Genomic DNA, 288358 nt, shown 5'->3' on the forward strand with positions numbered 1-288358 from the left:
TGAAATTTCACTTTATTCATATTTCTATTAACTTACAATGTATCTTCCCGCATATTCATATTATAATTACCACCGAGCGATAAACAATATTCATAGTTTTTGCTTATCAAAAAAGTCACAAAACATTTCACATTGCCATTTCGTGTTACGACTTATAAATTTAAACAAAATCACGATAACATACGAGTACGTACAACAAATATACATATTTCACGAACAATGATAACAGTTGCCATTTTTTCATATTTGTTTTTGTTTTTGCATTTGCTATATACTTGTATGAAACTATATAGTTTTCATAATTTCTTTCTTGTCTTTTGATTCTAGTGATACTTTTTAGGAGCCGCCAAAGACTATAGAGCTGCTACGGGATAACCAAGTTTAGGTTTCTATTAAAAAAGAGCGATAAATATTATAAACAAATTATATGAAAAGAAAAAGTGATAAAAAAATAAATAACTCAAATAATTTGAAATTTGAGACAAGCCAAGGCTTATTTTCATATAAGACTAACAGTGGGTTTGATATGCACAGCTTCAGTGCCCAGTGTGTGGGGATGGCGTTTCCCTTACTCGATCTTTTTCATTGTCTCGAAACAGATACTCGACCCGCTCAAAAATCAGTTAAATTTAGACAAAGCTCAGCCTTCTTTCAACAAATTACTTGTTTTGTCATAGACACAAGATCAAGCCTAACCAGGTAAAATAACATAGATTTTTCCAAAAAAATCTCAATTGCTTGTAACAGATATTCTTGAATAACTGTAACTTTTCGGTGAAACTAGAATAGACAAGATTCGCTCATATCTAGTGAAGAATTGCTTAGCTTCATTATTAGCTGAATCGAGCAACTTCATGACAAACAGAATTGGAACTTGAAGAATGTCATCAATATATTCGCAATACAAACATGATCATCTTGGATCTCTTTTCTTCTGTTATTCTTACGATAAATGAAGATTTGATTATTCTATGTGAGGGATAAAAAATAGATAGTTTTCAACTGTACTCTACGATTTTCACAGTGACATGAGAATCTCTGAAAGTCTTCAGTGATCAATTAAAAGATCAGTAATAAATATTAATATTTTTGTTAGTATTGCATCATTTGGAAACCCACATAAAAAAAAAAAACATTTAACAATATTAAGAATAAGGCACAAAACGGAAAATGTAAGTAACTGAAATCGCAAATTTTAAATACCAAAATTCAAAAAATTGGTTTAGTTACTATGACACAGTTTTCGGCAAATCCGATTGCTATACCTTTAAGTCGGTTTTTTTTTGTTTTAGTTATTTCCCTTTTATTTTTAAACCTTATGTATGTAGTTATGTATGCACATATTAAAAATATATCTCATGTAATTTTAAGAATTTAAATTTCTATCAGCTCTTTTGGTTATGCTGGAAAAACATAGTAACACGCCTAAAAGTATTCGTCACACTGTCTCTTAATCTATTATATTTCCTTAAGTACCAACTGCCCTTAATGTTTTTGAGTTATACGCGTTTTATAAGTGTTTTGGTTTTAGTTTTTAATTTCTAGCACATATCCACTGAATTGCACGCGATTTACGGGTTTCATAATACTTTAATTTTCATATATTATTTATAACTGAGTATAAGTTAGGGTGATATTTACGAGTATATAAAACCAAAAAAGCAAGTCTTTGAAATACGAGCGCTGATAGTCGAGTTAAAAAATCAGCGCTTAAAAGTAAGCAACGCTGCAGCTTGTTTCAAACCTTGTAGCCTACCTTTAGGCGCGGAATTTTACTCGCACTTGGCGCTTAAAAGTTGCAATCGGCTTTAGCTTGTCGTTACTGTGAAAAAATATTAAAATATGTTAAATTTACGTAGCCATTATTGGCGCAAGTTCTTACTCGAATTTGTTTTTTTACTTCAGTTACTTGGAATCATCTGTATCTAAGTATGAATGTTTTTACGTATGTAAGCTAATTTTCAGTATGAGTATATTATTTTGTGTTTGCTATGAGTATGACATGCCGTTAGCAGCAAGTACTATGAATAAAATGTATTATCTCTTTTTTAAAACCTTTTTCCGCTTATTGTTGGTAACAATTTTGTTTCATGCTTTGAGTTGTGTCAAATAAAATGGGTGTAGTTCTTCATTTCGTATATGTGAGCACTCTAGTTTTAGATTACAAACACGACCAACAGCATTTCAGTCAAACACACATAGCGAGGTCTATGTAAAAAGAAAACTTAACACACCCACAAATTATTCGACCTGAATACAAAAACTTAAAGCAGCTATTTACAAAATTTCTTAAACCACAGCAAATTTGTCATATATTATAGCGACCTTGCAGATCCAAACGTCTTTCAAGCCGGGGTACTTTCCGACTAAGCTGTCCATTTTAAATACTTTTGACCTTTACTAAAACACCTTTCAGTCTCGATCCACAGTCATGTTAAAATCCGCCACACAAACCGTTTAAATCTGTTGCATCAGCTCTATTGGCGTTTGGGGATCTGTGGTGCTTATGCTCGTCTCACCAGTCAAGTCGCCCAGAGCCGCCGTTGAGACGGTGCTCACCACGGCGGAGACTACATTGTCGATGGTGCCCGCTACCGAACTCAAAATCGCCGCCGCTGTAGAGGTCACCAAGGCGGTAGTCGGCGTTATTAAAGTGGGCAACAGCGGCGCCATGGTTGTGCTGGTTGTGGACACAGCTGCCGCTGCTGTTGTGGTCGCCAAAGCGGTTGTGCTCGCTTCGGTGGTCGGTAATAATGTGGAAACTGTTGTGGTAAACAGCGCCGCAGCAACGGCTGTCGTGTTCAAAATGGGTGCAGCGGTGCTTGACGTGCTAGTAGTGCTGATAAATTGCGCATGCGCGCCGGTTGGGTCTAACATTGAGGCCGGTGCGTACGGGTAGGTCGGACATGGATTGGTGAGCTGTGCACCCAGCATGGATTCAAAGACGTAACCGATTAGTGAACCAGTCGTTAAGCCGACATTATACGAAAGTGTCATCATGTTGCCGGTCACCTCTTTAAGTGTGCCGGGTACTTTGGCTGGCGCCAGCATCATTGGAAGACTGCCAGCGAGACCGTTACTAACGCCCAAACCGATTGTGAAAATAAAAGCCGCTGTCTCGCCAGAAATGACAGGTTGATGACGCGGAGCACAGCACAAGAGCAATAGTGGCACCAAAACGATGCGTAAACCAGACATTAATATTAACTGACGTCGTGACCATGGATATGGCAGAGCAGCGAGCAGTTTTCCAATCACGTCCGCCGTGTTGAAGGTAAACATAAGCAGTACTGGCAACCATGTGCCGAGACTGCATGAAATAATCTCCGATTCGATGCCAGGATATAGAGAGAGTGTGACGCAGTAGGCCAGCGCGATACACACCATGTATGGATAGATCGCTTGGGCGACGGTCCAACGTGAGACAAAGCCATTTTTCAGATCGCTCAGCTTGCCGGGCGTACAAGTACCGGGCGTGAGTACGTGCTCTACCTTAAAAGCCACTGTGGTCGGTGTAGTGGACTCTTGCGGAGTGCTTGGCATATCGGGCAAACTATTGAGTCCCTCTATTACACTTTCACCAGCCGTTGGATTGGAAAGCTCATAAACGGGATTGCTGAAGCTCAGTGCGCCTGTTGTGCTATTTGTCGCATTTGCCGGCGGCGAAGTGGGCTCCAGCGTTAATACACCGTATTTGGCAATGGGCGTGTCACCGTCGAGGTCATTTTGCTGTAAGAGTGAATAATACAAAAATTGAGTGAGTGAGTTAACTAAATTTAAAACAGAGTACAAACCAGTCGATCTTCATCAGGCCGGAGTACAATCTTTGCACACGCCTTCATATGGTACCGTACAAACGGTGAATTAATAGTGAATAAATGCATTGCGTAACTGAGTAGCACATACAGTGTCGAAGTGAGAAAGAAGATCACCGTTGATAGTCGATCATTTTGTATTAACATCTTTGTGACCACACGATTGGAAGATACCAAAAAACCAGCAATACTCTCTCCAGCCATTACTGCTTGGGTATACTGCTTCGGTAGCATGCTAGCAAATCCATAGAAGCTAGATTGTTGGACTGTGGATGAAATAATAATGATTATACATGACTTAGGGTTTCGAAATATGATTTCGTTCGAAATATTTAATAAATATGAAGAATTAAAGGTTTAAAAAAATAAATGCATACTACGATTTTACAAAATTGAGTTTTAGAAGTCCTGATTCATCGCCCGTAAATTACGTACACGAAAATATAATCCTTTGGCTAAATTATAATCGCCGCGACACAGTTCTACAAATCTATAAAAAGATCCGCACCACGACCCTCTTAGGAAGGTTAGCATAGAGTTCACTCGTTTTTGAAAGTTTAGTAATGATATATTTAAATTTCGTCATCTTTGAGATGGAAGGATGGAGCCATGTATAGAAGTTCATTCAAGTGAGAAAAGTTTTCTGAGCGCCATTTACTCGGAAGTGGTCAGAAACGATTCTTTCACATATGGTACAAGCAGCTCACGACTTTCTGCCCTAGACCAAGTATCCTCAGGATAGCAAAAAAAACATACATTTGAAGGCGAACTAATCTGAGAAGGCGAAACGGCTCTCCCCAGGGTTATGCCCCTCGCTATAAGGAAGAGGAAGTAGCTCGAAGTATTGGTGCCGCACGTGTTAACGTAAAAAACTTCGGGGCTCAAATTTCAATTTGCGAATCACTGCTGAATAGCAAAACCATTCCACAAAAAAAATCTAAGGTCCAATAATTTCGGAAATTTGAATAAATTTGTATAAAATATAACAAACTTACTTTTTTCAAAGACTTAGCATTTTTATTATTTTTTATTTTAAGCTTAAACTCTGTGCCCTCCCATCCCCTCCACCTACCTGTACAGCCGATGGCCACCAAAGACACAGCAGCCAAGTTCACTGAATACGCCGTATTGGCGGCGAACATATGAAATGCCACCTCGCAGACGGCCACAAAGATGAGTGTGGTAAAGGACACCACGTAGCCGAAAAGAATACGCACACGAAATGGCGCCAGCGATAGAAAAACGTTATTGAGTAGAACAGTGGCAAAGGCGACAATTATATACGTCATGGACATGTCCAATGCCACGGAGCGGCCGGGGAAGCGTGCCTGCCAGTAGTCGGCGGCGATGATGAAACTGCAATAAAAGAATTAAAGGAAATTAGACATGACTTGGAGCTGGAGAATATACCAAAATAATATTTACATAAAATTAGACCCATACATATGTAAGCCCTTATATATACATATATTTTGCAGATAGTAATCACAGTTGAATAATTGTTTATTTTTATTGTTGTGGAATTGCGTGTTGCGGTGTGAATGCCTTTAGTACCGACAAGTGGGTGAAATCAAGGCTCATTATATCTACATATTACGTACACATGTGTGCCTCAACAATCACCTCGCAACGACTTTGTGCATCAGAATAAAGAGAGTTGGAAGACATACGTATGAAAGTACTTAAAGAAAGTAGTTAATGTTGATGGCCGACGCGTTCTTGCCCTCTTTAAATAAATTGTACCAATTAAAAATATTTGCTCACGACAAACAATTATCACCAATCGTCACGGGTTTGTTGGCATAGACCATAGACTTGACGCAGGTCCGAGGCGGGCAATTGACTGGGCCATTTCATGAGATAACACGTTCCCCAAACATGGTTTTCAATAAATCGATTGTGGCCATCGCTGTGTCGCTTATGGCGGCGCCCTGTTGGGACCATATATTGTTCAAGTCCATATCATCCATTTCGGAACAAAAATATTCAGTTCTCATTGTGCGGTAGCGATACCCATTCAGTCTTGTCTTGATCATCACGGAAGAAGTACGGTCCAATGACACCACCGGCTCATAAGCCGGACCAAACCGTAATTTTTTCATAGAATACGTACGAATGTACTTTCACAGAAATAATGATTTTCATTGATATCCCAAACCGTTTTGGTTTCATTAAAAAAAAGTTTTAAATCGCTCATATTGAGAAGCTCGCTCTTAAAATTGAGGCCACTGACTTCGAATTTCGGTAATAAACTTTAATAATTTCTACTCGTTGTTGGATCGTATATCTATCCAAATATCGCGCCAGTCGTTTCTTCTTTTCACTACGTGGTGCCAATTGGAGATTCCGAGCGAAACCAGGTCCTTCTTCACCTGGTCTTCCTCTTCATCTTCTTCCCCCGGCGGGTACTGCGTCGAATACTTTCAGTACTGAAGAGTTCTCGTCCGTTCGACATGAACTAGCCAGCGCAGCCGCTGTCTTTTAATGTCAATGTCGTGGTATATCTCATACAACTCATCGTTCCGTCGAATGCGATATTCGGAGTGGCCAACGCGCAAAGAACTAAGACCGATTTGCTTAGCTGCCTTATCCATTCTGGAGAAAGCAGTACTAACAACGCGGTTGTTAAGACCAATAATATCAATATTGTTACAAAAGTAGTATTAAGTTGTATTTGTATTGCTATATGCATCACTTATTATGAACAATATGTAGCTGTAGGTATATGGAATAGCATTTGTCTTGTTGTAGACATCTGGCGCCGCGGCTGTCTGCTTGTCGAAACAATAGACATCTGGCGCCGCACTGTCTGCTTGTCTACTTAAACAATTGCTGGCGCCGCGGCTGTCTGCTTGCGTCTGACGCCGTATAGCAATATGTTCTGGTAATTTCCAGACGCAATATTCTAGAAGGACACGTCGGCATCAGCGAGAAGTGCGTGGCTATATAAGCCGTGGCAGCGCCAACGTAATCAATCAGTGCTAAGAGTAAACTGTTATAGTGTAGACGAGTTGTAAAATAAAGAGTTGTTGAATTGAATTAAACAGTGTTTGGTTTTATTCGTCAATCCAGAGATACGAACCTAGCAAAGTAAACTAGTAAGGAGTAAATTCGCAACAATATCATGAAAAATCTTACTGAGGAGAAATGTCAAAAGCGTTACTAAACACTAATGATTATTTTGATCTGCCATTTAGAACATATGCCACTGACAGCCACACTAACCTAAAAGAAAATATTTCGCACGAAATTTAAATTTAAAAGCTTATTATTCTTTCTCCACGAAAAATGTTAGTTGATTCTCTTAGGATTACGGGAGTTATTTACTTTGCAGTAAGCACGCGATTTTTTATTCAAACATTATGTATGAAAAATTAGATTTTCAATATTTCATTTTGATTTTGGGAAGAAAAATTGAAAATTTAAAGTTTAACCCAAGATAATTGGGATCAAAACTTTAAAATTTTATCTTTTAATATAATTACACATTTCATTTCTGAAACACTATAATTAAATTCAACTAAATATATGTGAATTAGACTCAAAGAGGTAAACTTTCTTAATATTTGATTAAAATAAGCTTTTTTTCAACTAATACAGAAAATGAGGAGAATGGAAGAACGCAAGTGCGATAAAAGTCCTCTTCCGTCGCGAATATTTTTATGAACGATTTTTTTATGGTCATATTTTTAACGACTTATTCCGAAAGATTTATCAATGTAGTTAATAATTTTAACGCTTTTTATTTTTTTAAGTTAACATGTGCTCTCTTAGCTCTAGGAAAATCTATCCGAAGTGTTTTGTAGTCAGACCTAGTTTCGAAATTCTTTTGTTAAGAAAATACATATATTTTTTTATGATGATTGAGGACAAAATAATAAAAAAACGACAAAATTATTCTTCATTCAAATAAAATGAGATTGAACGATATACTTAGCTGAGGGGGTTAAACAGGGGGTTGCCGCGCTCACAATTAATCTAGATACAGAGTTTTTCAATAAAAGTGATACGATTTCTTAAAAACAAAAAATACATCAGCTGTGAAGGAAACTCAACCGATACAATTAATTAATTTGAGTATAACATCCTTCAAATGGCCTTCACGACTCCTTTTGCAGGAGCGAATTCGATGAACCCAACTTTCGAGTACTTTTTCCACTAAATTAAGTCATATATCATATAACGTCACGTTCAATATTAGCCTCTAAAGTTTGAAGAGTGTCTGGTTTACAGCTTAAAACCAATGACTTCAAATAATTCACAACTTTTGCAGACCATTCAATATCAGAATTTCTTAAAATAATCGAATCTCCAAACCTTTCTCGCAATAATCCTGTTGCTGCACGTTCTGTATGGCACATTGTAATATCTTGTTGGAACCAGATGTTCTAAAGATCAATTTCTTCCAATTCCTGCCATAAAGAATCGATTAATACCGCTTTCCATTGACAGTAACGGTGTCACCAGCTTCATTCCAAAGGAAGAATGGTTCGGCTTTTCACCAGACCAAAAATCACACTAAACTGTCAATTTAGGTGTATGTACTGGTTGTTCTTGAATAATTTGTGGATTTTCTTCGCACCAGAATCGACAGTTTTGTTTATTTACCGCTACACTCAAATGAAAGTGAGCCTCATCGGAGAAGATAATTTTCGTAAAAAATGGTTATCGTTTTCTAGTTCTTCGAAGACAAAATCAACAAATTCACGATGTTCACGGTGGTCCAATGGCTTCAGTTCTTAAATGGGAACAATTTTATATGGAGCCCAAATCCTTTCGTCTGGATTTGAAATTGAAGACTTCGTCAACGTTGCGTATATCTTTCCATAATGAAATTGTAAATATTACTGAGTGTAATAATACAGATCAGGACATATTAAAAATAGTTGAAACGACACTTGAGAATCATATCATTCCTATTGAAAAACCCTTTACATTAAGAGTTGGTCCAAATTTGGCATCGATATGTGACAATGACGAAAAATTTTACTGCGAAGTTCAATCAACAATCATCCCAGTGAACTGAACATGATGAACCCAAGCCAAAAGATCTCTATTGTGCTATGCGCATGGAATATTTTCCATCGGCTAACTAGAAGAGCGTGGTTTTTCTCCACGGCGACTATTATATTGTATATCGTTATAGGAACATTTGAAAAGCAAAATATTCGAAATGCAATAAAAAAGCCGAATTCAATGAAGAACAAAATTTCATCAAGGCATCACAACGCCTCATAAATCAATGAAATCAAAGCTAAATTTAAGACTGCTCAGTCCCTCAGGACCCAAGAGAATGCTCGCGGTAATAAAATTTATTGGTATCAGAAAAACTGATTTTGAAACTAAAGGTCAATAGTACTACAAATAAAAAACTTTTGAATCTGTGTATCGTCCTCGACAACAATTATGTTGAATACTGTTCTCCAGTTTAGTCAAAAGATGTGTTCTTTTTAAAACGGTTCGGAGTTTTCACAACGCCTGGTAGATATGAGAGAAGTTGGAATAACAGAAGTTTATTTTAAACGAGTCAGTTGAAGACTATACCACTAGGCCCAAGGGAATGTTTGTTTATATAGTAAGATGTTTGTATACTCCACATATGGACAGGTTCAGTTCAATATGATAAATAATTTTACTGAGTGGACTGTAGGCGATACAAAGAAGCTGATTGGTATGTTCATTATATTGTATGTATATAACAATTCAACTCTGCCACATGTTTACATATGTGTATGGGTTATTTAGTTCTTATTCATTATTCAACTCACCTGTTATAGGGCAACACAAAGCCAATACCAGCGGCCAACAATGCTACATACACGGAATGTTTGTGATCTTTAGGTGCGCGTACGTCCGCCTCCGGACTGTCCATGGGCTCATGTCGTATGCCGGCGCCGCGACCTTCTAACGGTTCATAAGTTGTTGCCTGAGCGGATTCCATTTCCGCTTTTTAACAATTCTATGCACTTTCAAGGTGTACAAATGTTCTTGATAATCAGTGGATAGACAATTCAATGCGAAATTGTTGTAATCGTAGCAACAATACACACATTCGCCGCCCCGAAGCACAAATGCAAATAGTTTAGTCTACTTTGCGGCGCGCAAGCGAGAAAATTTACTTAAGCGAAATGCCGATTTTGTCTAAGTCAAAACTAGAAATGTTTTAGTTTTTGTAATTTCTCGTGACATCACAACAACGAGTAACGTATTTTTTATTACCGTAAAAGGGCTTAGATTTGAAGATTTCTATATTATGTATTATTATGGTATTTGAGTAACTCTATTTTCCGCAACTCTTTTCATTTCGCGATTCCACAGCGTAAAAGGGCTTCCACGTAATCACTTATGACTGTCGCAATTGTTGACAGCTCAAGTAAAAAGACAGCAACAACTTGTGCGGCTTTAATCGATAAAGGAAAGGCAGTCGTCAACACTTTTGCTACTCAAGCCCTACACACCCCAAAATTTCCAAAATTTCACTGCCTTTCGAAGCCGAAATTTTCCGAAATCACATTAGATTAATCAAGGAATACTTCCGTAACAAATTTCCTTACATCTTGCACATTCCTTTACAATATTTGTCACAATTTCGATTTTTCTTCCAACATAAGCTTCACAACATTTTTATGTCTGCTGGCAGAGCGTTATACAATTTCCACACTACGCTCTAAAGACAAGCCTAAACTTCTACTTAGAAACTGTTTTATTACTTAAATACTACTATTTGTTTATTAATTATGCTTTGTCACTGAATTTTATGAAGAGTTTCAAGCAGTGCGAACAGTTTTGTGTGCTTTCTATACCGTGCGATGCCAAAACTTGGCTGGCTTTTTCATTTCCTCAGCGCGCAATGCGCAAGTCTTTTGAACGTTATTGATTTTTGTTATGCTGTCATTTTCAAATGCTTCAACTGTCAAAGGTTGTTGTGGCTTCTACTGCACTTCTCATTTCTCTTTTGTGGTGTTTTTTGTTTACATCACCATAAATTAGACGAACAACAACGTTTTTGTTGTTACTCTTCTCGTCATACCTTATCAGCGGATTTGTTTACAAATGGTGCTCGCTGCAAGCGGGTAGCGGGTTTTCACTGAGTGTGACGAACTTAGAGTATGTTCACATTGAAATAGTTTGCGGAAATATTTCCTTAAGAAATAAAAAAAGAAAAAAATTTAAAAAAGAAATTACGAATAGTTTAAAATGTTTCCCTTAAATAGTGTTTTGATAATCTTCACTTTATTATTGACCATAATTAAATTTTAATATTTTTTGTCGAAAATTTCCTACAGTCAAAACCATATTATTGTACTTCAGAATTGCGTTCGGCCTCTGCAATTATCACTTCATTATTGCTACATTTCTTTCCAGCGGGGGAAGTCCTTCGATGATAATTTTTATCCCGTCACAGTTTTCGATTAATACAAATTATTCAAAGAGAATCGAGTATGCGTTGACGAAGAACCACGCCCAGGACGGCCAACAACATCAACTGATGATCAACACATCAAAAAATAAGGGAATTAGTGCTCGAGAATCGACGGCTAACAGTCAGAAACTGATACTGATCGTCCAAACTGTCAACAAGGAATACTATTTGAGTGTTCACGTGAAACTATTTATAAAAAGAGACCGGAATACGATAATGTACCGTCGCATACTGCATTGACTGCTCGTGACTTTTCCCCAACTTGTCAACCAATATTGTGCCACAACCACTGTATTCACTAGATTTAGCTCCGTGTTGCTTCTGGCTGTTCAGCAAACTAAAATTACCGCTCTGAGGGAACCGTTTTGGATCAATTGAAGACATTAAACGTGAATCGCTACACACATTAAAGACTATCCCAGACATTGACGTTAAAACTGTTTCGAGAATTGGAAAAAAGGTTGGGATAAGTGTCTTGAGTCTAAGGGGGTTTCGAATGGTCTATCTCTTCGGATCAATTAGACATTTTGGGAGAATATTTTAAAAATATTGACATATTTAACAATAAAAAAATGGATTTTTTGAAATTTTCGAACCCACCTAACCACTTAATCAAAGCTTGATCCAAGAATTCAATGAGATTAATTAACAGACTGCAATCACAACAGAAAGTCGAACGATTTTCTACTCTTACAGCAGACTGCTTACCTCGCCACATTATGATCGACCACAACACGTGCGGCATGTAATAGATACCGAAAGTTGAAGCGGGAAGCGAGCCGCATTTGCTGACAAAAAAAGAGAGAGACCAAAAAGCGTGAATACGAAGAGCTTGACAAGCTGGCAGACAGAAAATTCTACGAAAAGATACGAGGACTAACAGAAGATTTCAAAACCCTAGCACACTATACATTTGTAGAACTCCCAGACGTGATCTAGTGACTGATGCCCAGACCATACTAAAATAATGAAGGGAACACTTCTCCAGCCTGCTGAATGGCAGTGAAAGTATAACGACAGGAAAAGGCGAACCCGATTCCACAATCGATGATGATGGAGCAGACGTTCTATTGCCCGACCATGAAGAAATTCGAATAGGAATTACCCGTCTGAAGGACAACAAAGCGGTGGGGGCTGATGGATTGTCGGCTGAGCTATTCAAATACGGCGGGGAAGAACTCATAAGGAGCATGCCTAAGCTTCTTTGTAGAATATGATCGGACGAAAGTATGCCCGTCAATTAGAATTTAAGTGTGCTCTTCCCAAACCACAAAAAGGGAGACCCCACAATCTCCGCCAACTACCGTGGGATAAATCCTCTAAGCATAGTATATAAGGTTCTATCGAGCGTACTGTGTGAAAGATTAACCGTCAACAAACTGATTCGACCTTATCAGTGTGGCTTAAGGCCTGGAAAATTAACGACTGACCAGATATTCACCATGCGCCAAATTTTGGGAAAGACCCGTGAAAAAAGAAAAAGCACTCACCATCTGTTCATCGTTTTCAAAGCTGCCCTCCGAGCCTTTCAATACCAAACGAGATTTCAGGCAAGGCGAGTCCTTTTCGTGCGACTTCTTCAACATATTGCTGGAAAAAATAATTCGATTTGCAGAACTAATAAAGAAAGTACCATCTTCTATAAAAGTGCACAACTGCTGACGTACGCCGATATCATCGATACCACTGACCTTAACAACCGCGCAGTTAGTTCTGCTTTCTCCAGACTGCATGAGGAAGCGAAGGAAATGGGTCTGGTAATGAACAAGGGCAAGACGAAATATCTCCTGTCATCACATAAACAGTCGTCACACTCGCGACTAGGCTTCCATGTCACTGTTGACCAACCAACAACAATATCAGCCCCGAAATCCAACGCAGAACAACTCTTGCCAACAGGTGCTACTTCGAAAGACTAGGCAATTGAGAAATAAAGTCCTCTCTCTACGAACAAAAATCAAACTCTATAAGTCACTCATTGTTCCCGTCCTGTTATATGGTGCAGAGGCATGGACGATGATAATATTTAATAAGTCGACCTTACGAGTTTTTGAGAGAAAGGTTCTATGGGTGATTTATGGTCCTTTACTCATTGGCAACGACGAATAACGTATTTGATGGAACGATGATATGTACGAGTTTTTCGACGATTTTGACATAGTTCAGCGAATTAACAGACATCGACTACGCTGGCTAGGTCATGTAGTCCAAATGAATGAAAATACTCCTGCTCTGAAAGTACTCGTAGCTATTACCCGCCGAGGGTAGCAGAGGAAAATGAATACCTCCACTCCGTTGGAAAGACCAAGTGGAGAAGGTCCTGGTAACACTTGGAATCACCAAATGTCATCAAACAGCAAAAAAGAAGAACGGCTGGCTGCTATAACCGCATACGCGGTGTCTACGCCAATAAAGAAAGAGAAGACAAAGAAAATGAATTCGGTAGAATGGCAAATGAGTATCAGTCAGAGTTTAGCGTAAAAAGCCAAAGCAGTTGGTAAGTTATACTCTTTATAATCTAACGCGAAAACTTTCAAATATATATGACTTTCCGGATTGCTACTACAAACGTTCTTATTTCTTCGACATAGCAAAACTACTACGAAACCAAAGAGGTAAGGTTTAAGAAACATATAGGAACAGAATTATTTCAGACAATTTTGATAGGTTCTGATTAAAGCATCGCCATTTTCTATTTATTAGTATAGATCGCTGTCTCCATACAATACTGTTCATCAATTAAACCCGAACATTAGTAAGGATCGATTTCCCACCTTTCGAAAATTAAATTTTTATTTATTGAAGCGGTAAGTTATTGGTATTACAACAAAGAAAATAAACTTTATAAACGAAACTTAAACAAAAAGTAATTAATTACTACATAAATAACTAAAGTGAATATCGGAAATATACAAAAACTTCCAAATTCAAGAACGGTTTTCGAACAGACCAAATCTGAATAAAATGAAAAATTAAAAAAATTAAACTCAAAAATTGGCATCGCTTTAATTCGAGACCAACGGTATAGCGCTTCTATCGAAAGTAGTTTCCAACAACGGAATTTGTGTGTAAGTCTGTTGTAGAGCGAACTGCTCACGTTCGGTCTGTCGCGGGTTCTTGCAACGCATGCAACTACCAAACAAACGTAACCAGCGTCGTGATATAGACCTGCCACCCGCGCCACCACACTTCTGAAGCGTCGACCTGCGCGCGCCTTGCGTAGCATCTACAGCTGCTGAGATATCCATTGCGGTGCTGTTGGAACAATGTGCAATATACAAACCCGACGGCGATGGAGTTCGCTGCTCACGATTATAGTGTAAACTGCGAACTTTCGGCGCAAACGTCGTATGTTCACTGGGTTCGACTGTGTATCGCTTACTATGTGCAGATTTCGGCGACGAAGACAACTCAATCGCTCCGACATCAATGGCCGAATCGGAGCTGCTCGGCTGACTTGTGCGCGAATTATGTTGTGACTTATCGCTGTTGTGGGTCGCAACCGTTTGAGCTTGTGCTTCCCGAAACTTAAGAGAGTTGCTGCGTTTGCGTAGTGAGGCTACAGAGGAAAGGACTGGGTTAAGCAAGATATATTTTAGCTGATTTGACGCAACCTACCTTTTTCTGTGGCCAAACGCCGTTCGGCACTCAACCCATCCGTATAGTTGCAGAAATTCAATGACATCGGTTGTATGGCAGCCACGCTTTTAATGTTCCGTTCACACGCCTCCAATGTACCCTCCACGCATTGGTTATTATTGGCGTCCGGCGAGTCGGGTGTCACAAATATGTGCATTTCATTATTTGGTATACCGACATGTAGCGGAGACGGTGATGGCGGCGGTGGAGGTGGTGGCGAGTGGTGCTCGAATTCTGTCTGTGTTCCCTTCGTAGTTTTTGTGGCGCAATAAAGCAAACCCTGCAATGATTGCCGTCCGGTACCCCAATAAGGCATACCAGACGTACTCGAGTGACTGTACCCAAGCGGGCCGCTTGTCATGCCATTCAATGTATGACGACCACTAACATTTCGCTTCAGCTGATCCTCGGCGGTACTCAGCCGTACACGCAAGAAGTCCACATTTTGTCTCAGACGCGTAATTTCACTCTGCTTCTCATCCAGCTTCAACTGCTGGTAGTCATTGTACGATTGCAAACGATCGCGTTCGTCCAGTAAGAGCGCATAAGTAGCTTTGTCCACTGCACCAACTTTATGAGCGGCGCACAAATCGTTCTCCCCACTCTCGTCTGTCTGCCGTGTATGGTTAATCTCTGCAACGTCGTCGTCATCGTCATCGGCAGCGCCGCCACTGCCACTCTGTGTAGACATAGTCCCTGATGTAAGCGCCGTTAAATTGCTGCTGGACAAGTCTGCGCTCGCTTCCTGCTCCATTTCGTCCGCCTCCTCTTCAACACCATCAATGACGCGTACAAGCGCTTGGCTCAAACTGTCCGCCATCGCGGTCACGCCACGCTGCAACTGCAGCCTCTTCAATGCGTGCGGATCGTGCACCAGTGCCAAGGGCATGGAGCGGTGCCTTTGGAAGCGGGCCAACTTGCGACGTCGCTCATCCTCGTTGCGTATATTTGCGATATATTGTCCGACTTTACTCTCGACATGCTTGTAGCGCCGCTTCGTGTACTCCGAATGTATATCCTGGTAAGAGCGGGATTTATGTTCGCCTCCAAGCAGTTGTGCGCGCGTTTCACCCATGTTAGCGAGATCACTTTGGTCGCTCTTAATCATGCGATGATTACTTAGCATTGCAGCGTTACGGGGTTGCTCTGTAACGGATTCTGCGGAGGAGATTGTTTGGTCAGCGGATGAGCTGGATATGTTGAGATTGTGCACCAAAGTAAGTGGACTTTTGGGAATTTCACCGTTGTACAGCTTTTGTTGTTGCCGTTCACGCAAGCGGTGTGGAAACTGAAACCTATTAAGTGGCGTGGGTGAGAGATCTGCCTCGAAGAGTTCGTCATGTGGAAAACTTTCATCCTGTATGCTCATTTTCGAAAATTGTCGATGAAACTACGTGAAGACTGGCGATAAATAGCTTTAACATATGTTTTTTAAATGACAACAACAATAAAAACGCGTTCAAAATGTATCATACACGATTTAGCATTCCTTAGTTACGAGTAAAACGAGTGAAAAGCACAAACATTAAAACGAAATTTGAAAACTTTGTTCTGCATAAATAGTATTTGGAAACGCGATCAATAAAACAATTAAAACGAAAAATAAATCTCGACGCGACGTAATTTTATGTGTAAACAGATATCTCGACGTAATGACGACTAAACCGCTGTAATAAGGAAGCACATAGTAAATAACTCTGCACAATAAACTAACGGAATTGGGGGCATTAACACTGTCAAATACATAGGCTACATATCTTCATATGTAAAGGTAAATAAATAAATATGTATACTTATGTATATATAAGTGAGTAGGTAGTAATAAGCATGTTTATTAGGGTATGACTTAAGAACTTAAATATCTTACGAAATGCTTAATAGATCCTTCTTATGAAGATAATATATAATATTGTCAATTATTGCGAAAGCTTTTATTCAATAGTAAATAATTTATAATTTTTAGCCCTGAACAGATCATATCAAGTTAGCGACGAAGCGGAGACCCTATAAGTATAAGTAGTATGTAAGTAAATGATCAGCGTGTCATCTGTTTATAGGTGAACGATCGCAATTTTGCACACGGCCATTTCTCCCTTAGAAGCCAGTCCATGCCATACAAACAGAGCAATCAAAATCAAGTTCTCGTACGAAGACTTCTTTTTGACATGATATCCTTAAGAAACTACTGTACAGCGATAAGAAAAACGCCTAAGAAGGCAATCTACTGGAAGTATAGTAAACAGGTTTATTCCTAATATCTGTTTTTGAAACTTTTAGAACATTTGTATATGAATATAGGTTCCTAATTTTATTATTTAACTAACAACTAACGGATAAAATTACTCAGAGGTTCATTGAACTTCCGAAATAATGATACAAACGGCCATCTAATCTTTTAAGGAACTTAAATATCAGCGGGAACAAGAGATGAGTTCGGATTAACGCGACGAGGGTTGACTAAGAAGTGGTGACTTGTTTACCATATCGCTTACCTTCGCCCATAAATGACACCAGAAGTCGCTTAAGAAGATTGAAGTCTTTCATGTATGTATATTTGCTATATCCGGATGAACGTAAAAATCTCTTGTACTTACAACAATCAATCCACTGTAAGTGGACTGTGCTGAGATGTCATCTGGAGGATAAAAGTGAATCTAATAACTCATTCGAACTTATATATGTACCGCTTTGTAACTTAGGCCTTCATCATTGTTCTGAGGGGACTGCACTAGAAGCATACCACCTTCACTCGTCCCATAAATGAAGTCCCATAAATTAAAGGCTTCATATGGTAAATAAGATAATTTGAGGCATCGTATTTATACCATTTCTAGCTGCTTTGCATAAAACCTAGAAAGTATGAGGCTTTGTCAATAAAGACTTTGGCTTAGATAGCTTGTAAACTCTTTATACAATTAATCGTCAATAAGAGCCTACGAATCATGCGTCGAATATTCTGACTGAAAATCACAACCTACAGCTATGGAGTCTAACGAAAGACCCACCCGAATAACAAGCAGGTCGCATGACTGGAAATTTAGCAATGAGAATCGATCAGCAAATGTCCGAATCACCTATGATGGCGAGGTTAGATCTCCGAAAGTACAGCCCTTAATACAGCCGGATAAAATCCATAAAATCAATTTCGGTAACGTAGAACCGGCTGTTGTGGGAACTGAAGTGAGATAAAGAGAATAACCCTTGCGCGGCTTTGTTCTGCCAACCCTTGGATGCCCTCGATGACAACTTATCTAATCCTTATCATCCTAACGGGATTAGATAATATTACAACAACAACAACTTCAATACTTGAAGTCAGGCCCTAACTAGGTTGGTTGAGATCCTTTCAAATTGCAGTAATTAAACACAAATGGAAAAAGTACAATTATGAGCTTTTTTTATTTCTTTTTTACCGATTCAAACAGCCCGTGGTCGAATAAAATCCGGGTCAATTCCGGTGCGTAGAACCGGCTGTCGTGGGAACGAATTATAAGCTTATGGTATGGTAAGGTATATCTCAGATGGAAGTGAAGTTATAGTTTAACTTGCTGCGCCAGCCAGTTAGGCTACAGTCTCCGATACTTGGCAATGTAAACATTGTCTAATTGTCTTGGTCGATGGAAACACCCACCCACTAAAATAATGAGCTCACCATATGTTGTGGTTGTTGTTATAAAGGCAGCAAATCTTCCGCAAATTTAATTGAGGAAGGCTGTCCAGTTAACGTCGCTTGGTCGGATATAAAACTCGCTAGCTTGCAAGTAGACTCGACTGTCGGCGGAACAACGAATGCCTTCGGTATAGAATCGCTTACAGTTAAGAAAATCCGAAATATTTCAGCTTAGGCTTACTTTATTTATTTCAATTAAATTGATTATATAATATATAAATACAATAATAAAATAAAAAACAAATTTGCGTACAAGTTCAACGGTAATAAAATATATACAGTTTCAATAATACAAAGATTTTACAAAACAATGTTTAGCATAGCCAATTGCTCACAAGGAAATACTGTATAAATAATTTTAAGTTTGTTAAGAATTTTAAGGATTAATTTTTTTAAGTAATTTTGATCCAGCATATTTGTAGTTAATTTGCGCTTCATGTAACAATATTAGAATTTGCATGTTAATTATTAAAGGAATTTTAACAAAATAATAAAGTATGCTCTGATAATATTTGGTAAGTGTACTAACTGGTTATTGTAGCTAATTTGATAAATATATGTACTCGTGTGTGTGTGTAAACATGCAGGTATATAGTAGTAATAGGTTTATATAAGGTTTACATTTGAAACATATAAAGAATGCATATATTATATAAGTATATAAATGGTATATATGTAAATATTTTACGCGCAAGTTCAGCGGAATGAATAAGAAATGTGTCAAATTCGCACACTATGAACCGAAGCAACACTGCCAGCTAGTTAACCGCATACTGTAACAATTTTTACTACTTAAATCATATTTTCGTCTATGTCTTATAAGTTGTGACGTAGTTTGTGAACAAACGTATTTAGAGATTTACTACTGTTGTTATTGTAACAGTTACTGATTCTTCTTATTAGCGCTGTCATAGTTGGGTGGTAGAGCCTTAAAAGAAAAAAATAAATGTTTTAATAACGTTTAAAATAACACATAATTAGTACATACATCATAGGCTGGTGGCAAGTCGCTCGGTGCAGCATTATTGGAATATTGGTTGTAAGTTGTATTTTGGGCGCTAGCCATTGCCTCGGCTTCTTTAGAATCTGTGAAATCAAATTGGATGAAATTAGAATAAATTTAAAAATTTTTTAAATGCAACTTTTTATACATATGAAAAAAGCAAATCAGAACAGCTTAAAAGTTAAAAATGTCAAAATGCATAACAATGCTTACATTTAAATCAACTTTTTCAATTTTTTTTTTTAATTTTCAGTATTGAAATTTACTTTCTTCATGTACTAACACACAATACACACAGAGAAAAGTATTTACGGGAAAATAACTGGTATTGGTATAAACGCAAAATTCATACAAGGCTGTGGTGTATAGTACGGATAGTAATAATATGTGGTATTACCTGTAGACAATAAAAGTTAAAGCGTTTAAGTAAAATATATGCAAGGAATATAAGTGTGCGCGTTTGCATGTGAGAAAGAGTGTAGCTTCTCGGCTTTTTGTGTGTGTGTGTTGGCAACTTTCAAGGTTCAAAATTAATAATTAACAAAACTCAGAAGTTCAAAAGAGCGTATAGTACCTGGTAAGGGATTTGATTTTTGGTATGTTTTTGCGACGTTAAATATTTGTAGTTTAGGCGGTTGCATACTTGTGCGACACTTTTTTAAAACACTGCAGGCGAAATTTACGAAATAAAGTAATTAAATAAATACTTTTCAAATTCAAGGTTCATATAACAGGTGTTAAAACATGTGTGATTGATGCACTGGTGTTAGAAATTGAAGAATTTTCGTTTGATACCAAATTTTAGATGTTAGGTTATGATGAAAAAGTAAAATTGAATCGAAATAACTGTAACCATTATTAAATGCACATATTAGTATTTACTTACTTGCTGGCGGCATGCCAAAGCCCATTGCACCGGCCGCAGCTCCACCAGGTGCACCGCCTGGTGGTGGGTAACCTCCCGGCTGGGGATAGCCACCTGGTTGATGGCCGGGATTGTAAGCCGGATTGTAACCAGGGTTATATGATGGATTGTAGGCACCGGGGGCGCCCGGAGGATAACCGCCTGGCTGGCCGTATCCACCAGCCGCGTAGGGTGGTGGTTGATTTCCGGGTGGTGGTTGTTGTTGTGGCTGTTCGGATGGTGGTGCTGAAAAGCCGTTCCAGGCTGGGGCATCGTTGTTTCCGTATTGAGGCTGTGGGTTGCAAGCACCTTGCGGCTGTTGTGGATTGTAACCAGGTTGTGGCTGTTGTGGATTATAGCCAGCATATGGCTGTTGTGGATTATAGCCTGCGTATGGCTGTTGTGGGTTATAGCCGGGTTGCGCATATGGTTGTGGTGTATAAGCTGGTGCTAAGTATGCGAAAATGCGCATGGTGGCAGGATGGACACAAAAGTTAGCATTTGAAAATGTGTTTAAAAAGACTTAAAGTATCTATTTATAAGTAAAGCGTTATACATATATATATATATTTTAAGCAATAAAGCACCGAAACCACTAACTACACATATATATAAGCACACTATTGTAACAAAAGCCGAGAAGTCTCACACGATTTCCACGTATAAAGAATTATCCAAAAATAATACTTCATTTGTACTTACGTCCGCCAATGCCAGGATATGGTGGTGGATTATCGCTTACAAACACCGTGCCGTTGGCTGGGCCACTGAACGCCTCATGTGTAGGCAGCCAACCGTAGTAGCCTGGTGGTGGCTGATAGGCCGGTGGTGGAGCCTCATGCCAAGCACCTGCTGGCGTGTAGGGTGGTGGATCATCATTGGGAGCGCCACCACGATGGTAATTACTTTGAGCAGTACTAGCTGCGCGTAGCAAAGCCTGACCGTACTCAATCGCTCCACCAGACTTAAAATGCAACTTGAACTTTACCTCGCCAATAAAATTTCCGTTTGGTTGCGCACGAACCTTGGCCTTAATGTAGTTGGCGCCAAAGACTGGCTGCTCCAACTCAACCTAATATACATAAAAATGCATTATATTAGAACAAATATATCTATACACATATATTAATAACTGTTTTACATCTGAAAGCGCTATAAAAGGTGCACTAAAAGATTGCAGCTGATCAGCCGGTTTTTTATTGTTAAATATCAGCCGGTGTGACGTCAGGTAAATACGCCCTTGCTTTGAGCCCTTAAATACAGGATTATCCTGACCGGAGAAGTCCATGGTAACGCCATCACTATGCAATAATATGCTGAGGATAAAAAAGAAATGTTAAAACATATTATGTATGTGCATTGCGAATAAAGTAGTCATAAAGAATTTGCATACGTCATATCTTATTTTACAATCTGACGTAAAAACATCAAAAGAGCTAATCTACGTAAGTTTATAGATTAAAAGCTAAAAGTATATCCACAGATATTATTTACACTATAGCTTTCTTTACATAATATTCCCTGCTAAATACAATTTAAAACAAATTAATGTTACTCAGTATGCAGAAATACATTTTTAAGCAAATTTGGTATTTAACAGTTGTACTTACTACTCTCCGGCATGAATCAACACCCCATTATTGGCGTGTGCCGTATTTACAGACATTATCAGGTAATATATTTAACGATTTCTATATTTTAGGTTTTAATATAATTACGATTATTAGAATACGCAATTCTGAAATTTTCTCGAACCACAAAAACCTAATTACAGATGAATCACTTCTATGTTTTGGTATGTTTTGTTGTTGATTTTCGGTAGTTATGAAAAATTTGCCGAAAGGTGTCGCAAAAGGCCAAACATATGATTCTAATGCCAGTAACACAAATGGTACGTCGAATATAAATGCAAAGATTGAAGCAAATGCAAGGAAAATAATTACCACTCTGCAACCAAATATGTTAAAGAAATAGGCGTTCATGGTCGTAAGACCTCAATCAAATACAAAGTCACCTACGAACATCTTAACGTTACTCCTATGCAATTATTGCTTAACGTTATTCATGAAACAATTTTTTTTTCTTACTTTTGACATGTCAATATTGTCAATTACTTCATTAGTTCAAACAACTTTATGTATATAATTAATAATTATGTTATTATTTTCTGCTTAGATTAATTATGTCAATTTGGCAACAGCTTAGAATTTTGTAAACATTATGGTAAAGGGAATGTACTAAATTATTAACTGATAAGGTGCACACAAAGCAACAGCTGAAAGGCGTCAAAAGGCAACTGTCAGATTGCTCAGGAGTTGAGTTTCTACTGCGATACAAAATGGCAGACTAAGACAGGAAAATGGTTGCATGTTATTATTTTATAAAAATTCCTAAAAATTTTGCCTCAAAAATAATGGTTTAACGAAAAGTTTCAATACTTAAAAAAAAAAAATCAGATAGTTTAAATGTAGATTCTTAATAGAGCTGATATTATTGGCAAATGTAAGAAAAACTAAGTTTTATAGTTGAGACTTTTTTAAGTATGGTAAAATAATGCATTTCCACCACAACAAATTTTAGTAGAAAATAAGCAACCGTGTGATAAAGGAACCTGAATACAAATTTTATAGCTTTCAGAAATTAAATTTCATAATAAATTATTTATGTCGGGTAGTTTTTATAACAGAAAGGCTCTATCAAACTATCTTCACCAATAACATCCGCATTGAAGACTTCCAAAATCCTAATGGTAATAATGAAATGAGCACTACGTTAAATTGCATCAAGGTAAGAATTTTTGTAATGAATAAATCAAAAACAAATGAACAGTTCGTGGTGCTCAGATAACCGATGTCTTCTGTGATTGTGAGGTCGGTGGTAAACTGGACTATCTTCTCGTTTGAATAGCTGTTTTCAACGTGAACATTGGATTTCGCCAAGAAGACGTACAAAGTTTAAGTGCAAATGTTGGGATCAGTGATAACTGTGATGCCAGCTACAAATGAGTGAATGGGAGCCACAGCAAAAGAAGGTAAACACTCTCGTTAAAACAAATAATATTTTAAATTATTATTAATAATTAACATCTAGAAGTCGTGGATTGCCTTCGGTGATGAAGAAAGTTAAGCTAATGTTTTATTTATTTATTTATTAAAAGAAAAATAATAATATAATTATTATCTTACAGAGTAAGAAGCACTAGCTGCCAAGGCTTACGGCTGAAGCTAATGTTGGTGAAGGAAATATCTAAGGCGGAACCCACCCTGAGCGGGATTATGATCTAATGAACGGGGCTAGTAATGCTAAAAGTACGAGGGCTGTCTGATAAATAACCGACCTCAACGTGAAGCTAGCGGCACATCTGAAAAAAGTTTCTACTTCAAATTGTGCATATTATAATAGCTACTCGCCAAAATTTCAGAAATTTATCTTGCGCAATTATCTGTTGACAGTCGTTTTTGTGAGTCTATTTCGGTGATTTCCCCAAAATGGAAAAAATTGAATATCGAGCTGCAATTAAATTTTTATTTTTGAAAGGCAATACGCCTTCACAAATCAAAGATGAGTTGGACTCTGTGTATGGTGACTCTGCACCATCGTTTACCACCGTAAAATTTTGGGCAGCTGAATTTAAACGTGGTCGCAGGAGCTTGGAAGATGATGAACGTCCTGGGCGTCCAAAAACTGTAACCACTAACGATAACATCGCTAAAGTTCATCAATTGGTACTAGACGACCGCCGGATTAAAGTTAGGGAAATAGCTGAGATTATGAAGATGTCAAAAGAACGTGTTTGTCACATATTAAACCAAGATTTGGGCATGAGAAAGCTGTCCGCGCGTTGGGTGCCGCGTTTGCTTACGCTAGACCACAAACGTGAACGCATGAACATTTCCAGCGCTCTGTTGGCTCAGTTTAGAGGCAATAAGACCGAGTTTTGGCGCCGATTGATAACTGTAGGCGAAACTTGGATTCATTATTATACGCCCGAAACAAAAATCCAATCTAAACAGTGGATTGAAAAGGGTGAACCGGCCCCAAAAAACCCTAAAGCTGTGTATTCGGCTGGGAAAGTGATGGCGAGTGTTTTTTGGACAGCCATGGAATTATTTTTATCGACTATCGTGAAAAGGGAAAAACTATAACAGGAGCATACTACGCATCATTATTGGACAAGCTAAAGGAAGAAATTTCGAAAGATCGGCCACATTTGCAAAAAAAGAAAGTCTTGTTCCACCAAGACAACGCACAATCTCACACCTCAAAAGTCGCCATGGCGAAAATCCACGAATTGCGGTTCGAACTGTTTGACCATCCACCTTATTCACCGGATCTAGCACCAAGCGACTTTTTTTTGTTTCCTCAACTTAAAACTGCGCTCGGCGGCCAGAGATTTTCGTCAAATGAGGAGGCAATCTCTTTCGTTAACTCGTATTTTGCAGAAAAAGACGCCAAGTACTATTTGGAAGGATTGCAGAGATGGGAGCATCGCTGGGAGAAGTGTGTGGAGTTACAAGGAGACTATGTAGAAAAATAAAAAAAAAATTGTTTAAAAGTCGAAAATGTGTGAATCTCATGTCTTAAAGTCGTACATGAACAAACTATTCAATATGTAAAAAATCTTAGTTGTACAGATATTTATTCACAAATATGTGTCTAGTGTTAATTTAATCATATATAATAAAGTTAAATATCAGCAACGGTATTCCTTTAATTGTAAATCATACCGACAGAAAATTTATTTGTACAATTTTCATAATATACATATAGTACATGTATATCATTTACTGCATTTAATTATTAATAATATAAAATATAATTTACGAATCTAAATATACTCTTAATTCTGTTTTTTCCCGGTTTGAAAATAAAAAAATTTTAATACTTTACACGATTTTATTTCATTTATCACAACTGAAAATTTTTTTGAGCTTAAAACACAACTTTTGTGAAATATGCCCATATACATATTGTTACGAATTTACTCTTGCTAGTTTACTTTGTTAGGTTCGTATCTCTGGATTGACAAATAAAATCAACACTGTTTAATTTAATTCAACAACTCTTTATTTCACAACTCGTCTACACTATAACAGTTTCCTCTTAGCACTGATTGATTACGTTGGCACTGCCACGGCTTATATAGCCACGCACTTCTCGCTGATGCCGACGTGTCCTTCTAGAATATCGCGTCTGGAAATTACCAGAACATACGGCTATAGCCACGCACTTCTCGCTGATGCCGACGTGTCCTTCTAGAATATCGCGTCTGGAAATTACCAGAACATACGGCGCCAGACGCAAGCAGACAGTCGCGGCGCCAGACTCAGCAATTGTTTAACTAGACGAGCAGACAGTGTGGCGCCAGATGTCTACAACAAGACAAATGCTATTCCATATACCTACAGCTATTGTTCATAATCAGGGATGCATATAGTAATACAAATACAACTTAATACTACTTTTTGTAACACTGCCCTCCACTAAAGCCTAATCGTCCCGATTAGGCACAAATCCTCTTGAACCAAATGGGGCGAGCCTCTCCAAATGTACTACTTTCATTTTACATCGTGCTTTCCCATTTCTTTGTATGCGGTATACCACGTCATTAAGTCGTTTCATCACCATATAGGGTCCTTCCCAGGCTGTCTGCAATTTCGGGGACAAGCCTTTCTTTCGAAGTGGATTGTACAACAGGACCAGATCACCTTCTTCAAAACCTTTTGAATTTGCCGCTTGATCGAACCGGTCCTTCATCTTATTGCTCATCAGATGCGTATGCTGTCTTACCATTAGATGCAATTCATTCATTTCTTCCTTTAAGGCAGAACAATAATCTCCATCATTTCTTACAGCTGTAGGATTCGTTCCAAACTTAAGATCAGCAGGGAGTCGCAGATCAGATCCAAAAATAATCTGTGCTGGCGTGTAACCAGTTGTCTCGTGCTTCGCTGAACGATACGCCAGCAGGAACATCTGGATGCACTTGTCCCAATTCCGTTGATCTTTATCAACGATTTTCCGCAGATGTTCTTCGAGCGTTCGGTTGAATCTCTCCACCATTCCATCTGATTGTGGATGTAACGCTGTCGTCCGTGTCTTGTGGATGCCCAATAATGTACAGACTTCTTGGAAAATGGAAGATTCGAAATTCCTGCCTTGATCTGAGTGTAATTCGATGGGCACTCCGAACCTTGTTATCCAATTTTCTACAAACGCTTCGGCTATTGTCTTCGCTTCTTGGTTTGGTAAGGCATACACTTCTGGCCATTTACTGAAATAGTCCATGACAACCAGTAGATATTTGTTTCCGGCCGTACTGGTTGGGAACGGACCTGCAACATCCATTGCGACTCGTTCAAATGGTGATCCCACGTTGTACTGTTGTAGCCTACCGCGACTTTTGGCTTTAGGACCTTTAGCTGCCATGCACTCTACGCAATTACTTATCCATTCTGCTATGGAATCTCGACAACCGATCCAGTAGAACCGTTGTTTAATCTTCTCTATAGTTTTTGTTATTCCAAGGTGCCCTCCACTAGGTCCATTGTGATATTCTTTCAATACTTTTGGGATCATGGACTTCGGTACTATGATCAGCAGACGAGAATGTTTGCCATCTTCGCTTTCCCAGGTACGATGAAGGTATCCATTAACGAGGTTTATGCTGTTCCATTGGGCCCAATATGCTTTTGCCGTTGGACTCTCGTTACTTATTTGTTCCTTTGGTGGTCGTACCCCATTTTCTTTGGCCATTACCAGCTTTGCAAGATCAGGGTCCTCCAGCTGATTGATTCTGATGCGATGAGGAGTCCAATCATCTTCAGGTTCTATATTCAGTGATCGCACGTCGATTATACCTTCTTTTCCTTCTGATTTGGAGCAATGTTTAAATTCCAGTGGACAAGGGCGATGTGATAATGCATCCGCATTTTTGTGGTGAATCCTCTTTCGGTGTTCTGTTGGTTGTTTCCATTTTGATGGGTTTACTTTTATCTTGCAATTTCGGGCAAAGTGACCCGCTTTTCTACAGTTGAAACATCTGCCTGTTGTATTTACTCGCTGTGCAGCAATTGTCTTCAGAGTCTTCAATATTTCTTCCATCAGCGCCGGTTGTTCCATTTCAACCCTTTGTACTTTGTGTGCTGGTTTACTTAGTAGGGAAGCTGTTTCCTGTGTGAGGGCGTGCGAAACCGTTTCAGCAAACGTTCTTTTTGGCATTGCATATGTGGCGCGTTTGGTGTCCACATCACGAATTCCATTTATGAAACATTGAATTTTTACCCTCTCAATGTAATCCACAGGTGCATCTGCATTTGCCAAATGAGCCAGTCGTTCTATTTCAGTTGCGAACTCTTGCAATGACTCGTTCATTTTCTGACCCCTATTTTGCAGTTCGATCTGGTATATTTGTTTCCGGTGCTCACTACCATATCGTCTTTTTTAATTGCTGAATTCTCAATTCTCCGAATTTAACCATCTTGAATTTGGATTATTTGACAATCCCACTTCTGACACCAATTGTTACGAATTTACTGCTTGCTAGTTTACTTTGTTAGGTTCGTATCTCTGGATTGACAAATAAAATCAACACTGTTTAATTTAATTCAACAACTCTTTATTTCACAACTCGTCTACACTATAGCAGTTTACTCTTAGCACTGATTGATTACGTTGGCGCTGCCACGGCTTATATAGCCACGCACTTCTCGCTAGATGCCGATGTGTCCTTCTAGAATATTGCGTCTAGAAACCACCAGAACATACTGCTATACGGCGCCAGATGTCGCTAGATGCCGATGTGTCTAGAATATTGCGTCTAGAAACCACCAGAACATACTGCTATACGGCGCCAGATGTCGCTAGATGCCGATGTGTCTAGAATATTGCGTCTAGAAACCACCAGAACATACTGCTATACGGCGCCAGATGTAGCTATTGCTTCGACAAGCAGACAGCCGTGGCGCCAGATGTCTACAACAAGACAAATGCTATTCCATATACCTACAGCTATTGTTCATAATAATGGATGCATATAGCAATACAAATACAACTTAATACTACTTTTGTAACACTGCCCTCCACTAAAGCCTAATCGTCCCGATTAGGCACAAATCCTCTTGAACCAAATGGGGCGAGCCTCTCCAAATGTACTACTTTCATTTTACATCGTGCTTTTCCATTCCTTTGTATGCGGTATACCACGTCATTAAGTCGTTTTATCACCATATAGGGTCCTTCCCAGGCTGACTGCAGTTTCGGGGACAAGCCTTTCTTTCGAAGTGGATTGTACAACAGGACCAGATCACCTTCTTCAAAACCTTTTGAATTTGCCGCTTGATCGAACCGGTCCTTCATCTTATTGCTCATCAGATGCGTATGCTGTCTTACCATTAGGTGCAATTCATTCATTTCTTCCTTTAAGGCAGAACAATAATCTCCATCATTTCTTACAGCTGTAGGATTCGTTCCAAACTTAAGATCAGCAGGGAGTCGCAGATCAGATCCAAAAATAATCTGTGCTGGCGTGTAACCAGTTGTCTCGTGCTTCGCTGAACGATACGCCAGCAGGAACATCTGGATGCACTTGTCCCAATTCCGTTGATCTTTATCAACGATTTTCCGCAGATGTTCTTCGAGCGTTCGGTTGAATCTCTCCACCATTCCATCTGATTGTGGATGTAACGCTGTCGTCCGTGTCTTGTGGATGCCCAATAATGTACAGACTTCTTGGAAAATGGAAGATTCGAAATTCCTGCCTTGATCTGAGTGTAATTCGATGGGCACTCCGAACCTTGTTATCCAATTTTCTACAAACGCTTCGGCTATTGTCTTCGCTTCTTGGTTTGGTAAGGCATACACTTCTGGCCATTTACTGAAATAGTCCATGACAACCAGTAGATATTTGTTTCCGGCCGTACTGGTTGGGAACGGACCTGCAACATCCATTGCGACTCGTTCAAATGGTGATCCCACGTTGTACTGTTGTAGCCTACCGCGACTTTTGGCTTTAGGACCTTTAGCTGCCATGCACTCTACGCAATTACTTATCCATTCTGCTATGGAATCTCGACAACCGATCCAGTAGAACCGTTGTTTAATCTTCTCTATAGTTTTTGTTATTCCAAGGTGCCCTCCACTAGGTCCATTGTGATATTCTTTCAATACTTTTGGGATCATGGACTTCGGTACTATGATCAGCAGACGAGACTGTTTGCCATCTTCGCTTTCCCAGGTACGATGAAGGTATCCATTAACGAGGTTTATGCTGTTCCATTGGGCCCAATATGCTTTTGCCGTTGGACTCTCGTTACTTATTTGTTCCTTTGGTGGTCGTACCCCATTTTCTTTGGCTATTATCAGTTTTGCAAGATCAGGGTCCTCCAGCTGATTAATTCTGATGCGGTGAGGAGTCCAATCATCTTCAGGTTCTATATTCAGTGATCGCACGTCGATTATACCTTCTTTTCCTTCTGATTTGGAGCAATGTTTAAATTCCAGTGGACAAGGGCGATGTGATAATGCATCCGCATTTTTGTGGTGAATCCTCTTTCGGTGTTCTGTTGGTTGTTTCCATTTTGATGGGTTTACTTTTATCTTGCAATTTCGGGCAAAGTGACCCGCTTTTCTACAGTTGAAACATCTGCCTGTTGTATTTACTCGCTGTGCAGCAATTGTCTTCAGAGTCTTCAATATTTCTTCCATCAGCGCCGGTTGTTCCATTTCAACCCTTTGTACCTTGTGTGCTGGTTTACTTAGTAGGGAAGCTGTTTCCTGTGTGAGGGCGTGCGAAACCGTTTCAGCAAACGTTCTTTTTGGCAATGCATATGCGGCGCGTTTGGTGTCCACATCACGAATTCCATTTATGAAACATTGAATTTTTACCCTCTCAATGTAATCCACAGGTGCATCTGCATTTGCCAAATGAGCCAGTCGTTCTATTTCAGTTGCGAACTCTTGCAATGACTCGTTCATCTTCTGACCCCTATTTTGCAGTTCGATCTGGTATATTTGTTTCCGATGCTCACTACCATATCGTCTTTCTATCGCACTCATCAATGCCTCATAGTTGTCCCGTTCACAGTCTGGAATAGTCTGAAGGATTTCTGCCGCAGGTCCTTTCAATGATACAAACAAGGACGCCACTTTGTCCGCTGCATTCCAGTTATTGGCCATTGCTGTCTTTTCAAACTGAAGTTTGAAAATTTGAAATGGAATACTTCCATCGAATGTGGGTGCCTTCAATCTTGGATTATTTGTTGATGGTGCAGGGCCATGCAGTTGCAGTTCTCGCATACGATTACTCAGTTGGAGAAATTCTGATCTTAAATTTTCTTTGTGATTTTTTATTGTGCTTAATTCGTCTTCAAATTTTGAAAACTTCTCTTGCACTTGTTTTTGTAGTTGTGTAGTATTTTCCGTAATCTGTTGAACCAAACGCTTTTCTAACTGTGATGTATTTTCAGCTATTTGCGTTATTTGCTGTGCCAGACGATTTTCTGCCTGTACTGCATTTTCGGCCAGACGATTTTCTGTTTGCACTGCATTTTCTGCCATTTGCTGTGCCAGACGATTTTCTGTTTGCACTACATTTTCTGCCATTTGCTTAATAGCCACTAACAACGTGTTCATGTCTACACTTGATGATGTTCGTTGTTCTTCTACTTTCTCTTCTACCTTTGTAGAAGTTTCTGGCCCAACAAATTCGAACTCGTCCACATTAATTCCATCCGCTTCCATTGCTTCACGTAATCGTGCCTGCAGATCCGCCTTTTGCCCGCTTATCGGCAAATTACGCTCCTCCAGTTCCTTTTTTAATTGCTGAATTCTCAATTCTCCGAATTTAACCATCTTGAATTTGGATTATTTGACAATCCCACTTCTGACACCAATTGTTACGAATTTACTCTTGCTAGTTTACTTTGTTAGGTTCGTATCTCTGGATTGACAAATAAAATCAACACTGTTTAATTTAATTCAACAACTCTTTATTTCACAACTCGTCTACACTATAGCAGTTTACTCTTAGCACTGATTGATTACGTTGGCGCTGCCACGGCTTATATAGCCACGCACTTCTCGCTAGATGCCGATGTGTCCTTCTAGAATATTGCGTCTAGAAACCACCAGAACATACTGCTATACGGCGCCAGATGTCGCTAGATGCCGATGTGTCTAGAATATTGCGTCTAGAAACCACCAGAACATACTGCTATACGGCGCCAGATGTCGCTAGATGCCGATGTGTCTAGAATATTGCGTCTAGAAACCACCAGAACATACTGCTATACGGCGCCAGATGTAGCTATTGCTTCGACAAGCAGACAGCCGTGGCGCCAGATGTCTACAACAAGACAAATGCTATTCCATATACCTACAGCTATTGTTCATAATAATGGATGCATATAGCAATACCAATACAACTTAATACTACTTTTGTAACAGTATAATTAAATTATTTTTGAAAAGCAATAAACATAATTCCATAATCAAAATTGAAAATACATGTATATAAATATAGCAAATATAAAATATAGCGTTTTTGGATTTACGCAACCCATTTTGGTCTATCGACACCCTGACTCAGGAAAACCGGCATACATGGTATAGCTTTGTGGTGGAGTGGTGATTATGGGTACTTCTAATGACCAGCATTCTTTTTGACAAGTATTGTTGTAGATTTTCAGCTGTTTTGGAAAATCTATCGAAAGGTGTCGCGAAATACTAAGCAATGGTTCTAATGCCTGTAACACAAATAGTACGTCACTGGAGAGTACAGGAAAGTTAGGTGAACGCAACGAAAATAATTATCAATTGGCATCCAAAAATGTTAGGAATTTAGTGATGTGTTGTCACAAATCCTTAAGCAAACTGAAAAGATGGGCTCAACAGTCCTTTTGAAGTTACACAATTACCGATCTACAAAACACCTTATTGTCGTTTTTATGATATTAATAAAAAAAAAACGTTTTTGCATTTACTACTTTTTAACGGTGTGAATATTTTTAAAAACTTTAACATTATTAGCTCCAAACGAAACTTTTTACATGTCCTAATTAAGAAAAATTACCCCAATTTTTAAATAGTCAAAAAATTTGTTTTCGCTTGGTTGAATTATGTTAGGTTGGCATCACTGGCAAATTATATTTTCACTTGAGAAATAGAGAATTTTGTAAATAGTCGTTGTGGCAAAATAAAGATTAAACGAAACTTTTTTGTGAAAAAGGGGAAACCAAATGTTACAAAAGACACATTGCGAAGCAGATCAATTAGACGCTATAAAGTTTAATGGATTTCAACTATATTAACTTGGAAAAAATGTGTAAGTACATTAGCTACGTAACCGGTGAAAAGTAGTGAAAATCCAGCACTTGCAGAGATTATTCTAAACTATATTTTTGACCATAATCCTCCTTTTTGAAAATATGAAATCATTTTGTTCCAAATTTAACGTTTTTTCTACTAAAATATTATATTTTGGTGCATTGAAAAAATTACAAATTCTCTTCATTTTTTTTTTCAATTACTACTGTCTCCCTTTTCGCATTACTCTTATTTTATTTTCTTTCATTTTGCTTTTGTTATTTTTCGTTTCATTCCACTTGTTTCGGCCGCTTTGCTAATTGTAATTTTATTTTGATAAACAGCTGATTTTATTATCACGTCTTTTGTTTTGATTACCATTGTAAACATTTGAGTTTTTTCGCGTTTTTGTTGCAGTGCCCCTACTTGGTTCCATATCTGGCGGGAACACCCTAAACAATAATCAGAACTTCATCAACCAACTCGCTGCTGCAATAAGTACCGCAGTTGGTGCAGCGAATGCGGTATCAACCAATCCCAGCAACAATAATATGGCAGTAACTACAAATATTCGTGATCGAACACCAGAACCGCCACCAGCTCCTAGATTTACCTTGAATTCACCAACCAAAGTAAAACCGAATCGTGGTACCGCACCAATGGATATTGAAACTGAATCGGAGGCAGCGCCTATACCTGCAAACGCTACTCATAATGGAACTACTACTGTTCACACTGCAGCTGACCCAAATTTGCCAGTTGATAAGCTGACAATGAGCATGCACGGTGCCAATATGTTTATGAATGGTTTTATACCGCCAGCGGGCACAGCTGGTGGAATTACAGCAAATCCCTACTTGTTCTTTCCTTCAGCTGCGCCAACAAATGCTGCATCAACATCCGCAGCTGCAGTGGCCACGTCAGCGGCTAATCAAATGTTTATGGATCCGACAGCAATGTTGGCAGCTATGCAGCAAATGCAACAAAATTATGCTGCTAGCTTTGCCAGCACTTTGCCTAATAACGAAAACTGTGTCAATGGACAACCCGGTTCAGCAAATGCCCCTGGTAAGACACGTTACTATTAAATAATTCATGTAAAAGTTAAACTAAAATAAATATTTTCTATAGTTAACAGCATGAAAGAGGTGATTAAAACCAAGAATTGCATACTTTTTCCACCCAATCCAAATGCGCCACCTCCCACCACACGTGAACGGCCGCCTGGTTGCCGCACAGTATTTGTTGGAGGTCTGCCTGAAAACTGTACAGAGGATCTGGTACGTGAAATATTTGAATCTTGTGGTGAAATCACTACACTGCGTACATCGAAAAAGAATTTCTGCCACATACGCTATCGTCACGAAGCGTCCGTTGACCGCGCAATCTATCTCTCTGGCTATCGCATACGCATCTCTAACTCTAGCGAACCGTCAAATTTTGGTCGCCTACATGTAGACTACGCGCAGGCCCGCGATGATCTCTACGATTTTGAGTGCAAGCAGCGTCAATTACAACGAGAACAACGCCACAAGGAGCGCTTGTCCATCGATCGTACACGTTCGCAATCGCCGCCACCCATACCACATTACAGTGAGCATGAAGCATCAATGGTAGCCGAGCATTTGCGTAGCGGCGACACTTTCGTTAAGGCCGTACAAACAATTGCAATTTGGCTGGAGCGCGGCGACTGCACAAAACGCAATGCCAACATGTTTTACTCCATGATACAAAGCACACACGCCCATGTGCGTCGTCTACATACTGATAAGCAGCAGTTGGAAGATGATCTACGTAAAGCACGTGAAAGCTACCGCAAACAAATGCTGACTATGTCCGCACAGTGTAAGTATCTGACTTGCCTATTTGCTTTATATTCTTCAAAGTAGTTGAAAATTAGTTTAGCTGCGCGGCGCTGAGTAACTGCATTTGCTCGCTTTATACTGATTTAGGGTGGTAGGCGCAGTTTCGCAATGAGTTACTGTGAATTTTTCACTTTTTATTGCAAACGGAATATTTGCCAAATAGCGTTTTTTTTAGCGACGTGGCTCATAGTACTAACGTTGAAATGACATTTGACAGAAACATCAAAATGCTTCATTTATATATTTTTCTCAAGTCACAAAGCAATAAATACCCATTGTTTTATTAATTTGAATTAAGCTATTATTTAATATTTTTACAATTATAAAAAATCGACTAATTTAAATTTCTTAAAGGCAAATTCATTCCGAGTTTGTTAAAAGTTTAAATGTGACTTTTTTTGAGAATTGAATATGCGTATGCCAGTTTTATTTTAATGACTATTAAAAACCAAATTAAATGATTTTGCCTTTAGTAACTGCAAGACCCTAACACATAAATATAAACATTATGCCTTCGCCGACTTTAGTTTTAAAGGTAACCTCAATTTTGGAATACATGCAAAATTTTGAAAAAAAAAAAAATGGAAACAACAAAAGGCGGAAAGGTTTGTAAAAGTACTAGCGACAGGTAAATTGTAAATTAATGCTAAGCATATAAGTTCTCGAAAAGCGAAAGAAGCTCCTTTAACTGATGTATGTAGTTTGTCCGGAATTAGTGGTAACTATAGAAAATCAACTGCCGTAAGAATCAAGTACTTTCCTCGTGACTCTGTATAGCCTTTCAGCCATTACACTCTACTTTTTAACGTTTTTTTAGTTGCAAAACATGCATTTCCTTTTAAATTTAAATTTGAATGAAAGAAGTACTCAATCTATGAATAACAGAAGTATATAGCCAGCGTGCAAGCAAAGAAACCAATCAATCAAACAACCAACCAACCCTCTCCCCTCTTTATTATTGTTATTATTATAATTGCATATTCAGTCACTCAGATTGAAAAAGTGTTCAGTGCTGCAAGTCACAAGAAGGTTTGGGACCATTTCACCAAAGCCCAAAGAAAAAACATCGATCAGTGGAAGAAGCTGGCATTGGTACGTACAAAAAAAAAGAGAATACTTAATTCTATTACTTGCATTACATCATACCACGCTTGTGTGTCTGTGTGTGAGTGCGTTAATGTAATATACTAATATACTTACATAGCTACATTTACATATTTGCTGTTGTTCTGTGGTGACTTGTATGGATAAAACTCTTTCTTTATATTTTGCCTAATTTTCATTTCAAAACACTAATCAATAATATTTGCTAATATACATATATTTCAATGCAATCATATATGCACTTTGTAAGTGTAATATTTCCAGTAATATTTTCTAGTAATTGCACACTATTTGTGATATATTGTAGATAAAGTTCATATTAGCGTTGTATCTAGATAGCCTTAATGTATGTCAATAATTTCTATGTAAATAGATCCTATATCTTTAAAGAAAAACCCGCTCTTCGAAATTCCTAAGCCTTTGTTTAGGGGAAATACACTTTGAGCAGTATTTATTACCTCATTTCCTAAATACTTGAAATATGACTCACCTGGACAGAAACACAGTTCACAGAGTTATACGCCAACACCTGTTATACACCTCAAAAGCAAACTACGAGTTCAAAAGATATACAAAGAATAACTCCATGACACTTAACGTCCTGTGAAATTCACTCCCGGTCTTATTAGAATCACTAATTCCCTCGTCTTACCATTGTATAACGTAAATGGCCACATCGAGAAACATTTCTTCACAGTTTTCGAAATATCGACCACATCAACAAGAACATACATCAACAATAAAAACGATATTAGACGACCAAATGTAGAATATCACGATGACCTGATAATAGTTTAAAAAAAGGTAAAATCGGACCACAGTTACGTCTACTTTTCATTTGACTTCTTCTAAAACTTCTAAAAAATATATGTGTTTTTCTATAATAATATAAATCAGGATCCGTTGCTGTATTGTAGACTAGTCGCGAACCCCCGCATATTGAGTATATTGATTTCCGTTCTATATACTATTATTCAACGAAAATTAGGTCACAGTGCTTCGAAAGGCATGTAGTGAATCAATACAAAGTATTTACGAAGTCGATATACATTTCCCAAATGACCCACATACCGTATATAAAGATACCCGGCTTTCTAGATCGCTTTATAATGTAGTACGGCACATAAATTAACATGTGCTCAAATGGACGAACGCGGTACGTACGACCTTCCCTTATACCGACCCTTGCCAAGGGATTCGTCCCTCTGGCTGCCTTCATGAAGTATTATCGGCTTTCCTGTCTTTTTATTCCTGAGTCTGTCTTGCCCGTTTTTTATTTGCTTTCCTTGAATGTTTTACCAATAAACTGTTTGTTCCAAATTGTTGAATGTTGTTTTTATAAAATGCACTAATTCTGTATTGAATACACCGTTCACCCTCACATCACTCATACACACACACTATATGTAGCATTGCATGACTTGTAATCAATTACTGTATTCAGTATCCGTTGTCTCTTGAAATATTTGCAAACATACTTATATTTAACCGTAAAACTATTTACTCAATTTGTACGTGTATTGCCATACACATGTATAAATACATTTTAATTTCGGTTTAATCGCTTCAAATTGGTTGTCATATACATATAATAAGTACAAAAACAAACATGGTGATTATTTTTCTTTTTTCGCCTCAACATTAATCTATTTATTTATTACAACTTAAAAAGAACTATTAAAACAAGAAACCAAACCATTTAAAACATGAGTTCGTATTAAAAATATTTTTTTAAACGAATATCATTTTTGAAAGTTCCAAATTTGAGGTAAGTACAAACAAACGAACCGTGGGCTGAAGATGCGCCAAATTATATAAGTAAAGAGCGAAAAAATATTTAATCTCAGTTTAGGATTTTTTCAAATTCCTTTTCATTTCGAAACTTGACAAAGTCAAATTTTCTTCAATTATAGTTAAACTCTTATAATAAAGCAGTAATATGAAATATACATATAAATTCTTGTGCTAATTATTGCTCCGATGTGCATAAAACAGGAATTACGCTCCGTGCAGATTGAGGATGATGAAATGGAAATGTCAGACGACGATCGGAACTATCAGGGTAGCAGCGCAAAAAGAACACGCTACGATGCGGAGAGTTTGAAGGTGGGTAGCTTGTTGTTATTTGTACCCTTTGAAGTTTTTGATCTACAATAGTTCAATTTAGTATAAGAGCGCTAAAAATGAGAGACACCTACAACTTCTCTAAATGCTGACTAAATGCAAGCAGTCGTGTTGACGATAATCTTTTACTTCTTTCATATTTGAAAACAAAAAGAAGTCATGTTGACCCAAATTCAGAGTACACGGTAGATGGAGCATCAGTTTGTACGCTAGATTGACCAACTCGGGTATGACTACAGGGGCGGTGTAAACCCGAATACAATTGTTTTTTCTGCGAATCAGCCTCGAAACGGCCCAATAATACGGTGTATTAGAAGCCTGCCACTGTTTTGCACGTCTCCAGTTAGGCGATGTAAATCTCCCCTTGTATATCCCAAATTATTTCCGGTTGATAAGACAGTTGTCCTTATTTGGGGCAAGTTTCTCAGGTGAAATCCACAGTTTTGACTACTCGGTGATCTCTAGTGGATACATTATTCATCGAAGGTCATGAAAGGACACCGAAACTTTGTCTGATTGTATTTGCTGAGATATATTCGAATGGTTCACTTGTACATAGTTGCGGGTCCCATTGCGCAGACAGTTTTCTCGTTACCAGTATTTCATAGCTATGTCCTGCTGTTTTAAAATGCTAAGTGTCGCAGCTTTCGTGCACCTTCAATCGGCAGGCTCTTTGCACACTTTTTCATGTGGGATCTGTTTTTGAGGCATCTTGACGTAGAACAACAAAAGCCATCACCGATATATTGTTCTTTATTTTTCTAAAATTCGCAGACATGGCCGTCAATTTGGCATAAACCATTTATGAGAATGTACAACAAGAATGTGAATTTCGCTTATGAATGGTGCATCTTAGTTATGATTTGATTTCTTTAAAAATGGCTCGATCTCCAATCCCTGACTTTAGGCCTTAAGTATTATGGAGTGAATTTTTGTGGAGGGTAAAAATACTAAAAGATTAAATTCTTTAGATTTTATAAATTATTTGAAATATCTTAACCTTAAAATGCTCTACCCTTTTTGCTCGATATAAATAAAATCAATTTGTAATTACAGGAAGAAAACGACTCGCTGCGCTGTCAGCTAGAAGCTTTGCGTAGCGAAATGTCGCACGTCCGCACCGACATCAAATACGACAATGATTATCGTGAGAAACAGATCAAAGTGCTGCAGGAAACGATACGCAATATGCAAACCCAATTGATGCAGACCAAAATGCGCGAACAAAAGGACAACAAAACAATTGAACAGCTCGAGCGTAAGTTGAAAGAAGCTGGCGTGAAGCAATTATTGTTAAAGACTAGAATCAAAGAAACCACTAACAAGCGAAGAGATCGCGAATCATCGTCAATTAACTCCGAGACCAGTGAGATATTAATCAATGAAACTGAAGATATCGATGTTGACGATGAGGACGACAATGATGTGGAAGAGGTGGCTGTGGAAGATTCCACGAGGCATAAGCCGAAAGATTCGACAAAGTCCAATAGGGAGAGAGATAATACTGAAAATTCGACTAATGCCGACAAACCTAGTCACATACAAATTATAGATATTGATGGCTACAAAAGTGATGACGAAGTGAATATTATAGAAGATCAGAATGACGTTGTAGAAATACATGAAACCGATGATGACGAAAAAGTCACAGACCAAAGCAACAAGACAGACGAAAAACCCTCAGAGGAAGCAGCGCATGACAACCGTTCAGAAATGAAAGAAACAGCTGCAACTGTGCAAAAGACAATCGATACCCCAACGCTTGGCGACAGTGTTGAAACTAAGGATGCTAGCTATGATATTTCTAGTGCCGACAAAGTGAAAGTGCAGTTATCAGAGGAAAGCAAAGGAATTGAAGTAAGTATAGAAAAGCAAAATTATGATTCAGTTGATTTTCCATTTAGGGTTTCAGTAATTATTATAAATTGTTTTTTTTCGTTTTTTTTACTAGTTGAAATTCTTGCCATTTGTGGAGGCCCAAATCATAGCGTTGGTGGCTGCCTATCTAATAGTGCAACCGTTTGGCGTCAGCACTGAGTCAATTTGTATCTACTTGCGGCAGTATATGAAGAAGCTGGACTTACAGGTGCCAACGTTAGAGCAGATATTGGCAAACTACACTAATCTCTTCAAGTTGGAACATCCAGCTGAAGTAGGTTGTAATAGCGACCCCAAGCCACAGTGGAAATTTTGCGGATTTACTGCAGCTGATGATGGAACCGGCGGCAACGTACGTGATAGCGCTAAAGATGAAAAGTGAAAAAAAAGAACTTTTAAGTAGTCTTGCTAATAACCAAACATGGAAACCGAATTTTATTACATTTATACTCGTAAGCATCAATTACTCGCAAAAGAGACATCGATTTTAATCCGTACATTTAAAAAAAAATTTCTTAAAAAGTAATTCTAGAATTAAAGAATAATATGTTTGGAAAAACAGTGATTTTAAATATGAACTCGCATAAATATTTGCTATTCGGTAAAAATGAGATTAGGCTCCGTGCCTAGTTTAATTTTTACTTAAATATATATATATTATATTAACTTAATAAAAAAACCAATGAAACTGGTCATTTAAATACTCAAAGCTTGTTTATCTTTATAGTCATAAATAAAAGGAAGTATCGAAATATATGCAACACATATTCGATCGTTTACAAATGCAGAAATCACATTTATTAAAGAAATTGGTGAACTAAACATTTTTTTAGCATTCTCCACAGCTTTCTTATACCCAATATTTCCTGCAGAATATTATGCAGTTTTTTGTAATGCTTATTGTATTAGTTATCTTGCGCATCTCCGATCGGCAATCTGTCAATACCAGAGCTTTTGCCCCTTTATCTTCGCTGGCTGCCGTTTTCGAATCACCTAGCACCGAATTAAATTCTAACAAAACTAACCACAGTTCGGTAGAAATTTCGACAGTAGCTCAACGTGGATTGCCTTTTGTATTTCGGTATTTGACAACAAAACCAAATTTTATTCATCGAAAATTATTATTTTTCAAAATATTCCTAATTAAAATCTATACACTTTTGCGTGCGTTTGAAGCAATTCTCGAAGCACTTTTGCTACTCTGATATTGATTGAAATATGTCCAAAACATGCGTTCTAAACACATCAACCGCATCTTCAGGTTTCGCAGAACGTTGACCTCTTAGTTTATTTTTTACGAACGGAAATAAAACGAAGTCGTTTGAAGCCAAATCAGGACTTTACAGTGATTTACACATCAAATCGATGTATTAAGTGCTGAAAAATACATTGTCGTGGTGAAGAGAGATCCGTCTTCGGCGGTTGGGTTTTCTGATTTCTTAAAGACAACTGCCAAGAAAATAGTTGCAGCGCGCCAGTCGTTCTAAATTTTCTCCGCTTAGCGCCAATTGGAGATTCCAAGTGTACTCAGGTCCTTCTCCACCTGGCCTTTCCAAAAGAGTGGAGGCCTTCACTTTTCTCTGATTACCCTGGCGGGTACTGCGTCGAATGCGTCAGAGCTGAAGTGGATGTCTACCACTCACAATTTACTGCTCTGTATTGTTCTCGTGGTATGGTTGCGACATGTTCAGTTTTTCCAAAAAAAAATTCTACAATGAAATGTAGAAAAGTAATACCTATAGTTTCCTAAATCTCACGATAGGTCACTTGACGATCTGGAAAAAGTCGTTTCCGTACAGCAACAATGGTTTCCGGAACTACAACTGATTTTGGGCGACCTTCACGAAATTTGTCTTGGAGTGATCTACGACCTCGATTGAATTCAACATACCATCGATAAACACTGGTCCTTGTTGGAACTTCAGCGGTAAAAATTAAATAAAGTTCATCAATGCAGTGTTGCTAAGATAATCCCCGTCGAAATTTGTAAAAAATAAACGTGCAAAAATGTTCGCAAATTAATTTAATTTGTTTGCCCGAGTTGAGTATTTCAAGTAACTGCAAACAACACAAATAGCGCTCTGAGTATGTACATCATCAAAAATGTCGAACATTACGATAAAATTGTGAGTTGCCAGATTGAAACACTAGGGTCGCCAAATCTAGAAAGTTACTTAAAAGTTTCAACTTAAATTTCAATTCGAAGTGCAGTTTTGATCAAAACATGTTGAAAATTCACCCTACTGCAGCTGACTGATTGTTCAATGAAATTCTTGTTCATTATTCCACCAAATGAGTTATGTTTTCAAGAACATAACGTATATGTAAGCGAAAACGATTTTTTTGTTAATCCTAAACTGGGCTAACCTAACTAAAACTAATCCGGACTAAAATTAAAATCACAAGGAATATGGTAAGCATTAATTACAGGAAGTGGACTGGACCAGGCAATATCCCATAACATATTCTGTTGGGGAGCGTTTGGTATTCCGTCTCGATTATTTTCATTCTTTGGGAAGGTCGTACACAATAAGCAAACAATCTCGAAACTAGACGCTGGAAGAGCAGCCTACACCGATTTCTGAGTTCATCGACTTCTCAATCCAATTTATTAACTTTTACAACTTTTTTTACACGCAATCAGCGCGTATTCAATGAAGTCATTACAGAAAATTTTAAGAACAAAACATGACATTTATCTTTAAAGACAACCGCAATCATTCAGGCAATGAAACTGAGAGCGAGTGATACGAGAACTCAAAATGCATACTAATTCACTTTCACCTTCATCAAGGGCAAATAGTTAGTCAATGCTGAAAGCAACAGTGCGCAGCATCGAGGTATCCTTGCAGTCTAGCGAAATTGCGAAATTATCAAGAGCACAGAGATTGCACTCCTTTCCACACAAGCTTATGCTTGTATGTGGCTCAGTTATATGTAGCTTTTCTGTTTATGTGTCTACAAATGCATTATTTTGACTGCCGGTCGACCCTCGGCAATTAACCCCAAAGTGTATTTGTTGGTGTGTTCTGCAAACGATGACGTCTACGAAAGCAGTTCGATTATTGTGTGGGTGGGCAAGGAGCCTTGGCTTTGAAGGCGCCGGAAATCTTGCCCACACACTCTCTCTCTCTCTCGTTCTCTTCCTTTCAAGCACGTAACTGCACGTAGCAGTATGGTTCACAGTGTCAGCATGCGGCACTACAAGCTTAAACACTGTGAAGTGGGTGAACAATTTCGAACATTTTAAAATTTGCATTTACTATGTTATAACACATTCTCTAAATAACAAACGATTTAGTTTTTGCAGAAATTTCACTGAATTAAAGAATTGCGAAAATAAATATGGGAGAATGGTTAAGGGTTGTGTTAGTTTACAATTGAGTACTGTTTCAAGGATCTACGACTCAGTAACAGATACAATTAAAGTAATAGGTTAACATTAACTTTTGTTTGGATAAAAAGCACTGCACTGTGAACTGGAGTCAGCTAAAAGCACCGGATTTCGATGTATGCCTTTCCAAAGCTGAGTTACTGAGACCTCTTCTAATTTACGAGTGCACAGATCCTTTTATCTATTCATCTAATTTTGAGAGAACGGTGAACAAATTTCAGCAAACCGCGTTTTAAACTCCATACTTATCTTCGACGGTGCTTTATAAAATAATTAGAAATAATTATGTTTCATACACAATATGTTGCCTGGAATAATACTAAAACCAAAAGAATATCCACATTTTCCGAGCCTATGCAAATATTCACGCTGAAGCTTCGACAGCTCCGTTCATTCATAATCTACCGCGTCGCAAGCTCGTCTCTGGGATCTTAAGAGGTTTCCAGACGGCAATTAGGAGAGATTTAGTACAAACTTTTGCTAAGTTTTAAAAATGCCACTTAGAGAAATTTTATACTAACGACGAATATCAAGTTGTGAACTGGAAATATGAAGGACAGAGCAAGAGCTAAAGCCTAACTTCGAACTCGAAGTTCCATTGAACCAATAGCGCAGCCTTAAATTGTTTATTGATTGGTGTACAATGTTCGGTGTACTATCCGAAAGTAATTACATGTGTATCTCAAAAAAGAAACAATATTATTGACAATCTTCTGGGTAAAGTGAATATTCTTAGAAAGAAATTTTTTGTTTGTGGCCCGATCTCAATAAAGGTCAAAGATGGCTGACAAGTATATATATATACACACATATGTATGTATGTACATCAAAAGTTGACTGCAAAGCAATAGAAAGTTGGTTACGTCTTTGTAAATAGAAGCTTCCTTCACACCAAGAATGTGTCGGGATCCTACAACCGTTTGATAATAACATATCAAGCAGAAACGGAAAAACCCTAATTTACAGATGTAGATACATACATATGTACATAGAGATAAAGGAATACCTCATATCAACCCACTGTGCAGCATTTAACAGCTGAATGCCAATGCCGGTTTTCTCATGGCCGATGCCTTCCTAGCCACGACGCAGCCACAACACGTACCGCTGAGTACATACATACAAATGTACGCATGTGACGAAGCATCCTAATTTGACTCACAAGAAAAACAAGAGTAAGAACAACTACAACACAGTCAAATACAGATGAAAAAGAAAATTATATGTTGTTGGCGCCCCCAACATTCATACCGGCTCCAGCAACAACTACACTACTTACACTACTTAAAGCGAGAAGAAAGCGCATATCCACACTCATACCAATGCAGCTACTTACAGATAAATTCATACATACATATGTATGTATGTGCGATGAGTGAGCTATCGTCGATTTACCGAGCTCCAAAGTGCCGAGCAATTTCGTGACGCTTACAGCGGTCTGACTTGGCGCAGATTGTGTGTACGTGCGCGCTTGGCTGCTTGACGAACTGGCTGCCGGTTTGGCTCGCTGGTTCGCTGCTTTGTGCTGACTTGCTGCCTCGGTGCGACCTCCTCGAGCGCAGTCACACAACAACGGCCAGCACAGTCGTCTTTGCGAGCTCGAATACGCTACACGCGGCCTGCGCGATACCCCCAACTGAACACTCTCACGTAACTGTGGCGATAATATCCACACAAGTGCTGCTTCACAGAATCCTGCCAACGCTTTATATAAGACACCATTGTATAACGTGTTTTGTTTTTGTTATTTCATTTTCGTGTCGCGTACGAACACTTTTTGTTGTTTTCAGCTTTTTAAAAAAAGTGCAATAATATAAAGCAAGGAAGTGCGCTTTGTTCTCTATAGTTTCGAGAATCGGCGTACCCGCCAATTTACTGTTGATTACGTCCAATCGGTGTTCTGTTTTGTTAATTTTTTAACTTACGAAATAATATAGCCTTTGGGACAGTCCTTTGGCAAAGAATAAGAACGCGTTGAAAGGTAGTAACTTCAAAAAAAAAACGAAGAAACTGAAAACGGCAAATAAGCAACGAACTTTATTGCAACAACAATTTTGTGTAAAGAAATTTATAAAAGTAATAAAAAAGCAAAGCAGAAGAGAAGGTCAGACAACAAAAACAACAAGTCAATACGTTTCGGCAAAGTACTAAGAAAAGTGAAGGGTAAGTACCAACAACAATAACAGTTCATACACAAGCACCTCCAACCCAGCCGCCGCCGCTGTACACGATTTTGTCCTTCTGTGCGCCTGGCCTCCGCTCCAAGGGCAGCTGTTGTAACAACGCCTCACGTTTACGCAACCAAATTTGTTTATTCAAATCTGCCAAACACATACACACACGCTTATTCACCAACTTTTTTATGTAATCAGTGTAGTTAGAAGGTAATTAAAATTTACAAGTAATGGATGTCTTAGGCATTTTTGGGTTAAAAGCGGCCAAGCAATTTAGTATCGTATTTATCTACGTCGTCTACGTAGTCAGGTGTTTTGATTTTAAAGCTAAAATTTTAAAGTATTGTCAACGGACAGTAGTGCCGCGTTAATTTTGATTTATTTTGGTTTAAAGAGATCAAATAATTACCTTTGACACTTACAATAAATGCATAATAGGTAAATTCGACTTTTTTGTGCTCATTAAATTTGGTGCCATTATTTATTATGAAGGGTGGTCCGTTTCGAGGTTCACTCCTTTTTTAAAGAAAAAACACATCAACTGCAAATTTAATGGGGAATATTTATTATCATTCAAAAGAACATTTTTCGGTATTTATTTTTGAAGATTATTTCTTTCAAATGTTAGCCGCGGCTACGTCTCCGATCGTCCATCCGTTGAGTTTAATTTTCGATGACTCGTTCGACTATTTCTACTAGTAACTGGCGAATGACATGCGTGACATTTTGTTCCAGGACCTGAATCGAATCGGGATTGTCCGCATAGACTTTAGACTTGACATATCCATAGTGTTCTCTCAATAAATAGATTGATATACAGCTTTCAAGTTTCCAAATATCGATCTCTCTTGAAATCTTAAGCCGCTAAATAGTGAAGACACATTTTTTATATCAATCAAAAAAGGTTTGACATTATTTTTTAAGGTTCTTCTCTTATTTTATAACTCAATATTTTACGCGTGAATCAAGGTTTCATCAAGTTCTATTAAAACACAAAAATCTTTCATAAAATATCTAAGTCCTCAAAAATAACTTTTCAATACAGCCAGCTGTTGAAATTTGGTAGTTGTTTTAGAAATTTAAAGCATAAATAGATTTATTAAAGTGAAAGTGTAAAAGTGATTAGAAAATAATCGTAATAAATCATGAATCATAAACAAACATATTCTGTAATTCATAGAAATAAAAATTCGGTGTAGGAATACAAATTTTAGGGGCTTTAAATAAGTGGAAGTATTACTTTAATCTAAAATTGTCGTAAATATATTACAAAGCTTTGTGGAAGTATAGCAACTACTCTAGTTTTAATTCAATCTGGTCCATGTAACCATTCGGATTCATATCTGTAACAGCCAAGAACAAACTTCACTAAATCATTCGAGAAATGCTATACTTTAAAACACTTGACAATCTGCAGTCACATGTCACGTAGAGAATTTGTAACCCGAGTTTCCCTTTTTACTCCAATCTTTCGAATCTCTTCGTCTCTTCTTGTTTGTTTACACCAGTTTCCGTCTGATAACTCTTAAACCAAGTAACTAGTTGATGGTAAAACAGGTGAACGAGCATGGAATTGTCAGTTTCTGTCGCTTAGGAAGTTTTTAAAGAATCATTAAGATATTTCGCACCGGTGATGTACTATATTTGTCTTGTAGACGCATATCACCCATTTAATCATCAGTTTCATAGACTATAATTAACGACTTTATAGAAATGCTGATGATTGGTAAAATATGCGACACTCTATTAGCATCTAGCAAACTTTTAGCGAGAATACACTAAACGTGATGGGTAAAGTTTTCCACACTGACAAATCACTCATTGGAAAATCACGAAATCACTTATTAGAAGTGTTTTCATTTCATTGGATTTTTCGAAAGCAATTACAGCGTCGCACTTCCAATTAACACAATGAAAAAATGTTAATACAAAAACAAAATTCTACTAATTACTTATTCAGATGAGCAACTGGAAGAGGGCCTAACGCAATCACCTCACAAACGCTTACAAAATAGTATAACCACAACCGCTTCCAACCACCCACATATGTATGTATGTATGTATATAACTGCATTGTCGGGGATGTACAACTCGTATTATGACCGGCTTCGTCTCCATGAGCTCCTACACGCCCAGATCCATAGCCAACTCAAAAACAAATAACGATCGGTGCTTAAATCAAAATAAAATTAACGTCTAAACGTTTATGTAAGAACGACACTTCGTAGACAGTACGCAAAATGCATTTAGGTAGTGATTGAAAAACGGCCTATTGTAGCGAAAGTCACATTCATATATCACAACTGCACGTTTGTTTTTCTCGGCTTTAGAATTAATTTGTATGGGTCACGTGGCAGCGTCTGCGGCGTGAAAAGGTGATCAGACAACGTTTGTGTCGGCAACTGACACTGCGCTTCCAAATTACTATGCGCATGGCTATAGATATACCTATGTACATAAGTATGTACACACATATTTTTTTAAAGTTTGCCGCTGCCTTCCTTACTGTTGTTGTTGTATGCAAATATGTACTTATATTATACTATTTGTCGCCTAAAACTCAGATTAAGGAGTTGTCGAGCATATCACTGAGTAAATTACAATTTGAAATGGGTATTGGGTACAGTACATGCAAATAGTCTAACACAATACTCTTAAAGGAATTGCATATAGCAGCCAATTTTTTTGTAACTTAGCTGCAATAGAAAATTTCACTTGTGTGCATTTTCTACCACTTTTATCGTCTTAGGTTAGGTTAAGTTAGATGGCTGATCAAAGATCGCACGTGGACTGCTGTATGTAGTTCTTTGTGAAGCCATAGAAAAGAAGAACTCCTGTATTCGAATTTATAAATTAGCAAAACGATTAGTAGCCAATACAAATTAGCACAGGCGTTTAATTTCCACTCCCGCCAGTTCGGTGGGATGTCTGAAGGTATACGCTTCCAAGTGTTTAAGGCTTCACCTCTCAAACGCTGGTCAGCCAAGATGGAAGTGTTGAGTTTTTTCCAAAGTTCACTAAATTTTATAAAACATAATCCCGAACATTCAGTTTTTTGTTTTTACTTCACGGTTCTTTTATTCAGCCAAACACTTTTAACAAAAATACTTCCGCCAACTGAAAATTCTTACTCAGTCTGTTTCTCCGAAATTTTCGTTTATAATAACTACACTTGAAGACGTGAAAACGGGGTGAAAATCATTTTCGTGCACAAAATTTAGGTGAAAAATCATTTGAATTGTTTGAGCTGTGTATGAAAACATCTGTTACAGTTAAATCATTAAAAGATAGAACTTTAAAGTCATATCATGTAAAGAAGACAGTTTCATATTAAAATGCCGTGACCTTATGAACGAAAAGAAAAGGATTTATATTTACTATGAAAGTTTGACAGTTCGCCTCGCTTTTGACATAATTATTAGAGTTGTGTCATCTACCAGAATTGGTTACATAAAGTTGATAAAAAGAGTGTTCAGACAGTGAAGCTTATAAAAATTATAGATAAGTAAGCTTTCTTTTTTAACTCTTCACAGTTTCACATTTCATTTAGAGAGAAATTCAACTAAGCGTTTTTACGGTTTTATGGTCAAATATGCGTGAAAAAAACAATTTTTGCTTGAATTCAAGAAAATAACTTAAATGCGTTAGCATTTTTTACAAATTCAAGTTATTGGTTTTTAGTTACTTCCATTTTTGAGGGGCTTTGAGGAGAGAGACAGGATACTGTCAATTCTCTTACGGAAAGCATACTCTTTTATATCCATTTTACCAAAATTACTGTTACTCAATTGGCCCTTATTAGACGACTGAACTGGTTATTGATAACGATAACTTAAAAAGAACATGCAACTAGTTAAAATAGAAATTCAGTCATGATCTCTTCATTTTTGTATATTTTGAATCAATCAAATTGTATAATTACAGAAAAACTGTTAAAAGTCGTGTAAGTAAAGCAATTGTACGCTAATAAGCTAAGTAAACAAAAGGTGAATATATTGTTTTACATTTTTTAAATTTTTGTTGATTTCTGGTTTATCACGTATTTACCTTTTCATTAAAAGTTTATGCACTGAGATTATTGTGGCATTAACACTTACAGTTGTAAGCTGAAAAGAAAACTAATGAACTGATAAGCGTTGTACATATTTGCAAGAAAACTGACACCCATCCAACACATTTTAGTATGTTTATATACACATATATATACATATATTTATGTATGTATGTATATATACTTGTGTATAACCTGCAGTGGAATTGACTAAACTACATAGAAAATAGTGAACTGGTTACACTGTGGCCATAGTTTTTGTCGGTTATTGGTTTATCATCGGTTTACTTTGAGATGCATACTCATACGTATGTACATATAGTATGTGTACACATGCCAGTTTCGCACTACCGCCAAATAGTTATTACAACTAGGATCCTAAGTTAAGTGAATAACTTCTTAAAACATAATTTTATTTTAAATTTACATTTGTATGTAGATTACAAGTACTAGTCCATTTTCAGGACTAGTTATTTTCGGACCACTAAATGGGGAAATCCTTTTCCCATGAAAATGAGTTTTCGTAACTTTTGCTAGAAGTTTATGAACTAGTTACCAACTAGTATCTTTAGGGTTAGTTGCATTTCACTTCTAAACGAGTTTACCTGACTTTTCTTGACTAGGCGATTCCAGTCAGAAAATTTCACTCACAAACTAACATTTCTCTTGACCATTTTGATGCTTCACCGCTTCCTCTTATACACACACATGTGTACATACATACAAAGGTACTTGAACATCACTTGAGCGAAATTATAAACTGTTTTTAAATGTAATCACATTTTTGCACTGCGAGTCATACAAAGTGTTCGTCGGTAAGTACGTAGATTTTTCTAGTCTGAGTATCGGATTTAATGTAACTGGCCAGTCACAGCTTTTGCGCGCACTCAATGTCAATATTATTATTACCACTTGTCGCGTAATTTGTTGGAGTGTGCAAAACTTTTTATGTTTTTTGTTATTTGATGTTGTTGTTCTTATAAAAAGCAGTCTTTATTTGAAATCGTCATGCCCTTATTTTGCTTTGTTTATTCGAGTTTTATTTTCCATGCGTTTATTAATTTCATTTTTATGCCTGCTGTCAGTGTACTTGAAGGTATTTTTAATTTACTGTACTAGTACCGTAAATTCTATATGCACACACACATACATATGTGTGTACATATGGACAAACATTTGCACAATGCGTTCTTTTCATTGCTCTTTTTCTTTCTTCTGCATCAGAACATGTGTTTTATAGCACAATGTCACATCTTTTTGCTTTATGCACTTTTCTCCTTTTCTCATTAACACATTTTAATGCATTTTTTATGAAATCAATGACTTCGATGACTAAAATTTCCTTCTACGTGCATACGGGTATTTACACATGTGTGGTTTGAGGAGTCTTTGGCCTCTCTTATTCCAGACGGAATTGTAAAATATTTGTTTTTCCATTTTTATGACCATTTATAAAAAGCAACTACATAAAATCATTAAATATTATGGTAGAAGAAAGTAATCAAAATATATATGGTGTCGGGATTGCTTCGCAATGAAACCGGGAAATTTATGTGTAAATATATACGAGTGGGATGTAAAAGATAAACAGTTTGCGATATGGCCAAACGTTGCCTCGGCATCATATGGTGTAGTTAACTCCATTTTATGTTTTAGACAGATAATATTATATATGTATGTAAGTAAATATTTTTATTGGTATTAAAATATTTTCTTTTTCCACACAATCCTGACAGTGAAATGCAAATTATTTGTGTATTGCAAGTCACCGCGATAAATAGTATATTTAAGCACTACATATATTACAGAATGGATGATTCATGCAGTAAAGAGCAAAATAATACCGATTAATCTTCTCCTCAAAGAGAACTGAATAAACCAATAAAAGTTTTAATAAATCTTATAAAGGTCATACAAGTGTCCTTAAAATAAATCAAATGTAAAAATAAATATACTTTCAAGTCGGAAATGGAATGTATATCCAAAAATTATTATTGCAATTGCCACAAAAAACGCATACTCCAAAGATATGAATACGAGTAAAGAGTAATATCGGACGGAAATTTAAAGCTAGGAGCTGCAACAATATAATTTCGCGAAAGACATAAAAAAAGAAATTTTGTATAAACATAGGCAATTCACATGTCATGAGATTATCTTCTGATAGTCGACATTTAAAAATTCTGAGAGAATTATGAGATTACTTATCATTGATGGTTTCTAAATAAAAAAAATATTATGATTTTGTTATGATTCTTGAAGTTGTCTTGTCAAATAAAACAGTTTTCCATACAAGTTTTTTCGATAATAGACCTGTTCAGGACATAACAATTAAGAAACAGCTATGTTTTAATATTATATACTCTCACAATTTGTAGATTAGATTAGATTACCTCGACCTAAGGTCTATTGTGCCCTCTCCTAAGTCAAGGAAAATTGATAAGTTTTAATATACTGCTAGGTGCTATTGAGGCGATTTGGAAACATGGATTCAAGTCCCTTTACCTTGCGCCTATAGACTGCTGCGGAGTAAATTAGCAGGTGTTCTGGAGTTTAAGGTCCCTGTCGCACAAGAAGCTAGGCCCATGTTATATAAATGCTTCTTAAGCTTACAATGGCCAGTGTAGAAGGCGACCAGTAGCCTGAGTTTGTACCTTGGAAGGTTGATTACATATTTAAACCGTTTAAGGTTATAACCACCCATTAGCAACTTGGAATTATGCATGCCTTGGAGTTGCTGTCAAATCCCTCCCTATCCACTCCTTCATCCTTACGGAGCAGCTTTTTTATGGTATGGGGGAAATGTTCGATTCCTATCAGGTTGGTGGATGCTGCTGAGCTCATCAGCCACTTCATTCCCGGCTATACCGGGCACCCAGTTAAGTTGCACTTGTTTACGATCTGATAGACTGTTCAGTCGTTCTATACACTCCTGCAGCAATAGCGATTTGATCTCTTATGCAGAGATCGCTTTTAGTGCCGCTTGACCGTCGCGATAGTTCCGTTGGAGGTATCTGTCGGAGATATCTCAACGCACCGATTTATAGCAAAGACCTCTGCGTGGAAAATTCATCACAATTTGTAAGAAGGAGTATAAATATTTTCAAGTGCCCGCAAAACCAAACCAGAAAAATCCCTATGTGATTTCCTGATTATGATATAACATAATCACTTCAAATCATTTGCATATGTACAAACATATATAGTATATTGCATATTGATTGATATACTTATTCGATATAAAGTTTAAGGCGAAGCATAGTGATCATTATACAAGTATGCATAGATGCTAAAAAAGTATTGACCGATTTTGACATTTTTAGGTGTTTGAGTCACTTTTTGTGACAAATTTTGATTCGATCTTCATTGAAGATCTAGCTATCTCGTTTGAGGCCATCCATATAAGCTCGTGTCATTATATTGCTTAAAATACATGTAACATGCACATTATTTCCTATAAACATTTTCTATCTATTTTATGTAAATGTATAAAAAACAATAAAACCACATAAGAAATGATGATTTTTTATCAAACAGGTAAATATTTCACAAATTGTCTATTTAAATTACACATACAAGTACATATGTAAATACTTGCACACCCACTTTTCTTCGGAAATCATTTACAGCAAAAGGAGAAGGTGTTTCCCCTTGCCGTACACGCAGCAATATTTACACTTTCCAAGTAATTTCATCAGTATTATTGTACCGGTTTGCAATGCTTAATATTTTCTAATACGAGTATTTTCACTATTAATGAATAAAATCGCAATTAATAACTATTGGCAATTAGAACTTAAACGACTGCTGTTATTTACTAACTTTAATACGCATTTGACATGAACGTTAACATTATAAAGATATAAAAAAACATGTTCGTTTTTACTTATTTATAAATACATATGTACATATGGATGTGTGTAGGTACAAACAAAAATTTCCCCACGATAAACAACAAAAATAACACGGCATAGATTAAATGCCGCTGAATCGCTGAAGTACATGCACATTGTAGCTGTTAAGTGACAATGATGATTGTTGCTTCAACTACCTTTCACCCACTTAAATGCATATACATACATACAAATAGTATATATAGTTATATATGCATGTATACTTGTAGTTGGTTTTACTATGTTTTTTGTAGATACCCGCCGTTGTAATCAAGAACCTGCCGTGTGTGGTATGTGGAATTTATAACTCATCCATATTTTCTGTTTGTATATAAGTATGTATACATATATTCATATATAGTGCACATGTGTATTCATATTGTTGTACCGGTGACATTTTAATCGTGTTTTTTTGGTGTTCGCACTAGTCAGGAGATCATAAATTGCCTTGATTTCATACATACCTATTAGGGTGAGACTAAAAAGAAACTATTTTCCAATTTATGAGGTAAAATGAACCTACATATGTACGTATGTGTCTGTGTATTTCAATTATCGACAAATATCAATCGGATTTTCTAGCTTACAAAGCATTTATGCAGCTTACATATGTATGTATGCAAATATACACACATACATATGTATTATACTTATATGAGACGTAAACAGCATTTTCCAGCCTTCCGGGCACTCTGATAAGCGCCGCCACGATTGAGTTGCATCTACTACGTGCTTATTGTTGCAAGTCTTTATTAAATGTAACTGTACATAAATTTATAACTTAACTTATGTAAGTGTGTGTATGTGTGTGTTTATTCATATTTTGAAGCCGCCGATAACAATAGTCCCACCGATTAAATAATTTTATGTCAATAGCCTTGTATTTGTGCGACCACATACTAAATGCATTGAGTGGGCACATAAAATAAAAGTGATAACGAATGCGCACACATACAACCGTACGCACATACCAACATACTTTAATACAGGCAATTGAATGTGTTAATTGCTTCGTGCGTGCTTTGTTGACAAGCGTTTATACTTTGCACAAATCAAAGGTCTACATACATACTGGCGTAAATATAAATACTAAGTATATATACATATACGTATGTAATTGTGTATTAGTGCAATTGCAGCTGGGTAGCGTTCTGGAGAGCATTCTTTTGTTCGAGTTGCTGTGGATAAGCACACGCATATTTCACTGAAGTACTGATTTGTGGCTTCTTTAGAATTGATTAAGCCGATTTGAAGATAAAAACATTTTTTGAATGCGCAGGAAGCATGTATTTTATAAATTTATTTTATGCTTCCGGAGATTTAGCTTAACAATGATATTCAAGCGTACAAAAAGAAAACCGTCGTTTTCCTATTGGCGCGCCAGAATTGCAAACCAGTAGATAAGTACGATCAGAACCAAGACATCAGTCAACTACTCTAACAAATCTCGCGAAATTCGAGGGCAAGAAAAATCCAGCTCAGGCGCCTCAAATAATTGTAAAAACTTATGGGAATGTTGGGAATGGTTTTATAAGTTCAAATATGGCGAATATAACGTGTGAGACAAGAAACGTCCCGAGCCGGTGAAAAGTTTGCCCGTCTCGGCATAATGTCTATGAAAACATGCCTGGAAACCTTTAAATGGGACATCCTACTCAACCCGCCGTATTTTCCTGATATCCCTCTGATTTCTACCTATTCGGATCGATGACGCATGACCAGGCCGAACAGCACTTCCGTTTTTACGAAGAAGCCAAAAATTGGATCGTTTCACGGATCGCGTCAAAAGACTAACAATTTTTTCGACGATATGTGGGAAAGTTGTGGCTAGCGATGGAAAATATTTTGAAGAATGAGTATGTAACGATTTTTTTACAATAAAGCCTCAAGTCATGATAAATACGGCGGTTTTATATTTGTACGCCTGATGAACTATTTTTAGATCCTGAACGGATTATATTAAGATCGTTGTAATCTTTATAGTTTATAACAACCAGAAGGAAACGTCGGAGATCCTATAGAGTATGTAATGTTGAGTCGATTTATTCATGCCCGTTTTTCTATATATATGTACATACATATGTATGTATATACGAACTGATCCCTCAGTTAAAGAGGCATCGATTTGAAATGTTAAACACGTTCCTTTCACTCCAAGAAAGAGTTCATTTGTCGAAACCAGTACTTATAGAGTAGAGCTGCCATACAAACTGTTCGATCAAAATCAAGTACTTGTATGGGAAAACAACAAAAAAATTTCACTAAATTTGGTACAGATTTGACAATTCTAAAATTTTCGAACATATTTTTAGATCCGACTACTATATCAAACATCTGTCATACTAACTGATCAGAATCAAGGTAAAGAACTTCATAATAGTGTTTTCCTTATTGAGTAACCCCTCTTGTAGGTTGTTTATATCTAACAACGTAGCTAGATAGAACTACCAGAACATTTTCGCGATGGTTTCTGGCATTACTGCCTCTTATAGCCTTTCTATATAGGCCACGATTACAATAAAATTCACTCTGCAATATGCGTGGATAAATTTACCATAAATAACATTGATAACATTGAGATAACAACGGTGTATTTTTCTAACAGCAATAACTTTTTATGAAGACACAAAATTTACTTCTTTACATTGTAAACAAAAATAACAGAGATAGCGCCACTTTGAGGCCAATAACTGGAGCAGGACTTTGACTTTTTTATGAAACTTTGCCAGTATTTAGAAAAAGTGAGTACTCTACGACAAGGATGCAGTTGTTATACCGACATTTAATTAATAGCTGGTGATATCGCCACACATACAATGTATGTACCATATAACTTTATTTTGTCATTACTCATCAAAACTTGTACTGCTGATAATACTGTAAATATACTTGTATTGTCGGTATGTAAAGCCGTATTTCGAATGTTGACTCATAAGTGTATTCGTATGTATAGTTACGATAACCACAACTTATCCACCCTTGGATTAGTACTTTGTCCACAGTTGAACACATAATAGATATGAAATAGCCGCATTCGATGCTCCACTCTGCAGAGTTATGTTTAATGTCCGGCCACTTATCAATGGAAATATCGTTAAAGTGATGTAACCTTTGTATCTTTTAACTTAAGTCAGTCTATTCGATTAACAAAAGTTGCTTGTTCGATTTTTTCTGCGCAATTGGCTCAGATTTACAAATTGATTGTTAATAATGGGTTCAGCGGCATAATACTAACTAAATCTGTTGTGAAAAAATATATAGGAAATATTCTAATTTTGTAACATCAAAGCCACATTTTTATTGACCTTGAATTGGTTTCAGAGATATCAAATCTAATTTCTCTAGCAAGAAATATAAATGTTTCTTAAAAAGCTGTTATAAAGGAAATATACATTTAAGACCTCCTAATTATCCCTATTTAATGCGAAAAAATTGTATATCCCTATATTTGAAGCTTGCGCTTTTTTGAAAGGCACCCCGAATATCAGCTATGTTAAAATATATCAGGGAATGAAATCAATATTTTAGATCCAGTGGTTTCTCAACTACTTGGATATTTGTCCCAAAGTAATCCCACCAATTGATTGGGAGGAAAAGTAGGTTTCAAAAAAATGTGTAGTATAAAATAAATATATTGAACGCTTTACACATTAAAAAAATAATTTTTCAATAATAATAAATTTAAAGAGAATTTAAATTTAAAAAAATAAGCTTTATTTATTTTTTTATTTTAATTAATTAAATTCGATCATCAAAGTGCGCACCACGCAGTACAAAAAGGCTAATGCCCAAAATGATTTCAAAATCAAAAAACCCGAATGCGTTAAACAACAAAAAGTTGTGTGTTTTACTAATTTAAAATTCAGAAATTTTTGTTTGTTGGCTTGCAGGTCAATGCACCTGTAAGTGGCAACGTCAATCGCTTTGACACCGTATACCTGCCTTTGCCGGCATTCGACACGTTTAATGCAGGCCACACGCTGCAGTTAGCCGAAAAATAAATAAATAAATGACTGCTCGCATATATTACACGGTATTTTCTTGTTTCATGGACATACATATATACATAACTACATATGAATCTATATACAAAAATATGATAAAATAGATACATATGTATGTATGTACATATGTATGACAGCATGCGTGTAGGAATATTTTTTGGTTTGTGTATTTGGCATAAAAAATAAACCAAAAAAACAAATCAAATATCAGACATACATACATCTAGTATATAAGCACATATACTCCACCAGCGTCATGGAAAGACACTAAATTAGAGTAGTCCTATTGGAAAGCGTTCGTATACGGAGCGCGCTGAGTGCAAAGCCAAGTCACGATCACTTCTTTCAATGCTAAGGTAGCACAAGCGCCTGTAAAAATAGAAATGTCAGTGTTTTTTGAAATATTTACCCGAAAATTCACACTCAAAAATATGTTTGGGATAATTATGGATTGCATTTATTTTGTTTTGTTTCTGTTTATTTTTTTCTGTTTTTTTTACCTCCTTCATACTTTCAAAAAAGACAATTTAAATCTTTCTGTTTTTGTGGGAAAATCCTTTATCTGCATCGGTTCATATACTCGTATTTCGAAAACATTTCTGTATTCACTGCCAAGAAATCGAAATTTATTTACGTCTACGCACCACAAAGAGGTAAATAATGCTGTGACATTCACACGCGTTTTCCGCTTTCTTTTTTTCCACTTCTTTGTTTCGGAATTTTTCCGCTTGTTTTATTTTGTTCCATAAATACCAGCAAGCCAGTACGTAAACAGCTAATCTACAACAAAATTCTAATTTAGTATTTATGTGTGTGTTTGCATGTATGTATGTGTATACATATGTTGTCGGAAAATTTAGAAAAATAAATGAAATTATGTTCTTTAGCACATATACATACATACATATGTACATATGCCACTTGAATGGACCTTCCCACACATTTATATATATACGTATGTACAAATGTTTACATAACAGTTTAAAAACTTCCGAAGATTGACTTGAGTTTAAATAAAAATTTTTTTATTTTCTTGACTCTAACTCAGTGCGGTTGATATAGAAGCGAATTTATAGACTTTTTGTTTTTTTTTTAGGAACACGAGTATGTTGATAAAGTTTTATTTTAAATGGGTCTCTGCCTCTGAAAATGTTTTATTAAATACATACAGTCAAGAACAAAAATTTGGATACAGCTGATATGTAATTAAAACAAATTCTAAAGTACATAAGAAGCTGCCTGCCCCTCTTCTGCAACGGTGCTTTCCCACCCAAAAATCCCTCGTCGGTATAAGGGCAGAGAAGGAGCCGTCAGAGTTTGGTTTGTCGACTCCATGATCCAAGTGATCCAATATTCAGTCAAAGTGTATGAGAATATCCAAGTGTTAAAATACGTGTTCTTTTAAGAACCCAGATTCATAGAAGCAAATTAATTATTTTTTCAGAGACAACAAACAAAAAACCTAAAATCAGAAGGTTTCATTAAAACCGTTGCTTTTCAAACCTTTCAAACAAATTTTTATTAAATTACCTACTTAATCAACAATTTACGGTTCGTTGCTCATTTCGCAAAAAACACCCACATTCGCGAAATTGTTATATAAATAAAGCGATTAAAGACAATTCGATATAAATATTTTCCGGTTGTCACGATCAACGTTCATTTTATGAGAAGTCCAGCAATTATTGCTATGAAAAACAACACCAAAATTATAGGGAAAACTGATGATTATGAGCTGAGTTTTATAATTACGTGATGGTTACTGCTCTCATGCCACCTATTATATACGTACGATTTGTTTTCATGATTTGTATCGGCTGAAAATAGTAATTTAATTATTATTGTAATAGTAACAAATTGCAAATACTTCTAGATTAATTTTAGATAAAGATTTATACTCATTATTTTCATAAAAAATTAACTATTGAACCACAAAGCTTAGAAAGTTAGTATTATCACTTAATTAGTGAACAATATAGTATATTAATTGAAGATTTGATTAAAACCATAAAATTAAAATGATGGTGAAAATATTTTGTATTTAATAACATATTAACGGTGTTTTTGATATACATATTTTATGACATGAAATCACACTGTCGATCCAATTAGGAACTACTTTTCTAAGCATAACCGGTCTCGTCGTATTATTCAACTGTTTTATCATAGTTGACTTTAGGTTCTCCATAAAAAGTAGTCCAACATTGTCAAATCACATGGCATACTTGTAGTTTGCTCCGTATCATTGCAGATAATTTGAGGATACAAATCTAAATGTGAATTATCTTTACACCCCGTGAGTTTCACAATTTGTAAACATTGTTCTGGTAAGAATCTTTTCCACATGGCAATTTGTCAAAATTATGCCGAACATAAATATCAAAACATGAGTTCATTTTTGACAGTTATATCCCTGAATAAAATACATATACATATAAATATACTTATATAAATCATTATTGAATATGCTTACATAATTCCTCAATAAACAAATATTCGGCAGTGTAGAGGTACTGGCGGTCTAAAGTCTGTAGTCACCTGCTCAAGAGTTATTGATTGGCTTTATTTAATTTTTTCTGAACTAAAACAAATACTGTAATCAATTTTTAAAAGCCTTTACACATATTTTATCGTTTTAATAACCACATGCCCACAAGCATATGCATATATGTATATATGTACATAGTATATGTCTATGTATATATCCATAGTATGTATGTATATCCATATTATTGATAACTTTTCTCATCATTCAACTTCTTTGGAAAAACCAATCCGCAGACAAAATTCCACTGCTTTGGTTGTTTGACACATTTTTGATAAAGGAAAATTTCAAAAAATAATTGAAATAGTAGATAAAAGTCTCCTGAAAATGTCTAGTATGAACCTGATAATGAGACAATGAATTGTGTTAATAAGAGTGTTGATATTTTCATTTCCGTTTTTAGTTGAAACTTGTCAACAAAATTTCTTAACATAAATTTAGCTCCTTTTTTATACTCTTGCAATATCTTGCTAATTTTTTTTTGATGAAATTTGGTTCCTTGTTAGAAAAATATATGAGTTCGTAGAAGGGGATAAACGGACCACTACACCGCCCACAAAACGCCATTAACCGAAGCCCTATAAAAATCCATAACTTACAACTAAATTAAGATATAGAACTTTAATTTCGCACAGAATATCGCAATAGCAAGTAGTATATACATATGTTTGATTGGGTTAATACTTTCTTTGGCCCTCATATACCTAATATAAAGTTTTTCGAACTTTCGGGTGTCTTTATACCGCATATATCGGACAAGATAACTCACAATCTTAATAAAATTGAGAGAGCGTGTTTCTCTTATAACGGTGCATATTTATGCTTAGAATAATATATACATACATATATATATATCACATAGGGTGAAAGCTTGCCCTGGATCAATAACTAACAGGCCTCATGTACCTGAAGGTACTTTCTCAGCTTTAATCCTTGCAAGTTGCAAGAGTATGAAATGTTCGGTTATACCTTATACCTGAACTTAGCTCTTCCTTATTTGTTTATTTATTTATTATTTTTTTTTGTCTAAACTCTGGAGTACAATGTCAGTACGAAAAGTCTTTTGAATAACTATTTTTCTGTAAAATATAGAAACATACATATACATATGTACATATATAATGTAGATATAGAGGGAATAGGGGATATTAAAAGTAAGTAATTATTGAATCCTTTGGTCATTAGCTATCAACTTGGATTAGCAAATTACAATATGTATAAAATATTTGATTTAAACGAGATTTTATATGTGCTTTAGTTATACACTATCCGATTATATGTAACTAGACGTATTTATATATGTAATTATAAATTATTCTATGCGGATTCCTGAAAGCATATTTTATATAAAAATTAAATGTCATTATTTTACATAGTTGCGATACACCAATTACGTTAATCGTAAAACTGTTTGAAATTCAAAATAGATATTGGTATCAATCTCTTCAGGTATGAGAACAGTATGCAATTTCCGATATATGAAAATGATGTGTATGTGGACACATGTATGTATGTATTTATGTAGTTCCCAACGATAGTTATTACTCTGACGCATTAACTGAGTGCGTGCATCATGTGCTTACAGTTAAGTAACTGTAACTGTATAGTTATATGTACAATGTTCAATGCTTCACAAAATCAATTGCACCAGTTGTAAGGTGTGCAGCGGTGAGCCATTTACATAAGTGGCATGGCGTGCATTCCATCAATCACAGCAACAAAACACCTGCGTCAGTTGGCAAAAACAACATGAAAGTCACGTGAAATGGCAGTTAGCGGTGTTTAGATGTCAAAACCAGAAGTGCAAAGCTTTAAATGCTGCGTATGCAATTGACTATTTAGCTGATCTACACACATGCATACATACAAACATATGTACATACATACATACATAGCTCATACGCAGCTAAGTGGATAAAGTGCGCGACAATTATTTGATTTCTAGTTGGTTCGTAATCTATTTTTTTTTTGCACAGCTGTAAATAAAAGGCAATTAACCATAAATACATGGAAAATCTTCTCTTAACTTAGAGTCGCAATCGCTAGACAGCTTTCACCTTTGGAAGCCTTCAATTGAGATACTGCGAAAACTTTATATAAATTACGATGAAGTTCGGCCTTATATCTGCCAAGTTGTAAAACGTTATGAAAGAAATTCTACATATGTATGTATGTATGTACTTACATTTGTCGTTGACAGCGCGTGGGCGCCTGCCCGTTATACGCATTTAGTTCCGTGCGCAGTGCTTCCGTTTCACACACATGCAAGTACACACGTGAGCACTTGCAAATTGTTACAGTTTACTCTAGCACCGCATTATTTTTTCATTCTCGCAACATGCCGCTCAGAGTATAATAGTTTTGTTTTTCTAGCAGGTCTTTGTATCACCTAAAACTAATTGATATAGATATAAGATTATAAACATACTCGTATATCTATATAAATGATTAGGATGGCGAAACGAGTTGAAATTGGCTGTCTGTTCACTCACAATACGCCATTAATGGTCAGAGTCATAACTAAACAATAAATTAATAGGATTGTACAGGAGCTTGCAGCTGTGTAAAAGAGTTAGTTTTATAAATAGTTAAATTTGAGGTTACTAAGCCACTCCTATTAAAAACTGTAAAAACTGTAAAAATGGGTGAAATCGGACACTTCTTCTTTTACTTTGCAGTAAACAAATCAAACACCAATGCAATTATTATAGTAAAACTTTGCAAAAATAGTGTCCTCAAGGTATTTTGTCTTATGCCCAAAAATTGTCGAAATCGGATTACAGTTTATGCCAAAAAAGGGTAAAATCGGGTTAACACTATTCGAAACTATAGGTCGATCTAGATCTTAAAAAAATTCAGAAATAATGGATGAAATCGGGGCGATACTTTTAAGTTCAATTTCAAAGTTTTGTCAAAAGTGTTTTCCAGTTTCGAGAGTATAAAATGTTCCGTACCCGAACTTAGCCCGTCCTTACTTGTTATATACATATGAAAATAAATAAATTGCTCACTTGTATTTGCCTAGATTTATTACTTTTGCTTTTAAAGACTTCCGTATTGTCGGCAGTAACGTGGAAATAATAAAAGATGTACGTGATGATTGTTTTTAAATACTTGCAGAAGAATTATCATTGTTCCTATGAACGAAAGGGTGCTCAGAGCAAAGTAATGCAAATTTTTATAGCAAGATAAAATTCAAACTACATTTGAACTTATACTAGTATAGTTGTATCTCTACCAAAACAAATAATATAGGTATATACATAGATATATATAGATAATCATTTAAGGCCTTACATACTTATGCAATTAACGAAGAAAATGTTAAAAATTTGTTACGAAAAATAAAGTAAAATACGAAGGTTTATAACCTGGTCAGAAGTGTTCATGTTACTTGGAATATAAAAGAGGACTCAATTCTTTCTAGCATTGTTTAATATTCAGTCGAAAAATTTATGGAATACCGTCATATTAGAAGTAAGTAGGTTCATGTGCTGAACACAAAACGACGACAGACGACAAACGACAAACGACAAACGAGAGTACGAAAGTGAAATGAAAACAAAACAACACAGCTGTCCATTTTGCATGTACACAACGTTGCACTTCAATGAAATTTTAATATTTTGTTCAAAGTTAAATTTTTTATGCAAAAAATAAGTAAATAGGTATATATTTTTGTTTTAAATTATCAATTGTTATTACAAATGATATAATAGAGCTATTTCATGCTTTTATTTGTAAAATAACGTCAAGTTTGTAAGAGCTGTGAATAATTTTACATTTTACATATTAGTGGCATCATTACATATTAGTGGCATTAGTGGCATCTCTGTTCTTCCATTCTACTGTCGTTCTACTGTATTTGGCAAATAGGAGTTAGCGAGAATGACAACTATCGGCCTACAGTCGTGTATTCGTGTCGTCGTCAAAATAAGTGTCCGTAAGAACGTGTGTAATATTTGACAGATGTCGTTTGTCGTCTGTCGTCGTTTTGTGTTCAGCACTTCAGTTAGAGCAATTACTTTGTTGACATAACACATCAATCAATAATTAATACTAAGTGGACAAACTTGCAAATCAAATCGTTTCTACTTTTTGGCCATTAGCGTGTTAATCATGCCAAATAAATTAATTTCATTCTCCTTACTTTATTTGTAAAATCTTTATTGCTATGATTTAGAAACTGAAATAGTCAGATTTGAATTGAACATTTATTTTAGTTTTTATAAGATCGAGTACTACATACATTGGAACAAAATAGCACCTTAAAATTGTAATTAAATTCCATGGGTAAATGATATTTTAAAAATTGTATTTTGCTAAGTTGATAGGACTGTCTTTAATTACCAAAAATTTGCGCGATCTGTCAACCAGTTTCTTTAAGGCATAAAAATATCGATTACATACATATGTATAGCAGTTTACATTTTAGAAAAAATGCAATCCAAATTTACTACGCAGCTTGTACGAGTTTCCATAGAAAACCTCAGCGATGAACTCAATCAAATTATGCGTTCTTGGACATTGCACCGCTGACAGCCGTAAGTATCTGGCAGTTCGCGGTAAAACTTATTACGGGAATTCCAAAATACAAAATAAATATGCCTCCGAAAGGCGAAACCAAAACGGCGGTGGATACACCTGTAAAATTTAAAGTGAATTCACAACAATATACATGTACATACATACATATGTATATATGTATTATATATGGTAGATATTTGTATATTTTGTAGAACAAGTTTCCAACCGCTTACTAATTTCCATCAAGTGATAACTTTTGTCTGTATATGTATATATATATTTAAACTTATATAAGTATTTATACTATAAATATTTATGACATTTTAATAGACGTGTGGAAATTATCAATAAATCGATGAGTGCTTCGATTCGTATCTATGTATTAATTCTTTGACTACTATGTACGTTTATCTAGCATGGATTTATGAGCTTACATTGGAATATTTAAAAACAAAAAGTTGATAAAAATGTTTTCTCGTTCAAAAGCCTTAGTTCTTAAAAATAAAGTATGAAATGATAAAAATTGTCGAATAGTTGTTAAAGTAAAGTGGTAAGTTTTGAAAAAACAAACACATAGTGTTCTTATAAGTATTGCCCTAATAACCTTATTACTCATTTAATTATTAATCAATATTTATATTGTTGCTTTCAAAGTAATCTTCATCCAGATGTTATCACATGCCAACGATTTATCTTTTCATAAGCACTTTTTGGAATGGCCTTCAGCTCCTTCAGCGTTGTTTTATCGATTAAAGACGGGTTCTACGGAGCGCCAATTTCAGTTTGTGGAACAAAAAACAGACAAATCTGGTGAAGACGCTTGTTGCTCGTTAGTATTTCTATGATTCATAATGCACCAAACAACGAATATCAGAAACAAGAAAAAACGTTAACTTCGGCTGCACCGAAGCTAATATACCCTTTACGGGTGCATTGCTTTTAGTAACTATGTGTTCAGTTTATATGGAAGCAATATGCTATAGTAATCCCATCTGAACAATTTTTTCGAAGTAATCCACGCCAAACTTCGTGAAGATACCACGTCAAATGCGAAAGTTTTCCATATAAGCCCTTGATTCCAATCGTTCGGTTTGTATGGCAGCTATATGCTATAGTGAGCCGATTTGAACAATTTCTTCGAAGATTATATTGTTGCCTTAGAAAATAACCTGTGCGAACTTTTGGGAAGATACATTGTCAAATGTAAAAGTTTTCCATACAAAAACTTGACTCCGATCGTTCAGTTTGTATGGCAGTTATATGTTATAGTAGTCCGATATAGGCAGTTCCGACAAATGAGCAGCTTCTTGAAGAGAGAATGACGTTTTCATAATTTCAAAACGTATCTTAAAAACTGAGGGGCTGGTTCGAATATATACAGACAGACGGACTTGGCTAAATCGATTCAGCTCAACATACTGGGCCCTATTCCACAAATGAACTTATCAACTTTTCACTTTGTACTTTGCAAATTTTTCGTCAATTTGCAAAGCTTTCTGTTCCACAGAACTATGAAATTTGATAAGTGATAAGTTGAAATTGATAAGTGTAATTTGCAAAGTCTTTGCAATTTTTATGTTCTCTTTGCAATTTCTGTTCCACGTACGTTCTCTTTTGCAAAGTGCAAAGCTTATATTGAAAAGTGTAATTCGCAAAGACTTTGCATATAATTATGCTGTTCCGTTCCACAAAAACTGTAAACTCTATTTTTGCAAAGCAAAATTTGATAAGTTTGTCAAAAATTTGCTAGGTAAATGATCGCTTTGCAAATTCATATTATCATAACTAGTCAAGCTTTCAAAATGTTAAGACGTGAGTTTTTGTTCGACAATAGTGAAGACGCGGTTAAAGCTAGAAATTATAGAGACCGAATTAATTTTTCGGGACTACAAAATTTCAATTTTAAAGAGTGCTTCCGTTTAAATCGAATCCAGGTGGATTTTCTTTTAAATAATGTTGGACAAAAATTAGAGCACAATACACAGCGCAGTCATGCTTTGTCGGCTGAAAATCAACTGCTACTGTGCCTGCATTGGCTCGGAAATGGTTGCCAGTACCATGGAGTTGCAGCCTTGCATGGTGTTGCAAAATCCACAGTTTGCAGAACCATCCATAGAGTTGTCGACATTATAATAGACGTTTTATTTCAAAAAACAGTGCGATGGCCCGATGATGTCAGTGGTATTGCTGAAAAGTTTTTTCTGATGGGTGGATTCCCTTCTGTGTGTGGTTGCGTTGATGGCACAATCATTAAAATTTTTTTACAGTGTAAATGCAAGTTGGCCGGGCAGCGTTCATGACTCAAGGGTCCTACGGAATTCGGCTGTAAGTCAAAAATTTGACAATGGATGGAGACCATTTCCGGATGCTGTTGTTTTGGGTGATAGTGGTTATGGATTGAAAAACTGGTTGATCCCACCATTACGCCGAAATCCCAATAATCCTGCTGAAGAAGTTTTCAATCGTTGCCACAAAAAAAACACGCCGCATAATTGAAAATAGTTTTGGCATTCTTAAAGAAAGATTCCCGTGTCTAAATTATTTGCGACTGAGGCCTGAGTTTGCAGGAAAGACAGTCATAGTTTGTGCCATCTTACACAATATTGCCTGTAGCATCGGAAGAAGTAGTGAAAATATGCAGCCCACTGAAGACACTGACAATGAAAGCGAGGAATTGGATGAAAATGCTGAAGAAGAAAATGATGCCCTTAATAATATAGATCAAGAGAGTGGAATGGAAAGGGTTACTTCCCTGCTACAATACTTTACCTAATGCCAACTATTATAGTATTGTTTTAAAATAAAAGTGGTGTTTTGGTCATGACTTTTTTTCCACTGCAAAAGCGTTGTATCTTATTGGGTTTAAGATTAAGGTCTCAGAGAATAAATAATAAAGGAAGTATTTTTGTATTTATACATAATTTTATTAATTTCAGAGTTTTTTTGTTTTTATCACAAATTATTTCAAAATAAAATGTTTAGAAATTAAATATACACAAATGAAAAATTGGCCTTTGGTAATCAAACCTCCTCAAATAACACACGCGATATATTTTCTGTTTCTGCCGTTGCAATTCCCAGTGTGATAGCAGAGGGTGGAAGTAGGAGCTCCCTCTCCAGTTTTAGGCATTGAAGTTTCCGGTAGTAAACCTCAACCTCAAGGAGCTCCAGCCGGCATTTTTTCTCTCTATCCAAAGTTTCACTTGGAAACTTGGTAGAGCGCTTCCTCTTTCTTGGGTTTAGAGGTGGATTGGCAATAGTTTCTTCTGAAATAGATATTCTGGTATCATTCTCAGCTGACGGTAGATTTTCTGAGTTGCCATAACTTTCTGGCAAATTCAAACCATCTACCACAGCTGAGTCTGATTCCAGAATATCGAGGATGGCCAAGTCAGCTTCATCCATTACTTTGTCCTTCCCACCTCCGGATCCAGTATTTCGGGCGTTATCCCTTTTACTCTGCAAATTAAGAAAATTAAATTTATAAAAATACAAAAAGTTTCTCGTTAAAAACCGGAAGCTCGATTTTAATTTTAAAGCCATGGTTTCTTGGGCAAATTTTCTTAGAACTCATCGTAGCTTGCGATTTTGATAACCGCTTCGTCGAAAAAAAAATTGACCCACTCTAGTACACATAGCAATTAGTAATATTTTGGTTAAACCGGTTGTTATCACCAAGAGTTGTTGATTGAGTGCACTGTTAACTCACAACAACAATGTCTATGATGACGTTTTGTTTTGTTGTTGTCAACAACATGCTTGTTAGTTATTAGCAATGCACAATATAATAATTCCAACAACAACAAATGATGCAAATATAGTTATTTGATATGTGTAGGCAATAAATTGTTGTACTTACCATTGTCCGGCTCTTCCAGAGCCCAAACAAACTGTCCCTTGCATAGGTCCATGTTTTTTGTGCTGACGCCAGTTGTAGGGATTGGGCTTTTTTTAACACATCCTCCCATGCTGCCTGTTTATCTAATTTGCTAACCTTCACAAAGAAATATATACTTAAATATGCTTGAAATTTACAATTATTTATTTAAAAAATACTTACTCTGTTGTTTTTAAAACTAGCAAATAAAATGCTTTTTTTTTCTTTTATTACATTTAAAACAGCAAGTTTTTTTTCAATTTGTATTTTGCGGCTCATTTTAACAACACATATAAAGCAATAATTAGGCTGTTCACGATAAGGTGGTTATCGGGTTATGTGATTAAGTAAACAACAACAAAATGCGGTATGACAAAACCCTTGTTTATAGATTATGTGGTTGTTTGCTTATTTCCAGTGTTAGAAAGTCGTTGAAATTTTACTAAATGGCAGCACAAAAAATAAATAAAACTAAGCGAATGGCATTTCCATTTAGATTTTCTTATTGGAAAATCTGCTATTAACAGCTGTTTTTTGTTTACAATCAGCAAATTATGCAAGATATCTGTAAATTTTATACAAAGAATTTTTGAACCCTTAAAATTCGGATTATTTAATAAGCACATACCTTCACTAAAGTGAAAAACAATGAACAGCTGTTTGTGTAAAAATAAGCAAATAACCATACAACATAGGGTGCTCACGAAGCATAGAGGTTAGTTTTAATTTAATAACCACATAACCCGATAACCACCTTACCGTGAACAGCCTAAATGCAAAGTGAAAAGTGATGAGACAGAAATGCAAAGTTGATAAAACGCTTTGTGGAACACTTTGCACACTCACTTTGCAAGAGAGTGCAAAGACTTTGCCAATAAAGCGCAAAGACTTTGCACTGAGCGGAAAGAGCGTAAAATCTTTGCCAAAATATGCTCAATGCAAAGTGAGATTCGCAAAGAATATTGTGGAACAGAAACGCTTTTCACTTTGCAGTACAATAACAATTGACAAGTGCAAAGTGAAAAGTTGATAAGTTGTTTTGTGGAATAGGGCCCTGATCATTTATATATATACTTAATAGGGTCTCCGACGCTTCCTTCTGGGTTTTGCAAACTTCGTGACAAACTTAATATACCCTGTTCAGGGTATAAAAACAATGAGCATCACCTGGATTTTTGAGCGGCTTTGACTTGGTTTTTTGGTTTGGCTCCCTCCATTCCGATGACTGTTGGCCTCTATACATGTCAAACTCATAAGCCTTTGTCTTAGTGCCAGTTTTAACCTTCAACGGGAGCGGGCGCGCGTAACCGAAAAGACGTATGAGATGAATAAAAGAAATAAAGCTCTAATTATTCAGTAATTATTTATTTATTTATACTTAGATAACTTATCATTGTCCTTAAAGTCCATTTTGTCAAAAAAAGTAATTAAAATTATTACAAATGTAATGTGTAATAATAGTAACGTAAACGTAAATGTACTAAGCGACGTCGATTCGACTACGCGCGCCCGATTGAAGGTTAATGCTCTTTTTACATTTCTCTACCGCTTGCCGGACTTGATTTTCTAGCATCATATCCTTCACTTTTTTAATATTTTCATCAGTAGAAGAAGTCAAACATCATCCAGATTGCTTTGTACCACTCGTAGTCTTGTGTTTTTGATAAAACTAAATCACTGTTTCCAACATTCACAGCGATGCCGCACATGAAATTTTGTTAGAAATTCAAAATTTTTGACACATTTTTTGTTCGATATTTTTATCCATTGTAAAAGTCGCAATACACTACCGGTGTACCGACTTAAGCAGCTGTTGTAAACAAACTGGTTGACAGATCGCGCTCATATTAAGCACAGTGATTAAGAACAGTCCTACCAACCTAGCAAAATAATTTACACGGGGAATTTATTGTACAATTTCCAGGTACATTGGAAATATATATTCCATATATGTGTACAAAAATTGTTTAGATCAAATGTTTAAGTATTTCCATGCTAGTCAGACATATTTCGGCCGTTTTTGCCACAGCACATTTTTATAAGATCACTGGACCGAGCTTTTACTTCATTTGCAGTAATATATTATGTCAAATCCAATGTTGCCATTTAACACTAATGGAAACATAATAGAGTGTTTATATTTTTCGGGCTATAATCGGGTTAAGTGCAATATAGTAAAAAAACGTAGTTTTCGAAGATTTAATATAGTAATGATAAAGTCCCTAATTATTAAGATCAAAGCTCTTTGGGATTAACCTTTATACTTTTATTTTCTTTTATGTTATAAATTTACTACTAAAGTCCGAGTTCGATCATTCACACATAACCATTGTTATTGGTGATGCTTTATGTGAATAAATATTGTTTCACCACTAGAAGTGTGCCGCGCTTTTTCGTTTTTGTTTTGATTAGACGTTTTCGCTCATTTTATGAATGAAAGAAACTTGTCTTTCACTCTTGCAAGCATGTACAAACATATATGTATATATATGTATGTATATCGAATAATTCGTGTATCTACCGTTGTTGTTGCTGGCATGCATTTGTTGAAGAGTTGAAGACTGAGCTCCGTCACGTCTGCGCATAAATGAAAACTGGTAAACCTTAATGGCAATGCTTGTTTGTCATTCAAAAATCGGCATTCCTTATTGAGGCTTAGTTTGCAATAAATTTTTAGTACCAACAACTTTTTAAAGTAGTCGTTAAATACTCACTGTCATTATTTTTATTGTTTCATGACTAACACAAACACCTAATTACTAAAAATTTAGCAAAGGATAGAATAAACAATTGCAATGAGATATTTATGCTCGCTCTGCCATTGAATTCAAATAGACAATTTTTTTGTTTCTTTGAGCAAGTTGAAACATTAGTGCCGAGTCGAGTGGCACTAAATTTCAAATATGTACTTCCCCATATATTAAAAATCAAGGCAAATTCATTAATCTAGCATAACCTCAAACGACCTTCACCCTATATCATTTGCTCGCTGTTTAATTTGAATATTTTTATAGAACGCAATTCCCGATTTAAACACCCATTGTATCGGCTAATTCAAGGTACAGTCACTGACACAATTTTGCTAAATAAAACGCTTATATCTAAATTCAGGAAATACACCTGAGTGCAAAATAAAACCGCGCACAAGTTTAATAAATGCTAATGAAATAAAGATATATGATGCAATAAAGCAACAAAACAACCTTAAAGTCAAGCACTCAAAAGGTAATCAACCAAGCTTTGTAATGGTAATTAAACCACAAGCAAACATAAAGGCAATGTAATGAAGCGTACTAAAAAACGCAATGAAAATATTATGTACTCGCACTTAAGTGTGTATTTATGTAGACAAGTATGAACGTTCATTAGACTTACTTTCAATACTAAATTATTTGAAAACCAGCATTGTTTATATAATGGACAGTAATTTAAAATTGTACCAAACGCACAATTCTATGGGTTAGTTAAGTGGTCTGAATGAGCTCCTTGTTTGTGAAAGAATTAGAACTAGCAGAATTGCTGAGAGCTACCTCTCCTTATTATTATTAATTAGAAAATGTTGGATTTAAAATATAAACCTTAAATAATGTGGGTAACTAATGATGAACGAATTTTACTAAAAGAGGCTACTTAGCGTCAGCGAAGAACAAAACAGACATCTATGTACTTAAAATTTAAATACTTGTTTTTGTATTAGTGTTTACAACAAAAACATTTCAAACCCTCATGCCGAATTGACCAAAAAATAATCTCACATCCGAATTAAAAATTTAATTTTAATTTATTTTTAATTTTTAGTCCCAAATGTCGGATTAACCTTTCCTTTTGTTTCAATATCGGGATTTGAATTTTTGAATAAACATTTTCTAAGACTACAACAAAAAGTATCAAAATCCTCGTGCTCTTATAAGTGAGTTAATATAGATACTCGTCAACGAATAGGTGCTCTTTCGGACTGAGTAGGCAATTGAGAAGTAAAGTCCTCTCTCGACGAACAAAGACCAAACTCTGTAAGTCACTCATTATTCCCGTCCTGCTATAGTGTAGGTGTAGAGGCATGAACGACGATAACTTCTGATGAGTCGACGTTATCAGTTTTCGAGAAAAAGGTTCTGCGAAAGGTTTTTGATCCTTTGCGATGAGCTGTACGAGTTATACGACGACTTTGACAGAGTTCAGCGAATTAAGAGGCAGCTGCTACCCTGGTTAGGTCATGTCGCCCGAATGGATAAAAACACTCCAGCTCTGAAAGTATTCGACGCAGTACCCGCCGGGGGAAGCAGAGGATGAGCAAGACCTTCACTCCATTGGAAAGACCAGGTGGAGAAGGACCTGGCTACACTTGGAATTTCCAATTGGCGCGCGTAAAACAAGAACGACTGGCACGCTATTGTAAACTTGGCTCTAACGCCAATAAAGCAGAAAACGAAGTCTTCGGTCGAACATAAAAAATTTAGGGTTAAAATGTTTTCATACAGAAAAAACATATTTAAATTTATTTCACTTCCGTTTATATCACACCCGTTAAAAAACCCCTTCTCTTTTCGAGATTTCTGGCCAGTTAGTTATAATTTAAATTTTTATTAAGCAAATAAAATAAAGTATAATTTTTGTTATTGATATAACTCACAAGCGTAAAATAATAAACATCCAGTGCGAAATTATGTTTTCTACGGGTATAAAAATCGAAACCACAAATAAAACATTGAATAAGTCTACCTCGACCTTATCAAGGTTACAGCCATAAAGTACACACATTACAAAGGCGGACTATAAAAAACCAACGAGAATATTTCAAGCCGCATTTACTCGTAATGCAATAATTTAGTATAAAAAATTATGATTGTAAAGTATTGAAACACGTTAATATTTATTGAAGACTGGCTCATTAAAAATGTGCACGTTGCAACAGTGTTTGTATTGATGAGTCAAACTCTGGGCTCTCAATAAAATAAATGTAGGAGATATTGCGCCGAACAGTGTTGTATTTCGGCCTTAAAAGTTATGAATTACACGCTAATTATGTAGAATGCCAAGCAAAGCAAGCGTTGAACTTATTTTGAATAAACAACAGTAAAAACAACAATAATTTAAGTAAACAAAAGAACACGTTTTTAAGCTTGATGGAAATTCCATTAATGCCTTGTTGTTTACATTTTCACTAAAAAGAGGCACGTTCCTGTGTTATCAGTTGAATTTCGACGCTATTTGACGTCGGGGGCACGTCAACAGCCTACCCTCTTACATCCGTTTTTGATTATTTGACGTATTCTTTATTTTCACAATTTAATTTGCAATTTATTTTGATTTTTATAGTTAATTTATATTGCATCACTGACGTCAGCCAATTCTATGAAAATATTGATATCACCATTCGGCTGCGCTCATACTGTATTGTTATTGCAAAACTTTCTTATTTTTTGCGATTTTACATAAATTTGTGAAAATGGTGACAAAAACATTCAGTCTCATCGGTTTCCTTGAGTTCGGTCAACTTGTTTGATTTCGTTAATAAAAACGCTGAATAGTTGGGGTTCATTGGTAGCATTGAATCACAACCTTTTATACATTTTTAATTTATGATTCATTCTTTTGAGAATATAAAATAGTTTTTCGGTTGGATTAAAAGGTCAATTGAGAGGTCTAAAAACGTGCCAAAATTTGGTAATTGGTTTGGGGGCTGATGTTGACTGACCTAACACGTTCTGACGGTACAGCGGATTGGATAGCGAAAAAGTGTAGTTTAAGCACCTTAGAAGCTAGCTTCTGCTAATTTCTTAAGATTAAAACAGCAACAAAATATACAAGATGAGGGGTTTCAGTATTATCTCAGCATTTAAAAAATACTCGCGGTAATTTTTTTTTGTTCCAGATATCTTGATTTTGCGCAAAAATCCGTTTCCAGCGAAGAAATGAAACAAAATCACATTCAAGGCCATTTAACGATGGTTTCAACCGTCATTCGAAGACATCAAATGTCAATAACATAATGCAAAATCTCGTCAGTCAGGGCTGCAATGATAAGTTACAAGAAATGCTTTATCATTTATTTCGTTTGTCGACGTTAATTATTTCCGAAAGCAATGCTTCAACAAATATTTCCCCGATGCATTCAATTATAAAGTGCACTCCAATCAATTACGTTCGATTCTTTCCAGAATTTCACCATGTCCATCACTGCAGTGTGCCTCCTTCAATTATTATTTTTGATTAAACTGTTTTCGCTGGTATTTTCATGACTTCCAGTTAAGAAAGCATACAAGTTAATCAATGCAATCAATGCAAATTTAATAATGTATAAGAACGAAATCCGTTCTGCAAGTTTCTGTTTCCGTAAATGCAGGTCTTCGATCATCGATACTGAGTGCAAAGACAAGGTTTCCACTAAAGCAGGTGAATATTTGTTGAAATTTTAAAATTCAAGTACACATTTGCACACCTTTTGATAAGCCCCAAGAGCACTTTGATGGTCTAGACCTATGTATGTCAAGCGTATACTCTATTTAGTGGAGGTGTTTATTCCAGTGGATGTTTTGGAAGATATTAATAATAACTACCCCTGCTTGGCTCTACTCTGATCACAACGATCAAGTTCTGTTCTTTTATATTACATTAATCTTCTTTCATTCATTCGTACTCTTTTTAATTATTTCCTTATCTATTTTTCCGTTTAACACTTTTTCTGCTTATTATTTCATGAAATTTAAAATTATTTTAACTCTATTTATTTATTTTTCATTATGACGCTTTATACGATTTATGTCAATTGCTTATTCGATTCGCTACTTTTCTGCTCTCCGTATGTTTGATGTTTGATACTATTCTTTTACTTTCTTTGCATGTAAAACCAAAAGCAAAGTATCTAAATTGACTGTTTTTTGTTGTATCTCTATTTAATTATTATTTTTTTTACCCATGTATAATTTGTAAAAATTATTTGCCCGATTCGCCATTTTTAAGCAGAAAAAAGTATTCCTGTTGAATTCTCCCTCGCCTGTCTCCAATTGATTATGCCTGTTTACACGATTTACACCAGATGCATGTTCGATTCGTTACGCTCCAAGTTTTAGCGAATCCAATAGACATAGCTAATAAAACAGTAAACACAACAAAATTATTATATAACTTTCTGCAGACCGCAATAATATCGAGTTCGAATAATGTGAAAATTCTAAAAATATCGCAGATTATTGCTGAAGGACGCTTCATTCATAACGAAAACTTCTAAATATAAATAGCTATGCATCTTAGTGTTTTTTTCGTTTAGCTCAGCACTTGCGTCATTCATACTCTCCGATGCACACTTGTGATTATAGGTAATCTCGAAAAGACGCATTTAAGTGTTTAACAGCTGAGCACAGATTATATAGGGTGATTTTTTAAGAGCTTGATAACTTTTTTTTTAAAAAAAACGCATAAAATTTGCAAAATCTCATCGGTTCTTTATTTGAAACGTTAGATTGGTTCATGACATTTACTTTTTGAAGATAATTTCATTTAAATGTTGACCGCGGCTGCGTCTTAGGTGGTCCATTCGGAAAGTCCAATTTTGGGCAACTTTTTCGAGCATTTCGGCCGGAATAGCCCGAATTTCTTCGGAAATGTTGTCTTCCAAAGCTGGAATAGTTGCTGGCTTATTTCTGTAGACTTTAGACTTGACGTAGCCCCACAAAAAATAGTCTAAAGGCGTTAAATCGCATGATCTTGGTGGCCAACTTACGGGTCCATTTCTTGAGATGAATTGTTGTCCGAAGTTTTCCCTCAAAATGGCCATAGAATCGCGAGCTGTGTGGCATGTAGCGCCATCTTGTTGAAACCACATGTCAACCAAGTTCAGTTCTTCCATTTTTGGCAACAAAAAGTTTGTTAGCATCGAACGATAGCGATCGCCATTCACCGTAACGTTGCGTCCAACAGCATCTTTGAAAAAATACGGTCCAATGATTCCACCAGCGTACAAACCACACCAAACAGTGCATTTTTCGGGATGCATGGGCAGTTCTTGAACGGCTTCTGGTTGCTCTTCACCCCAAATGCGGCAATTTTGCTTATTTACGTAGCCATTCAACCAGAAATGAGCCTCATCGCTGAACAAAATTTGTCGATAAAACACATTTCGAACCGAACACTGATTTTGGTAATAAAATTCAATGATTTGCAAGCGTTGCTCGTTAGTAAGTCTATTCATGATGAAATGTCAAAGCATACTGAGCATCTTTCTCTTTGACACCATGTCTGAAATCCCACGTGATCTGTCAAATACTAATGCATGAAAATCCTAACCTCAAAAAAATCACCCGTTAGTATTTTAGTTGAGCAGTGCTTATACTTATAGCGTACACGTTCTTGTGACGCTTACTGTATACAACTACATACACAAGTGTGTCTTCAAGCAGATAGCGAGTATTCGCGGCCTTCTCGCCATTCCCGCCCCTTTTTACTTGGCAACTAACGTGATGCTGCAATATTTATGTGTGTTTGTACATATACTTATGTATGTATGTATGTACAAAAATATAAATATGTAGTATATAGAATTTTTTTATTTATAAAATCCGAGTTCAATATGTTATCGTTGACGCACATGAAGGAATATATTTTTCCAATGCGAACGTCGGCTATCAGCGCGAATGCATACCACTTGACTTGACCACTCACACAAACGACTACACACATACATAAATGGGCGTACTGTTCTATAAAAGTTCTCGTAATTTGTCACATTTATTGTAAATAATATTTGCATATTTACAGTTACAAGCGCCACCGTCATTCAGTCGTTCAAAGTACGATTTCGGTGAAAAGTGATAAGCGAAAATTTAAAATTGCCAGTCAATTGATGATTATAAATCAATAGGGAAAAAACCAATATATGTATACAAATGTTTATGTACTATATAAATGTATTTTGTAGGCGTTTTCTCACAGCCGATTGTTTTTCAATAGGTGCAGTAGTCGTACATAATTACTTTTTGGTAGAACAATAGAGCACATTGTTGTAGTTCAAGTGTTTGGAGCTACTGAACGGTGAATTTTTTTAACTTATTAGACCTCTTTACTGCAGAAAATATAAAAGGGCGTGGCTCTTTTATTGGCTTTCAAAAGCTATTTACATCTTAAGGAATAACACTTGATACCAAACCCAAATTGAAAACTTTCATAAATAATGTTTCACAAAAATGAAATTACTTAGAACAAATTTTCCCTTTACCGAAATATTATACAAAATCAACTCAGTATTTCACTAAAAGAACATTTCTAAAACAAGTAAAAAGGACATTCAAAATTTTAATATTTTTTTCATACGGTTTTAGTAAGCTTTTTGAAAAATGGTCTAAATATATGATTATTCAACTATAACCGCCACACAAAATATCAGTTTGAATGCTTGGGGCAAGATTTTTATTAAATACATATGTGTCTTAAGAGACTTAAAATCATCCATGTTCATAACAACGAAAAAATATATTTACATTATGTTTGGGAGAATACATACTTTTGAAAGTTTCTAAAGGAATTGGTGAAAAGCCCAGCAATGGCGTTTAAGAGTTAAGGAAATACATGGGTTTACGGTTTTCAAAAAATCGTCTTATTTAATTTTGCAACACCTCAAGAATATTGTACTAAATTTTCAAGTTGATCCGAGTAATAGTTTCGGAGAGACAGTCTTGAGAACTTGTGAGCTCGAAACTAGCTAGGCGCTAGTGCGCCGTCTTTAAACGTGTATTTCTCAAAAATGTGTTTTTGAAATACGTTAGAAAGATTTCTCAAGAACTACTCAACCGATCCTCATGAAAATTTAAACAGGTTTTTGAGAAACAATTCTTAAAGACTTGGACGAAGGATTTTTTCAATTACAATTATTTCAAAAAAATATGTCGCAAAGATTAATTTTTTTTGTAAAAATGTCTGCCAAAAATCCAATTTTCATATTTTCCTTCGCCTAAGTTCTAAGTTAAGGTTTTTACTAAAACACGTTTTTTTCACTTTAAATGTACCTGTAGGGAGTTATCCTGCCAACGCGGGCGCGAATATGGCGTCGCAATGGCCGAGTTTAAAATATTTTTTTCCAAAAATTTCAGAATTTCTTTGTTATGCACTATGTCTGTAACAATAAAAACTTCTAATAAAATATTTAATTTTTTACATGAAAAAAAATTGTTGAAAAAAGGCTGTTTTTACCCGAGGAACCATGTAACCCCTTAAAATAAGTGTTGAAAAATTTCCTTACGGAATAACAGTATAAGCAGAGAACATAAAAGGACTAAAAGGTGCAAATCGAATTTTGTATGATGCTCGATTGGACTTCTAACAGAGGTGAAAAACATGGAGTAGGAAATCCACCATTTTTCTCATGAATTCTCCAGTATTTAGCGAAATATGCATGAATTATCTAAGGAAATACTATATATCAAAGTATTTTTCAAATACAACTTTTTTAACTTATAATGAAGCTAAATTACTAAAAAAAATATAAAATTTAGAAATCGTATGGCATAAAAACATACATATATTCTCTCCCTCATCAAAATTCCCTGGTTTTTCATGACAACAAAGCTGTAATTCTACAGATTCCTTTCTACTAAAATCAAAACAATGTTAACATTTCACGGGGTGAGTTTCCTCGTCGTGAGGCTAATTCACTGTCGAACCTGCCCCAGAGAACATGAAATAATTCTTTTATATATATAAATATCATGTATGTATATAAAGTAATTATATTATGTTCTCTGCCGGCACATTCTCGCTCTTTTACATTTTCTGTTAAGAGTTCAAAATCAAATAATTTTCAGTTAGTCTGATCGCTCACAAGATCTCCTTATATTGTATTATTTAAGCTCTTGGTAACAAACACAAAATCAATCTCGAGCTTTTTCTCGGATATCACGCCTTTTCAATCGAATTAATTTAATATTGCATATCTTACGGCCCACTACAAAAATTGCAAAGACTGCGCAGGCGTGATAAGCACGTCACAGGTGACAGCTGTCACAGATCTTACTTAAAATAATGGGGCCAGAGACCTGTTATCTATGCTTCATAACTCTCAAGTATCGGCTAGAACAACATATTCGTTAATTAATCGGCCAGTTGATTGTCAATTCAGATAATCTGTTAATTTTACTCACGTATTATGTTTTTTACAAGTACTTAAATTTCCAACATTATATAACATAAATTGGCAGATGGAATGTGCTTTATGGCAGATAATTCTAATAAAACGTTTCTTAGCTATCGGAATAATGTATAGATAAGTGGGATGAGTTCGTGATTGCTACGGAGTGTGTCGTGAGTTCGAAACCTTAAATACTGAAATGTGTTCTAAAAGCTTACAAACAATAGCGAGACCAAAATTTTACGAGAAAATACTTCGAAGTTTCTAATTTTTTAAGCTCGAGCAAATATTTAGTTAATTACATACATACATATAATAAAGTAAATGTACTTCAAGTACCTGGCTTAATTTCGACTACTTGAAAAGCAATCAGCACTCGCACCGAGTATTTCGTAACATGCGAAGCTTTCAAATTGACGTCTTGTCCTTTAAAGGTATGTTTTTTTATGTTAAATAGGGGGTGGTCATATTGTGAAAGTACAGATGTATGTACAGTTATAATATATGTATCTGTGAGTATGAAGTACATACTCGACTTATTTGTTAGACACGCTCTTCAGTCTCAGCGATAAGATTAATTTTGAAAAGAGATTAAATTTTTTGTATTCATTAAAACAATGTACACATACATATTTACACGTGTATGCCCCTCAGTCGGGAAATATCAACAACAAAACACAAAAAAATATACGTATAATGTTATTTTATTGATAAATTGGTTTATTAAGCAGGAATTTTGCGCAATCGTCGTCATTCCACAAAACATCTCACGCGCTAACGGAACTACTCGTATTTGCGCGTACGAACTCTCAGCTTTGAAAGCTACTTCAAAATTAATTGTGTTTAACAAATAAGTTAATATAATAATATTTACATTAAAAGTGTGTTACAAAACAGCAGGTAATAAAATCAGGGTTTTCAATAAGCCCTAATTTGAATGCAGTGAAGCATGATAACTGCAAAATGTAGAGCTTTTAAAATGGAGTGATAAAAAATTATTCTAAAAAAAATTATATTTAATTATGAATTGCTCTCTTTTAATTTATAAAAAATATTTTGGAAGTTTTGAAACTAAATTTGTTTTTACTTCATTACAGGTGCAAAAAGTCAACCAACTCAGGAAGCTTTTGAGGTGAGAGTTTTTTTAATACTCATATTACAAATGCTACGCCATAATTAAGTGTGTCAAAAAATAGAACGAAATAATTAAAACACTGAAACACTACTCAGCCTTGTGGAATTTTACAAGCTTTCACGTGTGTCTAGAACTAAAAAACAGTGACAGTTTCATTCAGACGATAAATTTGAAGGTACTCTCTACAGATTCTTTCCTCTAATGAGTGTAAGTTTGCAGAGCCCCGATTTGCTTGAGGCGCATAATGTTTCTAAAATATGTTAGTGTGGGTGAAAATCTGTTTCGATAGACAAATCCATAGCGATAAACAGGAATGAGTTTAGTGGTCCAGAGCCCGAATATAACCTATTGGAGGTTCGAAGGACAATCACCTTTGCTACGGTTTAGCTATACCGCTAAAGTTTGGCTATATAGGTATTTCTGCTTAATTCAAAAAATATGCGGACTAAGAGAAAATATCGAACGAAGACTGTTCATTAAAAAGAGTTTTCAAAAAAAAAATAAATATTTTGGAAAATCCGGCCTAGCTTACTATATGTATCTACTATATGTCAACTGCTCTATGTCACAGAATGGGCAAGACACACCCTTCGAAATTGCTTTAAAACTGATGGCCTTTAAAAATGGCCTCATATAATTTCAATGATCGTCTCATTGATATTATAAACACTAACACATATGTATGTATGTACATATTTTATTTTGTCAGCCGCTAAATACTAATGAAGAGCTAATATCAAAAATAAATCAATTAAAATATATAGTTCTTTATATACATACATACACGTATTCATTCATTCTATGTATGTGAGTATGTATACATATACGAACCTGAGCAAGTACTGGTTCAGCATATTTATTAGTATTTGGAATGTTTACTGATATGTACAAAAATTTTGCAAAGTCAATATGTCAAACGAAAATGACTAGAAAATTCGGTGCGATCATTTAATCAAATGTTCTATATACCTATGTATATACCCACCTACACAGTTCTTACAAATATGGAAGACTCTCACCCATAATCTCACATGGAGGTCTGATAACGAACCTCCACAGAGGGTATACTCATAAATTATTTTTTTATTTGCCCAATGATTATCACATCATTATCACAAGATATTTTTTACAGCCACAAAAACAATAAAGTACATTCTAATCACTATTACCGCTATTAGTGTATGTCAATTGAAAATGCTAGTGACGGACTAAATAATCCCGTTAGCTGAAAGCTTCAGTACTTTCGTTAAACGTTTCAGACAGCGCCTTAATTGAGCCAATTAGCTGCTAAAAAGCTGCTAATTAAATCAAAACTTTCAGTTTTATATAAATATGTATGGAAACTTTCTGCAACATTAATTGCGGGTATAAATTAAGAAATAGAAAATTTGATTTCCTAATTAACTAAATAAGGATTAGAACTTTTCTCAAATCTTCATTTATATTCATAAAATTGCATTCAAACACAACGTAGACCTTTGTTCAATAAAGGAGTTACATGTGTTTCCTCGCGTAAAAAACAGCTTTTTTCAACAATTTTTTTCTCATATAAAAAATGAAATATTTTATTAGAATTTTTATTGTTACAAACATACACTATTAACAAATATTTTTCAGTACTTTATATTCTTGTCTAATCTAGTATTTAAGTATTTTCCGAATTTTGCCGGTATTTGTTATGAAGCAATCTGGGCACAAAGTTCAAGGTCAAACTCCTCTGAATGATTTTTGCAGCGCACTATCATTTCGCAGCAATCGTTCTTATATAATATATCACTAATCTAAAGTAAGCTGACAAATAATAGAATTGTCACTCACACAACAACAACAAATTATTGCATCGCAAAAGATAAACCATGGGTGGTAAATACATACATACATACATATGTTTTACATGTGTACCTATAATAAATTATTATTGCACCTATTTCCGCGCAATAAATGTCGAATGACAAAATGAGAAACTGCAAAACAAAAAATGACTGTTGTTATTATACTCAGAAGACTCCGCATAAAGCAAACAACAAACGCAGTGATAATAATTATAATCGGCAGAGTTCCCTAATTCTGCTGGCACGCTTGCAAAAAATATATGAACATTTATATACATAAGTGCAAAAACTAAATAACCTTCATATATAAAAATGTATGTATATGTATAAATAAATATGTACTTGTCAGAAGTATGCTTAACTAAGCATGCGAGCGCTAGTAGCTGGCAAGTTGATAAGCAAAAGCGAAATGGAAAGTGCTAAATGAAGCAGAATGACATTAAAACGCTACAACAACTAACAATAAATATTGTATGAATTAAATAAGTAACATACACAATACATGTACATATATACATACAAACACTTTGCACGCCCACTAAACCGCTTGTTGAGCTTTTAAAAGCGCACCCGAGCAAAGTCAATGAGCATTTAGCGAATTTCCGCTGATTCCTACAACTTTGGACGCATTAACCCAATTTACTTGGCATTAACTGGTCGTGAATTAATTTCCAGCAAAATGATGAATGCGCACGATTTCGATTTTTGCGAAGTCACTTATTTGTTTTGAGCCGCCTATCTGACTGCTGAGCGTCTGAGGGCCTGTCTAGAAATTGTTGTAAAGTTTGAAGGTCTAAAAGCCATCAATTATAGTTTTCTGACAAGAGTATTAAGTGTGACCAACTCCAGTTATTCTTGTCATTAAGTTATCAATATACTTATAATTGAAGTAATTAAGTAGCACCTACTTCCAATGTAGCCTGTATTGCTGAGTGCCTTAAAATTGGCTTATCTTAGTCCTAAGTGGATCCTCCAGCCAGCTTTTTAACATCTTATCACTTGTATGCAAGTAAATTAAAGAACATTAATTTATATGCAAAATAATTTCTTTTATCTTGTTTTAAAACAAAAATTTTTCCACAATTAATTTCTATCAATTAGCAACTAGATTATCGCTTATCGCCCTTGTAGTCTTGTACTTGAAATTTCACTAACAACCTTTGAAAAAATTTCCGATCATCAAGTCTGATATAAATATATACATACATACTTACGTACATGGAAACATGTCTGCAAGTGAATACATATGTTTACTTAAGTAAAAACATTAAATTTATAAAGTTTTAGTATATTTGCTCCTAGCGGCACTGATAACATACGCCAATTATTAATTCAATACTTTACTAATAAATTCAATTATGATTAGAGTGCTCTGAACCTTGTTACTCAGACGTCGACTTTCACGCATGAAACGGATGCTCAAAGCAAATAAATAAGTGCGTTCATAATTCGTAATGATTTGGTTCTAAAATTTTCCCAGTTATAATAAAATAATAATAAAATCATCAAAACAAAAGCAAGCGCGACCCTGTAGGGAAATTGCGGCTACAATTACTTTTCGTGAGATACTAATTGTATATATGATTGTAAGCAGAGTGGAGGGTGAGTTGCAGTGAATGCTCAATGTGAAAAGCTATTACATAAGTTTAAGAGAAAGGCATCGATATTGAGGGAGTTATTTTTAAACATGTGAAATTCTATAAAAAAGAACAAGTTTCATAAAATTATACTACATCTCACTCTCGATGGCCTGAGAGTTTTTTCCTGAATACTTACATTAAAATCCAAAGCTTTCGTCCTTGAAGAGTTTTGAAAATAACTCAATTGGATTTTTTTTCAATTTTGGAATACATTACTCCATACAAACTTCTTCCCTCAAATACAAAGAACAAATCCTGTGATAAATTTGATAAACTAAGGAATAATTTTTGTTGTTCTTTTAGACAGCAATGTTACCTAACATCATTTATTGAAGCTTAACTCTACAATAATCTATGAGAGTGATAGTTCATGCAATTTCTAACTATCGTCTTGTTGTTGTTGTTGCAGCGGTAGAATTCTGCCGAGTTGGGACCTCTTCATTTACGTAGACCCGACTGTTGTGGGAACTGACTATCGCCCTCACTTTGAATGCTCAACTCTGTCTCTCCTGAGTCAGAAACCAGTAGTGATTCCGCTTATTTAGAGATCAAGGATATATAATTAAATAAATGCCACTGAGGGCGCATAATATTTAGGCGCTTCTGTAAGTCCGAATAATAAGCTCGTCGTGCTTCACTATTCTTATCGTTTCCTGCTAGGCGACCAGACGGACCGACCTTGCTTACCGTCAGGGCTTTTATTGCATTCCATATCTGCATTACTGTTTAGATCAAACCTAGTATGTAAACAATGATAATTTGCAACTTAGAGTACGATAATTAAAATTCAATTTTACGTGAGGTCTTTCAAATTATAAAACCGAAGACGACATTAAAAACAATTTAAAGGATTTATGAGTTTGTCCGATACAGGTGTTGTAGTAGTAGATTGTAGGAGGTGGAGCAAAAGTGGTATTACATTTTATTCATTGACCTAATCAAGTATTCTTATCGCGTTATGGAAAATACATCGTGACATTGCCAAAACGCGCAAGAAATGGACAAACAGAATTCCTGCAAATTTAATCAGATTTGGAGTGGTGCCATTAATCAGTAAATTTGCTTGGGGTTAAGCGATATGTAGAAAAGGTAGTACAGGTCGTAAAACCACTATTACTCAATAAATTGCTTGATATTGTAGCACTCATTGGTCTTTTATAACGGTATTGACGTAATAGCATCTACGTGCTTTATCGGTTATCGGTTGTTTACCATATTTGGATGGTTCTTTCGGCTGCAAAATATTAATCGCTAAACGTTTTTCGATTGTAAATACTTGCTTGCTTCGTTTTTCTTTTTGAAATGCGAGGGAAGTGATAAATCATTCGAAAAAAGGAAAGTAATCAATCTTCCTGGAAAAGATTAAAACTTAAGAAAGTAATAACTACGATGTAGTCTAAAATTCCTTTCAACATTAATGTTTTAGGTTTACACATTATAGCTGAATACTTTTTATGTTTTATACTATGTGTTAGATCTTATATAACTTAGCTTAAACTTTCCGCAAAAACTCCGGCATTTACAACGGAAAGTGTTTGGTTTTTCGAGACTTCATTCTCGAGATCATATAAATAATTCGCAAACCTGTTAGCATAACACATCGTGGATTAGGTCAGTTTAAAACCCGTAAAAATGCCTTATTTCAACAGTTTATTCAGAGAATATGGAGAAGTTGATGGAAATTCCTTCTTTCGGGCTTAGTGAAAATGATTTTGAGTGTATAAGAAACTGTTATATTAGCATTTTGATATAAAATATCTGCTAGTGAGGCAATCTTCGAAATCACCTTTTCCAAAAGGGCTGCTTTGGACAACGGTTTTCTTAGGCAACAAAATAAAAAAAGAGAACTTAATCTACATAAGACTTGCAAGTAAAGTTCGTAGCTATGTAGCCAAACCGGGTTCAATTTTTGACTGAAAAAAAATCAATTTTTTGTCAACCCTAGATTGACCTAATCTCTTAATAGATATTTTTGTTTTAAAGAGCTTTCTTTCTTCTTATTTGACGTGATTCCTTCAATATGGATTAAATAAGTATTAGCTCATACTTTTCTATTATTATGTATGTACGTGTAAATGAAGTTATCTCATGAACTCTCGTGTCTACAAATTTGCACTCATAAATGCCGGTTAAATTCTTAAACATATTTACGAGTTCATTTACGAGACTACTGTCTGTCAGTGACCGCTGTGAAGTGTGCGGAAAATTGCCCATTTCCGGTCGCTGCTGTGAAATGCTCCATATTTCTATAAATTCTTCCAAAGCGTACACAAATAAGTGTAATTTGAGAGAGTTAACAAAAGCTACACACCGTGGATTTTACGTGACAGTGAGCAGCTTTGATGAAAAGTACCATATTAATAATAATCATGTGCTAAATTGGACAATTGTGCGCGCCACTTGAGATTTATTGAAAGCGTGGATTTACATATGTCAATTATTTTGTTGTTGTGTGCGAAAAGAAACATAAGTAAAAAATGTAGGAAAGTGGTATGCAAATATTTAGACAATTTCATTTAGGACCATTAAAATAATAAAAGAAAATTTACTCAGCACATACTTCGCTCTGTGTCTACATATGTGTGTGGATATGTGTTAGTAACATATTTATTTACATGGAGGCACTTTAATATCATTGTGTATATTATTAGAATACTAAATATTTGCTAACATGATTAATAATTCTAATTTGATAATCGTCTGAGAAAATTATTAGAAAAAAACCACATTACATTTTAATAACAACACGAACATACATACTTACAAAAAAAATATAACAACATAAACAAATAAAAAAAGCTTTTTTGTCACCAACTCCTTTCAAAGCATTTATTACTTTGCACACATCTTTTGAAAGCACTGTATTTATACTTATTTAAGCTTCAAACAGTTTGAAAGTCACTAACTCTGTAAGTGATTAAAAGCTCGCACAAAATAAAAGCTTTCGGTGTTTTTTTTCAAGTAGTGAGCTTTGAGTAAGCAGTACAAAAATTATTAATAACTTTTTGTTGTTGGCTTTGAGAGTGCATAATACAATCATATTACTGTTAACAACATTATCTCGCATAATAAGCACATACATATGTATGTGTGAAACAATTGTACAAACAGTCATGCAAACAAACATCTACATCTAGATACTTGCCCCTACTTACTTGTTGACATTGAAATTGTGCTGTTATGCACACTGAGCCGCAAAACTATGCGTACAATTATAGTTCTTATAGAAAATAAATGAATTTCTTATATTTTTAGATTGTACGTACATATGTATATAAACTATGTATCTACGTATACTTATGTATGTGGTTTAATGTATGCATATATCCATTTATATTTTATATTTCTTATTTACCTGTTTATGAGTGCATATTATCGTTTACTTTTTATTTAATAGGAGGCAATATTTTATTAAATTAAATACACATATATTCGGAATAGAAATTTTAACATTATATAGCATACATTAATTGCTAGCTATATTTTTTTGGATGCATTTTAATAAACATCGTTTACAAGAGCTTTATTGTGAAATATGCCTAAATGTATGCAACAATTTATGCTGAAATAACGTAGTCTACAATTAGGCGCTTTAGAAATGTATTTAATTTTTATATGATCATAAAGAATTAAAATGGCTAAATTTTTAATTATTATAACAGCTTTGAAAGACACCGTTCCGTTCAGAAAAATAATAAAAATCTTTTTTTTTACAAAATTTTTTTATAAAAATATTACATAAAGTTTAAATGTAACCATTTTCGGATAGTGTAGATATTTGAGTTTTTCTTATTTTATATTATTATACATAGATTAGTTACACAAGCAAATATTTGAAAATTTGTCTTAATTAACATTATGCCGTTTTTGAAAATCATGAAGGTGAAGGTAATTTTTACTCTATTATGCAAGTGCTCTCACGCTTAAGCTCTCTTACAGACTACAATTTCAACATTTCGTACTTGCTTATTAATTAGCAAGAGGGGTATAATATTATGGAATGCGTTTTGACGGTCAGTGAAATGAAGAATATACATAAATGCATATTTGACAGTGTAAACTTGACTTAAGTTTACTGGCAAATTTTTTTCAAAATATGCATATCCACATATGTATATACATTGTTATACAAATAACTAAGGAAGGAATCATTTTTCTAAACAAAATTTTAAATTATGGAGTTCAATTCGTTATAACTATTTTTTAAGTACTTACGTATTTCATCAATTTCTATATCAGAAAATTTAATTTAGTCAAAAAGCTCAAAGAACTTAATATAAGTATGTACATATTTTTTTCTTTCTTTTATACATATCTACTTTTTTAATATTATTCTTTGTTGCACACGCGAATACCAAATTCTTATGCGAAAAAAATAACAAAAAAAGCCAAACGTTTATTTAAAAAATTTAAAGTTCTAAAATCGTTTAATTTTGAAGGTCAAGCGTTTATAACGCAGATCAAGACCTAACTCATTAGCATTTTAATTTTGCATATTATTTTTACTTAACCAGTTTACTGTGTTGATTTTAGTAAATTACTAAATTTTATAACTTAATATATTCATCTATGTCAATCCAAATTACCACTTTGTACTTTAAATAACTTTCAACAAGAAATAAAAGGTAAAAACTGTTTCAAAGTGATTACAGTACAAATTTATATGTATTGAGACATATTTATTATATTATTTGTAGTTTGTATAAAAATAATCATCCAAACTGTTTATATTACAAATAATTTGTTAATATTTTTCAACATGTTGCTACAGAGTATAACCTAAAGGTTGTATGGTTCACCCAAAACTAATCGAGATAGATATAGGGTTATATGTATACATATATGTAAATGAAAGAAAAGTGAAAAGTTTAAGTCCAAGTGACTGTCTATCTGTTCGTCCGTCCTTTCTTTATAAGACTCGGTATGCGTCTTCCTTGCCAAAAAAAAAATCGAGTTCAAAGATAGGCGCGCACCACACCACGCGCAACGCCATTATTCGAAAACGTATAAAGTACCATAATTAAGCACTAAATTCAGCTATACGACTCAAATTTGGCACAGGTATCGCATAATGCATTTGAGATGTGCCACTTTATGGCTAAAAATTGCGTAAATCGAATCAACCTTCTTCAAGTCCCTAGGTACCGAATATGCTGACCCCAGTACCAATATTTGACTTTTTAAATATTCGTCAATGTATGTATGTACCTGGTTTTTAATTCTTGCAAGTTTCAAGATGTTCGGTTATACCCGAAATTAACTCTTACTTACTGGTTTTGACATAGGATAACATCTTTTATAATTTCGAATTACTTTCATTTTCGTAAAAAGTTAGACAAACTGAACATTGAACAACATGTCGTATGAGTAATATTTTTTCCATAATTTCTAATAATTATTGTTATTAATATAGTTTTAATTTTCAGAACATGTATTGTGTGTGGCTAAAACTCACTTCTTTACTGCCTTGTATTTTAAAAATCTAATTACTTACTAGTCAATAATTCGATATTGTAGACAATATATTTACACGAGATTTTTCCCTGAGACTTCATTAGCAATATGCATACATTTACTACCACTCCTAAAGGAGCTTTAAATAATTTGAATGAAGTTGTAAACATAACTCACTGAGGATCACGTGCCTACGTATATTCAAAATTGTAATACAGTATTGCCCGCTTAATTCAACCCCATTTAACTTATTTTCCTGTTTATTTGAATCACCTGATCGGTCAACAATATATTGCATACAAAACACGTGTAAAATTTTCCGCTTAACTGGACTCGGTTAATGTATGTTATTGGAAAAGAAATATACCTAATGTAATTACTAAAAACTAAATAAACACTTAAAGTGCACATATAAGTTTTTTAAATTGATTAGGTTAAAAATCAAGCAAAGTGCAGTTATTCGGAGGATGCTGTAATTTGTGCAGCAATCGGCATCACCACGAATAGGAGTCACATGATTTTCATATCATTATTTATAATTATTTATCGAAGTATATTTCCAGAGCATATGTGTCGATTTTCTCACAATTCACTGCTAATCGTTAAAGTACACAGAAGCGACTATATTTCGCCAAGTTTAATCAGCCAATTTGTTATCGCTGAATGCCCACGTAACTAATTAATGCGAACTGTGAGATGTTTGGCATTTCTCTTATCACCTAATAGAAATGTGACTGCGCTCACCACTCTCGCGCACGCTGCCAACTGCGCTGCCACGAAAGAGGCCTGGCTAACAAAATTTACGACTTAATTCATACACATATATATGCATGTCTGTATATCTGGTGTCTTGTAAGTGCATTTTTTGTAAACACAATAAAAACAAACGCCACGTTTTTCGCACTGCTCGCTTGATTACAAACAACTTACATACGTGCTTGCATGTACATACTTGCATTTAATATGTAACTGTATAGGCACATGTAGCACATCGCGTGATATTCTCGTTCAAAAGTCATTGAGTGCCTTCATTTAATACAGTTTTTTCTCAATTTCTCATCTTTTTCTTTGCTGCTTTCACTGAGCTCAGGGTGGCTGCATATTTGCACAGTTGGAGAGCGCGCCAAACCAACAAAATGTGAGCTTGTTATACATACCTACATATATTTTTGTGAAAGTTTGTGTTTGTTCAGAATATTTCTACCAAAGTAATAACAACAACAACCATCCTAACTCCCACATCAACGAAATTTTATGCACATACATAGATACATATATTGAAATTAGTGGCCAACAACACTCGCAATTCTCGCATAGAATTTCAAAATGTCTGACATAACAAAAATTTTGTGAGTCAAAATATACATGCATATGTATGTAAGTATGTATGTATATATAGCATATCCATACTTAAATGCAACAAAACAGAGCGAACAATCTTAACCTCACCAAAGTGGGCCAAGAGACATTGAACGAAATATATGAATGTAAGTATGCACGTATGCGGCAACTGAAAACAGCAATCAATAAACAGCCCAAAACTTACATATTTTCCTATATACATACAAACCTATAAAGGTATGTATATATGTATATACATAGTAAGTACTATGTTATATACACTCAACACTGATGAGTAGCGGGTTTTCGACTGTTGACGAGCTATAGCTCGAGGGGTGTGCGCCTACGATTTACAACACAGCGTTGTGAGTTGAGACAGACAGCAGCAAAAACTAACAACAATAACTGAAATAAAATGGGCAAGAAGTAAAGGCAGCAGATTCTGCTCACTTCTGATTGGCGTTAGTTTTGGGGCTTGGCACATCGTTGGCAACAACGAAGATGACGTCAAAGCGACACTGTTTTGACGCAAGGTGGTATTTTTTATTGCAATTGCACGTATGTAGACCCAACAACGCTTTTGCAATTCGAGGCATAAGAATGTGAGGCTTGCAAAAATGTTTGGAATATTTTTTTAATGATTTCCTACATTGCTAAATTACTCATTTGTGTGTTTATATGCACATATGTATGTACATATATGTTATCTGCTCAAATGTATGTATGTATGTACCACCTGCATTATTTCGTTACTGTTACCTGTTATCTTCAACGACTAACAATTTTTCGGTGTTACAATGTACAATGTAAAAAATTCGCGCTGAGTCAGTCTCAAAAACAAAAATCATTAAAAGCATTATTTTTTAAAACGCAAACAAAGTGACTCCTCAGTCCAAAGTCCTTCAGAAGTAATTTCTTTCTGGCAATATGGAAAATTATGTAGATATTTACATAGTATGTTGAACATGAATTAAAAAATAATGTAAGAAAAGTTTGCAAAGCAATATGAGATATTATCATTTTTATTAAGATATAAAAAACTCCTGAAGTTAAGATTATAAACTGCAAAGCTTCTTTAAATGGCATTTTCTCAATTTAATCTGATTTTTCATTTAAGTAAATTTCTAAATATTTTATAATTTCCCAGCCAATAAACACTAGACGAAGTTAAGAATTCAATTTAAATCATGTATACTTAATCAGCACGCTCGAAAATTTAGTTCTAATAAAAGATTTTTACCCCTGCAGAATTTCGTAAATTTTTTTTTTGACAATTGAAGCCTTTTGAAACGATAAAATTGAAAATTGCGAAAACTTTCGGATGTTCTTTTTTACAGAATAAGGGTTAAAAATAGCATTATATACATACATATGTACATATGTATGTATTTATAGATTTATAGGCATTTTTTATAATACATTTCGCGTCTCCCTTTTTCGGTAAGACATTACAACTGAGCGTGCCGACTAGTGCGTTTAGCACACGTTCTCAAACCAGCAATGCCGCCAATTGGTATATGCATACATACACACTCAAATATAGCACGTTTATACATGTATATGTGTATGTAGTATCTTTATCCTCTGAGCATGAATCAGTTTTGCTTTTGGAAATTTTGTGGCAACGTGACCAGTGTCATAAAAACGTACTCGCGAATATACAAATTTATATACGTACCCTGTAGGGAATTAAGTAAGTAGAAAGTACATACATAGAAACCAGACTGTATCGCGTGATAGACTTGTTGCGTTTTATTCCCTACTTTGACTTTAATAACTAGTATACATATGTATATCCCGAACTTGACTATTTTGGCCCGGTGATGTGATACCAGTTGTCAGTCGTCTGCCAATACCATTTAATTTAATTTTGAGTAAAAACGACGATTTTTTCATAAACAAAAATTTAATAAATAAATTTATTGTATTTTAGTTAATTTTTCTGCAGTCTTTCTCCTATATATTTAATTTTCGTCAGGAATGCCTATCTCAAAATTTATACTATTTCTCACTGGGTGGCACATATACAACCATACAAAGCTGCGTGTCAATGTTCACGTATGTATACGTTCTTGTGTTGAGACGAGCCCCTTGAATGCTTTCGAAAAGGTGTATTCTTGCATATTTCTATTTTGTGTTTGTATGTATGTACATACATACATATGTATGTATATATAATAAGTATGTTCTTATGTATGCATATAAATACGTGAAGCTTTTTTGAAATTGGAATTTGGTTAGCGAAATTGCTTTTGATATGGACGACCTTCTTTTGTACTTGAGAAACCTGTTATTTGTAGACATGCATAGGTATGTACATATGTATGTGTGTTAATATGAGATTAAAAAACATTGCCGCCTTTAAGAGCTACTCATTGCGAACTGCATGCTACAAAAGTCCTTTATTTGGGCAAGGGATATCCTTAAAAGGTTTGATAATTGATCAAAGAATTGTAATGTGTTTTTTCTTATATGTATATGAATATGCATATACTACGCCATACGTATGTATGTATTTGCAGTGTTGCCACATCTTCTACGACCTCGCAAAATCCGGTAAACCCGGAAAAATCCGCAGATTTGGCAGCGCTGTGTATACGTAAGCCTACACACTTGTTGACTTCCCAATCTCATAAAGGGCAAACTTAGTATGCCTCTTTTATCTCAGCTCCGGATATGTGGACATTTAAATCTCGTTTGTTTGCCCACTTTAAAATATTCACGATATTTATTTTTGTCAACCAGTTTATTGATCAAAACAGAGCAGTTCAGTTAAAAAACGCATGGTTTTGTGCGAGCACAATGAGAAGCATTACTATATTCCTCTATATATGTATGTGCATATATGTATGTATATATACTTTTGTACTCTATTTGAATAAGCATATCTAAGTTAAAAAATATTTGCATAAAATTGTGGTAAAAATTGCAAAATATTCCAGCTCCATTGTGTCGTTCGCTACTTCAAATATTTATGCAAAAATATTAGTATGTACATATGTATGTATGTATGTGTCTGATTAAGACCCATTATAAACACAAATGTTTCATTTAAAAGCAATATTTAGTATTATGACTCGAAGCACACAAACTGGAATCTACAACAAAAACAATTTTCGATTTAGATAACGAATAATTATAAAAATAATAACAAAAATAACGGTTTGAAGCAATATAAAAAAGTTGTTGGAGAAAAACCGAAGAACAAAAAGTTGTTTTTCGCTAAATTAAAAATTATTTTTATTCATTTTCTCATTCACAGCGGCAATTGTGTATCCTAAACATACGTACATACTTATGTATATACCATAAATGTTCATATGAAAATATCTTAAATGTGTACAATAACTTCTTCCTTTAAAGTATTTATGTACCACCAAAGTTTTAAGATTTCTTCAATCTCAGAAAGAGGCGAATCGAACAAGCAGCTAGCATAAAGCGAATGAATATGATTATGCCAGAATTTACAGCGATTATGACCTTTAATGAAATTATGATACACCGTCTTTGTATTAAAAATACAACATTGTAGTTACTTTATATCCGGATATATTTATTATATCGATTTAGTTCTTTTCTTCTTGTCAAACTGGAGCTCTGTTTAAAATCTAAAGATGTCGGCCTAAGCTTTCTTCCTTTTTTTATTGTCTTTTCGTAGCATATTCTGTACAAAATTATGATTTTATTTTAATTATAATTTAAAACCAACTTCTAATTATTTTAACACTTATCTGATGTTATGGGTATAAAAGTTCCCTTGCTGGCTTTTCCAGTCCCGCCACAATTACAAATTACTTTTTGGCTTTTAAAACAAAGCTTCACTATTCTTTCCTATTTCTTTCAAACTACATGCAAAATTACTTCCGTGAATTTCAAAGTTTTTGCAAATTATACGAAACATAAATAAGTTTAATTTTTTAAAAATACTCAAGCTAACTTTTTTGTTTATGTCTGAATAAATATACTAAATATTCCATAAAAACTAATAATTTTTTTATATTTTTCTCTTTGTAGCACCAAAATTACTACTAAAGGATTTTTGTAGTCCTTAAAAAACTTCATATACCTCAATAAAGGCTTAATTTTTTATTCGGTAAGTAAAAAAAGAAAAAAATAAAAGGACTTATTAAATGACTAGAACACTTACATTCTAGAGACTGGCTTATAGGTTCAAAATATGTACATACATATGTTTTGTCTATATCCTAAGTACATAGGCATATATGTACATATTTATATCTGAGATATTTTCGGCAATTCAGAATTCAGGCTTCTGAACTTGGGTTTGTAGTCGAATTGCTGCTAGGTTAATTAGTACAAAAATAGATTAACAGCAAATTTTGTCAGCGCTAATACTTTATTCCAATCACTCAAAGTGATACTAGGGAAATTTTAAATTCTCAAGGTTATTTTTATATAATACTTAAGTGAAGCTTTATTTATTCTACGGTGCATCGAATTATATAAAAATTACTCACTCTTATCTATATAAAGCAAGTAAAATCTAATAAGTATTAGTTCGTGTGCATTTCAATGTTATTCGATATACCATTTGAGGTTAATATTCTAATAAGACTTGACATTTTTGCCGACACTGCCGTGTATTTGTATTGTATGCATTAAGATGCGACTTCTTTTGTGTTAAAATTTGTAAAGTGATGTCTTCAATTAAATTAATTAATTTAAATTAAATTATATTAAATAAAATTACATAAAGTTAAATAAAAAATCATATATTTAAAAAAAGCGGATTGAAATTAAATAAAATTACATAAAGTTAAATAAAAAATAACAGAAAAAGTAAAAAAAATAACATTAAATGAAAAAAGTTAAATTAAAAGAAAACGTCGAAAACAAAATCATATTATATACTTATCCGAAAAATACTTATATGAACCAATAAAAGTAGGAGATTTTTGTCAAATTTTTCCAATAAAGTTATAAAATTACAAAAATTAAACATCTATAAAAATCTACTTACTTATGCCAATAAGTATTTCTCTTAAAAAAGAAGCAACCACCCTAATGCACTATAATCATCAGGTATTCATACCTGCTTAGGCTTATGCAATTTTTAAAACGCAATTTGCGATTGCTTGCGACATGTACATATACTTATGCAAATAAATATTTTGACTTTGAAGACTCCTTGACATCCAACAGAGTCAAGCTACTACATAGAATATAATGAGGATTGTGTATATGTATAAAAATAATAATAATAAACACTTTACATACATACTATTACAATAACACAAAATATTGTAATTCGCAGTAAATTAAAAATTAGTTTTGGCTTACATACCCTTGAAATTATAATTATCTTTTAATTTGGTTGACAAATATTTAATTTTCATTCCTTATCACTTTATTTAATTCCCTAATATTTACAGTCTTCAGTACACAGTCAAAATATTTATCAGCACATAGTGGAATTCAATAATTAGGAAATAAGCAGGAAAAAATAAAAGAGATAAAAATGGAAAAAACAAAAAAATCAAAGTTGAAAAAATAGTAAAAAGAATGCTAAAAATTTGTAAATACAAAAAAAAAATGAAGAACACTGCTACCACTATGGAATTCGTTTAGTCATTAAAGCACGCCAAAAAGCTGCCAAAAACAACAAATGTAATTATTGTTCATATAGACATGGGAAATTCTAGTAATATTAATGTTTATTTACAAGCTTGAGGAATTCACAATACTTTCCCACAACATTAGCAAATTGGAAAAATGTTTTTGAACATAATATAAACACCGATATGTACATACTTATGTACATATATTTGAAGTAGAGACCTTATGTATGAAAAACTGTTAATTATATATTTACTTTAATGTTCTAGAAATTTTCTTCTCTTAGCGATGAATCTTATCCCAAAATGTTTTTTCGAACTCATTCTTTACTTTCATTAAATAAATGAAGACAACAGCGGCTTTGATTTCACCAAGAATGCCACGAATGTTGAGATAATACATTTTTGAGTAAATTTTTTAAACTTGTTTGGGTTTAGAAATAATTACTAAATTACCCGAAAGGCATTTGTTGCTTAATTTTCGCGTTTCTATAGTTCCCGTTAGTACGATTGACTGAGTAAATAGTTAGAAAATAAAGTTCTCTACACAAAAAATTGTTTTTGGTGTGTGGTCTACAACTTTGCTTCCGCCGTTTTTTTTTTGTAAATTTAAGGCTTTATTGTATAAAAACGGTTCAAAAGTGTCTTCCCTTATTTTTTTGTAAACTAACACAAGATGCTTACAAAAATTCTATATTTTTTCAATACCTAATAGAAATCATATAGATGGTAGTAGTAGAGTAATAGTATTATCTATGTAAAGCATGGACGGGTCCTCAGCCGCACTTTTCTTGGAATTAAAAAAGAAAAGCAAAATTCCCTTCCCCGCGAATGTCGAGAATTCGGCTGAAAAAGTGACATTTTCAGTTGAAAATAAGTTTGGGATGCAAACAGATCTCTACAAATATTTTGTTGGGTTAATGTTGACACAAATTATGTATATGGAAAACGGCGGAAGCACAGTTGTAGACCTAATAGTTAGAATGTTATTATTATTCACTATTGTAATAGTTATGTATACGAGGGCTTATCCAAGAATAATTCTTTACTCAAAATTCACTATTAAACACGAATATCATCTATAAACTCCCACTCTGACATTAGCAGGCTGTCATGAGGTATGCCAAGCCCACATACTTAGCATTGAATTGAATATTATACATGTACATACATATTTTCATACATATATGAAATATACATACATTTCAAGCCAATTCAGGTACAAAGCAATTCCGAAAATTTTTTAGAATTATGCGTCAGCGCTCCGGGCAACGATGTAATCAATGCTATTTCACCGGTATTGCATAAGACAATCTCTTTCACCATTAACCACAAAATTTTATAATCCATGATTTTCTGCTTTTTATAAAGGATTTGTCTGATTTGAACTTATTTTTACTGTTATCGCGCTCAGATACGTTTCCGCTCTATAAAATTACTTGTGCTCTTACATACACGTAGGTGTATAAAAAATCGATTTATTCCTACCCAAAACATTTCCATATCTCTGCTATGACGTATTTACATGCATTTTATTGCAACAGCAACAACAACAAACAACATTTAACTTAAAACAACAAAAGCAAACAGAAAGAGGGGCACGTACTATTTGGCTGAGTGCACCGCGAGCGCTTAGTTGCGTTGAGAGCATGACGAAGCCACTTTCAAAGCAAAACAAAAATTATAAAAGAACTAAAGCAAAGCAAAAATCGCACATTGAACGAAACTATGCAAAAACAGCAAAAAACAGGAACTCTTATCGCCACGGCAGCCTACATACCGCTACCCTCTTCCCACTTGGCTGCGCCTAGCCTCACACTACACACAATGCCAACAACACGCTGTCGCCACACCAGCCCCTTAGCCGACGAGCCACGCTACACGAGTGGTGAATGACTTGTTAGACCAGCCAGCAGCTGTCAAATCCAACAACAAAATAGCGCCAAAGCTTTGCAGCTGCCGTTTTGGAGGTGTGTGCGGCGCGACTGCTTTGAGTAATGGTATGCATACACGAAGGAATGGGAGAGGGCGTGGACGATGCTGAGCGCGCTCGTGAGCAAAATAACAGGCGCACGCGATATACACCAGCTAACATATGTACATATATACAGTTATATGTGTGTGTGCCATGCCACCAGATGCGTCGGCACTCACACCAATACGCACAAAAGGCGGCATTTTAAGGTGTGTGCGTGCGTGCGCTACAATGCCGTGGCGCGAATTGCCACCGGCACGAGAATGCTTGGTGGATACGAGTTTTTATATTTCGTGCGAGAGGCGAATTTTTTAGCATTTACTTGTAAGCATTCAGGCGGTACAGAAACAAAGTTCGATTTACGCGGTTAGCTGGAAATTAGTGGAAAAACAAGAGCAAATTTATATAACGAAACATACTCAACTATACGTACTCGGCAAAACATATTTATGTAAAATCATACATACATATATGCATAAATGTATATACTTAAACATAAATACACATTCATATAAAACGGAAATAAAAGTGCAAAGGAAAGCAAAGCGACGCAGGAAGTGCATTGAAACTGTGTGATAGAGCATATCAGGATACTAACGGCAATATCGAGCAATAAGTATAACGGAATTAGTACATATGTAGTTGTATTGTATAAATGTATGTATGTATAGTTAAAATAGCAGTGGCAGCAAAAATACGATCAAAAAAACTAATCAGTCAAAAATCTACAGGAGCGCGTAGTTTTTGGTAAGAAAAACAGAAGCAAAACTGAGAAGAGAAGAGTCAAAAAATCTGAAACGCACAAAACCCAACCCGGCATTGTTGTCAAAAATAATTTTTTTGTGAAATACGCCAGTATCAAGGACAAAAAGCAAAACCAAAAGCAACATAAACTATAAATAAAAGCCGAGGCAACAACGTCAATGTCACGGCATAACGGAGCATGCGTCAATATTGTTCATTGCCAAAGTGTGGGTGTTATTGTAGCGTCAGGACTCAGTACGGCACGAAGTCGTAAGTAACCTGGTCATACGTTAGCGTAGAAACCCGGCCAGCGTTTCGCAACCGAAAAAACGAAGCTCGTAGTGAGCATTAGATAGCGAGCGCCAGGAGCACAAAGTCCAAAACGGTGAATCTGCATTTAACAGTTGGAAGAGCAGCAGCAAGTAACGGCAGCAGAAGTGCAGTAGTTTTATGATTAATCATTACAAATAACATTGACAATAACATTCGAAGGACATTGCGTTCGTCGTGGTAAAAACGTGGGAATTTATTATATACACAAATAGACAAGTTTATAAGAAATAAGCTGAATATATACTAGTAATATAGTGCGTGAGTGCAAGTGAAAGTGAGAAAGCAAAATTTTTTGCCATTCGGTTCCAATCGTTATTCAATTGAAAAGACACATTTCATCATACCACAACTCGAAATAATCGTAGTCCTGTAGTCAGAAAATTGCGAATAAACTGAAGACACCTGACGAAATACATTTGCAAAATTGAAACTCAGCAGAAGGGATACCATTTTTCCAGGACTACTACTGTTATTTTACAATCATAAGCAAATAATTAGTGGAACCACGAAAAGACTACCAGAAAAATATTAAATAATCGAAAAAGGAACGATAACCAGCAACATGTCGACGACCTCAATGGAAAATACGCCTGCCAAAGTGGGCGTTAAAGAGGAGAGCGCCCACCTGCTGGAGGCGTCTGACACCGGTGAAAAATATGGCTCGAATAAAGCGGTATGCAATGAAGAATAATTATTATAATACAACAATAGCCTAGATACGTAAATTCTGATGAGAATAGTAACATTTGCACATTTATTCCTTCTCAACCCAGCACCAGAGCAATAATCATGAGTTTTATAACAAATCAGAGCTTCTAAAAATCACCAGCGAAACAAAATGCATATACTATATAGCATATCCAAATCAAACTTTCCCTGTGTTTTGAGTCAAGAATTGCAAGCATATTTTGAACTTTGATTTATCATTCGATTTTGAACATAACCTTTTTACTTGCTCATTTTTTTGAGATATTGAAATGTTCGACCATAATATAAAATATATATTTAGACTGTATGTATGTATATGTCAGAGCTTCACTGAAGCTTTCACATAAGCAAAAGCTCTGTATAGCTTGATTTTTACATTTCACTTGGAGTTTAAACTTTAGCATAATCGTTCCTTTCATTTTTTCAGATGTATAAAAGATCTGAAAAGTTGATCTAGTTCAGATTAGATGTTTTATTTTGAATTTGTTATATGTGTCGACCTTTTTATCAAACTTTTACTGGACTTCAAATATGCGAAAGCTCTAAAATTAACTTGAGACTTTTTCGATACATATTACATTTAAAATGCATTAGAAATGATATGCCTCAAGCTTTGAATACTCCTTAAAAAGCTTTCACTAGTTTAATGTAGCAAACAAAAGCTCTAAAGCCTATTTGAAATTATTGTTTTTAATAAATTATTTTGATATGGCTTCTCTTAAATGTTACTTTTGCTTTTATGTTTGAAACTGCAAGCATTGAAAATGCTACCAAATACATTTACTTCTAAATTATTTCTCCATTACAATTTTTACATTTCAAGGAAATTTTAGTCCATATCTTTTTATTGTCATAATACTAATTTTGACTTAAAATCAGCTTCTGCCTTCTAAAATTGCGAGTTTTACATCAATTTGCTAAGTAGTTCTGCCAACATTATATTGTAATAACTGTTAAATAAGCTATTAATAGAAATTTTTATGACAGCAGTTATCGGGTGAGCTTAATAACTGGTCTCCAGCTGGTGCAGTGCTTGCCAAATGCAATTGCAAGCGCCACGCCAAGCCCACAATTGGCGCAAGACCACAGACCACCGGTTGCTATACATAATACTCCGACTATCAGTAGTTGTTGTTGACCAAATTTGTAGTTGCGAAACTTATAGCGCCAATGCCAGCGACAAACTCGCTTAAACACAATATTTACATAAACTTACATACTATATGTAAATATGTATATGTAGTATATTTATGCGTTCCAGCTTGCACTTTGTATGCATATCAATACACCGCCTACTTTGTTGTTGTCGCCACACGATGCGCGTTCATTTGCCCGCTATCTTTTCAATATTCACTGTTTTATTAGACTTTTTGCTGCTTTTGTACAGCAGCTTTGCTTTTTGGCCTGCAGCCTTACCAATGCTAATGGAAATTTTTTAAGACGCAATATGTGTCTGTGCCAACACAAGCGTGATTGCGTTTGTATGGGTCATGTTTGCACACAAATAAAGTTCGGCTCACACTTCCACTTACGAATAAGACTTTGCAATGCTTTTTTCTTGTTGGAGATACATACATACATATGTGTGATTGTGCGCTGTTGACGCTGTGTCTGTGGCCAGAGTCTGCCGTTGACATACAGATGTGCATTAGTAGTTGTTATCTCGCTACTTGCCTTCAATTGTCTAAACTAGTTTTGGCTTTTAACGCACAATTCTTCCATGACACGGTCTTCGTATTGAATTCGATGAATTTATAATAATTTCATAATTGCATAATATTTAATATTCACACATATGTACATTCTAATGAACTTAACCGCCAATGAAAATACCACTTTTTATGTCAGAGATTAAACTCGAGTTGCTGGCTTTTATTTGAGAACTTTTTCGGTTTAAATCTGATCGACTTATTGGATCAGGATACTGTTTTTAATTTCAAAGTTTTGCGCGGGTTGATATCTCTTCACAATTTAGTATTAGAATATATGACGAGGCAAGTTAACATATGCACATATGTTTGTATGTATGAACATATACATATGTATATATGTATGTATGAAATAATCTCTTAATCTCTCAAGTTTGGTAACAGGAAATAGTAGAAAGTAGTTCTAAATCTATCTATAAGTTGTCAAAGTTCACCAGCTTTCAATAAAAAAATAATTAAAGTCACCTTGAACTCTATCTACATTGTTGTTTAGTCTTTAATTACACTTTAATATGTTTTTATTTGACTATTAGTATGAAATTTGTCATTTCATAATTTTTTATTTTTTGGCAATTTAACTAACATTCTATTTAAAAAGCAATAATTTATGTAATTTACGCGAAATTGAAATTCTAAAGCATGTCCCAAAAGCTGGTTACAAACATTAATGACTTTACTTTTTCCCCAAATTCGTCAACATCGCTTTTATTGATAATTCCTTTCAATGGCCACTGATTAGTATTGATGTGTAATTATCCTCAATTTGTATGCAATTTGGAAATTTTAGCAAAAGGTAATTGCGTATACATATGTATGTACTTTCAATAAGACTGTTTTTGCTTTCCGAATTTAATTTTGGTATGATGTTGTACGTGTTTTTAAAAAACCGGAAGTTACATTTTCCAAATTGGTGGAAAATTTGGGAATTGAATTAAAAATTTCATTAAAATCAAAATACACATAAATGTAAATATACTTTTAACTTTTCTATTAAAATAATTAAATGGCACAATTAGATGTGCCAGGTGATTATTATTGATTCACGTGTGACCTAACCTCAATATAAAATTAACGTAAAAAAACCTGGTCGCATTCTCTGCCAGCTAGTATATTCCGGTGATAAAAATCCTTTACTATCTAATTACTTCTCATTCTAATAATCTTGATATGGCTAAATTTGCCTCGCGAAACATTGTGTAGTAGTGAATCGAACAAACAACTTGTATAAATCACTTATAATCGTATAAACCAATAAAATAATCTTCCTAATATATTCACTTAAAATATTCGATTACTACTAGTTAAACAAAATATATCCATAATTTGACGCTAATTACTTGACTTTAGAAGGCTTTTGAATAAACATTCCCGTTATAAACACTTCTTGAAACTTCATAAAAAGATGAACATGTTTCTCGAAACTAACGTCGTTAAACAAAGCAAATGATCCGTTTTTAAAGGATAGGTGGACCACGACGTCCCAATTTCCCACCTCTCTAAAGACGTTAGAGCCCCATCAACTTGAAGCACACTGCAATTTATGTATGTATATTCCATCAATTCATTTTTCCAACAACAACATTCTAAACATATATTATTGCTACAAAACCACAGATGATATTAATCATCATCACAAATAATGTGACAAATGTATAGAAAACGGAAACCTAAAATAGACTCCAAATAATGCAAATGGTTGGCATGAAATTCGAGCTTTTGCAAATAGAGAAAGATTACCGTCCAAGTTGTCACTTGCGTCATTTCAAACGCGATTACTTAAGCATGCAACAATTGTATGTCAACAAACATACTCGTACATACTGTACGGCAACATCTCTGTTAACCATACTTACATATGTCGACAGCTCAAATATCCTTATACATATGGGATACTGGACCTCTAAATGTATGAATATACTCTCTCTTAATCTACATACATATATTATGCAGTAATTACTTACATTTGTCAACATTGATTACTATATCTTACACTAATTAGCGTGCGCCTACTGTAGCTTTTATTGCTCAGTAATTATGCCTCATCGATGTTGCAAGGTTAAAAAGGTCACTGCTTGATTTCAATTCACTATTTATTTATATTTTCTGCTTATTTATACTTAAATTTATTATCTGTTTTCATACCATCACTCATACTCACGTTTAAATTTTTTTTCGTGCGTAAATTTAAGTGAAATTGATAAACAAATTCGAACAAAATAAACAATGATTTTCATTCAAACGCCTTTGCACCACTTGGCGTTATTTACTTCGTCTTTATTTACTTTGGCTCACATGGCTTTCGTTTCAACATGTGCCTCTCGTCGTCTTTGCCCAATAGTGTTTGTTCCACTTTTGGAAATTGGTCCAAAAAATTTGTATGTAAACAGCCGAAAATCGGTTAAGACAGTTTTAAGAAATTTAGGCTAGGTTGAAAATGTTATTTTGGTAAATCCATTATGACTTTAATCAGTTGGAACGTTTCTTTGACAGACTTATTTGAGTATATTATCAACTGAGCTCATTAACTCTCCCAATTTTAGTTCGATTAATCTTATTCTAGCATGCGAAGTAAAAAAAACTGATATGGTAAACGGAAAGTGTACATTCTTTGAGAAAATCGTTCGAAACTGCTACTTTTGACCTTACACTAATATAGTAAAATTGACACCCTTGAAAACTCGCAACATAAAGCTTCTTTCCTGCAAATTATTTGTAACACCGTTGTATCTTCGGAAGTTCACATTGAGTAACACCTTTTTTCTTTAGTATTTGCTTTGTATTACACATTGTTCGAATTGAGAGTATCACCTTTGTGATAAGTAATGGAAAATCACGTTATAACAACAAGCATCCGATTAAGGAACAGTTCAGATATAGGGTGGTTATTATAGATCCCAATGTGATAGGAATTCTCAAAGTCCGATTTGCTACAAGTCTGAATTAGTCTGAAGTTCTTGAGTCAATGTTGAAATTGTTCTTGATTTATGTAAAGTCAGCATAATTTAACAAAAATTCTCAAAACAAAATTTGAATTTTCCTATGAAGTAGTAGACGTTAAATCCGAGAATAATAGAAAAAAATCGGTGATACGATCTGTCAAACTTCCATAGTGATTGTAAAAAAATCTAATTCAATTCAAGACGCCACGAACCGGTGTATTTTGCCGTCTCACGAGTACCAGAAACATTACGTGATCTCCCTGTCATCATCTCATTTTTGTAATTATTGCCTTAAGTACTTACTACTTCTGGCATATATTGACAGCTATAACAGTTATTCGAGTATCCATTACGAATTTGTTGAGTGCCTACTGGCGAACCCGTTATAACCCACTCATAAAAAGTATTAGCTTTATTTTTAACAAAAGGGTGTGAATTGTATGATCGAAGTCTCGTTACCTGTTAACAAAGCTCTTACTGCGAATCTATAATTGTTTTCTTATCTCACGACATTGTAAATAGTTCGAAAATTCAGACATAAATATGTACATATGTAAACATAAATATGTAGATACATTTTATACATACATATGTAGTATTTATATATGTATTTACTCCTATAGAGTCTACAGCGAAAAACGGATAAGAAGTTTGGATGACTCATTGCTAATAAATTGATAAAGTTTGCGCCAAAATTAGCAGTCGCATACACAAACGGCGGAATTGTAATAATAACGGTAAATATTATCCAGTTAAATTATGGCGATTTCATATTTGCCAGGAGCCACCAGCGATATTATTGGAGTGCACATGTCTATTTCGGTGACCCCTGCATGTAATCATCGATAATAATAGCTGCCGCAGCGCTCCTTTGGTCAGACCACTGCGTTTGTGGGTGGCTCTTTATACCAATTACGGTATGCGTGTGCGACCTGACGGCGACGCAGGTGACAACGAAGGCTACAGCGACGTCGTGCATCATCAACTGCGGCGAGCCATTCACCCACACACATTCACATTCTTTTTTACCGCTTGACTTTGAAATGAACTCTGCGTTTCGTTAAGCTCTTTAACCAAAAACAAAAGAAAAAAAACAAGAACAAGAAAGGAACAAAGAGTCAGCATTATTGCGCGTAAAATTTTTAATATTGACGCACAAATATTTGAAATTTGGAAGCCAAGCGTTTGCTTTAATTTCTTCGTCTTTCTTCGCCTTTTACCGCAAGACCCACATTCTTTACGAAGTTATGCAAATTTGTATGGAGTTAATGTAAAGCCAAAAACAAGAAATAATCGACATGAATCGCTTGCATTTCTTGGTGTTTTATCAGCAGCGAGGGCGGTCATTAAACGGAATGTGCAAACAATTAGCGCAAATATCAATAAGTTCGGAGGTGAATCAGTAAATATGGCAACTACACAAATGTGTGTATGTGTATTGTCGCAATACCTGTTCGGCATACAAATTTCGGTGCGGTAAATATGCTTACACAATAGCTGCCGGCATTCACTTCCTCAAGTGTTTTAATGCCACTGAAAGTTGTATATTAGGGTGCGACGTGTGCATGGGGAAAGCAAGAGAAATCCTTATAGATGGAGTGCTTTAGATATTTTTCAAAATATGACTATTATTTCTAGAAAATTATGTTCTACTATAACAAACTTGTTGTAACGGTTATCCAGTATTTCAATACGTGTTAGAAAGAGTGAAGCTTCAAGTCCATCTTAGTAGGCGTTTGTTTACAACTGGACTTGATTTGAGTAAATTGCCGAATGCCGACGATCCTTAATCGGTTCAAAGTCTTTTCTGCGCTATATATTGCCAGGAATTTAATATTCAAAACAATTTCAACCTAAAAATTTTAACCAAAAAAAATTTAAAATTTTTGCTATAAAGTTTTTTTGCAAGTAAATGTATGAATTTCGCAATTTTTCTCAAAATTATTTTTTCAATAACATTAATTGTTTTAAATTGTATTTGTTAAACAAATATTAATTTTCGAAAGGGCAAATATTTATAGAAAGTTATTAAATTATGTACCATCCTAATGCTCATACTATGTCTAGGTGTGAATGTTGATTACACTTTGTATAGTAAATATTAAAGGAATAGTAGCCGCTGATATGATTACAAGAAACTAACGGAAGCGCCACCATCAATAAGGCTCATAAAGCTGCCCACTCAAACTGCACCCTGTAAAGGAAGCGGCAAAAAGTGAAGACATGCCATGTAACTTAACACTTGCTTGTACTTAAAAGTATGTATATATGTGTATGTAACAGGATTTTATTGACAGTAACAGTTTATTAACTGATTGAAGATTGATTTAGTCAATGGTGGTGGAGTGATTAATTCTTTATTTAGTAAAATAAATTCATATATTTGTATGTGCCTATTAACACCATCTGTACTTACAAATGGTTCGAAATTGTATGTAAAAACAATAAAATAATACAACAACTACGAGTACAATAACATTGGCATTACTGTCACTGTCAACAACTTTATTATTCACGAGCTTTCTTTTCCACGCAATGAAATGTTAATTAAGGTCAAAGCTGGACGTGAAAACAATTGCCGCTTTTAAATCCACCTAGTAAATACATATATAATTACATACACACTTATACATATGTAAATGCCAAAACGCATTTGCTTGGCGAGTGCATTGGGGCGTACGTGGCGAATATTAAGCATTTCATTGCGCAATAATTCACTCGCTTTTACGAGCACTCTGAGGCACGCACAAATTTCATTGATGCCGAATGAGTTAATCAATGCTTAAAATTCACATACACATACTCACATGCATGCACATGTATGCACTTTTAACGTGTTTACATGAAAGACACTCAAATCAATTATCTAACGAGACTTAAAGGTGTCAATCACCAACTACAAAACGTGCATAACTATTATATGTATATGAGATATGTATATACATATACATATATGTACATATGTAGTTGCAAAAACTTAACTGTTTTCGCATGAGTTTGTTTTATCTAAAATTAAAGCTACATAAGTGCATTGGTTACATACAAATAATACCCAGAACAAATCCGGAAGTGCAGGCGCAATCCAGTTAACGTAGCTGAAGGCCTGTCGAAAATCACATACATAAATTGTTTGAAAATATGAACATCCGGTCTAACGTGTGAGATACTGAGTAAAGGTCAAATGGAAATCGGTGCAATTTAAATAAAATAAAAATAAACTGAATTAGTTGGAAGAAATTAAAAAACAAAAGTCATTTGAATCTTATTGAAGATTTTTTAGTTTTTCGGTACACTTCATTTGTGCTATCCTAAAAACAGATATGTAGCTGTTCTGTCGAAGTTTCTCTCTCCTCAAATTTAGTTTTCAAACAGGGTTGTATTTTCCTAAACACCAAAAACAACAAACGGTGGGAAACTCGAGCTTAAGGATATATCTGTAACTCCGTGTTTAGGAGTGAAGCTATCAAACTAATTAATTGAGTTAATGACACCACGTGTCTATAATAATAAGAGTCTAGCGATTAGTGCTAAATAAAGGTTTTCATAAAGTATATATACAAAATAGTAGATACAGCATATAAACAAAAAATTTTAAAGGGAAAACGATTTGAACCATTTTTTTACGGAGCTCCGTATTTATGAATAGTATTTAACGCCTATCACTAAAATGGTTAACTCGTGTTTATGAGACAACAGTAAACGTTCTTTACGCGGATCCTTTGTCATGAAATCTCTATAAATGGCTAAGGAGTTTGTAGTAATAACAGCTTGACAAGTAGTATCAAGCTTAGAAATGTCAAGATCTTCATAAACAACATTGCCTCACCTTAGTACCCATTGACAATTGAAAGAGAATCACTTATTCCTAAGGCACTTCTTTTCATACAATACCTAGTCCGCCATCTTAATTCTCACAGAGGACTGAAATTATATGTATTTCGAATGGAAAAGAATTTATTGAGGTTCATTTGTTTCATATCTTCACCTATAATGCAAAACAACGCATCAAAAAAATATCAAAAATCGCTGTTAGATATAATAACCAATATATAACCATTTTATAACCAAAACTCAAATTTTGTTTCAAAATGAGTGGTTTCTATTGTAACTTTTTACCTTCGCCTGTTAACCTATGAAAAGTCATGTAGCGTTATTTTGCATTTTAAGTTACGAAATTATTTCATAACCCAATGCACATAATTAAACCAATGCTTTTCTCAATTCTTTGATGTCATTCATTACATATATATTTATGTATTTACCTGCAATTATTTGTCGATAACAATCATTAACTCTTTGATAAAAAATCATCAGCCTATTGCTCTAATAACGACTGTAAGATAAGCCTTACACGATTGACTATTTCATTTACGTCACAATCGTCATATAATGTACCGTTATCGCTATCCACTTGGTATTATCTGTCGATAATGAATTTACCTTTGTACTTACAAAAATACTCTCACTTGTTAAATCAACCAACTACCAAGTACTTGAGGAAGCATTAGCAATAATATCGTAATAAGTGCTGTTTTGAACTATGTTTGTTCTATTTTAGTCTAACCAATTCTTTATCTCGATAAATGCTCTATTTGTATGTTTCTTTATTCCAAAAAAATATTAGGCGCTAGGCAACTATTTTCCTTAATTAATCGCTCGCAATTGGGACGCGAGTTTCATTAACAAAAATGGTTGAAAAAGAATTTCCTGCACATCAACAAAAAATAATGAGTTTTTACCTAAATTTTCGAAAATATAGTTGTTCTAATTCTTTAAAATATCATACACCCACATTGCTTCAAATGAGCTTTCATTTAACTCTTCAATTTACATACAGTATATGAAAAGGTTTAATTTTTGCTCTGTTGAACCCCCATTTAGTAGCTTTCTCTGGAGGTTTTTTGGTGAAGAGTATATGCAGCTTTTAAGCTTGCGCTAAGTGAATTTGACTCGGAGGAGAAAAAGTTTCTTGAAAGCTTTCATTTCACAAATATGGCTGGTTTCGATAAAGAATAGAGTCTTCAAAGCTTACACCCTTTTTTATGATTACTTTGTAATACAAAAAGCCCAACTCTTACAAATTTGCGGTATATAACGACTTAATCTTGACACCATTTCAGTTTAAAATATTGCAGTAATCAAAGGGTGTTTTACACTGCCTCTCAAAGAATGTCATTATCATTTGTGTAAATTAGCATATAATGAAATTCGTTCCATAAATTTGCGATTAATCTGTGTTAAATATAAACTTCACTGTGTTTTATCTGGCACTATTTTTATATCGGTCCATCAGTTATAGGCAAAAAAAAATATTTCAATTTGTCATGCTCTTAAATTGTCACAACACATTCCATTTCCTCGCACCCCCTTCAGTTCAGAAATCAACTTTTAAATTTACTGTTATCTTACGAGCTTTTCAGTTGACCAGATATTAAAATTGGTTTGTGGGGATCTGCTCATATATTGTTTATACACACATATGTGCGTAAGTATATATAATTTAACAGTTATCTAGCCGCATCACGTGCGTCCATTTTTGATGAATTGACACATGACTAATGACACACGACCCAGCTACGTTTTTTAGAAAACTTCATGAATGACTTTGACTTTATTTTAAAATTTGATATTTAATCGTTAAACATAAACTAATAATTTTGAATTATTTCGTGCTGTATTTATTTAACGCAGGATCAGGAAAATTTACTCGGCAGCAGCATGGTGCACGGTGCAAGTCAGACCAACTCCAAGACACTTCCGCAATATGTGGCCGCCTTATCGGCTGCTGGGGGTGCCTTCGCCTGTGGTACCCTGCTCGGTTGGACCTCACCGGCAGAGGTAAAAATCTACGATGGCGCTTACGATTTCTCCGTAAGCAAAGGCGAATTCTCCTGGGTCGGTTCAGCCATGACATTAGGTGCGGCTTGCGTTTGTATACCAATTGGTATACTCATCAACTTGGTTGGGCGTAAGATGGCTATGTTACTGCTTGTAATACCGTTTACCATCGGCTGGGCTTTGCTGATCTGGGCACAAAATGTTATCATGATGTACATAGCACGTTTCCTGCTGGGTATTGCTGGTGGCGCCTTCTGTGTAGCCGCACCTATGTACACTGGCGAGATAGCGCAAAAGGAAATTCGTGGCACGCTCGGCAGCTTCTTTCAACTTATGATAACGGCTGGTATATTGTTTGTGTATGCTATTGGAGCTGGTCTCAACGTCATGTGGATGAGCATTGTTTGCGGTGTGCTCCCATTGATCTTCGGCGTCATTTTCGTCTTCATGCCCGAGTCGCCTACATACTTGGTGAGTAATAGCCGCGTCAACGACTGCTCTATATATATTTGTATTAATACATTTTTTTTTTGTTATTTGCAGATCATTAAGAACAAGGATGAAGCTGCTGTTAAATCCATTCAGTGGCTACGTGGCAAGGACTACGAATACAAGGCTGAAATCGAGGAGTTACGTGAAACCCAAGAAAAGATCAAGCAAAATCGAGTATCGTGGATGGAAGGTCTGTCACGTCCCGTCACACGCAAGGCATTGTTTGTCAGTTTGGGCCTTATGTTCTTCCAGCAATTGTGTGGTATCAACGCCGTCATCTTCTACTCAGCCAAAATTTTCGAAGTAAGTATTTTTCAAATATTTTATATACCTACATATGTATGTTTGTATAATGAAGAGTTTGAATGTTGTGAGGACCTGTCTAAATGAGGTTAGCATGGACTAGTTGACACATTCTCTCGTGATCTAGTGGGATCCTCTTTTTCATGAATATGGTTTAAAAACTGACACACAAATTTTTAACTAGAGCTTATGGCACCCACTACTCGCAGAACTTTTGTCTTAAACAGGATTCATAGTTTCCGGGAAATTAAACTTATCGGCTTTTAGAACTGTAGAGTTAATGAGTCCCACACATCCTTAATATTGAAAGTTACACTATTTACTATTTTTTCTTCCTCTTTTTCCTTAGGACGCAAACACCGGCATTGACTCGAATCTCTCCACCATTGTCGTCGGCATCATGCAGTTCATTGCCACTTTTGTATCGACGATTGTTGTTGACAAACTTGGACGCCGTCTATTGCTGCTCACCTCTTCCATCATCATGGCGCTATCCACCATCTCCATGGGTGTTTACTTCTACCTGCAGGACCAGGATGCTGACTCAGTCGCCAATATCGGCTGGTTGCCCGTCGTCAGCTTGTGCGTCTTCATTGTACTCTTCTCAATTGGTTTTGGCCCGGTGCCATGGCTGATGATGGGCGAGGTATTTGCTGCCGACATTAAGGGCGTGGCTGGTTCCATTGCCGGCACAACCAATTGGGTTTTGGCCTTCATCGTAACAAAGACTTTCGTGAATTTGACCGACTCCATTGGCAAAGGCGAGACCTTCTGGCTCTTCTCGGGCATCACAATCGTCGGTGTATTCTTCGTCTACTTTATTGTGCCCGAAACGAAGGGCAAGAGTTTGAACGAGATCCAAGCTGAGTTGGAGGGCAAAAGCGCGAGCACAGCGCCAGCCGCAGTCAACGGCGCTGTTTAAATGAGAGCGGGAGAGAGCGAAAAAAAGATGAAAATGGAAAATAGAAGATGTGCATAACTTACAGCTGCAGAAGAACACACGAAGCGGAAGAGTTATCGTTTCTATTTTCTTGAAAAACGAAAAATAGTGTCTGCAATCGGCGCATGCGCGTTGGACCTTTGCAAAATGCGTTGCATGTATTAATGCTTTTCTAATCTTATTATATTACAATATTATTATTTTATTAGAAAAGTATTGCATAATTTTAGTTAATAACAATACATATACCGCATGATACATGATCACATACATACATACATTTATCTATAGACTCTAATATTAAGCCTAAAATGTAAGCAAACACGAGAGGCAGGAAAGCAATTATTTATTAAAAAACGAAACATCTGCAATATTTCGCTTTCCCGTTGCCTTTACTAATTCTGCAACAAAGAATTTATAATTTAATTATGTGTGTAAGAATTATATTTGTTATTATTTTAATATGTTATTTACCGTAAATTCGCATACGTACACATTTTATATATGTAAATATTTTTTTGTTGGCAACTCATAATGTTTTAAAATATTTATATACACGCACGCATATGTATTTGTGAGTGAAATTTTAATCTGTTTGTTTTGTTTAAACCGAAAATAATTTGTATACTCACTTGTGTCTAAGAAAATGCAATTTTATGTAAAAGTTTTTACGCGTCTAATGTACATAAGCCATTTTTATTTCATAAAAGTACATACCATATAAACATTAAGAAAAATTAATTTCACAAAAAATAAAAAAATATATTTTTTGTTTATTTAAAAAAAAATTGTTTATTAAAATAATAAAATAGAGAAATATTTTTTAAAACACAGAGTTGTAATTTAAAATAAAATAAACATTTTTTAATATATTCTTTTTTTGTAATTAACTGTTTTTTGTTTGTATTAGAAAATATTTTTTTCATAATTTATATAAAAATTTTATGGAAAATGTCATCAGGAAAATTAAACTCGAACATCAGATGCAATTAAAATGAATATATTTATAAAATTTAAAAAGTAAAAATTAATATAAAAAATATTTTTTTTTATAAAATACAATTTTTTAATAAAAAAAATTTTCATAATTTTATTACATTTTATTAAAAGAAAATTTTGAAAAAAAATTAGAGAAAGGCGGTAAAGATGACATGAATAAAACTAACAGAGAAGACTGAAGGTCAAAAGGATATCCTAAAGAAAATACACTTATAATCAAATGCATGAAATGTTGAAAAATAAAGTTGTTGTAAAAGTGTAAAATGTTTTCAGAATTAGGTTAGAAGTTTAAAAAGATATGACTGCTGCAGTAAGAAGGCAGCCCAAGAAGGAAGCGTTTGTTAATGTGTGCGTGTATAAAGTAAGCTAGGTTTGTTGGTAGAAGAAAAATCACACAGTTTATAGTATTGAGGTTTGAAAAACTATTAGCAGCATACCACCAACCAAGCATATTAGAGTTTACAAAAACAATATATTATATAAAACAAAAAAATAATTACACAAAGTACACGAACTAACTGTAAAGTAATACAAAGCATAAAAACGCATTTAAAATAAAATAAAAATGAACACATTCTAACTGTAAATTGCATTTTTAAATATTTTTTTATTTATTTTCTTTGCTGTTGCACTTCGTCTTGTGAATGTGTTTACGAACGCACAAAGACATACAAATATTTGAAACTTTCTGCAAAAATTTAGAAAACCAAATTTTAGTTCAACATAATAAACTTTAAATACCTTACGGCAAAAAATGCAAAACGCAAATTAAATTAATTAAAGCAATATTTTGTGCTTTAAAGCAAAACAAATTAATTCAATATTTTTTTTTAACTTTCAATTTCTCTTTATTTATTATTTTATTTTTTACTCAAACTGTTTTTAATATTTTTTTAAATGTAGCATTAAGTTTGTGTGCCTATTTTTTATTATTTTTTAATTTATATATCAAAGTATATATAATATTAAAAATTCTTTGTAAAATATTCTAGTTCAAGTAAAGATGTGTAATAAATGTAAACATGTTTAAGCAGAAAATAAAAGAATGTCATATTAATTTTATATACATATGTATTTTATTTTAATTTATAAAATTGGAAAGCAAAAACATGTTTAGGTGTTAAAAATGTATGATATTATTACCAAAATTTCACCGCTTTTAAATAATATATCATCATAAATAGAAACAACGAAATAAGTATGTGCTTCAAGAAAATATGCAGCTTTCAGCCCTAAAAAATGGTAAAGTTGCTCTTGAGTGTATAAGCAAATATATAACAATATATACAAATTGATAGAAATTGCAGCTAATAAGCTAAACTTCGAAATCACTATCCAATAGGACCCCCAGGTACATATAACGGTGTTTCTATGCACTCGTGCGAAGCAAAAAACGAGATTTCAATTTCCATAGAAGTAAAGTAAGTATGCTTTTAGGCGCTTCGCAAAGTGGCGACTTGAAAAAAGCTAAAATGTTTGACAGAAAAAATCATCAGTGAACTGTTTACAGAAAAAACTTTAAATAACAACAAAAAAACGTAAATAGCACTGCGAAGTTTCAATTAAAACTGCGAGAGTCTCTCAATGCTATTCTCGCCGGATGCGAAAAATGCATTGAGGGCTGACTGAGTCGAACCACTCCATATTACCGCTTGACAAATTTTTTAGCATCATAAAGTGTACTTTAAGCGAAAAAATATCGAATGATTTTGAAAGTCTTTGAGAGTCAACTGAAATCATTATATTCCTCGGATAAAAATTCGCATAAATGAGCTGCAGGTGGAAGTAGACCGATTTTGTATTTTCCACTTATTTCTTCTCAAAAATGTGCTTAAAAAGAAACAAATAATTATCAGTTAAATCATTTATTTGAACGTTACGTTTAATACAACTTTAATCATGTAATATTAGATTATAATATTAGTTACTGAAACAAAATGGTCATTTACTAAGTTATTTCTTTACACACGTTTTGTTAATAAAAATACTTACAAATACAACACTTTATGCTCTCTTAACTACCTAAATAGAAATAGATATTGTGAGAAATTAGTTTTAATATTTTTCATTTAAATGCACAGCACATTGATGCAGCTATATTCCACCCTAATCTGCACATTCAGGCAGCTAATCGAGGGTATAACCCCTGATGCATGGCAAACCTGTTGGTACATTTTGTTGATATTTGTGATAATCGGAGCGAAAGAAATTTAATAATGTTATTTCCTCCATGAAGATTCGATCGTGGAAGAACTTCCATGATACGATTGTGTAAATCAATATACACACAGGATTGAGCAGAATTATTTGAGTGCCCACAGACCACCAGAACCAGCCCACATACGACGGATGCCGCATATAAGCGTAAATACCGTGCGTTATCAATTTGTGGTTATCTGCCTTTTCATGTTGAACCTGCAAAAATAAAACTGAAGATTAGATGAGTTAGGAAGAAAAATAGGTTACTAACCAGATGCGTAAAACTGTTCCGCGCGGTAATCATAGCTACCTTCCTAATAACTTCACCAATTGTACATAACACCACACCGAGTAGCCAAATGTAATAGAAGCTTTTAAAGCTAGGCAGCAACCACACTTCCAAAGCAAACTCTATCCAGCTGGCTAATGCTGCCAGAGCATAGTGAATTGAGTGGTTTAAAATAAAAGAATCTGTAGAAAGACTATTTGGATTGCACCATGCAATGGCAAGAAATTCTGAGTAATGGAAAAATGCCATAAAGAAAGCATAAACTCCAAATTGTTTTAAGTCATCAGACGCAAACAAAATCACTAGTATGCTAGCCGCTTCCATAAAACCCAAAAATGTGGAACGAATTGCAATCTGCAAGAATTTATATATAAGAAATAGCATCAATGCATAAGTGATTTGTTTACCTGGTAATCATTATCGCGCAGTAAATAACGTATCACCATATTTATCAGTGCATAATACAGAACCGGGCCCCACATTGCAGCACCCCAAACATTTGGTACCGTACCATAGTAGATTTGTGGTACAGTAGCTATAAGCACTATAATAGTCGTCGTCAGGTAGCAATACAAACTTAAACGTCCTTCATGGCACAATTTATTGTCCATGGGTGCTGTCCTTTGACTGGTATTCATGACCGTCTCCGACAGCCGCAATAACCCACTCGTCGTTAAACTTATTTATCACACTTTATTTGTGCTACAAAATTAGAGCTGAATATTTCTACACTTATGCGGCATTAACCAAATTTTGTGCAAATTATGCCATATAAATAAATGAAAGTATCCTCCGCGATATAAACAAACTACCAGCTGTTGTAAAGAGTTGCCACACTACGCCACTATTTTTTTGTTTGTATATGATAACACATAATACGTTATGTTAGTTATATATATGGATACCACTTTACCTTTGTTATACATTCATGTTATAGTTTTTGAGATATGAGTATTTAAAATTCAAAAATCTTTTTAACTTTTAGATCCACTAACAATTCACTAATTTGTTTCGACACACATACATATACATTAAATAGTGGAAAATAACTTTAGTTCAATATGTAACTCTATTTCAAATCCCAGCCTTTCTATTTGTTAAATAATTTAAATACATAATTTTCTAAATTCAGAATAAAATATAAGCATTACTTTATATATCTTCTAAATGGTTGGTGAATACCCTTATTGAGACGACTAGATAACCCAGGTATACACTTTGTCGTACTTTTTCTACTACCAATATGAGGGTTGCCCGTCGCCATTTTTGTAAGACATTCATCGAAAAATTCATTATCAAATTCTGATTAGCCGAATTAAAACGTACCGCACGTGTCTGCGCAAGTTTTTGATTTTCATTAAACCAGCGAACAAAGGAATAATTCCTGTTTCACAAGACTTATCTCGCATTTAAAACTAAAATATAATAAACTAAAATGGTTAGTACATCAATATTATAACCTACTTAAACTATTTTGTGTTGTGAAATAAATTGAAGTTTCTCGATGTTTCTGCGGCAAGAAGACAATTTTAACATTGCCGGCTGTTTTACACATGGGTGTTGTGTAACATGGAAACAAATCGAAATTTATTTTGTTTGCTATATGGTGTAAGATAAAGATATTTATAATGTTTTATCATTTTATAGGCACAAGCTATTAAAAGAATCTTACCCACTTTGGACCGCATTCTGATTCAACGTGCTGAGGCCATCACTACCACAAAGGGTGGTATTGTGCTTCCAGAGAAATCGGTGGGCAAAGTCCTCCAAGGTACCGTCGTTGCTGTTGGACCCGGTGCCAGGAATCCTGTAAGTTGAACACGTTTGTTTATAAAAATAATTTCAATAATAATAATTAATTGTATAGCAAAATGGTAACTACATCCCAGTGGGCGTGAAAGAAGGTGATCGTGTGCTGTTACCTGAATTCGGTGGCACTACAGTGGAGCTGGAAGATAAGAAAGAGTACATTCTTTTCCGTGAATCGGACATTCTTGCTAAATTGGAATAGAATTCTCGAATATGTTTACTATATTTGCTTGGTCGTTTTCATAATGTGAATAGTGCATGACCTTTTGTTTGAGATAAGAGGTTCAAAATTTTGTTTCTTAGTTTGTAAATTCCATTTACTATGATGTAGACTAGTTTACAAAATGTTCGCACATTATTAGTGTGTTCATGTAAACGTGTTGTGTGGTTTGAAAAGAAAATAAAACGGTTTTACGCTTTGTTTCTGGAAATATATTTTTATTTAAATTTTAAAACATGGTACGTCAACTAATCATTCTAAACACTAGCTATTAATCTAACTTTAAGTTAGCCAAGCCATAAACTTGGTTCATTACTGATCGCTCTTTTAGGCCTGGTAATGAATCGACAACAGCACGCTCTCTGGACAATTTAACTAACGATTCGAATGACTTTGGTTCCCAAATAGCTAGATCGGCTAAGGCTTTTCTGTAAATAATAAAAGAGTTGAGTATGTTTACAATTTCCTATACAAGAAGCCATTTTGCAGATATATACTTGTTTAATAAAATGTTGTTTCGCGAAAGTGTCTCCTTGAATGTTTCAAGAGTGATTCCATATTGTTCACAACCCGCTTGCACACGTTTATTCCACAACTGTAATATCGAAATTTAGATTGTTTATTTCAGGGGATATACTACAATACTCACTTCCGCCATATCCATTTTCTTCAGTTTACGGCCCTTTGTGGCATAGACTAAAGCTCTGTGAACATAGCGAACCGCTACAGAATAGCAGTTTCGTTTTCGTCCTCGAAAATGCTATTGTATAAAATAGTTATAAATAATAAACCGTTTAATTAAAGTATGAATACAGTAACTCGTGTTCGCTGTTAACACTTACAGCCGCAAGCTTGAATATCCTTCGCTTTCGCCAGAATTCATCAGGACCCTTAGATCGAACAAACAATGCAAGCGTAGGTGATACCATTTTTTATTAAAAACTTGTGCTAATGAACAATTTTCTGTAAATCTTTACACTTTGTTATTATAAAATTTACATAACCTAGATTTGGTTGCGAAGAGGAATTTTTTGACAGTTGGACGAATGAATAAATTTTAGATATTCATTTTGATCAGCTGATGTTGTACGTATATAGTATATACAGGGTGGTTTGAAGTTCTTTACAATTAATTGTTTTAGTATAGTATGTGTATATATATATGTATATATATATTGTTACAAAAAGTAGTATTAAGTTGTATTTGTATTACTATATGCATCCCTGATTATGAACAATAGCTGTAGGTATATGGAATAGCATTTGTCTTGTTGTAGACATCTGGCGCCACACTGTCTGCTCGTCTAGTTAAACAATTGCTGAGTCTGGCGCCGCGACTGTCTGCTTGCGTCTGGCGCCGTATAGCCGTATGTTCTGGTAATTTCCAGACGCGATATTCTAGAAGGACACGTCGGCATCAGCGAGAAGTGCGTGGCTATAGCCGTATGTTCTGGTAATTTCCAGACGCGATATTCTAGAAGGACACGTCGGCATCAGCGAGAAGTGCGTGGCTATATAAGCCGTGGCAGCGCCAACGTAATCAATCAGTGCTAAGAGTAAACTGCTATAGTGTAGACGAGTTGTGAAATAAAGAGTTGTTGAATTAAATTAAACAGTGTTGATTTTATTTGTCAATCCAGAGATACGAACCTAACAAAGTAAACTAGCAAGAGTAAATTCGTAACAATTGGTGTCAGAAGTGGGATTGTCAAATAATCCAAATTCAAGATGGTTAAATTCGGAGAATTGAGAATTCAGCAATTAAAAAAAGAACTGGAGGAGCGTAATTTGCCGATAAGCGGGCAAAAGGCGGATCTGCAGGCACGATTACGTGAAGCAATGGAAGCGGATGGAATTAATGTGGACGAGTTCGAATTTAATGGGCCAGAAACTTCTACAAAGGTAGAAGAAAAAGTAGAAGAACAACGAACATCATCAAGTGCAGACACGAACATGCTGTTAGTGGCTATTAAGCAAATAATAGCTGAAAATACATCACAAATAGCAGAAAATGCAGTGCAAACAGAAAATCGTCTGGCACAGCAAATAGCTGAAAATATATCACAAATAACAGAAAATGTAGTGCAAACAGAAAATCGTTTGGCACAGCAAATGACGCAAATAGCTGAAAATACATCACAGTTAGAGTCTCGCCTTACACAACAGATTACGGAAAATACTACACAACTACAAAAACAAGTGCAAGAGAAATTTTCAAAATTTGAAGACGAATTAAGCACTTTAAAAAATGGCGAAGAAAATTTAAAATCAGAAGTTCTGCAATTAAGTAATCGTGTGCGAGAACTGCAACTACATGGCCCTGCACCATCAACAAATAATCAAAGATTGAAGGCACCCACATTCGATGGAAGTATTCCATTTCAAATTTTCAAACTTCAGTTTGAAAAGACAGCAACGGCCAATAACTGGAATGCAGCGGACAAAGTGGCGTCCTTGTTTGTATCATTGAAAGGACCGGCAGCAGAAATCCTTCAGACTATTCCAGACTGTGAACGGGACAACTATGAGGCATTGATGAGTGCGATAGAAAGACGTTATGGTAGTGAGCACCGGAAACAAATATACCAGATCGAACTGCAAAATAGGGGTCAGAAGATGAACGAGTCATTGCAAGAGTTCGCAACTGAAATAGAACGACTGGCTCATTTGGCAAATGCAGATGCACCTGTGGATTACATTGAGAGGGTAAAAATTCAATGTTTCATAAATGGAATTCGTGATGTGGACACCAAACGCGCCACATATGCAATGCCAAAAAGAACGTTTGCTGAAACGGTTTCGCACGCCCTCACACAGGAAACAGCTTCCCTACTAAGTAAACCAGCACCCAAAGTACAAAGGGTTGAAATGGAACAACCGGCGCTGATGGAGGAAATATTGAAGACTCTGAAGACAATTGCTGCACCGCGAGTAAATACAACAGGCAGATGTTTCAACTGTGGAAAAGCGGGTCACTTTGCCCGAAATTGCAATATAAAAGTAAACCCATCAAAACGGAAACAACCAACAGATAACGAGGACGAAGCATCCACATCTCACAAGTCGTTAAACTAAAACGGAACAGTTCAAAGGGGCGTGAGCTGGTTCCCACAACTATTTGCCCCACCATCTCGATATCACAAATAGGTCGCCATGACAACAATCTTACTATCAACGGTATCGTAAATGGACGACTGTCAACGCTTACTTTGGATACTGGTGCCACACATTCAATTATCCGACCGGATGTGGTAAGAGGAACGGTTGAACCATTAGTCGGTTGCAAGCTTCGAACGGCCACCGGAGAGGAAGCAGCTGTCGCGGGAAAAGTGTTTTGCGAAGTGATGATTGGTACCCTGGAAGTTAATCACACCTTCATCGTAGCAGAAATCACGGATGAAATTATAATGGGAGTAGATTTCATGATTGATCACGGGGTTACTTTGGATTTAAACAAGCAAATGCTGTTTTGCCAGAACATGGAGATGCCTATAAACACCGGATATGTGACCAACGTTGAAAGTAAGAGGGTGATTGTTGATGATAATCAGAGTATTCCACCAAAATCTGAGGCGATTGTATGGGCTAAAGTGAATGGAGGAGGTGGGACTGAAGAGTTGTGGATTGTGGAACCAACAAAAATAGATACACCCATATTGGTAGGAAGAACGCTTGTGAAAACTAGAGAAGACGCCACCATTCCGGTCAGAGTAGTGAATGAATTCAACACGCCTATAAGGCTGAAGAAAGGAGCAGTAATTGGACAGTGCCAGAATATAAGTGCAATAGCACGATGCGAACGGTCAGAACAAAAGCCTACTATTGAGCCACAGCAGATAAGTCCTACATTCTTAAATAATTTACTGAACGAACTGCATGGAAATGAAAAATTAAAAGCAGAAAAACTATTAGAAAAATACGCATCCATATTTGCAAACGAAGGAAACACAGGAAGAACCGGCATTGTCAAACATCGCATAAATACTGGAGACGCTAAACCAATCCGACAAGCTCCGCGTAGGGTTCCACTAGCAAAACGTGAGGATGCTAACAAAATTATTGAAGACATGCACAAAAACGGTGTAATCGAACCTTCAATAAGTCCATGGAGCTCACCTATCGTCTTAGTTAAAAAGAAAGATGGTAGCACCCGTTTCTGCGTAGATTATAGGAAGTTGAATGATGTCACAAAGAAAGACAGTTATCCTCTACCAAGAATCGACGATACATTAGACACCTTGTCTGGAGCGAAATGGTTTTCTACATTAGATCTACAAAGTGGATATTGGCAAGTCGAGATTGATGAATGTGACCGTGAAAAGACCGCTTTCAGTATGGGCGACGGGTTATGGGAATTCTCTGTGATGCCATTTGGGTTATGTAATGCGCTTGCAACGTTCGAGCGACTGATGGAACATGTGTTAAAAGGACTCAACTGGAAGACATGTTTGGTGTATCTTGATGACATTATCATCATGGGAAAAAGTTTTGATGATCATCTGAAAAATCTAGAGGAAGTCTTTCAGCGAATAGCATCAGCCGGATTACGCTTGAATCCCAAAAAGTGTTCATTATGGAAGAAGCAGGTCACATATCTCGGACATAAAGTGTCAACTGAGGGAATTCACACCGAGGAAGGAAAAATAAAAGCAGTGAAAGATTGGCCTCGACCCACCAACATTCATGAACTCCGCAGCTTCCTCGGCTTATGCACGTATTACCGCCGTTTCGTACCTGGATTTGCGAACGTGGCTAGAAGTTTACATGATTTAACAAAGAAGAATCGCCCGTTTGTATGGCAGTTGGAACAAGAAAAAGCGTTTGAGCAGCTTAAGGAACTACTTTGTACGGCGCCGATGTTGGCTTATCCAATACCTGGAAAGAAATTCATCCTGGATACAGATGCGAGCGCTTATGGAATTGGAGGTGTCCTGTCTCAGCTCATCGACGGACAAGAAAGAGTAATTGGGTATTACAGCAGAGTGCTCGGGAAACCAGAGAAAAACTACTGTGTGACGCGAAAAGAACTACTAGCTGTGGTGGAATGTGTAAAACATTTCCACAAGTATTTGTATGGACAACGATTCTTGCTGAGGACTGATCATGCAGCATTAAAATGGTTATTACAGTTTAAGAATCCGGAAGGCCAAATTGCACGATGGATCGAAAGATTACAGAATTACGACTTCGAAACGGAACATCGAAAGGGGATTCACCACAAATATGCGGATGCATTATCACGTCGCCCTTGTCCACTGGAATGTAAACATTGCTCCAAATCAGAAGGAAAAGAAGGTATAATCGACGTGCGATTACTGAATATAGAACCTGAAGATGATTGGACTCCTCACCGCATCAGAATCAATCAGCTGGAGGACCCTGATCTTGCAAAGCTGGTAATGGCCAAAGAAAATGGGGTACGACCACCAAAGGAACAAATAAGTAGCGAGAGTCCAACTGCAAAAGCATATTGGGCCCAATGGAACAGCATAAACCTCGTCAATGGATACCTTCATCGTACCTGGGAAAGCGAAGATGGCAAACAGTCTCGTCTGCTGATCATAGTACAGCAGTCCATGATCCCGAAAGTATTGAAAGAATATCACAATGGAACTAGTGGAGAACCCATTGGAATCACAAAAACTATAGAGAAGATTAAACAACGGTTCTACTGGATCGGTTGTCGAGATTCCATAGCAGAATGGATAAGTAATTGCGTAGAGTGCATGGCAGCTAAAGGTCCTAAAGCCAAAAGTCGCGGTAGGCTACAACAGTACAACGTGGGATCACCATTTGAACGAGTCGCAATGGATATTGCAGGTCCGTTCCCAACCAGTACGGCCGGAAACAAATATCTACTGGTTGTCATGGACTATTTCAGTAAATGGCCAGAAGTATATGCCTTACCAAACCAGGAAGCGAAGACAGTAGCCGAAGCGTTTGTAGAAAATTGGATAACAAGGTTCGGAGTGCCCGTCGAATTACACTCAGATCAAGGCAGGAATTTCGAATCTTCCATTTTCCAAGAAGTCTGTACATTATTGGGCATCCACAAGACACGGACAACAGCGTTACACCCACAATCAGATGGGATGGTAGAGAGATTCAATCGAACGCTCGAAGAACATCTGCGGAAAATCGTCGATAAAGATCAACGGAATTGGGACAAGTGCATCCAGATGTTCCTGCTGGCGTATCGTTCAGCGAAGCACGAGACAACTGGTTACACGCCAGCAAAGATTATTTTCGGATCTGATCTGCGACTCCCTGCTGATCTTAAGTTTGGAACGAATCCTACAGCTGTAAGAAATGATGGAGATTATTGTTCTGCCTTAAAGGAAGAAATGAATGAATTGCATCTAATGGTAAGACAGCATACGCATCTGATGAGCAATAAGATGAAGGACCGGTTCGATCAAGCGGCAAATTCAAAAGGTTTTGAAGAAGGTGATCTGGTCCTGTTGTACAATCCACTTCGAAAGAAAGGCTTGTCCCCGAAATTGCAGACAGCCTGGGAAGGACCCTATATGGTGATGAAACGACTTAATGACGTGGTATACCGCATACAAAGAAATGGGAAAGCACGATGTAAAATGAAAGTAGTACATTTGGAGAGGCTTGCCCCATTTGGTTCAAGAGGATTTGTGCCTAATCGGGACGATTAGGCTTTAGTGGAGGGCAGTGTTACAAAAAGTAGTATTAAGTTGTATTTGTATTACTATATGCATCCCTGATTATGAACAATAGCTGTAGGTATATGGAATAGCATTTGTCTTGTTGTAGACATCTGGCGCCACACTGTCTGCTCGTCTAGTTAAACAATTGCTGAGTCTGGCGCCGCGACTGTCTGCTTGCGTCTGGCGCCGTATAGCCGTATGTTCTGGTAATTTCCAGACGCGATATTCTAGAAGGACACGTCGGCATCAGCGAGAAGTGCGTGGCTATAGCCGTATGTTCTGGTAATTTCCAGACGCGATATTCTAGAAGGACACGTCGGCATCAGCGAGAAGTGCGTGGCTATATAAGCCGTGGCAGCGCCAACGTAATCAATCAGTGCTAAGAGTAAACTGCTATAGTGTAGACGAGTTGTGAAATAAAGAGTTGTTGAATTAAATTAAACAGTGTTGATTTTATTTGTCAATCCAGAGATACGAACCTAACAAAGTAAACTAGCAAGAGTAAATTCGTAACAATATGTATTTGCATTATAATTTCATAGTAAATATAAGAATTTAAGGGTTAAAGTTATAAGATTTAGTGTATCGCACGACCTGATGGGCCCAGTATTTTTCTAATTAACGTTTAAATTTATATTATTTTTCAAAAAAATTCTAGCACTGAGCTAAGATGTCAGTTTGTAACCGGATGTGGTACCAGCTGTTCCTGTTTGGCAATTATTCATTTTCTAACTTAAATTAAGGAAATAAAAGTACAACGATTGAAAGAAAATATCGTTTTTTAAGAAAATCGGTTTTGTTGATGTGAAAGCAGTTAACATTAAAGAAGTAAGGAGAATGAAGTTTATTATGTTGCATATATTTTTTATTTGCAGCATTGTTCGGAGGCAGTAAGTATGTAAATTTGTTTATAAATGTAGGTTTAATACCTGTTGCTGTCGTAGCTTGGTGATAAGACAGAATTTTCACGTTGCCATGACTTTTGATATTTACGGCTGGTAAATGAATCAGTGATATCGCAAGTATACCTTTGGATATTGTTAATATCAGAATAACATTTTAGAGTAATTAATAAGAAATATGACAGATCAAAATGAGTTAGATCAATTAGCTGCAGCAGAACTAGAGAGACTGCAGCGACAAGTAATTAACAGCAAAGTATTAAATCTTATATTTTGTAATTAATTGTAATATTATAATTTCTGTCAGCATCGTACTTTGCAATTGGAGCTTCGTGGTTTACTGGAAGAAAAAGCTAAGCAGTTGAAGAAACAGAATCACATGATCACAGTCTTGCAACAAGAACATCAGAAGTTAAAGGACGAAATAAACACTTTGGAGAGCGGAACACATGCAAGGAAGAATACAAATGTAATTAGTATAACACTCTCATTTGTACGACTTTTGTAGTTGAAGGAAAGCAGTTTTCTGCTCACGATGATTCAGAACTTGACACGATCATAGCACGAACGTTAGATTTATATAAACCCCTGTCTTCTAAAGAAACTTCGTACCTTTTTATACTCTCCAAACGAAAAAAAACCGACAATTTTTTTAACACAAAAGTTCCAACGAGCTTGCCTATGCCGAAAACATTACCATTTTTATGAAGAGTTCTATTAAATATATTTCAAATCCACGGATTCAACCGTCTTTGGCTCGATCTGAAGCGGTGAAATATAGTTCAAACCATAGCATAGTTTAATTCTTGTATATGATCAAATTTTGCAGAGATGCCTTAAAAAAATTGATGAATGGTCCAGAATTATGCTTGGAAATCGAAAGTACAAGTTTCGATGGGTCACAGTATTTCCTTTACATTACTAATTTACATTTGTAGTACAACCGTGACTTCCAAATAACTATATTAGAGGCAAATATAGCCGTGGCAATGGGGTTGAACTTCAATTCTACAGCAGGATGATAAAAAAAAAACAGAAGAGGTAGTTTTGGTATTTTTGTACCGTTGATTTTTTGGAGTACGTTTGACAGAATGCATTGAGTTAAAATTTTCAAACGCAAATTTGTAAAACGAAAGAAAATGATCACATGATAAGGCTTTCAAGCTGTTCTAAACTTTTGCTCTTAATGTGGGCTTAGGTTAAAGCGAGGAAATGATTTTTAAATATTAAGTACTAAATCACGATTTATTTCTTTGTAGAAAGAAAAACGCTTGAGTTATTTGCAAAGACAAAATGTTGACCTTCAGCAAATTTTGCAAGGCGAACGCGTTAAGCTTTGGGAACTGGAAGGCCACCTAAAGAAGGTGGAAAAGGAAATCGAGAGTTTGCGTAAGAATGAAGTGACTGATAGTTGCTATAAGGAGAGCATTGGTAAAGTGCAAAAGAGCGTTGTCAAGTTGGAGAATCGCTTGGACGTGGTTAACAAAAAATGCAGCGACGTTTTGACGGAGAACTGCAAATTGCGAAACTCCATAAATCATATGTTGCAGGATCGGTGAATACATTATACTTCATTTTTTTTTAGAATTATTTCAAATTTTATAACCAACACTTTTCCAGCTCGAACTTCAACGACATGTGGCAGACAATGGTGACACAATTTAATGAAGGTAAGAAATACATTATGGAGCTAATAGATCAGTCCACAGTGGCCTTTGATTTGCGCGAGGAACTTTGCAACAAATTACAAGTGCTCAAGGACCGCAGTGAGAATGATAAAATTATGCATATACAGGTAAGATAAAGATGCTTCGGTGCTCTTCATACATGTAGATCTTTTGAAAAATTTTAAGGTATTTCATATAACTTTTTTCATGTTCTTATAGGAAATGCGTGAGATGCAACGTCGCCTCGAACATGATGCGAAATTGCAGAAGTTCTTCGACATCAAAGGCAAGAAGCGTTTAAATCCCGAGCTGGAGCAACGTGAGGCTAACAAAAAACTCGCATTGAAAGAAAACTATGAGCGTCAATTGGAGGAATATCATGCCATCATTGATGACATTAAGGAACTATATGCGGTGGAGGATACAGACTCTCTGACAGCACAATTCAAGCGCCAGGAAGAGGAAAACTTTGCACTCTTTAGTTATGTTAATGAGTTGAGTCACGAAGTAGAGACTTTGAATGAAACCACACAAGAATTGAGTGAAGAAATCGGTAGGAGTTTTTATTTATTAGAAATCGCATGAAATGATTGTTTTGCTTACAGAACGACAACAGGCGGAACACGAAGAGAAGGAGCTAAAGCAGAAAACGGAAGCTTTGGATTACTTAAATAGCGAACTGGAAAAGATTGAAATGGCAGCCAAAGAAGCAAGCGAAAGAAAGTTGGCACTGCATACGCGTTTGGATCAAATGTTGCAGGGCATTTTAGAGATTTTCAAGTTAATGGCTCCCTTTTTTATTAATATTTGGAAACTATATTTAATAGGAAATCGTTTTTCAAACATTTATTCTTTCTCCTTAGACTTTTATCTTGCGATGATGCTCCAATATTAAACGTGCTGAGCTCTAAAACGGTATTAACGGTTCATAATGTCAAGCTTTTCGTTGGAGTAATTGAGCGCCGAATAAATACCGTTATTAGCAATGTGAACGTGGATGAATCTTCAACCAAAATATTAGGTAGAAAGGATCGTGTTCCAAAGTTTAATATCAAAGACTCAGCGAAGGGAAAAAACTAGTTTACTATCTCCGAAAAACCGCACTGTGCGGATTATTATAATATATTTATTAACTAAAACTTTACGTATTACTATATATTTATATATTATTCAATGTATTTTAACTAATCAAATAAAACTATTGCGCTACATTTATCATTTCTTTGGTGAAATTCAAGCAATATTTCGATCCGCATTTTATCTACCTCAAGCTTTATTCTTAGTCGGTTTAAGGACTATGTACAAAGAATTATATGAGGTTATAGAAAAAAAGTCCGCCCCTCCACCGTCGGTTTCACATAACCGAAGCGGATCCAGATTTTATCCAGCAAAATACTGCTGTCGACATAGCTTTCCAAATTACATTGGGAATGCTTTCTTCCACTGCAACAACAACAACATCAGTTAGGAAGTGAGCAACGACTCTTGGCTTTAAAACATATCCCTATCCAACTGGTTACTCTATATTCTGTTTGAGACAAGAAAGAGTTTTACAAATGTTAGGGACTCGGCATGTTGGTGGATAAGAAGAGAGTCTAAGAATTCTCAAGAGTCTTGACAATTTACGTAAAATTTCTTAGGTCCGTAAAAATTAAGAGGAATAACGCTATGAATTGTCTGAACAACCTTATCATAAATTCCTTGTTTCAGTAGTATTAAAAGCGAATGCCATCTGGGTAACAGTGAAGAAACAATGATCGAAATGATTCCACCGGTCTACAAACACACCAAATCGTTGTTTTTTTGATGAAATGTCAGCTCTTGAAGCTTCGTTCGAAATGCGGAAATTTTGCTTGTTTAAACATCCATTCAGTCATAAATGGGTCTCATCGTTGAACAAAATTTGCCTCGAAAACATCGGATCTTCTTGGAATTTTTCAAGAGTCCATAGAGCGAAGCGATGTCGCTTGGAAAGGAATTGCGGCCTCAGTTCTTGCACAATCTGTAATTTGTACGCTCTCAAATTAAGATCTCGACGTAAAATGTGCCAAGTCGTTCCATACGACAGTCCGAGTTGCTGCGAACGGCGGCGAATCGACTCTCCGCGTCTCAGCCAAGGCTGAGTGCTGGATGTGGTCTATGCGGTCGAATACTATCAAATAATGAATTCTGTGCCTCAAGATGGATGATGGTGTTGCGAGTAGTAGGCTCAGTAGGCCGATTATGTTGACCATAAGTTGAGCAAGGCAGCACGGAACGTTAGTTTTCGTAATAAAGCTGAACGGTTTGTAAACGTTGTTCAGGATGAAATGATGATACTGGACATAAATAAAGTCCGCTAAGTATGGTACGAAAATTTGGTGACGCGGTAAATTCACATCCTTTGAACGGTACGTATATAATATACCAGACTGAATGCACTTGAACTTACCGAAGCAACGAGTGTAAGTTGCGAACTTGAATAGCAACGAAGTCAAAAGGTACAAGCAAACTTGACTTGTTCGAGTCTCTCAACAAAGTAAACAGTGCACATTCTGTTTTGATGCTTGAAAGGCAATGAAATGTAAAACATTCCCTTATTGCCTATTTAAAAAGCGACGAAGATAATGCACTTACGAGTACTGTTTAAAGTGCGTGCAAATAGAATATTCTGAACTTAAATATGTTAAAAAAGCTAATAATAATTAGTAACAATATGCACAAATGTATTACAGGAATATGGAAAACATTTTCACCTGCAGTACTGTTCTGAAACAACAATGCTTTAAAAAAAAATTGTATGCATGTTACTGTATTTGCTGCTCTCTACGCTCACATGAATTGATTTGCTCGTTGATAACAAAATTTTGCAGTGTTATGTTAAACGAACGAATGACTTGAATCACACTGTAAGTTGACTTGTGCAACTGTTTATTATATACATAAGTATGTACCTATGTGCGTCTACTGGTAAATCAAATGATCTCGTTGAAAAAATTAAGATGAAAGAATAGCCAAGCAATTGGCGGTTCCGTACGGAGAATGTGACAGGTTGTGGATAACTTTTTTACTGTCTACTCGTTGCTAAGCATTTGTCATTATGAAATGTTTTATTATGTATGTTTTGAAACAACAATGCTTTGAAAAAAAATTGTATGCATGTTACTGTATTTGCTGCTCTCTACGCTCACATGAATTGATTTGCTCGTTGATAACAAAATTTTGCAGTGTTATGTTAAACGAACGAATGACTTGAATCACGCTAGAAGTTGACTTGTGCAGATGTTTATTATATATGTACATACGAGTATGTAGGTATGTACGTCTACTGGTAAATCAAATGACTCTCGCTGAAAAAATTAAGATGAAAGGATAGCCAAGCAATTGGCGGTTCCGTACGGAGAATGTGACAGGTTGTGGATAACTTTTTTACTGTCTACTCGTTGCTAAGCATTTGTCATTATAGAATCTTACCATTGTAGGCACTGTAAAAAACAAAAAAACGTATGGTTCCTAGTGTTATAGCAGCAAATAAGAAACGGATGTAACATTCATCTGTTCTTGGATTTCACGAAAATATGACCATTGTCCTAATGTACATAAAATAAACAGAGCTGTATTTCTTTATCGACAATGCATTCGGATGTTTCAGTTTGGGAAGACCCATAAATTAGTATAATAAATATTCGAGATCGCTAATGGTAATGTTCTACATGGTAGACATTTCTTCACTGGCATCATTTGTAATTTATTGTGAAAATCATAAAATGATTAGATTAGATTAGATTGAAAGATGAGAAACGCACCGTGACCTTAGGTCTATTGTGCCCTCTCCTAAATTACATATACTCACTTAGCTCCAGCGCATTGTTAAAGTCCAATAGACTCCTTTATGGTATGGGGACCTACCCCAGTAAAGGCTTCGGGTCCTACCATCTTGGTGGAGGCTGCGGAGCGGGCGAGCTCGTCCGCCAGTTCGTTACTGGCTATGCCTCTGTGACCAGGCACCCAGGCACCTGGTTTCGTTCCGCAAGTCTGTCCAGCCTTTCACTGCACTCCTGCACTAGTAGCGATTTCGAGATCATAAAATGATAGATGATATATATTTTTGCGTAAATTGAGTAAAGAACTGATTGCCAATTATACAGCAACGCATAGTGAACCTTCAAGTGCTGCGTATTTTATTGCGAAGATTTCCAAGGAGCGTGTTTTGGGCGATGCAGTAGGAGCTATTATACCAAATCCTGCTTCAGTACTCAACTACATAAAACTGGAAAGATAGAAGTCACAGGATTTTGCCACATATGCAGAAATTGCCAGTAAAAAGACGACGAAAATGCAAGAGTTGTAGTAATAGTCAACAACTAGTTTGTGATGAACAATCAATTAATGCTGAAATGCCTTAAATTCCGTAACTAACATCACAGCTTTTATAGAATCGTTGATCTCTTAGATAGCAAAAGACACACACCACAATCCATTTTGACCACGGCACGTTATTTCGACTGACGAATCTGCTCTTCAGACCAAAGAGGTATTTATCTGGCTCATTAAGTAAGATAGAAAGAATAGTAACCTGTTTTCAGGCTTTTAAAAGCTCGGAAACTAAACTTATATAAACAGATTTTTTTAGTAGCACTAGCATAGGCATACGAGTATACTAATTTTTATGGTAAGTATGTCTGCCTATCAAATACCCCATTATTTGATTTGTGGAAACTTTAAGCTAATAAATCTCTGCATTTAAGAAATAATACTAAGGGATCATCCTATGAGACGACCTGTTCTATCAGGTTTTTTAGGAGTTTTCTCCACGACAGCAACCAGGTAAAGCTTTAAGTTTATTACGAGTATCAGTTACTAACATATATTAGATTGTCAAATATATCCCTTCCGCTTTTTTGCTCTTTATTCAATGCTCTATAAAAAAGTGTTGCAGTGATCGGATTTAGTTCAAATATGCGCCGTTTCGTTCAGTAATCTGTTTCCATCTAGACGGCAAATTCATAGAAGCCCACCTCCTTATTTGCGAAGAACTCGGACATCCACTTTTCACAAGCCTCTTTTGAGTTCAACTTTACATCAACAAGGTCGTTCGCCATGGACAGGAAACGGTGGTAATCACTTGGCGCTATGTCCGGGCTATATGGTGGATGCGATAAAACCTCCCATCCCAGCTCCCGTAGCTTCTGACGAGTCATCAACGAAGTGTGTGGTTTGGCGTTGTTCTGGTGGAACACTACACTCTTCCTGTTGACCAATTCTGGACGCTTCTGGTTGTTCGCAGTAGATGGTATAATTAAGCGTCTGTCTATATGGGAACAGCTTATATGGGATAATTTCTTTCCAATCCTACTAAACACACAGAAAAACCTTCCTGGCCGTCAATTTCGGCTTGGCCACTGTTTGAGACGATTCACCGGCCTTCGACCACGACCGTTTTCGCTCGATATTGTCGCCGGCTGGCTTATCCATGTTGTCGTTTTCACCCACTCTGAATCGTCGAAACCATTCCTCCGTAGTTCAAAGTGATAAAGTACCATCCTCCAAAACACCATTAATCTCACGGAAAGTTTCTCCAGCGGATTTGCCTTTAACGAAGGAAAACTTTAAAATAGCGCGAATTTCGGCCTTAGTGAACTCCATGTTTACACGTCCATAACTGTTGAACGCAATATCCAAACTAATTATGCATAGCGTCATTTTGTAGGTTATGTCAAGACCTTTCAAAGATGTATAGTTTTTCTAGAAACAAGCTAGACCCAATATTCGGGAGTATAAATATACAGTACATTTTAAGCTAAAAATATTGTGTAGAACATGAGTTATAGGTTCTGAACACTGCTGCCTCGAGGAAGTGGACTCGCAATTCCTTCACTATTTCGGTTGATTGACTTATTCGCAATTTGCCATCATATCAACAGGAGAAGGTTTGTATATGCCGGTATCACTAATTTATATTCCGTCTAAGTTTCCTACTAATTGCAATATTCTAACATAACTTTATTCAAATATCTGGCGCTCACATCGCTATAAGCGGTATAAAGTTAACCAAAAAGACTAATTCGTTCATTTAGTTAAATAACAGTAAACTAAAGTCCATGTAACATTGACTGACTGATGCATTTGCTGAAATAATTACAACTTTTTATACTCTTGCAACTTCTTGCTACAGAGTATAATAGTTTTGTTCACCTAATGGTTGTATGCATCACCTAAAACTAATGGGGATAGGTGTACGGTAAATACCGCACTCGATAGAATGATGAACTGTACAATATATGTATATAGTACGATGACATTAACATGGTTCAGCGAATTAAAAGACAGCGGATACGGTGGCTAGGCGGTGTCGTCCGAATGGTAGAAAGCATTCCAGCTCTGAGAGAATACAATGCTGTACCCGCCGGAGGAAGCAGAGGAAGAGGAAGACAGAGTGCATGATGTTGGAAAGGCCAGGTGCGCACTTGTGATCTCCAATTAACGCCAAACAACTAAAAAGAAGATCGACCGCCGCGCTGTTGTAAACTCGGCTATAACGGCGTAAGCGGGGTCTAAGCCAATAAAGCAAAAAAATAATCATTTTGATACATATAACTCTATTCTTGTATATCTGTTATGCGGCGCTAGAAACAAAATCATATGCTAGACCAATCAACACTGTGCATAGGCTTTCAGCAATACGGGTGATAAGAGCTTTCCGAACCATTTCAAATGACGCTGTTGAGGTATTAGCCAGTATGGTGCCGATTAACATTCAGGGAGACGAATTCGCACTAATTTATAACTTATCAGAGACGTCTACCACAGCAAAAAGAGAAGAGAGAATTAAAAGCATTGCAATGCGGCAGCAACGGTGGCAAACTTCATGTAAAGGACGGTGGACCTACCAACTGATTTCGGACATACAAGTACATTCGTGGTTAGGTAGACAACATGGGAACCAGGATTTCCACCTTACGCAAATACTCAGTGGACATGGTTGATTCAAAAGCTACATATTCAAATATCGTCATGATTTTAGCCCATACTGTCCGACGTGTACAGAGTGTATAGAAGACTCTGAACACGTGCTCTTTTATTGCCATCGGTTTTCTAGTGTAAGGGAAAAGTTGAAAACCACTCTTGAATGTAGTATCGTGGTGAAAAATTTGACAGCATTTATGTGCGAGTCCTCTGTAAAGGGGAAAGCTGTCAGCAGAGCGGCAAACTGAATTATGACAAGATTGAAACATTTAGAAAAGATTAAGCGTGAGTCAGTCCGTAAAATAGAGGAGACTTAAATGTCTTCTTCTCTCCCTTGAAGTAGTACTTTGTCCAGTGGTCCCGTGGGAGAGACATGGGATAGGATTAGGATAGGTTTAGCGGATTAAGTCTCACACTTCGGCTTTTGATGCTTCCTTCTACTATAAAAAAAAGAAAAAAGTATATCTATATCTATATCTATATCTATATCTATATCTATATCTATATCTATATCTATATCTATATCTATATCTATATCTATATCTATATCTATATCTATATCTATATCTATATCTATATCTATATCTATATCTATATCTATATCTATATCTATATCAACATTAAGTTCTAAACAACCGTTAGCTGAGCAAAGTTATTAACCACTTAAAAGTACCTCTTTGAACAAAAATCTTCCTAACTTCTTCACTTGAAGAACTTTTAAGCACTAACATACAATAATAATGTTAAAGAAAACGCCAGTACGATTGTTTGTAGGAAAGCCTTTATGTTGCCTTCATACTTCTATGTGGGGTGCTTTGTGTGGTCGTGGTGTTATTAGTTGGGGGGAAGTTTAGCGCAATTAGCCACCTTTTAATGCTAAAATAAAGTTAATAAAAACTTCAGTTGTTTAGTTTTTCTATTTATTTGAAATCATAAGATTTATTTATTTAATTAGGTATACAACTGTGTTAATTAATTTTACAGTACACAAATATAAAGTAAAGTGTTTGCACAATTTTATTTGCTTTTCAAACAAGATTTCTGCTGTGACTTAAAATTTTGATTCATTGTCAGCGTTAAGGCAAGTATGTGAAATTAAAGCTTAATATTTCCTTTCTTTATTCTTCGTCTTTTTGTTTATTTCACAGTTTTTATTATTTTAAGTAGCTTGCATTTTAAATACTTGGTGAAATGTCTTTACTTACATCAATTTTATTGTTGTTTCACAAAAACTATTGCGCCAATGCTAACAACAACTACAATATATCAAACGATGAACTAATCAATCACATCACCAAACACGCTGAACCAACGGTAAAAGTGACTACATAATGCACTTAAGAGACTTACAATTAATATGCGATACATCAATATATTTGTTGTATATATGTATGTATGTACGACGTAATATATTTAATATAACTGTTTACATTTTGCTAAAACATATAATATTAAAATGAATTTATTAATTTATATATATATATTTTTTTTAATTTTTATTAATACGTACGCAAGTGTGGTGTGTTAGTGCACTACTAACTGTATAGCGTGGTGAAAAAACAAACAATAAGAGAGACGACATTTTTAAATGTAGCTATTCATGACCAGAATTACTTGCTATTTATACAATATGTACTGCGAACACTACAAATGTAGAGCGATATGTGTCTTTTGGGCGAACGAGTGGCACGCACTCCATCCGTACAAATCCTTATGTTGAAAGGTATTTGCGCATGCGCACGAATGAAGCGCGCTTGTTGCTACTATTGTACAATTTGGAATTGCTTGTTTTCTCTTTTTGCATTTTGCAGCTTAAAAATAGCGGATATTTATATAATATATACTTTTTTTTATAAAATAAAATAGTGAAATATGTTTAATGTCTTTCTTGCTGAATTTTTTAGTTTTTGATTTTTTACTTTTAACAATTAAAGTTAGTAAAGCGCGGTTTCCAACAAAACTATATGTTCACACAAAATCAGCGTCTAACGTTAGTTTAAGTAAATATATTAATAAGTGTATATGTTTTTATTTATTTTTTTTTTGATTTTTTTCTGATTTATTATTTGTGTCATTACACTAGCAAAATGTATATAAAAATGCAATCAATATTATTTATAACATCTCTTTCATGTTACAACATATATGGTAAATATGTTTGTGTCTATATTTTGCTATGTAATAAACTTGTATATTGTATAAATATTAAAAAGTAATCATAAAAATTATATTCATAAAAATAAGAGTTTTACATTAGTATAATTATAGTAGCGTAGAATTTCCATAGTGTGCTCAGTTTACCGTTGAAATAAGCTCCAGAATTTGTAGCTGGACACACGTTTTGCCAGCGCGGACGCGGCGCTTGTATTTGTACTGGCAGCGGCAGGTGATGCCACCTTGCGGTTGTTGATTAGCTTCGAACGCATTTGCTCCTGCAGTAACTCTTGCATATCCATCTAAAAAGGAAAAGGAAAAGAGAGTTTTTGTAAGTTTAAAATGTTTGTAAACAAAAAACGAAATCTTAATTTTCGAACATTACTTTCTAGCTCTCCGCTAGCTACGGCCTTACTTCTACGAATTTTGCTCCCTCATTGTAATTATTCACTAACGCTTCTTCATTGCACTTGTTTCTCAAAAAGTGTATTATTACAACGAGTGAAGCAAGTGCAGGTACTTTTTCAATAGCCCTTTTTTTTGGCAGATCACGCGTGAGTTGTATCAAGCTTTCATGTTATTTTTGTTCAGTATTATTTGGCAATTGCTCATAGAAAAACTTACAGGCACGCCTGAACAAAGTTTACAAATCGTTCAACTTTATTATGAAAATCTAGTTTTGTAAAGAATGTGTTTCAAGCGCTTCGGTAATCCAATGATCAATATAATCGGCCTATTGAGCCTACTCATTCTTTATTAGATTATAATAGACCACGTTCCGAACGCAGTGAAGAAAATATAGCAGCCGTAGCTGAGAGTATACATGAAGACCGTGGAGTGTCGATTCAACGCCGTTCACAGCAAGACGATATGGAACGAATTGGCGTATTTTACGTAGAGATCTTATATTAAAAGCGTACAAAATAGAGATTGTGTAAGGATTGAAACCGCTCGGCCTTCCCAAGCGACATTGCTACGCTCTATGGGCTCTAGAAAAGTTCCTAGAAGATCCGACGTTTTCAAGCCAAATTTTGCTCAGCTTTGAGGCCCATTTCTGGCTCAATGGTTATGTAAACTAGCAAAACTGGAGCATTTGGGACGAATAGCAACCTGAAGATATTCAAGAGCCGCCATTTTACCCAGAAAAAACAAGGTTTTGGTGTGGTTTGCAAGCCGGTGGAATCATCGGTCCATATTTTTTTCAAAAATCATGCCGGTGAGAAGGCAACAGTCAATGGCGAACGTTATCGTGCAATTATAATCAATTAAATGATGCCTGAAATTGAAGCTCGCGATCTCGATAACTTTTAGTTTCAACAATACGGCCCCACTTTCCACACATCGTATCAACCATTGGATTTATTGAGTGAACCCTTCGGTGAGCAGACAATTTCAACTCGAAATGGATCATCTTTTAAGAGCGAGCTTGCAAGCAACAAAGATTTACTCTGTACTTTCTTCACCTCTCTATATTTTCACTCTCTCCCTTTTTTATTTTATCACCTTCCATCTGTCTACAATATCTAATATTTTTCGAAAATATATTTCGATGTTTTGAAAACAGAGTGGTTATGAGTTAAAATGTACAAAACTATATAATTTTACAAGGTCATTCATAATGAAATATCACAGAAAGTAGGATTGTTTTCAGTTAAGAAATTGGACTTCCTTTTTATACACATTTTCCCCCCTAGTTTATCATGGTTTCAATATCCTTTAATTGCTATTTACCTGCCACTGTTCCAGCTGTTGTGACAACTCAACCTTCTGCTGTATGGACTCAAGCAATTGGCTGTTGGCCTGCATTAAGTCTACGCGCGTCTTAGCCAAATCGATTTCGGCTTTTGTGCGTCGCTCATTCGCTGCATCGCGCTCTTTTTGTGCTTTAGCGAGCATTTCATCGCGATCGCTATTGTCAATAAGATCACCACGTGCTTGATCACGCTCCTCCTTCACGTTCTGCAGCTCCACATCGGTGACGGTGAGCTGTCCGGAGGGAAAGGCGTAAAAAAATTGTCAAAAAATAATAGAAAAATATGCTTACTTTCGATTCCAGCTCCTGAATTAAGTGATGACTGCGTTTGATTTCGTCCTCCTGCTCCAGCACGAGATTGCGCGTCTGATCGAGCATCTTTCTGAAGTTGCCAGCATCCAAATTGAGCAGCAAGCGTGTTAACTCATCGGACATGGCTGATAGCATGCCGGGACGAAATTCAATAGCCTCCGTGTGACTGCCACCTTCGGTGCGGCTTGATGATGAAATCGTATTGTCCATGGATTCCAAGTCTAATGATATGTCCGAATTTAAACCTAGAATGGGAGAGTTTTATTGTAGTCACATTTATATGTTTATAATTTGTGGTTAACCATACCTGAGTCGTCATCATGGCCAATTTTCAACGAGTCCACAAGTGACTTCAGCTGTATGTAGACAGAGCGCGCTTCAATGCAAATTTGACTCGGCTTGCCATCTGAAAAACTGGAGTCATCTTCATCGCACTCCATTTCAAATTGCAGCGATTTCTTGCCATGTGCACTGGAATTGGCATCCTGTAATCGTTGAGGGGTGTCATAATGGTCTGAATTTTATTGGATGCAAGCAAACTTACCGCTCCCAAACGCTCGCTGAGCACATTATTTTCACGCTGAGATCTCTCAAGTGCTTGCAGTGTTGTCTATAAATAAAAATATTTATCAATGTGTATATTCCAGCCAATATTAATTTGTAAAGACAAATTGCGCAGAATTCAAAATAATTGTTATCTTGATGTAAATTCTTTTTTCTTATTTATTTATTGTATATAAAGGGAATGATTGCATACTTGAGGTTTTTAATAAAAAAATTTTGATAACAAACATAACATTTCCAGTTCAAATGCGAAAAGTTTTTTAATATAAATTGATAAAAATTATTTACGATTCGAACAATTAAGAAATTTATAAAAATGTAGACAATTTCTTAAATCAAAAGAAAATCAAGAAAAAACGTTGACTTCGGTTGCACAGACACAAAATGTTCCTTACAAGAATTCGATGGTTCATTTTGTATGGCAGCTATATTCTTTAGTGATACAATATCTGTTCCGGCAAACGAGCAGCTTCTTAGAGAGTAAGAGACGTGTGCAAAATTTCAGATCGATATCTCAAAATATGGGGTTCACATAATCGGTACCTAGGGGTTTGAACAGTTTTGGTTAGATTTGGAAAATTATTGGTCATAAGGTGGCAGATTTTAAGGAATTATTGCTGCAAAGTCTTATCTGGTTGTATTAGTTGCGTCTTTATTTGTGTACTGAAAAGTGAAAAAATCGAATGGAATTTAAAATTCCATTTTCGCACTGTGACAAAATAATGTAAAAAGAATGCTAAGTACTAAATTTAGTTGAAATCGGTAGGTCGGGTTCCGAGATATGTTATTTCACCTAAAATTGGGCGGATCCACGCCAATCATCAAATTTTTACCACGACTCCCATCTAGCTCTCTCATACCACCTTAGGTGTGAAATTTTATGTAGCTTTCATCAGTACTGTTATATGGGGAGTAGACTGATTTTTCTTCCGATTTCATACATTTTTACAGTGTCGACAGAAGTGTTAAAGGGTTTTATTCTGAATTAATTTGGTTATTGTAGCTTTACAAATAAGTACACTAAACCTATTAAGAGGCGAAGCCACCCCTACTTTTTCAAAGTTTTAACCTATAGGTGCCCTTTGCTATTTTGCGTCTCTAAAAGTATCTTAATCTATCCTAATTTATTGATTAATTTAATGGCGTTTAGTGAGCGTGGCAGTGATTCGATTACGCCCATCCACGAACTCGTCCTACCAAGTTTCATTAATATATCTAATTTTTACTTAAGTTACAGCTTGCACGAACGGATAGACAGACAGTCACCTGGATTTCAACTCGTCTAATCATCCTGACCATTTATAAATACTATATACATATAACACTATATATAACTCGATTAGGTTTAGGTTATACATGCAATCGTTAGGTGAACAAAACTATTATACTCCGTACCAACATTTTGCAAGAGTATAAAAAATAAAATTATCGATGAACTAAAAACAAAAATAAAAATAATCTAATCAATTATATATTTCCTATAATCTTGCAAAAATATATCGATACACCAATAAATAGTTTCACTTTGATAAATGCTTATGGTTCTCCAATTATTTTAGGGTCAAATAATTAACAATCTGGTTAGTTAATATCTCTAATTTATTAAGGTTTCGATAAAAAAATATTAATTTTTAAATAAAAAACCACAAATATTTATTTTTAAAATTGTCTTCAGTTATTACCTCCAGTTTTGTTTCCTGCTCTCGTGCATGTCTCTCAAGCATGTGTATTCTGTCAGAAGCCTCTTCTAATGCGGACGTTAGCGACTCCTTTTCATCCTGTGCGTGCTGTAAACGTTTCTCAAGATCATGGCGTTTTTCTGTAGTGAGGTTCAACTCGGTTTTTATGGATTCCAGACTGTGCACGTGCTCCTGAAAGTGGAATAGAAATGTTTTGGTAATAGATGTCAAAGCTTCGAAATGATTACCGCTTTATATAGTTTAGACTGTATAGAAGATTTATATATAAAATAAGGACGCGAAGAATCATAGAAATAGAGCTTATGACAGCTTTGTCTAGCTAATTTATTTTGATGGGAGTTTGAAAATTTCGTTACAGATTACTTTAGGACGTCATGATGTTATTTTATAATGACTATAAAAGTTCCGATTCGTGTAAGAAGTAGTGCGTTACTCTTCTCTTTAAAAGCTTTTTCGAAAAGATATATTTCATAAGCCTCTCTGCCCATCCACTAATTTGATTAAACATGGACCAAAGAGAACCAAGGTGAGCATGAGGGGAGTTGCTAGTTGTTGATGAGAAAATTTTCTGCAGATTAATGTTGCGCAAGGTTTCATTTGAGCTAACAAAACCGTATGAGTTTTCATATAAAAGAAAACTGAAAATTCGGCTTTGAAAGAAAAGGAAGGTTGTTGCAAAAATGTTCACAATTTTCTCTTTGTATACTACTGTGTGGAAAAACTAGTAAGATTATTCAATTTAAATTTCGCGCGAAAACTTATTCGTCGAAATATTTTTTTTGTAAGTTGGTCAAAGCCGGTCAAAAATCAACGTTATGTTGACAGTTTTCTTCAATTACCGAGGTGTTGTGTATTTCGAATTCCTTCCGACTGGTCAAACAGTCTATTTTAGTGTTATGCGTCGTTTGCGCAAAGTTATTTCTAACAAGTAAGGAAGGGCTAACTTCGGGTGTCACCGAACATTTTATACTCTCGCATGATAAAGTGATAATCGAGATTTCATTATCCGTTATTTTTTTAAACGTAATACCTCAGCTCAAATACCGTATTTGTGTAAAGTTTTATTCCGCTATCATCATTGGTTCCTAACAGAGATGAGCGATATGGTGATTTTTCGATATCTGTGATTTCAGTGATTGCTATTTTTAAATCACTGTGATTTTATATTGCTATTGCGATCGCAACTAAGTCGACGTTAAAACGTCGTTGTTGTTGTTGTAGCGGCAGATTCTGCCAATTTGACACTGTTTGGCCGAATACAAGTCCGGGTCCCGTCCAGTTACGTACACCCGACTGTCGTGGGAACGACGAAAACATTTTGTCGTTATTGGCGGCAAATTCTCTTTTGGCTCCTGTAACTCGAGTCAAGTTTTTCCGTCTTTCTTTTCACTACATTTTCGCAAATGTTGGAGCGATTCGGCTACCTGACACTTAGTCCGTATAGCATAGTTCATTTGTATGTTGGTATGATGGTTTCACACATTTCTTAGAAGGAATTACCATTAGTGTGGTGATAATTTGTTTGTTTAGAATACCCGCTAATAATTAAAGAGAGTTTCCTAATCTTTGGGAAAATATTAAAACCCCGTAATTTTTTTATTCCATAATTTTTTCTGAAATTAATTAGTTACAATTCTTGTTTTCATCACAAAAAGCTTTCATATTTGGTTTTAACAATAAGTAAAATTAAAACTTTAATTAAAACAAATTAAAATATTCCATAATTCCATTTTGCTTACATTTCATCTACCACTTCAAGCATCTGCCATACTTCACTTCTTTTCCTTGATACATTTCCTGCCATTATTAAAAATTATAAGAGCGTTACACTCAAAACTTCAAACCGCTCTGACGAAAAATAGCATATACGATATATATTTATGTACAATACCCCGAAGAAAGTTGTTACTTTTCTGCTATTTGCTATTGTGATCGTAATTCACAGGTTCGAACTTCTATCGTAAATCACAGGTTCGAACTGCGATCGCAATTCACAGGTTCGAACTGCGATCACAGTTTCGAACTGCTATTTATAAAATGTGATCGCAGTTGCGATCTGCGATTTTTCAATCACAATGAAAAAATCACCGGTAGTGAAATATCGCTCATCACTACTTCCTAATGTATATATTATACAGAGAAGACATCAGATGGAATTCAAAATAGCGTTATATTGGAAGAAGGCGTGGTTGTGAAGCAATTTCACCCATATTTCGTACATTTCAGGGTGCTAAGAAAATATTATATACCGAATTTTATTGAAATCGGTCGAGTAGTTCCTGAGATATGGTTTTTGGTCCATAAGTGGGCGACGCCACGCCCATTTTCAATTTTTATTAAAACCTGAGTCCTTCTGTCATTTCTTCCGTAAAATATTGTGTTTCTGACGTTAGTCGGTTAACGCACTTTTAGTGATTTTTAACATAACCTTTGTATGGGAGGTGGGCGTGGTTATTATCCGATTTCTTCAGTTTTTGAACTGTATATGGAAATGTCTGAAAGAAACGACTCTATAGAGTTTGGTTGACATAGCTATAGTAGTTTTCGAGATATGTACAAAAAACTTAGTAGGGGGCGGGGCCACGCCCACTTCTCCAAAAAAAATATATAATTCTGGTATTTAAGTTGTGGATTAACATAAATAAACTTTATAGGGTTTATCAAGCTTACTATTGGTTGATGTGCTTTGTTGGAAGAAATATTTTCATGTACAAAGTATGGCAAGGGTTTAAAATTTGGTGACATAGTAAGGGGTGTCTTGATCTGAATTTGAAGCTAATGGCCACTGAGAGAGGCATTCTCGCTTTGTATGAACTCAGCTACGTTTGCTTGGACATATTTTTTACGAAGTGAGTGTCAAAGCTGTTACCTTTTCTTGTTCATAAGACTGTTATCTTATTCTACGTATTTAATTACTCGTCGTCGCTTACCTGCAAGCTGGTATTCCTGTAATTGTACTGATCCTTCAGTTCCTGTATCTGCGACATTAATTTCAGTTCGGTGGCGTGCGCTTCCTGTATTTGCTCAGTGAGGCGCGTGTTCTGATGTGTCAACTCATCGATTAGTATAGTCTTCTCCTTTTCCGCCTGCCGTATTGCATTCTCCTGTGCCTGTAATTTATCTTTGAGTTCGTTGAGATCAGATTGTAGCTCGAGAACGCGTTGATCGCTCTCCTCTTCGGCAATGGCGAGCTTTTGACGCAAAACATGTTTTTCTTGTTCCAATTTCTGAACACAATGAAAAAAGAAGAAACGAAATTTATATAAGAGATGCTGTGTTTTTCTTTTTGCAATATTCAATAAATTATAAAATATGCAAGTATGTTAATAAATGAGTCATTGACAAGTGTGTCATTTTGCTGTCATTCGAACGTGGTGAGGCAATGCCCCAAACGAGATGTGACTGTACGAGATGTGTCATGAGATTTGCGTTGCCTCAAGCGCAGAGTTACTGCTTGAAGATTACACTTAATTATTACGATCGCATTGAAAATTATGTGTATATGTAAAGGTTTATAATTAATTTGAAAATATTTTCCAGTGTTCTGATCTTCACTTAAAACATTCCGCCATGTCGCCAACACCTCCTTGCGGCGGGCCCTACAAAGCCTCTCTTTAATTCAAGTAATTTGAGTAAAAGTTCAGCAGGCTAACAATAGCATAGAAAAGTATATTTATGTTCACCCGTATTTTTCATTTAATAACTTGCACTTGCTCATCTGCCGCACAAGGTTACCAACGCCATCAGCAGCACACATTTAATTATAAACAACTTGAAAAGCAACTGCGATTTTATCACATACACACATACCTGCATACATACATACATACATTTATTTTTTGTCATGACAAGATATGAGAATATTTGCATTTTTAATTCCATATATTACAAATATGTACATATATAATAAGTACGTAAGTATTTGTACAGTATGGCAGCGCCGACGAATTTTCGTGCACAAATAAGCGCGGCTTCAAACAGTGGAGCGGATATTCGTTTAAAAACGGAAATAATCATATTGTTTTGACGCTTTGCAAAATATATTTATAAATTTGGCACATACCCACCATGCATGTATGAACGTTTCTTAAAAGGAAATATGTATGTTTAAGAATAATTTTTTTTTTCGGTGCGGTCAAAGATAAAGAGTAATTTTACGAAAATATTTCACATCGGAAATAGAAAATATATTATTTCCTCTGAATTAGAATAGGTAAGGTTTAGTTTTGTTGCTGATGCCCACAACCGGTATACCCCTAATAACCTTCTTGGTATAGATCAAAAGATCGTGAAGTGGTCACTTTGAGATAATTCGTCGGGTGATTGTTAAACAACGCTCACCGAACATTGAGTGACTTGCCTTTTCTCGCAAGTTCGACGGTTGAAACTTTCGTGAAATTTCACTACGGCCAAGCACCCGTACAAATCTTACTAATTGATAATGAAGTCAAATTCCTAAACGATTGCCACTCTGCTGTGGGAGTGAGTGCTCACTTCTTTGATGCAGGCTGTAGTCAGTATATCTGCTTCTAACAGGTGATCAAATCAAAGGTACTTTTTTCAATAGTCTTGTTTGGAAAGATCACGCGTGAGTCGTATCAAGCTTTCATGTTATTTTTGTTCAGTATTGTTTGGCAATTGATCATAGTAAGACTTACAGGCACGCCTGAACAAAGTTTACAAATCGTTCAACTTTATTATGAAAATTCACGTTTTGTAAAGAATGTGTTTCGTGCGCTTCGGTAATCCTATGATCAATATAATCGGCCTATTGAGCCTACTCATTCAATATTAGATTATAATAGGCCACGTTCAGAATGCAGTGAAGAAAATATAGCAGCCGTAGCTGAGGGTGTACACGAAGACCGTGGAGGGTCGATTCGACGCCGTTCGCAGCAACTCGGACTGACACATGGAACGATTTGGCACATTTTACTTCGAGATCTTAACTTGAAAGCGTACAAAATACAGCTTGTGCAAGAACTGAGGCCGCTCGATCTTTCCAAGCGACATCGTTTGAAAAGTTCCAAGAAGATCCGACGTATTTGACAAATTGTGCTCAGTGATGAGGCCCATTTCTGGCTAAATTGGTGTGTAAATAAGAAAAATTTCCGCATTTTGGTTGAAAAGCATAAAGAAAAAAAAAACGGTTTGGTGTGGTTTGTGGGCCAGTGGAATCATCGGTTCATATTTCTTCAAAAATGAGGCGGTGAGAACGTAACCGTTAATGGCGACCGTTATCGTGCCATTATAACCAATTATTTGATGCATGAAATTTCAGCTCGAGATCTCGGCGACATTTGGTTTCAACAATATGGCGCCACTTCCCACATATCGCATCAATCAATGGATTTATTGAGAGAACACTTCGGTGAGCAGATAATTTCAACTCTTTGGGCGGGCGATTAGTAACCAGGATCGTTTGAAAACACACCGTTAAACTTTTTCCTGTGGGGATATGTAAAGTCTAAAGTCTAATCGGTCAATCCTGCTTCGATTTAGACCTTGGAGCAAAATACACCTGTCATTCGCCAGTTACCAATCAAAATGCTCGAACGAGTCATCGAAAATTGAACTCAACGGATGGACCATTTGAGACGTAGCCCGCTAACATTTGAATAAGATAATCTTCAAAAACTAAAGGCCAAATAATGTCCTTTCAAATGGTGATAAACATTTCCCATTAAATTTGAACTTTCTGTGTTTTTTCTTTAAAAAAGTAGGGATCACTGAAATGGATCGCCCTTTATTTCATTGCCATAAAGCTCTGTTTGAAAGAAAGGCTAAACAATTAATTAGCATTTCAATTTTTGAAACTATGTTTTTCGTTTTTTTTGAAGAATTGTAAATTCAAATCCATACAAAAATTAAAGTTGTCTAATTCGAAGCTATTTCCTATTTAAATCTCTGCTTGTTTTTGCACAATCACTTATATTTCGTTCAAGTCTTTTCCACTGTGCTGGTGTAAACAAAGTAACTTTGTATATTTCATAGCGAAACAAAAGAAATGCTTAGAAACGGATTTACCTTTAAGCCATGAGTGAAGCATTGTTTCCAGCCAACCACTGAATAACTGGCTAAATTTGTATACATACGTAAAGGTATGGCAAAGTTACAAAAGCTGGCAAAGGCGAAAGCAAATTCATTTTAACACAATACGAAACCAAACAACAAGCGCATCCCCAATTGTGTGGACTGACGTTTGTGCCTACTATCATAGGTCTTGAACATTTCATTAACGTTGAAGATCTTTTGATTTTATGCAATGATATTTGTATGAACTCACATTTTTGCAAAAAAATTTTTGATTTTGTACGAAAATATGTAATATTGAAACTTTGTTTAAAAATTCAGTCCCTAAGTTATATGATATATAGAAACAACTTATCTTGAGAAAAATAAATCTTTGGAAGTATCTTTGATGTTCATCTAAAATACTTATGGTAAAGAAAGTTTTAACAAATTAAAATTTTGAAAACCTTCTACTATTCTGAAAAGTTTCGAAAAAGAACTTAAGGAAGCAACGTAAAAACAGACCATAAAAAAATTTCAAATCATTGGAAGAAAAAATACATGCTATTGGATTGAATCATCTAGATACAACTTTATAACGAATATATGAGAACTAAAAAGATGCAGTGAGCTTAAAAATTCGTATTTTTTTAGTTTAAAAGCTTAACACAAGAGTGTTGATTCGATCAACTCGGTCACCTGAGCAAATTTATTCTTGTCTGACTAGGGTCCACTCAACAGCGATAAATTATTTCAGAATTTTGCTGCGAAATTAATTTTTATTAAAAAAATTAAATTTATTAATCATTTCTGCTGTATTTTTGATTTCAATTGAGAAGATCTACAAAACCAGTTAATGAAATGTTTGTCAATACAATTAACACTTGTCTTTTGAAATGAAAAAAATCAATAAAAAATCCAAACCTGTTTGAATGTCGCTTAAAATTGAAAGCAAGTTCCCATTTGAAAATTATTTTTAAATCTAAGCTTAGCGAACACTGCAGGATTACATGGGATTATATCATCATATGTATTAAGAATAGTGTGGTTGCAAACTGGTGAAGCTTTGGCTTCGCTCTGAGAATTATACTCTTGCAACATACTGCTACAGAGTATAATAGTTTTGTTTATCTAACGGTTTTACGTATCATCTCAAACGAATGCGAGATAGTATGGCGTTCATATACATATATGTACATATATATACTATATACAATATATATAGATGAGAGGCCTTCATACGAGCCAGTGTAAAATTGGTCTATGGGTGTAGCACCGCCTACTTTTAGGTAAAATCATATATCTCAGGGTCTACTTGACGGATTTCATCCGAAAGCGGTACCTAGCACTCTTCTAACATTCTTATAGCATAGTATGAATATCGGACGGCAACCACATTGAATTGTGTTCAAGCGCCTAGGCACCGAATATTTAGACCCCAGTACCTATAGTTGACTTTTTACCATAAATATCGGCCAATGCATAAGATATATCGCTCATTTGCTGCAAGACCGGCATAATTCAAAAAACGTGATTTTGGAGTTAATGCTGCAGAATTGTTCGTTATATCATACTTCATGTTGAGTGAAAAATTCATATGAATACCTCTTATATGCTCCGCTTGAGAAGAGGTGTAAGGTTGGAGTCACCGTGTAAGGTTGTAGTAAGTTGAAAACTTTAAACGCGTTTTCTGGCGAATCGATTTTTTTGACTTATGCCGGTCTTGCAGCAAATGAGCGATATGTATAATTAAAAATCAGGGATAATCTTTTTCTGACAATGGCATGTATGTGTACACGAAATGGGTTGAATCGTGTTAATACTTCCCTTAGCTCGCATATACCTAACACAACGATTTTCGAACTTCCAGGTGACTTTGTACCGCATCTATCGGCCAACATGTGAGTTATCTCAATGAAAATGAGAATGATAGCAGTGTATCCTTCATATAACAAACATAACTCCATATGATTAGTGATGATATGTGAGGTACTTTAATGAATCTCAGTGGATATTTTATTATTATGTGGCATATTCACGGTATGATACGTGGATCAATACTACCCCCCAACTCCCATATATTACACATGTACAATCATTTTCGTTTTTCTAGCAAACCCTTTGTCGAATATCCATATATACTTGTATAATTTCTTTGATTTTGCACCTTAAGGTATTTATTTTATTTGGCTTTGATTCTTGCAAGTTGCAGAGTATAAAACGCTCGGGTGCACCTGAACTTAGCTGTTCCTTACTTGTTCAATTTTAAGATGAATTTAAAAATATTGCCACAACGTTCATTTTCAGTTTGATTTTTAGACAACTCGTGAGTTCAGCTCTTGAATATTAATGACTAATTTAAAATGCGCTCATATATGTACTACAAGTATATGTTATGAGTAGTTATGAATGTCTAATAGTTGGCATGACACATTCACCTTCCAAACATAGTTAATGGAATGGGCAGTTTATGGATATAAAGATACAGAAAATCGCCAAAAACTCAATAAAAAATTTATAAATAATAATAACAAGATATAAAGGTATACACATAGCAAAAAAAAAAACTTTTCGGCTATGAATGTTTGCAAATGAGCAATTAATTTTGCGAAGAGAAACTGCCAATGTGATTCAAGTGTGACTCAGAGCCAATCAATCAAGCGTTGAAACGAAAATGTTGCTTTTTATCAGCTATAAAGTTATACTATATATAATTTTGTATATACGATTTTTATTGGTGATATTTTTGTAAAATTATCAGAAAAAATAGATAAAAATTAACTATTTCTTCATTGAAAGTAAAAATAATTAAATATGATAAAAAACCTACTGTAATTGTAAATGCCTGGAGCCTAGTACATAAATTTTTATCAGAGAGTTAACAATGAGATTCCATAAAAATATAATCAATCTTGTTTTTATAATGGAAGATCACATGAAACCTGGCCCCAGTCTGAATATAGTAACAGTATATGAAACTCCTTTCTAGGTATACAAATTGTATCCTGTCACAAATCATCACTTTGAAAGACCAGTCGAAACTTCATATATAAAATTTCTAGTTTCTTAAACTAACATTTCTAGTTTTTTTAACGACCCATAACGAAGATTAATCTCAAGAGCGCTCATCTCACAGATATTCTACAAAAGTTGTACGGAACTTGTTTGCACGCAAGGCACTGCCTTTAAAAATAATTTTAGAACATTCAACCCAAATATCTCAAATAACTAAAATTATCCTAAATAAAATAAAAGAGCTTCTTATTAAAAATAAAATCAATTAGCCAAAAGTTTACGAAACATTTGATCAAGAACACATAACATGTTGAGCGATGAAATGTTCTGCTGGTTAATCCATCGTAATTCAAAATGAAGATCAGGTTTGATATAAAGTATAACTTTACCTATTTCACGCTCGTTGAAAGTAGTTTGAAAATCGGTCATCATTACTCTGTCTTTCACACCCTGTAGATACCCTAGATAAAGGGACGAATGAAGCATCATAGTACAAATATAAGGATATACTCTGCTTTTTAATTACGATCGTAATTCAAAACAAATCTCACATCGTTTTTACACGACTAGTAATTTGGTCTATCTTGAAACTAGTATTAGCACCAACAGTAATGTCAGCCGCGATATCCAACGCAGAATACCTCTTGCCAACAGTTGTTACTTCGGACTAAATAGGCAATTGAGAAGTAAAGTCCTCTCTCGACGAACAAAAATCAAACTCTATAAGTCACTTTATAAGACTAGGTGGAGATGGGCCTGGCTTCGCTTGGAATTTCCAATTGGCGTCACATAGCAAAAAGGAGAAACGACTTGCGTGCTGTTGTTAACTCGGCTATAACCGCGTAAGCGGTGTCTACGCCTGTAAAGAAGAATTAACCTGTGAACCTGTTAATTTTAAGTTCGCTGTAAAGCGTTAATGCGACAATTGTTTAAGAGTATTGAAACTTGTAATCAGAGTTTACTTCATATTAAAGGTATAATACTATCTGATAGTATATTCCAGATTTCTTCATATTATCGTAAACTACTAAGGCTCAGTACAGATCTCTCTCCATGCAAAAACATTTCCTGTTTGTAAGTGAATCAATTCAGCTTTAGCTAAGGTAGAAAAAGGCAAAAGAGGCAACGAGCATTAGCTCACGAGCTCTTAAGAGGCTCTTAATTGCTTTGTGTGCGTTCTTATGGAAACTGCGAAGTGCATGCTCTTGTACACTTGAGAGCTTGTGTTGCAGGCAAGCAACAATTGTGAAACGGAAGTGGCTTTTGTATGAACACATGGATATGTGTGCGTGCATGTGCTTCTTTGAGTATACACAGAATCTCAGAGATGCTGCTGAAACGCTAAAAATTAAAGTATAAATTATTTTTGCCAAGAAAATTGTGGCACGCACCCAATGCAAATGCGAATAAGTTAACTGTTAGTCACGCGGCAAGCGGCAACAACGCCATAACAACACCAAGCGCTCTATCAGTAATGTGGGCAACCGCTTTGTTGTTGTCAGTGTGAAAACAGTAAACCGCGCTGTGACGAGCTAAATTAAAAGCGTAACAATTGCTGCAATTTGCATGACAAGAAAAAATGCGCAACAACAACAACTTCAGCAGCAGCAAAAACTAAATTGCTTCGCGTCCATAGTCTCTATCGTGGAGAGTGGCAGCAAAAGAATCATGGCATGACACCACAACGGCTTAGGAATGCGCAACAGAAAGCGACAGACAATAAATGTTAGCAAAGAAAAAATTCAAATGAGAAAAAACAAAAACAACAAGTGAAACAACAGCGTAAAAGCGACAGCTTGAAGGCATTGAATTGAGCAAGAAACAACTGTCTAACGAAGTCAACGCCAGTGCTGGCCTCTGGGACTTTCTCTGTTGCCATTTCACGCTCAATGAAGCGACTTGATGATTCTGCCGGCGCGTCTGCGCAATGCGCACCTACGGAAGTGCGCCACTCAGCAGCAGTTGCTACATACATATGTATATGGTATAAGTATGTATGAATTGGCACAAAGGGTCGCTAGCCAGTAGAAATTTTCCTTTTCTTTTGCAGCGCAGAACACAAAGGCGCAAAAACCAGCCAACAACAGCAAAAAACAAATGGAGAAAATCACGCGTGCAAGTTGCTGCAGCAAATGCATCTGCACACACTTGTGGCATGCTGCGCCAATAAAGCAACTAAAATGCCAGCAAGTGTCGGCTGCTTGTTGTTGTTGGCCGCTGCTTGGCGTGCGCGGCTTATTCATCACTTTTTGCTCATCTTTTTTACGCCTCTTTTAACACCTTAACATTCATATTTTATGTTTTCTTTTGTTTTTGCATTTTATTTTTATGTCAGCTGTCTGCTGCTTTGTGCCAGCGACTGCGCATGCGTAATTGAATTTGGTGGTGTGTGTGCGCTTAGCCGCCGCTCTTTGACGGCTTTGAAATGTTTTCTTTAAAATTATAAATCGCCACTGCTGTCAGCTTTTTCTACATTTTAATTGCTGTTACATCGTTTTGTTTACTTGCTGTGCTAATTGTTGTTGTTGCTTCTTTGCATTTGCTGCTCGTAATAACCAAAACGAGTAGCCGATGTTCCATATTTTTGTTTCTTGTGGCAGTATTTGCAGTTTTGTAAGAACTGGCATAGACTTAAAAATAGTTTAATGAAATGTTAAAAAATGCGATTAAATAATTTTAAATATGCGCGTATTAGCCCAAGTATATTTAAAAAAAAATTTGAAAAAACGTTAATTTCGGGTGCATTCCTTATAGCAAAGAGGGTATAAGAAGAACTCTATCAAAATTTGGATCGGTCAGTTTGTATGGCAGGTATAAGCTATATAGATCCGTTCTGAAGAATTTGTTTGGATATTATACAGTGGCCTTGGCCAATAATTGTGGAAGAAAAATTCATGTATTTTACACGATGATAATGCACCATCGCATCTAGACACGACTGTGAACGAATTAAAAGCCAAAAGCTCAATGAATACCATCGATCAGTCACCGTATTCATCAGATTTGGGTCCGTGTGAACTTTTCTTCTTCCCCAAACAGAAATTGCCACTCCGTGGGTCCCGTTTTCAGTCGTCGAAGAGAGAAAACAAAATTTGTAGAAGGAGCTTCAGGACATGCCAAAAAGTGCTTATGAAAAGTATTTCGAGGACTGAAAAATCGTTGGCTTAAGATTGATGATAATAATTAAATATTTTGCGTTTTATTTACAATTTCCTAGTACTCTGTAGACTGAGCGTACTTTTTGTGTTTGAAAAGTAAAGTTTGAGCTAGAGACTAGGATAGTTGTTAAGGAGAGTAAATTGCGTTAGGAATTCGTCTACAATATTCCGAACTATAGCCAATATGGTAATTAGGCAAAGAAGAGCATTTAGGAATGTCCATATGCAGTCACAAAGCAATTTCAACTATTACCTTATACTCCTGTTCTTCAGGTGGCGATCCTTGACTTACAGAAGGCTTAAAATTACCACCCTTTTAATGTGAAAAGTTGAAACATTTTCTTTACCAAAACTAAATTTAAAAGAGGCAAGTTCGAAGAGAGACAACTAAATGAAGTAGACCGGGAACAGTATGGGGATTTCTCGAAATAACAAGAAAAAACGTTAACTTCGGTTGCACCGAAGCTAAATACCCTTCACAGCATTTCTGTTAGTAACTATGTGTTCAGTTTGTATGGAAGCTATATGCTATAGTAATCCGTTCTGAACAATTTTTTTGGAGATGACATTGGTGCTTTAGAAAATAATATATACCAAATTTCGTGAATATATCTTGTCAAATGTGAAAGTTTTCCATACAAGAACTTGATTCCGATCGTTCAGTTTGTATGGCAGCTATATGTTATAGTTAACCGATCTGAACAATTTTTTCGGAGATTATATTGTTGCTTTAGAAAATAATGTATACCAAATTTCGTGAATATATCTTGTCAAATGTGAAAGTTTTCCATACAAGCATTTGATTCCGATCGTTCAGTTTGTATGGCAGCTATATGTTATAGTGGTCCGATATCGGCAGTTCCGACAAATGAGCAGCTTCTTGAAGATAAAATGACGTTTGCAAAATTTCAAAATGATATCTTAAAAGCTGAGGGACTAGTTCGTATATACTCGTAATATATGCAGACGGACAAACAGACAGACGAACAGACAGACAGACGGACATGGCTAAATCGACTCAGCTGAACATACTGATCATTTATATATATACTTTATAGGGTCTCCGACGCTTCCTTCTGGGTGTTACAAACATCGTGACAAAGTTAATATACCCTGTTCAGGGTATAAAAAGGAAGAAAAGAACAATTATGTTTAAAGCAGAAAAAATACTTGAAAATTTTTTATAAATCGAGTTAAGTACTCTGATAGAATCTACAGAATATTAAAAATGTGTAGCGTTTGGCGAAAGCTTAGTTTTCACGCGCGGGAGATTACAATCTTTAATTATAATAATGATTAGAGTTTTTATTACATCTAACAGTTTTTAAGAGGCCTTTAGTTGAGATTGCTTTGGGAGTACAATAAGCTTACTATTTAGTATTAATAATAGCCAATTGGGTTAGGTCTATTAACAACATTTATTATAATAAATTTAATTTTTGAATAAATTTGCCATAATGCTTTATTGAGTCTTTATTAGAAACTCGTTAGGGCTTCTGGTTTTATTAGTTGTAAGTCAACATGGACGAAAATACTCCAGCTTTGAAAGTATTCTACTGCATCGAGGGAAGCAGAGGAAGATCTCCACTTCGTTGGAAATATCAGGTGGAGAAGTACCTGGCTTCGCTTGGAATCTCTAATTAGCGCCAAACAGCGAAAGGAAGAACACGGCTATAACCGCGTAAGCGGTGTCTACGCCAATAAAGAAGAAGAAGAAATCTACCATGGCAATAACATACTGAGGGTGTTTTCAAGACAGCATGCTTTCGAAATAATCGATCACAGAAATTGGTAATGATGATGAGATATGATTTTTTAAGTGGAGCCATAGGACACCGACATACAATAGCTAAATATTAAGAAGGGAATTCACTTCGGCCCGCTTGAGTAAACTTCAAGTAATACACCTCGCACGTATGTACATGAGTTTGTATATAAGGGCGCGAAAGCAGAAAGCCGAGGTGTTAACAAAAATCCGTTAATAATTGAATAAAAAGCTCATTTTTATTTTCAGTATGCCTTTAACTGTAGTCTTAAGTAAAAAATCTAATTGTTCAACACTTGCGCTACCGCTTACTCCACATAAACATACATTATATGGATATAAAAATAACACCGGCATTAAGCGTGCAACCGCGTAATAATTTTTCGCGTAACAAAGAGTGTGCCCGGACCTAATCGCCATCGTCCATCGCTATTTTGCGGTATTATTTGGCGTTTACTTGGATGATATTATGAAATTGGTTTTTGTATTTTTACACGTTTTTCCTTACATTTTCGCATTATTTGTGTAAATCGCACTATTAACGGTATTGTTTTTCGTTTTTCTGTTTTGTTTAGCTTTCAATGGTGGCGTTGCGATGTGTGTCTGGCGGCTGGTCACTCACCGGTGAATTAATGTACTGTGGGGTGGTCGGTATTAGGCGCCGACGCATCGCATGCGTGTACATATGAATATATATACATATATGTGCTTTTATTGAATTTCATGTAATGTGTTTGTGCATAAGTATATGAGGGTGGATCTAAAAGTACAAAAGTTGAACAAAGTTTCAGTTAGTTGAATATGCTAAGAAGTGTGAAAATTCTTTTACATATTTTGTAAAGTAACTCTCAAGAAGATATCTTTAATTTCTTTAAAAATTTTGCACTGAAGTATCGATATTTTGTACTCTACCACTGACGTATCAGTTATTCATAACTGATTTGTTGAATTTCGTTGAGGCCAGAGGAATTCGGATGGAATTTGTGACTGTTCAAAAGGGACTGCTTTGGATCGGAGCATCAAAAAATCTATAAAACATTTTGTATGACCGTAAAACAAGGATGATCGGGATAGTTAGAACTGTTGGACTTATCGTGCGTAAATATTTGGGTATGCGAAGGCTCTGTGTTAAGTGAGGTGGCAATAGAGACCGTGGCTCAAAGCAATGAAAAAATTGATTGAAAATATTGACGGAATTGGTCATCGAGTTGCTTAAATATCCACCGAAATCTTTGGATCTAGTTTCCAGTGAATTTTTCTTGTTTATAGATTTAGAGATAATGGTTGCTGAAAAAATCGCCGATTTTTCGGTAAGAGTTAAGAAAAGCTTATGAAGGCTTATGGACGGAAGATCATTTCTTTCAACGGGTGTCCTAAATTTTATTAGACATCACACAGATACAGATACAGATACCGTAATCTGGACTTCAGACTTCCATGCAACATATCTAAGCTGCACCTAATCGACACCAAAATTATTTCAGATGCATTTACTTTAAAATACCTCCCTAATACATGCACATCTGAACTTCGCTGCGAAGGAGTTGGCGTTAGCGATCAGTGACTAACAGTGAAAACAATTGTAATAATTCATTGTGGCAGCAATGTGCGGCAGAAGCAATAAATCGCAATGCACTTCAACAAGTTTTTTTTTTCATTTTTCTTCTTCCTTTGATTGCTGTTGCAATGCTTTTAAACACAGTTGTAAGCAATAATAATGGCCTTTTACGGCAGTTCTGCATTGAAGTAATTATTTAATTTCAATTGTTTCAATGTTTTTCCTAACCTACACAGAAAAAAGCAACCAAAACCTCGTATTTAATTAATATAAATAAATATACTTTTACAAATAATTTTATATTTATTAAAAAAAAATTTTGTTAGTGGGCAAGTAAAGTGGCGGCTTGGCTTCATTGCGCCTTGGACGCCATGGAAAGTGTATTTTCAGTATGTGAAAATTTTCGCAATTATACGAGAAATCGCAAAATTTATTGCCAATTACTGCAACATCACCAACAGGTGCACATATTTAAAAATATGTGTGAAAATATGCGCATTCACACACACACACACATACAGAGATAGCGCTTTTGCTTTCATGCTCTCGTACGGGCGGCAAGTGTTGCCGGTTAATGCGCTAATTTTGTAAAATTTATGCAATTTCGCAAAAGAAATTATAATGAGTGAAGCAGAAAAATTATTATAAATTAATAATATACAAACACACGCACTTGCGGGGTTGTTAAATATGTATCATACACACATGTAAATAAATATGAGTGTGCATGTGTGCGCATTTCTGTAGATTAAAATTCCAGAGAATTGAATTAGCTTTAATTGAATAAGAAAGTGGGTTAACCATATAAATTATTTATCCACCAATCTCTGGTAAATACCTTAATGATATGCCCGTGTGTACCTAGTTATGTATGTATTGTGAAAATGCATTAGATCTGCATTATTGTCATTTTATGCAAGGATTTAAAATATATTTTTTTTTTAATTAAAAATGGCATGTGTAAGTACTTATAGTTGTATATGTGATATATTATAACGTACAGCTGAAATTCCTCTTAGATCTCGTCCTTCTTGCTGTGGTGGTACATACAAGTTTTGGACTGTATTAGTGCGGTTGAGTTTAAGCTTTGTGTGAAAAAATTTCAGAAATATGTTAAGTTGTTTTACGCGGCCCAGCAAAAAAGGGTCCAAACTAGCTTCGATTAAACTCGGGACCCTCTGGCTGGTACTCCCGCACTCAACTGGCAGGGCTACAACGTTTGCTACCTAATTTGCAAGCTTTGCGAAAATAATTGGCGAAAGAAATGCAAAACAATTCAGCATTCTTAAGTTTTTCTCTCTTCCACTGTTACTCAGTTGTTTTACGTATCTGGTGCTTTGTACATACATACATATATGATTTTCTTTCTTTTGTGAATATTAACAAGAGAATTCTTTTGATTACAATGTACCATTGTGGGCACAAAATGGTAAGACTTTTTGATTTAAATTTCGCGCGAAAACCCATTCGTTTTAATATTTTTTTCACAATAATCAATAGTATTTAGTATACGCTTGTCTTCTGAAGTGCATAAAGTGCATTCGGCGATTTTAACGATACGTCAAATTATTCAACAAAGAAGTTCCATGAAATTTTGTGTGCGGAATCATATTTCTAGTGCCGAAACGTTCAGAATGTTGGAAAAGACCTTCGGTGATAATTGTTTGCCGCGAGCAAGTGTTTTTGATTAGTACAAATTATTCAATGAGGGTCGAGAACCCGTTGACGACGAACTACGTCCAGGACGGCCATCAATATCAATTGTTGATCAACACGTCAATAAAATAAAATAATTATTGTCTGTATTGTGTGAGAACCGACGATTAGCAGTCAGAGATCTTATTGGCATCGTTGAAATATCAGATTGGAAGGAGGAAATCAACATTAACAAATGATCAGAAAAAGTATCTCGGGCAATTCCCCGATTACTTTGAGGGCGACGACATAATATTTGAATATAAAATTAAGAATTTTAAAATTATGAATAAACTCTTACTATTTTTTGCTCATATTATTATACAGGGTGGCTGATGAAAGCCGTTACCAAAAGAAAAAAATTAAATAACTTTTTTCTATTTAATGAATCTGGTTAATTTTTATTTTATTTTGCAGATTGACTTTTACATTTAACAAAAATGGATAACTGGGACAATGAAACAAGAATTTGTATTGTCCGCCGCTATCACGCCCTGGAGTCCGTAGTTTCGGTTCAAAAAGAGTATAGGCGCACGTTTGGCGGCAATTCTCCGAGCAGATGGGCCATAATGAGACTTGTAAACAATTTTGCCGAGCATTGGACAGTCAACAGAAGACCTTACCATCGAAACCCTTCAGTTCGAAAGGAGGAAACAATCGCTGCTGTATCTGCTGCCATACAAAACAATCCACGTGTTTCGACAAGAAGGGTGTAAGCAGACAATCATTACAGTCAATTATGCACAAAGAATTGGACTTATCCCCATATAAAATTCAAATGGCCAACAAACTGAACGCTGCAGACTTGCCGATTCGCTTGGAATTTTGGCAGAAGATGCTTCAAATGGTGGAAGAGGATGGAAACATGTTGAACTGTCCTTTCATGTCTGACGAGGCCCATTTCGATTTAAACGGCAACATAAACATAAATTGTCGAATATGGAGTGCTTCCAACACACAGATACTCCATGAGACGGAATTGCATCCACTTCGTGTCACAGTGTGGTGTGCAGTTTCATCACACTGCATTGTCGGGCCCTACTTCTTCGAAGAAAACGGTCACACCGTTACGGTGACTGGAGAACGTTACTTGAGCATGTTGAGAGAGTTTTTCTATCCAGAATTATGCCGAATGAGAATTTCTTTCAACTCAGACTCATTTAATAATTCAATCTTTCAAACACTGTTTTTAATGTTTGAAAAATACAATTGTAGTATTGCATAAAATGCTCAAGGTTACTTGCTTCAAATAACGCATTTTGTTATCTCAATTTTTTTTAGTTTGAACACAGTATATTTATACTTTTTCTATTTTTATTAGGTTGAGTAACATACGCGTGCTACTACATAGCTCTTCAATAAACACGTTCGAGTGCGCATGAAATGTGATTGAATTTCACGCCAAATATTTTTGTAACTTGGAGAAAAAAAATATGTTTGCAAAAGTGCGCACACAATTGCAATAAAATTTTAAAATAAATATTGTGATATTTGTACGAAATTTCAAATTAATTTGTTTGAAGTTGTAAATGATAAAATGATTTGACCGTAAGTCAATTAAAAATCATTATTTGACAAGTTAATAAATGAACCGTTGATTTGGCTTACTCTTTGTTTTGAAATTCAGTTTTAGGATTTTTCGGCTAGTGTCTTATTTGATCTTTCGTGATTGACTATATTTTTTATTATACTTCTACAATTACCAAGATCTATGTATATAAATACAATTATAAACTAAATAAGTGCACAAAACATTTTATTGTTATCTCATATAAAGCATAGACTTTTAAGTGCTTCAGTCTTTAATTAACAATGAATTATTTTGCATTTAAGGTTACCACTTATTACTTCATTCTACTGTAAAGGTAAACACTGAATTATTATGGGTTTTTATCAGTCTTATACCATATGTAGTTATAGAAATATAACGACAAAAGTGCCAGCCGCCACTATCACATACTGGTATTACGTACATATGTATGTATATCATATCGAAAATAACTGTTATACGGTCATGACTCACAACCTGCTCTTATTATTAAACAAGCTAAAAAAAAAACAAAAATATTGTGCAAATATAACAAACTGATATCGGGTCTTATCTTATCTCCTTAACGGTTTATACGAGTATACTAGTGTGAGTAACGAGCGCATATTGCACTATTTGCAGACTAAATATTGTATGAATTTATGAATATACGGAAAATTCATAACAAATAAGTGAAAAGTTATCAAAAAATATAAATACTTCAAGCTTACTTTTGTGAAAAAATTGTTAAAAAAAAAAATTAATGTGAATTGCTAATGATAGAGATTACATATATGGTTATTCCCTAATGGTTGTCACTCTCTAAGCTCTAAATTAATATGCGAATGGTTTGAATAGTTATGTATGTATATATTTTTACATTTTTTCTGCCTTTATTTTTATAACTAAACAAATATATAGATGTAGTGATCAATCAGTTTCCATAATTGTAAAAAAATCTCTTCTCTCCATATCGCAATTATCGGAATTAATTTGTAACAGAAATGCACATATGTGGGTGGTATCACAAATACATACGTTATCTATAACAATTTCCGTTTCTGATAACATTAACAACGAAAAAGTTTTTGTTTTGCGCACCGAAATATTTTGAGTGGGAAAAGGGGCATATCTGGTGTGAGTACCACGTTCAGCACTTTCATATTTTAATTACTTTTCATAGAGAAGAGAAGCTCTAACTTGGCCTGCGCGTTATACTTTTTCTTGTAAGAAATAAATTTCATAGTGAAATCTTTCCTGTTTAAATATGTTTAAGTAGTAACTTATTTTGGAATCCCTTCTATGCTTCTCTTTTAACTGCTTTATGCGAACAACCTGAATGTATTGTTTTCTGCTTCATAGCTTCTAAGGTCCAATTCGAAACTAATTTAGCAGATCTAGTAAAGGCAATCCATTATTTTTCCATCCCTCTAGGCTTTAGTAACCTGTGTCTCGTGTGGTGTAAGTGCGTTCGGGTCAGCTTTGACCTGTTCCTGCCTCAAGCAAAGCTTGTGAAAATTGATTGTCCTTGTTTTTTTGCCAACAGCGAAGAGCGAGAGAGTGTCATATCATAACTGTGCATATTTGGCGTAAATCGTACTTTCAGACTATGCCAATATTAAATTAAAGATTTAATATAAACATAAAGGATTGATTTTTGCTAGACCTTTTATGATCTCGTTTCGTTTTGCAAACTTCGTCGTAATAATATAAGAATACCATTTTCTGCCTGTGATACTGAGTTTTCAGACTGTTAACAGAATGTTAGACTTTGGTGTAGTCTTAATCAATCACTAATCTCGTAATAACTCTATACATGCTTTTTAATCCGAAGTTGAATTAAAAATGTTGAGGAGGTCCCACAAAAATTGCCAATAAGCTAATGGAGAGCTTTTAAGAGATTTTCAATATAATCTTAGAGAAAATATATTTTATATCACATTCGAGACTTTTCTAATCTCAAACTCAAAATAATTGCATTACTATTTGGAAGTTAGCAACAAACACAGTTAGTTTGTTGTTTATGGCAAAAATTTTGCAGCTTTTAGACATTTCTGACAAGAGCTTGTGTGTTAACAACTGTGAAGATTCTTTGAGTTTAGCTTTGTGAAATGAAGGTCTATTTCTAAAACTTGTGTTTGCTTTTGCATTTTTTTGCGGAAATAGACGAAAGAAAACCGATAAAAAAGACATCCGCTTCACTGCGCTGTTTTAAAACATATGTATAGATACATCTATAATGTGTGTATATATTGTTATGAACTTATTTAAAAGAACCGTATAACTAAAACGAATTGTCGGAAGTGGAGAATCGAAATATTATCCAAAGAATAGAAAAAAGAGCATTAGTATCTTTTCACCTAAAGTAATTGCTCTATTAACAATTTGTTTAATGGAGCCGGAAATAACATTTTTTTCACTTTTATTTTTCATAAAAAATATTATTAACTATCTACATAAAAAATTCAGTGATTATTGAAAATTAGGAAATACAGTTTTTTATACAATTGCTTCCGAAAGTTTCGTCGAAATATTTTTTGGATGTATGTAGCTCTCCATTTATATATTATTTGTGTATTTTCCGGCTTGAGTTCATTTAATCATTTATTTTTTTATATTAAGTACATCTTCATTGCTGAAATAATAAATAATTCATTTGAAATAAAATAATAAGTTTGACTAATAATGTTGCTTTTGTGGTTTTTTCTCTGGCTATCTTCGCACAAAAATCTTTTTGTTGTTATTGTGGTTATTGTAACAATTTAAACTAATGTCAGTCATCAGAGATGAATTTGATGAACTTCTGCATTTTAAAGTCACAGTATATTTTATTAAGTCAGCAACAAATTCGACAAACCTTTTTTACAATATTTTACTTTAAAGGCAAAGAAGAAAACTTAAAGCAGTGATTTAATTACTTCCGTCATTAAAAAATGCACTTCGAAAGCGAAAACAAAGCTAAGGAAGAGCAACAAACCAACAAATTGTTAACAAGCCTACTTACAAGTACTACAACAATAACAATAAAAAAATTTTGATTGTTGTAGCATTAGCCAACACCATCCTCAAGACATTAATTACACAGCCAAAGCTCAGTGCTGCACTCGTCAAGTTACTTTGAAAAAGGTACGAAGTCGTCAGGTGCTTTTTCTCTAAATGTTAATTGTTCCAGGTAAACATGTGAAATATTTATTTACGGGTATGAGTATGAGTAATAACAAGTCTTTATTAGAGATAATACTAAAGAAATATTTTTATAATTTAATTTACATGGAAACCTTAACACTAAATTTTTATGATAGTTATGAAATAAATTGTAATTGTTCTAAAAACTATCCCGAGAAACTTTAATTATGTCATGTCATGGATGTAGAATTGTGAGGAGTATTAAGTGGATCATCAATTTTGTTAGTTTGTGTCATTATTATAAGGGCTGATCTAAGTAGAGGTACTTTATTCAATAGTCTTTTTTCATAGATCACGTGTGAGTCATGTCAAACTGCCTATTTGTTTTTGTTCAGCATTGTTTGGTATTTCATCATGGATAGACTAACGCCTGAACAACGTAAAATCGGTCAATTTTATTACGAAAATTCACGTTCTATAATGAATGTTCTCCGCGCGCTTTGCCCAATTTATGGTCAACATAATCGGCATTCGCAACACTATCACCCACCCAATAAAAGACAAGCTGGATTTCTGGCCACATGAACATTTACGGCAACGAAAAAACAGACGAGTTGGCAAAGGCAGGAGCTTTCCTTAACGAATCCGAGGCGGGGCTAATATCAAGCTCGCCAGGATCGATCAAAAGAGAGACAATATCAACAAACATAACAAAATCCATCATAACTAAACAATTATGGTCAACATATGACAAGAAAAAAACAAACGACGTATTAAATAGGTGTTAGAAAACTATCTATAGAGTAACAGCTACCAAACAGGGCACTGTCCATTTGGAGAACATGCATTCAAAATGGGTATGCCCTACAACAACTTCTGTCGAGGCTGCGGAATAGCAGGGAACAAGGAAACAAGATCCGACACAGAACACTTGTAATCCGTCAAGCACCAAACCTTGAATGGTTTTCTACTAAAAGCATATCAGACATAAGTAGTTTCATCCAAACCTCAAAATGGTTTGAAAGAGAAGGTGAAACGTGATAGCACATACAAAAGGTCCACGAATAGTGCATCAAAATGGCACAGCAAGTACTAAGTGAGCCCGAAAGACAACAGGGCTGTTAGACCACGTCCAGCATTCAGTAAAGAAAATATAGCAGCCTAACTGAAAATGTACACGAAGATCGTGAAAAGTCGATTCGACGCCGTTCGCAGCAACTCGGACTGACGTCTGGAACGACTTGGCGCCTTGGCGCCTCGAGATCTTAAATTGAAAGCGTACAAAATACAGCTTGTTGCAAGAAGATCCAGCGTTTTCAAACCAAATTTTGCTCAGCTTTGAGGTCCATTTCTGGCTCCTTGTTTATGTAAACAAGTAAAACTGCCGCAGTTGGGACATAAAGTATCCCAAAGAGATTCAAGAGCTGCTATTTTTCTAAACGGTGGAATATCGGTTCATATTTCTCCAAAAATGATACCGTTGAGAACGTAACCGTCCTTGGCGACCGTTATCGGGCCATGATAATCGACTATTTGATGTCTGTGATGGCGACATTTGGTGTCGATAAAAGGCGCCATTTTCCACACATATATCAATCAATGGATTTATTGAGAGAACACTTCGGTGAGCATATATCACACCTTTAGACCTTTTCCTGTGAGGATATGCAAAGTCTGAAGTCTATGCGCACAATGCCGCTTCCATTCAGGCCTTGAAGCAAAATATCACGCTTGTTATTCGCCAGTGACCAGTCGAAATGCTTGAATGAGGCTTCGAAAATTGAACTCAATGGACCATCTGAGACATAGCCGCGGCCAACACTTGCAGGAGATAATCTTCAAAAAATAAATGTCGAAGAATGTTCCTTCGCATAATAATAAACACCCCCCATTAAATTTGTAGTTGATATGTTTTCTTTAAAAAAAGTAGGGATCCTCGAAATGGATCACCTTTGTATACATATTATACATATAAGACACAATTTTTCATTTCCAGTACAACTTCAAAAACAAAAAAATTTAGCCAAAGTTAAGTCGTGATGCCTTGATACATTAGACTCAAAATGCGATTATTGGGCTTGATAAGTAAAAATACTGTGGTACTAGCATAGTTGACTTTCGTACAACAAAAATAGTCCAAGTTCATATTCCATGAAGATACTTTGGTTTAGCGAAGATCAAATGTTGCTTTTCCAACTCTCAAATGCGGCAGGTTTGGTTGTTAGAATAGTCACAACAAATCGTTCGAAAATCAAATATTTTCCTTTCCGAATACTTATAATATCTTTATGTTACGATTACTAGGAGAAAAGAACTATCGCTGTCAAATTAACACATTTAGGTAAAAAAAAAACTATACGAGCCACTGTTTCGTAATTTTTGTTATTTTAATCAGAGAACAATGTGCTTCCCGGTACTCACTTTTGCTTTCTTATGTCATTGTGCTGCGCTCATTATTATATCTGTGTGTGTGTACGAGCAAGCGCAGAACGGAAAATGGAACTGAAGGCAGAGCAACGTGAAAATAATGCCTATTTAAATACTTATTACATAATCATTACACTTAAGTCATCCTCTAGACTCTAGTACTGCACTTAATCTTTGCGCGAATTGAGAAAAAACACAAACTACACAAGCAGTTATTTACCGCAAAGCGTCAGCGTGCCAACTAAATGCACCAACAATAATAACTACATTACAGAAAGCAAATAACAAAAGCAAAAATCAACGCCACCGCCGTTTACGTGATTGCATTACACTACAGCAACTATGCGGCTTTCGAACGTTTTTGGCTAAAGCTCGGCATTTGTCGGCGGCGCGTACTCGCATTTAGGCAAGTAGCGGTTGTTGGCGCAATTGCGATGACGCGGTTGGCTTTTGCCAAGTGCCTTAAGCAAACAGTCATTCAGACAGTTAGTCAGCTGTATACCTAGTGCATATGTGTGTGTGTGTATAGTTACATAGCAAATTGGGCCAAATAGTATTGGCAACGACACAGCCATAGCAGACAGCGTTTGTGCAATTTGATTACAACCGAAAAACAAAACGCGCTCCAAATTGCAGACGTCGGTGGCGCATTCATTCAGTCACTCAGTCATTCATTGAGAGACAATGCAATGAAAGCGAATTTGAAACGATTTACAATTAGCGGGAATACTGCTGGAGGTCTGAAACGAATTGCAACAACAAGGGGGAGGAGTGGCCTCAAAGTGTGAAACATTCGACATATTATGTATCTCTGCGAAAGATATATAAAGTGCGCCAGGGTAATATGTTGATGAAGTGATTATCCGTCATATACTCACTTTAAATCGCTAGAATAAAGTTATATAATAAGATTTCCTAGTAAACTAAATTGCATGAGTTTCTTTTCTACAAAAAAAGAGAGGAAAAAGTTAACTTCGGTTGCACCGCAGCTATAATACCCTTCACAAATACAAAAAATTCCTTACAACAACGTTATTTTGATGGGTCAGTTTGTATGACAATATGTCATAATGATCCGATCTGATCAATTTCTTCGGAAATAAAATCATTGCCTTGGGATATAACCCATGCCAAATTTCGTGGAGATGTTTCGTCAAATACAAAGGTTTCTTATACAAGCAATTGATTCCGATCGGAAAATGCGAAATCTACTCAGCTGATCATGTGTTTAATATGGTATATGTAGATATATATTTTATAAGGGCTTCGGCTTTTCGTTCTGGGTGTTACATGCTTTGTGGCAACCTTATGCTTCAGTTAGTGACCGACGCAAAATCTTAGACCGAATCAGTTCTTATGTAAATGAACATTCCCACCGCTTCTAACGGACGTGTATGTGGATTTTCCCGTAGAAATGAGTCAGCTGATTACTCCTTTACTCCTGCCAACCTCGATATTTTGTAGTAATTAAAAAATTAACTAGAATATATTTGAAATATTTTTAAACAAACTCAGAATCACAGTTTAATACTAACATTTATAAATAGGTAGACTATTTTTGTAGTTGGATTTTAGTTTTGATCTTTTACACAATGAAAAATTATAGATGTGTGGAAAGCAGATATATATGTGTATAATTTGAGGCAATGTGAACGAAAGAGGACAACGTTTTCTAAGTTATTACTACGGGCATAACTTTTAATAAATTTCCTTTGCTTCGGGCGGTAAGTAAGGAAGGGCGGAACTTCGGTCACTAACTGAAACATTAATATACCCTGTTCAGGGCATAATAAGTTTGCCACCTGTTGGAAAATTGAGAGTCAACAAAAAATGAGAATAACGAAAATAAATACTACATACTCATACCCTTATATCAAATCCAAGATTGGTAATAAAGCTTATAGTTGAACATATTTTGTGATTAGAGTTGCCATCACTTTATAAAAAGTTTATCTTTCAAAATTGAGTTAAACTAAACCCACCAACAAGTAATTATTAATACTTCTAATATACTTCGCGTATATTTAGACCAAACCGAAAATCAGTCTTAATTATGTACAATATACCAAGTTATGGTACTATGCCCTAGTTACACATTTTGCTGGCAATATTCAGATAAATAGTGTGTATGTTGCCTTATTTATGACTGCATATGAAAAGTAACACCCAACTCAATTACTTAATAGCTTACCGTAACTTTGAGTGCTGGCGTTTAAACTTACTGAAATACTTATGTTAATGCGGGTTTTTCATTGCTCGTTAAATGGGTCAGTTGGGTTTGGGTGAATCTCAAATTTCTATGTACACAAATGTCTGTTGTTGTTTCCACATTCCCCATTTGTGTTGGCTGACGGTTTTTTCATATAACCAAAAAGAAACTATTGGACGTAGTTCATATTACTCTAAAAATATTGACCAATGGCAAATAGAAAATTCATGAAATTTGAACTTATTCTTTAATGGCTACTTACGTTTATTTGGTTATTAGCACTTAATTAGTTTTTGGTGTTAAGCGTCTTGCAATTGTTAATTGCCTTTTTTAATTATATTTCTTCGTATTTTTAATTAACCTGTTTAAAAAATGGCTCTCCTACATCTCTATATGTAGTCATATATTTTTGGGGTTAAATATATTAATTTTGGCAATTTTAAAAACTGATTTTTCTATTATTGTTAGTCCACGTTCTTTGTTTTAAGTTTTCCAAAATTAACTTATATAAATTCAAACTGATTTTTAACCGTACTCCCGGAGTCAGGTTTAAGTAATAGGTACGAACCGATATTTCCAGGTGGATGACTGTCAACTCGACAAGTTTCTTCAAAATAATTTGGGAAATGTTTCTACCATTATATAAATAACATGATGCCTAAACAGACTTTTGATTGGATGCTTTAAACAATTTCTCGAAATTAACTCCTAATTCTTCTCAATTAAGTATACAGTAGACCCAAAATAATAAAGATGACATTTATTGAATGACGGGATATGCCTATTTTTCTACTAAGATCCAGATCTAAGGACTCTTTCTTTGTGGGAAACATTGCAAGCAGCAATTGCCACTGCATTGCAAAGTTTTGAATAATGACCAAGTACAAATGATGTATGAATGTAATGAATATACCTATCCTCTCCCCCTTATATTACTTTGTAAATAAAAAAAATTAACACATTTTATATAAAGCTGTCAACTACTAACTGTTTGGGCTGAGTTCTCCCAATGAGAATATAACCCAGTCGGGACCCTTGGATTAAGACATAAATCTAACGGGAGATCTATGTGAGCACCTTCCACAACTATGAACCAAGAATGATAAATATAGAAATTACATACTTTCACCTTGTTAGGTTTAGTGAAATTTGACAGATATACACCCACACTAACTCATCAGGCCCTCAATGTTAGAAAGGGAGATCTTCTCTTTCAACTACTATGATATTTTGACAGTTCGTTTCTTTTATGACGCGGCGTATCGCAATCTCTTGTCTCTCTATTCTTGTTTATGAATGACGAATATTTATTTTATTCTTTCCTGAGGTCATTACGAAATCAAGTATGAGCAATTATGTTCATAAACCACAATTAAGCCTTTGTGGTAAATAATAAAATACTAAATTCTTGTATAAATATTTTATTATTATTATTACGAGAAGCAAAGTTAGGCATATAGGCAAAGCTAAATACAGAATGTGAAAAAATTTACCATGTTAAATCAAGAAAATAATAATTAGCCACTTTTAATTACACGCTGGTCACCCTGTGTGTTCCTCAAGGCCTACTTCTAAATTCCCTTCATATTAAGTATAATAAATATTTTTTTTGTTAGTGAAAATTTTGCAAAACATCCACAAACCAGTGAGCACCAACTTCGGCAGCCAAGTGCTCACAGCGATTGGTGGGTTGTTCAGTTAAGCCATCATAAAACGAAGTTGTGTTGTTGTGAATATGAATAAATGAATTTAAATATGAATATGAGTCCAAAATGGATTTGAATGAGCAAAGACAAAAGAAGGCGGAGACTTTTTTCGCGTGGCAAGTCGGACAAGCGTACTATATTACTTATACAGATATACCATATTTGAGTGTATATATGTATGTCAGTATTTGCTTGCTTGGAGTGGAAGAAAATTTGTTAATTAGACAAGCAGTTAACAAACTGCTTATGAGTACAAATCAGTGAACATCGGCCAGCAAATGTATTATATTTAAAACATAGATGCAACACTACACATAAGTGTGTACTTAAGATGGATACATACGAACAATATGTATAATCGTATGAGCCACCCAGTAAAGGAACATCGAGTGTGAAATTTAAAAAAAATATACCGATTTTTTTTTTTAATTTTCTATAGCTTGTCACTTTAAAAAGTACATACTAAAATTTCATATCGATATCTCAAATAGTTTTTGAGTTACAGTCGCTCAGTTCAATCAGCTTCATAGGTTTATTTTTGAACGCATTTTTCTCGAATTTTCTGCAGTGATAACTTGAAGACAAATGAACCGATCATCATGAAATTTTGCCTGTTCTGTATTGAATTCCACCCATAAAATCACAGAATTTTGATTAGAATTTCCCCACTAAAGTTGAACAAATCTGAATGGTAGCACATTAGAATCAGATTTTTGAAAAGTTGATTCAAAGAATAACATAGTGACCCGGCAAATTAATAGTTTTAATATAAAAACACAGAAGACTTGCGAGAAATAAATAGATAGTTAAATTTTTTCTTTAACTAGTATGAAGCTGATCAATTTTCGGCCGAGTTCTGATATTCAACAACTCCTAGGAACATAAAACGTAAAAATTGACTTCGTTAATTTCTCGGCGAAAGTAATATTCTATCACATGCCAATTCTTTACGAGTATAATACAGAATATGTGATGTTGCATTCTAGCGGGTTCTCTTGTTAAGATAGGAACTACTGATAAATCTTGAAATCGGGTCATATACATACATATATAATAGAGGTATATCAGAATACACTGTGAGTATGAATACCTTTTAATAAAAAATGGGAGCACTAAGGTTATATAAGTTATTACAGCTTCCTTACAAACTTGTCGATCAAAATGAAGTTCTTGTATTGAAACTTTTTTATTTGTGAAGGGTATTATAGCTTCGGTGCAAATGTTTAATAACCACTGATAGACGAAAATGTGGCTCCTTTTTCCTCACTTCTGAAATAATCTGTCAAACATAAGTCTCTTTTGAGTACTCTAGACTGGTCCAACATATTAATAGATGTTTGTGGAAGATTTTGAACAGTCAGCAGACTAGTTGGGCTTGTGGTTTACACTAGTTGACTTTGGGCGTTAACTACATACATATGTTTTGTATTTTTATATTGTTTAGCGGCGTCCTTGAAAGACTTGGGTCATGTTCAACGTAAAACAAAGACTATAATTGAGAAGAAACAATGACGTAAAGTGGAAGCGATGGTGTAGGAAAAATAATAATCATAAAGTTGGTGAAGCTAAAGAAAATTTTGTGCTTCAGCAGATGATTTATGAGCAGTGCGGGCGACTATACACACACACATGTGATACGAAGTCAGGAAAAGCGATAAGTCAACATACAAGAAATTTACAACAAACGAACAAAGCCGAAGCCGCAGCCGAAACTCAGCAGATTAAGCTCACTCATATGCAGTTAACTCAGTCAAATTAACTGTATATTGTATGCGAATTGGCCAACACTTATTACCAACAACAAACGTGTTTCCAGAGCAGCTGCTGCTTTTTGGTTTTGGAAGAAAAAAGAAGCTTGCGAAGAATTATGAAATATTGCTTGTTTTTTGCGGCGTGCGGCGGCTATCAGGAAAGCCACAAGCGAAATAAGGAAGACTTAAATGATGGCAGTGTGTATCGCAATAAATAATAAAGCACAATTCGGTTAAGTTGATTGTTTTAGCTAGATATGTATGTTTATCCGTATTGTTCATTAATTATGACACAATGCCGGAAAACTATTGAAATAAATTCAAGTGCCATAAAAAAAGCAAATCGTGAATTTTTTTATTTTCTCAGCGTATTTGCACTGCATAGAGTAATTAAATAAGAATGAATGAGAAAAAATATACATATACTTACAATAAAATAAATTGTTTGAAGAAAAGGAAGCGCGTTGAAAATACTTATACTAAATGGGTCTATTAATTAGCATTGTTTAAACTTTGGAAATGAGTAATTAATTCTCATGACTTTCCATGTTTGAAACCACTTAACCAATGCTAATTAGAAAATTTGAATTTTTACTGAAGTTTTCGCACGAATTTTGAAAGGACAATGGCAATCACGCAGAATGGGCGGAAAGTTCAAAAAATGTTCTTTTGTGATTTCTATGATATGTTTTTTTAGATAGAGGGAGTGCTTCTTGCTTGAAATCTGCCCAATTTCTGTAATAAATAGATATACGTTAGAACAGTGGCGAAAGATTGAAAACTGACATAATTGAGAAGCTAACGTTTAATCTCTGCTAACTTCGTGCTAGTAAAATCGACACCTGTTATATGAAAGTTAGTTCAAATATTGCACAAATACTATATTTTCGTTGATGATGTCCAATTGCCTAAGCAATGGGAGCCACATGATTATTCACATCCAATTGTTTTCTAAATTTAGACCTTAGCATATCAATATATACCGAAACAAATTTTTATCACGGTTAAACGAAGAAAATTTTGTAAATTGGAACTGGAAAATAATCACGTGTTCTTTGAGACGCCAATGCATCTTCAAAGATATGAATTTTGATTTAGATTGTGAAGAAGGTTCTTTCGAAAAGGTGCACGCCGACAAGTTAGGGTGATTTGCCAACAATGACCGTCTTAAAAGAGCTCTATTTGCAATTTGGAGCAAGGCTCTTTAAGATGAGCAAGGCACATGAAATAAAGCAAGAAGCCATAAGGTCTGAAGACACTCTACAGCGAACAAGTGAAATACAAATATCTTTCAATAGAAACAATAAATAAAATACAAAAAATAGAACATTATATGGGCCTTATTTACATACATATATTCATTAGGGTGTGCCATTCTGAGGCAAACTTTTTTTTTAACTGAAAAACAGGCTCAAAACTTTCGAAAATGTGTAAAAAAAAGTCACTCAAAATATGAGCTCTTAATATTAATATTAAGAGGTGCCTATTTCAAATTTTCTGTTTTCTATATAAATTACATGGAAAAATATCATTTTTTTTGTGGTGGTTATTGTGCGGAGGTTTTATATGTGCCCGGATGGCTGCCAGTAGGGATGGTAAACTCGATCCTGATTCTACTCGAGAAGTTTTCTCGTAAAATAATCGATCGAGTTGAGTTCATAAAATCATTCATTTACTTTTCTACGAGTTCGATTCATACAACAATAGATTTATTATTTTATTAAGCAAAAGTAGGGGAAGAATTTGTTTACAATTACTACTAAATCTGACAGTTGGTCCGTTTATGACGTAGCGTGTCGCAATCTTGTCTCTACCATGTTTGCTAGCACAAACATAAAATGAGCGAATATAAAAATATTTTTATTTTTTGCTTAAAACTTTTAATGACTTTTTAAGAATATTGTAAGAGTTGGTAAGTCTGATGAATATCAGCAATAACAAAAACTATTAAGAACGGTATATGGTATAAAAACGGTACCTAGTACCGACAACAGGCTGATTCTTAAAGTACCTAATTTAGTTATGGTAGCTGGCTTTATGCTGACTCTTTTACCAAAAACGGTAATGAATGAGAGATATAAAATCTTTGTGATGATGACTTCGCAAAGAATCATAATATTTTATATACATAAACATGTATAAAGATACATAAGTACATAAGGCACTCATAAAAATTATTAATACTGAAATTTGGTGCTTACGTGTATCTTATTGTTTAGCTTTTACTGATTTGTATGAGACATGTTTCATTAGAGTATATTGATGGAAAAACTTACAACTCATTTGCTCAAAGTCTGATTAACTTTTACACTCTGAAGTTGCATTATTTGAAACTTCCATACATCTTGGAGATTTCTTTCAAAATAAGGGAGTAAAATGTCATTTTGTTCAGCGATTAGGCCCACTTCTGGCTCAATGGGTATGTAAACAAGCAAAATTTGGGATAAGAGCAATCTACAAAATATGCATGAGCGGCTTTTTCGTCCAGAAAAAATAATGGTTTGGTGTGGTTTTTTAGGCCGGTGAAATCACTGGTAATCTTTTCTTCAAAAATGATGCCGCTGAGAACGTAATCTTCAATATCGACCGTTATCGCGCTATGATAACCGACTATTTGATGCCTGAAATTGAAGTTCGTGATTTCGGCGACATTTGGTTTCAACACCACACCTCACAACAATCAATGGATTTATTGAGAGAACATTTACTCAGTAAGCAGATAATTTCACGTGGATTGGCCACCAAGATTGTGTGATAGCAAAAACGTTAAAGCTTTTCCTGTAGGGTTATGTAAAGTCTAGAGTCTATGCGGACAATACCGGTTCGTTTCAGGATTTGGAGCAAAACATCACGCGTGTCATTCGTCAATTACCAGTCGAAATGCTCGAACGCGTCATCGAAAATTGGACTCAACGGATGAGCCATCTGAGACTTTACTGCGGCCTACATTTGAAGGAGGTAATCTTCAAAAAATAAATGCCGAAGAATGTTCTTTCGAATGATAATAAACGTTCGTTATTAAATTTGAAACTTCTGTGTTTTACGTTTAAAAAAGGAGGGAACCTCAAAATGTATCACCGTTTATGTATATGTAAAAAATACATACATACATATATATTACATTTGTAATTGTATGTAAATATGCAAGAAATACAAAGTTGCAAATTCATGTAATTTTTGTAGTAAATTGCAACATCTTTTATCGAGGTTAAGCCGCAGATGTTGGACAATATTGCAAGTAATGCAATTTTTTGCAACAAGGCTGTGTAAATATGCCAATATTATCAAAACACAATACTATTTTCAGTGTTGCATTTACAAAATTATTGCTCCAACATATACATTTGGTTCAAGTATTTCGAACAAAAACTTCGGTCTGACCACAACCAATCAACTTAGAGGTCGCATAGCCCTCAATTTGGTGTTAAAACTATTCATTACAACCGCACAGCGCGTCGATGCGTCTACAGACGTCTGCCTATCAGTTAGTCAGTCCATCATTCCAAATATTGAACAATTAATCAGCTCATCTATTCACCATTTGATATTGCTCAAAGTAAAAACCCACAAACGCGCACATGTAGATGTATGTATGTGTGCACTGACAGCCCAGTTTCGTTCACTTTTCGCATATTTGCTCCGCTTTTCGAGATTGGCCGCTTTAACACCAGCCACCAACAATGGTGGTGGTGAGCGACCCAATTGCACTGTTGGTTAACTTGGCTAACAACTAATGTTTCGGTCATTTAATATTTTATTTCCATTGTTGTTGTTTGTGTTAGTATTTGTTAGTTATTGTTTGCTGATCGACGGAAGGTCACTGTTCGAATTTGATATGCTATTGTTAACAACAATGCTAATACAGCCATATATTTATGTATTACTTATATATATTGTTAAACAATACTCGTTTATATTTGGAAGTACTTTGGACTTTTCATGAAAATGTGCTAAAACGAGCTATAATTACTCTGGCTAATATAAATAATAAAAATAATATAAATAGTTTTGCTCATATATATAATATATGTATGTAGGTATTTTCTATTAGGATTAGTTGATTTCTTCTCCAAAATGTATATTAAGGTATCGGAGCTCACGAGTAGTCCCATTCGAACTGATACTTGTTCCTTGCAATGAACTCCTATCTATTTCAGCCAATTAGCCAGTTAAACCCTTGCTAAGAGGTAGCAGTTCAGTGGACCTTTTAGGCTCCACTCTAGGCCAGAAGGCTTTCCAAACTGTGCGGATTGATGACTAACACTTACTCTGCTCGCGCGAAGCCAACAGAACGAGCGCCCGAATGCACGATGACAGGGGAACTCCTGTTTGTTCCCACCCTGATGGAATTTCGGTATGGATGCCTTTCTGTAAGCTTGCCTACAGTACAGTTTCCCACGCATCCGCTGTGGCCAGGTACGCTGACAAGTTTAATATGGAATTAGGTCGATGCCACTGTTAGTGAGATCATTCTTTTCATAACTAGCGCACAGTCATCGACCTCAAGGCCTGTTTAGCAACTCTGATATTAAGTTTGTTCGTTGAGAGCTCCCGACAGAAGGCCCCCCCTCCAACCTTCCTCTTGAGCTTCTGTCTATCCGTGAAAAAAACGGAGGAATAGACATGCTAATGGACAAATGAAGAACTTTCCGATTTTTTTGGAGTAAAATAATAGTTATTTTTTGTACATTTTTTCGGAGTTAACAATAATGCCTAGTTATATTTCCGAAATTTGTTCGGAGTTTTTTTAACTTAACAGCAACAGTTTTTTAATGGAGTATCCACACTGGTACCAAAAGCTCCATCAGGATCAGGAGGGACCGCTCCGAGCTGTTCGATACCAAACGAGGTTTTAGACAAAGAGACCCATAGGCAAGACGATATCTCCTGTCGTAAAATAAACAGTCGCCGCACTCGCGACTTGGTTCCCACATCACTGTTGCCAGTCATAACTTTGAAGTCGTAAATAATTTTGTCTAACTTGGAACTAACATTAACACCAACAACAATGTCAACCCCGAAGTCCTACGCAGAATAATCCTTGCCAACATTTACTACTTCGAACTGAGTAGGCAATTGACTCGTTGTTGTATCATATATCTTTCCATGATGAAGTGACAAACCTTACTGAAGAGAAATGTTAAAAGAGCGGGAAAAATATGGCGTCGTTTGCTGTCCCTATTGGTCTACTTTTGTAGCGTTCCTCTTGAAAACCCCGTTAGTTTATTTATGGAGTACTGGACCTTTTCTGACCATATGTGATATAGGAACAAAATGGATCATAGGACGCCGTGTAAAACCTCAATTATCAAAATAACAATTTAAATATGTTTTATTTTATAAGACATAATGCACTTTTTTCTAATATTTATAACTTAAGAAATTTGCACACACATCGTCGGCATTCATGAAGTGTTGTAAAAGACAACAAAACTGCAATTCATTTCAAAAGCGTGTTACTATGTCAGTAAGAGTTGTAAAATAGTTCCCAGACAATAAATCTTAAGAGGGAATTTCTTCTTCTGGTCTGCGATGTAAAGAAACTTGTTGAACCACCATATTAGCGCAAGTATGTAATTATATTGCGCAATGATTAGTGTATTTTGCAATTACAAATAATTTCCAGCATCTTGGGTAGGTATGAGTAACTAAAAACCATACATTTTTAATGAAGTTTTGAGTATAAATTTGTAAAGTTTCATGAGTCTCACTTGTCAAAGCGATTTCTTTTACAACTTTAATAAATTTGTAATATTTCTGTGTAAAATACGCTCTGTTTGTTTTATTGCAGCAATATATGAATGAACATGTCAAAAGGGTGGCCACCTTTAATGAACAACAAACACACATATACATACGTAATTACACGAAATCATTCTCCATGGCAATATATGGTATTATATTAAGCGCGGATTAGTGGTCTCGCTGCATTTTGGGCTTTTGAGCGTCATGGGCAAGAAGCGTAAAGTGTCATGAAGTCTTGGTCACTTCTGTCGAGGCAATTATGAAACCTAAAACGCATACAGTTGCTTATTTGTTTATTTACAACAAAATTGCCGAAGCATGAACGTAATCAAGATTCGGATTTTTTACTGCTTCTGTGACTTTCGGTTTTTATTTCTGAGTACATGCGCATGCGCATCGAAATCTTTTGTTGCAATTATTGTGGGTAAAAGATTTAATTAAACGTACTCAAATATTTTGCAATATTGTAATTGAAATATGTGTGTGAGAATTTAGCTGAAGCTACTTAAGGCCTTCGATAAGTTGTTGATTACCTTAGTTGTCGATGACACTGTCTGAAAAAGCCTTAAGTATGTAGCACATGGCCCCAATTGGAGGACTATTTAGCGACGTTTTCATTAAATTTTAATTAAACGTAAAAGTGAACACATATGTTTGATATTTATGTTCAATGCATTATGATATAAAGACTTACTCCCAAGTGAAGCATACAAATTTTGGAAGTTTATTTCAAAAACTCATCTTTGGAGTGCAAACAAAGTTGCTAATAGTGAAAACAACGACAAATGCCAAATCTGAAATATGGAGCCAACATTATCGTGAATGGTAATTGCTAAATAGAAACGATTCGCAAATTTTTGACTATCAAAATATCAATCATCGAAGTGCCAAGCTAAAGCAGGAGGTGCAAGACAGAATATAAACCATTATTTTATTGAGAGAATTTTGATGACAGAGCCATATCGTATCTTTCAATTAACCCTCTGAGTATATTTAGAATCCGTCAGAGTAGATCAACTATGTACTACCATATTCAGAGGACGTATTTGTCAAGTACTGAAACTAGCTTGGTGAAAAACTTCACTATTTTGACTGGCATGTATTGTGAACCGAAGACGGATTATCTGTAAAACAACCGGTACAAAACTCCATGCTGTAATTGAGATGGCTCCAAACCGATGGAATGTGCATTTTTTCTGATTGTGCCAAACCAAGCACTGAGAACTTGTGAAGAATGTTAAGAAACAGTTAATGTGAACTCAAATCGCGATATGCTATCATCTTTAATTAATTTATTCATCCAATAAACTAAATACACTGCTTGTTTAATCTTATCAGAGTTATTTAATAATGGAATTGTAAAAATCAAATTTGTAAAAGTTCATACTTACAAGTCATATATGTATTTGTTATTTGTGTCGAAATATTTTACATACCTGTAATGAGATGAGAAATAAATGCAATCAGTTATGTGTTACAAACAATTAAAAAAATCAAAACTTAGATATTTCATAATTCGACTTTATATCGATTATTTTAACCTGCGTGAAATATGTTGGCAATGTCAATAGCTCTCATTTCATGCATTGCAATATTTAAGAAATTCTAAAGTGAATTTAAACTAAGCTAGATACGTTGACTTCTACTAAATATATGAGTCCATTTCTTCTCATGCTAGACATTTCTTTCCTTATATATTTTTCAGTTAAAATAAAGGTTTAGTGTCGATTAAGTTGGTGGGAATAACACAAATTTAAGTCGATGAAACTTATTGTCGAAGTGTTATTCTTGAAAGAGAGTGCTCACAGCGCGGAATATATTTGTATTCACAGATATCCCAGTGTCCTTGAGATCGCTAAGTCTCTTAGGGTTTCATCAAAGATATTCCAGGACACAGAGATATTCCAAAAAACTGTGAATCAGACGAACTAGTAACCTTACAATACATTTTTACAACTATGGCTCTGGCTCTGGTCAAAGATATTTTAGATATAGCTGAGCCTTGGTGGAAACAAATCCCTAACGTGTTCAATAATTAGATAAACATAGTAAGTAAATATGGAATTTAGAACGCACATATCTACTATTGATATTAAAAATATGACATGAGAACCTTAGTAGGAGTGTTAACAGATCACTGCCTTATTGGTAAACACAGCTGCAGACTGCCATTACCTGCCATAGAAGCTGTCAGTAGATAAACGAAGAGATACTTCAGATCATCTTTTCTGATGATGCCTCGGAAGCTGTGCATTTAAACTTTTGGAATTGATGAGCTTCGTCAAGACCACGGGGTGCATTTTAGCGAGAGACACTTACAACCCAGTTTGTTCTTAATTTTTCCAAAAACACATTGGTTTTTTGGTCGGTGTTATGATATGTGGCAATAGTGTGAGATAACTGCTATATTTAAAACTGTCCTGTTAATAATTGTTATTTTCAGTCAATATACTCGTATACATAGATCTGATATTTTCCACTTCCCAATATATGTTTGCGTTTATTCGTCAGTAGATCGTAGAACAACTAAGCATATTATCACACCCCTTCCTCTTTAGTGTTTTTAAGGGGGGGGCCTGATTTAGAAGCTTCAAAAAATCGATTTTTTTTTGCTTAAATCTCTGCAAAAATAATCTAAGAATATGTCTCCAAAGTTTTAGATGTGAATTTGAAATATTTTCGAAGCTAGAAGGAAAATAGTGACCGAGCGTCTAGCAGATATACATATGTATGAACGATTGAGCAGACAGCGAAAACTCTGACGCGCGATTTCTCGGTTATTAATTTTTACGATTTTCCTTAAAAACTAAACGTCGTATGGAATTGAGGCAAAGTTTATTATCTTTGGCATTAAATTGTCTTCTATTTAAACTTAAAAGAAATAAGAAAAGTCAAGTTTGAACATATTTTTAAACAACATAAAGTCAAATTTTTTTGGTCAAAAACCACTTTTTTCAATTTAAAAAAAAAATTCTAAAATTTTACAATTTTTTTAAAATTTTTTAGTTTAACTAGAAGATAAATTAATCTTTTTGAATTTTTGGTTTACGATAGAAATTGCGACCTGCATCCTGCCCGCCGTCCGACAAATGCATAAGCGAGCTGCTTCGGACAATTGCTTCCCAAAGGAAGAATATCAAAGATTTCGTATCCAAAAAATTTATGAATGATGTTTAAATATATAACTATAAACCCTGGACATTTTGCTTTAATCACTTATTTCTTTCCTTCCTAAAAAATCCTCAAAAAATCGATTTTTTGAAGCCTCTAAACCAGGCTCGCCCATTAAGTCTACAAGACCATCAAAGATAAGAGTTATACATTTTCTTTTGACAAGACCGACAAGAGCTCTTAAAATTTGCATTGCCAATTACAGAATTTATTTAAGATATTAACCGTTCGAGAAAGGCTTTAAGTTAATTGATTTTAGTCTCTAATAGCTTACAAACATCTTCAAGGCGCTGATGTCATTTCAACAAGCAATAGTCGACGACGTTGCCACAGAGCGCCGCTCTTGCCTTCACTCCCTTGTAAGTACAACTTTAATTTTGCGTTTTTGTCTGTGACGCAGCCATTTCAATCTTGCTATCTCTTTTGTTTGCCGTTTTAATTAGCTTTCATTATTCACAATTGGCAATTCGCAATCGGCAGTTAGTGACTAACTAATGACTCCGCACAAGGCAGAAGAAATCACAAATCATTTATATTATTTGGCAGCTATTGCTACATACGCTTATGTACTCCTTCCATATAATGGCTTGGCAACACTTCGGTATCTAATAGACACGAGCAGACGCAGACAATGCAAATATTTTTACAACAACCACACAAAATATTTCCGTAGTCAATATTCATAATATTTACTATAATATCGTTGCTCGTCGCAACTCCACTGCTTCCCCCTCCTCTTCATCGTCGTCACTTATTTTGCTGTGTCTTCATTTTTCTCTCCGGGCATTTCCATTGATTGCTTTGCCAGTTCGTTTGTTAATTGTTTGAATTGTCGTTTTGTTATTGTTATTGCATACTGTTCGAATGGTTTGACAGCTGCGATAACAGTAATTTATGCACCCATCCACATGTCTGCCATGCACACAATACAAATTTCGCTTGCAAGCGTGTGGTGGCCCAAACCGCAGCGACAAGCTGTCAACTGTCACATATATTTTGGCCATGTTGTGTGCACTCCAACTAATTGTCCAACTCACTTTTCTAACTTAACTAACTATGAACAACAACAAAGGAATATTCATATGAAAATTAGTGAAGAAGTCAATTATTTTTTGACAGGATATTTATGCTTACGCCTTTGGTTTGAGGGTTTGGGATATTATGTGACTCAAAGTAGTAGAAATCCTCAGTTCCACCACTTCTCGATTTGTATTTTCTGGTGGCATTTTCAAAATTCGCCTCTGCCTTTTTCGATTTTCGATTCGTATGAAAGATAGACTTTGGTTTAGACATGTTTTCTAGTAATAAATAATGAGTTTCCTGTTAAAAATTCAACCAACATTTGTTCCAGACTTTCATAACACCATATTCGACAAAGAGGACAAGTAAAAAATATTGCAAAATGGAAGTCGTCGGATAATCGACACACATACGTTGCCACCTATAGGAAAGAGTAAAACTGGAGGTCTAAGGATCCCGAAAACACTTTAAGTAAATCAGATGAGACAAGTCAACGTTGACTCCATCTGCTAGTAAGGTTATATGTGTATCGAAATATAGCCACACTGCAACAGAGTTTGATTAATAGCGCAAGTCAGTTAGCAGTTGCTAGTCACTATTTGAGACGTCTTGAAGTAGTGAAGTCTCTAGCCTTTCGTCACAAAGTATTGTCTCAAATTTGACACCTGATAGAAAGCAGGTTACAAAACTAATAAGAATTCTTGTTTTACGTTTTGAGTATAATGACACTTTACTTATATAGATCAGCATAGAATTAATAGGTAGTCGAAAAAGTCTTTTCGTATTTTGTCAATAGATATCGTTGCAGTCGTATATCTCCAGTGCTACCAATCACATTGTGTCATACCATATAGTGTTGGGAAGGTGAGATTTTAAGCTTCAAAAAAAATTAAATTCGAGATTAAGTTGAAAAAAAGTTACAGCTGTTCAAAAATGAGTGAAAAGAATGAAAAAATTTGCTATATGTTGAAAACTTTGTATAAAAGAGGGAAACATGCCACACTAGCCACCAATGAAATTTGTGAAGTTTACGGAGACGATGCTGTATCAGTTCGTGTAGCACAACAATGATTCGCTCTCTTCCGTTCTGGAAATTTCGAAATTTCGATTTACACTGATGAAAGTTTTACACTGATGGAATAATGTCTCTAGCGGAAAAATTGCAGAAAGTGGTCGCCCAAAATGGTACCAGTTTGTTTATTTATTTAATATTATAAATATGTATAAAAAATAAGTTGAAGTTTGAATAGAAATACGAAAAGACTTTTTCGACTACCAATATACAGTGGGGAGCAATAGTGAGTACATAGATGATATTTTTGTACTTAATAATGAATAACAAGAGTAACAACTTCACGCGATATTTTTTTCATTGTTTTTATATTTTATTTATTCAAATATTTTTTTAAAATTTATTTATTATTTATTCTTTAGTTATCACAAAATACGTCCACAATATTCAAAACATTATCTTAGATTAGAATTTACTATACATTAAATACTCTATTTGAAAAAAAAACGGTAAATATTTAATGCATTGCTGAAATGATAACGAGTGCAAAATTGAGTACATGCAGGTTGTTTTGATTTTTATTAATTTGTTATTGGACTTTGATATTTTCTGTTGTTGTAATATAAATAAAAATTAAGTCTACTGAGCACCAAACAAATAAAAACAAAATTGTTGTTGTTATATTTATTATTACTCTTGTTATGCATTATTAAGTACAAAAATATCATCTATGTACTAACTAATGCTCCCCACTGTATGTATATAAAGCAACTCAAAAACGAAAAAAATAAAAATAAATAAATTATTCATAAATGTCAAAAAATTTTTATAACATAATAAGTAGATATATACATATTTTTATTTTTAATGGTAATTATTCTTTTTGTTTTATCTCTATGACCAATTGAAAACTAGCTCCACGGAACAGCATTTTCAGTTTGGGGAACGGGACATAGCCAAACCTGGTGAATACGCTGGCTGATCGATTGTATTCATTTGAACGGACCCACGATGGGTGTCCGGCTCTCGTACCATCTCTTTAACATTTGCCTGACGATTTTCAAGCACCATATCCTTTATTTTTACATATTTTTATCAATTGAAGAAGTCAAAGGTCGTCCAGAAGACATGTGTCTTCAACGACCTCTCGACCGTCTTTGAAGGCTTTTCGTAGGCTTGCGTTTTTTGATAAAATTGAAGCTCTATAAGCCTTTTCCAAGATCGGGAAAAATTTCGCACACGATATGTGGTTAGAAATACAAAAGTTGAGACAAATTCTTTGTTCGAGTACTGAGGTATACCCAATTAAGCCGCTGCTGTAAGCAACCTGGTTGAAAGATCGCGCTCATATTTGACATAGTAATTAAGGGCCTACCTTTCGATAATAATATTTTAAGTATTAAAAGAAAACTGATTGTTGAATTCTACTCAAAAGCGTTTTCGTTAAGAAAGGTTATTTCAAAATATTACTGTTTAAAATTTAACTCGAAATATTTTACTTTATTGCTTTATTGAAACACCCTATATTAAGCTATTAATCATAACTTTCAAAAGTAGCAGCTTACTTATAAGTTCGAGTGCCTTTTCTCACACATAAGCAAATTTTTTTAGTACGAAAATATGCGCGTAGTCGCATGAGTGGGCGCACACAGTTCGTTGCCTAGGAAAAACAACGCCAAAAACAATAACAACTAACAGCAAGCGGGCAATAACAAACCACAAATTAATATACAAAGCAATTTAAGTAGCGGCAACCTCATTATTTCCATCTTCCGTTTTGACATTTGGTGCTATTTTCTATGTGGAAATGCATAAGTGTGTGCATGTATGTGTATATATTAATGCATATGTACATGTATGCGTGCAGGTTTCTATTAACTTAGATAAAGTGAAGTAGTGTACTTTTTGTTGTTATTGTCGTGTATGTTTTCTGCTTTGGCATTTGCGAAAGTTGCTCATACGCCATATACGCGCTTGCTACTATATATGTGTGAGTGTGTGTATGAATGGCTCTACATGAAAACGCTCTAGCAGGTCTAATGTATGGCACGAGTGCTTTTCGCACGCATATACAAACATATGCGGCCACGACTGTGCTGTTAGACTAATTGTTACTTCAGAAAATCTTTTTTTGAAAACGTTTTCAAATGCTTCCTTTTGCCCGCAAGCGTTTGATTAGATATTTTTTGCTGTAGATTCTGCTTCGTTCACATTTAACGCTTGTCGCCAAGTTTTTTCGGCTTATAATATATAATATATGAACATAAATATGTATATGTGTGTAGATATGTATGTATATATACATATTTACCGCTTATCACTTTTTGCTGCAAGTCAGTTTTATTGCGCTGTTATTTGTCATACTTCTAATATTTATTGTTGTTATTCGTTTTTTGCTTCTCCCGCTGCAGTGTAAGTGTGTGTGTTGTCAATAATTTCGCCTTTTATGCTTCTAATAAGTTATGCGTGTATATGTTATTATATGCAATAAAGTGTATGTGTATGTGTGCATATTCGCCTCTATTGTTATTATCATTATGCTATATATTGGCATTGTTGTTGTCGTAGCTGTTTTGGCATTTCTATGGACGCCTGTCAATGGGTCGCTATGACATCAAATCAATTTTGGAAAGTGAAAATGCTTTCACCTTCAATGGCAAAAGATAGCAAAAATAACAAAAAAGTACTTTCATATCGCCAACTATTCACACACACATACACACGTGCACACGTGTTCTTCTAGCGGTGATGGGCCCTATTAAATATGATATTAAAATACCGTAAATTGTATAATTACGTTAGAGTTGCCACCGAGCCACAAGCAGAGCGGGCGCTTTATAAGCTGCAGCATAAACTGCTTTGCTGTTGTTATTATTTTGTTGCTGTTTTTTCATAAAAGATAAAATTTCCTCAAGCTAGTGCAGCGCATTTATTTGCAATTTTACTCCGAGTTGCATTAATTTAACGGTGTTGGACCGCAGCAACAACAAACGAGGATAACAAAGCGCTTACGACACTTCACACGAGTTTGCATAAAGGCCCAGCAACACCTCTGCATGCTAGGCAAAAACTTTTCTCGACACAAGTCACACTCACACACATGCCCCAGCCACATACTTACACATATACTTGAATGCAAGTAGCGGCTAATTCTCATGGCATTTCATGCCCACTTTTCCCTATTTTGCACACCTCTGCATATTGTGTCTACTTTTCGCTTATTTTCTCCTTTTTTGCATAACTTTTTCTTTATTTGCATTTAATTTTTATTTTTGCTGTCAAGCGCAATTAAGTGCAAGTACAGGCGGGAATATTAGCGCTGGAGACTCGACTTCTTCTCTATGCAAAAATGCAGCTGGAAATTGCCAAGTTTTTGTTTGCTGAGCTTTTTAGCCTGGTTTAAAGGAAATGTGTGTTTGCAGTGTGCAAAAAGCGATGCTGTAATTAGCGGCCGATTTCTTCTTTAAGCGCCCAGGAAATGCTTCTCTAGCGCACTTTCTTATACTTTCTTACGTACATACATACATGCCAGGAAGCTTTTTTACACCGCTTCCATTTTCACTTTAGCAAGCGCTCCAGCTTTCACTGTTTTTAGGGATCACACACTGACAGCGTCATTCCAACGTTACTGGGTATCGGTATTTGAACAACCAGAGGTCTACAGCAATTCCAATTTATGTTGTCAGATGAGATTTCTATAGCAGTGAAGTTAAGGCCAAGTAGAGAGAACGCGTTATTAAAAGTGGATTAATTACAACAAAAATTTCAATATCGGCTTAGAATATACGTTATAACAAAAAAAAACACCCGGAAATTGTAATCAAAATCTCCGGATAAACGATATTTAAAAAAATTGCTATGTTGGTAGGACTGTTCTTAATTACTATGCGAAATGTGAGCGCGATCTACCAGTCGGTACATCACACTACTGAGATGAGATTTTTACAATGGATAAAATTATCGAACAGAGAATTTCTCTCAAATTTTGTATTTCTAAGCCAACGTGGTGTGTGGGATCATTGGCAATTTTGGAAAATGTTTACGGTGTTTCAGATTTATCAAAATCACAAGCCTACGAGTGACACAAATCCTTTAAAAACGGTCAACAGATCGTTGAAGACATGTCTCGCTCTGAACGACCTTCGACTTTTAAAACTGATGAACATACATAGGTATTAAAAGGGTTCGAACTATTTTGGTGGATATTTTGGGATTGAAACGCGTACAGTACTACTATTTCGACATGCTTGGTCGTGTGAATTCCGATTCCACATACATTGAGAGCATAATAACTGAGAACATTTATCGAAAATGGCCGGAATTGTGGAAAAACAATTCAATACGATGACAATGAACCTTCGCATCGAGCCACGATTGTGACCAAATTTAAATAAATCAATTACCGTATTCACCAGATGTGGCTCCATATGATTTTTTCTTGCGTTGATCAAAACTGAAGCCCAAAAAGTGCTCATGTAAAGTGTTTCAAAGACTGGAAAAAACGTTGGCATAAATGTGTTACATCTGGTGGTGGTGAGAAATACATTTTGATGAATAATTAAATATTTTGTGTTTTATTGACAATTTCCGGGTACTCATAATGTAAGAAGTTATTGCTAACTATATTTCCATTCATAGATAAATTTGGATAAGTTTCATACAAATTAACCTTTGAGAAATTTGGCACAATTCATACTTTAAGCTCAATATAATTGTGTTATTCACAGTGACTACCAAAATACTTTAGATCGTAGAAAGAGATTTAAAATGTGTGCAACAAATTGATGGTGCCTCATAACGATGAGGATTAGTAATACAAGAGCAAGCAGTGCTGAACCAAATTTTAAATAGAACGAAAGAGCAACACCCTTTAGTAGCGTAGACAATTGATATGTTTGTGGCCACTGTTGACTTACTGATGCTTTTGGTGCAAGTTTTCCACAGTTAATTTTTGCGGTAGAAAATATATTTAAATTATTTTGTTATGAAAGGTCTTTTAAGTAGCTTTTTTTATATTTTATTATATTATTATTTTTTTTTATTTTATTATAATAAGAAATAATATTTTGGTTTTAAAGTAACTAGTTCGGAACTAGTTTTCAATTCAATTAGTTATGAAGTCGTTTGAAAGTAATTAATTTCAAAAGAGACTTGACATGATAATATTTGTTTATCTAAAAAACGGTTGAAATAAATTCGTCTTTTTAACAAAAGCATTCACCAAGCGTTATTTTATAACAACAACCACATGAAATTGTTTGACAGTTATTTGTTTACGTCTCACAGACCACAAATAACTACCGAACATGGCCTGATTAACGGCTTAAATAAATCGTTGTAATCTGTTCGATTAGCTGCGCGGCTTCTGCTTTTTGGAGGAGCAAACATTTACGCTCTTTACACTCAAAGAGGTGCTTGAGTGATTGATTGAGTTTGCAAATAAGTACACAGAGCGCTCATAAACAATTATATATAGTATACTTGGTACATTTACGGGTTTTTATTCGGCAAGCGTGGGCCGTTTCGCAAATTCAATTAACGCACACAAAGTAAATCAAGAATTACAAACACACACACATACACAGGTTTACAAATGCAATGCAAGCGTTTCAGCGGCGTGAAATAAAGCGTTAACGCATTTGGGCGGTCATCAAGCAAAGCTATAAACACACATAAACACTTGACGTTTACGTTTATTCTAAAAACCAATTCGTTGCTGAGGTTGGCGGTTGTGATGACTGCTGGTCGGCAGGTAAAAACAACAACACTGACTTAGGCTGTGTTTGCTGTAAAAGTCAGTTAAATGACCTGATCGAATGAGATCATTTCGGTTGTGGCATGAGTCAACTTAAACGTAAACGAACGGATTTATAATAACAACAACAAGTAAAATACTACTATGCACTTAACCGGATTTTGCAACAAGAAGGCTTACAAGTTGTCGTGCACTATCGAATTGTTGCTTGTTTCTTTTCGTTTATTTTCGTGAAAATTTATTGACATTGCTGAAAAAGATAGCTGAATTCACAAAAAGAGTAAAAATAATCAGCACCCTCATAGTTAAAAATAAATCATTAATTCACACCTTGTAGAAAGTGGCGCACCCGAATCTCTTCGCTGTTTATGTCATGGCTACAATACTCGTAAAAGGCGGATTTGTTGTTGGATGTCTAATAAGTATTGCATTACACTGATGATTGTATTGAAATAATATGGGGTATACTGCATAGTTGTATGTTCTACAACGGTATAAAGCTTGTGTAGTGTTGATCTTTTTAGATTTTTGTGTTGGGAAACGATGGATACTAGATAAACTTGAAATCAAAAAACCTATTTCTCACATTGTCATTTTAATAAATGTTTATTTCGGTTGCAAATTTGTATGATGCTTACCATCTAATTGATAATGATCATTTCGATTGGATAAATAATAAGTAGGTAAAAAATAGATCATGGGTATTCTCTACCGAAAATAGTATACAGTTTATAGTATATAATTTTAATGTGCCCAATAAGCTCAATTGTGAAATCTGACGACAAATCCATCTTTACATATGACTCGATCTCTCAAAAAAAAAAAAAGAATAACAACACCCAGAAAAAATCAATTTGTTGTATGGATCGAGTTAGACCTTTCTAAAGCCCGATTAAAAACATATTTACATTACAAAGTAAGTAACAAGTAATGTATTGATTCCACAGATTAAGGAAACAGACCTATTTGATACCATAAAAATCTAAAAATTGTCTAAAAGGCTCCGGTAGGCAAAAAATAGTAAAATTTTTTAATTTAAATATTGCGTGAAAAACCATTCCACGAAACATTTTTTTTTTTCTAGGTTGGTATGACTGTCAATGACAGCTGTTCCAAATGTCACATCATTAGTATCTTGTCTTTTTGAAGTATTTTCTGTGCTCAGTCAAAGATCTGTTGAATGTTGGAAAAGGCCTTCAGTGACAATACTTCGCGAGCAAGTATTTCTACAAATTATTCAAAGAGGGTCGAGAAAGCGTTGACAACGAACCGGGTCCAGGACGTCGATCAACACCAACTAATGATCAACACGTAAATAAATAAAGGAATTGGTCCTGTAGAATCTACAATTATCGTATTGGCATCGTTGGAATATCGTAAGGATCAGTAAAATCAATTTTGAAAGATAATAACGGTCTAAGAAAATTAAAAGAACGATTGGTTCCAAAATCAGTCATATTTTCCGAATAGCAGCGCCGCGTTAACATCTGTGAAACAATGCTTTTCGACCACCAAGATGTCATGAAATATTTTTTACTGGGGTGAGTCTTAGATCTATGCTGACGATCCAGCATCAGACGCCCAATCAGCCGAATATCGTAGGAAAAGTGAGCCCAAGCTAAAAAATCCACATCAAAGCAGGTCCAAAATCAAGGTTATGTGGACAGCTTTCTTCGAATATCGAGGTGTGGTGCACTCAGAATTCCTTATGTCCAGCAAAACTATCAATGAGGAATACTACTTGAGTGTTATGCGTCGTCTGCGCGAAGCTTTTTGTAAAACTATGCTCATAGCAGTTTGTATAACGCGAAATTGGTTTGAAACTATCGCAAAACTTTTGATTTACTAATTTCAATTCCAGCTAATCCAAATTTAGTACCATGTTGTATGAGTAACATAGTTAGAATGTGCCAAATGTGTAAAAATCAGTTGGATTTGATGTACAACCTTAACTTAGTACATCTTTAAAAGGAATGTCTTTATTAAAAAAGTCAAAAGATAATTTTTTGTAAAGCGGAATATTTGAGAATAGGTATAATAATATTGATTTGTTAAAATTGTATGTTTACCTGCTTACTGCAAAATATTAAAAAATCTTGTGTTATATACACGGGAAAAGAAGTATAATTCAGGCACAGTTTAAATTGAAAATTTAAATTGTTAATGTTGGATAATTTTTAGTGCAAAAATTCAAACATCGGGAGGAGTCAACAAAAAAAATATCTTGGAAAATAACGTACATTCTAATGTACATATATATGTATGTATGTACATTTCATTGTTTGCTATTTTTAAATAAAATTTATTTTGAACGGAAATGTCTGCATAAAAGGCATTTGTAAATATGCACTTTTACTTTTCTCATAAATAATGATATCTGTTCACGACTCCAAACAGAAATTGGCCAATTAGCCAGCATATTGTTACAAATACACAATAATTGGACGGAAACACAGAAGCTTCTTCAACAATTCGTCTCACCACATGAGCGTATCAGTGTATGTGTGTATGTATCTTTTTTGTTCCCATGACTTTCGCTTTTTTAAGTTGCCCCATTGTTTACTTTTAAATATGCTAAAAAACTAACTGAAAAACACTTTTGTTTGGAATTTAATTTATTACATAGAAACTAAAATTAAATTTATGACTTTTAAAAGGCATTTCGCACAAACATTCCGTAAAGTAGGTAATTTGCATTTTAGCTAACTTAATAAAGCTTAAGCGAATCGAATAAGAAACATTTGCTTTTTAATTTTCAATAAAATAAAATTTGCAAACAAAACGCTTTTATTATACAGCTCGTTAAAAAGCTCAAAAATTTCAAGGTTTACCATCGACAAGCGCAAAAATAAAAGCAACAAAGTGTGTATGTATAGGAAAAAGACACAACAACACACACACATGCAAATGGAAACAATAATAATAACAAAATTAGCTGTGGCCCCCGCAAGCGTCCGAAAGACCGCATTCGTCCCAGCAGTGGTGGCCACCAGTGACACTGGCCATCATATGATGCACGTCCAACACGCTTCGACGCGCCGTAACGCTAATTCGCTGTGCTCGCCAACTCACCCGCTGGCTCGCCGTCGTTTTAGCTACACGCTCGCCACTCGTCGCTGCGCTTGCGCACGAACGTGCGGTGAATCATAAACTGGGTTGACCAGCTATGTACATATACATATATATTGCATTATGTATGTACACATTAAATATATTGCTATATAGACAGACATATTCATATAGATAGTCGAGCCGGAAGGCCAACTGTGGTGCGCAATCGCAAACGAATTGACGAATTAACACGCTGGCGTGCGGTGCGGTTGGCGCAGCCGCATTAAAGGTCGCCTAGAGTGGCGCTGCGAGGGGGGTTATTCTAGCGGATATACTCGTACTGTGCTTGACCGTAGCTTTAATAGTTTAAGTCAACAATTTAATTGGCTGTTGACGACGGGCCGGTGAGCTATACTTAATGTCAGTGCTAACATATTTTCCACCACACACATACAAATATACACAAACACAAGTAAATATATTTGTTGTTTATACATAAGTGACCTTTTTGGTAGGAACGCATAAGAAGCTTATGCGGTGTCAGTTCATTCGAGGTGATAATTGAAATCTTACACCTTAGATTTTCAACGAAATTAATAAGAGAGGGATTAGTTCTGATACCGTTATGCTATGCTTATAATCGGATAAAAGAGAGTTTTTTTATTGGTTTAAGGCACATTTATTATCTAACAAGTGTGATATATGTATTAGAAATTAAATGGGTACAAAATGATTCAATACCTTCATAAAATTAGAGATTGACGCATCGAACAAACGACTGAGATAGAGGTAAAGAGAGAGAGAGAGAGAGAGATAGTTATACTTCATCTACTTATTCAGATGCTGTCTTGTAATAAATTCAACTATGGTTTTTTATTGTTGCTTTTATATTGTAACATACAAAATATAGCAGCACTGAAACTAAGCGATCAGAGAATTGGAGGAACGAACAGTTTAACTTGAAAGCGTCCTTAGATTTGTAATAACCAATAAAATCAAATGTTAGCTTCTCCTATCAAGACTCCGACTACTATTCAAGGAGACAAAAACTGTCGAGCTTTTCCTAAGCAAAATTAGGCAAAAGGATTATTTAAAATTTAGAGTCAAGTGCTGAAAGGTAGATGTATAAAGATATATATGCTTTGTGGCATAAAAATATGTGGCAAGCCTTGGCCGGGGTAATATATGTCTGTTCCAATCGGTTCCGGTTTTATACTTTTGCAACATGTTGCTTCTCATACAGCACAAAAGATATAACGGGATAAAACTTTGCAATAATAATTCCTTCTAATCATGCCACCGTATTGTCCAAACCTAACCAAAACTCTTCAAGCCCCGAAATACCGGAAACATGGACTCCAGTATCTATAGTTGACTTTTGACCGAAAATATTGGGATATAAAAATAAAATTTAGAGAAAATCCTCTGCTGATAATAGTTAGTCTGTGTATTAAAAATTATTGAATTGGATCAATACTTCCCTGAGCCCCCATATATCTAATATAAAGATTTTGTTTATGTTGTGTTTTGGGTATATTTGTGCCTGAAATAGATAAAATTGGACAAAAACTTGACCTTCCCCCATATATACTATAACTAATATCAGAATTTTCGAACAATTGTACATCTCAGCGCACGGGCTACTTTCTCCACTAATTAGGAAAACTCGAGAAGGTTATATTTATAATGTTGTAGAGTGGTTACAGCGATGTCTCCTAATAAAAAATATTGGTGTAGACTTGCATTCGATACCAGAATACTCCTGCGGCTAATAGTGGCAAGATTCGATATGTGCGGCATATAGCTCGGAGGTCAGTCCTTACCGAGAACTTAGTATATTATACTTATCTACAACTAAAAGAATTTAGTTAAATTTCAGGAGCTTAGGCTGATTCGGCATACGACAATTGTTACAAAAGATTTTGTAAATATATTAGCAATCTATTTTCATTTCAGCACGGCTGAGGTTAAAATTAGCTAACCTCATACCATCAAACTTCCTAAGACATTCTCGCAGAACATTCTGATTAATAGTGCGTAAATGACAGCACGCTTGTGTGAACATATGTATGTACTATATAATCCAATATTTATTGAGCGCATGTTTAAAAGCCAAATTAGGAACTTGTGCGTCATAATGCCGCGAACTTCAGAGTTAATTACGCAATAGACATTTTAAGTGGACCAATCATTATATACAAATTGGTATTCGCACTATTTTTGGCAAACTTGTTCTACCTGTTAGCTTCCTGTACTTACAAACAAAGAAACATGCGCGGGTTTCTATAAAGGGTGGTTGACAAAAAAGAACATTTTTTAATCATATAAAATAAATACAGTTTTATATCTTTATCCAAGCAAATTAGTTGTTTTTTGTAGAAAAAACTTGGAAAATTTTATTTAAATTGTTTTAAATGATTTTCTACGAAAAATCGTCTTTTCAGGTGTAGCTGAATTTGTACTAATTAAGAAACCTTACGCACAATACCAAGTTATTGCACTAAAGCGGCTGCGTACGTAGTTTTCTGGCAGATGAGAGGGCAAGTAAAAGAGTAAATTATAGTCGTTCTCATTCCGAAATGGCAAGTAAGTAAAGTTTTTCAGTTTGAAACAGTTTGAAGTTTTTCAGTTTTTCCTAAACTGCCGTACTCAGAATGACTGAGAGAGAGACAAAAGTTCTGCACACTGGCTTTAGAGTATCAACTTTAACTAAAATAATGTCAAAGTTTCATGACATTTCATAAATATTTTCTCAAGCTATTGGCTTCAAGTTATACAGCCTTTGAAATTTCTGATTACAAGAGAAACATTCAATTTCTTGTTTTGATAAAACGTTGCTTTCTGATGGGAAAAACTCGTTGAAGTAAAAAAATTTCTTAATATGGATAACGAAAAATATGTTTAAGTATACGAGTATTTAATGCTCAAGTACTGGTTGGTAGGATTTCATCGAAACTGATACATTCCCCAGTTAGGCCAATTTTGAGGCCAAAGTGACGATAAAATGAATCAGTACAGAAAAGTTTTTGGGACTGTTGTTGCAATTTTTTAACAAACCAAAAGGAATTGGTTTTAGAAAGGAGACTTTTTGTGTTTAATGTTGGGTATTTACTTATGTCGTTTTACTATTTTAAATAGTACCATAATGGACCTATTTAAGCAAAATGATTGTTGAATAACTCTAAATCTAAGTCAAAGTTAAATAATCCAAGTAGATTATCGATAATGTTTTCCAATGTTGGTTTGTCATTGATTGGTATCATAATGGTAATACGATTTTTCTGTTTGATAATCTTCTAGAATTTCCATAAGAAACCACGTTATGAACCAGCGTATGGTATAAAAACAACAATAATAGAGTGACCATTGACAGCAATTGAAATAATAATTAAATGACACAGAGCATTGTAAATTTATATCTAGAAACGCGTGAAGAGTTCAAAACACCGAGAACAAAGCGTGAAAATAGTGTGTTGGCGTGCAAAATCGATGGGTCGCCTACCAGAAACGCCCACCGACATCGACAAGCAATATTTGAAGCGGAAAGCTGCGAGAGCGACATGTAGTGGACATAATTTGTAATTTCGTGCTGGGAAAATGTTTTTAGTTAAAAGGTATTGCGCAAAGTTTAGCAACGTGTAATTGGTGTGAACCATTCACCGACCTGAATGAAGTCACCATGCACCAAGCAGATGTACCACGGCGCTTAGTGCTTCCGACGGTTGTGTAAAACTATCAAAAAGGTATAAAAAAGTTCCCAGAAAATGGTAGCAAATGAAATGAAATAGAAGAATGAACAGAAAATAGCAACAACAACAATGACTTGTAAAATTTTATTTGCATACAACAATTTATTTAAATGCTTTTGTGGTTTTGATGAAGTTAACCAAATTGAATACGAGTTGTTTTTGTTTGCTTTTATATGAGTAAGTGTGTTTATATGATTGTGTGTATGTATGAGTGTAGATTTGCACAGCTGTTTGTTGGTGTTGGCCAATTTGGAAGTGCTGCTGGAAACCAGTTCTGTACTTTTTACCTTTACAACAACTACACAAAAATATAAAAAACATACATAGACTGAGAAATATAATGTTTCAAGCGAAGAGAAACGCGATAAAAAACAACTACAGAAATTAAAAAAAATAACAAAACAAAATACGAAAACAATATATAAATTAAAAGAAAAAACAACAAAATATGAAAAAACATTAAAAACTGAAAGGCAAAACAAATTGTTCCGAAACGAGTGCACAAAGAGTGATGAGATAAAAAAGAATAATAATCATAAAATACCAACTAGCCAACTAGAGTCTGCCTGAGTCATCGGTTGATCTCAGAAAAGCAAAAAACAACAAGAAAAAGGTAGGTACCCACTTACATGCTTGGCACAAAGTGGGCACCTCAATATGAAAGTTAAACTGCATACTTGGGCTGACGGGCCGAGAAGGAGTGTGAGGTGAGCGGGCAACAAGCGGCTAGCACTTTTATATACATACATATGTATATAGTAAAGCTTACATATCAGAGTATGTGACAGCGTATGCCAACAACAACAATTACAACGCACAAAGTAATTATGGCAAATGTGATGCGACACTAAAGCGGCACAGGTACGATTATGACCAATGCACGCACACACTCACACACTCCCATACAAATTCATACACACATACAAACATGTAACGGTTCATTTGAATTATACTCTCCCAACCGCCCACTCACCTCCTGGGCTCAACACATTGCAGCTCTGTAGGTGTGTGTATGTGCATGTATTTGTGTGTGTGTGCATGAATGTATATAGTACGCACATTCGACACGCGTTCATCATTTTAGTTTTTTTTGTTGTTTTATAAAAGCTAAAAGAAATATGAAAAAGCAATGTTGAAACGAATAACAACAACCACGTTATAGTTGTGCTCCAGAATCGGCCGCAGTGCTGGTTATTTAAGTATGTGGCTCTGTTGGTATTTGTATGTGTGTGTGTGTGTGCGCTGGCGTGTGCGTGTTGGCATGCAAATGCGAATGCGAATTTGTTGCCATTTCAACTTCAATTATAAAGATGGACTAATGGCAGCACATTAATTCATATATACATATGTACGTGCATACATATACAAATGTATATATATATATTATATATATACATGTACATATGTATATGTATGTATATTTACATATATGAAAATGTATTTGCAAACAGAAACATGTGTTTTCAAAAGGGCGGCGGGCAATGGGGTCTAAAGCGTTAGCCGAGCACAATTTAATAGAATTTCCTTTAAATACCTAAATCTTCTATTATGGAAATCGACTGTTATGAATTGAATGAATGCCATTACTGCTATAATCAGTTTTTTTTAATTTTTTAAATAAGCATACAAAATTTGTATGGTTCTGCAGAGAATGGGACTACTAACTCCTCAAAAATGGACCGAAATCTTTTTCGTACAAATCTTAAGATACAAACTTTGAATTTTGTTCAAAATGTTCTATTTAAAGAAGTACTTATGAAAATTTTCAGAGATCACTTTGTACTAAATTTTCATCAAAGCCTTCCGCTTCAAGACTCTGATTTTTCTTCGCCCCTCCATAACAAATTTTTGCCAACGCCAGTGTGCGCATTTATATACATTTGTCTAATTATGGTATACTTATAACATTGTGTAGGTGCCTGTGGTAACCTGAATATAACGGGTGATTTTTTTGAGGTTAGGATTTTCATGCATTAGTATTTGACAGATCACGTGGGATTTCAGACATGGTGTCAAAGAGAAAGATGCTCAGTATGCTTTGACATTTCATCATGAATAGACTTACTAACGAGCAACGCTTGCAAATCATTGAATTTTATTACCAAAATCAGTGTTCGGTTCGAAATGTGTTTCGCGCTTTACGTCCGACAAATTTTGTTCAGCGATGAGGCTCATTTCTGGTTGAATGGCTACGTAAATAAGCAAAATTGCCGCATTTGGGGTGAAGAGCAACCAGAAGCCGTTCAAGAACTGCCCATGCATCCCGAAAAATGCACTGTTTGGTGTGGTTTGTACGCTGGTGGAATCATTGGACCGTATTTTTTCAAAGATGCTGTTGGACGCAACGTTACGGTGAATGGCGATCGCTATCGTTCGATGCTAACAAACTTTTTGTTGTCAAAAATGGAAGAACTGAACTTGGTTGACATGTGGTTTCAACAAGATGGCGCTACATGCCACACAGCTCGCGATTCTATGGCCATTTTGAGAGAAAACTTCGGACAACAATTCATCTCAAGAAATGGACCCGTAAGTTGGCCACCAAGATCATGCGATTTAACGCCTTTAGACTATTTTTTGTGGGGCTACGTCAAGTCTAAAGTCTACAGAAATAAGCCAGCAACTATTCCAGCTTTGGAAGACAACATTTCCGAAGAAATTCGGGCTATTCCGGCCGAAATGCTCGAAAAAGTTGCCCAAAATTGGACTTTCCGAATGGACCACCTAAGACGCAGCCGCGGTCAACATTTAAATGAAATTATCTTCAAAAAGTAAATGTCATGAACCAATCTAACGTTTCAAATAAAGAACCGATGAGATTTTGCAAATTTTATGCGTTTTTTTTAAAAAAAAAGTTATCAAGCTCTTAAAAAATCACCCTCTAAAAATCATTAACGTTTATGTCACCACTAAATGTATAGCGGCTATACATTTTTCTTTTATGTTTGTTTCTGTTTTTGTTTCACTAAAACTCGTATGCAAAGCGTTGTCCATTGCGAAATCACTTTGTATTTGCTTATTTTAGTTTAGTATAAGCATTAGTGTGTGGGGTATTAAAAAAAATTACAAGGCATTAGAATGTGCAAATACTTAATGAGTAACGGACTTAGCAATGACGTACTAAAAAAATGAGGTCAAAGCTCCTTTTCATGACAGAAAGAGGATGTAAATCGAAGTGCTATAGTATGTAGTCGGTCGTAGGTCATATACATACATTATAGTATACATCTTTAGTTACTTCGAAAACGGATGTTACGTCAGAAAGCGGTTATTTTTATCGCTTGTGACATTCTGGGTTCTGGGAACGTTCCGATCCCAAAGGCATCAGTTAACCTTAAGGGGTTTAACCAGTTTAAACTTTTCAAAATGTGTATTCTAAAATTGCTATAAGTATGTTTCAGGAATTTACTGCTACTTTTTTGGTCAAAACTGAACTAATTTTTTTCAAGTTTGCCGTTTTGCAAAAAAGTTTAGTAAAGCTAAAAACAAACATAATTTACTAGGAAGTTTTAGGCAGATTAAGATCAAAGTTTTTAATTTCTTTTTAGGCAGCATGAGATCATACAATCATTGTCGCCTGTTGAGGCCTTGTTGGGTGACTCGGAAGATTGCCACATGTTTAATAAAGTTTGAAAAAGAGAGATCATATTTGTTTCCTTACCAGAAGAGTAAATTGTTAAAGTTACTCATGTTATGACATCTCTAGACTAGCCTGCAGCACTCCAGTAGTATGAAATCGGAACGTATCCGGACCACCTCAACCCTTTTCCAAAGTTTTTGGAAGAATGCTTAATGGAGATCCAACAATATCTTCCCCTTGCCCTTAACAAGCTTCTATAGACTAAACACAGCATATTTTAAAGAACACATAAGGTTAGATTGTATTAGGTAAAAGTGGCAGGCCAATTAGTACGCATAGACCAGTTTTGGTCTTTTGCGATACCAAATAGAGTTCCGTTCCTAGGCTCAAGAGAAGTTGTCATCCTTTATAATGTCTGGCAGTCTTCTCGTCAACCCCATCCTGCGGGCGTGTGTCGCCATCAGACAGTGACTAGTTAGAATACCTATCATGTTCTTATAGTCCCTTTTATCGAGTGCCAATAGGAATTTTATGTACTTCTATCTACCGTTTTGCATATGATTTGTACAGTTTTGCATCCAGGTAGCTCGTTACAACAGGTTTTGATTTTCTTTACCATGCTTCTGTCCAGATCATCGAATAGGCCATGCATGAGTTTCCTATTGTTGATGACGTTTCCGGGTATTAGCTGTACACCATTCTTGCCAATTTCGTTTAGTATTTCAATGTCCTTTGTGATCTGGCACCCAGTTGAAGTGCAGTTGCTTGCTTCTGGCAACACTTTATACTGCTGTCCTGTTTCTCAGGAGACTTATGGCCGATTTGCCATATGAGATTACTACTTTGATTGCTTTTTGGCAGTTTATGTAGATGTTGACTCTTGAATTGTCTGCAGGTGTATAAGAGGCCAGATGCTTTCGCAATAGCAAAGAGCTCAAGTTGAAATATACTGCAGTGGTTCGATAACTTAAAAGGTCTAAGCCACATTTTATGTTTTCGTTGGTGCGGGAATATGCTGTTCAAAGCCTAACTCTGACTAAGAGCTTAGATTAACTGTAGTCTCTTGTTGTAGGTTCTGTTAAGATCTCAAGGTTCATGATCATCCTGCTCCCATTAAAAATTATATGTATTACACACCTACCCTCATATTTACACTTTATGGACCTGAGTGATTTCTATTTCTGAACAGTAGCTTTATACATCGGAGCTCAATCTAAGCAATCTTGAGTTATCTTTTATATCCAACCTGAATTGCACGTTTTAAGCCAAACATTTTCTTCGAAACCCATACTTAATGCAATTTATACTATTAAGTTGTTCCACTTTCAATGGTTTTAGTGCTTTGTTAGCTCATAAAAGTTATATATGTGTGCTGCCTTTGGAACAGTTACGAAGAGTTTCATAACAAAACTTCTAGTCGGACGTGGGAAGCCAGCTAGACTCGCTGAGGTAACCAAAGTGTTAATAAAGTTGTGAAACACACCCAAACACCAAAAATAGCCGCTTGTGAAGCGCACAAGTTCCGCTTTCCACGTTTTTCGCAATCTCCAAACTACGTGTGACCAACTCGCAACGAATAAAAAAATTTGCATTTCTTAATTTTCTAAGCTAGTCAAGCAGAACCAACCCAAACGGGAATTTACAACTAAAACACGTTCTTAAATATTTGGCAAAGCTCGAAATGCAAACGACGCCGTTCTATTTGGGATTCGATATAACGATTTTATAGCGAACTTTGTGTCGTGTCTGCCACGACCATTCAGGCGGCAAAAGTCGTCAGCGTGAAAGGCTTAGCAAGTTCAGCATAGAAAGACACGCACAAACATACATACAGACAAATATTCTGCGGCCTTTTACTTGGCGTTTTCTACACGTTCTGCGAGTTTAGCCTTTGGCCTAACAACTGTTGTTGGCCAGTCTTGTCCAGCGTTTTATTACTTTTTATTTTTCTTCTAATTCTTTTTTCTTTTCTTTAATTTGCATTTGTAATTTAAAACCAGTTGTGAGGTCTTTCTACGACTTTACAGACGGATGGACGGCAGCTCGGCGGTAAAGCGCATGTGCAGAGTTTATGCGTGGCTGTGTGTGCGTCTCGGTGTGTTGCAAAACTAGCAGGCATATAAAAATCAGTAATAATTTCCGCAATGCTGGCGATGGTGTAGCGAATTAAGAACAACACGTTTGGCGCAATCCGCGCCGCCATAAAGCAGCTTAGGCGCGTTGATAGCAAGACCGCGACGCCGCGCAACTGGAAGTTAACAGAAGTCGTCAAAAGTCCAAAGAACTCATTCAACAGTCATAAGCCGAGACTACCGTTCCCATTCACGCAGCAGCGACAAGCACTTGCATTTCGTTGTTTGTATGTATGTATGTATGTGTGTATTTCAGTTTATGGCGGCTGATATTGGCCAATTGTGCGGCAATAATAATAAAATAGAAGCCGAGATTGGGACTGCAAGTAGACCATGGGTGTCTTTTAACGCTCACAACTAACTGTTAATAGTAACTAAGTACATATGTATTATATGATGTTTAACAATATGACTGTTCGACTAACTGTGCGCCAACAAAGTCGTTTAACAGTCGATGCTATAAATATTCTACACGCACACTAAACACACATACATACATCCTGTAAGCATATACTTACGAGCATTCAAATTAATATCATTTGCAACTATACATACTTTTATATACTTCGTACTACAGCGTTTATTGTTGTCACCGTTCTCTTGATGCTCACTTTCACACACGCCTTCTTAGCCAATTAAAACCCGCTTAATGCCACAGTACCGTGTTGTAAATAGTTTGAATTGCCGCAATAATCACTACCAAGTCATTGTGTTGGATCATTCTTCACACATTTCCTTCGTCATTTCAATGCCTGACAAAAGCGTGTTGTTAAAAAAAGGTGTTTTTAAAAGAAACTCACAATGGCTATCTCATTGTGTGTTATCAATACAGTACAGTGTTATCCAATTGTCACTGTTTCCGGTATTCTGTGGACGCGACAAGCACGGCAATACAAACTTTCAAAGAATGCAATGCGATAGATTAATTCAAGAAATCATTGACTTTAAGTTTTTCTCACAGAAAAGAGGCAGTTTTCAGCATTTTCCAAAATTGTATAACTTTCAAAAGGTTAAGCTTTTATTTCAGAGATCATACAATTTCTTCTAGTGTTAGTAGGTGGGAGAATTCCTGGATACATCTTGCTGTGTTGTTTGTTGCACTACCCTACACTTATAAATGTTCTCATACCAATAATGAATCTTAAAAGAACTTGAAACTTATTTCAAAATGGCAGACATATTCTTAAGAAGCACTATTTGAACTAAACCTCTTAAATCTTAAATCGTCAGCCGGGTGGTGGTCAATAGTCAGCAATATTGTGTACACTAATAAGGGATAATCAGCAACCATGAACATTTTAGCTTCGTGTGTCACGAAGAAATGATTTCAGTGGTGGCACGCTAGCGTTACTTCTTTAAAGGGTTACCAAATTCAAGAATTTTTAAAATCTGTGTCGAAATTTTTGAAATCTTTTTTGTTAAATGCTTTCCTACTTTCTTATAAGTGGAGCTTCTAAAGTGTCTGTACTTAAATCCAGAAATGGAACTAGAGAAAAAGGGATACTGTTATGCAAATCTTCGTTCAGTTACGTTATTCACACACATCTAAATGATTTTTCGAGGTTTTGAAGTTTGTAGGTTTGGAGCGAGTGATGTGGTACGCATAAGTTATGACTTTGTCAAGGCTTTTCTTAAGATATAAAACCAAAAATTCAGTAAAAGAAAATTAAATTTCATATGTGTTGGCTATAAAAAATAATTATGATATAAAATATTTGGTCGTTTTTCTCATATGACATGAAATGCTGACAATTTTTCGCTGCGGTATAAAATCCAGATGTTCGGGTTACAAAGACCCGACAGTGGAAACTGTCGTCTTTTATGGGTAATAGAAATTATTTACTTTCACGTTAAAACTATAGCAATTAGCTTAAGGGGTTACATGGGCTTTTGGGCTCCAAAAAATCCTACCTCTGGAACATTGTCCTAAATTTTCAAGTTGATCCGAGTAATAGTTTCGGAGATACAGCCTTGAGAACTTGTGCACTCGAGGCTAATTGGGTTAAGTGCGCCGTTTTTGAACGTGTTTTTCTCATAACTGCGTTTTTGCAGTTGGTTGCCAAGATTTCTCGAGAACTACATAACCGATCTTCATGAAATTTTACACAGGTCTTTGATATGCAATTCTTAAAGACTTGGACGAATGATTTTTTTCGATTACAACTATTGAAAAAAAAGTTGCAAAATTTTAATTTTTTGGTAAAAATGTTTGCCAAAAATCCAGTTTTCAGTCTTTTTTCCTTCTTCCAAGCTTTAAAGTTTTCACTTTAGATTGGTTTCCAGAAATGGCGTCACAATGGTCGAGTTTTAAATATTTTTTTCCAAAAATTTCAGAATTTCTTTGTTCATAGTATATTTTTGCAACAACAAAAATTCTGATAAAATATTTAATTTTTTATATGAGAAAAAATTGTTGAAGAAGTCTGTTTCTTATCCAAGGAAACTCATGTACCCAGGTTGCCGTAAACATCAATAACATATTTTCAACTTTTTTTCGTTGTCTTTTTTATTGCCATTGAAAGGCATTTGGACTAAAAATAATGTATGATGGTGTGGTATTCCGACTAACATTTTCAATACTGTATGTTGTATTTTTTATTTGAACCAACAGCTTCGAATTTCAGCCAAAATGTATAGGCAGAATTGCATTACCAGATTTTTTCTACAACTTAACCTTCTTGTCATAGCTAAAGCAGACTTAAGATGTTATACTTAAAAATATTACCACAAAAATGGCTAACAGAGATTTTAGCTAAATTCTCACGTCTGCTGCTTTAATTCTTGTCAGTCTGAATTTTGAAATTTATTGAACCATTTGGGCATAGAACACTTTCAATAACCACGTCACTTGAGACAACCACAGTTATTTGACATATGAAATTAATACGTGCACAAAGTGCTATAGCCCAGACCCCATTGTGGTGGTTGAATATGCATATATGTATGTACATTATGTATACATTATCTTATCAGATAGAAAAATTTATATCTCGCTTCCATCTACTTGAAAAAATATCTTGGTCCTTAGATTTTGTAGAAAATTGAATGCCCTAAAAAAAGGTTTCTCGATTAAGTTAAGAATTTACGAGATATTCATCGTCAAACATCAATGCACATTAGAGTGGATTAAAAAAATCTGATAATAAGAAAAAATAGAAAACTGTATGTAGGAGGACCTTCCCGTTAATATTAAAAACTCATATTTGGAGAGGCTTTCTTAGAGGTGCCTAGGAACTTATTTTTCCGAATACCAATTGAAAAAAAAAATTGAATCACCCTAATGTACATACATATATGTATATCTTCCAAGAAATGCATAAACTCGCTCATAGCCCTTGGTAGTAATATATCTTCGCAAGTGTGTCAAAATATATATTTTTCAAATACCATGAGACAGAAAAGTAACCCAAGGTGAAAAATCGCAAAAGGGTTCACAGCTACGCATTGTTGTTGTTGCGAAACGCACCCAAAAAGTTTACATATGTATTTCCTCACTATTTTTGCTAAAATATGGACATTCTGGATAATATATACAAAATTTCAAGCGAAAAACGACAACGGTAAACGACAACTGTTAAGGCAAAAGAAGTGAAATATTTGAATAGCACGGCGTGTTTCAGTCAAATGCTGGGTTTGGTGAAGAATGGTGCGGCAGAAAAATGGGGCTTAATGCCCATTAGGCTGATGAGAAATTACAAAACAAGAAAACCAACAAAAAAATAGAGAAAGCAAAGAAAAATGAGAAGTGACCTAAGCCAAGCCAATGACTGACATCCCGTGTGTTTTGTGTTGTGCTTTGCGATGATGAGTATGCGGGGATCATCATACATATGAAGTTTTACTATATACCCTGTATATATGTACATATATACCCAGCCAACCACGGCTACCCGCTTGTGACAAATATTTCAATACAACTACACATTTTTTCTCTTTGCACTAACACCAACGCACATTTTCGGGTTATTTTTTGTTGTATGATCACATGTATACGTACGTGAGTGGGTTAAATATTCGGTCGGCCTAAGACACACTCTATATGTTTATCCCCTCGTTTACCACCATGTTACCCACTGATTATCTGGTTTTTTACCCGCTGATGGTTTGCAGGGTATGTATCATTCTATATACATATGTACATATGTATGTGTATAATATTTATCATTTTTTGTTTGCTTACATATGTATGTAGTTAGGTGTGGCTCGCGAAATTTTAATGAGTAAGACACATACATATATGTATGTACATATACTCTAAATTATTTACATTTCAAATTAATTTAAAAAAAAATTAGCTAACTTCAGAAAAAAATACAGTAAACCGTAAATGTACATATATAAGTAGTATGATTACATATTTCTACTTTTCTTGTTAATATTTCGAGCTTTAAATGTGTGAATTCAATTTTGTAACGACATAAAAATGTTGGTTCCTAATGAACATCCTGAAGATGCTCCTCAGCAGGAAGGGCTACTTACTAAAAGTGAATTAGGGACGTTCACGGGAACTTTAAAATCTTATCAAAACCACCAATGTTAGCAAAGGATAAAAATATAACAACGCATACAGGGTAGAATCAAATATAAGTTCGAATTAAGTTAAATTAAATAGTTTAGATGTGTTACAGCTAGTAAAAGTAAGGAAAAATAAAATACCAAATATTCTTTTCTTTGTTTCTAGCTAATCACTTTTCGGCGAAAAATTTAATTTCAGGCTCTTTAGTGTACTTAAGTAAGAGATTAGCTTTACCTTCTTTCCTTCAAAGTGGTTAGAAATAACGAATAATTGGAAAGTCGAAAGAGAAAATGATATAATGGGTGATCCCAGTGGAGGTAATTTTTTTCAATCGCTTTTTTTGACAGATCACATGTGAGTCGTGTCAAGCTGGCAAGTTATTGTTGTTCAGACTTTTCCCTGTGTGGATATAAAGTCTATGTGGGCAATCCCGCTTCGATTCTGGCCTTGGAGCAAAACACCACGCGCGTCATTCGCCAGTTACCGGTCGAAAGGCTCGAACGAGTCAGCGAAACTTAGACTCAACGGATGGACCACCTAAGACGTAGCCGTGTCCATCATTTGAAAGAGATAATCTTCAAAAAATAAATGACAAATAATGTTTTTTCAAATGATAATAAACGTTCCTTATTAAATTTGAAGTTTCTGTGTTTTACGTTTAAAAAAACAGGGAACCTCGAAATGGATCACCTTTTATAAGAAGGAGAAATTTGAGTTACTGTCGAAATGAAAACAAAAAGCACCATAGTACGAGTATGGCTAGAAACAAATGCTCGACAGATTGTATTTACAATAATTTAAAGTCATTAAATAGATAATGGAAAATTTGAAGACAAAATAAATCAAACTTTAGTTTTTATCAACAGTAGTCCATGGCGTTTAATTATTCTACGTTTTATTGTTCAAAGCAACAGCAATGAGACGGTGTTTTGTTATCTTTTAAGACCCAATTAAATTTTTAATTAATAAATTGAAATTTGTAATCTTTAGATTGCCAAAAAGCCGCTTATATTTAAGTATGTGTGAATATTGTTGTAAAGAAGAAATATATTAGTGAGAAAATAAACTTTAATGAGAAAAATCTTTAAATTGTGTCTTGAAAGTCCACCAAATTATTACTGGCTTAAATTCGCTTTTAACTTAACTCAACAGCACCATTCAAAACCGAAAGAAACCAATTGATTAATGATACCGAAATTCAAGGCTGCCAGCTGAGCGGGTTTGGTTGCTTGATAGTAATTTTTCAGAAACTGAAAATTAAATTTTACCGATTTGTATTGATGGTGTGCCTACTAAATACTCTTGATTTTTAATTGCTTGGTGTATAACTTGTATAAAAATTCACAGTTGGGCTGCACCTTGGAACACTTTGGGTATCGCAACCGAACTGAACAGAGGTTGTGGTAAGATGATACATTTTGACTAACTAAATACAGAATACAGGTTCAAAAGAAACTTAGTCAAGTAGTTCTAGCCTACCATACTAAAAATTAAAGCTTATAAGGCTTAGGATGAACGCGGTCTAGTCGACTAATCTCACTGAGGTCTATAGCAAGCAAGATAAATACGGTAAAACTGCCCCGGATTATAAAAAAAAATTTACGATTTCAAAATAGCCACTTGTCTACTAAATCTGAACATTTCAAGATTACCCGTATTCAGTTTAATTCACCACATTGAATGCGAAGGCTTACAAAATCACTTCGGGTAACTAGCTCCTTTGGCGGCTTCATCATTAAAATATGTAATTCATCAGCTGCATCACTCAAATATGTATACACAAGAGGTAGCTGTAATTACAGAACTTAAGCCACAAAGATCGAAGGCTCCGTCGGTGCAGACAATTGTTTATCTTGAATGCGTGACTATCGAGCATAGATCGGAAATTGTAAACAATTATAATTCAATCCATTGCAAATTGCTGCAATTTACCAGATACAAAAGGCACTCGGCTCGGCTTCTAGCAGCTAGCGAATTAGTGAAGTGTTTGGTTAACTGACTGGGGCTATGTAAAATTACCGGTTGTCTCCGCAGATTGCTTCAACATGAGCAGGGCGAGTTAGCCATTTAGGTTCGAAGAAAAAATAATTGATAAAAGCAATTGTTTTATAATAAAAAAAAATGTAGACAATTGTTCATGTAAACAACTTTAGAGGTGTTAAGCGCTGGCGTTTTCAGTTAAATTTTTAAGTTTATACTGGATCTGGATACAAACTAGTAAGTAAACAAATTTTATTAGTAGTAAGGTAATTTAGTACACAGCCAGTGTAGAATCAGACCATATAAAATAGCAACAATGGAGATAAGATTACAAACAAATCCTCCCCTTCTTTCGTTTAGGACGTCACGTGTTTTCGTCTATATTTCAAAATCATTGCAGAGAAAGTAACTGGTTGAAACTGTCGTAATTCTTATTTCTATCTTTTCTGCTGGAGTGCTATAATTATTGCAGAGAGGAAGCCACTTGAAACAATAATTAGAGCAAGTTCTAATAACATTAGTAACATTATATTGCAACGAATGCATATATAGTTTTTCGTGTAATAGAGATCACCTACAACTATAACTAATTTGTAGATTTAGTACGGAAAATTAAAACTGAATTTCCGTGATACTGTAAATATAGCGAATATGAGCCAATAAATTAAAATCTTAATGAAGATATTCAAGTTAAGAAAATGTCCAAGTGGAAGTGAGAATATTATGGTTATCCTGATGGGTTAAGGGGTTTGGAGTACAACTGTAAAAGTAATAATTTTTAATTAATATCTGCGCTCTCGCACATACATATGTACGAGTATAACGGGAATCCGGATGGTATCCTAAAAATCTGCTGAGGGGGTTAATTGCTACCTCACAGATTTTTCTTTAAATAGAATATTTGATAACATTGACAGTTCATCCAACCGTTCCCAAGTTATTGGGCTCAAAGCGACACTACCTCTAACACTTTTGAATTGAAAAAGTTTTTTCTAATGGGAAAGAATGACATTGAAGCAAATAGAGATTGCGAGAAATCTGTCCTCGCCACTGTCAAATATTGGTTTGTTGGAGTCGTCGTAGCCGTAATACATCATTCTGCGCTGTTCTGACAATCTAGCGTCAAGGAGGGAGCCTGTTTTATATGCTTCAAAAAGCTTTTTTTTTTTTGCTTAAATCTCTCTAAAAATTATCTAGGAATACGAGTATTTTCCCAAAGTTATTGATGGGAATTCGAAATATTGTCGAAGCAAGAGGGGAAATAGTGGCCGAGCGTCTAACAGGTTATATGATCGCTTTGGCAGACTTTAATGCGTGATTTCTCGGTTTTTCATTTTTACGATAGAAAAAACCTAAACATCGTATGGAATTGGGGGAAAGTTTGTTATATTTGGAATTAAATTATCTTTTATTTTTAACACAATTTGTTCTTGTGAATTTTGAGGTTCCTTAAGTTATCAATTAATTCTAAGAATTTGAGCTTTACAAATATAAAATATATATAATGAAAATATTGCACATTTTAACATACACATGTAAATATTTAATAATCCAAGCCTACATATGGAAAATTAAGAATCCCAAATATAGATATGTACATGGGAATAAAATATTTATATTAGTAAGACCAATCGATGCCAACAAAAAAATTATTATCGATTTGTGCGTTTTCATCATATCTCATTGGTATTAACTGTATACATGCATAAATATTTCCCAAGTTATTTACTTCCCACACATGTTGTCTTCAATAATATGAACTATTCGCGCCGTCGATTGGACATATTGTCTGGCTACCCCTATCATCATTATAACACGAGCTAACTACCCCATTCTTAGCTTGTATTTACCTTTATAACGCGGTACCATCGATTATTCCACCATAACATTCATTTCATTTGCGTTTTTGTGCGCATTTTGTTTATTTACCTGTTTCGAATGTCTTGCGTTTGTTGACGAAGAAGGTTCTACACTTTGTAACAGGCGGTTATTGTACCCGAGCTAATGGTGAATATATAATGTACATATTTAAAGGGTGCTTTCAGGGTAAGTTTTAGTTTATATATTTGATAACTAGCAATGTTTCATATTAATTTTTTTTAACGAAATGTTTATAGTCACAAATTTACCCAATGGAAAAATATGTCCGAGAAATAGAAATGTTTCCTTTTTGTGTTAATGCTTTTTTACATAAGCACCCAATTCAATTTTGAAACACCCTGTATAAAGAAAATACTTAATTGACGTTTGTGGTACTGTGTTTTATCGGATGCGTCATTAGAAGTTCAACATCAAATATAAATAAATATGACACATACATATGATACAGCGCGTATCGGCTAATTTTCTATTTCAAATCGATATCAGAGGGGGATTTTTAAAATTCTAACGCCTGTATTAAAACCATCTATTCATATTAGTTGAGGTAATTTTCGTCGGTATTTATAGCCAGGTGTTCCATGTCCTGCACCAACTGTCGTCGAAGTGTTCTTAATAAATAACAGAGAGTGTTACTATTATGGCATTGAAACATATTTATAATCAACACACGGTTCGGGCCTTAAAAGTGTGGCGTTATATTTATTAAAACTATTATTAAAATGAAAGCGAATAGACACCCATTCAACCAAGTTTAAAAAATGTCTTATACTACAAAATTATAAGGGCTTTTAACCGACATATCACTACTTTGGATTTAGTAGGCATTTATAATGTATAACAAGAGATATATGGCCTAATATACAGTGTGTATAAACGATAACAATGTTAATATCTGATTAGACTTCTGCTCATGGAGTTTTGAATGGTAATTTCAGTCTTTTAGGACAGATTGACCGACTGGTTGTGCACTCTTCAGCTCTACATATGAGGTAAGCTTACGAAGCTTGCTTCATCGTGAAGTTCAATGTTAGATATTAAGTAGAATATTATGAGCGACTAAGTTTGTCCTGCACTTGCATTCATAACTGATTATTTTTTGTTTTTTTCGTTCATAGCAATTTTAATTTTAATCTACCTGCTGTCATTGGAGTCATGCGAACTCTTTTTTGTGTTCAGTACTTTCTCATAAACACTCCTCGTGCTCACTATCAGTTTCATGACACTTCTGGCGCGCATTTCCAGTGACACGAGCCACAATACACTATCAGTGAACCCCCACGAATAGAAAACGCCTTGCATACCCGTTGAACAACTAATAAAAAAATCAGTACCCACCCATGGGCATGCGAAAGACAGGTGTAGCGCCACCGAAAGGCTATCAAGCTATATATAAACTTAACTGCACCTACAACACCTCACAAGAGACACGCGGCAATACATGATAAGCACAAGCTGGTGCTTGGGAGAATAGTTAAAAGCTTACACATACATACATACATACATATACGCAAGTGTTGTGTACAATATTCGTCAATCGAGCTTGTCATTCGTGTCGTTTGGCCTTGAACTTTTCGTTCGCTGATGTGTACGCTTTACTAATAATTTTTGCTTTTCTTTTCATTATAGTATTTCGTTCGGCGGTTTTGTGGTTTTATAGCTTTCGCTTTTCCCAGAAGGTAAATGTGCTACATAAAAAAATATGAATTCTGACATTCTAGCGTTTTTTATTTGTTTGTCGTAATGCCACAGTGTCCAGAGCTATTCAAACTATTACAATTTTCGCTGCGTCAATACGGTTTTACTTTCTAATACTAGATAATCTAGCAGAGCTAATATATATATGCACTCTTTTTTCTATGTCGATTGCAGGTAAACATTCGAGCGTTAAGTTCAAGGTGTGTCGGGCACCTCAGCTTATTGACTCCTGTCTGAATTGTTTCTGCGCAGCTAACGCCCCCTACGCGTCGTAATTAACATAGTGGCCTCGGTAGAGGTTAGTTAAATTTTACTTTAGTCGCTTTGTTGACAAATGCCTACACTCCCATTTACATGCCGGCCGTACGCTAATAGTTGGCTTATCTACCTCGGAAGAGTTCAAGAAACAAAGGAAGTCAATAGTCAATGACTTTGGTTTTCAATGTTAGATAAACTGTGTGACACGCGTCTCTTTCCCTAAACATTTTATTCGAAAATGTTCATTTAACTGAGAAATTATTTTTAAATTTTCATTGACTTCGAGTTTTAATGCTACAAAGACTGGTAATCTCCATTCCTAACAATTTTCTCCGACTCAGTTCTTTGAACCGTGGAATTATTTTTACTTTTTCAAGTTTTGTACTCACCTCAATTTTCATGGAATAGTCCTCGATGAGTTTCTCATGCTGTTTCACCAATTCTTCGTTCTTCTCCAATAGCGCTTTGCCCAACTCGGCGGCTAGTAATATATCCGATTCTTTTTGCTGTAGTTGTGCCCATACATCAACTTCGGATTGTTGACGATCTAATGCTTTGGTACGTGCCTCCATTGCGGTTATATAATCCTCTAAATTAATGGAACCAATACTTGAATTATGTAAAATGTTCGTTGATGGGGATGGCGACGACGACGACGACAACGACGAAGACAACGACATTGACGACGACGGCGACGACATCAACGTGGTTGGTTGCTTATGGTTTATAGCTGATGCAGAGTGCAAACCGTTGTGATGATGGTGCATCGCTGGATCATCACGATCGCGCTCAGCGTATAAAGATCTACGATTTAGCCAAGGTTTATGCATATTTAACCCAAGCGCGCATTTTGTACACGTCGATTTTTAATTTTTTTTTTTCACAAATCACACAAAATTAATTTAAGTATTTAGTTTCTTAAATGTTTAGTATTACTCATATGTTTGATAAATGATGGTTTGAAGCTTTGCGAGTTAGACGTAATATTTTTTCTCTCCTTTTGTTGGGTTATTTATGTATTAAAATGCGAGTTGATGCCTTGAATGAAGTAATATTTATATATATGTAAATAAGTGGTTAATTTTTTTAATTACAGTACACGGATTGTGGCGAAATAACGCTGGCAGATCTTATGTACAAAGGATGTGTATGTGTGCTATATGTGAAAAATGTTAGTCCAACACCATTTGAAATATAAGACATATGTATGTATAATAGGTGTCTCTAATGTTTACAAGATCCTATGAATGATAGCTATCCAAGGATTTGAATCAATAACCAATCAGCAGCTTCAAGGGAGTTTAAGGGCTGATAAACAGCCAACTATCAGATTTAAAAATCATTCCCACGATGATTGGGTAATTATCCAACCAAATAACTTTGAAAACATAAGAAATAACAGAATATAAGAAACACTTTCGAAAAACCAAAATCATCAAATTCAACCAAAAATAATATTGTATTTCTAATTTAAGCGATATCTTCTCCACCTGACCCTAATAATTTTTAAAACCGTTCAGATTGTTAAACTTATCGCATGGACTATAATAGGACATTGACCATTTGGAGCTCTTCTTTTGTAATTTTCATTAGACTAGAAGGGTCTTGGGACCGCGGAAGTCAAGGTCTCGCGTTGCCCAGCTATTAAGTATTAGCCAGCAGAGTTTGAAATGTTCCATTCGCCGATAACAAGGTGCTTGCGAACTCATCAGTTTTACAATTGCTACGATTCCGTTGTGGCCAGGTAACCAAACTATTCTCAGAAGTAGCTCGATGCTGTTGATAGGTAGGTTAAGGAGTATTTAACTAGAATAAAGCGTATGGTTAGGACAATGCTTCAATTTTATCTAAACTGCGTTTTATCTTAACGAAAGTGTTGTTCCCAAGAAGTCCGATTGAAGTAAATGGAATGAGGCAGGTTTTCTATTTAATCCACCCTAATAACAATTGCAACAAGTTCAAAATTGAAGTAAAGACACCCGCTAACTACAACTTTAAGTGCACAGAATGACCGAACGCAATGGAATGAGGCCAATAAGAAAGAGGCGCAGCCAAAACATGAAAAATGTAGCAAGCAAATGGGGGACAAGCAACACACTGCAGGCGTATCCATCTTGTTTTCTTCATATTTCGGGGCAACTAAGGTCACATGGTAATTTTGTGTCAGTAAGTCGATTTCTACCATTTTTTAGCCTTCTCTCCCTTCTTATTTAATGTTTTTGTTGGTTTGGGTTTAGCAAATTCCCTAACTGCTTTTGCGCAAGCAAAGTGCTTTGTGTAGCCAAACCACCCATGAACCGTTTATCTACAATGTTGGCCCATAGCGCTTAGTTCCACTTGGTGGTAATGATATGCCCACCTGGCCGCTACCGCCCCCTTCTCCCCAAAAGCAATGCAGCAGCGTTTCGATGCAGTCGAAGTACATATACATATTTACACTTTATTTCTTCCTTCACATTTGTGTTATATTTATGTACGCATGTATGTATGCATGTAGGTATGTTTCTAAATGAATGTGTAAATGTGTATGAATGTGTTTGGTTGTGTCGCTTTGGTGCAGTTGCACTGAAGGTCAGCGCACGTTAAGCGGCTTTTACCTCAACGGTATTCATATGCAACTGCAAACACGCACACACACGCATACATATGCAAGCATGTGCTTACGTCAATGTGGAAGAGTTTTGGTGTCACTTTTTCGCTACACATTGCATTACTCTGCCGCTGCATTTACTATGGATTTGTAATTTTACAAAACGGCTCGGTGTCGCTTCCCATTTCGGCATGGCTGACGGTGTATATGTATTTATGTGTATGCGTGTGTAGCAGAGCTTATGTCGCATTAAAGATGAGCAGAAGGTGGAAAAATGTCGCAAAAACAAGGGACTTAATTACTCACTAGTATGAGAGAGATGTGTATACATATATACATATATGTATATAAACATATGTATACATACATATGTGTAAGCTTGTATGTGTATCGGCGTTGTCGTTTTACTTTACATCAGGTCGTTAAAGCTGTTGTTTCGTGTGGTTGCACTAGTTAGTTGCAGATATGAAATATGTATTTTTATAGCATTTCTTTTTAAAGTAAGTGTAATGTGTCGACATGAACTTTATTTATGGATGTGAATGCAGGCAAAGTTAGTAGAGCACATAAAACACACACATGCACACATTTATATATATAAACACAAACACACACATGCGTGTCATCCATTCATACCAAATCAACACGCACAAAACACTTGCCACTTGGGGGCGTTCTCGCACTAGCTAGCTATCTGCTTTTGTTTTTGTTATTTCTCCGAACGCAACAAAATAACGCTAACTAATCTTTTTGCATAATTCTGAAATTCTTCCGTTATATTTTTAGTTTTTTGACTTTTGTGTTCTACTGCCTTATCTTTCATTATCTTCATGCGCCATCCTCACTATTATTTATGTATGTATGTGTGCACGCTTTTCTAACTACTGTGCATCTGTTAGTGCGTCTGCCGCCCCACGTTGCGCCACCGCTCCGCTATGTTTTTCACGCGCTGTTGACTTTACTAGCGGGTTACATTATTTTTATTTGTTTTTTATATTTTTTAGAATTGTGTATAAAAATTATATATTTTTTTAAATTATTTTTATTCTTAGATTTTGCTATTTTACTTCGTATTTTGTTTTGTCATTACAGTTTTAGTCGCTGTTTTCCCGCTTTTGTTGTTGTACCAAATCAGTGCAGGTTAATGCTTTTTTTTTAATTCGGTGCTGCCACTTGTTAACCCATGAATAGAGTTCAATTGTAGAGAGAATTAAGAGCCAAATTTTTTGTAGTTTTTCAGTTTCAAAATTAAAATTTCTAGGCTTTAGCTAGTTTAGGAGCTCTCACGTGAGTTAATTTGACTTTTATTTTATTAATACTATTTTTAAAGCTTTTAAATAAAATTAACAAACCATTTTTAGTGCATTTCAATACTTTCACGGCCCTATAAATATAGAGTATTACGTTAATGGTTAAACGACGAAATTTATCCGAGCTCGTACTAATGGTTAGTACAAGGATAAAATAATTGTATTTTGCTTATAAAAAGCGTTCTGTCCAGTCCATCAGCTTTTGAATCATTGACATATTTCAGCGAATTTCAGTTGGACGGACTATTGCAGCTTAAATCTGTGCCAAATCTTGAGATAATAACTAGGCATATAAGCAAGTTTTCCATTCAAGGGCAGCTGCATCCAATAGTGGTATCGACAAATGAGCTGCTCTTAAGGGGAAAAGAATAATAACTAGGCATATAAGCAAGTTTTCCATTCAAGGGCAGCTGCATCCAATAGTGGTATCGACAAATGAGCTGCTTCTTACGGGGAAAAGAACGTGTGTCGAATTTCAGATCGATATCGCAAAAACTGATAAACTAGTTCGGGTATATACAGACAAACAGACAGACGAACATGGCTAAATCGACTCAGCACGCCACACCGATCTTTTGTGTATATATTTATAATAAATATAAAACAATTGGCGACTACGTTTTATAAAGACAGATTCGTCCAACACACTTTTATTAACAAATATTTCGATTGTGATAGGTTACTCAAATTCTAACATTTTACTTTTTTACTAATATGTAGCTAAATTATCATCATTACTCCATATTTATCAATGTTTTTAATTTTCACACATAACAATCGTGGACCTCGATATAAATACATTTGAAGCAATCCATTCGTGTCAAATTAAATTTTTTTATTAATTCTGCAATCAGTAATAAACAAATAATTTCACTACATTTTAAAAACTTTCAATTTCATTTTCGTTTACTTTTAAGTATTTTTAATATAAGTTTTTTTTTATATTTTTAGAATTTTGCTATTTTATTTGCCGTCCACTATTCAATTTTTTATATTTTTTTCCATTTAATTTTCACATAATTATTATCAAAACCGTTCTAGTTTTACATTTGAATATTATTTGTTATTTTTGTTTTTTTTGTCTGCACAACTAAATATCGTTTGCAGTTTATTCGATTTCCAAACACACATACACAGACACACATGTAAATCTGCATATTTATTTGTAGCAGTATTAAGTACGTGTCACTCGCGGAAATTCTGCTTAACTGTTTCAGCGACAACAACATTTATTGACAAAACAAAATCGAAGTGAAAAGCGCCGCTGCCCCGCCAACACCAGAGCCAGAGCGATAAAAACGCAAAACAAAAACAAGTAAAAACAGAACACAAAAATCGTTGATTCTGCAGTGACATGCACTCTTTATGCAGCTTACTTTTCACTGAACTGCCGTACCGGTGCTGTTGTTGTTTTTGTTGCTGATTTTCACCTTTTTGGCAACACACACTGGCACTGCTCACCTACACTGCACGTCTTCGTTGTTTAACTCGCGCGATACTCAATATAGCCCTTGATGAAGGCTTCAATTTAACGCCCGATCCGACGTCTGGTCGAGATTATTTATGCAAAAGACGACCTGCCGTTGAACTAGTCACGGATCCGTAAGGTACTGCCGACGGTGTCAAGAATGGTAACGAACGTTTTTGTTTATTTCTTATTGCTTTTACTATTGTTATTATGATTATTGGTTTTGTTGTTGTTTCAGTCACAACGTTTTTAAATATTTTTCCGCCAGCACCAAAGCAACAACTTCGCACAAATGTTCGATATTAACTGAAATGGCAAAGCGCCGAGACCAAAACACAGCCAAAACACGCATACATACACACACGCACACGAACACATTTGAGCTGGAAATGTCGTTAGAGAGTGAGTAACCAAGTCAACCGTTGCGTTTTGGCTTAAAGCGTTCTACGAAACTACCAACAAACACTAGTACATAGGGCCCACACACGCGCACACAGTTATTTCTTACCAACAATTTTACCAACTGAGCAAACAATAAAGCACCACAGCAGTGAGCATTTCTGCTGGTGCCTTACTAAAGTTTCACTGCATTGGCTGTTAAGCGGCGGCCCAAACAAAGTGCGAGAGTTTAAGGTTTGCTCAAAGAGCATAAAGAAGAGAGTGACAATGTTTTTGGCCAAGCACAGGTGAGCTGGTTAGTGGAGATACATTTAGGTTCCACAAAACGTGGTAATAGAGCTTTACTCGTATATTGTAGTTGCAGTGAGAAATTGCAATGTCGGAGAGCAGTAGAAATTGGAAACGGAGTTATTGGCAATAAAGTGCATTAAACTGAAAAGAGTCGGAATAGTTTAACAGTGTTTAGTTTTTGGTGTAATGATATACAAATTTCATATTTTTTGTCAATGTTTATAAATAAAAAGACATGAAACATTTTTCTTCGTTTAAAGAAAAAATAAAATAAAAGATTTGGAAAGCCAATAACACAAAATGTGTATCTGCCTCTTCACTTTAACTTTATTAGCTTATCTTTTAGCTACCGTTTCAGAGTACCATCGCAAAGTTAAATTAAAATGTCTGAAATCTGCAAAGAGGAGGACTCTTGTTTTTTACAAGTGATAAGAATCCTCTTCGTGAAAATGTGTTTCCTTTCGCAGAATTTTCTGTTCTTAGCACAAATTGATTAGTAAAATGAATCAGATTAATTTTATGGAGAAAAGTACCATTTTGAACCGATTTCAATCAATTTCGTCATGAGGTTCCAAATTTTGTTCCGATATCTTTCCATTACTTCAGCTTAAAAATCATCACACAAGTGTTATGGAGATGGTGGATATTTGGGTATGAAACGCTTTCTTGCTTGACTCACCCCGATAAAGGTGAATTCTTTTCAAAAAGAGTACCATAAACAGGTCCCTTTGGATTTACTTCGTCCAAGTAATAAAGATTCATGAAGATCATTGTAACTGCCGATGAGACTTTGGTGTCATTCGCAAATCATCGGAATCGAACCCGTTTTCACTCGATCGATGAGATAAAACTAAATTCGCTGAAGGCCATCCCAAAAAGTGATTATAAAAAGTGAAAAATAAATATTTACGAATAATATATTTTGCATTTTATTTACAGTTTCCGGGAAATTTTACGTTTCAAGCGTTCTTTTAGATGTTTACTCCTTTGAAAGCAATAGTAATTTAAGTCTATACTTTGCCATAAATACTTTCAACGTCTAGAAACAAAGATTATAAGGAAAATAGCCTTTGATGGCTCTTTATTTTACCAGTCTATCGAATTATGACGCTGCTTCAACTGAAGCAACTAGGTGCTATAAAAATGAATATTCTAATTTTCTATTGTAATATGGAAATATCAGTGACTTTTTAAAAGCCTTGCTTGCAAGAGTTTTGACTTTTGTTCTGCAAAGAAAATTCAATTTTGTAATTGAGTGCTAATTTCCATTTGCTTGAAATATGGTACACCAAAGGAATTTTAATGAAATCTAATATAAAATATTTTACTATAAAATGAAGCCCTTTACTCCCTTCTTCCACAGCCTGATTACTCAATTACACTCATCTTTCTGGTCAAACGCGAATTTCCACGCTTGATTGACCCTATTCTTACACCGCGCACAGTGGACCCAGTTCCACTGCTTTACCTTTGTTTACTTTGCCATTTACTGCCGACTTTACTTGCCGTAACATTTATTCCCGCTTCCGTGCTTTCATATTGCGGTGCTCAGCCGCTGGTCAGTTGACGGCTTACTCTCTGGCTCTCTCACTTAACTTAGTGGACTGTATCACTCTCGCTCTCTAAATCACAGTGCATGGGGCTTTCGCATTTCAGAATCACATACAAATTTATATGTATGTGTGTATTTATTTATGCTGGGCACTCTCTCTTCCCGACCGTGTTCTGCTTAATTGAGTAGTGACTGCACTTTTAATTAACCGAAAACAAGATTTTCATTGGCCGCAATACAATTTACTCAACGATTTGCTTGATAGTGCTCGTTAATCCGTGGGTGCCGTGTGTACACTTTGGCACTTGTGTTGTTGTTAGGAACCAGTCTAAAAGTTTTGCTAATTGTGTGTTAATGTGTCGCTGTTGCATTTGTGGTTTGGCCCACATTTACATTCTGGAAGAAATTTCATAACAGTTTCAAATTCTCGCAACGCCAAAATTCACCGAAACTAAACGCTTTCCCACAGTGCGCTCTTTAAGTGGCACACTAACAATTGAGCGGCTAGAACCAAGTACCTTTTTGATTGCCAAATAATACGATATTACATGTATTTGTTGAGTAGGTATACATAGTAACGAGGGCGGTACAATAAGTACTTAGATTATGAAAAAACTAAAATTTAGGCAAAAGTGCGTTTTGTGCTCCCTAGAGATGTTTTCTTGAATTCTGCAAAATAGACTTCCTTATTCAGCTTCAATTACCGCTGGCGGACGACTTTTTTAGGTTTTGAAATAAAAATAAGTCAGCAGTTCGTAGCCCGATTTAAATTTTTTTTTTGCCCAAATGAGACATAGTACAGTTAGGCGACCATTTTGACCCTCTGTGGTATGTATCATCCACGAAACGGCGTAGAAACTCACGCGTCACACACTGCTGTGAAGTGGTCCAACCGTTGTGCTTCTTTTCGGAGTGATCAAATACGGATGGACAATTGTTATTATCTAATGGCATACAAATATAACCCAAGCGGGCTTTGGGGATGTCTACTCGTCAGACTCAGTTTTTGACAGTCGATATCGAAGAAGGTGATCACTTATACAGCATCCTTTGATTTGTGTGCGAGATTTCTCTTTCGAACCCGATATTATTCTTTCTACATTTCCAAAAATCTGCTGACACTTTCATTTCCACTCGCAATCAAAATAAATTTATGGATCGGATTATACTGAAATTTCATCAAAATTTCACAACAAGAATGCTCTACACCTTAGGAAAATCCCCTTTTTGATGTTAGCACCATCTAGCGGTGGGACTATGAAATTTTCAGACCGCCCTCGTATATGTTCTCGTAGGTATGAATATGTAAATATATTTGTAGCACCCGTTAAGCGCTTTTTGTTGTTTGTTTGCTTTTCTTGTGTTTCTTGTGTGGCATCAACCAAGCCTAGCTGAAATGACACCGGTTCTATTGTTGTTGCTGTTGCCTCCAGCTGTCGATTCAATTTGAAATTCCCACGCCCAGTTGGTTTATTGTGCCACTGCGTCCATTCTGCTATAAAATGCACACACATATTCGTATATATGCTGTTGTTGTTGTACCTACATATGTCATATACTCGTACATTAAAATGCATGCGGCTTTTACACTGTTATTACTGTTGCTCTGATTTTTGTTGTTGCCAAATTGACCTTACACTGCGGAGTTGCGTCGCACAGGGTCAGATTTTTGCCACAACATTTCTATGGTCGTGCCTGGCGCTGTCTGATGGTAGGTGGGGGGCGGGCAGTGTGACGGACTGTGTTGCAATTGTTGGGGGCTGGTTTATTGTGCTTTGTCTCTACTTCTGTTGCTGCTATTTATTATTGCTGAGGCTTATGTGTGCCAATGCGACTTTTTGTTTGCCAGATCCAATTGTAATGTAATGTGTTTTATTGTGGTGAAATGTGTCGTGATGTTTGTTTTTAATCTCATTGGCATAATCGTGGTGCCGTTTGAATGCCAGCGAAGGGTAACTGCATAGTTACTCCATTTGTTGCTTTTGTTCTCTTAATTTATTAGCAGTTTGACTGTATTATAATCACTTTGTATGAATATGGGTAATAAGTAATGGAGAAACTGGCATTGAATTAATCATATTTGAACTTGTTCTCTTTCATATTTTTGACAGTTATTAAATTTCGCTCATCCGTACTTTGAGGTTATGCCAAATTCAATCATGGACTAGTTTTCAATATACAATATTTGCAGATTTATAATACTTTTAATTAACCTTTAACTGGTGACAAGCGGTCTCACAGGCCTAGCGGAGTCAGTGAAACATCATTTCACCCCCTGATTTTAATTTCTACATAGATTGTATTAGAAAGTTAAAAATTAAAAATCACATTTAGAGCCAATTGAGTAGTTTTATTTTATCCTTTTATATATTCAATTAATGGTTTGAAAGACTGCAGTAAGCTATCGTATATAGTTTCGATGTTATAGACCATGTAAGCAGCGGCCTCTTAGGCCGTTCGTCACCAGTTAAGTTACACAAAAACCATGTCACCAGTCAAAGGTTAATAAAGACTCAAAAATATGGGTTGGATCAAAAGCTGGTTTACCTTCCAATCGGCACCTTGATGAGTGGAGGTGTTACCGAATGCCAATGCAAATTAAGAAATTCAGAAATGAAAACCTCAAGGGCAAAAGGCTCCACTTTAGTAACAATATACTACTGTGCCCAAAAAATAAGGTGACATTGTATTTATTTTGAAAATTCTTTATTTATTCTTCCAAATCAATTTCATCCCCTTCAAAGTAATCCCCTCCCGATGCAATGCACTTATGCCAACGGATTTTCCAATCTTCGAAACACTGGTTGTAGTCACTTTCCGGGATGGCCTTCAGTTCCGTCTTCGCCGCGGCTTAAATCTCCTCTATCGTATAAAAACGGTGTCCCCGGAGCGGTCTTTTGAGCTTGGTAAACAGCCAGAAGTCGCACGGCGCCATCACATGAATACGGTGGTTGCGGAACGATATGGGTTGAGTTTTTGGCGAATTTTTTCCAAAAAATTCAATGTTTTCGGTACCCGTCGAGATTTGACGCGCTTGAGGCCCAAAACATCTTTCAAAATGGTATTGGCTGAGCCTTCAGATATGCCAACTTCATCAGCAAGGTTTCTAATTGTTAATCGACGGTTTTTCAACTACAAATCTTTGATTTGTTGAACGTGAGCTTCGTCGGTTGAGTTGATGGTCGCCCTGGACGCTCTTAGTCTTCGACACGTTCACGGCCGGCTTGGAACTCACTATACCACTTGTAAACATTTTTTTTAGACATAGCCTCATCACCAAAGGCTTTCTGCACCATCCTCAACGTATCCGCAGCAGAAAATTGATAAACCCGTAAACAAAATTTAATGCAAATTCTTTGCTCAACAAATTTCGACATCGCAAAAAACGAAAAACTCACTTTTAGCAGCTCACAAAACGACACGTATCTCAAACACTAATAAATATTTTGACATGAAATTTGACATGACTGACAGTACTACCAACCTAAAAAAAATAATCCAAATCCTTCAAATGTCACCTTATTTTTTGGACACAGTAGTATGATCACCTACACCAAAACTTTCTTTCTTAATACGACAATAAAAATATAATATATCGGTACCGATTACATACTTCTATTCAAAAAGGTTTTAACCGATATACTAGATAGGTAGGAAGGTAGGAGTGCCGCCAAGCTAATACTGGCTCCTCTTCGGACTGGTCTAAAGAGACTCCCAGCCTTACCAAGTCCTCCGCCTTTTTTTACCGTAAATGTTCCTGTGCGAGTGAGCTTAAAGCTTTCCTGCAGTTGTTGACTATGTTTTAATTCATCTGTGGTGTCGGTCGCTTGGCTGTCCATGAATATGGTTGCTTTCTGTGTCCCCCCGCAGTTATTCAATAGAACTTCATAACCTTTTTATATTTAGTACTTCTGCTTTGAAGATGCTGGCTGAAATTGGAGTATACTCCCGCCTTCACTCCACTTGCTGCTACTTTTGGAGTATACACGTCTATGGGTAGCTGATACAAGAGTATATTGAACGCATCAGCCAGACAGGACTTGATGGCTCCGATACCCCCTGCACAGGCTTCTCTTTGTATGTATTCCATTTATTCCCGACATTATATTGCTTATTTAATGCTGACCACAAAACCTGTGCTCCATAAGTTAGAATTTGTCGAAAGATGACCGAAAACTAGCTGGCTGTATACATCCACGTAACTATTTTTGGTTTAAGGCCGCATATTCCGCTAAGTATTATTTTGCAGGTGTAGTAGGTCATGTTCGCTTTATTTATTCGTTTTTCAATGTTAATCTTTCAATTCAATTTGGTATCAATTTCGACCCCTAGTTATTTTGCCATGAGGGACAGAGAAATTGTTGTACCACTGAGCGTGGAAAGAAAGAATTGGTAACTATATAAGGTTACCTACCATAAGTATCCTATAATATTCAGTGAAGGCTTTTCTTAAGTGGGTTTTTAGTTTCCTAAGGTCGGCGTTTTACCAAGCAGGCAATGTCCTCTTTTTGAGAACCGTCAATAGTGTAGGTTGAAGGATATGGTTAAGCCTATTTCTAACTAATCTTCATCACTTCTTCATCTAATTCTTGAACAGTGCTGATTATATTCTGACATTTCTTTAATAAGCTTTTTGTTACTATCTTGGTCAATTTTTCTCATGTTATTCTTATGAGAATTCGAAATTGGAGAGGATTATTCGATTTCTCGCGAATGTTGAAGCCTAACCAGGAGTGATCCGACATGAATGGTTCCTCGGACACTCTTCAGTCATTATCGACTAGGCTATCCGTTCCTGTTGATGGCGTTAGGTTCATAATTTCCTTAAATTTCTTAAATTGCTATTTAGTATGACAGTCAGTTCCATGCTGTCTATGGCCACATCACTGTAGTGCCTTCATTTTGTATGGTTGTTCTGCTCATGTTTTCACTTTTTTTGCACAGTTCCGGTCGCTTCATTCTGTGTGCGATTCTTTTGCTGAGAACCTGCCAGTTTGCCAAGATCTTAGTTTTATTAATTTTCAAAGTTTAGACTCAAGTTCAATTCAAGAGAAAATATTTATTCAAGAAAACCAATCAGTCCTTAATCTCTTAATGTTTAGATATACTTTTGTTCGAGAGAGAGAGAGAGAGAGTGACTGTCTCAATTCCTACCTACTATCTATGGAAAGCTTATTTATTTAATTTTGTTAGATTTCATGGCTTATCAATGACTTTGGAACTAACGAGAGTTCCACGAGGCACTTTTCCTTTTACTTTAACAAAAATTGGCATTTGACGGCTTAACTAATAGCAGATCTAAGCGTATATTTTGCGCTTACCTTGAATCTCATAAAATCATATACTTGTATGACGTAGTAGTATAGTTTTATTTATTCTCAAATCAGGTCCTTGGAAGCTATTTAAACGGAATCATTCGATTTCGTCAGATATAACTTCAGACACTTTCGTGAGCTCCAATCTTTTAGGTGTTGCTCAATCGTATATTGATCATCAATATAGTTTTCTAACTTGTTCCACCTTTTCCTTCATTCTTCTCCACTTTAGGTTCATAACATGGCAGTCTTCTCGAATTATGAAGTGCCTTTATTATTGCTTAAACAATATTTTAAGTCAGAGTTTTTTTAATTTTATTTTTTCAATGCAAATATTTTACAAAATTCTTTACAGTGAACAATTCTTTTGTGTGCAATAGCCAATCTACAAAGCAGAGTTTCTTTGTAGTCCCTCTCTCTACATATTGTAATTATATTTACAGCGAGTCAATTGCTTAGAACTTTGTGCTCCATTTAGTTTCCAAACCTGTTGCTTGGATTCATAGCCGAACCTTAATTTCAGCCACCTGGCCGCATTTTAGATTTACATTCAAAACTGTGCTTAAGCTAAATTCATTCAGTACACTATTCTACATAGGTATATATGGTGTATACAAACCTATAGATAGAATAAAGTTAAAGCACTTGTCTAAAGCGTACTAATCTTGTTTACAAAAATATCCTTTCTATTTTGAGAGACATGTCTGTATGTACATTTGTTACTAGCATCAATACATTCAATTTCAGGTTTATTCTCAATGCTGTTTGTTCATATTTTGTTGTTTCTGCAATTTAATTGTGTAAGAAGAGCCTGGTTGGCGATCAACAACTGAGAGCCTATAGCAAAATTGGGTGTGTTTTACCTATTTATACTATACATATATTTATGTATATTTAACACACTTATGTAGATACTACTGTGAGCAAAAAAATAGTAAGACTTTGTGCAAAAATATAAAAAATTCTTAAAAATTCCTCAAAATCTATGTCGTCCCCTCAAAGTAATTCACATTGGTTCCAATAGAATAGTGAGAACGTTTTCTCGAAACAGTTGTTAAAGTTAATGTCTTCAATTGACTCAAAACGGTTTCCCAGAGAGGTCGTTTAAGTTTGCTAAATAGCCAAAACTCACACGTAGCTAAATCAGGCGAATACGTTTGTTGCGTCACGATATTGGTTGAAAATGTGGCGAAAAACTCGTGAAGAATTAATGCAGTATGCGACGTTGCTTTATCTCTTCTCTTCTCTAGCTTTGGTCTCTTTTTACGAATAGCTTCACGCAAACGACACATAACACTCAAAAAATATTCCTTGTTAACAGTTTGGCCGGCCGAAAGGAATTCAGAGTGCAGCAAACATCGATAATCGAAGTAAACTGTCAATATAACCTTGATTTTTGACGTCGAAGCAATTGATCATCTGTTTCCGGGTTGTAAGTATAGATCCAAGATTCGTCGCCAGTCATATAATAATACGTTTCATGACATCCTGGTAGTCGGAAAGCATTGTTCCACAGACGTTAACGCGACGCTGTTTTCCGAAAAAAATGAGTGGTTTTGGAACCAATCATGCTTTCACTTTTCTTAGGCTCAAATGGTTTTTACTAATTTCCAACGAGGCTAGTAAGGACGGTTAATCGTCGATTCTCAAGCACAAATTCCTTTATTTGTATTGACGTGTTGATCATCAGTTGATTTTGATGGCCGCCCTGGACGTGGTTCGTTGTCAACGCGTTCTCGACCTTCTTTGAATAATTTTTACCAATCAAAAACGTTTGCTCGCGACATATAATTATCACCGAAGATCTTTTAATTAATTAATTTTAGAGGATCCAGTTCAGAGACATCGTAAATAGTCTTTTTTGAGAATAGCTCCCGGAGATCAGTTCCTTAGTAAAAAATATTAAAAAAGTTAAGTTACAAGATACCATAATATGGGTACAAATTTCTGAAAATTTGCTTTTTCCGGCCTTCTAGCTGTATAGAACCCCTTATCTTAATATGGTTTACATCAATTTATATATGTACTTCAGCGAAACTTCCTGCGTTATAATCATCGCATTTCACGACAATACCGAGCTGACTAATCGATTTTTTAGTGACCACTTCGATCCGACTGATAAAACCATATACTTAATATAACTTGAGCCCTTTAAGGCCCGGTATCTCTATAGATCATTTTCTCTTTCCTCATTTCCTCAAAAAGTAAAAGAATAGTAAGGACTGAGTGCACACTTAGCTCCATCACGTCTTTTTAGTGGACATACAGGTATTAACTGCAATATGGATTTAGAACTCCGAAAGGAGAATGATAACACTCGTGTGATCTTAAAATTTAAGAAAAAAAAATGCAACTGGAAATTATTAGTATACGGTATATATTATACAATGATGTCACCTCGAAAAGTAATTGTTCTAACAAATATGTATTTAAATATTTTCTCTCTCTTTTGAAGATTACTGTAACTTGACCAATGTATGTTAATCAACGGAAATCATAATCAAACAAAACCATTTTTAGAATAGATAGTCCCAGCGAATGAAAAAAATAAAGTTTAATATTTTAAAAGTAAAGAGATTTAAAACTTTATTTAATTATAGATGGTTTGGTATTATATTTTCGGAAACTACTCTGAACGTAACTCGATTTTTTCTACACTTGTAAATATCTAAACCAATAACAAAGTAACTCAAGAACGTTTCACTCCGTTGCTCTGCACCAAATCATGGTCACTGCGTCCAGCTGACCGCCCATGGTTTAGGTACTCATTATACGGACGTATAGAAAAGCTGAGCCAGACTAGTAACACAACGCATAAAACAAAGTTTTTGGAAGATGCGTAGAATGAGTGAGCAAAAACAAAATAAGAAAACGGAGCAAAGAAAACAGATTGATATTCATAAGATATACATACTTAAGTGCATAGAAATCTAGAGCTTTAGCAGTGTAAGAACTGAAATGAGTTTCGGAAGGTAGTGTGTAGGGAAGGCATACATTTTACCGTTACTGGATACTTTGACGCTGTGCGTGCAACATGTTGAACGAAAGCCATAATGAAAGTTTGCTACGCGGTTATAAGGCAGAACGCGCAGCCAGCTTGTCATTACGCGCAGCTAATTAATATTAGAACTTTGATTTGTAGTTATATAGTTTTTTGCGATGTTCATGTTCTCTTTCTTTTTCCATGCTGCAGGAAGAAACATAACTTGGTTCAAGTTATAAGTTCACCTAATCCGTTATGGGGTTGAAGACCTGTATGGCAGCTTTTGCATGCATCTCCCTAAAAGAAGTCGTCGTTCATCTTCGGCTACCACTACTGTTTCAAAGAGACTACAATGGTCTGACAGCCTGACACAAGCGTTGATTGGAAACTGGCAATAAAAGACTACCCATTCAAGATTCCTCTTAAACTTTAGTTCACCCGTGGAAACGCGCGAAAAAGTTGTTCATATCATCGCCTACTCCAAGCATGGTTCAGTGATTCAAGTTATCAGGAATGTCTCTCTGGGACCCTTAGAGTGTCTGATTTCCCCGAGTCAGATAGCAACCCTCGCAGCATTTCATCTGCCAGCTATGTCCACGGCTGTTAATGTAGAATGACATTAAGTGTGATCATTGGTGTTATACTTGTACCTAGTGCACCACTGATGCTAATGAGAACTCTATATCGAGTGTGGTATTAACTATCGCCTTCCACCAGACAAATACACCATATAACTGTATTGGATTAGCTACGAATTCGTAAAGTCAAATCACAACTTTTGGTGAGACCCTCATCGATATGTTATACCTCTTTGTAATAAAACTAGTTCAGTTCCTTTCGTAGTGCACGCGGACTGCCCAACTCCCACATGACATTTCTATAGCAGAGATGACAACATACATATGAGATGCTTGAGGTTCGATTGGACCTCAACTCCTGGTATTCTACCTCTGATGTTCAGGTCCATAAGACCTCGAAAGTGACTCGTCAAACGCTACGCGGCCTTAGTTGGGAGAATCGTATGTATTCACTTCATACTCCAGACCTGTTTTTTGAGGCTGTAACACAGGTCTCCAGTGATTTGCCATAGATATAACATAGATTTTGGATATATTTCAGCATACAGTTCCCGTATAATCATAATCTCGAATTTGAGTTGAAGAATTGAGATTGAATTGTGCTGAAATCTCCTCCGCCTTAGAATCAGTCGTGACAAGAAACATGAAACGACGCAGCTCTTTTCCAGCAATATCGGTTTCTTCAACAAGAAATCAATTCCAACTTTAGCTGCTCTTCAGCCAACACGCATCACCAGGCGACGATGTACTTTTTACAGCCCATACAAAAATCAAGACAAAACGGATTGGATATGCGGAACATGCAATATTCAACTATATCTATCGAAAAATTAAACATGCTTCCAAGAGCATCATAGAGTTTGGCAAGAGCGCCGCTGATCTATAATTTGAACCACCCGAGTTTTCTAAATTAGCGTTATTATTGCCGTCTTCTCAAATATTTTTTTTTTGTCTTTTACAGCACTGTTATTAAATAAAATGAATTTGATTGCAACAAAAAAAAAAATATTATTTTCTGGTCGCTAAAGGGGGTAGATTATTTATGAAATCTTTGTCGATCAAAGAGATATCTCAATTAAATTCCTTTAATAAGCATTTCTTTTGCAATTTTTCAGTTGATAAATAATTATTAAATCATCAATTAGATCCTGGTTGAACAGCTCTCTCTGTTCCTCACTATAACTATCAAAATTATGCAGAATAAGTATATCTAGATGAGTACGGAGATAGTCTAACCTGAAAAACAGGACATTTTGTAGATTTTAATTGTAGATATCTCCACGATTGATTTTTAATAAAACCTTAAAACTTCCCGCATAATTTTTCGCACATTTTCGTCAGAGAGTTCAAGAGTTTCCGGGAGATCACGTGCTCTTTGTATGCGCGAAAAAGGTGTGCAGAACCTTAACCATGACTGGAAAACTAAATCTTTATTACTAACAACGCCATGATTATCAAAATATTAGATAAGACATTAAGACAGAGCAAATTCAATACTTTTATGAATAAGGTCGTAATCTGGAGGCTTGAAAGCATCAACGTTTACTAAGATATCCGGGTCAATAAAAAAATGGTCATTTTATTTTTGTTAAAAAAAGTCAGCGAAATAATTACATATTTGCCAAAATTTTTTGACCAAGAATGTCATACATGGAATGTCTGAAATAATTTGAAACGATTATTCTTCGTAAGACGGTCAAGTATCGAAATATGTATGAGCATATGGCTCTCTGATATGGTCTTATCTATGATATGCTGTAGATGTTTCGAGGTGTCAAAATTGAGGATTTATGTACCCAGCTTTGACCGTGTTCCAGTAAAACAATTAAAAGTCCGGGGTATGAAATTAGTCGACCACTTTGCATTGAAGTGATTAAAGTCAATGAATGAAAGTTGAAGTTTCTTCCTTAGAGAGGATGCCCGCAAACCATTTTTTTATTAAATATGACCAGGTATAAAAGTCTTAGAATTACCTAGACGTAGCGGCTATCAACAATGCACAGTTAGAGTTTACGATATAAAGACTTTGAGGAAAAATCAAAGCTATAGAACACTGTCTTGGTATCCTGGTATGAATTTAGCTTTCTTCAATATTAAAAGAATCGGATATATTATATATAAATGGTATATTATATATGGTCGCAGAAAAAAACATTAAACATTAAATTTAAAATCCAGCTTCAATTCTAAGATGACAAAAGTTGTTTTGTAACTAAATCATAATGATTTAAAGTCATTTTACCTTTTATCGCAATGAAATCAAGCGGAAATGTGATTTGATGCTTCCGAGTTTCTCATTCAAATTGTAAGAATCGAGTGCATTGGCTGCTCATGTTTCAACAGAGAGTTATGACATCCCGAAGTAATACATTAAGGCCTAGATGTACACACATATGTACATGTAGACTGACCATCCATTCGATTGTACGACTAATGTCGACGGCAATTTGCCACTACCGCCTAGAACGAGGCTAATTAATAAGAGCCAGTTCTTGCTGGTCACGCCTGACCGAATTGAGGTGGCAGCTAAGCCAACCAAGCCAAGTAATCACAGCGCAAGTGCCACACACTGCAAGTCCAGCCGGTGCAGCGCATGGCGCAAGGGTTAGAGAACCTTCAGAAGACACTCAACCGCAACGCGCCGAGGCAAAAACTAGTAAATAAAACGTAAATTGATAACAACTTCAATTGCAGCTTACAAGAAAAATACAACAACAATGTTGCAACAAAGTACTTATTGCCGGCGTACAATAATATCGGGGCTTCCGCTTAATTGCTCCGCGGCTGCTTCAATTGACGCTAAGTTATTGTTCATGTTGCGGCAGTTTGACGAGCTATTACTTCCAGTTTTGACTTAACTCTAGTTGTTTCGTTTTTGCTGCACATGAGTGTTGTTGCTTGAAGGCAGATGATGCATTTAATTGCTGCTGTTGACGATTCGTTTTCAATGAAAATCAATGTCGACGTTACCGTACTTGGTCTGCGAATGTGGAGCTACTCACTTCGCCCAAACATAGAATCGATGCGAAAGTCAAGTAGCCTCTGAATGAAATGAGAGAAAGCTGGGCGAGCTTTCGTTCCACAAGTCATTTCACAGAAATCGAATTAATAACCGTTAACAGCTACCGTAAAACCAGAGACTGTTAATGAATGCAATAAATATAGTGAATATTCTTTAATATTCTCTGGTATAACAAACATATTGGATATAACGTTCATTTTACATTTTTTAATTAAGTGACAAGTGAATGTAATTTGTTTAATAACTTAAGGAAGAAACAATATTTTGATACTCTGTATTTTTCTTTTCAAATCAAAAATAACACTAAACGGTAAAATCGACTACGAAATTGAACAGAATACAGGGTTTGTCTGGAATATAAATTGGACTGATTTTGTTCCGCCGCAACTTTACTTCGGAGCGTGCGCACACCGACTGGATTGGTAGAGGGCGTTCCTAGCTAACGAACGAGCGGCTGATCAGTTGTCTCCGATCACCTGGAGAGTCAGGACAAACATTTCCCCGCTACGTGTTTCTGTGAGTGGTGCAAGCCGAAAATGCAGCGTTCGTTAGAGCAGAGGTACGCGATTAAATTCTGTGTGAAACTCGGTAAATCTGCGACAGAGACGTTTGATATGATCAAGCAGACCCATGTGTTGATTTAGCAAGAAGTTTTGTATTTCGGTGGCACCAGTCCTTTTTTGGAGGGCAGAGAAGAGGTCGCTGATGAAGACCGTGCTGGGAGATCAGCGATTTCGATAAATACCGACAATGTGACTAAGTAATCGTTTAACCAGATGATAATTTTATCAAAATCTGTGGTTCATGACATTGTGACGGAGCACTTGAACATGCGCAAGGTGTGCGCGAGTATGGTCCTAAAGTGCTCACTGACGACCAGAAATTCCGGTGAGTAGAAGTGTGCCCAGAAAATTTGAACATGTGTGAAAGTGACTCCTCATTTTTGAATAACGCAATTACAGGTCCTTGCCTGAAAAACCCGATGAAAGGCAAGCATTTTGAGATGATAAAGGTAATCCAATCTGTATGCACCTCGGCTCTCAAGGCTATTCTGGAGAATGCCTTCCGTGACGCCTGCAATGCTTGGAAATCGCGCCGGCAACGTTGCATCGACGCAGAAGGAGCTTATTTTGAAAGTTTTTAAAAAATTGTAACGATTGGTTCAATAAATCCTTTAAAGCGACTCAGTCCTATTACTTTCCGGACAAACCCTGTACTACAGAGTTGATTGAATGTTGCAGGTTTAGCGCAATTTTTTCAGATGTTATTTCGACCCATAGTATTGCGGTGTCATCAGCAATAGTTGCAGTCATACTGTTTGGGGTTAAGTACTCCTGCTTCAAATTCCTTTGACTTGGAGAATTAATTACCTTGTTTTACACGGTGATATACGATTCTAGAAGAGCACAATACTCAATCGGAAGACAGAATTTTAGATTTTGTATAAGACCTTCGTATCCCACCTTAGCAAACGTTTGCGCAACGTAAAGGAATACAGCTGAGCATACGTTTCCCTCTTCCAAGGATTTTTCTATTTCCGATGTTATTCTATTGTTGAATGCTTGTTTTTAAAACCGAACTGACGCGATAGCATTAACTGGTTTTTCGTCGATTATAGATTTGAATATGTATTTCATCAATTAATTTTTCAAAATGTTTTGAGATTTGTGGAAGTACTGAAATTGATCTATAATATATGACGAGACTAAATGAGGATATTTTTCTGGCTTAGAAACCATAACAACTTCTCGGGTTTTGCTCGATATTGGTTGAAAATTTGGATAAAAACTCACGAAGATTTAATGAAGTATGCGATTTTGATTTATCGTGGTGCAAACACCAAGAGTCGACCCATAATTCTGGTCTCTTATTACGAACAGTTTCGCGTAAACGACACATAACATTCAAAAAGTATTCCTTGTTAATAGTTTGGCCGGAGGAAATTCAGAGTGCACCACACATCGGTAATCGAAGAAAACAGTCAACATAACCTTGATTTTTGGCCTGTTTTGACTTGTTTTTTCGGCTTCAGCTCACCTTTGCCACGAGATTCAGTCGATTGATCGTCTGTTTCCGGTTCGTAAGCATAGATTCAAGACTCATCGCCAGTAATAACACGTTTCATATCTTGGTAGTCGGTAAACATTGATTCACAGACATTGATGCGAGGTTGTTTTTCGAAAAAAATCCGTGATTTTCGTGATTTCAAATGAACTTTCAAAATGGTTTTACTGACCTTTCCGATATTCCAAAGATGTCAGTAAGATTTTTATAGGTTGAATAATTTCACTCATCGTAAAAATCGCCGAATGCACTTTATGTACCTCAGAAAGACAAGGGTATATCAAACGCTAATGATTATTTTGATGTGGAATTTGGCACAGAAATCACTGACAATCATACCAATCTAGTAAAAAAAAAAACTATTTCGTCGAATGGGTTTTCGCGCAAAATTTAAATTAAAAAGTCTTACTATTTTTGAACACGAAAAGCGGCACAGGTTATTAACCAAGACGTCCCATACCATCTCCGAACATATTTTTCAGATCAGAAATTAACGGTTTTCCTGATATAGTGAGTGCAAGTCTCTCTAAAGATACAAGAATATGTTGTGAACATCAATCATCTCAAATTAAGAGAAACAACTTTAATTGTATTTAATATTCTTCGATCATGGTCATAGGTATGGTTGACGCAATAAGGGATCAAAGTCGAATCTTTGAAAAAAAAAATGTTTCGCAAATACTGACAAACTTTTTGTCGAGCGCACTTCGAAAAAACAGGGTTCGAAATTGTCACACCTTCTTTGATTGGTTTTGGCGGGAATAATTTTGACGGTAAAAATTATTTCGGAAGGTTTGAAATTGTCAGTCAAGAAAAGGCCAGTATTAAAAAAAAGTAATTTTCTGTGGATGACTGTTTATTTCACCTCAGATGGGACTCAGGGTATACACCTTTTACTTCAACATTTGATCAAATGTAAGATGAATTTTGGCCAATCAAAATTGCATTTCAACACAATTACGAAATTGGAAAATATACAAAGATTCAGAAAAAAACGAAGCGATGTAACGAATGGTTTTCGAGTTACAGCTGACGGATTGTGCGTTAGTAGAGATCGATATTAGTCCTATTTAAATCTGATGGATCTTCACCTTTAATTTGCTCACCCATATTAGAGTGATTTCATGCCATACCACACCTCGGAAAATATTATACAACATTAAATGTTTGTATTAATTTTCATATAATTTATATTTTATTGCAATTAGTTTTTAAATTACAATTTTTTAGGTTAATTTCACTTCATACATCAATAATAATCCAATCTATATTTGTGCTGCGCTTTAAATTTAAATCTTTTGAAATTGAAATTTATTTAAAAATTAATTTGAATTTATATAAAATTCTTAAAAAATTCAAAATGTATTTATTAACAAAATTTAAATTTAATAAAAAACTATTTGACATTTAATAGAAAAAATATTCACTATTTAGTAGAAAAGGCATTAAAAATATATATAAAGAAACATTCAAAATGTAACAAAAACGAAAATATTAAAATATAAAGTTTTTACAGTATACAAACAGAGCTCACAAATTTAAAAGAATTCATTTGTTTGTCTTTTTATTAAATTCTTTAAAAAAGTATCGTATATCGATAGCATTACATAATTTCTAACTAAATATCGTAATAAAACATATCAATAATTTCACTGTGACCGTTATATTTTAACAATTATATAAGAAAGTGCATTTTATATAGAATTTATGTTCAAGCGAAAATAATTTTTGCTATATTTATCATTTGATTCGCTTTGTGCTACACTTTTCCTAATCTTACATAATTTTACATTCAAAATTGCTTAGTACTCTTTTCACTCAATAAAAATACAATTTTAGTTTTTAAACGCGCAAAATTATGAATGCCACGCTTTCGAATGCAATATTAAAATATAAAATTTAACAGTTATGAGGGGAAATGTAAGGAAGCGTTGGTAGAAACAAGCATTAATTAGTTGCCTTTAATTTACGGCTATGAGTAATACATTGGTGTACATATATACTGAATAAATGGCTGTCCTTAAACGTTCATAAAAATTGGGAGAGTATGTGTGTATATGTATGTATGTACGTTTATAGCCACTAACTACTTATATGCAGCTTTCAAAACCGCATCACAAGCCACTCAGTTGCACTTAAAGTTCCTTAGCCTTTCTATTCAATACCTTCGTGTAAACTTATGCCTACAGCTTTAACACACGCTTCACCTCCACAGTGGGGAAGGCCGCAAAATCGCAGTTGGCGGCACGATGTGGATTGCGTTGCAGATATTCGCCGAGTATTTCAGCTGCCAAGTGACTAGCGCGCGAGGAGATCTCCGCTTTGGCGGGCACATGCTGATTGCGTCGCTGTTGCGCCACAATCGATTGTGCAGCCATTGGATCCGATTTGGGCGTGGCCTGCAGTAGTGATAGAGCCCATGCGTGTTTCATGCGCGTGAGTTCGACTTCCAGTTCGGTGATGCGTTTGTCCTTCGGTTGCGGCACATAAATCGGTTCGAACTTCTTCAGCTTGTCGCGTATATTTTGTGCCTGCATACGTAAGCGTGCGTTGCGTTCGTTATGTACCACTGTTTTCAACAACTGCAGCTCCTCGGCGATGAGTGGTGTGCTGCCGGAGACGCCGTGATTGGCGAAGGCGGCGCCACTGCCGCTGGTCGTTGAAAGGGATGAGTCGGCAAAGCGTTTGGTGCCACCGGTCGATTTGAGTTTCTCACGCAACGTGCTCTTCTCGCTCTCCAAAGCTTCAATGTCACTCTGCAGATGATCCAGCGTGTCCTCGTACTCTTTCTCCTTCTTTTGCAGCTGCTCTAGCTGCGCATGCGTCTCCTCATATTGACGCTTCCATTTCTCAACCGTGTGCTCGAATTCGCCCTGCAGTACGGACAGTTTCTTCTCGGCCAAGTCCTTGCGTATCTGCATCTCGGAGAGTTCGTTCTGCTTCAGCTTGGCAGCCAGTTTTAGTTGTTTTATATCGGCTTCACGATTCTCGAGTGTTGCAGCAAGCACGTTCTTTTGCTCTAACTGTTTCTTGATGAGTTGTGCGCGTGAAATGATGGGTGAAACGGGTTTCTCTTGTTTCTGATTGGCCAATGACATAATCTCATACTCTTTGTCCAACAAATACTGTGCCATTTGTTGCAAATCGCTGTTGGCCTGAGCCAACATGCCTTTGAAGTTTTGTGATGGACCACGATCATCCTGCTCGTAGACACGTTCGCAAGCCTGCGTGAGCAATTCCCAGAATTTCACATGCTCTATGGTATGCTCAGCGGTGTTGTCCGTTTCAATTGAGGCGGCTATTAGCTGCACACCTTGCTTGGTAGCCAAATGCATAACGGACATGACGCGCGACAGCGAATGTGCCAGCTGACGCATGGCTTCCAGTTTGAGCGGCGATATGCCGCATTTGATGACATGCACATCCTGTGGCAAGCGGCGTTTGATTAGCTTCACTTGCTGTTTGATTGCCTCCGTTTGCTCGTTGAGGTATTGCATAAGCAGCATGGAGTCGCTGGTGTCACCACCCTCGCGTACAATGGTGCGCGCAATGGTAACATCATTCAAGATGGACTCGCATGACGAGCTCAGCGCAGCGACGCAATCGCGTATCATCTGTGTTTCATTGAGTAGGTCCTCGCCGGCTAGCAATACAGAGTTCATTGCATTGAAGAAAGCGACGCATTTCTCAATGTTTTCTGTGGTAGAATTCTCATCTAGTTGATTCGACTTAAGCAACTCAATAATGCCATCGATAGTTTTCTCTTGTGCAACCATTTCGGGCAGTGAATTTCCGGCGCGCAGCAGCGTATCTGGCTGACAGCTATTCAGTCCGTAGAGTATTTGATGGAGAGCGCATTGTAAATTGTGTATGTAGTGCATGAGGCGGCACTTGAAGGCATACTGCTGCACTGAGTGACCCTGAAAAACGGCTTCACGTGTTATATTATCCACAGCGGGGAAGCGTTCGCGCGTCTGGCTCACCACAATGCCGCATTTGAAAACGATGCGTGAAATTAGCAATATCACCAATATGGAATCGTGATCACCGCCACGGCTCATAAACGACTCCGGCATGAATGCAGTCAACATTTGTACATGTTCCGTTGCTTGCGTTAGTTCGATTTGACGTAGCTGCACGTCAATGGCGCGTGTGTATGCCTTCGACTCGGCGAACATCTGTTTATAATCGATTGTTTCGCTGGCGATCTTGACTCCACTGGGGTCTTGTAGAGATTTGGGATCATTGTTGGTAGTGCGATCACGCAAATCTAATAACTGTTCATTCAATTTCTGCACAAGTTCGCGGAATTTGGTGATTGTCTGATCGCGATCATAAATTGTCTCGATAGCAGCGTCACGTTCGCGCAGTGCTTCCTTACGTGCGGCGCTCAGTAAATCCAATTCTTCACGCAAATCCATTTCTAGCTCATGATTGCTCTCTACCAGCTGCTCATGCACTTCCTCAAGCGCTTCCAGCTGTGCCACCTCCTCCTCAAGCATTTTCACCTTATCTTCGAGTTCCATTTTCTTCTCGGCCAATTGCTCGACCATTTCTTCGGCGCCAAGTGCAGCATCGACTTGTTCCTGCAGAAAGAAAAGCAAGTATTAATTAAAAGAAAGTTATTTGCGGAACAACAAGCTTAAGCGGCTTAAAGCAAAATGAAATGGCAACATAAAAATTAACGCTGGTGCATTCGAATCGATAAACAAAGCTTTTGAAATATTTTACAATTTTTGCGTTTACCTCCTGAACACCAGTTTGGCAAGCAGTTACGGGGGAGAAATAGAAGAAAGATTTTCGGTAAATTAAACGGAATAATATTATTAAACATACGCATAGGTGCCAAAGGTACGTGCCACACGGCAGGCGCAGCACAACAGACTTCTTTGCTTGTGCTTATAAACAAAGCTAAAATAAGCTCGAGAAAGTTTGCAATTAAGCCACTTGGCATTGTTGTGTGCATCACTGATAAAAAATGTGATAACAGCGTATTGAAATAAATTCAATAAAAAGAAAAAGCTAAAAATTGTAGTGGTGGCACCTTGTGTGGCTAAAGTGCTTACAAAAAGGTTTAATCTATGTACTTTCTTGAAATTTTATAAACAAGGAACAAAAGGACCATATAGAAAAACTTTCGGCAAGAATAAACATGAGCGTCTGAATGGATGCTACAACTAAACATTATTCTTATATCTGCGCCAGTGTTAAATAAAATGTCTAATATCAACAGTTTGCATTGCTATACAATTGGTAGCTAAACTGTGATAATTACACATTTTATTTGTTTTGTTTAGGAAACATTTTGTATTGCTTTTAAATACAATTTGTTTCATTTGCGCACCCTGGACCGCCAATAAAGGGCCTTTACTCACTTGCAAGTCGGCGACTGTCGCTTCCAATTCATCAATTTTGCTCGATAACTTTTCCTTTGTACGCTCCAATTCCGCAACTTCGGACTTCTTCATTTCCAATTCCTTTGTAAGCTTCTGTATGTCATGTTTGTCATGGGCTGACAAGTCGCGCAGGCGCACCAGTGTCTCCTTTAAACGTGAATTTTGCTGTTCTAGTTGTTTGAATTCATAGGTGGAGAGGCCACCACTACCTTCAGTGGAGATTTCACCAATAGAGGTTTCAGCTTTGTTTTGCATTTCTGAACGCATTAGTTCCAAGTCCACTTGTAACTCCTCAATACGTTCCCTTGCAGAGTCCAACTCGAGCTGTAGAGTATCTGCTTTTTCTTCAGCCATTTCTTTGTCTAAGGTGATGAGCTCGACATTGTCGGCCAGTTCAGACATTTCTTGGGCATGTCTTTCACGTGCTTCGATGGCATCTTTTGTTTCTTGCTTCGCACGCTGAAGTTCCTTTTGTAGCGATGATTGTGCAGTCATAATTTTGCTACGAAATTCTTGCAACTGTTCAAATTGAATTTTCATCTTATCAAATTCACGTAGGCGATCTTTGTCTTCATTACGACGTTGTTTTAAAGTTTCCAATTTTTCAGTTAAATCGGTTACTTGCAATTGCAAATCCTCGATGAGTTTCTGTTGTTCAGCGGCAGCGGCCTTTTCTTCAGCAGTGGGTCCTTGCGGTACAGCGGTAAAAGAGGGCGAGCGCATTGGCTGCAATGGCGTAAATTGCGGCTTGAGGATCTCAAGGAAACCAGTTTCGACGAAAGAAGCACGTTTCGAAGTTGAATGTGAAGCATTGCCATTGCCACCCTCAGCCGTGGGTATGGACGAACTGGATGCCGTGGCAGAACCAGCGGTGTGATCTCTGGCTGTTACACTGGGTGGTTGTAAACTCTTCCGGCCGCCACTGGAACTACTTGCTGTACTGCCACTACGTTCTATCAACGAGGTGGAGAGCTGCGAACGTGAACCCAGCAATGATTGGCGGCTGGAAGAGAGCGAGTTACGCGACCCGCTCAACCGTGCTTTAGTGGGTTGGGTCATGGGGGTTCTTGCGCTGCTGCCACTACTTGCCGAGTCAGCTATGTCTTCTGAAGATTTCTTTGAATCGGGACTGCCACCAATGACACGAAGCTGAGTCGGACGCACAAACATGCCACAATTTTCGCCACATTCAAAGTATGTCTGACCTTTAATTGTGCCATTGTTTTTACCTTTTGGTTCATCAAGCACCACGCCCACCCACTTGCCAACGGCGAAGCTGGTCATACCAACATAGGCAACAGTTCCTTGAAGATCCTTGCCGGTTATATCGACCCGCGCGCCCACCTTCAAACTCCGCTCCGACATTAGGTCGGTTTTAAGTTAGCCGGTACCGCAAGCAAATATGTATACAAATACCAATTTCTGTATATTTGTGTGGGTAAGTAGCTGCGTTTTAAAATCGAGAAGCCTGCAAATAGTGTTTCCATAAATTTTCAGCCATACAAGTAAACATACATAATTATAATAGACAGCAAAACACATATTAACAATATGACAGCACAAATGGGATGACGTACGCCGAAACGACAAATCAGCGACTCAAACAGTTAACTATTATGCCAACGTCGTACGGGTGTAGAAAAAATGGTAAGAATAGTAATAACACAAATTAGTCATCCTCCCTGTTTTTAGTATTGGCCTACTCTCTAGACAGTCGAGAAATCTTCACCAATGGCCATACGCTCTTTCTATTTTGTCTAGACACTACATACCAAATCTTATTGTTGCTTCTGAATATTTGCTAAATGCAGACTTCGATTCTAACAAACAATTTACTTGAATTTATAGCAAATTTTATAAGTTTTCAACTAGTGCAAAAAACTGGTGAAAAATATTTGACAATCGCTATTGGAATCTGTGCCGAATAGTTGTCAAATGGAAAGGCGTCAAATAAGAATTTCTCGGCAACTTGAGGCAAACAGCTGCTCGTTGGAGCTGCCAGATATTTGCTAAAATTAACTATTTTTCCTGAGTTAACTTTATTTTCCATTGCCCGCTAGATGCCTCCATAATGAATTTGAAAATAATTTTAACGGAAATTAATCGTACATAACTACAGTGAATTTTCTTGCTTTTTGGGTACTTTCTTTTTAAATAAATTAATTTTGCTATACTTTATATATGTAAATCAAATGGATTTTTTTTTAATTTTTGAACTAATTTAAAACAAAAATATTGGGATAGACCATCAGTTGTTCTTAAAGCCCATTTAATGTTTTATTTTAGTTTTAGAACCCAGAACTTAAAATTTTCCAGAAATGTTGCGCTAACAGCTATTCAGAGCTGCTGAAGATCAACTTTCAAACCGTCCTCATGACAGTCGGGTCTATGTAATTGGAACGGGCCCGTATTTTTTATCGGGCCATGGACTATCATCTATGCAGAATTCTGCGTCTACAACAAGAATAATATAACTTTCAAAATAATAATAATTACTAAGAGTGTGCTATTCACAGTGGTTACAGGGCACTGCAGACTCAGGAAACACTTTTCCAACTTGGGCGCAGTTTGGTAAACTGTTGATTTTTGACATAGAACAGGAAACTCCAGAACACCTGATTCTAAAAGCAAGCTAAAGGCCTTAGGATTCATCTACGTTGACAGGATCTTTGTGACCATGTGTGATATAAGAGAAGGCAAATAGACCATATGTCCCAGTGCAAAACCTCAATTATTTCTGTCTATCAATTATTTTCTGTTTATCTACGGTCTACTTATCAGGAACAGACACGAAATTTAATCCGACCAAGGGCTATCAAATCGGCTGCCGCACCGACAAATACAACACTCAAGGCATTTTCCTAAAATAACTATTTTGAAGCAAATGATCATCCAAATCCGTTATTATTATTACAAATGATTTGATTCAGTGAACTCAAAATAGTCTCGTTATTTATTAATTTACCCAAATTGCCATGAGAAAGCATGTGAACTTAATAAGAAAATTGGATTCTTATGACTTAATTCACTCAATGAGCTCACAGTAGAGATTCTCACACAGTGGCTCGAATACATATGCTCGTAAATTTGGTATTTATTTTCAGACGGATTTTTGTTCTACGAGGTGTGTTCAAAAATTATCGCGAATTTTGTGTTTTTTCAAAAATTATTTATTTATTCATGAATATCTATTTTGTCCCCTTCAAAGTAATCCCCATGAGATATTATACACTTGTGCCAACGGTTTTTCCAATCTTCGAAGCACTTCAAAAAATCATTTTTTTTATCTTCTTCAGCTCCTCCTTCGATGCCGTCTTTATCTCGTCAAGAGAAGCGTAACGTCGTCCTTTCATGGGCCTCTTCAGTTTAGGGAACAAGAAAAAGTCACAGGGGCCAGATCTGGGGAATACGGTGGCTGCGGCATCATTAGTGTGTTGTTTTTGTCGCGTTGTCGCGCACAAGCAACGATGGGTGTGAGCAGGGGCATTATCGTGGTGCAAAAGCCAATTTTTGTTCTTCCACAAATCCGGGCGTTTCTGGCGGATTGCTTAGCGCAAATTGCGCAAAACTTGCAGGTAATATTCCTTATTGACCGTTCTTCCCTGTGGCAAGAACTCATGATGCACCACGCCCCTGCAATCGAAGAAAACTGTCAGTTACGATTCGCGATACTTTTTGAACACACCTCGTATAAAATAATGACCTAAAGTAGTGCGCTGAAGTTAAAATTGTGTAAGGGGAGAGGCAGATTTGAAGTTAGAGATTAGACTTAATATTTTTTTTATTCTTAATATTCATAATATTCTTCAGCAGTAGGCATTAAACCACTTTCTTTCTCTTCCCTCTATTAGATCTTCCATTTCCCGAATATGTTTTGTATGGACTCTGAAATTTTTATACGGTCTTTATACTAGTTAGAAGCGGACATAAATACATTGTCTATCTTAAGTAAAGCCCAGTGATGTTATTATTCCTTGGTTTCTAGTCAATTGTCACGATTCACTCATAAATCTCAGTCTACGAATTTATAGAGAATAAAGATTTCGGGAAGTATTAAGTTTAGACGAATATTTTCGGAAGTCACTGTATGTATTTACATTATGTCTATATGAATAGTCTAGAAAAGAGCAAATGTAGTAGATTTGATAATGCTTATTTGTTCTTTTTCATGTCTAAAATCTCACTAATTCAGATGATCTGCTCAATTGAGGCGAGCTTACGGATTGAAAATGACTATAAAAAGTAAAGGTTGTGTCAGACTAGGCACGTGCGTACGTTCCGTAGCGGAAATGTATGCAACTGACAACTGAGTTGAATGTATACTTTTTTATGAAGGGCGACATATTGACGATGTGTCCTCTACCGGAGAAGCATACGGTAGACCAACACTCAACTTTTGCATACGGCGACGTATTCAATTGACATTTGACCTTGGCGATTATGAAAATTATTTGTTTACTAGCGCAACGCATTCACTGTGCATACCTAAACGTTACGTACGCTCCTTCATTCGAATACTTATCCGTCTTTAACGTACAAGTACCCATTCTGTCGCCACCTTAAGGTCCAGAAGAATTCCTCCCAAAAATCATTAAATATCTTGTTACTTTGCATATAGCCATTAGTTTAACTGATTTTTCCAGTATCAAATTAAAGGTTAGGTTTAGGAATAAGGACAACATCAAATACTTTCCATCGTTAGCATATTATAAATCTTAATATATAAAAATCCAGTGTCCGTGTGTATGTCTGGAATAAACTCAAAAACAAGTCAACTGATATTCATGAAATTTGGCATATACATGTAATTCGGTCCAACTTAGATGATAGGATAGCTTACATCTCAATTTATACTCGCAATATTATATTATTGCAAATTTTTGTATTATTTATTAGTACAAAAAGATTCTAACAGATGGCGCTATGTTAAAAATACAATCGCTTTATATAAGCTACAATTTTTAAATATTCTGCTTTCTCAACATGTAAAATTTAGCAACGACATGAACCTACGGTTATTTTCCAATTGGAAAAGTGTTATGCAAAGCGTATAAGCAAATAAAGAGAAGGGTTACCAGCACAAATAAGTTTAATTAAATTACAAATTTACGAATGAAATAATTCTTAGCTCAGTGAAGGTCACTTCATTTCCTTCCACCAGTGGTAATCCAACATCTTGCAGTGCATCTTGAAAATGGACAGCGTGTGTATTTCACCGAAGAAAATATTCTGCAAAGAGCATGTGAACCACCAAAAACGACACTAACCGAATTTTTCACTCTTTGTCAAAAAACTGATATGTATGGTCAATTCGCAAAAATACTATTATACACTGATATTCCATGCTATTTTACATGGAACACGTCAGCTAAAAAATGGGAACCACGTAAAAAGGGAGAACGACATCCTTCAATTGCAGGCATATTTAAAGCTAAGACACTGGGACGACTTTATACTGTACATCCAAAACATCGTGAATGCTTTTTTCTGCGTTTATTGTTGGTAAATGTTCCTGGACCAATCTCTTTTCAATTTTTACGAACAGTTAATAGCCAAGTGTTCAGTACATATAAAGGTGCATGTCACGCGTTGCAACTTTTAGAAGATGACAGCCATTGGGATCTGACACTTGCTGATGCTGCTTTAACGTCCTCGCCGAGTAATATTCGTCAACTATTTGCCATTATTTTGACGACATGTTTTCCAACACAGTCATCTACATTGTGGGAAAAATATAAAAACTACATGACTGAAGATATACTCTACCGACATAAACAATTGAACCATTCTACAAACTTAGACTTCACACAAGATATGTATAACGAAGCATTATTAATGATTGAAGATTTATGTATTATGATCTCAAGTTTACCACTTAGTAATTATGGTATTCCATCTCCTGATCGCCCAGCTACAGACTTAGTAAATAGTGATTTACAGCGAGAAGAACAATTTAATAATCGTGATTTAAATACATTTGTTACTAACAATGAACCATTATTAACTGAAGAGCAGAAGAGTATATGCAATCGAATTATGTTGGCTGTTAATGCCAAACAAGGCGGTTTTTTCTATTTAGATGCACCAGGTGGGACCGGTAAAACATATTTGTTATCTTTCATTCTTGCGAAACTACGGTCACAACTTAAAATTGCATTAGCAGTTGCATCATCAGGCATAGCTGCTACTTTGTTGGATGGTGGGCGGACAGCACATTCCGCTTTCAAGCTACCATTAGATATTCATAACAATCCAAATGCAATGTGTAATATCAAAAAAAGAAGCGGAATGGCAGCACTGTTACGGAAGACTTCGATCATAATTTGGGATGAGTGTACTATGGCTCATAAACATTCACTGGAAGCATTAAATATGCAGACTATGCAGAATTTAAACAATAGTAACAGACTTTTCGGTGGTACTATTTTATTACTCTCTGGTGATTTTCGGCAAACGTTGCCAGTTATTCCCCGCTCTACTTTTGCAGATGAAGTTAATGCATGTCTAAAACAATCAATTTTATGGAGAAATGTTGAAACACTCAGACTGACAAAAAACATGCGAGTACAACTCCAAAATGATCCAACAGAACAAGAATTTTCTAAACAATTACTGGATCTTGGAAACGGTGAAATATAATTTCATCAAGATACTCAACATATTAGATTGCCAGATAATTTCTGTACTGTTGTTCAAACTAAAAATGAACTGATTGAGAGTGTCTTCCCAGATATACTAAATAACTATTTAAATCATGACTGGTTTAGTAATCGTGCAATTTTAGCAGCGAAAAATGTTGATGTTGATCTGATTAACTACCAGATACAACAATTATTACCAGGTGATTTAATGTCAGTTAAGTCTATCGATGCTACTGTAGAAGAAAACGAGGCAGTGAATTTCCCAATTGAATTTTTAAATTCTTTAGACATATCAGGAATGCCACCACACAATCTACGATTGAAAATTGGATCACCGATTATTCTACTGCGTAATTTAAACCCTCCTAAACTATGCAACGGCACACGTTTGGTGATCAAAAGAATTACTGGAAACGTTCTTGAAGCAACTATTTTGACAGGAAAGTTTAAAGGAGAAATTTTTTTGTTACCACGTATTCCGATGATACCATCCGATTCTCCCATACCATTTAAAAGGCTACAGTTTCCCATTCGTTTAGCTTTCGCTATGACTATAAATAAATCTCAAGGCCAAACAATGTCTATTTGCGGATTAGACTTGGAAAATCCATGTTTTTCCCATGGGCAATTATACGTGGCGTGTTCACGAGTAGGAAGACCATCAAGTTTATTTGTATTAACAAATGACCGATTGACCAAAAATATTGTACATCGATTGGCGCTTCATTGAACATTAACTGTGATTTATTACGATTAAAGACATTTAGGGTATATACATATATCAAATAAAAATATTGAAAGTATTTATTAGATAAATATGTTTTAAAAATGTTATTTTAATTTGTGTTAAATTTTGTCTTTCAAATCCTTCTTGAATCACTCAGCCACAGCAACGCGTGGCCGGGTCTGCTAGTAAACACTATATACATATATCTAATTTCTGTACATTTTGTAAAATAAAATTTCTTTTTATAAAATAAAGGCATTCGACATTACTAAGTGGTTTAACCCAAAAGCTAAATATAGGCAGCGCAGAGGTACGCCGTAGAATTACAAACCGTGGATCAAGATAGATCTCTCTGAATATGTTTTATATCTGCCGTAAGTTATATGGCATTTGGATCGGATTCGGATTTTTAGTTTCGACACCAGTAGTTCCCCTTACTCGGTCAGAGGTACAGATAAAGGAATTAAGTAGACCGAAAGTTTTTCGTATATAAGTTAGTCGAAGATTCCAAAATATTAGTATTAACTATTTTAAACTTACGGAAATATTTTAATGCAAATTATTTTAAGAATTTCTCGAAGTAAATAAAGAGAAACCTCATTTCCTTATTTATAACCGCCTCTTAATTATTATTATTATATATGTAAATCACTTTCGGCAATTTCCTCAAAACGTGCACTGGGTTTACATTGTTAGATATGCTTTTCTCTTCTACCTCGGCATTAGGTACTTTTTCCTTAGTATGAACGGCGATTGTTGTCGACAGCCGTAGTCATAAAATGAAATTATTCGTTATTGTTATTGCTGAAACTAAGTATCAATAAAAAGTTCATTCGTTAGTTATTTAGATTACTAGATTGGGGAATCAGTTTCTAAATTTTTAGCAAATCTTTACAGTCAGTGATCGCGCATACGGCACGAAGCATACTCAAAAATCGGAGGATTTGAAGATTTAAAATAACGGAGATCTTGTGCTCGCTTAAAGTCACTTAAGTCATTTAAACCTCAACAACAAAACACTCAAATATTACAACAAAGAAATGGAAAAAGAGGTGAGTTACGCTTTGGAATATTGGAGTACAATAAACGGTCAATGATTCGTTTGCTCGGTGTAATTTGCGTATTTTTGTGTGCTATAAGAAAGTGCCGAGTCGAGGATGTGTAAGGATTGCGACAGAAATGCGATTTGTAAATACTTGAGTGATTCTGGTATCATATTTTAGTTAGTTCGTGGCTTTGCTTTAGTGTCGGACCCAAGTTGTGCAGTGAAAGCACAAACAAACATCTATTAACGAAAAGTTGATAACAAAATTACAAGAGCGCGTTGTGAGCTACAAACGGTAGTGAAAGAGAAAGTGGATAAAACTAGAAAATGTTGTTCTAAACATATGTTTAGTTTATCAGGGAGAGTGGACAGAAAATGTCCATCTGTGTGTCCGTTCATCTATATACATAAGTATAAGCGAAATAATTTATCAGTTTTTGAGATATCTAAAAATTGGCATACGTTCTTTTCTCTTCAAGAAGTTGCTGATGAACGATCAAAATCATGTCCTTGTATGGAACCTTTGTATTTTTGAACGGTATTAGAGCTCCTGTTCAACCGAAGTTAACTTTTTTTGTTTTTAGTATGGCCAGCCTTTCGCTTTAAGATATACATATCTCTATCTCATCGTTTTATTTCAATCTCTTGGGATCTGTAAAGTGCACACGTCTAAAATACTGAAGACGGGTCTTCCGTCTATCACAACGTGATCGATCGGATTGGTGGCTTTTCGATTCGGAAACAGCCGGGTAGCTTGGTGAATTTTTCAATGTCGGAATCTAGTCCTACAAATAACCATATTTTGGGCCCCGGCGAAGTCGATCAGCCTCAACCCATTTGGGAATGTTTCATTGTGGAGGCTGAATTTACCGACTCTTGTGCCAAAGAAACCTTGCCGCAGATACCTTAATTTTGACATCGTGGCGGGGGCAGCTTCCATCTTTGGTCACATCGTCTTTCTCTTCCGTCGGGGCGTGGGCGCAAATCAGCGATATGTTGAAGAATTTCTCTTCGATCCGGATTGTGACAAGACGTTACTCCATCGGAGTGAATGGCAGTACTCGGCGACAGAGTCTCTCTCCCACTACGAATCGCACACCGAATTTGGGTTCCGTTATATGGCCTCTTTAGTAATTACTCGTTTCAGTCCTTGTCCCATCTATTGCACTTCTTGGACGGCGAAGATGTCAGCCTTTATTCTTACGAGAACATTAGAATCGCTGCATTATCTTGTTGAAAAATGAACTCAGGATCAGGGTTGCGAATTTCTAACTCAAAAATTTGGTATGACAAATTAGATTATTATTTTTTAATAAAAAAATGTAATTTAATACAAGACTCACCTTTAAAGTCTCGTCTTTTTTTAATTTCCTTGGGGAGCTTTTACATATCCAGTATTTATTGTTTCCACTCGGACCATCTAAATTGAATTTTTTCTCGTTTCCTCTCTTCATCTGTATTTCTCAGTAATGCTATTTTATGCCTTGGCAAAAGTATAGATTTCGAAACTTTTTTTCTAGACAAGATGTTAATTTCGCTTAAAAATTTGTTGAACGCCACCGTGGAACAACTGGTAGGTTATTTGCTTCATTAATCTCTTTCGAACATAGCTCTCCACCAGCAGCAATGCATTTCATAACGCGTTTAATTCTCTTTCTGATCAGTGGAGTCTTTCCTGCATGGCTTCATAAAGAGTAAATTGCAAAAAAAAATTATATTTTAAGTATATCACAATTTAGCTTATTGTAAGAAGAAAATAATTATCTACACCCTCTCCACTTTGTCAGGAAGTAAGCATTACCCATCATCGACTCGACTTTTCTCTACTTGAAAGGTTTGTATTTTGCTCTCAAAAAAAATTCCAAAATAACCATGTGAAAGCACTTGAATTTAATGAAATATTATATATCACTCTTTATATGTATATTATGTTTGTTATTTTTACTATTGTAGATATTTGAAAACAGTTATCTAGATGAAGTCATTGAGGCGTTACAACTCCTTGATTTTCTCATTTTATTTGCTCATGTCAGTTTTTATACCAATTGTTTGTTTTGTTTCCGAAGTTTTTTCTGATTATGTCAGTATTCGACATTTCTAACAATTTTCAGTTCGATTCGCCACTGTCCGCTCATAATAACAAAGCTATTTAATTGAGGTCATTGAAGTGGTAAGGTCGTTAGATTTTTTCATTCTCGCTGATTATTCCGGTATATCGTATTTATACGACATTTCAGTCTCAAATACTTCGCAAATCGAAAACAACTTAGATATGTATAGTATGTATATATACATATGTATGTAAGTATGTATGTATATATTTGATTATACCATTGATATACATAATTATACTAGTTGTTCATATGTACTTATGTATGTACATATGTTCGATTGAACGCTTTTCTGCACACTAAGTTCTACCTCTTTGTTAAATCATTAGATATTACACCAGTCGAGTTTATACCAGATGTCTGTTCGATTCGCCACTGCTCAAGGTTTTGCAGTTCGGAAACAGCTATTTTTATTTTGTAATACAAATTTTTTATACAAATGCTGATTTGTATTCGCATCTACTTACGTACATACATACATATCAACAAATACAAATTCCGTTACGATGTAAACATGTAAATACGTACATACAAGTATGTATGTATGTGAACTGAGTGCTTGAAATTCCGCTCCGATTTCGTAAACAATTCAACATTCGTGTAAAGAAATGCAAAAGCTGCACAAACAAATTAATAATACAAACATTGATAAAACTTTGACATTTTCGAATGGAAAATAACAATTTTCGAAAGCCTAGAATAAAATAAAAACAACACTTTCAAGTGCTTATGCATATATTAGTAATATATTGAAACTAGTTTCAGAACAAATAAAAATATTTGGAAGAAAACGTGACTAAAAGCATGTTTTCTTCTCCTATAAATACAAATGTATGTATGTATGTATGTATGTATGCACATTCTAGACCTCTAAGAATGGAAATAAGTATGTAAATTTGTATTTATCGACTTATTTGCCTTGAATACTTATTTATATGAAATATATACATACGTACTTATGTACATATGTACATACATAAGTATATAAGTATGTATGTATTACTCCGGGTTTTCCAATATGGATGAAATGATTTCTAAGTGTCATTTCGGTAATATTTAATACATATGTCATGAACTGTATTTTTTTCATTGTATTCAGTAAAGTTAACAATTTTATCATAGTTATTATATTTTATTTTAAAATGATCGTTTTCTAATTGTGTGCTTCTTTCGTGTGCTTTTCCCATTTTGTGGTCGAAGTAATCGTCCACCTGTGCTTGCTATTTGCATCCGTATAAAATTGTTCTCACTCCGAAACCGAAGTCATTGGACCACCGTAAACTTCGCGAATTTGCTGATTTTGCCTTGGAACAACTTGAAAACGATAACGATTTATTTAAGAAAATCATCTTCTCCAATGAGGCTCATTTTCATATAAGTTTTGCAGCAAAACTGTCGATTCTGATGCGCAGAAAATCCACAAATTATTCATGAACATACTTACATACATTACATACAAAGCTGGTGCCGCCGTTAATGTCAATGAAAAGACGTATAGATCGATGTTAATCAACTTTTCATGGCCGCAATTGGAAGAAGTTGATCTCGACAACATCTGTTTTTAACAGGCGGGTGCTACGTGCCACACAGCACGTGCAACAACCGAATTATTGCGAGAAAAGTTTGTAGATTCGATTATTTAAAGAAATTGTGACATCGAATGGCCTCCAAGTAGTTGTGATTTAACACCATTAGACTTCTTCTTGTATTGTTATTTGAAGTCATTGGACTTTAGCAACATACCATACTCTCTTCAAGCTTTAGAAATCGATATTGAACTTGCTATTCATTACATACCGCTTGATTTTGTGGAAAAAGTACTCGAAAATTGAGTTCATTGAAATCATTCCTGCAAAAGAAGTCGTGGAGGCTTGAATGATTATATCGGTTGGATTTCACATTAAATAAAAAAAAATATTTGAATTTCCTTAAAAATTAGTTTTTTTTAAGAAATCATATTATTCTTATTGGAAAACCCTATATATAAACATATAAAATATTATTAATATTTTCAGTACATAAACCATATACTTTTGAACATACATATATGTATGTATAAGTATAAAATAGGTTGTTATACTTAAAAATGACCAAAACAATCAAGAGCTTGAGCACAAATTAAATTTTAAATGCGCATAAATTATCGCACTTTAAACCCCCCACTATAATATGACAAATCGTGGCAAACTAGAAAAATTGTAAAAATACGCACACAACTTGCACTATGGATAGCACGTGAGGGTATTAGAATACATAAAATTACTTAGCATGAGGAAAATAATTCCACACACGCACACATACAAACAAACTGACGTCTATTACATATCCATATGCGTGTGCCTATGTTATAAAATTTGAAGTGGGAACTAGTTTACGCCCACTTTTTACCACCCAACATACACTTCCATACATATTTATATGTATATACAGGTATCCCTCGAATAGCACGGTACTTGAGTTGCACGAAATCTCGAATAGCACGGTTAAAAATTGCGACAACCCTCGAATAACACGGGGTTCGAATTACACGAAGCCGCGAAAATTCCTTTTAAAAACTGAAATTTAAGGATCCTCTACCTCTTCAAGGAAAAACAAATCAATCTTTGGAGAGTGACAGTGGTTGAACATATGTAATTTAAAAATTATTGCGTTTATAAAGTTTTACCTTTTAAATTTCAAATAACACGATTTCGAATAACACGGAACCAATTAACCGTGTTATTCGAGGGATACCTGTACATGCATACATACAATTGTATTTAGTATATTTGAAGTGACTACTTAGTAGCGCTCTTGGTATTCGACTAACCGGATTAACCCGTTAGCTTATTATCCGAATAGTGATATTCGGTTTGCAGTATTCGGATAGTCGTAAGTCGTCGATTATTCGATATTCGAACTTCGTTCAAATTTTTTACTCTGTATGTACATATGTATGTATATAAGTTTATAGAAACTTTGTACTAAAAATCAAAGGCTGCTTGCATTTCAAATAATTCTAATTTTTTTAAACACTTGAAACAGAGCTACCATTCGAATAGTCGCCGTAGAACAAATATTAGAATAATCGCAATGTTAACGACTATTCGAATACTATTAATCTGTTACTATTCGTACGAAGGGTTACAAATCGGGTATTCGAATAATCGGTTTTCAGCTTATTTGAAAAATTTTAAGAGACCTACTACATATTTAGTATTTATCAAAAAAGCAAAGCAATAATATAATCGCATCATTAAATAACAAGCCGCAATAAAAATAAAAAAAAAACTGAAAAATTACAAAGCGACAAAAAACAAAAATAGAAATTGTACTTTGTACTGTACGAACAACAGGCTATTGCATTTTTGTTGTTGTTGTACACTGTTACCAAGCGAATGTTGGCAAACACAACTGCCAACCGCAATAAATTATTGCGATACTAAATGTAAATACCGCACAACAACAAGTTGAAATATAAAAGCAACAACCAAATGTTGTTGCAATTCGAAGTACAATCAAACGAGAATGACTGAACGAACTTTTAGATGTTTTTTAACTAATCAATCTTTTTTATGTTTACTTAATATTCACAAGTATATTGAAAACACTCCGTATCACTTCTAGAAAGCAAATATTTACAATTCTCTCGTCAAGGTGTTGTAATTGATTGGATAGTATGGCTGAGAGTTGGTAATGGCCGCACACTTATAATGTGATTAAAAATCACTAGAAGCCACACTTAATTTTTTTATTGTATTATATATATTACTCTGGTAGTGAACGAGAATAAGACGAAATGTCTCCTGTCATCAAACAAACACTTGCGATTAAGCTCCCACGTCACTGTTGACAGTCATAACTACGAACTTGTAGATAATTTCGTCTATCTTGGAACCAGCATTAACGGCAACAAGCAACAACAAAGTCAACCTCGAAATCCAACGCAGAATAACTCTTGCCAACAGATGCTACTTTGGACTGAGTAGGCAAATGAGAAGTAAAGTCCTCTCTCGACGAACAAAAACCAAACTCTATAAGTCACTCATTATTTCCGTTCTGCTATATGGTGCAGATCAGTCATCATAATCATCAATAAAGAAGAAGATAAGTATGTTACTACTCAACTATGTAGTTATGAGATATGTATGTGCGAGATGTGCCGAGTTGACAGTCCTTGGTCGAATAAATATTCAGGTCCGTTTCGATTATGTACGGTCTGTCTGCCCTAATATGTATATAGGCAAAAGCATTGATAACATCTAAGAGCCGCCAAGTCAAAAGGTCAAAAGTCGCACCACTGATTTGCATAAGAAGTACTGATGAAAGCGTCGGGAATATAAAACGGTGTCTACGGTTAAAGAAATAGTGTCTGGAGCTTGCATTTCTATAAATTAAAAATAGTAATAAAATAAGAATTGAATTTTAAAATCTTTAATTAGTGACAAACTTGAGTAACACATGCAAGGTGTGAAAATCATTCGACGGAAAATACCGTATATAACGTAGACTTGCAGTATATTTCCTTCGACCTTCACAACTTGTTTGTTAAAGATACAATAAAAGAATTTTTACTATATTACATTGCGTTAAAACCTCTTTTATGAACCTTTTGTTTCTATAATTTTTAAAAATTTATAATTACTAACAAGTCAAGCAACTGAAACAGGGACTAACATTTATGCATAGTTTTATTTTCTTATGTTGGAAATATTCTTCAATAGACCAAAGAGCGGACTACTCGAACTCCATTCAAAAACGAACGTATAAAAAAAATTCACTGACTAAAATGAAAAATTTACGATAATTATTGTCAATTATCCAAATGTCAACTGAATTCAAAATCACATTATAGTTATATGAATAGGTATAATAATGACCACATTATATAAAATAGTTTACACTTCTGGCGGAACGTATTTGCTGATTGATTAGTGTCTGTCTTTGGCTGGATCGAGATTATTATTCTGGATTTCCTAGTGTAAAATTGTACATAATTACTTGTGCAGTTAGCTTAAGCTTAGAGGTTTATATATAACTAATACCCCCAAGTTGGTATTTATTTAAGAATTTAGGGAAAAATAAGGCTGCTCTAAAAACGCAATTTAAATAGCAAACTAAAAACCCCATTATTTTGGTAAAACTCGATTTTATTATTCAACAGAGATCCCATCGAGACCGATACAGCGATTCTTGGCCCACTCTTTTGAGACAAATATGACATCTAGTGCTTTCTATGTATACATATACATACATATCGCTCATTTGCTGCAAGACCGGCATAATTCAAAAAACGTGATTTTGGAGTTAATGTTGCAGAATTGTTCGTATATCATACTTCATGTTGAGTGAAAAATTCATATGAATACCTCTTATATGCTCCGCTTGAGAAGAGGAGTAAGGTTGGAGTCACCGTGTAAGGTTGTAGTAAGTTGAAAACTTTAAACGCGTTTTCTGGCGAATCGATTTTTTTTACTTATGCCGGTCTTGCAGCAAATGAGCGATATGTATACTTATTATCTACAACTTTGCTTCTGCCGTTTTCCAATAGATGCCCCTAGGGTTAAGCACTGGTCGATTCAATCGATTAAATCATTTTATATCGATCTAGGACATTTGTGTCAACATTAACCCAAGAAAATATTTGTAGAGATCTGTTTGCATCCCAAACTTATTCTCAACTGAAAATGTCACTTTTTTAGCCGAATTCTCGACATTTGCGGGAAATTTTGCTTTTCTTTTTTAATTCCAAGAAAAGTGCGGCTAAGGACCCGTCCACGCTTTACTGAGGCTGACACATACATAGATAATACTATTACTCTACTACTACCATCTATATGATTTCTGTTAGGTATTAAAAAAATATAGAATTTTTGTAAAGCAACTTGTGTTATTTTACAAAACAATGGATCATAAATCATTTCGTGTGTTAATTAAGCATTGCTTTTTGAGAGAATAAGGGAAAACACTTTTGGATCGTTTTTATACAATAAAGCCTTAAATTTACAAAAAAAAACGGCGGAAGCAAAGTTGTAGATCTATGTATACATGTATCATAACTAAAATTATAATTGTTATGAAATGTGGAAACATTTATGTATGTATGTATATATGTATATTTTTAACTTTGAGACTTATTAATCCGGTAAGCAACATGGAAGGCAGCGGCATAATCTGTAGTAATTTTCGTTGGATCTTGAGTGATTTTCACGAGTATTTCATGGAAGGAGAGCAAACGTGAACTAATTAAATTATATTGTACAATGTTGTCAAGACGTCATAAAGAAGAAATGTAAAGTGTTGAACACAATGACGGCGACAGACTGCAAACGACATCTGTCAAATCTTAAAATACACACGTTCTTATGGACACAGTTATTTTGACGGTTGTCGTTCTCGCTAACTTCAATATACTCCTATATTTGCCAACGACAGTAGGACGACAGAAGAGATGACAGTAGAGTTGACAGTAGAGTTGAAGATAGAGAGATGAAGTGGAGTGGTGATGCCACTAATGCATATGTAAAATGTAAAATTATTCACAGTTCTAACAAACTTGACGTTATTTTACAAATAAAAGCATAAAATAGCTCTATTATATCATTTGTAATAATATTTGATAACTTAAAACAAATAAATTTATCTATTTGCTTAAGTATGTTTTGCATAAAAAATTTCACTTTGAACAAAATATTAAAATTTCATTGAAGTGCAAGGTATTAGTATGGCCACAACGAAATTGTGTACATACAAAATGGACAACTGCGTTGTTTTGTGTACATGCCGGCCATTGTTGTGTTGCTGAGTTCTCACAAATGTTCATGTAGTAGGATTCACAACGCAATTTTCAGTTCACTGTCGTGCTGCAGCAGTCTGTCGCTTTCATTGTGTTCAGCACATAAGATAACAGTAAAAACAGTAAAGCAGTAGTCGAACACGTTGTTTTGAACTGCAATTAAACACACATATAATAATATGTATGTACATATGCATATTTGTTTATATTATTCTCACTTATCAAGAGTGGTTGTTATCTAAATATGCCATTATTTCAACTTTACTGCATGCTTTTCTATTCCTGTAGCAAATTTATTAGAGACTAAATTGCCTTGTTTTAAATTGCATGCATATACTCGTACATGTGTACATATTTACTTGTCTGCAATGAAATGCTTATGAACTAATTAAACCTTGATAACATAAATCGTCGAAATAAACGCGACTTGCATGCGATTTACATATAAATACGAACATAAAAGTACATACATATATATGTATATATTTGTGCACATAAGTATGTATGGTATGTGTCCCAAGCTTAATCCTCTTTCTGCGCTTCTAATCAACATTTATGAGACATTTATACATACATACGTACATACGTCCACATACTATAATAAATATATAGCAGCTTACATAAAAAGGAGGTGTGTACTTGTTGAACTACCATTGATTCTAGCGAAGCTACAAGCGTGAGTTGGAAGACGAGTGTTTCCGCTGAACTTGCTTTGAGCGTAGCTTGTTTTGTTCAACTTGCGTGTAATGTTATTGTTGTACAATATTTAATAATTCATGCTTATTTACGTTTGTTAAATCATCAACATGTTTACATACTCAATACACATGTACATTTGTAGGTATTTATATAAAATTGCACTTTGCATATCTTGGCTTACAATGAAAATTTACACACGTGCAAGTGGAGTGAGGTGCTTTAGTTCGCAGACACTGCAAATAACTAGTGCAAGATTCAACAATGTTTGTATAATATTTTTGTTGAGATCATACACCAAATGAAGCATGAAAATAGAAATTAAGTGAGATTGTTTTACCGCGGCCTTTGGCCTATATGCTCATATAGGCCCAGTACTCTGATAAATTCCATGGACTAGCTGGATACAGTGAAGGTGATATGACCTCTGTACACGGAGTTGGATCCATAAGCATTGAGCCTGCTTCTACAAATTCCTTGGCAATCTAGAATCAGGTGTTCTGGAGTTTCCGGTTTCATATCCTAAAACCGGCATTTTGCTCATGTTGGACAGGTGTTTCTTGAGCCTGCAGTGCCCAGCATAGAACGCGACAAGTAGATAGAATTCGTTTCAGGAGAGGTTGATCATATCCCTAAAGTTTGTTAGGTTGTATCCTCCCGACAGCAACTTGGTATGGCGCATCCCTGTTGTCTGCTGCAGATGTCTTTCAATACCAACACTCTCTTCTATTCGGAGCAGCCCTTTTATGGTGTGGGACCCAATCGCAAGGCCTTTTTCTAGCCACGTGATCCTAGAATCCGCAGCGAAGCGGGTAGTTCGTTGGCCAGCTCGTTGCCGGCTACGACCTTGTGTCCCAGATCAAGGGTACACGGTTTGCAAACTGATAAGCGGTTCAGTTTTTCTATATTAAATTAAAATTATTTACGAAGTTTTTCCTTGTAACGCCGTTTCTTGAAAGAAGGTGGTGTGTCTTTCCCTAAGGCATTGGTTTGTTGAGACGAAATTAAGCAGAAAACGCATTGAAAATGCCCTCTCTATAAATTTGAATAAGTATCTGCTTGTTACTTCTTCCTAAACTATCTCAAAAACTTATTTTGTTTTGCTTTTTGGTCTGTAAAAATTGTATCTCTTTATGAACATATGTACATATTTTGATACAAATTATTTAGAAAGAAGTATACATATTTTGAGCTCATATCAACCACACTCTTAATTATGGACTCGGAGATGAAGTTAGCAACACATTCTTTACTCCAAGATACTACTGGGGAAAATTTTATCAACATTTTTATTATAAAAAAAGGAATAGTTCTATATTAAACAATGTGATAATCTGTGGTTGTGGTTTAACGGCTCGTGAGGTCGTCTTATCGACAATTGAAGACAGTATTGAGACAGAAGAGAAAAGAAAGATACACATAATAGTCACTGCAAAGAGAGGAATCCTAGAAAATCTACAGATTATATTCAGTATTTCAAGCTTTCTGCAAGGAAATTTTCATAGAAAAGTCTCCATACATACAGAACACAATCATGTTATTTTACGAACACATTTTTGATTCCACAAACTTTGTTCTAATATGAAATTAATTTGTCTGTTCTCTTCAATAAGTCTGTTTATAATACAAGCGTAATAATTAATAGCGTTTCTTTATGTATTCCATTACGTTTATTGAAGTAATATTTAGTATCATTTAGCTGAACTTCACTGTACTGAGCTGTATATACATATGTAAGAATGTATGTACATACAATCAAAATATAGTCGAGCTAAGTTTCCAATGAAAGGGGTCTTTGACCGTAATATTGGCAAAATTTGACCTTAAGTGAACAGGTAAATTGAAAAAAAACACCTGTGCGAAAAAACTGAGTATACACATACATACATATGTACATATATATGTACAGATAGACATTTGCTGATGTTGAATAATTTTTTTTTCGATTTCGGCAGAAGCTTCTCATTTGCGAATTATACGATTATCAATAAAAAATTCTTATAAATATTTTTGAAAGTATAAATATACATATGTATGTAAGTATATATGTAGGTATATAGTTTTTGAAAATCATATATGTATGTATATGTACATGCGTAGCTACATACCCAAGTACATATGTACATATATGCATTTATATTTAAGCAGAGCAATGAAGAGAGCGTTGGTTCTGCTTTCGAAACTATCAAATCAAAATTTTGCTCACTTTCACATTCGCCGCAACACAATAGAGTTATTTATGTACTATGTACATATGTATGTATGTATATATGTATGTATCTACGTAAGAATTTTGTTTTTCTCGGTAAATGAGGTAATTAAGTTTACCGTATAGATAATTTGAATTAAGTGCAATATAATATTTTTACGGTAAACAAATTAAAAACAATAATATTGTCATAAAAACTTGTAAACAACCAACGTGCAAAAACAATGAGTTTTACCTTCTCACATATTAAATATATATAATTTATAGTACATATATAAGTATGTACATATCTACATATATTTACATAAACTTGTTTACCAAAGTCAATGTGATAAGACCAGGAAATTTTATGTTTACAGCACTTCTATTCAATTTTCATTCTTTGGATTGTACACATATATGTACATATGTATGTTTATATATATTATATATACATTTTTATCGAATCAACAATAGATACATTTGCACATATAAATATACCCGACTGATCATGCGAGTGTATTCATCGACGAAGTGAAACCAGTTCAAGCCAATTTCGTACGATCTCTACCAGCTGACGGCGACTGATGGCCGCAAAAGAGAGACACGGAGCGAGAGAGATCGACGCTTGTTAAACAATGTAAAAGATCTTAAAAAGTGGGAGTGTACAGTTTTGTTGTTGACGACAACTAAATGTGCGATTGTAACATACATACACACATACAAAGGTCAATACATATTTATTAAGTGTGGGCAACAACTGCCAAACTTGGCACGCTGCGTGGGGAAGCACGTGTTTGTGCTGCTTTTGGGCGCGACACTACACCGAACTTTTCTGTTGTTGCTGATGAAATACTCTATTTGTGCAGCTAAATATTTCTGTCCCAGCAACATAATTATATAAGTAGAGACTGTACATGTGCTTATAAACGTATGTACATACATACATACATATACATAATTGGTTGTATTTGTGAGCAGTATTGGAATTCCAACGAAGATCTTTAATAGTAATTGACCGTTAATGCAATGAAATCGCTACCAGTTCTTCGATTTCAATTACCCTGCCTCTACATGCACACTCATCCGTATGTATTACCTGCCTTTGTGCTATCTTCGTTATGAAAGCCAACAGCGTTGTCATCGCTCAAAAGTTACCTTTTTGTTTGTTATTGTTACTTCATTTCTGCTCCTCATTTATTTGCAGTGACAATAATTATTTATACATACATATGTATGTATGTATGTGTGTACTCAAATGTCCGCGCATGTGTATGTAAATAACATCGGCTACTGCAAATACTTTTATACATTCATTTCGCCTTGTTCTCGTTGGCTTTTGTACTCGGTGAAGCCACAGCTGTGTACGCACTACATTCGTGTGCTTTGTTTACCATGCTGCACAGTGTTTCAAAGTGTTAATTAATTTTCAAGTGAAATTTTTATTGTAACGAAAATTTCAGGTACACTACATTGGCTGAAAAGTCCCTGACATAACAATGTAAAAAGAAAAAATATATATGTATATTAGTGCATATCACTTTTCTTTTGTAGGCAACAATAATAACTCAATTCCATTTTACGGTAACACAAAATAATTTATTGTATTTCTGTGATGATTTCTGGCGTTAATATTAAATTTTAGACATGTACGGGAATAAAAGTTAGAAGAGGTCACTTAAAAAATAATATTTTTTTTAAACTTTGGTCGTTTTTAAGGTCTTTATGCTCCTAACTATGCTAAAAGTATATCTTAAAAGACTGTGACTATTTTGGTTGAATTATTTGTTTCGATTTATTCCTTTTTATCGAACTTCTTAGAACAAATTTATTTCATGTCCAAAATAGTTTTAGCATATCGAATGAAACGAATATACAAATTTTTTAATCATCGAACGTCGAGTTATTACAATTCCGAAATAAATAATTGTAAAGTTCGTACAGATGTGTACTTAATTCAGATGAAAACGTCTGTGAAAACCACTTTTGTAAATAGTAAGATTAACAATATTTTTTAAGTTTTCGAGATCTTCTTAATAATGTACTGAATACCCTAGGCAACAATGGGTTTAGGGCCTTGAGTTCCTCCACCTCCAAACTTTTGTTGTAAATGGAGAAAACAGCATTTTGGTGAATGGTCCATGGTCATAAAGGAACAAAAAAAAACCTGTAAATTTTATAGATTGACATTTTATTTACATAGTTGCCCACCGGTTTTCTCTATGAGTACAAACTTCTTATTTTAGTTTGATTCTAAAACTTCAATTGTATGTAAGTATAATATTATTATAGTACAGAAAATACCTCAATTAATTTCGACAAGCTTGAAGTTCGCACACGTAGCTCTCACTTGGTTCTTGTTTAATGTTAACCTATGTATATAAGTACTTCATTCTAAGTTTACTGAACTAAATGGTTTATGGTTTATTTTTCAAGTCAAGCTTTCTTTCATAAGAATTCAAATGAAACTGTCAGTAAATCTGTTGGATTTTTTGCCATTAATTTTGTGTTGATAAGGTATTCAACATTTTTTATTTCCTAAGAAATTTCTGGAAAGTAATTTTTAAGTGTAAATATTTACGGAATTTACCTCCCATACTTTTTTTATTAATTTTCAATTGAAATTAAGTCGCTACAGTCTAAAGTTTAGTGGGAAACATAAGAACTAGTCCTTGGAGGATTGGAAAAAAGTTGTCTGGTTGGTTGAAAAAAAATCAATGATTTAAAATCGGATCACAAACAGTATTACTGGCGTCGCCTACTTGAAAACCATAACCGACATCATGTCAACATCAGTAGGGGCTTTACGTGGTGGAACATAGTTCCACTAGTCAAAATCTCTGGAGTTATGATAGAAGAAGACCATTTGAATATTTTACGATTTACGGATTTTATGAACAGGAGTGCTTATCGAGTGAAAGCGATAGTTTTCCAATAAGATAACGATCCGATCCACAGCCCTTAATTTGATACTCGCTGATTCCATGCATAGTCAACGATTTCAGCTTATTCAATCACCAGCACAAAGTACCGACTTTAGACAATCAAGAACCTGTGGAGCAGATTGTGCAGTTTTCGAATAGCGCTGAGCAACATGGACAGCAGAGTACAAATCGAATGGAGAAGCATAACAAAGGAAATAGTAACGATCGTGTTTGAAAGTATGTCGAGATGTGTAATAGAACGCAGAGATTTTTGGACCAAATACTAAACTGTCTAGATTGAAGACAAAGCGCAGCAGAATTAAATATATATATAAACTCCGCTAACGCTTCAGTACATTCCTGTGGATCTTAAACCTATCCGATCTCTGGTCAAATTTGAGCTGAGATAAAGAATTTTACGGCCCTTAAAAAGCAAAAATGGAGAACATTGGCTTTTTAGGTATATATGGGAATTTTATGGCGTACAATTTTAAAAGGTCCCACTGTGAAACCCAATTTATTTGTTTATCTCACCTTTTTAACAGCCGATTTGTTATTGTTTTCTTTCAGTATGTGTTGAGACTCGGCGGTGTACGGTTAGGTCTATGCGCTGTGGCGTGATTACCGCAGCGCATTTAATGACTCCGACACACGTACACTCAAATGTACAAACATACATACAAAGCAGCGTTTCCTGCATTCTTAGAATAGAAAATTTACATATTCAGAAATGAATTAAAAAAAGAAAAAATATATTTTCTAAAATCGCTGCACATTAAAATTGATGTTATTTGTTACAGTATTTTTATTAAAAATGAGCGCGCTGATTTAGAAGAGCGCAGAGTTTATTTCGCAGTCGAAAGTGCACAGGCACGCGTCGTGAGTCAATAATTATACAAACGCAAAAATATTTTTTGTGATAAGTACCACATATGTATGTACATGTATGTATAGGTGCTTGTGTGTAAAGAAAAAAGTGTCAGAAACGTGTGTTGTTGATAAATCGTACGCTGCAATGACGGGAGCGCACACAATCACGCTGATCTTGACGTCCGTCTGAAAGTGTTTTCGTAATATTCGCAAACTCGTTTGTTTGTTGCTGTTGTTGTGACATTGATGCCGATATTGCTTGTGTTATCAGCATTGTTGAACACATCGATTTGAGGCATGAGCACGGTTAGTAATTTGCTTTTGTGTGGCAGTGCTGCGTCTTGCTGTTTGGGTGTGTATGTTTATAGGCGTGCTGCCTATTTATTAGTGACGCATGTAAACAACAACAAGGTGAGCACAACATAACACCACTACAAAGGCAGTGGAAGGCCTTACACCACTACATAAACGACTTACACGCACACAGGTGCATTATACCACACACACAAACGCAATTCTACACATACACACGCGCATTCAGGGAGAAGAGAGAGAGCGCGCGTTAACTCGTTCGCCGTTTGCTCAGCGTTGTATACCGGCGGCGTCGACGCCGACGTCCATCGCAACGTAATTGTCTTTTGTCTTGCGCTGCCAAATGCAAAAGCAGCGAGCGAAACCGTTTAAATTGCGACTGTGCCTGCTGTACGTGTAGCAAAACGTTTTTCAATTTGTGGCGAAAAAGACACACAATACTCGAGTGGAGGAAGGACCTCAGCGCAAACAAGGAAAAATATTTAGTAAAAATATAAAAATTTATTAAAAAGTGAAACTTATATATTGAAAGACAGAGTTAGTAAACTCGACAGTTTTCTAGTGCTAATGAAGCAGACAACACACAACGGCGAAAGTAAACTAAAAGCAATGTGCGCTTGCAAACACAAAGTGAACGCGTAATAGAAAAAACATTTTTACAAATATAAACCGAATTTATTTAAGAAAAAAATCTAAGTATCTTGACAGAGAAAGTGACAGCAAATAATAAAAAATAAAAAATAATAATATTACAAAAGATGTCTAAACGTAAAATGTGCTAAAAATAAAAGAAAATTTTCTTTTGCAATATTCTATAAAAATTCCCGTGCATCAAGGCAACAGTTGCGCATTTCCGCTTCCGCTCTACGGTTTGCTGAATTAATTGCTTGTTACAGACCAAACTACGCGCATCCTTAAGCAAGGCGTAAAATTAGCCTAAATTTCAAGTATTAATTAATATTTTCCGAGCAAAAGACAAAAAAGTCAAACAAAACGCAAAATGTCTGTGCCAATGCTGTTGACCCGTACAAACACTAGCACCTCCCTAGTAGGCATGGAGCTGACCGAGGCGCTGCTGCTGGACGAGCATATAACAAGTGTATGTATTGGAAAATTTCATAATTATTTGTATTTTTTTTTTTTAAATTTACAAAGCAAAGTGTTTAGGTTAAATTATTAAGTATATTTGTATATAGTAGTACCTACAACCTCTATTTTGGCGCTTGAAGGTCGAAATATTTTTAAATGTTTGGCTGTCGCACCTGGTGCTTAAAATGCAGACCTTGTGCACAAAAATAATCGATTTCACAAACCAAAAGTGCGCCGAACACTTCCTGCTGCAACAGCTGTCCTTTCCCTCGCTTCGATTTTTGATTTCTCACTTTTTTTTGCGTTTTCAACAAAATCAATCGATTGTCTGCCGTCGCGTAGTAAAGCTCTCTGCCAAGCCAAACACATGCTCACAAGCACACAAGTGCATACAACGTACTCTTTATTAGTCTGCCCGTGCAATGCTGCTCCTTTGCCTCGTCAGCTGTGCGCGCCCAGCAACTGGGCAAACCCCTAGCTTGGGCCAAGCGTTTGGCGCAAAAACGAGTGTATCAACGAGCGCGTTTCTCAGGTGACGTCGTCAACGTCATGGTTTCCATTGTTTATTGTGTTTACCACAGTTTTGTGTTGCTAGTCTTTGACAGCGCACTTGGCTCTCTTTTTTGCGCTCTCCACACCATAAATGTTTTTGATCTCTTTTATATGTTTTATAGCAACAATTTCGCCGTGCTGGCAATGTTGTCAGTATGCCGCCCAGTTGTTGTTTTTTCGCCTATTTTTCGTGTATTTTTGTGGCAACTGTACACTGTGAGATATTTCTGTGTGTAATGGAATGGTACAAAGTACAGTTCATGCGATAAGTAAATGAATAATAAATATTCCCACTTGAGTTCGATGTGTTGTGTTGGCTGGTTGGACGGCCCGACGATTGCATGGGCTGTTTCGTTTAATGCTCTCCAATCTTTATCGCATCAGCTGTGGGTTTCTGAGCGCTTGATTATTTCTTGAAATGCTAGAGTTAGAGAAAAATGTAGTAATTCAAAGAAAGACGTGTATGTAATTGTTAGTAATCACATTTTTTGTGGCCAGATTCATAAACTCTGGCTAGAAAGAAAGTCTTATTAGTGAATAGAAAATAATTAAATAATGCAGATATATTTTTTAAAGAATTTTTGAGGAATTTTGACTGATTTTGACTTTTGCGCTTAAGAAACATTTATTTTCAATCAAACATTTTTGACGAAATTTTGCTCTGTATAGGTATTTTTAATCGCTCTATTTGCTATAAAAAGTATTTAAGTTCATAAATCATGTATGTATGTATATGTACATGAATATGTATTTCTGTCATAATATTAATGCATTATTTGTTGTTTGGTATAAAGCTACTCTTTGCGTGAATTTTGTTAGGCATTTGGATTTTCGCCTATTCTGCTTTGTTATATGGTTTCTATGATGAGATCATTGCTATTTTTGCAAAACATATTTTTGTGTTGTTGTTTCTTATTATCAGTCTTTTCTAAAAAAGTACTAACAAACACACATACATATGTACTATACATCCATGTTAATGCATGGTTGAACATATACATAGTATAAATTGGTTCAAATTGAATTTAGTTATGCAAACATAGACTGCATATATTTACATATGTACATATGTACACGCAAGAGGAACATGAAAAACATGCAAACCTAAAAACATGCAAAAATTGTTTGTCGCTTTGAACCAGTGAAAGCTCAAGCGGATCTTTAGTGAAATAATACAAAATTAAAAATATGAGTATCATTGCTTTGTTCTACTTCCTTTACATTTGCTATATAAAAAGTCGAATTAAAATGAAATTGCGCGAATGATTCGCTAAACGAAAACAAAGAATTGCACTTTGCTCGCTTAAGCAGTTAATCAGCATATTATATTAAACAAATAATGAGAGAAACATTTTTAAACCATCACCGACAACAATTACACACACATTCAAATTCAAAAATATGCTGACATTTTCTTTGTTCTCAATTGAGACGCAGACAACGCGGCGCCAATTAATTAAATTACCTAATTTCCATTGCAAATTACAACGAAATATGATTGAAAATTGTTGATTTGTTTGAATTTGCGGCGCTGGAGTGCTAAGCAGGGAAAATAATATTGATTTAAATTAGTATTCTCCACAACATATATTTGTATGTATGTACATACATATGTGTGTGAATAACTTGCGTTTGCTTTGTCTATAATTCAAAAAAAGTTCCGACGATTGTGCAATCGAGCAACCCAGATAAAGGTTGTCTACTTTGATTTACATACGTGCATACATACAAGCTTACACAAATGCATTGCCTTAATAGCAATTCGCTTCAGCCACGCTTACTGGTTACTACATATGTAATGCCAAATGTTAATGCAATTGAGAATGTTGACGTATTTTGCTGCGTTATGTTTCTGAGCAAAGATGTTGTGACAAGTTTCACGTGCCGCGATTCGGAGCTCAAAGCTTTTTTTTATTTTGGACTTTTGAAAACTATTTTTAATGGAAGATAGATTTATTAGCTAAACACTTTTAACACTGCTTGAAATTAAAATAAAAACTGTTTAATCATAAAAATAATAGCATAATATAAAAAAAAATAAAAAAAGAGTAAAATTAAAAAAAATCTCTTTATCAAAAATTTTAAAATAGCTAAATAGCCAAATATTCAAATATTTTTTTCCATCATAAAATATTTTTTCCCTTTTTCCTTTTTTAATCAAAAATATTTTCTATATTTATTACAAAAAAATTTTTGACATTGCTTGAAATTAAATAAAAAATAAAATAAATAAAAAATGTATTTAATAATAAAAATACTGTAATAATATAAAGAAGAAATATTTTTTCATGGAAAGAAATAAAATTTGAAAAATTTCTCTTTATAAAATATTCCAAAAAATGTTAAATATTCAAATATTATTTTTTAAAAATAATTTTTCCCTTTCTTTCATCAAAAATATATTTTCTTTCCATTTTCTATTTGTATAAAATATTATTAGATTATAAAGGTCAAATTTTATACTGTCAATGAACCGATTTCAAGCTTGCTCACCTCAATTCTTCTGCAATAACTTCATATTCATATCGCAAAACGTGTTATTTGTCTAAAACGTGTCTCTAAAGGGGCTGCATATATACACGTAGTTATGTATATATGTATATAACAATTAAATTAAATTGAACACGTTTTGTATGTGATATCAGATTGTTTTTGCGCCATCTGAGCAAATAAAAGGGGACTTTGAATTTATTTTCATATTTTATTTTTACAGTTGACGTCAATTCTGTGAATTTAAGCACAGTTTAAAAAGTTTTAAAAAGCTGAAAATAATATATTAAATTTTAAAACATTATTTTAAATATAATTTTTCTCACTCTGATAAATTAAATTAAAATTTTTTGTAGCGTTGCGTAAAGAGTCTGAGCTGCTTTAAGTTGCATTAGTCAGAAGTAGTATTTAATATAGGAAAGGATTACTTTACTCACACTTTCAAAGCTTTTGAAACTTAAATTGATTGATTGTGTGAGAAGTAATGAAAATTTTTTTTTAACATTTCCCACTATCACCATAAAATTGTAAAATTGTAACAGAGCTCCTCATTCTTGTGAGAACTTAATTTACGCTGAGCATTTTTCTTAGCAATGACTCATTTGCTGTATAGTGTCATATGCCTCTGCTAATAATAAGCATTTTTGAATGATAATTTTACGATTAAACCGTAAAAAATTGCATGTTTCTTCAAAAACCCTGATGATGATTTCAACTCAATTTTTTAATTAGATACACACCAGTTGCTGCCTTAGAGCTTATTTAATGCGTCAGAAGAGTCCCCAATGGCGTAAGGAATGTGTGTATGTGCGTTTACCCTGTTGTAAGCTTTAACGTCGCTTCATAAGAGTCCAACTACAACAACAGCGCTTTGTTATTTGCTATCTGTTGTTGTTTTAGCAATGAATGAGTCATCATGCTTATGCCATAAGGCCAAAGAGTGCAACGATTTAATACGTTGGAGCCACCGTACAAACAAAAAGTTCTTTCACACTTTTGACAACCTCACATATGCATACTTCTTCCTTTACACACAATAATACCGTTAAAAGCGCGGTAGTAACAAATCCAGCTGTTTCAGTTCTGCGCGTGCGCTCTAGCGCTACTCTACAGTACAAAGGACATGAACATGTCGTTTAAAAAAATTACAAAAATTCACGCAAACCTTTTGCAAGAAAATAAAAGTCATCGCGCGCTCGACTGCGTTGCTATGTGCTGCGGCTGTTCGCGCTAGCTGTTAAGCGCTTTTAAGGCGTTCGGAGTAAATTTAATTAATTTTTGTGCAAATATTGAACAAAAACGACAATAACAGCAACAATGTAACAGAATTATGCGTGAAAATGCAAATTATTAAAAACGCTGGTGTCTAAATATTGGCTTAGTGAGTGTCTATTGTTAGGTTTGCTACGAAATTTTGCGCTGAACGGAGGAAAATGTGATTTGCGGTCAATTTAACTTTATTTAATGGGTAAATGAGGAAGCCGTAAAGGATATTGATTTTTGACATATGAATAATTGTTTTGTGAAATTTCGGCAGCGGATCGCAGTAGCGTGCTTTCCTGCAAAATATTTGGCAAATGAAAAAATTTAAACTTTTTTCATTCCATTTTCTAAATGAAATAGCCAGTGTTATGTATTCATTTAATCTTAAAACTAAAGCAGACATACATACATACATCCTACTGAATTAAGTTAAAATTTGTTCAATAAGAGCGTTGTTGGTCTGTGGTATACTTGTAAAAGCTCTCGCACGTGCTGTTCTTCGGTCGTCTGCTAATTTTAGCTTCATTACTTGGCATGTCGCAAAAAACAACCGTATTTAGCTGCCAATTGTGGTTAGTTCGTTTATATTGTTTTTTCTTCTTTAGACGAAATTCGTATTAGAAATAATTGTTGGCAATTTTTGGGCAGCATGTGACGGGCAACGTGTGCCAACTGTCTTTTGCGTATATAAATGGGTTCAAAATAGACAAGCAAGTACCAAGCACCAAGTAAATGGGTTAAAAATAGATAACTCAGTAGCTTTAATGGTTTCCTCAAAATTTATTCAAAAAAATATATTTTTTATGTGAAGATCACAAGGTAATCGTAATTACACATTTTGTTTTAAGATTTGATTATAAAGGACGGAAAACTGCATTTTAAAAATTAAAATAATTTTACTTTTAATTTTTTTTCATTATATGTATATCAATCCATTTAATATAAAAAAAAATCTTTAATAAGAAATATTTTCAAACTACTATTTCTTTAATAAAAAATACATTATTTATATTTAAAGCTTTTAAAACCAGAAGATTAAGAAAATATTTGATTTTTTATTTATAATAATTTTTTTTCGAAATACAATATTTTTTTTAATATATAAAATATATTTTTAATATAAAAAATCTTCTTCCTTGCTCCTGCAAAAAAAGTATCAGATAATTAGAAATCGAAATTCGCCAATTTTCAACTTCTATAAAACTACGTAGCTTCTCATTTGCACATGTGTAGATATTCAATATTCTTTTATCTTTCTCGATATGCTGAAGTCAACAAACCAATCAATCACCTAAAAGCATTAAAGCTACGCCACTAATTATACTTATTAAAATGCCAACATTAAAAGTATCAAGTTTTATCACTTATTCCTCGAAGTCTGTCATGCGAAAATTTACCAAAAATAATCTATTTATATAGAGCAAATTTTCCAAAGAAAACAAATAACGCAATAAGCGCAAAATCTGCCAGCGTTTCCCTCCCAAAACAATTTACTCGCTGCCAAAAGAAAAATTTCTCATAAGAGCATGAAAATCACCTCACTTCACGATTCAAAGGTGGATTTCGCAGACCTTTTCGTGCAAAAAATGACGCAACGACAAGCCTTACCGTCGCTCACAACTTCTTACATATATACATACGGACTTAGCACTTATAATGCTTTAAGTAATCATGTGGGTAGGTGAGTTTCCTTGTTTACATTTCGATTTTTTGTTGATTTATTTTGTGCGAAATTTATTTTCACCCACCTAATTGACGGTGCGTCGCCAGCGCATTAGTCGAATGCCGCGAATTTCGTAGCAAACACACAAGTGCCGAGACTGTATAGTGAAATTGCTTTTGGTTTTGTGCAAAATATTTCGCGCAGTGTAAACTGAATTTAATTTTTGGTGCAGTGCTGAAGACTGAAGAAGCTCAATGCATAAAAACTTACAGCAACGTTATCTGGCAACGCTGAGAAAATGTGCCACACCAATGCCAACTTTTGTAGCACAAACTGTGACAACACAACCGCAACGGCAACCACAAGTAGTGCAAAAACAACAACAAGAAATACAAACGCGATCATATACGGTTAGTTCACCAAAGCGTTATGCCTTGCCGCGCAATTTCGGGCAATGTTTTGATTGCTTTCACGTGGCAGCTGTGAGAAGCGTCGCCCTCAACAGTTCAAGGCCGCATGGCACAAGCGCAACAAAAGCAACAGCAACACCAACAACACCGCAAACAACAACAAGAACACCAGTTACGACAATAACAGTAACAGCCGCTGTTGACGGCATGACGGCCAGTGCAGATATGGCAGATTTTCTCATTACAAATACAACGAAAATAACAAGCGCTAACCAGCAAACACGCGACGCGGAGGTAAAATCAAACACAGAAATTATAAATATAGCAATTTGCGTAAATCTGTGACACTTTTCCTTGCTTTTACATTATGTAAAAGCTTTCCGAATTTTGTTACACGCCCACTGTTACGTATACGCAGTGTACATCCCCTGTGAGTAGATAAATATCTGTGTCGCTTTGTCTGCGTCAACAGCTGATGCAACCTAAGCACTTGTCACTTGTGTTTTAGCTGCCCAAGGCTGGCCACTTAGCCGTTTCAAGTGTGTTGGGTGTGAGTGTGGGAGGAGCGCAAGTGAGGTAAATGGCTATATAGATTACTCATACGCCATGTGCGACGGTGTGTGCATTAAAAGCCCTGACGCGAATAAATAACCAGTTTGTTGCTAAGCGCGCTCTACTCTGTTATGTTGTTAGAAATAAAAGCTGTCAGAAGCTTAAGAGCTTTTACTTTTACCTTAGAAATGAGCTTTTTGTCGTTAAAATTCAAATGGCGTCAAACTTTCATGCTTTCAAATATTTTCTGTGTGCTTTGTGGAGTGATATGAATCTTGTTAGGCATTTGTGCACACTGATAAGCATTTTGATAATGTATCTTCGATTGCTACTGGTCACGGCACAGCTAACTCGTTTGACTAGACTTGTTGTTTGGCAGGTGAAATCCAAAAATAAAACACAATTTGCCCTTACTTGCTCATCTATACTTATTTTTTATTTCTTAAAATACTTATCTGCCTTCATTCTTTGTCTTTCGACATTTTATTTATATTCCACGCACGACTTCAATGCTTCGGCATTAACTGCCGATCACGTGAACACAAGTTCTCTGAAACAAAGTGCTATTAGAAGACATGACAACTGCTATTAATAAACAATAGCGATAATTTTATGTATTCTGGTGATCTTTGGCAAGAAAAGACACGTGATCACGTGCTGTCGAGTGGTTTGTTGTTTCGAATGTGTGCAAGTTAATCAGTGTGGGCGAGCAAACTGACAGAATGGGAATATATGGTATATACAAATGTGAGATAACTGTGGCAGCTAAATAGTATTTTTTAGCTTTTTTCTGCAATTTGAAATTTTTTGAATTTGAATGGCGTACATACATATCTCATTATACCCATATACTTACATATACTCATATTTGGAAAATGAGCACAGAAATTTTGGGAAAGTTCTGTGGCCGATTTTGGTTTTCTCAGACTTAGGTTTTCTGACTTTTCAAAAATTAAAATTGCCATTTTGAAACCCCTTCATGTATATATGACATAGTGTTGAAATGTTCATATATTTAGTGCCGAAATAAGTATATGTATGAACTCCACTAAAATAGTGACGTAAACAAAGACGACAGCCAAAAATTTGAACCTTATGCTTATTTACAATATTATTTTTTAATTTGCGGACATTAGAATTATGTCAGGGACACGCGTCTTCAAAGCAATGATTGATTTCGAGGGACAGCTAGCCAAAATAATACTACATAGTTTTACCTATGTACTACATGTATAAGTACAAATATATCTACTTATTACATGCAGCTATTCATTTGAAGCCGTCAAGCTCATTGCCAATGCATAATGTCCACTTGCTGATTTGCTTACCGTTTTGTCAACAAATATCTTTTGATTTTCGCAATTGCTCATGTCTTGAGGTGCAATTCTCCACTACAGCAATAACAGCTCCGAGTTTTAATAGAAAATCGGCAAATTATCAGCCAATTGGATGGGCCAATTAGATTTGGGGGGAAATACGGTTGATTATAATGATTTTCTGAATAAAATTGGTTTTTAATTACTTAGATGAATCGATAAATCAAACTTAGCAATGTTATACATTTAGGAATTTAGGAAAAAATGTTAATGATTATTATGAATGAATTATGAAAACTATTTTAATATGGGATTATTGATGAGGGTATAATTAAAATTTCATACCTTAAGTGTTTTTTTTGTATTTTTTTAATTTTTTATGTTAAGTTAAGTTGCGTTGCGTTACGTCAAGTTAAGTTAAGTTCAAATTTTATATCATAAGTGCGCAACATTTCATGTTATGTTAAGTTACGTTACGTCACATTTCATACTTTTTTATATTTTTTAATTTTTGTATGTTATGTTACGTTACGTTATGCCCAGTTAAGTTAAATTTTTTCTTTGCTTAATCTTTTTTATTTTGTTTTATGAGCATATACTATATTTTCTTTGGTTAAGGTTACATTAAGTTAAGTTAAGTTATGTTAAGTTTTTACCTACTACCTGCCGCTTGTACTCACCCTAACTATTAGTTGGTATGCAATTATTTTAATAAACTTTTATTTTTACAGAACTCCAAAACCAGTTATCAAAATCCATCATCTAATTCCCTCTCAACCTTATCCAACAAATTATGCCAACAGGTATTATTGGATTTCCAATTTATTTGTTTGAAATTGTTGTTGTTGTGCTCGTTGTGCTTAATTTTCTATAATCTTAATCTTGTTTAAGTGTTAAGTATCTGTGCTTGCTTCGCTCGCTTCTTTCAATTTTTGTTTATATATTGATATTCTAAGGATTTTAATTCAATTGATTTTCTTTCTAAAATTTCGGCTTGAAGAAATTTGTCTTGTTTTTCAAAAACTGCTCTGATTTCTAAAAGCAATTAGTATTCGCACTCATCGAAGCTTGACTGAAACTGAAGATTCTTTCGCTTTGCGCTCGACTGTACTCTATTTATATAATTATGGTACTGTTTTTTATTTTCATGAAATCAATAAAATTGTGGAAACAAACAAGCTTTGCACTGTCAGCTTATCAGATGTTTCTAGTAATACCTTTGTTGTTGTAACAACGGATCATAGTGCAATAACATTTACGATTACTTCAATCAAAACATTCTATTTCTGCACGTGTGTGTTTCATAAAAATAATATTAATACATGTACGTATGTATGTATGAGAATGAGTGAGATCAGCTTTTCAGGAAGCTGCTTGTTAGCGAGCTTATCTATTAAGATCCGCTTTTTGATTTGATTTGCACTCGGGAAGGCTCGGCTGACGCACGTGATGAAGTCAGATTCGTGCGCTTGACATTCCACCCAGCTAACCGTGTACATATGTACATATGTAAGCTTAGTCCATTAATCGCATCTTAGCATATGTATGGCTTTGTATATGTCTATTATCAGCAGTTATAGAAGTTCAGAAATCACAACCATTTCTTGTTGCTGTTGTTTCGTTGAAATCGCAATACCTGCGTCTACAGAAACAATTGCGCCATTTAGCGTACCACAGTCTAGTTTTAAACTAAGCTTCCAATCAAGCATGTCCGCAGTTAAACGCTGACAAGCAATAGCATAAGTTCGCACTTGTTTAAATCGCACTAATCTTACTCAAATAACCTAAACTTAAAGCAAGATGTCTTTTCGAAAAATACTAAATGATTTTCGTCCTTTTCTTTTGCTCTTTTTCGTGCAGTGCGCTTCGTACGTGGACGCAGCTACGATCGTGAACGAACTGCTGGTTTTGGAAACTGCCGCGGAAACGACGCCATGCACGCCGACGCTGCAGCAATTCGCCGTAGAACTGTACACCGATTTGGGTCCTAGCGAGCGCGTCGGTCTTACTGGTGACGTCAAGGCTTTGGGTGAATGGCGTTTGGAGCGCGCCATTGCATTGGAACCACAACAGGGTGACCGCAGATGGCAGGCCAATGTGCTGTTGCAAACTTGTCGTAATATAAGTTACCGCTATTTCATTTATGTGGAGGACAAGCAAGGTCGCAAGCAGATACGTCGCTGGGAGACACGTCTACAGCCACGTGTGCTCAAGCCCGCTGGCGCTGAGTCGCCTAATAGCGAGACGCGTATTGATCGCTTCGGTGATGCCGATGGCAGTGGTGAGACACAAGTGAATCGTGGCTGGTTGACCAATGATTGTATAGTGCAGTTGAAGTTCGAACGCGAACAAATGTTCCAGGTGCTTGATATTGAGAAATTCGACCCGGCCGATGAAGTGTTGGTGAAGATTTTGCCATTGAATGAGGAGGGCGAACCGACCGAGGCGGGCGTACATGTTGAGGTGGCGAAATTGAAATATGCGCAGAGTCATTTGCAGCCGCAGCAAGCTTTCGGTATTGCATATGAGCAAGGCGACATTGTTGTATTCCATATTACGGCGCCATGTCCTTTACAGACCGCGTTTGCAATTATTTTCCACACACCTGATCAGCGTCCAGTCGGCAAAGCTGTTATTACAGCCGCACAGCTGGAGGGTAGCGAGGGTGTGCTGGAATTGTCCATCACCGAGCCGGTGCCTGAGGCCACCACCGTTATTGCGCGTCTAACACTACCGTACCTGATTGTGAAGCCGTTCGCCGATAAGACGCTTGACTTCCGCACCACATACGCGCACTACTGGCCCAGGAGCTGGCCGAACTTGAATGTGGGTCATCGCGGCAATGGACGCAGCTACATTGCCAATCCGCCAGCCGAACGCGAGAACACGATCGCTTCGTTTATGCGCGCTTATGAGAAATTCGCTGACATGATTGAACTGGATGTGCACTTAACGGCCGATGGTGTGCCAGTCATCTACCATGACTTTGGCATGCGCACAGCACCACAGGGTAAAAACATCACGAAGGCTGAGCAGCTGCAGTATGTGCTGATCAAGGATATAAATTACGAGAAATTGAAGCAGTTGCGCGTGTTCGCCATTATCAATGGCAAGCCAGTCGAATTTCCATCGCACAATGCAGAGCCACGTGTGGAGCACCGCATTTTCCCTACGCTAGTCGATGTACTCGAGGGTTTGCCCAAGTCGTTGGGTATCGATGTGGAGATCAAGTGGCCACAGCGTCGTGCTAGCGGCGCGCCCGAAGCGCATCAGACAATCGATAAGAATTTCTTTACTGATCGTGTGCTAGCGACCGTCATCAACCATGGCTGTGGCCGTCCGCTGCTCTTCTCCAGCTTCGATGCGGACATATGTACAATGTTACGCTTCAAGCAAAATCTCTTCCCTGTGATGTTCTTGACCCAAGGTCAAACCAAGAAATGGTCGCCTTTCATGGACTTGCGTACACGTACTGTCGAACAGGCTATCAATAATGCACAAGCCTTCGAGTTGGCTGGCACGGCGCCACATGCTGAGGACCTGCTAAGCGAAGAGGGCGCGCAGCTTTTGCAGAAAGCACGCGACTTGGGACAGATCTCACTGGTCTGGGGGGACGATTGCAACTCCAAGGAACGCGTGCAGTACTTTGTGGAAATTGGTGCGACTGCCACATGCTACGATCGCACAGATCTATACATACCGGAAGGCAAGGAGCGCGCATTCTTCAATTCGTCCAGTCTCTTAGCAGAGTTTGAGGAGCAGTGCCTGCGCTAAGCGGCTCTGTAGTCGAAGGCGGGAGCAGTGAAGTGATAATGGGGTTGAAATAAAACTCTGAAGGGAGGGTAATTTATAAGTGATCGTGATCGGCTTGCCGATCGGAGCAAAGGGCGGGAGGTATATGCCGAGTTTTATACGTGGGCGATTTGAGTAACGGCATTATTCACTTTTAATAGACTTAGCTATATTTTTTTATAAAAGCTATTCACAAAAACATTATATAAAATACAAAAAAATCTTTAAGTAGTCCCAATTAAATTTTAATTAGTACACACAATTACACATATAAATAAGCAATAATAATAACAACACACAACATAATTTAATGTTCAAAATCGTAGAAAGAAAAACAAAAAATACGCTTAAGAAATATGAATTACAAAAGATATGAAAAATAGTTCCGCTAAAGAAACGAAAATACAAGAAAAACTTGGAACTGTTTTTTATTTAAGTCGCCACTTGCGATCAATGCGGTTCGCTGGCGAGCGCTGGTCGCAAAGTGTGCGCATGAGAAATCCAAAGCAAAGTATAAGGTACAGTAGCGTTGTATGTGTTGGCGGCTAAACGGCTGCGCTACAGCTCGAGCGCCAGCAAGGAACTGTGGTGTGGCGGCGGTGACCCTCCCAAGCAGTAAGTAACTCTGCCCCTGATACAAACCTACGGTAACAGCAACAACTCTTGAAAACAAAAAAAAACAAATATGAAGTGAGAGTCTGTTTGCCTGAAATACAGGGTGGGCGTCACTCGAACTCCTAGGCCGAGTGGTGCTTGAGAGTGCAGCGTGCTAGTTATGGACCCATATACAAATTACTATTTTACCTTATAACTTTGGCAGTTTTTCTTTCAAATATATACCTACTCTTTTGAAATTGAACAATTACGGTAGCTTAAAAATTTTTTATTTTACAAATATGAATATAAAATTTATTGTGAAATTTTTTTTATAGTTGTTTTTTGCAATAATGCTCAGGTGAAATTATATTGTTAAGTTTTAAGTAATTATTTCTTCTTAATTTACCTAAATTTTTATTTCACATATCGTACAAATGCTTTGAGATTTATTGTAACTCATAAGAAAGAAAGAATTGGAAACTGTTTTACTTGTAGTAGTAAAATTTTATTATATTATTTTAATTTATATTTATTAGACAATTTTAATATAAAATATCAGTAATATTTTTAACTGAAAGACATGTGACTTATTACGCTTATGAGAGTCTAGAGTAATATACCAAACTCCAAATTATAGAGCTAAGGAACTAGTTCTTGAAAAAGTTATTGATGAGATTTATTTTGCATGAGACCGAAGTGTACCGGACTCATGTACACGAGTTTATTATGGATTAGTCGTGCCAAAAATATGGATCACAAAGTCTTAAGCATCTAAGTCTTAGCATGGAGACAAAATTAGTATACCCCTACTTTTTATGTAAAATTTGGCTTTAATAGTTTACTTAAACGACTTATGATCCTTTAATAGCTCTGAAACCATATAAAGCCATTAGAGAATGTGAGAAAACTATAAATCATACTAAGGAGAGATCAAACACGGTGACAACTAAACAGCCTTTGAGTAAGCAAACAACTTATTAAGAAGTGTATAGTACTCAGCCCACTTTACTTGGAATATGATTTAAAAAGATGTTTTCCGAAACAATGTTTCTATACTCAGCTAACTTACTCCACTGAGTAAACAGCTAATGAAATTCATGGAATTTTAAAAGAAATTGGGAATCTTGAAATGTGACTAACTGGCCTAAAAAGCCACAATCAACTAAGCAACGATAAATATAGTGCCATCGGACTTATTTTTGCACTGGTGTACATATTTTACTTTTATCACCGATATAGCCCCTCTTAAGCTATAAAGGATTTTTCTCTGAATACGTTCTTAAATGTATTCGATTGATATACCGATGCTACGTGACTATAAAAAGCGAATGACAACAACCGATTTCACGAAAGCCATTTTTAAGACTCAAAATTGATAAGGTTGTAATATAAAGATCTAAGCAAATAAATAATGTGAAACAGATGGAAGCAAATATTCGAATAACTGCGACGGAAAAATACCGCAAATATATGTATTTCCATAGGTATAGTTGAAAACCTTATCGCGTTTAGATCGACTAATTAATCAGTTCGCACATCAAAGGTCACCGAAGATCATACTTCCATTGCTATGACAAATTGCTAACAGTTTATATATTTATTGATGAGAGTAGTAACTGATAATTAGAAGAACTTTCTCAAAAAAGAAAATATTGGCATATGACAAATACGAAAGAGTATGACTAAACATTTCTGGAATTAATTTGGAATCATTACGAGTACTAAAGGCTAATTGAAAATTTCTATCCGTTCTTTAACAATATTGGCTATATAACAAAGTTGACCGATTACACTGATATTGTGGCGGTTCTGTTCCAAAAGAAGTTGGGTTTAGAAAGACAGACTGCCGAGTTATCAGAAATTTTGCAAATTATTTTGGCATAGTTTTTTTACCGTTATAATAACCGTAAATGTCTTGCATTCAACTATTCCAGCCTTTTGTGCTTCTAATCGCAAACTAAGTGACGATATGGGACTAAGATATGGTCAGCCTTTCAGTTATGATAGATAACCAACGATAATGAGACACATGATATTCGTTTCGAAAGTAAGTTCATAATATTGTACACTTCATAATAGATACCAGTGCAACAATCTGGGCATTTTAAAGATCACCAATAAGTATAACGGAAAATTAAAGACATCTAATTAATGGAAAATTTCGACGAAATACTTAGTTGCAAAGATTTTCTTGAAGAAAAGCACGGACTTTTCTTGAAGGCGTAAACAGTTTTAGTGACAACTTTTATTATTTATATGTTCATAGGTAGATTAATAGGAAAATTTTAATTTTTCATAGGAAAATAGGATATGTTTTAGAATTTTTTAACGAAAATGGAGTTTTCAAAGAAAACTAATGGAACTATGATTCAATTATTGATTGTATCGTTAGCACAAAATCAAGAAATGTTTTCGCTCTTGCTGTTAAAATCGTGCGGAAAGGAAAAGGAAGGAATTTTTATTAAAAAATATATATTTTTTATATGAATAGCCTGTATGAGACCAAAAATCAGCAATAAGTATGAAAAAAGGCTTGACACGAATAATGAATAGATAATTTCCTATGGTATTTTCGTAAAAATCTAAAAATCTAAAAGAGTTTAAAAATTTTACTTTTGCTTGTGTTTGTAATTAATGCTTTCTATAAAACCTATGTGGTAAATATTTCGAAAAGTTCATAGATTTATTTTTAATGAAATTTTAAAATTTAAGCATATTCCAATATTTGAAAAAAATTGACAATAAGAAGCAAAGCTTAAAATAATCTATGGGGAAAACGATATTAATATTATTTCTGTGATTACTTCACAAATATGTGAAATATATGTATATACCTATATAATATAGAAAATATTTCAGACTTTCGGACACAACGGCAATATAAATCAATTTATTTCCAATTAAAAAATCATGACAAAAAGCTTACTGAAACAACTGGAACAATTTTAATTACTAAAAAAAATATGAATAAAATAATATTTTCTATAAAATGAATTTTAAAATATTTTCTATAATAATAGTTGCATCGTTAATGTTTTGAAAATAATAAGCATGAGACTAAAATATTATTGAGCAAGGCGCAATATGGGGTCGGCCTTTGGAAAGCAAAAAAACTAGAGAGATAAGTTTTTTTTTAATAGAAATTATACACTTGCCTTGTAAAGTACAAGTACTCATAGAAACTTAAAGCAATTGCACATGTGTATTTTACATAATGGGGGTGAAATAATTTTGCTGAGAATTTGAAGCGCGTGATAAACTTTATAAACCCCCTTGAGTGCTTATACGTATTATTTGTTATAATAAAAAACTTTAATTGCTAAAAGAACGCAATAGAAGGTTTAAATATAAAAATTTTGTTGTATTAATTAAATTGCCACTTTCTTCATTTATCTGAGTCACAAATGTGTATACTAAAATTATTAAATATTGTTATATATAGAAGTAAATTATATTATTTATTAAAAGTGTCAGTAGAAACTGCTTTAACGCATGTACCTGTAAACAAAAGAGAGGCTTTAAAAAATGGAAGAGCAGTGCTCACAAAGAATATTTACCAATCACTCAAAAATTGAGTTCAATAAAAAAATTCAAAAGTATATTCAGCATTGTTTTATTTATAGCAAGTAGTTCAGCGATATCACCGGTAAGTTATTCTTACTGCTGTTCAGTAAAGGTTATGATATATACACGAATTCATTCTCATTAGTGTTGGGTTAAACTAACTCAGGGAGTTGTAACGTCGAACTAAGACTTTACTCGATAGAGGATTTTAATTTTCAGTTCAAGGAAGCTTTTGTCGCGGGCTTAAAGCATTATTTGTAAAATCTGGACGGAAACTCTGAATTTTAATTTACTCTGCCCTGTAAGGAAAGCGTTTTCTAACGAAAAAGTGGCCTTCAGCTATATACGAGTAATTGAGCAGAAATGGAGATACATGGGCTCGGATTGAAGTTAGTACGTGGAAGAGCGTATTATTATCGTATTCTTTCTACAACCGATCACCTATATTTAGGTTTGTTAAATGTAACGAACATGGGGTTAAAAAACTGCCTTGCTTTCTTTTATAAGACTTCAGCGGATTCAAAAATATTTCTCTTCTTTTTTAATGTCGAAGAGTAGAGTAGTAGTCCCTTAGAACTAATATACATACATATCTTTTGAAATGTGATGCTTTTAATTGCCTGACGACAACGCGAAGTTCATCCTTACCAATGCAATATTGAAAGACAATACTGACGATACTTCTTCTTCTTTACGGGCGTAAACACCGCTTACGTGTCTATAGCCGAGTTAACAACGGCGCGGCAGTCGTTTCCTCTTTTCAATACGTGGCGCCAATCTCCACTTGGTCCTTCCAACGGAGTGGAGGTCTTCCTCTTCCTCTGCTTCCCCCCGCGGGTAATGTTTCGTTTATTTTTAGAGCTGGAGCGTTTTCGTCCACTCGGACGGCATGACCTAGCTAGCGTAGCGGCTGTCTTTTAATTCCCTGAACTAAGTATGTCAAAGTCGCCATAAATCTCATACAGTTCAACGTTCCATCGAATGCGATATTCGCCATGGTAAACGCACAAAGGACCATAAATCTTTCGCAGAACCTTTCTCTCGAAAACTCGTAACGTCGACTCATCGGTTGTTGTCATCGTCCATGCCTCTGCATCATATAGCAGAACGGGAATAATAATAGACTTAAAAAGTTTGGTTTTTGTTGAGAGAGGACTTTACTTCTCAATTGCCCACTCCGTCCGAAGTAGCACCTGTTCGCAAGACATATTCTGCGTTGGATTTCTCGGCTGACATTGTTGGTGGTGTTGATATTGGTTCTGAGATAAACGAAATTATCTACGACTTCAAAGTTATGACTGACAACAGTGACGTGAGAGCCAAGTAGCGAGTATGACGACTGTTTGTTTGATTACAGAATATATTTCGTGTTGCCTTTGTACACTGCCGACCCATTTGCTTTGCTTTCTTATCCAGTCTGGAAAAAGCCGAACTAACGTCAAGGAGGTTGAGGCTGATGATATCAATACCGTCGGGATACGCCAGAAGCTGTACACTCTTATAAAATATTGTACCTGCTCAATTAAGGTCTGCAGTCGCACGATAGAGAGTCGCCGTACGAAACCTCGTTTGGTATCGAACGGCTCGGACAGGTCCTTCTCGATCCTGACGGAGCTTTTGGTGTTGCTCAATATCAGTTTACACAGCCATTTTAGTTTTTCGAGGATACCAAATTCAGACATAGCGGCATAAAGGCAGTTCCTTTTCATGCTGTTAAAGGCAGCTTTGAAATCAACGAAGAGGTGGTGAGTATCGATTATCTTTTCAGGGGTTTTTTACAAGATTTGAAGCATGGTTTATTGGCGCAGATTGTGGGTTCTCCGTTTTTATGGATTGGGTAGAATACACTTAAATTCCAATCGACGGGTATGCTTTCGTCGGACTATATTCTACAAAGAAGCTGATTCATGCTCGTTATCAATTCTTCGTCACCGTATTTGAATAGCTCGGCCGGCAAGTTGTTCTTTAGGCGGGTAATTGCTATTCGAACTTCTTCATGGTCGGGCAATGGAACGTCTGCTCCATCGTCATCGATTGGGAAATTGGGTTCACCTTCTCCTGGCGTTGTAATTTCATTGCCATTCAGCAGGCTGGAGAAGTGTCCCCTCCATACTTTTAGTGTGCTCTTGGCATCGGTCACTAGATCACCTTTGGGGGTTCTACAAGTATATGCTCCGCTCTTGAAACCTTTTCGCTTCCCTCTTCAACTCTCAATCTGTTTTCTGTGACACTGCATTCTTCGTCGCATCAGTTGTTCTTTTGCACTTTCCAAGCCAATCAATGGTTTCGGTTGTAGTTGTACGTAAGGAGCTTCAAATGCCGTCCCACAGTTCCCTTATACTGAGTTGTTGACGAGTGCTCTCAGAGAGCAGGAGTGCAAGTCGAGTACGAAAATCTTGTATTGTCGAGTGTCAAGAGTGTACAACAGCTGGCGTACGTCGATGACATCGATATCATGGACCATAACAACCGAGAGTTCTGCTTCCTCTAGGGATAGGAAAGTCGACTCTGACTTTAGTCAAAAATCGATCTGTTAATAGAAATAATCGACTTTTTAAGATCGATTCAAGCCTGTCTTGAATCGATTAAAATCGAATTTTACTCGATGACTTCGACAATTGACGGAATTAAGATAAGACCTGCACCAAGTAACTATAGTTGTTTCAATTTTATCGCAAAATACTTATAAGAGCAAGAAAGAGAACCTACGTAACTTTATACAGCTTCCTACTGTACTCATGAAAACATACACTATCCTATAGGCATTAATGTTCCCCACTGTACTTAGTATCTGATGGTAATATAGTTGGGGTTGATTAATCGACTTCCAGAATCGAAAAACTAGAAGTCGATTCCAAAGTCAAAATCGATTCGGCTCGCGCTCTTTCCATCTCTAGCTTCCTCCAGGTTGGTAAAAGAAGCGAAGCAAATGGGTTTCGACAGCATTAGCACCAACAACAACGTCAGCCTCAAAATTCAACGCAAGAGGACTCTTGCCAACATGTGCTCCTTTTAATTGAGTAGGCAATTGAGAAGTAAAGTGCTCTATCGACAAAGATCAAATTCTATCCTGTCTGGCTATATGGTGCAGAGGCATGGACGATGACAACATCTGATGAATCGGCATTACGAGATTTCGAGAGAAATTCAGAAATACTGCGGAAGATTTATGCTTCTTTGCGCATTTGGCAATGGCGAACGTATGAGATATTCGACGACATTGACATAATTCAGCGAATTAAAAGACAGCAGCTACGCTTCCGAATGATTGAAAACACTTTAGCTCTGAGAATATACGACGCAGTACCCGCCGGGGAAAGCAGAGTAAGAGGAAGACCTCCACACCAGATTTGGTGTAAACTTTCCTTATTATGTTGTATTTTTTGTTTAAAATATTATGAAGGAAACCTTATTTTGATTTAAAATTGAATAAACCCTAATTTTCAATCAAAAATTAATTAAAAAAAAACAATTATTTTTTAAGTCAGTAGGTTTTATGTTTGTTAAAATTTCTTCTTTCAAACGGTATAAAAATATATATGCACTGTTATAGTAGGCTCTCTCAGAAAATACAAAAAAAAAAAAACAACTAAACGATTCCTAAGCTGCTTTTTTGTTTCATCTTTAACTTCTGAAGTCTTGGAATTTGTAAAACTCTTATTTGTTGCGTAAACTTCCAGAAATAGCTGAAGCAGCTCATCCAAACATCTAGTAAATAAGATTTAACATATTTCATGGAAGTTGTATCCAGCTTCGTCTCTTATTTTTGAAGTATGCCTTGACCATTTGATGAGCTTTAAGAGAGATGGGTTTTCAAACCACTGATTAAATGGTGGGTTCGCCAATATTTTGCACGAAAGTGTTCTGTCGTAATAGAAATGCACAAAGGCCCAGCGAAGGAAATAACTTAGTCCAAACAAAATCAAATCAGTCCCCGAAAAGTTAGTACAAATATACACACGACAGCTGGCACGCTTTAACAGTGAATCAGCGTGAGAAAACTTGTTTACATTAATTAAGTGGTTTGTTTTGTTTAAGCAGTTCATATTTCACGCTGAACAAAAGCAACAACAAGGTGTGAATGTCAAAAGCAAGCGAGAAATGGAAGATGTGCATATAGCAAAATAGTTTTGCGTCTCTCGATTTAAATTCGGTAGAAAATGCATTGTAATGGAATGTATTTACACTACTAGCTGAGTAATTAAGGTCTACAGCACCTGAATAATAGATTATAATAATACATGTACTAAGAAGTCAATTTTTTTGCATACTAGCGTGTATTAGGATTGTAATTGTGAGGTAAAGGGTGATCCATTGCTAGGTTCTCAACTTTTTCAAAGAAAAAATAAAAACAGAAACTTCAAATTTAATGGGGCATTTACTTTTTGAAGATTATCTCCTTCAAATGTTAGCCGTGGCTACGTCTTAAGTGATCCATCCATTGAGTCCTATTTTCGATGATTTGTTCAAGCGTTTTGACGGGTAAATGGCGAATGATACGGGTGAAACGAAGCGGGGTTGTCCGCATAGATTATAGACTTTACATATTCTAACGCAGGGATATCACACGATCTTGGAGGCCAATTGACCAGTCCAAAGCATGAAATTATCTACTCACCGAAGTGTTCTTTTAATAAATCCATTGATCGATGCGATGAGTGGGAATTCACCGGCTCACAAACCACATCAAACCATTGTTTGGGTCACCCATTATAATAGTGATTTGGAATACTACTAAAAAAAATAGTCATTATTCATTGAGTTTTAATTATGATTACATTTGTAAGGTTACGTGAGCAGTGTTTAATATGAATGGGATAAGCGCTGATATTTGAAAATTTACGATCATTCTGATCAGTCATCCACTTGTGGTCAAAGAAATTTCTGCATAAATTAAATGGTATTTAAATCCAATTTATGGTTTCGTTACCTTTGCAGTTTTCATGGCGCTCCATAAATGACCTGAGGCAGCTTTAAATTGGAATAAATTTGAATTCATTTAAGTTATAGACAACAGTGGGTACTAGATAAAAGCGTCTTCAAGTAAATTACTGGAAATGGAATAGTTGATGATGGGTACGATGAACCGTTTAAGTCTGATTTCGTTTGACGATAATTTCTTTCGCTGAATGACCAAACCAACGATCGGCCAATATCGTTCCAATAAATTTCAGCTGGTATTTTTCCCCTTATTGAGAGCTCATAGAAATTAGGAGTTACATAAAGCGCGAGCTCACTGTCTTCAAGTAATTGCTGGCGTCTACTGGTCCAGCTAAGCCAATCTATGTAAATATAATAAAAACACCAAAATGCACATAAAGAGAATCACCGTGACGTTATCTGTTAGCGGTGCTCTTACTCTTCCGTCAGCGCGCTTCAGTTAGCTCCGAAATGCCAAGCGGCGAGCGTTAACGTTAGATAAACGCGACGATCACAGAAGAAGCGACGCAACACGCTGCGCAGACGCATTAAGTAAAGATAAACAGTAAATAAGAAATATAAAAAGTAAATCAATAAAGCTCCAACAAAAACAATATTATAAAAAAATCGAACGCTCAAAGCCGTCGAGAGTTCCAAGAGCAAAGTTTAAATAAAACATACTTTTCATTCTATCAGCTTTCAACCAATGAGTGCCAATTCGCAAACGATACAACTATTCATATTATTTGTTGTTGTGCTGTATAGCGAGCTACTACCACGAACGGGAAGCGTACAAAGCCAAATTAGTAGCTATGCAGACACAGCTGGTGAATGGTCGTTGGACTTGAAGAAGTCGTTAACGAAGTTCGTCTCACGCGCGGCCGGCAAAAGCAACTCGGAAGCGCCACCATATAAGCTAACGCCGCAACAAATGGAAGACTATGAAGCAATAATGAGCGCCGGTGAGGATATGCCCAGCGAATCAGGCGCATATCGCAATCGCACAAAAGATCAAATGGACGACGAGTATGTGCCGGAAGATACGCGTAGCTTTCTCTGTCTGCCGATTATGCGTATTTTCACTGTGGATGTGCGTCGCGTTGTGCGTGCGGGCGAGCGCGTTGCTGTGGTGGGTGATCATGCGCGACTGGGCGCATGGCAGGTGGAACGAGCTGTGGTGATGACGCCAAGTGGTCGCGACAACGGCGTCTGGTCAGCTAAAGTAGCAATTTGCGCCAACGCACGCATACACTACCGCTACTTTATCTTCAGCGTCGATAGATACGGCAGGCGACGGGTGCACGAATGGGAGGGTGTACCGTATGGCCGCGTGTTGGAGCAATACCAGATGTATCGGCCACCTGGGAAGGATCAGTTTGGCTTGCTGTCACACATGACCGTGGGTGATGTGGAGCACGAAAAAGGTTGGCTGCGCCATGAGTACGCCATCGAATTTAAGTTCATTTGGGAGCAGCATATAAAGTTTTACCGTTATATGCACTTGAATCGGGCGACGAAATTTCTGCTGAAGATGAGCGTTTCACAAAATGGTTTTGAGTTGTCGCCCAGCGCTTGGCGCGACACCGAACTGGAGGTGTCACACTACGCTTATAATCGCTCGCAGCTTCAACCGCAAACTGAGCGCGGCGTACCCTACACAGCGGGCGATGTTGTCATATTTCGCTTCACAGCCGCGCTGAACACTAAAAATTCGTATCAGCTGAACGTTTTTACGGCGGATGGCGATCGCGTGGGCGAAGCATTAATTCTATCTCTAGACTTGCGAGGCGGAGAGGGTGTGCTGAACGTGCCTATACAAGGCACTGTGAATGGTTTTCAAGTGGGTGCGTTGACGTTGCCCTACGTGATTATACGCCCTTTGGATGGCGCTGCAGATTATAACTTGCGCGGCAGCTTTCAGCGCTACTGGCCCATGAATTGGCCGTCGGTGGATATAGGGCATCGCGGCATAGGCGCCAGCTACAACGCGGATGCACCATTGATGGAAAATACTTTAGCCAGTTTTTTGTACGCGCACAAATTCAAAGCAGAGATGGTGGAGTTGGATGTACAGCTGACGCGCGACTATGTGCCGATAGTCTGGCATGATTTCGGTTTCAAGACCGCGCCAAAGGGGCGCTTTGTGGAGAGTGTAGAGGACTTGGATTATGTGCTAATTAAGGACCTAACCTATAAGCAACTGAAAAGTAGTCGTGTATTTGCTATTGAAGATGGCGACATCTATGAATACACGAGCTACAATGCGCGCAATGCTTCGGAGATGGAACGCATATTCGTTACGCTGCGTGAAATATTCGAAATATTGCCTTCAACGCTCGGCCTGGATATTGAAATCAAGTGGCCGCAGCCTTTAGTGAGCGGCGCATTGGAGGCAGCGCAAACGCTGCGTAAAAATCGCTTCGTCGACACCATTTTGAAAACGACCGGTATATATGGTTGCGGTCGCCCCTTATTCTTCTCCAGTTTCGATGCAGACATCTGCACTATGTTGCGTCTGAAACAGAATGTCTTTCCCGTCGCGTTCGTGACGATTGGTGAAACGCGCTTGTGGGAACCCTTTAAGGATTTGCGCACGCGCAGCTATCTGAGCGCCGTGAATTTTGCACAATCAGCAAACCTGTTGGGTACCGTGCCGCATGCGGAAGACTTTCTGCAGCATGGCGCGCTGCTTGACTTCGGTTTGGACTTGGGTCAGGCGACATTTGTATGGGGCGATGAGCTCCAAGATGCACGCATTGTTGAGCAATTCAAACGCTGGCATGTGTCCGGGGTAATTTACGACCGCATCGATTTGTACGGCTCGCGGCGCAAGCGTGAGCGCTTCTTCAGCGCACCAGAGTTACTCGACATATTCACGCGTCAGTGCATTGTTGTTGGACATTCCAACTGCAGCAGTGAGTTCGCGCTGCCGGATGGCTTTGATTTACATGGGAAACCGGTGAGTCGACTTGGCTGTGAGGTGTTTGTGCATCAGATCGGCTGAAAATCACACACATATATTCATAGTAACTGTATTTGTAGCTAACGGAATTTTTAATCTAATTATTTATGTAAATAGTAATAAGGTTTGGCACGAGCCGATCATTTTCGTGAATGTTATTAAAAGTGTTGTTAAACTCGGAAAATAAAAGTAATTTAAATTAATTGTTGTTCTTTTTGTTTTGTTTCCGAAGGGAGAATATTCCATAGAAACTGGTACTTAGTAGTATGCAGCGTGTACGATTCGTACTGCTCGCTAAAGGAGCTCCTCATTCGGGACCGGGCTTAATTAGTATTATCTTACTATATTGGACTTGCGAAACAGTACGCCCACGTACTAAATGACATCTGTAGCTTTGTGAAAAGGCCCTGCGGAACCGTCACTAAGCATTACATCGCAGGGCCAGCTTACCTATTGGTTCACGTCGTTAGCTCGCTTTTCGCTGCTCTAGCTGCACTGTTTCTTTGTTGTTTGGTTCTTCTCAGCTCTTACAGTATCAAAGCTGTCGCCCTTCCTATGGTATACCATACTTGTCCCCTTTGCAGCATATAAGGGACTATCAGATGTTATTCGGCTTGCCACTTCCATCTCCAGATCCTGCCGCTCTGCTGTAAATCTCGGGCAGTTCGCTACTGCTACCACAGAAAGAGCAAGTAACTCCATTGTCTTGACCGTGCCTATGCAGGAACTCTCTGAAACATCTGTGTCCTGTTAGAAACTGCTTCATCTAAAACTCTATCTCGCCTTTCGTTCCACATATGCTTGCACATTTTCGATTAATCGGTGCGTCCCTCTTCCCTTTTCTGCTGTGTTCCAACGATTTTGTCTTTTTTGTATGCAGACTTGTCTTTCCTCTTTACGCTCTGTCATTGTCAGCTTCCTGTCTATAATTTTTCATAGATCCGCTTAGGTTCTCGAGTCATTATGTATGGCGGCATTATCCGTTTTTTGGTCTGCGAGTTTTGAGCTCTTTAGTAATTGTTTTATTTTTAGTACAGTCTCACTACATATGTTCTGGATTTGGTGGAGTTCTTTGGCAATTGCGGTTACCGCGATATCTTCTTTAGGCAGCTAGAGGCATAGTATTACATCATACAGGACATTCCAGAAAGTGGATGCGTATTGGTTGTTGGATAGGCTGCAGGCGTTCTCTTTTAGGTAACTACCAAGTTGGACACAGATATTCCACTCCAGCATTTTGTCCATTGTGTCGATGCCTAGTGGGTGATAAGAACTCGATTCCCCCGCTGGTTTGTTATCCTTCTATAAAAGCACTAGACGTTTGATTTTCCATATCTTGGTATCTTGGCCAAAATCCTTTCTCGTAGACTCGTTTGTGTTGGAACGTTTTGTTTCCACATATGCATATTGCTTTCTTTTTTGTGGTATCTGAGATTCTGTTTGGGTTAAAAGGTCCTTAGATGCCTCACAGTGCTTCAGATTTATTAGCACGATTGTCACTTTATGTTTTTACTGTGCGCTACGTGGTAAATGGGATATTTTTTTTGACGAATCGACTACTTCGGAAAGAAACAAAACCCAAAAAAATGTTAACTTCGGCAGCATCGAAACTAATATATCCTTCACAGGTGGATTTATTTTGGTAACTATGTGTTCAGTTTGTATGGAAACTATATCCTATAGTAATCCGATCTGAACAATTTTTTCGGAGATTACATTGTTGCCTTAGAAAATAATCTATACTAAATTTCGTGAATATATCTTGTCAAATGTGAAAGTTTTCCATACAAGAACTTGATTCCGATCGTTCAGTTTGTTTGGCAACTATATGTTATAGTGGTCCGATATCGGCAGTTCCGAGCAGCTTCTTGAAGAGAAAATGACCTTTACACAATTTCAAAACGATATCTTAAAAACTGAGGGACGCATATATACAGACAGACGGACGGACATGGCTAAATCGCCTCAGCTCAACATA

The 288358-nt window shown here is 35.6% G+C and overlaps 14 protein-coding genes across 40 annotated transcripts; 6 read left to right on the plus strand and 8 right to left on the minus strand.

The window, feature by feature from the left end:
• Positions 1-245: 245 nt before the first annotated feature.
• LOC105223773 (equilibrative nucleoside transporter 4) lies at positions 246-10674 on the minus strand. Its single transcript, XM_011201604.4, has 4 exons — positions 9584-10674; positions 4888-5171; positions 3795-4081; positions 246-3729 (listed from the first exon to the last, which is right to left on the minus strand). Exons 1-4 carry the CDS (start codon positions 9754-9756, stop codon positions 2458-2460), a joined length of 2016 nt encoding a protein of 671 aa, XP_011199906.1. The 5' UTR covers positions 9757-10674; the 3' UTR covers positions 246-2457.
• Positions 10675-13982: 3308 nt separating this feature from the next.
• On the minus strand, positions 13983-16583 carry LOC105223774 (protein swallow). Its single transcript, XM_011201605.4, has 2 exons — positions 14857-16583; positions 13983-14797 (listed from the first exon to the last, which is right to left on the minus strand). The coding sequence occupies exons 1-2, from the start codon at positions 16244-16246 to the stop codon at positions 14244-14246; spliced, it is 1944 nt and encodes a 647-aa protein (XP_011199907.2). The 5' UTR covers positions 16247-16583; the 3' UTR covers positions 13983-14243.
• A 2128-nt stretch (positions 16584-18711) lies between these two features.
• LOC105223775 (WW domain-binding protein 2) lies at positions 18712-22276 on the minus strand. Of its 8 annotated transcripts, none has more exons than XR_007423065.1 (7): positions 22065-22276; positions 21596-21770; positions 21157-21526; positions 20437-20904; positions 20125-20216; positions 19863-19947; positions 19535-19633 (listed from the first exon to the last, which is right to left on the minus strand). XR_007423065.1 is itself a non-coding variant. In XM_011201606.4 (6 exons), the coding sequence occupies exons 1-6, from the start codon at positions 22118-22120 to the stop codon at positions 19431-19433; spliced, it is 1212 nt and encodes a 403-aa protein (XP_011199908.2). In that variant the 5' UTR covers positions 22121-22276; the 3' UTR covers positions 18712-19430. The 8 variants fall into 8 exon arrangements, 3 of the variants coding, with proteins under 3 accessions (XP_011199908.2, XP_029405103.2, XP_049314937.1); XR_007423066.1 differs by having other exon boundaries at positions 19847-19947; XR_002183845.3 differs by lacking the exons at positions 20125-20216; positions 20437-20904 and adding an exon at positions 18712-19475 and having other exon boundaries at positions 19536-19633.
• Positions 22277-32580: 10304 nt separating this feature from the next.
• LOC105223777 (ecto-NOX disulfide-thiol exchanger 1) lies at positions 32581-40437 on the plus strand. 2 transcript variants are annotated; one of them, XM_049458978.1, is made up of 7 exons: positions 32589-32776; positions 33175-33825; positions 33889-34602; positions 35608-35714; positions 37722-37832; positions 38907-39707; positions 39802-40437. In XM_049458978.1, exons 1-7 carry the CDS (start codon positions 32743-32745, stop codon positions 40108-40110), a joined length of 2727 nt encoding a protein of 908 aa, XP_049314935.1. In that variant the 5' UTR covers positions 32589-32742; the 3' UTR covers positions 40111-40437. The 2 variants fall into 2 exon arrangements, 1 of the variants encoding a protein (XP_049314935.1); XR_007423063.1 differs by lacking the exons at positions 35608-35714; positions 39802-40437 and having other exon boundaries at positions 32581-32776; positions 38907-39023.
• A 4258-nt stretch (positions 40438-44695) lies between these two features.
• On the plus strand, positions 44696-114007 carry LOC105223778 (facilitated trehalose transporter Tret1-2 homolog). Of its 3 annotated transcripts, none has more exons than XM_049458432.1 (6): positions 44696-45285; positions 80407-80441; positions 94726-94804; positions 110387-111004; positions 111077-111328; positions 111678-114007. In XM_049458432.1, exons 4-6 carry the CDS (start codon positions 110414-110416, stop codon positions 112248-112250), a joined length of 1416 nt encoding a protein of 471 aa, XP_049314389.1. In that variant the 5' UTR covers positions 44696-45285; positions 80407-80441; positions 94726-94804; positions 110387-110413; the 3' UTR covers positions 112251-114007. The 3 variants fall into 3 exon arrangements, with proteins under 3 accessions (XP_049314389.1, XP_049314390.1, XP_011199915.2); XM_049458433.1 differs by lacking the exon at positions 44696-45285 and adding an exon at positions 80055-80209; XM_011201613.4 differs by lacking the exons at positions 44696-45285; positions 80407-80441; positions 94726-94804 and adding an exon at positions 98579-100012.
• On the minus strand, positions 66990-68924 carry LOC125778866 (uncharacterized). Its single transcript, XM_049458441.1, has 3 exons — positions 68377-68924; positions 68176-68310; positions 66990-67775 (listed from the first exon to the last, which is right to left on the minus strand). The coding sequence occupies exons 1-3, from the start codon at positions 68470-68472 to the stop codon at positions 67338-67340; spliced, it is 669 nt and encodes a 222-aa protein (XP_049314398.1). The 5' UTR covers positions 68473-68924; the 3' UTR covers positions 66990-67337.
• A 1109-nt stretch (positions 114008-115116) lies between the features above and the next one.
• Positions 115117-116588, minus strand: LOC105223779 (protein-S-isoprenylcysteine O-methyltransferase). Its single transcript, XM_011201616.4, has 3 exons — positions 116163-116588; positions 115738-116109; positions 115117-115682 (listed from the first exon to the last, which is right to left on the minus strand). The coding sequence occupies exons 1-3, from the start codon at positions 116391-116393 to the stop codon at positions 115395-115397; spliced, it is 891 nt and encodes a 296-aa protein (XP_011199918.2). The 5' UTR covers positions 116394-116588; the 3' UTR covers positions 115117-115394.
• Positions 116589-117019: 431 nt separating this feature from the next.
• On the plus strand, positions 117020-117995 carry LOC105223782 (10 kDa heat shock protein, mitochondrial). Its single transcript, XM_011201618.3, has 3 exons — positions 117020-117193; positions 117403-117564; positions 117623-117995. Exons 1-3 carry the CDS (start codon positions 117191-117193, stop codon positions 117764-117766), a joined length of 309 nt encoding a protein of 102 aa, XP_011199920.2. The 5' UTR covers positions 117020-117190; the 3' UTR covers positions 117767-117995.
• Positions 117982-118820, minus strand: LOC105223781 (39S ribosomal protein L20, mitochondrial). Its single transcript, XM_011201617.4, has 4 exons — positions 118627-118820; positions 118434-118544; positions 118282-118379; positions 117982-118212 (listed from the first exon to the last, which is right to left on the minus strand). Exons 1-4 carry the CDS (start codon positions 118711-118713, stop codon positions 118056-118058), a joined length of 453 nt encoding a protein of 150 aa, XP_011199919.1. The 5' UTR covers positions 118714-118820; the 3' UTR covers positions 117982-118055.
• Positions 118821-125120: 6300 nt separating this feature from the next.
• On the plus strand, positions 125121-128241 carry LOC105223783 (coiled-coil domain-containing protein 63). 2 transcript variants are annotated; one of them, XM_049458434.1, is made up of 7 exons: positions 125121-125289; positions 125671-125832; positions 126623-126918; positions 126984-127158; positions 127250-127583; positions 127636-127810; positions 127894-128241. In XM_049458434.1, the coding sequence occupies exons 2-7, from the start codon at positions 125743-125745 to the stop codon at positions 128108-128110; spliced, it is 1287 nt and encodes a 428-aa protein (XP_049314391.1). In that variant the 5' UTR covers positions 125121-125289; positions 125671-125742; the 3' UTR covers positions 128111-128241. The 2 variants fall into 2 exon arrangements, with proteins under 2 accessions (XP_049314391.1, XP_011199921.1); XM_011201619.4 differs by lacking the exon at positions 125121-125289 and adding an exon at positions 125375-125604.
• A 6632-nt stretch (positions 128242-134873) lies between these two features.
• LOC105223784 (bicaudal D-related protein homolog) lies at positions 134874-215635 on the minus strand. Of its 10 annotated transcripts, none has more exons than XM_049458430.1 (9): positions 215319-215635; positions 210343-210991; positions 143389-143685; positions 140441-140629; positions 138739-138804; positions 138502-138679; positions 138174-138439; positions 137861-138115; positions 134874-136431 (listed from the first exon to the last, which is right to left on the minus strand). In XM_049458430.1, exons 2-9 carry the CDS (start codon positions 210781-210783, stop codon positions 136273-136275), a joined length of 1851 nt encoding a protein of 616 aa, XP_049314387.1. In that variant the 5' UTR covers positions 210784-210991; positions 215319-215635; the 3' UTR covers positions 134874-136272. The 10 variants fall into 10 exon arrangements, with proteins under 10 accessions (XP_049314387.1, XP_019844961.1, XP_049314386.1 ...); XM_019989402.3 differs by having other exon boundaries at positions 215315-215635; XM_049458429.1 differs by having other exon boundaries at positions 215284-215635.
• Positions 215636-233072: 17437 nt separating this feature from the next.
• Positions 233073-238853, minus strand: LOC105223786 (dynactin subunit 1). 2 transcript variants are annotated; one of them, XM_011201630.4, is made up of 3 exons: positions 238694-238853; positions 236901-238389; positions 233073-236111 (listed from the first exon to the last, which is right to left on the minus strand). In XM_011201630.4, the coding sequence occupies exons 2-3, from the start codon at positions 238284-238286 to the stop codon at positions 233709-233711; spliced, it is 3789 nt and encodes a 1262-aa protein (XP_011199932.2). In that variant the 5' UTR covers positions 238287-238389; positions 238694-238853; the 3' UTR covers positions 233073-233708. The 2 variants fall into 2 exon arrangements, with proteins under 2 accessions (XP_011199932.2, XP_011199933.2); XM_011201631.4 differs by lacking the exon at positions 238694-238853 and adding an exon at positions 238499-238678.
• A 6340-nt stretch (positions 238854-245193) lies between these two features.
• On the plus strand, positions 245194-278533 carry LOC105223787 (glycerophosphocholine phosphodiesterase GPCPD1). 6 transcript variants are annotated; one of them, XM_049458427.1, is made up of 3 exons: positions 245194-245341; positions 271277-271348; positions 272406-278533. In XM_049458427.1, exons 1-3 carry the CDS (start codon positions 245330-245332, stop codon positions 274317-274319), a joined length of 1998 nt encoding a protein of 665 aa, XP_049314384.1. In that variant the 5' UTR covers positions 245194-245329; the 3' UTR covers positions 274320-278533. The 6 variants fall into 6 exon arrangements, with proteins under 6 accessions (XP_049314384.1, XP_019844960.2, XP_011199935.2 ...); XM_011201632.4 differs by lacking the exon at positions 245194-245341 and adding an exon at positions 260988-262309; XM_029549249.2 differs by lacking the exon at positions 245194-245341 and adding an exon at positions 267830-268971.
• A 4488-nt stretch (positions 278534-283021) lies between these two features.
• Positions 283022-286583, plus strand: LOC105223794 (glycerophosphocholine phosphodiesterase GPCPD1). The gene has a single exon (XM_029549244.2). It carries the CDS (start codon positions 284125-284127, stop codon positions 286420-286422), a length of 2298 nt encoding a protein of 765 aa, XP_029405104.2. The 5' UTR covers positions 283022-284124; the 3' UTR covers positions 286423-286583.
• Positions 286584-288358: the final 1775 nt, after the last annotated feature.

The sequence above is a fragment of the Bactrocera dorsalis genome, chromosome 5 (assembly GCF_023373825.1).
Source record: "Bactrocera dorsalis isolate Fly_Bdor chromosome 5, ASM2337382v1, whole genome shotgun sequence".
NCBI lineage: Eukaryota > Metazoa > Arthropoda > Insecta > Diptera > Tephritidae > Bactrocera > Bactrocera dorsalis.

What these genes read in the sequence shown, in the direction of transcription:
- LOC105223775 (XM_011201606.4), bottom strand. Translation starts at nt 22,120, where the DNA reads ATGTCTGTAAATACGGCACACGCCAATAATGGGGTGTTGATTCATGCC. An exon ending in CTTTGGCATGCCGCCAGCAA is followed by an intron (nt 19,634 to 20,436) that starts GTAAGTAAATAC and finishes TTGATTTCACAG; the next exon opens with ATTCTAAAGAAGCCGAGGCA. An exon ending in ACTTGCCACCAGCCTATGAT is followed by an intron (nt 19,476 to 19,535) that starts GTATGTACTAAT and finishes TTTTCTTTTAAG; the next exon opens with GCTCTACCACCCAACTATGA.
- LOC105223782 (XM_011201618.3), top strand. An exon ending in GACCCGGTGCCAGGAATCCT is followed by an intron (nt 117,565 to 117,622) that starts GTAAGTTGAACA and finishes TTAATTGTATAG; the next exon opens with CAAAATGGTAACTACATCCC.
- LOC105223783 (XM_011201619.4), top strand. Translation starts at nt 125,542, where the DNA reads ATGACAGATCAAAATGAGTTAGATCAATTAGCTGCAGCAGAACTAGAG. An exon ending in ATGCAAGGAAGAATACAAAT is followed by an intron (nt 125,833 to 126,622) that starts GTAATTAGTATA and finishes ATTTCTTTGTAG; the next exon opens with AAAGAAAAACGCTTGAGTTA. An exon ending in GGCATTTTAGAGATTTTCAA is followed by an intron (nt 127,811 to 127,893) that starts GTTAATGGCTCC and finishes CTTTCTCCTTAG; the next exon opens with ACTTTTATCTTGCGATGATG.
- LOC125778866 (XM_049458441.1), bottom strand. Translation starts at nt 68,472, where the DNA reads ATGAGCCGCAAAATACAAATTGAAAAAAAACTTGCTGTTTTAAATGTA. An exon ending in CTAGTTTTAAAAACAACAGA is followed by an intron (nt 68,311 to 68,376) that starts GTAAGTATTTTT and finishes TTCTTTGTGAAG; the next exon opens with GTTAGCAAATTAGATAAACA. An exon ending in TCTGGAAGAGCCGGACAATG is followed by an intron (nt 67,776 to 68,175) that starts GTAAGTACAACA and finishes CTTAATTTGCAG; the next exon opens with AGTAAAAGGGATAACGCCCG.
- LOC105223778 (XM_011201613.4), top strand. Translation starts at nt 99,902, where the DNA reads ATGTCGACGACCTCAATGGAAAATACGCCTGCCAAAGTGGGCGTTAAA. An exon ending in AATATGGCTCGAATAAAGCG is followed by an intron (nt 100,013 to 110,386) that starts GTATGCAATGAA and finishes TATTTAACGCAG; the next exon opens with GATCAGGAAAATTTACTCGG. An exon ending in CCGAGTCGCCTACATACTTG is followed by an intron (nt 111,005 to 111,076) that starts GTGAGTAATAGC and finishes TGTTATTTGCAG; the next exon opens with ATCATTAAGAACAAGGATGA.
- LOC105223774 (XM_011201605.4), bottom strand. Translation starts at nt 16,246, where the DNA reads ATGAGCATACAGGATGAAAGTTTTCCACATGACGAACTCTTCGAGGCA. An exon ending in GCGTTTGGCCACAGAAAAAG is followed by an intron (nt 14,798 to 14,856) that starts GTAGGTTGCGTC and finishes TTTCCTCTGTAG; the next exon opens with CCTCACTACGCAAACGCAGC.
- LOC105223777 (XM_049458978.1), top strand. Translation starts at nt 32,743, where the DNA reads ATGGATTTCAACTATATTAACTTGGAAAAAATGT. An exon ending in TATTAACTTGGAAAAAATGT is followed by an intron (nt 32,777 to 33,174) that starts GTAAGTACATTA and finishes TTTTTGTTGCAG; the next exon opens with TGCCCCTACTTGGTTCCATA. An exon ending in ACGATGCGGAGAGTTTGAAG is followed by an intron (nt 37,833 to 38,906) that starts GTGGGTAGCTTG and finishes TTGTAATTACAG; the next exon opens with GAAGAAAACGACTCGCTGCG.
- LOC105223781 (XM_011201617.4), bottom strand. Translation starts at nt 118,713, where the DNA reads ATGGTATCACCTACGCTTGCATTGTTTGTTCGATCTAAGGGTCCTGAT. An exon ending in GGATATTCAAGCTTGCGGCT is followed by an intron (nt 118,545 to 118,626) that starts GTAAGTGTTAAC and finishes TTTATACAATAG; the next exon opens with CATTTTCGAGGACGAAAACG. An exon ending in AACAACATTTTATTAAACAA is followed by an intron (nt 118,213 to 118,281) that starts GTATATATCTGC and finishes TATTATTTACAG; the next exon opens with AAAAGCCTTAGCCGATCTAG.
- LOC105223773 (XM_011201604.4), bottom strand. Translation starts at nt 9,756, where the DNA reads ATGGAATCCGCTCAGGCAACAACTTATGAACCGTTAGAAGGTCGCGGC. An exon ending in TTTGTGTTGCCCTATAACAG is followed by an intron (nt 5,172 to 9,583) that starts GTGAGTTGAATA and finishes CTTTTATTGCAG; the next exon opens with TTTCATCATCGCCGCCGACT. An exon ending in GGTGGCCATCGGCTGTACAG is followed by an intron (nt 4,082 to 4,887) that starts GTAGGTGGAGGG and finishes TTTCATCCACAG; the next exon opens with TCCAACAATCTAGCTTCTAT.
- LOC105223794 (XM_029549244.2), top strand. Translation starts at nt 284,125, where the DNA reads ATGAGTGCCAATTCGCAAACGATACAACTATTCATATTATTTGTTGTT.
- LOC105223779 (XM_011201616.4), bottom strand. Translation starts at nt 116,393, where the DNA reads ATGAATACCAGTCAAAGGACAGCACCCATGGACAATAAATTGTGCCAT. An exon ending in TGCGCGATAATGATTACCAG is followed by an intron (nt 116,110 to 116,162) that starts GTAAACAAATCA and finishes AAATTCTTGCAG; the next exon opens with ATTGCAATTCGTTCCACATT. An exon ending in GGAACAGTTTTACGCATCTG is followed by an intron (nt 115,683 to 115,737) that starts GTTAGTAACCTA and finishes TTATTTTTGCAG; the next exon opens with GTTCAACATGAAAAGGCAGA.
- LOC105223784 (XM_049458430.1), bottom strand. Translation starts at nt 210,783, where the DNA reads ATGCATAAACCTTGGCTAAATCGTAGATCTTTATACGCTGAGCGCGAT. An exon ending in TTCAGGAGCTGGAATCGAAA is followed by an intron (nt 138,116 to 138,173) that starts GTAAGCATATTT and finishes CCCTCCGGACAG; the next exon opens with CTCACCGTCACCGATGTGGA. An exon ending in AACAGCTGGAACAGTGGCAG is followed by an intron (nt 136,432 to 137,860) that starts GTAAATAGCAAT and finishes TTTCCTTTTTAG; the next exon opens with ATGGATATGCAAGAGTTACT.
- LOC105223786 (XM_011201630.4), bottom strand. Translation starts at nt 238,286, where the DNA reads ATGTCGGAGCGGAGTTTGAAGGTGGGCGCGCGGGTCGATATAACCGGC. An exon ending in CGACAGTCGCCGACTTGCAA is followed by an intron (nt 236,112 to 236,900) that starts GTGAGTAAAGGC and finishes TTCTTTCTGCAG; the next exon opens with GAACAAGTCGATGCTGCACT.
- LOC105223787 (XM_029549249.2), top strand. Translation starts at nt 268,522, where the DNA reads ATGCATAAAAACTTACAGCAACGTTATCTGGCAACGCTGAGAAAATGT. An exon ending in AGCAAACACGCGACGCGGAG is followed by an intron (nt 268,972 to 271,276) that starts GTAAAATCAAAC and finishes TTATTTTTACAG; the next exon opens with AACTCCAAAACCAGTTATCA. An exon ending in CCAACAAATTATGCCAACAG is followed by an intron (nt 271,349 to 272,405) that starts GTATTATTGGAT and finishes TTTTTCGTGCAG; the next exon opens with TGCGCTTCGTACGTGGACGC.